Source organism: Eubalaena glacialis, chromosome 4 (assembly GCF_028564815.1).
Source record: "Eubalaena glacialis isolate mEubGla1 chromosome 4, mEubGla1.1.hap2.+ XY, whole genome shotgun sequence".
Classification (NCBI taxonomy): Eukaryota; Metazoa; Chordata; class Mammalia; order Artiodactyla; family Balaenidae; genus Eubalaena; species Eubalaena glacialis.
The window spans coordinates 47548434-47792226 of record NC_083719.1 but is presented as its reverse complement, the minus strand read 5'-3'; the positions used below and the strand labels follow the sequence as shown (position 1 = coordinate 47792226).

Here is a 243793-nt window from a genome sequence, read left to right as displayed (position 1 = left end):
AGACAGGTCCAGAAAGAGCCTAGTAAAGATTTCTGGGCCTTGAGGCTGTAGAAAGGGGATGTTGAATCCATGGGGAGAGGGAGGGAAGGTCAGTGGGCATCGCGAGGGCCATGTCTAAGGTCAGATGACAAAAGTCATGCTCCCTCACCCCACCTTCCCATACCTTCAGAAAACTGTGGAAAGAACTGAGGGTAAATTTTTATCTGTTATATAGGATCAAGCAAATAAGGATAAAGGTCAGGGTTAGAAATTAAGTTGGACTTATAAAAAACAGAAGCAGTTCTATTTCTTGGAGTCACGAGTTTTGGGGCTAAGAATCATACCTGACATATAGAGGTAAAATTACGTCTAGTCCTCACAGAGAGGTTGATCCATATCATTGAAATAAACTGCTCAGGGTCTCACATCTTGGATGTCTTTGAATCAGCCTTCCAACCTGACTACTGATTCACAGATCAATGCAGTTTCTGATTTTCATTAGTAGATAGCCCTGTGGTGTCATGTGAACTGATTGCTTACATTATGGTACTTTTCCATATATTTTCCTCACCTGTGTACTGTATAACTCTCCAGCTTCCTTCTTTGTACCATTTTGCAAAGTGAATCAAGATAAATGCTTTCTGCAATTCCCCTACCCATTTTAAGAGTAATCACAGTTGTCAAGAGAGAAGCTTTAAGACTTCCATTTTTAACAATATAAATCAATTTCATACCTACAGGCAAAGTAGCCTAGAACGGCAATTCCTCATTTAAAGTACATTTCGTTTGCCATTATTTACTTCTTTCACTGGAGAGCACTTTTGCATAAAACTGCAATATATTTTGTCCTAGTTGAATCAGAGTTACTTCAAAGGAGTAGTATCTAATTTTGTGTCCCTGGCTATAGGAGGGAAGGGAGCACCTGTTTCTGCTGGCTGGTGGTGATGGTGATGGTGGTGATGGTGGTGATGGTGGTGGTGCTGGTGGTGTGATGTGTGATTGTTTTTCGTATCTAGTGGCCTCCTTCGGCACTTCAGTGACTGTTCCAATTTCTTTCTTCTGGACTACTGTTGACTACTATGGACTAATTATGCAGATTCTTCTTGGTCTTCCCTCCTAGAGTCAAACACATGAATCCCCAAACTGAATATCACAATTACTTTTAGAATATCTTATCTGTGATTCACAATCACATTGTCATTTTTGTACAGGAGTCTTTCTTGTCATTTCTTAATAGGCTCTAACACTTAAGAAATGTGTGAGACCTGTACTACAATGAGTTTATCTTTGCCTAATTCATTGTTGTATGCGTGCATATTTTTCTTTTCTTTTTTCCAGCTTTACTGAGGTATTATTGACAAATAGGAATTGTATATATTTAAGGTATGCAACTTGATGTTTTAAATACATTGTGAAATGATCACCACAATCAATCTAATTAACAAATTCATCACTTCACATGTTACCATTTCCTTCCTTCCTTCCTTCCTTCCTTTCTTCCTTCTTTCCTTCTTGCTTTCTTGCTTTTTTTGTGGTAAGAACACATAAGATCTACTCTTTTAGCAAATATCAAGTATATAATACAGTATTGTTAACTACAGTTACCACACAGTACATTAGATATCCAGAACTTATTCATCTTGCATAACTGAAACTTTGTGCCCTTTGACCAATATCTCCCCATTTTCCCCTCCCACCCAGCCCCAGGCAACCACCATTCTACTCTCTGCTTCTATGAGTTTGACTACTTTAGATACCTCATATCGGCGAATCATGCAGTATTTGTCTTTCTGAGTCTGGCTTATTTCACTTAGTGTAATGTCTTCCAGGCTCATTCACGTTGTCACTAATTTTTTCAAATGTGTCCTTGTAGGGGATATGTTTTTATGGCTGTACATAGCCAGCTGGCAAACATATGTATGACACAATTTTTAATAATCGAAGATAATTTGGGATAATATGGAAAAAGACATGGGCTGTATTGATAAATAACTTTTTACTCTGATACATGAGGTAAGAAAATGGGGCAGAGTATTACCATGGCTTATAAATAGCCAGATGGTGGGATTCTTCTATATTGTAAGAGCTACATTTCAAATCTTTACCCCTAATTATTTGGTAATTGAATAACATATTGATCCTTCAGTTTCTCCTTTCCTTGTTTTACAAATGGAAAACGTTGTTAGAATAAGGCAGAAATATGTGGTTTATGGGTTTAGAGGCAGTGGAGGAAAGACGGGTCAGTGCATCTGTCTAATTAGGGAAGCCTTCAAGAAGAAGAGCACCAAGACAAGCCCATAATGATTTGGTTGTTAAGACATCACTTTTTTTTTTTTTTACAGCGTTTACAATGTGAAACTTTCAATGCTTAGTTGATTGTACCTTGCATGTACTGTGGAAAGTAAACAAGTTTATTCTAGTTTAAGTACAGAATTGGGAAGAAGAAACGACTTCATTATTTTCATTGTTTTTTTTTCCGTCTAGTGCTTCTTTTCAAATATATTATTTTTCCAAGTCTAATTTAAAAGATAGTATAAGCTAAAAGTAGAAAATGTGGAAAATACAAAAAGTACAATTGGAAAATGAAAAATCTACTTATATTCCCTCCATCCAAAGAAGTCCACTGTTAACATTTTGTTATAAATTTCAGGTAACTATCGACAAATAATGCTACTTAACAAAACAACCTCAAAAGCTCAGTGGTTTACAACAACAAATATTTATTTTTCCACTCATGGGTCTGTGGGTTGTTTGGGTTGATTTTGGCTGAGCTCAGGTTTGGCTCTAAGCAACAGGTCTGGGGTAAGTCCATGTCATGTGACTTATTTTGGGCCCCAGCTTAAGAAACAGTACTACAGTTTTCCAGTGAAATGGTATGAAGTGGGTATAAGCTGGGCTGGGAAAGAGTGGGTGGGGCTATAGATGAAACAGCATTGGCCATAAGTTGCTAATTACTGAAATTGTGGGTTTGCTATACTATTCTCTCCACTCATTCATATGTTTAAAATTTTACATAATAAAGAGTTAAATTTGTATCCAAATACTGCTTTTACTATTAGAAAATTCTTTTGATAACAATCTTTAATATTTGTATATATTATTATTATTATTTTATTTGTTAGCAAATACTGTGGATTCAGTGTCTAACCTGTGATCGTGTAATGGTCATGAGCTCATCTTAAGATCCTTCCAAAGGTCCATCCATTTTTATTGAAGCTCCTGACTTGTTATATTTGTTTGATTCACTGTGTGTTCAATAATAGATGCAGACAAAATTGGAAAATGTTTTAATAATGGGTATACCAGGATCACCACTCCCTCCTCTGCCACTGCCCCCCCACCCGCCCTAGCCAGAAATAATCACATCCAAAGTAAGTCTACAGTTTGTTTGTTCATAGACCATCTGTCATGCTATGTATTTACTGCAGATTCCCAGGGTTTATCAGCACTATAAACAGCCATTCCACCCTTCTGTTAAACCCCAAGAGGACTCCAAGGGCCTGAGGAGAAGGGCCATCTACCCCGACTCCAGCCAGCTCTGTCCACCACTGCATTTAAGAAAGTAAGTCCTCAATGAGGGGCTAGCTCATCAGTCTCGTCTAGACTGAGGTCTAGGAAGCTCACAGCCCTTAGGACAAAATCTTTTTCCCACATGGGGAATCTTACAGGACATCCTCTTTGTCATCAAACATTATTGCAAAATCCCTACAGACATAGGGAATTTCCACTGATGGGAGACTCAGCCATAAGATCAAGAGTGATCTACCTCCACAGCCCTACCAGGATTTTCACCCATAAGAATAATCTATCTGTGGAATGAGGACAGCATTCCTAGAAAGTGACTGCTAGCTGAATAGTCCAAGTTCTTTGATTTTTAAGTACCTGTAACACCACTAATTCTTCTACTAGACACAGGTGAATTAATAGTCTTAACCAGTAGTTGAAATTACTTTCTTTGTAGTGCTAGTAATTTAACTATTTGGTTTGGTTATCTACTATTAACTATTTGGTTTGGTTTGGTTATCATTTGTTGCACAACAAATGATCCCAAAGACATTGAAAGATAAACTACCACAGGTTCTGTGGATCAGGAATTTAGACAGGACATAGCATATACTGCTCATCTCTCTTCCATGACTGAGGCCTCTTGTTCTGAAGATTCTAAAGGCTGGGAATGCCTTGAAAGGCTGAGGGCTGAAATCATCTGGAGGCTTCTTTATTCACATGTGAGGCACCTGGGCTGAGATGACTCCAAGGCTGGGCTCAGCTGGGCCATCAACCAGTGCCAACACTTGGCCTCTCCCAAGCTTGGCTTTTCACAGCATGGCAGCTGGGTTTCTAGAGTGAGGACCCAGTAAAGAAACTTCTGTAGAGTGAGTGGTCCAAGAAAACTGGGGGAAATCTGCATAGCCTTTCAGGACCCAACTCCAGAAATCACATGGCATCATTTCTGTCATACTCTATCAGCTGAAACAGTCATAAGCCCACTGGATTCATTCGGGAGACAGAGCGGCCGCCTCTTGACAGGAGGTGTTTCCAAGCATTTTGGGGCCTGTTTTAAAACCACCACATAGCTTCAGATTCCAGTGGGAGCTGCTGCGCCTTCAGAGTTCCCCAGGTGAGCTACTTCGCTATCAGCATGATAACTGAATGAGTGCAGGGTAAACTACTCTCTGGCATTGCAGTCTGGACAAAGTGCTTTAATATTCTTGCTTTTCCAAAATTCTTTCCCAGCATTCTTATCTCTAAAACAAAATGTGTAGTTTGACCACCTCATTTGTGTTTTTAGAGCTTTTTAAGGGCTCGATTCTCTTCTGTATTTTCTGTGGAGCATTCCAAATATATCATTTGTTTTGGTATTAGGGAAGGAAATGTTTCCTCTGGCTGTCTAGCCTCCGTTTTTTGTAGTCAGTGGATAAACCAGTTGGGGTTATAGTCTGTGCAGGGCAGAACAGAGTGTTTTTGACACCCCTCCAGCTGTGGTAGCTGCAGGAGGCCCCTTCCACAGTGTCCTCACCGGGTGGAAGTAGCCAGTGAACTAGGCAGGCTCCTACCCTTGTCTCCCCAATACCAGATACCAACCCTTTTACATAATATTGGCTACTTCTGTTTCATCCCTGGCAACCTTCCCGTGGCTGTCCTTTGCTCACTCTTCTATTAATTAATCTCTGCATTTCTTTAAACAAAGGCTCTTTTTATGTTTACATAGCAACCCTATGTTTTCTCGTTTTAAAATGGAACATTTAAAAACAGTTTTGTTTTTACTTTTTTCTTTCATTTATATTTTTCTGTATCTCTAATTTCCACAATAAACATGTATACTTTAAAAATAAACGCACACTCATTAGGATGGCCACTATGTAAAAAAAAAAACCAGACAGGAACCAGTAAAGATTGGTAAACTGGAGAAATTGAAATCCTTTTGCAGTTGCAATGGAGGAAAGTTTGGTATAATAGTTCCTCAAAAAATTAAAAATAGAATTACCACGTAATCCAGCAATTCCACCTTTGGGTATATATACAAAAGAACTGAAAGCAGGGACTCAAAGAGGTATTTGTACACCCATGTTCATAGCATTCTTTACATTAGCCAAAAGGTGGGAGCCACGCAAGTGTCCATTGATGGATAAATGGGTACAGAGTTTCAGTTTCACAAGATGAAAAGTGTTCTGGAGATTGGTTCCACAAAAACGTGAATGTACTTAACACTACTTGAACTGTACAACTGAAAATGGTTAAGATGGTAACTTTTATGTTACTCCTTTCTCTTTGCATTTACTGTGTCAATCAGATTTGGTGTCAGTTCTGCTAGCATTGTAAAAGGAGTTGGAAAACTTAAAAAAGAATTTTTTTTTAGAGCACTTCCACATGCCTCACAGATTGTATGTAGCTTTAAGGAATCATTCAGATTATTCTCTGGACTCCCTTCCTCCCAGCTATCACTGCTAAAATTTTCCACCTCTCCAGGGCTGAGACAGACCAGGTTTTCAGTGGTGCCACATCTTAGGAGAGCAAAAGGGCAGATCCTTCGGAGTAAGGGAAGGGTGAAGGTCAGCCCTGTGCTCAGACGACTCTTCCTTCCCTTAACCTCTCACCCATCCCTTCCTCCTCCCTGCAAAAGATCCAAACAAAATTCCAGCTCTTATCCATCTCTTTCTCTTCCTCCAGAGACCTCCACCCTGCCTTTGAAGGCTTTTGGAGCATGTTTGTTTATTGGCTTTGTGTACCTATGTGTTCCTAAACTCTCACCATTATCAACTCCAATCTCACTTCTGTGCCCTCAGGGTCCTATGGAGTGAGCATCTGCCCAGCCTGCCAGCTACCCCATAGTCCCTTACCCTAGCTTATGCCAATAAAGACCTCAGCATTTTTTTGGTTTCTCAGATACTCCAATTTCCTCTCTTTACCTCAGAACCTGCTAGACTCACTACTCCCATACCCTCTGCCACCAGCACCAGTACCCCCAACACACACACACACACACACACACAAGCCTTTTTCCCTTGAACTGAGTAACTCCTATCCACTTTTCAGATCCTAGATCTCAGTTGCTATTTATTTATTTATTTTTTGGCTGTGCCACGCAGCATGCAGGATCTTAGTTCCCCGACCAGGGATCGAACCTGTGTTCTCTGCAGTGGAAGTGCAGAGTCTTAATGACTGGACCGCCAGGGAAGTCCCTCTAAGTTCCTATTTTAAGGGAACACTTCCCAACCCAGAATATGCCAGACTCCTTGATGTATGCCTAGAACTCAGTGTGCCTATTTTTAGAGACTTACAGTGTTTTTAGTTAAATATTTATATGGTCATTTGATTCATATTTGCCTTCTCCACTAGACTGTAAGCACGGGAAGGCCATGACTGTGTGTGTCTTGCTTCAAATTTTATCCCGGGTACTTAGCACAGTGTAAGCATTCAAAAAATATTTGTTGAATCAATATAGAACTGTAACGATAAGTTGTGAGCCTATCTATATTACACTGGGTCAGGTATTGAAGGGTAAAGGGTTTAATACATAACACCTTATTTTTCACCTGCCCGAGTTTGGAACAAACTTGGAGATAGATGTAGGAGTCAGGCAGATAAAGATAAAAAAAAAAAATTTTTTTTGTATCAAAGAGAAATGGCATAATAAATACCATTTCCAGTTAAAAGGAATGGGAACTTCTTGGAGAAATGGCTGCTTCCAGGTCTGGAGAAGGAAATATATTATATGAGCTTAAAATATCTTGTAGCAGAAATAAAGACACTATTTAAAAACTAATGGGGATATATGGAAACAACACAAGAGCTGGTTTCAAAAAGACAAATGACAGAAATGGATCATAATTTGATAAATAAACAAGGAATCCCTGAGTCCATAATGATACTCAAAAAAGCAGGCAGTGAGGGGAAGGCAGGAAAGCTCTTTTTTATAAAAGAACTCCAGTTAAAAATGTAGAAGGAATGATAGAATTAGAAAATCACTATTTGCAAACACCACTATTGCAAATCACTATTTGCAATCAGTAATAACTGATTATCCATGGATGCTAAAACCATAGGTATAAGTTTGTTGGGGAACAGGATATTCGTATGGGCTCACAGTATCACCCAGCAGGTTACTTATTAAGTATAAAGGGAAAAGATACCTTTAAAATGAAGAGAATTGGTGGGCACCACTTTAACCAAAGTGATTAAATCCAGCATCAGAGATACTGGAACAAACTGACATTGTGTTCTTCCTGATGTGATGCAATTGGAAGCATACGACATCACAAACCTGGTATTCGTGCTAAATATTTAACATGAGTTAATCATAAGGAAGCATCATTATGGTGTATTTTATGACACAGATAGTCTGGCCTTTTCAAACTTGTCAGTGTCTTCTGAAAAGGAGGGAGATTATTCTATAGATTATGGATAGTAAAGAAACAAGACCATTAAATGCAGTGTATGGTCTTTAAAACAGGTATAAAGGAAGTTTTGAGGTAAACTAGGGTAATATAAATATGGAATGTATAGTAGATAATAATGTATCAATGTTAAACTTCCTGAGGGTAAAAATTGTATCATGATTAAGTAGAAAAACGCCTTTGTTCTTAAGAGATACCTATTGAACTATATAGGTTCAGCCAAAAAAAAAAAAGGAAAAAAAAAAGAGAGAGAAAGATGACAAATGGAACACAATGTTAACAACTGATGAATGTACTGAATGTATGTGGCGAGTATATATGCTTTGAACTTTTTCCAAATAAAAGTTGGGGAGGTAAGGTTTTAGGAATAGATGGCTTTAAGTCTGTTGACTAAGTGGACTTCCTCATATCTGAACTAGCTAGATTTACCTTGTCATAGTCAGTCACTCCTGGACAGCCATAGTCTTCTCCCACCTCCTGTTCCCTCTGCCCCTTGCCATACAATTTATGGCTCAGAGTAGCAGAACAGAATCAGTAAACTTTAAAGGCAGGCAGATCCCACAGAAAATCCAGTAGAGCCTGAGCCATGGTTGCCCAGTTTCACCTCCTAAACTCACTGTTCAGAGAAGTTACCAGACCAGAAATATTCCTGTAGGGCAGTGGTTCTCAAGGTACATTGTACATCAGAATTGGGGATCCTACTTCCAGGCCATACCTCAGTATAATTAAATTACAATCCGTGGAGGTGGAACCCGGGCAGCAGGAGTTTTCGAAGCTCCCCAAGTGATTCCAGTGTGCAGACAAGTTTGAGAGCCATGGCTCTCAGGAACTTTCTCCTTGGAGAAATACGGTTAAGTAAGGAATAAGTCTTCACTCTCAATATCAGTCAGGGAAGGCCCCCAGGTTGTGATGGGATGCAAACTCAGAAGGAAAAATAGCTCCTAAGGGCTTTAGAAAATAAAGATAGAAAGCCCTTCCCCACAGCCATCCAGCTCCTACCCAGCCGTATTGTCTGTCCTTGCCACAGTATTGCAAAACCTTCTTCTTAGTTCTAGCAGCTGTTTTGTAGACCTCAAAGGATTTTCTACATAGGCTATCATGCTGCCTGCAAATAAAGACCGTTTTACTTGTTCTTTCCGATTTGGATTCTTTTTCTTGCCTCATTGTACTAGCTAGCCAGTACAATGTTGAATAGAAATGATGAGAGCAGATATCCTTGTCTCGTTGCTGATCTTAGGGAGAAAGTATTCAGTCTTTCATCAGATACGACGTTACCTGAGGATTTTCATAGATTCTTATTAGGTTGAGGAAGCTCCCTTGTATTCTCTAGTTTGTTGAGAGATTTTTTTTAAAAATCAGGAATTGGATATTGTCAAATGCTTTTTCTATTTTTTTCTCTTCCCTTATCTTAAAAAAACTTTTAAAATAGAAATTTCAAACATAACAAGAGTAGACAGAATAGGAATAAAGAACCCTCATGTACCCATCATCCAGCTTGTTAAAAATGGAAATTTTCGGGCTCCAACAAAGTTCTACAGAATTAGAAAATCTTGGGGGTGAGGCACAGTAATCTGCATTTTAGGAAGTCCTCCAGGTGATTCTGATGCATGTTACAGTTCTAAAACCACAGCCCTTAAAGGCTGAGTCTTTTAAAAGATAACTACAATACAATTTTAAACTATAATTCTTGATTATCTTCAAATATCTGTTCAGTATTCCATCTTCCAATTGTCTCCCAATTGCTTTTTAAAATTTTTAGTTTTTATAATTTTTACAGTAGGTTGAATTATGATCTAAATAATTCCACATGCTGTGAATGGTTGATTTGTCTCAAACCTCTATGGGCTCTCCCTCCACCCTCCACACCCCCCTTCCTTGTAATTGCAAATACCCGGTCACTTATAGACTTCCCCACATTCCAGACGTTGCCAATTGCAATTCCCCATATTTTTCCATCCTCTGCATTTCCTGTAAATCGGTAGTTGCATCATAAAAATGAGGTATGGTCAGGTTAATTTCAGTTTTGGGGGCAAGAATCCTTAGTAGATGAAGCTGTGATCCTTGTCTCTTTAAAAGCTCCTGGCTAAAACTTGATTCTAGCTATTTGCACTGCAGCTCTGTAGTTACTCTAGGTTCTGCCTCAAACCTCCTGTCTCATTGTACCTCCCTGTTCCCATCTCCTTGGGCTCTGTATTATTCCTGGCCTCGCTGGGAGGCCTGACTTGACTCTCCTCAAGGCCTTTATCTAACACTCCTTTAGGATGTTACTTCTGGAACTTCATCATCATGCAAAGAGGAACAGGTAAGAGGCACTTTCTCCTAGAATGCTGCCCAGGTCCTCAGGACACTCCTGGCAGGGCCTGCAGAACCCCGCCTCCAGCCCTCAGCTTGTCTGAGGGAGAGGATCAGATAATAATGGCATATCTGTGGTCACCCCTCTGGTGCCCCTATGCCCCGAGGGAGCTACTTTCAGGAGACCTGGAGTCAGGCCTGGCATCTGTGTTTTAAGTAAGAGTCTCCAGGGTTCTGGCATGTAGACAGGCTGGAGGTCACTTCATAGTGAGCTCTGAGGAGCTACTCTCCCTCCTAATCCCTCACTGGAGCTGGGATCAAAGCACTGCCCTGTCGTTAATTCCAGGAGCAAGCCAATCATTGACTTTTTTTTTTTAAATTAATTTATTTTTTGGCTGTGTTGGGTCTTCGTTGCTGCGTGCAGGCTTTCTCTAGTTGTGGTGAGCGGGGGCTACTCTTCATTGCGGTGCGCGGGCTTCTCATTGTGGTGGCTTCTCTTGTTGCAGAGCATGGGCTCTAGGCACGCAGGCTTCAGTAGTGTGGCACACGGGCTCAGTAGTTGTGGCTCGTGGGCTCTACAGCACAGGCTCAGTAGTTGTGGCGCACGGGCTTAGTTGCTCCGCGGCATGTGGGGTCTTCCGGACCAGGGCTCGAACCCGTGTCCCCTGCATTGGCAGGCGGATTCTCAACCACTGCTCCACCAGGGAAGTCCCCAATCATTGACTTTTCACACAGCTGGATAAGGAAATGTAGTCAAGCGGGTTTGAATGTCTAGAAAGTCTCTCTTTAATTAAAAAAAAATTTTTTTTATTTTGCCATATTACATACAGTAAGATGTATTTTTTCAATGCTTTTCTTTTTAAAAAAAATTTATTTATTCTATTTATTTATTTTTGGCAGCACTGGGTCTTCATTGCTGTGCACGGGCTTTCTCTAGTTGAGGAGAGCGGGGGCTACTCTTCATTGCAGTGAGCGGGCTTCTCATTGCGGTGGCTTCTCTTGTTGTGGAGCACGGGCTCTAGAGAGCAGGCTCAGTAGTTGTGGCACACAGGCTCAGTAGTTATGGCTCGCGGGCTCTAGAGCTCAGCTCAGTACTTGTGGCGCACAGGCTTAGTTGCTCTGTGGCATGTGGGATCTTCCCGGACCAGGGATCAAACCTGTGTCCTCTGCATTGGCAGGCGGATTCTTAACCACTGCGCCACCAGGGAAGCCCCTCTCTTTCATTTTAAATGAAAAGGGAAACCCCCCAAAAATCCACAGATGGTATATCCAGTCAAGCTTGAAACCAAATGCTGTGTTTTGTCCACTAAATAAAATCCTTTCGTCACTTCCCCCCTCCATGTTTTATAGTTGGCTTTTGGGTTACAACGTAGATGGACTAAATTCCTGGTAATTTGTGAGTTGGCTCTTGTTCCCTCTTTAGTCTGGGGTAAACTCTTTCTTGTTTCTTTTTTTCTTACATAGTAGAAGATCCATACCAGTTATCTTTAGGCAGGTAGAGACTGGAGGTCTGCTCAGGTCTTGGTCATGTTTTGTTTTTTGATTGGGGTGCTGGTTACAAGGATGTGTTCAGTTAGTGAAAATTTCTCAAACCCTATACAGATAATGAGTGCTTTTCTCCATATGTTATAACCCAATAAAAAGTTGAAAGAAAAGAAAAAGATCTGTGTCAGAAATAAACAAAGAAAAATATAAAGTAATCATCAGTAAGGACAAAATGCTTAAAATAACTTTGTTTTTTATATCCAAGCCAGTTTCAGTTACTTGCCTCTGAAAGAAAATAAGAGTGGCAGTGTCGTAGGCGAACACAATAACCACTGTTGCCTTTGTTAGCCCTTCAAGATAGCCCAACACATAACAGACACCCTGCCCCAGCTCACAGACCTTCCTTGTTCCCCAGCTGCTTTCACCTCCCAATCTCATTTTCATCCTGCTCTGGCTTGGTGCTGCCACCTGCTGTCCCACTTCTGACTCTCTGGGCTCTTGTGTTTGTTTGTGGTCCATGGGCCTTGGCGCCCAGGGTCCTCTGCTCCTGCTGCCAGGAGTAGGAGATTCCCTGTTAAGTATCTTACCTCTGCCCTGGGCACCTTACTACTTACAACCGTCTGGCTGTGAGACCGGGCAGCAGCGTTTTCTAAAAGTTCTGCACATTCTTCTCTTCCTCCACTTTTTTTTTTTTTTTTTGTAAATTGAATTCTTTGGGGGCTATCCTAAGTATATTTGCTATTTCAGGGACCATTTGTGATGCATCTTTTAAAAGTGCAGTAATTTTATCCTACCTTTAGATTTTTCTTAAAACTGAGCTTAGGGGCTATGGGTCAGACAACTGATGTACTGATACTAGAATTTATCATTTTACTATTGGTTCGCTACCCAAAAGTTCAATAACATGTAATGATTTGTAATTCTGCTGAGGTGAAAACTTGAAGCTTGAGCCTTTGACAGTGAAATAGAGGAGAAAGTCTTTGATGAATGCCCAGAGTTGAAGCCTCTAGGGAGGGAACCAAGAGAGTGGGGTAATCCCCTAACTAAGTTATCCCTGGCCCAGGACAGGCTGAGGAATCACAGAAGATGAAGTGCCCGGAGTGGGCAGACAAGCCTAGACTCAGAGGTGAAGCAGCAGGTTTTTTTTTTTTTTAAGAGCTAGAACAAACAGTTAATTCTCACTGCTATCTTATTCTATTTAACTTTACACACACTTCTTTGTATGGAAACAAGAACTACACATCTAAGAAATATTCTAAACCCCGCCACAAAGTGGATATTGTGAAAGTTTACCAAAAGGATAACGTTAATTTTAAGGTGACTTTAAAGATGTTTGGTGACAACAGGAGGATAGTTCAAAAATAATTTAATTTGTTGTACAACAAATGGCTGCTCTGTTAAAGTGTTTGGTCTTTATGAAGATAAATGAGACATATAATTTTTTAGACTGTCATGGGGCAAGGCAAATTTAAATTTACCTTATAAGAACCAACAGAAGTTTTCTATTGAAGCAGCAGGTTTGAGGGCCAGAGAAACTTGTCAGTCAGGGTAGTAAGCTAAAGGGCTGAAATGGGACAGTGAAGGCCTCTGTTCTTCTCTCTGTATTCTTCCTTCCTCAAAGTCCTCATTTATCTGTAGGTCTTCAACTTCCCCAACTCTACCCTGCCCTCTTCATCTAATATTTTCAACCATGGGTCACCTCTATTTGGATGTTTCACTGTCAGTCAAAGGCTGCATATCCAAATTCCAACTTCTTTTGGCTCTTAGCATTTATGAGGAATAGGTCCATTGACTTGGGTAATTCTGAAATACAACTATAGCATAATATTGTCCCCATAAGATACATAAACACAAACAGTAGAGAATATCAAAGTCACATTGGACATGAGATCCTAGGGGTTGGCTAGGCTCATGTACAAGCTGGATGACATTCTCTTGCATACCAGCCTCCAAGGTGGGAGTTTTAAAGTTTTGCCTCATCAAAATTAGAAATATGTACATGGATCTTTGGAGTTGCTGGTAAGGAGTCAAAACCATAAATCACCCGTGGAATCTAGGTACCTAGGATTTTAAACAAGCTACCTTGGTGATTGTTGTCTCTAGGATCTTCCTCCTCGAATCTTATGTTCCTTGGCCAGACAAACGTTTGTTTAAAAAAAATTTTTTTTTCTATCATATCACTTTCTTAGATGTAGAGAATTATACTTAGCCATAGCAACACAGAGGCATGGCTATGATATGCCAGAAACTGAACTTGTGTCCAAATATGAGAAACCATTCAGTTAGGTCCTTGCTAAAGATTTTCTTATGCTAACTTCAAACTATAATGGTGTGATTGTGAGGTGGCAGGAAGTCTGTGTGCATGTGTGTGTGTATGCACGTGTGTGTGTGTTTGCATGTGCATGATTATAACACAAGGCATGGGATATGGATTGTATTGGGTTGGCCAAAAAGTTCGTTCGGGTTTTTCTGTAACATGAAAAACCCGAACAAACTTTTTGGCCAACCTGATATCTTACCAGACTCAAAAGGGAGAAGCAAGAATGGATAATCCTTTAACAATAAGACCTACCAGAATAGTAGGTTCAGCAGCAAATTGTATACGTTAAATTGAAAATATAAAAGTTAGCTATTATATTGTAGAGTACATACCTATAAGAAATACACTTATAGATAAAATGAATCGATCTTTAGGAGATGAATAACTTTTTGTTTTTTTTGGTTGATCTGGGTCTTAGTTGCGGCAGGTGGGCTCCTTAGTTGTAGCATGAGGGCTCCCCAGTTGTGACATGTGAACTCTTAGTTGAGGCATGCATGTGGGAGCTAGTTCCCAGACCAGGGATTGAACCTGGGCCCCCTGCAGCGGGAGCATGGAGTCTTATCCACTGCACCACCACGGAAGTCCCGAGATAACTTTTTGAAGCTTAGTTTCACTTGCTCATTCATTTATTCATTCAACAAATATTTGTGGAATGTCACTATGTGCCAAGCACTGTACCAACCAAATTTATTTATTTTTCCTGCAAGTGGATTGCAACAGTATCCCTAACTGGTCTTCCTGCTTCCACTCCATACCTACACCCATTCCAGTCCATTATCCACACAATGGCAAGAGTGCTGCTTAAAAAACCCTATTTAAGATCTTGACACACTCAAAACTTTTTAATACATTTGCAACAAATTCAGAGTAAAATCCAAATCCTGTGGCTCATAATGTGGCCTCAGAAGCCCCTTTCCACTCTGTATTCAACCCCATCTCCTCCTCTCTCCCTTTCACGCACCCCATTCCAGTAACACTGGCCCCCTTCCCGTGTTCCCTGGACGTGATGACAAGTATGTGTCCACCTCAGGCTTTCACATGGGCTGTTGCTCCACTGGCTTGGAAGGTCCTCCCTTAGACAGCTACCCCTCTATTCCACTCAGATTGTCTACCCAATGTCACTTCATCAGAGAGAACTTTCCTGACCACCTGAGCCAAAATAGCATCCACTCCCTCCACCCTCCTCTCTTTCTTCTTCTACTTTTCTTCCCAGCACCCGATTACCACCTGATATATTATATATATTTTTACGTATTATAGTTAGCTAGTCATCCCTTTCCCCACTAGGATGTCAGGTTCTGGAAATGAGAACTTTGTTTTATTTACTTCAGTATTTCAGTGATTGGAACAGTGCCTGGCACAGAGTCGGTACTCATACATACTTGTTGAATAAATGAATGAATGAATACAAATTCTCTATTTCTTTGGGACATTTATTTTTTAAATACTGAAATAAAAATATTATTCAACAGTTTCAATGAAATAGTATGGTTTTATGTTTTCCATATATTTTTATCCTTTCTTCTTCACCCATACCCCAAAGAATATGATGTTCCTATTAGTGAATAGGGTTAATACAAGCTCTGGGGGAACATTTCCTAATAGAACAGTGACAGTACAGACCAATAGCCATGGAAATCAAGTCACAGATATTACAACTTCTAAGAACCTTGGCAAATAGACAGTCTTGATGGCTTAAATGCCAACAAACACAACTGAATGTAGTTGTAGTACAATCTGAAAGGCTCAAGTTGAATGTAGGAACTGAGTGACTTGGGTTTCAGCAGAGGAGTTCTTTCAAAATGACCCATCCAGCCGGCTGGGAGACCTTTTAGGCAGCAGCAGAACTGCATGTGGCAGTCAGGAATCCCCTGGGGAGTGAGGGCACCACTCCCAACTGTCCCTACTGGGCATGATTGAGAAACACAGCTTCCAACCCCACAATATACTTGAGGCCTATGCTGCTTTCTTGCACCATAGCTCGGAACTTCCTAATATCAGTGACAAGTCAGGTGGTGATGGTGAAACTGCCCATTCTCAATGTGCTAATACTCACTTTATAAAGATGTTCTGAGGCTGAGGCAAAGCTTCTACAGGATCTTGATGGCCTTACACTTATATATGCCAGGAAGAGTATGCAGAGCAATTTATTAAAATTGCTTCCACTGTGAATGTGGAAATAAATTTTAATTATTTAATTGACACATAACTGAGAGTTCAACTTTCTTGTGGGGTAGTAATCTGAGTAAATACGTATTTCATATGCAATCAATCCCAATGAATACAAACATAGTAACAAGCCAAACTATAATCAGAGGGTTGAAAAGAACTCAAGCGTTTTGTGAAACTCAAGTTTTTTACTCAGGTTTTTTTTAAAAAAATTAATTAATTAATTAATTAATTTATTTTTGGCTGTGTTGGGTCTTCGATTCTGTGCGAGGGCTTTCTCTAGTTGCGGCAAGTGGGGGCCACTCTTCATCGCGGTAAGCAGGCCTCTCATTATCGCGGCCTCTCTTGTTGCAGAGCACAGGCTCCAGACGCGCAGGCTCAGTAGTTGTGGCTCATGGGCCTAGTTGCTCCGCGGCATGTGGGATCTTCCCAGACCAGGGCTCAAACCCGTGTCCCCTGCATTAGCAGGCAGACTCTCAACCACTGCGCCACCAGGGAAGCCCTACTCAGGTTTTTATGAAACTCATTCCTAGGAATGACCATTTGGATAAACTTATGAAAGGTTTCTACCCTTCTCCCCCCCCGAAATTTGTCTTTGCATAAATATAAATGTGAAATTCTACTTTACGTTTGGAAATTATCCTTTTTGATTTGTGAAGGCATTAGTAAAAACCAACCAACCAAGCAATCAAACCAAAGCAAACCAAACTCCACAGGCTTTGGCAGCAGAAGGTATAGGTTCAGTTCCAAGTTCTGTCAATTACTGGCTGTGGGACACTTAACCTCTCTAGTTAAGCAAGTCACTTAGTCTCTGGAGTTTAGCTTCCTCAACAGTAGGATGGGATTATCCGTATTTGCATATCCATATGGTTCTGAGGATCAAATGAGATAATGTGACAAAGCTTTGCAAGCAGCTTTACAACTGTAAGGATTGTAATTTATTTCTTAGAAGTAGTGGGTAACTCTTTCCAAAAAGGAACTGAGTCAACTTACGATGTATTTATATAATACCACAGAATACATAGAAAATAAATGTAGAAAAATGAAATAATGCACCATTATATTCTTTATAGTTGTTAATCTATCAAACAAAAAAATAAACTAGCATTTTTTTGTGCTTATTCAACTGGGGTGCCTATGGATTTGGAAGGAAGATTGTGGTATGCTCAGGCATGGAAAGCCAGAGGATAAACTGTAGAATCTCCCTCCTGTTTCAATTTTACTTGAGTAAGTTAAAACATTTTTACATTAAAACAAAGTTATATATTAATTTTTTTTTATTGAGTGTTTACTATGTATCAGATACTGTTTTTGGAACTGGGGTACAGTGGGAAACAAGAGGTCCTTGATCTCATGGAGTTTATAGTCTAGACAGAGCAACGGTTCACAACTGGATCAGGGCCAATACTCTTTATTCTGCTGAAATGAAATTCACAGGTAACCAACCTACACATAATTAAAATTAACATTTTTTTATATAATGGTGAAATAAAAAGGAAGTAATTCATAATAAAGCAATATTCATTTCAAATTTAAATAAATACCTAAGCATGATTATATCAGAAAGATATAATGAGATAGGCGAGTACTTGCATCTACTTATAAAAATTAATTTGGGGGACTTCCCTGGTGGCACAGTGGTTAAGAATCCGCCTGCCAATGCAGGGGACACGGGTTCGAGCCCTGGTCCAGGAAGATCCCACATGGTGCGGAGCAACTAATCCCATGCGCTACAACTACTGAGCCTGTGCTCTAGAGCCCGCGTGCCGCAACTACTGAAGCCTGTGCGCCTGAAGCCCGTGCCTAGAGCCTGTGCTGCGCAACAAAAGCCACCGCAATGAGAAGCCTGAGCACCGCAACGAAGAGTAGCCCCCGCTCGCCACAACTAGAGAAAGCCCGCGCGCAGCAACGAAGACCCAACACAGCTAAAAATAAATAAATAAAATAAATAAATTTAAAAAATTAATTTGGATTAAAGAGAAGTAAAGATAAAGTCAACTGAATAGTCTTGTCATTCTTCCTTTATATTTGTCATTTTGAAATAAGGACTAAATAAGTATACAGCACCTTTATGCATAATTCCCATGAATTCAAGAGTTGCAGATACAGAATGACACAGATACATGTCTCAAATACCATTAGCTGCGTTGCCATTACTGATGCTCTTGTGACATGGCGAGCAACTTTTGGTACAATCCCAAATGGGACAGGGTATGATATTCCTGGAAACTTCAGTGCGTACTCTAGCCGGCCAAAACTACTTTTTATTTTACATGTAAAACAGAGTTAGGTTCTAGGCTCAGATAATAACAAACAGGTTATTCACTTACCTGAATGTCCAGTGGACAATAAAAAGGCATGTAGAGCATGGACTAATTGTAGGTTGTGTGGCCTGACTTAAGCACCAGAAGACATCTAGCTCCCCTGACCCCTGCCCACAAAATACCAGTACTGGCCTTCCTACCTTTTAGAAGATCAGAAAACAACCTCAATGCCCAAATGCCCCAAATGCTCCCAGAAGCTGGAACCCCTTCATTTGACAACCATTATTGTAGAAGTAGAAGAGAAGAAAATAAGTAATTCTAGTTACAGGTAAGTGCTCAGAAGGAAATAAAACAGTGCAAGAGTAGGGTGGGTGTGTCAGGCTTCTCTATACAGGAAGGTCAAGGAAGGCTTTTCTAAGGTTGGCAGTATTATGAACTGAGACCTGAATGGTGAAATGGAGACGGCCTTGCAAAGAGCTGAGGAAAGAACATTCCCAGCAGGGGAACCAAGCGGACTGTGAGGTTTGAATGGGAAGAGGACCACTGTGGCTGAAACATAGGTCAGAAAGGTAGAAAGCACTGGCATTTTAGGGCAGAGAGAAGGTGAGAAATTTCCCAGTTGATTTATGTGATGCTGAAAGACTGGTAGATGATCAGCTGTCTAATTTGAACTACATTTACAAAGACTGTCTTTGTGGCCTCTGATATGTAGATCATTGGGAGATATGCCTTTCCAGAAAAAGGAACTATCTTGTCTTTGGCTCATGACCAACTCTTGGGAGAATGTTCAGGAAGCAGGGCATGATGTCTTGTATCAGATCACAGTTCCACCACTGTGGCAGGTGCTGACAATTCCCAGATGGACAAGGCTCTGAAATTTCTCCTTCTGTCTCTTGTGCCCCATTGGTGTCCCTTGCCAAGGACAAGCAATATTTCTTCCACGGAGTTTAGAGGTCCAAAAAAAAGAAAAAGTTCTGATAAGGATTGGAAGTAAAAAAATATCTTTATTGCTTTTTTCTGATTACAAAAGTAATACATATGTATCATCTCCGGAATTTTTGGGGCTTTCTAAAATGCAGCTAAATACATATCTAGGGCAGCAAATGCAGGAAGAGTATTAACAAAGGGTGAGAATCTGATCCTTTCCTTATCTCTTACTTATGATATCTCATCCTGAATGGTCGCTGAGGTGACGAGATTTGAACTTTGAACTTGTAGGCATAGAGTGGTGACCTCATTTATCCCTTTGAACAATTGCAAATCAGACCATCAATTCCTAGGGGGAAAATTCTGAGCAGCAAAATGAACTCAGAGCCCTGTGGCATAGGACTGAAAATTTCAGTCAGATCCAAAAAACAAAGAACTCAAATTCCAGGGGAAGACTACTCTACCAAAAGAACAACACAGGAAGCTGAATGGGGCTCTTTTCCAGCTCTTTATTGTTCTTACACGCTGTCGACACTCCCTGTGGCCAAGGGCTCTTATCTAGTTTTTACAAGTCCCTCCACTTGAAGAGGCTGTCCCCTCGCTTCCTTTCACTACCCACTAATCCCAATCTTCGCCGCACCACCAGGTTCACGGTGCACTTGGAAGGGCGGACAGGGATTTGCCTCAGTCCAACCGGCTTTCGGTCACTGAGTTACACACGTTCATGGACCCTTCTGCGGAGACTGCTTGCGTGTGAGCGGTGTGGGCGAGGGTGGGCGGCGGACTCAACCCCTGGTGGTTGTGAGCCTACTGCCGCTCCGCAGCAGGAGGTCTCGGAGGAGACGCCCACCGCCCCCTCCGTGGGGCCCCGGCGGCCCCGCCCCGCAGTTCCCGTCACGTGCCGCCGCACCGCCCAATCAGCGCCTGCAGCGCGTGGGCTCGGGATTCAAACTGCGGCGCCTCGGACTCTCCGGGATCTGCGCTGGTGTGGCCGCGGCCGCCGCTGCGTGCGGGCCATGGAGCACCGCATCGTGGGGCCCGGGCCATACCGGGCCACCAAGCTGGTGAGTGTGCATGCGGGGATCCGGACGAAGCGAGGCCCCGGCCTGAGTGCCGACCGCGTATTCGTCAGTCCTCGCTTCTCCAGGGCAGGCCGGGCCCGGGTCTGGAGGCGGGACGTGTTTCGGGTCGGGCGGCGGTATTCTGGACGACGCTCAAAGAAAGGCTAACCGGGCCTGGGGCCCAGCCCGTCCAGGGTGGGCGCAGCTTCGATCCCGAGACGTTGGCTGGGTTCTCGCCAATCAACGGCGCCTCCCTGTTTAAAGCGCCCGGAAGACCAGGGTGACACCCCTCTCCCCTCTCCTGTCCTCCGGAATCCAACGCCCCAGTCCGTAACTTTAGGGCCACCCGCCGCCTGGAGCGTGTCTCCGTTCCCAGCGTCACTTGTGGTGACACTTGAGGTTCTTTCTAACGGTGCCCAGAACAGAGGTGGATCGCCCTGGCCCCGTTTCCGGCTCCTGACGTTTCTTTTTCTGTGAGCACCGACCTAAATGAGGAGGGTGGGCCCGGACTTATGGTTTGAAAGAGCCTTTGCAGACCCTGGTCCAGGGTGCTGCCTGTTTTCCTGGGAGAAGAGCTTTGGTAATCAGAATTCTGAGGCGTACTTGATTTCTTTGTGACCTGGAGCAAGTGATTTTAGCGATTTCATAATGGAGTAAGTGGCGATAATTTGGTAATGTCTAGAGCAAGTTTTAGACAACTTTCTATGAAAGCTTAAAGGTGATTTGGGAGGACAGGACTGCTCCCCTTGGTCTGTCAACACTTCTGGCCACAGCTAACTTGGGAATTAGGCTCATTGTTCTATGCACCCCGAGGGATATCCAGGAAAAGATGAGAACAGGATGGAAGGAGTTATTGTACTCATCTTTGCTAACAATGCACTATAGACACCCATAATGATTCATTCATTGAAAAAAAATTCAACACATATAAATTTAGGTTTTCCTTTGGACCTGCCTCTAAGAGGTATGGATGCTGGTAGCAGGGAACAAATAGGGTTTTAAAAAACCTCTTTTCATATCTGCTTCCACTTCACAGTTGCCTCTACCACTTGAAACCATCTGGGGTCAAGGCTATTGGTAGGTCCATCTTTAAGGATGAGATACAGGTTGTGCTTTATCAGGGACTTTCAAAAACTTTACTATTCTTTGTGGAGGGAAAATAACATTCCCCTACTGCCAATTTATTCACAGCACTAATAAAGGGGAAATAGAGAGAGACTCTGGATCTTGGGGTAACCAGTTCTCCGTCTTCCAGCTTTAGACTAAAAAAATAAATTACATGATAATTGGAACTGTTTTTTAATCTCATTCACAGAATTGTGTGAAGTACCACTTTTTATAGATGCAGAGTGCCTATGTGAAAGGCATTCTTGATTCTGAGTCACATTAAAATATTATCAAAGGAATTTACAAAGAAAAGTACCCTGTTCTTCAGAAGTCTTCAGTCCCCAAGAAGTGATATTCAAGTCAGATTTAGCCAAGACTGATCAAGTTAAGTAGGAAATTAAATTATGTGAATAATTAATGAAAATACGTAAATATCACCAGAATTTCCTAGGTAGTCAATTCAGTCCTCAACTTTATTCTAGAGAATCTTGATCTTAAACTAAGATTTTTGAAAACAGAGAAAACAATAGCCATTTTTTTTAAAGTGAGTAATACTGATTTATCAGTGATCTCCGTAGTCATTACAGGTACTTTCCCCTCATTGTAAAAATCTCTGTTTCCCTGAACATAATTCAGTTGTGCTTTACAGCTTTCATCAGTTAAATCATAAAGTTTGTGATTAGTCCTCTCTTTACTTACCTGCCCCAGCTCACCTTTCCTCCCTGGCTCCCAGCTTAGCATTTCTATCTTCTCCCAACATCATCCTCAACCTAATCTTCAGGAAAAGCTTGGGAAAAACCTATTGGTACACAAAGAGCAGGCGTTTACTTCCTCCTTTCATGGCTCACTATACTTTCTCAAACCATGTACAGCTCCATTTTCTAAGTCTTATCTGAAAATAGCATTTTATGGACTATGTAAATTTCTATGCCCAAAATAAAATGACAGACTCTGTAAGTCAATTCATGGTGAATATGGAAGCTAATTATCAACTTATTCATTCCACTGAAATAGCTTTCATTTCAACCCACATATTAAATAGTTCATTAGTTAAAAAGAAATAATGAGAGCGCTCCCCTGGTGTCACAGTGGTTGAGACTCCGCCTGCCAATGCAAGGGACACGGGTTTGAGCCCTGTCCGGGAAGATCCCACATGCTGCGGAGTAGCTAAGCCCGTGCACCACAACTAGTGAGCCTGAGCTCTAGAGCCCACGAGCCACAACTACTGAGCCCACGTGCCACAACTACTGAGCCCATGTGCCACAGCTACTGAAGCCCACGCACCTAGAGCCTGTGCTCTGCAACAAGAGAAACCACGGCAATGAGAAGCCCTCGCACCACAACGAAGAGTAGCCCACGCTCACCGCAACTAGAGAAAGCCCGCGCACAGCAATGAAGACCCAACACAGCCAAAAATAAATAAATAAATAAATTTAAAAAAAAAAGAAATAATGAGGAGAAAGAAAATTGCTTTTTCTGAAAACTGCTTAAATTTACTGATCCTTTCTTTGAACTTAATTCTGAGTTGTCTATATCTTATGATGCAACTAGTAAACTTTAAAAGACTTACAGCCATCATTGAATCTGAGAGTTTGAATGGACTCTAAAGATTATCTAGTCCAATTCCCTCGTTTTGTTGAGGCGTAAAGGGGTGAACTGACTTGATCAAGTTCACACTGCCAGTATGTGGCAAGTACATCTAGATCTAGCGTTTGCCTCTGAAGTCCCTGGCCAGGTGCTATATTATAGCACTACTATCATAATATTTTTGATACGAAGAAGTAAAGAAATGGAATAAATATTCAAGAGAAAAGAATAGGAAGCACATTTCAACACTCAGTATTTGTCATGTTGTTAAGCAAAAACAGTTGTATGATTTTTTTAATATAAATTTATTTATTTTTATTTTTGGCTGTGTTGGGTCTTTGTTGCTGCGTGCTGGCCTTCTCTAGTTGCGGCGAGAGGGGGCTACTCTTCCTGGCGGTGCGCGGGCTTCTCATTCTCTTGTTGCAGAGCATGGACTCTAGGCGTGCTGGCTTCAGTAGTTGTGGCACATGGGCTCGGCAGTTGTGGCTTGCAGGCTATAGAGCGCAGGCTCAGTAGTTGTGGAGCACGGGCTTAGTTGCTCCGCGGCATGTGGGATCTTCCTGGACCAGGGCTTGAACCCGTGTCCCCTGCATTGGCAGGTGGATTCTTAACCACTGCGCCACCAGGGAAGCCCCAGTTGTATGATTCTTTTTTTTTTAAAAATTAATTAATTAATTAATTTATGGCTGTGTTGGGGCTTTGTTTCTGTGCGAGGGCTTTCTCTAGTTGCGGCAAGTGGGGGCCACTCTTCATCGCGGTGCGCAGGCCTCTCACTATCGCGGCCTCTCTTGTTGCGGAGCACAGGCTCCAGACGCGCAGGCTCAGTAATTGTGGCTCACTGGCCTAGTTGCTCCGCGGCGTGTGGGATCTTCCCAGACCAGGGCTTGAACCCGTGTCCCCTGCATTGGCAGGCAGATTCTCAACCGCTGCGCCACCAGGGAAGCCCCTGTATGATTCTTTATGCCTTAAACTAGGGGTTTGAAATAAACAAAAAATGTTTTTTAATCACAAAACAAATCTGTTTTGTCCCCTTTGCTGTAAAGATTCTCTCGTAATATGTCATTGAAACAATCACATTCTCAAGCTCTATCTAGTTCTTTGTTGACATAGGATATTTTCTTTCTAAATGTTACTGAGGATAGTGAGTTATTTTAAAGATAACTTTTTCTTTCTTGGCAGAGTAGCCAAATAACCACTGAATTATATTTGGAAATACGTGGGAGCAGAGATCACGGTCCTTGCTAGGTTTTGAAAATCTAAAGTGTCTCATGGATTGAGTAAATATCCTATTGTTAAATGCTATTAAAAATCAAAATAAATAAATTCAAAATTCTTTTTATGAGTTTTTCTAAAAAAGAGATATGAGTCTTTGATAAGGATGTCTTCTTACAAAATTTCTAGTGTAAAATGAAAACTAGCTATCACCAGAATAGCTAAAAAACCAATCAGAATCCTAATAGATTTCTTTTCCCCCTGTGTGGGGATGCATTGAGTAGAAAGCTCATACAGAAGAGTAAAAGTGGAGGAACTAAAAGGTTTTTAAAAAGATGCCTATAGGTGACTTTGACCTACCAGAAGTTTAAATTTAGTATTAATAGACTGTAATCACACCAGTGTAGTATTGTTCAGGAATAGACAAATAGCTCAGTGGGATTTAAAAAAAAAAAAAGTTCAGAAACAGAATCAAGGACTTCCCTGGTGGCGCAGTGGTTAAGAATTTACCTGCCAGTGCAGGCGAGCCCGGGTTCGAGCCCTGGTCTGGGAAGATACCACATGCCGTGGAGCAACTAAGCCCGTGCGCCACAACTCCTGAGCCTGCGCTCTAGAGCTCGTGAGCCACAGCTACTGAGCCCGCGTGCCATAACTACTGAAGCCCGCGCACCTAGAGCCCGTGCTCCGCAACAAGAGAAGCCACCGCAATGAGAAGCCCACACACCGCAACGAAGAGTAGCCCCTGCTCACCACAACTAGAGAAAGCCCGTGTGCAACAACGAAGACCCAATGCAGCCAAAATAAATAAATAAATAAATAAAAATTAATTTAAAAAACAAACAAAAAAACCAAAATGAAAAGTTAAAAAATTAAAAAAAAATAAAGTAAAACATTAACAGTTTCAAAGTTCTTTCATAGCTGGCTATTAAAAAAGAAAGAAAGAAACAGAATCAAGAAAGGTAGTATGTAAAGTAGCTTACTATTTCAGTTTAGTGAGAGAAGGGTAGCATAATTGACTCTCCATTTGGGAGAAAATAAAGTTGGAGATCTCCTCCCTCTCACCATAAAAAATTTCAGTTGAAGATTCAAATATTAAAATCCCTGTAAAATATTAAAAGAAAAATTTGATAAATATTTTTAATATCTCAGGATAGGGAAACTTTCCTAATTGAGGGAGTAAACCCTGAAGCTATAAAGATAAGGAGATATATTTGTTTTCTTAAAACAATATAATCATCAGCGAAACCTTTATATAGCTAGAGACCAAAATAAACAAATTGATAAGTCAGGAGAAAACATTTCTAATATATTTGAAAAAGGATTAATATTCCTTATTTATATTCATTCAATACATATTTATTAAATACATGTACTGTATGTCAGGCACTGTCCTCAGTTGTGGGGATACTGAACTGAGCAAAATAGAGTAACTTTCCTGACTTCTATGCACTTAGATTCAAATTCTAGATTTAAACAGTTCTTAAAATTAAGTAAAAGATAGAGAAAGACAACCCAGAAGAAAAATGGCAAGTCTCAAATGAAGAAATAAAAATGACTGAAGATAAAGGCAGGAAAATACAAACAAAATATAAAGATACCATTTCTTGTATATAGATTGGCAGACACAGAATGATAATATCTAGGAATGGCCAGAGATAAGGCAGTAGGCTCATACAGCATTGGTGAGAGTGAATTGCTACAACTGGTTTAAATAAGCTGATACCCTTTAGAAATCTGTTCTATCAAAAATAAATAAATAAAAGGATTGATATGTTAGGTTATGTAAACAAGGATATACTTGTGAAACAACAAACTGGAAACAGCTGCATGCCCATTAGTTGGAAAATGGTTGAATAAATTATGGAACTCATTCATTCATAAAATGGGCTATATCTATAGGTACTGACACAAAGATATCCTGGTATGTTTAATGCAAAAGCAAGTTGTAGGATAATATGTACAATATGGTTGATCTCATTTCTTCAAAAAGGAAGCAAACAGCGACAGTGATAATAAACAGTACATACATGCAAAGGGAAGGATTCTTTATATGTGTGTGTATGATTAATAGATATGCGGGATTGGAGAGAGACAGGGCAGACTTTTGTATATATTTCTACATTTAATTTGTTACAGTGTGCATTATTCTGTAATTAAAGTGACAGTAGAGGAACTGCTAACCAGCTTGAGTCAAATAACAGGCATATTTACTTATATTTTGAAATATTGGGTCCCAGAGAGCCGTATCTTCATTCTTTTATTAAGTAATGCATAAAGTACTATGCATTAAGTTTATCAATCAACCTAAAATAAATAAAACTCTTTTTTATTAACTCTTCTTTCCTCCCCATCTCCCAACATATATTAATCAGAACTGAAATGCAAACTTGGTGTCAGCAGAGAATTGAAAAAAAGACCCAAACAACCAATGTTTAAAAATATGTGGAAATTGTTTAAAGCTATGTTGAAGTTCGTAGGTTCTTGTTATAATGAAATGACCACTCGAGAAGGAGAGCATAGAACAGGTTTCCAGATCTTATTATGAGACTAAATACCTGAGTGACATGTGCCAACTTGCCTGTCCTCTTTGGATCTTGATTTTGCCCCAAAGTTTCCTTCTAGCTCCAGAATAGATTGAACCTGTAATTTGTTTTAAGAGATTATCCTGGGAATTTTATACATTATCCTTACGCTTGAGGAATGCCTTATCTTTCACAGAGGGCTTTCGTAAGCATGATCTCATGAGACGTCACAGTAACCTGGTGAGGGAGGTGGGCAGAGAGTGAACTTAAATCAACGTTCATGGGCTCTTCCTGGGCTCTCTTTCTGCTGTTCATTATTTCATTCTAGCCAGTTTGCCCTGCTTCTCCTCTGTTTACATTCAAGTCCCTCTTTCATCCACTCACTTCGTTTCTTCTTCGGCTACCCTTCTTAATCTCTTCCACATTCAGTGTACCAGCACAATCAGCTAGTTCATATTTATCAACTTTCAGATTGGTAATTTAAAATTGTGGATTGCTTTCAAGGAGGATTTTAATATATGAGCATGTGTGTGTGTATGTATATGTGTGTTTTGTTTTTAGCCCTTTATTCTGCATAACATGTACAGAAAAGCACACAAATTATAGGCATACAACTCAGTGCATTTTTACAATGTGAGCGCCCCATTTAACCAATGCCCAGATCAAGAAATATGACATTACTAGCAGCCCAGATGTCCCTCTGCCCCTCCCAGTCTCTACCTCCATACAAATTAACCACTATTTTGATTTCTAATACCATGGATTAGTTTTTGTCTGCTTTTAAACTTTATGTAAATACAATCATATAGTACTTTTCATATCTGGCCTTCTTATATCACTTATATTTTATCTATGTTATTCATCTATGTTATTGCATGTAGCAATAGTTCATTCTCATTGCTGTGCAGCATTCCATTGCATGAATAAATCAATTTGTTTATCTGTTCTTATGTTGATGGATATTTGGGTTGTTTTTGTCTATTAAGATAGTGCTATTATGAACAGGGTGGCTTTTGGTGAACATATTTCTGTGGCATATATACTTAAGAATGGAATTGTGGGGTTATACAGTGTGCATATAATTTCCAGTTGTTCCACGTTCCCTTGGTAACACTTAGTATTGCCTGTCTTTTTCATTTTAGCCATTCTATAGGCATGTAGTGGTATTGCATTATAGATTTCTTTTGCATTTCACTGCTAATTAATGAGATTGAATGTCTGCATATGTTATGGTAAATTTGGAGATTCTTTTATGTGAAGTGCCTGTTTAAGTGTTTTTCCATTTTTCTATGGAGTGTCTGTCCTTTCTTGATTTGAATTTTTTGTTTTGTTTTAGAAATTCTGGTTATAGGTTATCTTACTCTACAGCTTGTATTGTTTTTGTGTGTGGTTTTTTTTTTTTTTTTTTTTTTTTTTTTTTTTTTTTGAGTGGAATCATAAACAAAGAACAGAAGATTTACTGCTGTGAAAACAAATCTGTAGTACAGTAGTATGAATCTTGGGTATTAAACATAATCAGTTGAATCAAGTTAGGAAGTTGAAAATCTAATAAGAAATTTGTGTGTGAGAGAAAGTCTATAAGCCAGTTGACCCAAGAGCAACTGAGATATCAAACTTGTTCAGTGAAACCAGACATTATTTTAAATCTCCATTTTTTGAAGGCAATTAAAAATTACAATTCTAACAGCCCACAAACCAAATAAAAAAAACTGTAGAAAGCAATTAAAACTACGTTCAAGGAGCCACTTTTTCAGCTCAATTTCAGCACCCCAAGGAAAAAAAAAGCATCCATGACTATCACAGATGAAAACAGAATGAATGTCATTGGAATCAGTTATTTTCCCCCACTGAGGTATAAAATCTATATAGAAATTTGATACTATACTATAACAAATTGTACTTCTCATAGTTCTGTTTTAATTTCCTTTAAACCCTGTTTAATATAGTTTCTTTAATTGTTGTAAAAATGTTTTCATGATTCTGAATCTGGTTCCAGTTCTTTTTCATTTATTTTTATATCAATATTTAATATACTGGCTACCAGTTCTAATCAGAAAAAAAATCTTGGACATCTCTTCATTATAACAGCACATTCAGCAGAAATTACTGATGTGCAATCAAACCATAAAAGGTGCAGCTCTCTGGAAAGCACATTTCGTAGATTGTTTCAGTCTGAATATTCTTTACAATGATTCTTGATGAAAGACTCTTTTAATCTTGTAAACATCAGTGTGCACAATCTCACTACTACATAGTTTCACGTCCTTGGGCAGGAAGGCCGGTTCACAGCTAGTGAAAGAGAGAGCAGTTTAAGTTTTAATGGCTGATAAACCTTACATCCTGCAGGAGGAAAGCACTTTTCCTTTTTTGCTACTTAAGAATGTGGCAGAAATGTATGCTGAGGTAGCCCAGTCAATCCTTATTTTCTTCTTTTTTTGTAAATTTGGTCTCAGAATATTTCTGGAAGGGTGACATTTCGAAGAAGCCACTGCTGGGACCGGCTTCCATTGCAGTCTCTAATGCTGGGCACCTGGCTGTCCTCTTCCGTGGCTTTATCCAGGCACTGATTACTGTTCACATGCTGCAGGGTTAATTTCACCGGGTCATACTCCCAAAGTTGGTTGCCTTTTAGGTGGTGGCATTTGAGCATTGTGACTGGGCCATTAAGTTTGGAGACATCCAAGCAAAGGTCATCTGTTCTAATTTCTTTGTTGGCAGTGTAAGAGAAAACCTGATTACCTCCCATACCGTGACAGTTAAAAATTCCAACTTTTTCATTCTCTTTTCTAGCCATGTTATCTAGACACTGATTTGTTTCCACATTTCGTATCTCTCCCAAAGAGAAATAGTGACGTGGAATCTGAGAATCGGGATAAATATTCTCCAGGTACCAAGAGAAAGGTCTGCATTGGAGTTTGTGTCTTAGACCAAGTCTTGATGATACATCTCCATAATCTACCTTTGTAACACCTGGAGAAATTATATAGAAGAAATTCTTGAATTCATCCATCCACACTTCTGCAAGTCGTCTGTTATTTTTATTGATAATCTGCCCTGTGCCTCCTGGAAATGTGTAGGGTGTAGCTTTCCGAAACACATGTCCAACATGTGAGCAAGTAACAATCTCCAAAGTTCCTCCACACTGCCAAATCCTAAAGGAAATTTCTAGGTTTTCTCCTCCCCAAATATCCATTCCAGCATCATATGTTCCAATTTCCTGAAAGTAATCTCTGTCTATTGAAAAAAGGCCTCCTGCCATTGTAGGTGTTCTCACAGGAAGAGTTCGATCACCTTTCCTTCTGTCCATTTCTCTTTGGGGAACAGGATACCAGCGAAAATTGAGCTTCCAGTTGAATCCACCATAGGTCATGTCAGAACCTGCCATGTACTCAAAAGTATCATCACTGATCACATCAATGATAGGACAGACCACTGTCTTCCTGTCATGTTTGATCCTGGCTAAGAGAGGCTCCAGCCACCCCACTGTACATTCACAGTGAGCATCTAAAAAGGTGATCACTTGGCCTTTAGACACTGCAGCTCCTTTTAACCTAGCTCTGATCAATCCAGAACGTTGCTCCATTCGAATTACGTGAACTGGTACTTTTAATTTTTTCACATAACTCTCTAGAGGTCTTTTCAAAAAGTCTCTTTCACTGGCATCATCTACTAGAACAATTTCTTCTAGCATGTGTCTTGGTGAGCGATTAATGACACTATGGACAGTTCGCAGAAGTGTGCTCCAAGCCTCATTATGGAAAACAATCACCACACTTGTTGTAGGAAGATTATCTGGATACACCTTTGTTTTACACCCTTCTAACCTAACATCTGGTAAAGATCTGTTGAGTGCAATCATCTCACTTGCCATTAAATTGAACTGATTGATTTTAAACATCTCTTTCATCTTTTCTTGATCCTCTTTAGGAATGACGACTGGTTTCCCCATTTCTCCAGGACCTTCATGAGGCTTTTGTACTGGCTCTAGAACATCTCCAGCAGGAAGTCCTCTCTCTTTTTTTTCATCACATTTGTTGCATTCACTGAAGTAAAGCAGCAGGAACATATCCAAGAGTACCCAAATCAAGGAGGTGGCTAGGACCACCTTGCAATATGCAAATTTTCTCATGGCACTTTAAGTCAAATGCAAAATTTTAAAATATATATATATATAAATATACAAAGATCATGAAAATTATTCCAATCCAGTTTCATCAGAAATCACGTTCATAACCTCGGTCCGCGCGCGCGGCGGCGGCGGCGGCGGCGGGCGCTCCTCGGGGCCGGCCCGGGCGGTCGCGGCGCGGTCCCGCGGGCCGCAGCGCGGGCGCTACTCTCGGGCCGCCGTCCGCCGCGCCGCCTCCTCGACCACTGCCTGTGTGTGGTTTTAAGAAAGTTAAAAAAAAAAGTTTAAATCTGGACCAACTTAATTTGGAGCATGGCTTATAGTAGTGTCAAATGAAGTAGAAAGATTGATATGCATAGGACAAAAAGATGTTTGAGTTTGGCCAGGAGAAAGACATGACTGGGAGTTAGAGTAGAATTAAGTTGCATGAAGTTAGGGGGTAGTTAAAAAAAAAAAAAAAGGAAAGTGAAAGACCAGTTAGGCGTTTGCTTGTTGAGTACCAACTGTGTGTTTGTTGTGCCCGGTGCTGCACATTCAGGGTGCCTGCTTGCACAGACCCTACCTGGGCCCTTGAAGCACCTGGTGTTGTATACTCAGGAATGATTACTGTGGCTGAGAAAGTTAGCCATCAGAGGGAGAAGAGAAATGGGACAACAGGTGCAGAGGTGATTGGGCAGTAGAGCACATGAAGAGAAACCTGGAAGAAGAGGCCTGGTTGGAAGAGAAGACAAGGAACCGGTGTTGGGCAAAATAAAAAGAATATGCTGAGGTCAGAACTAGCACTGAAAGAAAAAGGTGAAATCAGAAGAGCTGATTTCAGTAGGAAGGTAGGTGAAAAATAAGGTTCATAGTCTGTAAAGTGATAGACTTGAAAGAGGAGCATGAGAGGAGAGAGAATGGTTATGGGAGTAAGACTGAGTTTTCAGGACTTTTAGGAGGAATGGTGGGAAGACGAGGGTCCTAAGAAAATGTTGGAGTAATTATGCAGGAAGAACACCATATGTGAACATTTCATTTAATTTAGGGATGGCTGATGATGGCTTGGATGTCTAGATTTTTTTAAAAAATTAATTAATTTACTTATTTTTGGCTGTGTTGGGTCTTCGTTGCTGTGCGCGGGCTTTCTCTGGTTGCGGCGAGCGGGGGCTACTCTTTGTTGCGGTGCGCGGGCTTCTCATTGCGGTGGCTTCTCTTGTTGCAGAACACGGGCTCTAGGCACGCGGGCTTCAGTAGTTGCAGCATGCGGGCTCAGTAGTTGTGGCTTGTGGGCTCTAGAGCGCAGGCTCAGGAGTTGTGGCGCACAGGCTTAGTTGCTCCGCGGCATGTGGGATCTTCCCGGACCAGGTAGATTTTTTTTAAATAGGAAAATATTCTGCAGAATTTTTAAACATGCTTTGACACCAGGCACTGTATTTTATGCATCTCCCTTTTCCTCTCCCTATACAGTGCCTTTTGTGTAACAAACAGTAAATACTTGCTGAATGAGGTAAACTCATATTAAACATAGGGCTCTAAGAAGTGAATTATGCATATTGAGCTCAGTTTTACCATTATTTTTGTTCATATGTTTCTCATTAATGTAAAAATCCGTTAAGTTCACATCATTGGACAACTTGATGGCAACATCTCCAGTAAATATTTATTGCATGAATAAATGCATTTGTAAAAGTTACTTTCTCTTTAGTGTGTAAAGGTTGTAAATAAAAAAAAAGTTCAAGGCCCCATCTGTTATTAAGGCAGTCTTTATTTTTATTTTTAAAAAAAATTTATTTATTTTTGGCTGTGTTGGGTCTTCGTTGCTGCACATGGGCTTTCTCTAGTTGCGGCGAGGGGGGCTACTCTTCGTTGTGATGCGCGGGCTTCTCGTTGCGGTGGCTTTTCGTTGCGGAGCATGGGCTTTAGGCACGCGGGCTTCAGTAGTTGTGGCTCGTGGGCTCTAGAGCGCAGGCTCAGTAGTTGTGGTGCATGGGCCTAGTTGCTCTGCGGCATGTGGGATTTTCCCTGACCAGGGCTCGAGCCTGTGTCCCCTGCATTGGCAGGCGGATCCTTAACCATTGCGCTACCAGGGAAGTCCCCTTAAGGCAGTCTTTGAAATGGAAAAACTGCATTCATTGTCTTAAATATTTGGGATGTAACAACCTTGTAAAAAACTCAGTCGATCACTAAACGCATTCCTCTCTTTTTGCCCCTAGTGGAATGAAACAGTCGAGCTTTTTCGCACCAAGATGCCGTTACGGAAACATCGCTGTCGTTTCAAAAGTTATGAACGTTGCTTCACGGCGGCCGAAGCTGTGGATTGGCTACACGAGCTGTTGAGACGCAGCCAAAACTTTGGTCCCGAAGTGACCCGCAAACAGACGGTCCAGCTGCTGAAAAAATTCCTGAAGAATCACGTTATTGAAGACATCAAGGGAAAATGGGGCCAGGAAGACTTTGAAGACAACCGTCACTTGTACAGGTAATGGCAACAAGTCAGCCCCGAAGGGGAGGAGTTTGGGGAGGACCAGTGGATCTGCTCAGTCTATTGAAACTTCCTCATGTGAAAGAACTTACTTGTCCGTGGGCGTGATGCTTCTACTTGTGATTTGCTGGGTGGAGAACTGAATCTGCTGCTACAGTAAAATTGATTGCAGTTTTTCTTGGTGCTCTTTTCTTCATAGAGCACCCCTTAAGTAGTCTTTTGTTGCAGTGGCTTTTCAGTAAGGAAGCCTTTTTGTGCCTTTTGCACACTGGGAGGATGGCTATAGTAGCTTAGTACCTCTCCTGGGGAACCTGAAAGGGTGAAACAGTAGTTCTGGCTTGCACCTTTCTGAGCAGTGTGAAGGTGTGTGTTCAGGGAGTTAGTGGCAGAGGTGTCTGATCTTTAAGCAAAGCTCAGGTCTATAATGAAGAGTTGTACTAGAATTCCCCGATGTCTTAGATTAACCCTGCAGTGCGTGTCTGCTTTTCCCTAAACATTTTTGCTCATGTTTTAGTGCTGTTTTATGATTGCTCACTTACTACCACCCAATAATCTGAGGGCAAGGATGTCTCTCTGCTGACACTTCTGTCCTCACTGCATGCTAGACTGTTTTATTGCTGGAGGTGGAGGAGACCTGCCTAGGATTCAGGGAATGGGAGAATACTAAAGAGGAATGAAGTCACACGAGTCCAGAAAAGAGGAATTGTTGAGCTATCTACAGAGAGGGCTACCAAAGTGCTAAGAACCTGAGAGGTATTAAATGAAGAAACGAAGATGATAGGCCCTTAATATTTGCTGCCTTTTACTCCAACAGAAGAATAAGGAATGCTCTTACAGCACATTCAATGAGGCATTTTGGGGCCACTGGGACACCTGGGTTTGAGCAGAGAAAACGTGACTCTTTCCTACCTGAGTCATTTCTTTGGTCCTTTGGGGACTAGGAGCTGAGAAAGGCCGCAGAGCAAGGTGAGGGTGGTCACCAGACCAAGGCGAAGGCCAGACAACTTCGTATGTCTAGGATCTAACTTCGTCATGGAATTTCATCAGCAATCTCCCTCTTCTAGATGTCAAGATTGTCAGCTGGGCAATTAATTGTCTCTCCATTTGGCATTTATTTCTGGCTTGCTGATCCAACTTTTAATTAGAATCTTGGGTGATTTTAGCCTGTTCTGAGACCATAGTTCTTATTAGTATCAGGCAGTGGAAACTCTATCCTTGGTTCCACATGCCATACTTCATGGGGGATTCTGTTTTTTTTTTTAAATTGCCTATGTTTTTTTAATTGAAGTATAAGTTGATTTACAATATTATATTAGTTTCAGATGTACAGCATCTTACTAAGTTCTTACTTAGAACTTTCTTAGACCTTAGTTCTAAGGTCTAAGAAAGGAACTGATACCAACACCACCTGTGATGTGCCAGACTCATTGCATAGTCGTCATTGAACTCAGCACCTGTAGATGTTGGTGGTATTATCTTGATCTTAAAGATTAGGAAATTAATGAGGCCAAAGTTGCTGACTTGTCCAAAGTCACTCAGGTAGTAGTAAGAGTCAGGATTTAAACTGAGGTCTCTATCTCTGAAGCCTGTGTTCTTGTGGCGTGTCAGACTGCCTCCATTGCCACGGCATGAGGTTGACTAGCTTATTAAATAAACTAATGACCGAATGAGTAAACAGAATCATAAACAAGAAATGTTTAGTGTAGTCAGCACACGTTCATATATTCACAGAATTCCAGTAATGTATTAAGTACTATGTAATACATATTAAGTGATCAGCTGTCTTCTCAAATAAAGGAGGTAAGGTAAACATAATCAGCTTAAACACTTACATAAATATAGCAGGGGATAGGTGGTTTCCTGGGTCTGTGAATTACAGAAAGGCATAGTTAGAGAAAGCAACATGAAATATAAAGACTCTTAGAGTATTTTTTAAAGACAGAAATTACATACACACACACACACCCCACAGGAGAATTTTATAACAGAAATGATGAGTGAAGCTTTTATTTTGGAATGTGTCAAATCTTATTTTTAGTTTAAAAACATGTCATATTTGCTGTGTGACTGCATTTACATTTGTTAACTATGATTTTATTTTTCAAGAATCCAAGAGTTAAGTATAGAAAGTAGGGGGAAATAGTGAATTTTTGTGTGTAAGAAAGGAAAGTAAAATCCTAATATCTGAATGTCCCTAACAGAGGAGATTTTGCAGAGAAGGGCCCAGAGCTATTTACTGAACCACTCTTTGCTGTTAGTAACGTGGGTGACTAGAAAGAGAGCTGGACTGGCTGCCAGTGGAGACAATTTTAGATTTCACTAAAGGGTCCTCATAGTCGAGCCATATGCTATCATCTGTGTCCAACAAAGCTTGGTGGCCCCAGACTTTGGATGAAGAGAACCAGTGATACTACCTTGTATTTTTATAAGAAATTTCAGTTTATGAAGCAATTCTTTATGATCTCATTTGATCTTCGTGACAACCCCATACGGTAGACAGGGTGGATAGTTCATCCTCAGAGAACTAGACAGTTGTCTCTTTGAAACCTCTAAGCAAAGCATCAGTAAATTCCATGGTGATCATTGAATCGGCCCATTTATGTATGGGAACAGACAGTTACATAGGATTATTTAAACCTAATGAAGTGGGTTATATAGAAATAGAAGTGTGCATTATGATCATTGCTTGTTTTGGACTATTAAATGAGGAAAGTGTTTGGCCTATTTTAGATCTTTAGCAGGATGGGTCCTTGGTCTGGAGCCTCCACCAGGCCCTTGCCCTGTTCTTACTACTGATGCTAGCTCTGGTAGGCAGTTGTAACCAAGGTGTTCATGGCTTACAGATAGAAATTCACTGGCTCGGGTGTAGTGCTTGTGATCTAATGTGCAGGGAACCATTTTCTTTTTATTTTCCTACTTCTTCCTGTTCCTTTTTTTCTTTCCTTCTCTTTTTCTTTCTCTGTTTACACCACTTTATGTGTATGACTGTCATGTTCCCACTTCTTTCCCCTTTTCTTTTTCTTCTACTTCATTTCTCTCTCCTTTTCTTTCTGTCTTTTCCCTCATATTTGCTTTTTTTCTGGCTTATTTCCAAAATGTTTAATTTGAACCTAAAATTTGTTATGTAGATTTTGTCAGCTTTCTTGAACGTGACTTTCACTGTTCTTTATTTAAAAAGCAGGAGTCATGCTACCCAGTTTTAAGACTTACTCTATAAAATCACAGTAATGAAGACTGGTGTTGGTGAAGGGCTGGATGGACGCTTGGGTCAGTGGAACAGAACAGAGTCCAGAAACATACACAAACATGGCCAGTTGATTTTTGACGAAGATGTAAAGGTAACTTAAAGGAAAAAGATTAGTCTTTTCGGCAAATGATGTTGGAACAATTGGAAGGCAGCTATGCTTACCACTATACCATCAACGCTCACAATGTTGGGACAGTTGGACATCTATTCATCTACATGCAAAAAAATGAACCTCAACCTAAACCTAATTTTTTTAATACAGAAATTCATTCATAGAATTCAATGTAAAACTAAAAAAATTTTAGAAAAACAGGAGAAAATCTTTATGCCCTGGGGTTAGGCAAGGAGATTTTAGACATGACACCAAAAGCATGATTTATAAAAGAAAAAACATGATAAATTGGACTTCATCAAAATTAAAAACTTTTGCTGTGTGAAAGGCACTGTTAAGAGGGTGAGAGGACAAGCGAATGTTGGGGAGAAAATATTTGTAAACCGCATATATGACAGTGAACTGGTATCAAGAATATATAAAGAATTCACAAAACTCAACTGTAAGAAAACAAACAACTCAACAAATAATAGATTTGAAAAGACACTTCATCAAAGATATAAAGATGCTTCATCAAAGATATACAGACAGCAAGTAAGCACTTGAAAAGATGTTTAACATCATTAGCACTAGGGAAATGCAAATTAAAACCATGGTGAGATACCACTACATATCTAGTAGGATGGCTAAAATAAGAATACTAATAACGCCAAAATCAAGAGAGGATGCAGAGCAATTGGAAATCTCCTCCATTGATGGTGGGAAGCCTAGATTGATAGTCACTTTGGAAAACAGTTTGACAGTCTCTTTTAAAGTTAAACATGTACTTATATATGACTTCGTATTCCTGCTCCTGGGCATTTACCCTGGAGAAATGAAAACTTATGTTCACACAAAAACTTGTATGTGAATTTTTTTTTTAACATCTTTATTGGAGTATAATTGCTTTACAATGTTGTGTTAGTTTCTGCTGTATAACAAAGTGAATCAGCTATATGTATACATATAGACCCATATCCCCTCCCTCTTGCGTCCCCCTCCCATCCTCCCTATCCCACCCCTCTAGGTGGTCACAAAGCACTGAGCTGATCTCCCTGTGCTATGCGGCTGCTTCCCACTAGCTATCTATTTTACATTTGGTAGTGTATATATGTCAATGCTATCGTCTCACGTCGTCCTAGCTTACCCTTCCATATGTGAATATTTATAGCAGCTCTGTTAATTCAAATGTTCCTATGGGTGAATGGATAAACACCGAACATCTATATGGAATGCTTCTGTGCGTATCCAGTGCAGTGGGAGGTGTGACTAAGAGCAGGAGGGAGGTTTTTTGTGAATAATTGAACTGTTCTGTTTGCTGATTGTGATGGTGGTTTTACAAAGTGTATATGTGTGTTAAAATTGATAGAGCAGTACACACACACACAAAAGAAAGAAAGAATCAATTTTACTATATGCTAATAACATTTTTTTAATGCTGGAGATTTGAAAAGTCTCTATTTGTACCTCTAGTGAAAGAAATCCGAATTTACATTGGTTGAGGTATATGGCCCTTTAGTCATTTTCTGTGGCTCTGGGAAAAAGTCTTTATTATTACCCTATAGGTCTTTTGAAGGGGCCAATAGGAACTTCTTCAAGTTAATGGACTATTGGCTCCCTCTAGTGGACACCTTCTGTTTTTATAGTAAAGCTTAAAACTGTGATTGTGAGTTTTGTTTTTCTTTTGTTTTTATTCATTTCCTCAAGTCCTGAGTTTTTATCCTGTGATAGTTGGATAAATTTTGTACATTTCCTATGCATCAGTTTTTTTCATCTATAAAATGACAGGGCTGGACTAGATCTTTAAGGTCTTTTTCCATTCTAAACTTTTATGGTTCCAAATATTGAGTACTTATCATAGGTGTTTTCCAAGTCCTAGGCGATGAAGAAGATAAGAAAGAAATGTAACATTCTTTTCCTCCCTAATTTTGCAATCTCTTTTGAGAGAGAGTATGCATATATAAAAAAGATATGTAGCAGAACCAAGGCAGTATTGAATTAATTAACCAAAATGAACCTGTAACAAAAGCTTAGAGGTACTACACTGGCAGTCCTTGGGTTGACACAGCTGTTTTGTTTAACTGGCATTGTGTTTTTAATCATTGAAATTTTTTCCTCATTTTTGTTTTTCAATTTTGTGTATTTTGTGAAGGTAATACATTCATGTGTTTCAAAATTTACAAAGTACAAAAGAGTATATTATATACAATAAAAATTTCCCTTCTACCTTGCTCCCCCAGGTGGGGTTCAGGCCTTGAACTTGCATTGAAGCTTTCTTATTTTTATTATTTATTCTCAAGTTGTGTTTTTTTTTTATACCTTAAATGCTAGTTTGTCCTGGATGAGAAGAAGCTAAATAACTTTCAGATGCACAATAGAAATAGAGTGGGGGGTAGAGGGGGAAGAGCAGGATAGAAAATAGTTTATTCTTACTTTTTCCCATGTAAAGGCTTAAGCAAAAAAATATAGAAAAGTCACAATGTTAACAGTAGTTATTTCTGGATAGAGAGCTTAAAGACAGCATAAATTATTTTATCTCCTTAATTTTACACATTGAGTACATATTGCTTTTATTTTCAATTTTTAAAATCATTCCAGTAAAAGAGTAATCAATAAATTGTATTGTTTGGAAGTTTACAATGATAAGATGAGTTCTTTTAGGCACCTCTGCTCCATACCAGTATCCCACTTGCTTCTGGATACTGTGGACTAAGAATGCCGCCTGCCATTATCAGTAAACAAAGGATGTTGCAGCCATCAAGTGATCAGCAACTGCATCCACTCCCAACATTGCACCCCGAGGGGACTCAGGATGGGAGAGCACAGGATACTGGCCCCAGATAGCTAAGGTGCATGTCAAAGGGATGATTTCAGTGAGCCCAGGCTCTTGCATCTTCCCATACATATAAAAGCGCTAAGTTAATTAACTTGAGATTTGTGGTTTTCTTTAATTAATCTTTTGATGTTCCCACTATCTGGACTTTGTTACAAAACTCCTATATATCTTGGCTCTCCCCTTACCTCTTCTGAGAAGTTTCTCAGAGCTGAGAGGCTGCCTTCCAGGCTTGAAGTCCTGAGAAAGTTCGCCAAATAATACATGATTCTGAAGTTTTAGGTCGTCCTTTTTTTTCAGTCAACAGTAGTAAAAATTCATCTGGAAGAGAGAAGGCACAAAAGTAGCCAAAAAAATCTTGGGCAACGAGACCTTTTGCTTTATCAGAAACTAAAATGCCATAGGGCTAAACAGTGTGATAATAGACCTGGAATAAATAAATATGGAACTGACTAGAGTAGAGAAAAAACAAACTCTCCACCCAGTTCCCTTCCCCACAGGCACCTAATGTTATTAGCTTGTAACACAGCGTCTTAAAAAATTGTGAACCTGCAAGTCTTTAATTGGAGCAAATTCCCTCCTGTTGCCGCCCTTCCCACCACTTCACTACATCATACCAGACTGTATCATGGTAACGTTGTCTGTCTTGGTCAGTGCAGGAATTGTGTTTGTGACCCAGTCGGTGTGGACTGGAGTTTTGTGAGATCTCCTGGAGGAGGGAGGTGGACGTCCATCTGGGTCCTGAGAATGGGATAGGGTCTGGATGATCAGATGGGATGGGAAGGGGGAGCATATTTCAGGTGACAGGACCACGGCTCTCAGTCAGATATACCTAAGTCAGCTTCACTGGGTGAAGAGGGAGGAGACTAACCTGGCTGGAGAAGAAGTTTTAGGTCAGGAAGTCATAGGGCTAAATTTGGTGGTGTTTCTTAAATACCTGGCTATGGAGTTGACATTTATGTAAAAGGAAAAGGCAGCCAAGGTCCGTGTTTTGAGTAGGAATGAAGTCTGTGTTCTAGAATAGAGTTAATTGAACTTCCCTGGTGGTCCAGTGGTTAAGACTCTGTGCTTCCACTGCGGGGGGGGCATGGGTTCGATCTCTGGTCAGGGAACCAAGATCCCACATGCCACGCCATGTGGCCAAAAAAAAAAAAAAAAAGAAAAAGGAATAGAATAGAGTTAATTGAATAGTAGTAATAGAATAGATTTTTAAGGCAGTGAAACTGGTGAGGTTTTTAAGGTAACTGGCGGGGGTGATGTTGCCTGGATGAGAATGCCAGCCATGGGGCTGAAAAAGAAGGAAGGGCCCACATTTTATAGCCAAATTCCAGGCTAGACCCTAACTGCTCCATAGGCCTTCAGGTTTGCCTGAAGTCTGACATTTTTTATATGTATTATTCATGTATTATTCATTAGTCTGAAATAGCTATTTTCATTTAGAATCTTTGTTGATGTTTGGCATTTTCTTTTATTGAGGCCTGGAATGTAACTCAAGTCTTTTTCAAGACGACTGTCAATCCATAATACCTTGCAGTTCTTCAGACACATCTACAGTGTTTAGTGGGTGTTTAAATCTTCGGAATGGCTTTGTTCCTATTTAATGTCTCAAGGAGTTTGGAGCCTCTGGAGCTGGAGCTGGGTGAGTGTCTCAGAGTCTCTGTCCCCATACCTCCCACAAGGGTCAAGAATGAATGTCCAGGTCACAGTGTCATAGCTGTGGGATAATGATGGAAAAATATATAGTAGAGGGGACTTCCCTGGTGGCGCGGTGGTTAAGAATCCACCTGCCAGTGCAGGGGACACGGGTTTGATCTCTGGTCCGGGAAGATCCCACATGCCGTGGAGCAACTAAGCCTGTGCGCCACAACTACTGAGCCCACGCGCTGCAACTACTGAAGCCTGTGCGCTCTAGGGCCCATGTGCCGTAACTACTGAGCCTGTGTGCTGCAACTACTGAAGCCCGTGTGCCTAGAGCCCGTGCTCCGCAACAAGAGAAGCCATTGCAATGAGAAGCCCACGCACCGCCACGAAGAGCAGCCCCCGCTCGCCACGGCTAGAGAAAGCCCGTGCGCAGCAATGAAGACCCAACGCAGCCAAAAAAAAAAAGAAAAAAAAATATATAGTAGATGTTTGGCTTTTTTTTTGCTGCCACGCCTTCTAGACTCCTTTTCTAGTTTGTGGGATCCCTTGTTTGTGTGAGCCTTGGTGGGAAGCAGGCCCCCCCCGCCCCAGTGGAAGCCTAGGCAGATGAGACGCTCTCTCCCTGCCCCTGAGCAGTTATGGTGCAGGCACACGTCCTACCCTTGGCTGTTGGTATGTTCCTACCTAGGACTTTGGACAGATTAGAGTTTGTTGCGATAGCAGTGGTGACCTGCAGGAGCAAGGACAAGCAGCCCTGGTGCCAGCAGTGGCTTTCACACTAGCCTGTCGCTTGTGGTTCCTGCTGTGTGTGCTGTGGGGCTTCCTTTTGTCCCTTTTGTCCCAGCTTTTTTTTTTTTTTTTTTTTTTAACTTTCTGATCCTGGTTTTCCAGCTCTCCTATTGATTTTGTGACCTACTAGGATATCTTCAAACTCCTTTCTGGTTAAATTAGCCAGAATTGGTTTCTGCAACTGAGAACTCAGACTGATATAACAAGCAATGCCTATAGAGGTAGCAAAACTGGGGCAGCTTTTTGGGCCTAGGAAATAGTGCCACAATTTCTGTGTGTATTGGGACTGCCTGAGAGCTAAGCACCAGATCAGATTGGCCTGTAGCAATCAGAGAAAAGGAGATGGAGCTCAGGATCCCTGAGGCACAGGAATGGAGTCTACTAAGAATAATGGCTACACATGGCGGGGTGGGGGGGTGGGGGGGGTGGGGCGGTGCTGAAAATTCTGTATTGGGCTGTTTAGTCTAACTGATTCTAACTGAGGTTGCATTGTAACTGCCGTCTTTGGATGTAAAAGATGCCAGTATGGTGCGTTAAATTGAAGGTTGAAGTAGATTGCCCTCACTCAAAAAAGGCAACTCCTGGTAACTGATAAACTTTTGTTTTGTAACATCCTTTCTTAGGCTTTTTGGTGATTAACTTGTGAAAATTTCAAACTTGTGATTTATCTATCTTGGTCTTTCATTTGTGGTCATAGTTACACGTTCCCTATCAGGTTACTTTATCCTTCCCTTTATATTTGTTTGTTTCATCCACTTGGTCTTCACCAACTTGCTCTTGAAATTCTTTTTTTCTTTAATCCTTACCCAGTTTTCTTTCCTATGAATTTATGATACCTGATTATTATCATTAATAGAGAATGATGCATCATTAGTAGGGAATGGGGCAATGGAATTCAGAAAAATCAAAGGAGCTTGGTTTACTGAATGCTCCCATTTCAGATGGAGAGAAAGCTCTTTAGGCCAGAGAAGGTAGATTGAACAGGTGTAGTTCTCAAATACTATTGACCTTGAAACAAAATATAGTTGACCCTTGAACAATGCAGGGATTAGGAGCGCCAATCCCCTGCACAGTCAAAAATCCGAGTATAACATTTTTTTTGCTCTCTGTATCTGCACATTTGCAGATTCAACCAACCGCAGATTGTGTTGTGCTGTGCTTTGTATTTTTTCTTTTTTAGTGTGTATTATTTTTAAGTTTTGAATTTTATTTATTTTTTTATACAACAGGTTCTTATTAGTCATCCATTTTATACACATCAGTGTATACATGTCAATCCCAATCGCCCAATTCATCACACCACCACCACCACCACCACCCCACACCACTTTCCCCACTTGGTGTCCAAACGTTTGCTCTCTACATCTGTGTCTCAATTTCTGCCCTGCAAACCGGTTCATCTGTACCATTTTCCTAGGTTCCACATATATGCGTTAATATACGATATTTGTTTTTCTCTTTCTGACTTAGTTCACTCTGTATGACAGTCTCTAGATTCATCCACGTCTCTACAAATGACCCAATTTCGTTCCTTTTTATGGCTGAGTAATATTCCATTGTATATATGTACCACATCTTCTTTATCCATTCGTCTGTCGATGGGCATTTAGGTTGCTTCCAGGACCTGGCTATTGTAAATAGTGCTGCAATGAACATTGGGGTGCATGTGTCTTTTTGAATTATGGTTTTCTCTGGGTATATGCCCGGTAGTGGGATTGCTGGGTCATATGGTAATTCTATTTTTAGTTTCTTAAGGAACCTCCATACTGTTCTCCATAGTGACTGTATCACTTTATATTCCCACCAACAGTGCAAGAGGGTTCCCTTTTCTCCACACCCTCTCCAGCATTTGTTGTTTGTAGATTTTCTGATGATGCCTATTCTAACTGATGTGAAGTGATACCTCATTGTAGTTTTGATTTGCATTTCTCTAATAATTAGTGATGTTGAGCAGCTTTTCATGTGCTTCTTGGCCATCTGTATGTCTTCTTTGGAGAAATGTCTATTTAGGTCTTCTGCCCATTTTTGGTTTGGGTTGTTTGTTTTTTTAATCTTGAGCTGCATGAGCTGTTTATATATTTTGGAGATTAATCCTTTGTCCGTTGATTTGTTTGCAAATATTTTCTCCCATTCTGAGGGTTGTCTTTTTGTCTTGTTTGTAGTTTCCTTTGCTGTGCAAAAGCTTTGAAGTTTCATTAGGTCCCATTTGTTTATTTTTGTTTTTATTTCCATTACTCTAGGAGGTGGATCCAAAAAGATCTTGCTGTGATTTATGTCAAAGAGTGTTCTGCCTATGTTTTCCTCTAAGAGTTTTATAGTGTCCGGTCTTACATTTAGGTCTCGAATCGATTTTGAGTTTATTTTTGTGTATGGTGTTAGGGAGTGTTCTAATTTCATTCTTTTACATGTAGCTGTCCGGTTTTCCCAGCACCACTTATTGAAGAGGCTGTCTTTTCTCCATTGTATATCCTTGCATCCTTTGTCATAGATTAGTTGACCATAGGTGCGTGGGTTTATCTCTGGGCTTTCTATCCTGTTCCATTGATCTATATTTCTGTTTTTGTGCCAGTACCATATTGTCTTGATTACTGTAGCTTTGTAGTATAGTCTGAAGCCAGGGAGTCTGATTCCTCCAGCTGTGTTTTTTTCCCTCAAGACTGCTTTGGCTATCCGGGGTCTTTTGTGTCTCCATACAAATTTTAAGATTTTTTGTTCTAGTTCTGTAAAAAATGCCATTGGTAATTTGATAGGGATTGCATTGAATCTGTAGATTGCTTTGAGTAGTGTCGTCATTTTCACAGTGTTGATTCTTCCAATCCAAGAACGTGGTATATCTCTCCATCTGTTTGTATCATTTTTAATTTCTTTCATCAGTGTCTTATAGTTTTCTTCATACAGGTCTTTTGTCTCCCTAGGTAGGTTTATTCCTAGGTATTTTATTCTTTTTGTTGCAATGGTAAATGGGAGTGTTTCCTAAATTTCTCTTTCTGATTTTTCATCATTAGTGTATAGGAATGCAAGAGATTGCTGTGCATTAAATTTGTATCCTGCAACTTTACCAAATTCATTGATTAGCTCTAGTAGTTTTCTGGTGGCACCTTTAGGATTCTCGATGTATAGTATCACGTCATCTGCAAACAGTGACAGTTTTACTTCTTCTTTTCCAATTTGTATTCCTTTTATTTCTTTTTCCTCTCTGATTGCTGTGGCTAGGACTTCCAAAACTATGTTGAATAATAGTGGTGAGAGTGAACATCCTTGTCTTGTTCCTGATCTTAGAGGAAATGCTTTCAGTTTTTATCATTGAGAATGATGTTTGCTGTGGGTTTGCCGTATATGGCCTTTATTATGTTGAGGTAGATTCCCTGTATACCCACTGCCTGGAGAGTTTTTATCATAAATGGGTGCTGAATTTTGTCAAAAGCTTATTCTGCATCTATTGAGATGATCATATGGTTTGATTTCTTCAGTGATCTCTTGGTTATTTAGTAATGTATTGTTCAGCCTCCATGTGTTTGTGTTTTTTACGTTTTTTCCCCTGTAATTGATTTCTAATCTCATAGCGTTGTGGTCAGAAAAGATGCTTGATATGATTTTAATTTTCTTAAATTTACTGAGGCTTGATTTGTGACCCAAGATGTGATCTATCCTGGAGAATGTTCTGTGCACACTTGAGAAGAAAGTGTAATCTGCTATTTTTGGATGGAATGTCCTATAAATATCAATTAAATCTATCTGGTCTATTGTGTCATTTAAAGGTTGTGTTTCTTTATTAATTTTCTGTTTGGATAACCTGTGCATTGGTGTAAGTGAGGTGTTAAAGTCCCCCATTATTATTGTGTTACTGTCAATTTCCTCTTTTAGAGTTGTTAGCAGTTGCCTTATGTATTGAGGTGCTCCTATGTTGGGTGCATATATATTTATAATTGTTATATCTTCTTCTTGGATTGATCCCTTGATCATTATGTAGTGTCCGTCCTTGCCTCTTGTAACATTCTTTATTTTAAAGTCTATTTTATCTGATATGAGTATTGCTACTTCAGCTTTCTTTGATTTCCATTTGCATGGAATATCTTTTTCCATCCCCTCACTTTCAGTCTATATGTGTCTCTAGGTCTGAAGTGGGTCTCTTGTAGACAGCATATATATGGGTCTTGTTTTTTTATCCATTCAGCCAGCCTGTGTCTTTTGGCTGGAGCATTTATTCCATTCATGTTTAAGGTAATTATTGATATGTATGTTCCTATGACCATTTTCTTAATTGTTATAGGTTTGTTTTTGTAGGTCCGTTTCTTCTCTTGTGTCTCCCACTTTGAGAAGTTCCTTTAGCATTTGTTTTAGAGCTGGTTTGGTGGTGCTGAATTCTCTTAGCTTTTGCTTGTCTGTAAAGCTTTTGATTTCTCCATTGAATATGAATGAGATCCTTGCCGGGTAGAGTAATCTTGGTTGTAGGTTCTTCCCTTTCATCACTGTAATTATGTCTTACCACTCCCTTCTTGCTTGTAGAGTTTCTGCTGAGAAATCAGCTGTTAAACTTATGGGAGTTCCCTTGTATGTTATTTGTCGTTTTTCCCTTGCTGCTTTCAATAAGTTTTCTTTGTCTTTAATTTTTGCCAATTTGATTAATATGTGTCTTGGCGTGTTTCTCCTTGGGTTTATCCTGTATGGGACTCGCTGCGCTTCCTGGGCTTGGGTGGCTATTTTCTTTCCCATGTTAGGGAAGTTTTCGGCTATAATCTCTTCAAATATTTTCTCTGGTCCTTTCTCTCTCTCTTCTCCTTCTGGGACCCCTATAATGCGAATGTTGTTGCGTTTAATGTTGTCCCAGAGGTCTCTTAGGCTGTCTTCATCTCTTTTCATTCTTTTTTCTTTAGTCTGTTCTGCAGCAGTGAATTCCACCATTCTGTCTTCCAGGTCACTTATCCGTTCTTCTGCCTCAGTTATTCTGCTATTGATTCCTTCTAGTATAGTTTTCATTTCAGTTATTGTATTGTTCATCTCTGTTTGTTTGTTCTTTAATTCTTCTAAGTCTTTGTTACACATTTCTTGCATCTTCTCGATCTTTGCCTCCATTCTTTCTCTGAGGTCCTGGATCATCTTCACTATCATTATTCTGCATTCTTTTTCTGGAAGGTTGCCTATCTCCACTTCATTTAGTTGTTTTTCTGGGGTTTTATCTTGTTCCTTCATCTGGTACATAGCCCTCTGCCTTTTCATCTTGTCTATTTTTCTGTGAATGTGGTTTTTGTTCCACAGGCTGCAGGACTGTAGTTTTTCTTGCTTCTGCTGTCTGCCCTCTGGTGGATGAGGCTATCTAAGAGGCTTGTGCAAGTTTCCTGATGGTGGGGACTGGTGGTGGGTAGAGATGGCTGTTGTTCTGGTGGGCAGAGCTCAGTAAAACTTTAATCCTATTGTCTGCTTATGAGTGGGGCTGGGTTCCCTCCCTGTTGGTTGTTTGGCCTGAGGCAACCCAACACTGGAGCCTACCTGGGCTCTTTGGTGGGGCTAATGGAGAACTCTGGGAGGGCTCACGCCAAGGAGTACCTCCCAGAACTTCTGCTGCCAGTGTCCTTTGCCCTTGTCCTCATGGTGAGACACAGCCACCCCCTGCCTCTGCGGGAGACCCTCCAACACTAGCAGGTAGGTCTGGTTCAGTCTCCTGTGGGGTCACTGCTCCTTCCCCTGGGTCCCAATGCACACACTGCTTTGTGTGTGCCCTCCAAGAGTAAGTCTCTGTTCCCCCCAGTCCTGTCAAAGTTCTGCAGTCAAATCCCGCTAGCCTTCAAAGTCTGATTCTCTAGGAATTCCTCCTCCTGTTGCTGGACCCCCAGGTTGGGAAGCCTGACGTGGGGCTCAGTACCTTCACTCCAGTGGGTGGACTTCTGTGGTATAAGTGTTCTCCAGTTTGTGAGTCACCCACCCAGCAGTTATGGGATTTGATTTTATTGTGATTGTGCCCTTCCTCCTGTCTCATTGTGGCTTCTCCTTTGTCTTTGCATGTGGGGTATCTTTTTTGGTGAGTTCCAGTGTCTTGCTGTCGATGATTGTTCAACAGTTAGTTGTGATTCTGGTGCTCTCGCAAGAGGGAGTCCTAGTATAACTTTTGATTCCTCCTCCCAAATTTAAGTACTAAGAGCCTACTGTTGACTGGGAGCCTTACCGATAATAATTAACTGTCAGTTAACACATACTTTGTATGTTATATGTATCATATACTGTATTCTTACAATGAAATAAGTTAGAGAAAAGAAAATCATAAGGAAGAGAAAATACATTTATAGTACTATACTATATTTGTTATATTCATTCATTTTTTTTTTTTTAAGATTCCACATGCAAATGAAAATAAACAATATTTGTCTTTCTCTGTCTGACTTATTTTGCTAAGCATAATACCCTTCAGGTCCATCTATGCTGTTGCAGATGGCAAAATTTCATTTTTTTTATGGCTGGGTAATATTCCATTGTGTATATCTACCACATCTTCTTTATCCACTCATCTGTTGATGGACACTTAGGTTGCTTCCATATCTTGGCTGTTGTAAATAATGCTGCTATGAACATTGGGGTGCATATAATCTTGAATTGGTGTTCATTTTCTTTAGAGATATACCCAGGAGTGCAATTGCTGGGTCATATGGTCGTTCTATTTTTAGTTTTTTGAGGAAACTCCATACTGTTTTCCATAGTGGCTATACCAACTTACCTTCCCACCAACAGTGTACTAGGGTTCCCTTTTCTCCACATCCTCAGTAACACTTATATTTGTTGCCTTTTTGACAATAGCCATTTTGACAGGTTTGAGATGATATCTCATTGATTTTTAAAAAACATTTATTTATTTTAATTAATTTTTTTTTGGCTGTGTTGGGTCTTCGTTGCTGTGTGCCGGCTTCTCATTGCAATGGCTTCTCTTGTTGCGGTGCGGGCTTCTCATTGCAGTGGCTTCTCGTTGCGGAGCACGGGCTCTAGGTGCGCAGGCTTCAGTAGTTGTGGTGTGCGGGCTCAGTAGTTGTGGCTCGCGGGCTTAGTTGCTCCACGGCATGTGGAATCTTCCCAGACCAGGGCTTGAACCCGTGTCCCCTGCATTGGCAGGTGGATTCTTAACCACTGTGCCAACCAGGGAAGTCCTTCTCATTGTGGTTTGGATTTGCATTTCCCTAATGATTAGCGATGTTGAACATCTTTTCATGTGCTGGTTGGCCATAAAACTCCAAGAAGAAAACAGACAGTACACTCTGACATAAGTCTTAGCAGTATTTTTTTTGCATCTGTCTTCTCAGGCAAGGGAAAGAAAATAAAAAATAAACAAATGGGACCTAATTAAACTTAAGAGCTTTTGCCCAGCACAGGAAACCACTGACAAAATGAAGACATCCTACTGAATGGGAGAAAATATTTGGAAAGCATATGTATGATAAAGGGTTAATACCCAAAATATATAAACAGCTCATACAACTCAATATCAAAAAAACAAACAACCTGATTAAAAAGTGGGCAGAAGACCTGAATAGCCATTTTTCCAAAAAAGACATACAGATAGACAGTGTTTATTGATACTGTAAGTTTACATCATCTGTTTACAAGATGAATTGTCTGTCAGTATGTAACATCAATATTGTCTTATATGGTACAAAACACTGTAGATGTTATATGTATCACTAACACTAGACATCACAAATGAAAAGATAATGTGATAACTCTTAAACTCTCCCTTCAAATGTTTCATAAATTTAGGATTTAAAAGAATATCTTAAAAAAAAGATAAGGTGAAAAAGAAATTCATATTTATTTACAGGTATAATCAATCATCCATGCATTGATAACAAAGAAGCAACAATATGATTGCTCCATAGTAGACTACCCTATACACTAGTGTATGAATTCTTACAAAATTTTTATGGCACAGTATTACAGTCATATAATACTGTTACATGTAAGAAAAAAAAGCCACTTACCTGTGATGATAGGCTGATATATGGTTTCTCCAAACATAAGAGAGAGAGGCATACGGTATGGTAATATAATTCTTTGAAAGCAAGGTTATGAAATAGTAAGAAAAGTAACACAGTAGTAGTTTTATATTAAATATCACTCATCTTATGCCTATGTAAGGATAGGCTATTCACTTCGAGTCTTGCACGGGATGTTCTACACAATGAATACTTAGGTGATGATGATGATAATGATGATGATGACACAAAAATGTCTCATACAGTCCTTCTGTACAGTTATGAGATTTTCACATGAAGACACACACATACACAACAGATAAGCTTATTAACTGTATGGGATGATGATTATTTACTATTCATTAGGTATAAGTGGATCATCATAAAGGCTTCATCCTTGTATTCACAATGAGTAGGCTGAGGGGGAGGAGGGAGAGGAAGGGTTGGTCTTGCTGTCTCAGGGGTGACAAGAGGTGGAAGAGGAGGAGGAGGTGGAAGGGGAGGGAGGAGAGGCAGGCACACTTGGTGAACTTTACAGAATACATCATAATTTCTGGCTGTTTTGCTTTTTCATTTGTCTAAAAATGTTTCTATATGGTATCAATCCTTCTTCTACCATTTGCTTTAGTTTCAGTGCCTGTATCATAGAAGGGTCCATGCTGTAAAAGAAGTCAAAAGCAGTCTTGAATAATTGGAATCCTCTGCCAGATTGTCTAATGTCAATTTGTTTTCTGACACTGCTTCTTCTGTATCTTCTTCCTCATTGTCTGGCACTGGTTAGGAAGCGCCCATCTCCATCAAGTTGTCTTCTGTTATTTCTTCTGGTGTGGTGTCTATTAGCTTTTGAATTTCTCCTAGATCCATGTCTTGAACCCTTCAACCTCCACCTTTTTTGTCATATCCACAATATCTTTCATGATTTCCTTGATTAGCTCTTTAGTAATTCCTATGAAGTCATGTACAACATCTGGACATATTTGTCTACAGCAGGAATTTATTGTTTCAGTCTTGACAGCTTTCACAGCTTTTTCTGTAACAACGATGGCATATTCAATGGTGTAATCCTTCCAGACTTTCATGATGTTCTCTCGATTAGGGTTCTTTTGCATAATGTGACAGTCCTTTCCATAAGGTACTGTGTGTAATTAGCCTTAAAGGTCCTTATGATCTCCTGATGTAGAGGCTGAATTAGAGACGTTGTGTTTGGGGGCAAGTAGACCACTTTGACGCCTTCAGTGTTGAACTCATGGGGTTCCGGGTGGCCAGGGGCAGTGTCCAATATCAAAAGAACTTTAAAAGGCAGTCCCTTACTGGCAAGATATTTTCAGAGACAAGGTATCGATGGAACTGGTCCAGAAAAGGGGTTCTCGTTGTCCAGACCTTCTTCTTGTACAACCAGAAGACTGGCAGCTGGTGTTGAGCTTTCCCTTCAAGGCTCATGGGTTAGCAGCTTTTTATAGATAAGGGCAGTCCTGATCGTAAACCCGACTGCGTTTCCACACAACAATAGAGTTAGCCTGTCCCTTCCTGCCTTAAATCCTGGTGCTCACCTTTCTTCCTTACTAATAAATGTCCTTTGTGGCATTTTGCCCCCAGAATAGGGTACTTTCGTCTGTGTTAAAAACCTGTTAAGGCAGCTATCTGAGTTTCTCCTCATTGATTTTCTTAATGGTGTCGGGGAATTCATGTGCTGCATCTTGGTCAGCAGAAGCTGCTTGTCCTGCTATCTTGACATTTTTTAAGCCAAACCTTTTTCTGAAATTACTAAACCATCCCTTGCTGGTATTAAATTCTCCAGTTTTAGATCCTTCACCTTCCTTTTGCTTTAAGTTTTCATATAATGATTTTGCTTTTCCTCAAATCATATTAGAGTCTATATGCCTTTCTTATAGCAATCCTGTACCTACCTAAAAACTGCATTTTCAATGTGAGATAAAAAGGTATTTCTCAAGAAGTGCAAGGTTTTTGCACCTGCTGGATTATTAGCGGCAGCAACAGCTTCACGAATTTTTTTTTTTTTTTTACAATGTTCCTTACACTGAATTCATTTGTCTTGAACTGGTGGACAACCACAGCTTCCGACTTCAATCTATGGAACATTTCAAGGAATTCGACTTTTTCTTGTCATGTCATGACTTTTCTCTGCTTCTTGGGAGCACTTCCAGCATCACTAGTGGCACTTTGTATGGGTCCCGTGGTGTTATGCAAGGTTTACGGCCCTAAACATGATGAAAAATACATGAGGACAGTGAGAGATCACTTTTTACTTCAAAACGCAATTTACTGGAGATATGAACTGCTCCCGTGGAGATGATTAGCGTCACAGGGCATTTTAAGCAGGTATTGGCAACACTTGAGCTCACTGTAATGGCAACAGGAAGTGGCTACCAAATTACTAGAGTAGTACAGTGTGTACACAGTTAATTCTGTGCAGTTTTAATACTGCCTTTTTATGTTTGTTTACCTTTTTCTCAACTGCAAATGGTGCCACGTACAGTCTGTAAGAGTTTGTGTGTAAGTTTTGACCAATTTTAACTTTTTATAATAGATTTGTATATATTTTATGGTAGTAAATGATAAAATAGACTAGTCTCTACATATAGTTTATGCATTCAGGACATACCTAACTTTTTCTTAATTTTTTTTGATAGTTCTAGGCTACATCGTTTGTCTGCTAGTTTTTTTTCAAATTGTTGCAAATCTCCAAAAAAATTTCCACTATGTGTATTGAAAAAAATCCGTGTGTAAGTGGACCCACGCAGTCCAAACCCATGTTGTTCAAGGGTCAACTGTGATATAGATCATGTGGGCATCAATCAGTTCTTCTCAGTTAATCCTAAAACTGTAACTTTCTGAGAAGAGTGGGAACTTGCCTTGAGTTGCAGTTTATAAGACTAGACTTATAAAAGTTGTTGAAAGATGCCTGATACATAGCATGCACTTACACTGTTTGAATTGATTTGAAGTCATCACACAGAAAGGAGTACAAATTAATAGAAGATTCTGTTAGTTCAGGTCCTCTGAGAAGAGAAGGAGATGCCAGGAAGGGACTAGATGTACAGGCATTATAATGCCAGGGTTGGTGAGGTGCGGGGGGGGGGGCACCTGGAAAAGATAAAGGGAAGGCAAGAGGAGTTGAGGTGAGCCTTCAGACTGTGATGCAGATCTGACCTCTGTGGAAAGCAGAGAAGGAAAGAGGAATCGGGAAGGAAGAGCCTAAGCCCACAGGGTGCAATTCTGAGAAGGTCTCGGCCGGGCCAATGTGATGGGGAGGCCTTGGGCAAAGGTTGCCTGCTGGAGGAGTCCTGTGTCTTCTGATGGGATTGGCCTGGCTCCATACCCCCACTGTGCTCACTGATGTGCTGGAAGCATCCTGGGGGAAGCATGAAATGTGCAGCAGCTAGAGGCTGGGGGCTGTCCTGGAGGCTGCTGCTGTTGAAGGGAGATATGAGCCGTGCACCTCCATGGCTGGCACTGTCCATTTCTGGTGCTGCACAGATCTGCTTCTCCACATGTGTTTATAGGCCTTTCTTCCTGGGGCAAAATCTAGGAGATGGAAATTACTAGGAAGAATACGTTCTCTGCTGCTATAGCTGATCTCATGGATGCAACTGGTGCTGATTCTCTCCCTTCTCCACTCTTCATTGTAGATTCTCCCACCCTCAGCTGTCACGTTGGCAGACTTTGGGTGTATTACCTAGAAGTGTGAACCAGAAGTTCATTCTGAGAATCTGGACCCTTGATAGCCGTGCACTTCTCAGGTGTGATGTTGGTGCACATGCCCATTCACGGTACAGTGGGGCAAGGGAGTACAAGAGGTGCACGGGTATTCATTCCTTCCTGCCTCGTCCTGCTGGTCAGGATCAGTTACCCCTGCTATGACAGGGGTTCCTATTCTTGCCTGTTGCTCCCTGCTATGACTCCTGGCAAGAGTATTTACTTCTCTTTGGGGGACAGAACTTCTAACTGCAGAGCCCAGGGTTGTAGGGATGGGAAGCACAAAGTCCCCCAGTGGGTCACTGGGAGGGATGGTAAGAAGGGCTACTCCTACTTCCACCCCTTGGTCCCAGGACGTGTATTCATGTGTATATTGGACCCAGCACTGTATAAAGCCCTCTGACTTAATTCATACACTATTCCATTGTCCTGTATGTCTACCTTGTCTCCAGTACCGTCTCGATTACAGTAGGTTTATAATAAATCTTGAATTCAGATAATGACCCCTAACTTCTTTTTTTTTTCCAAAATTGTTTTGGCTATTCTAGTTCTTTTGTCTTTTCATATAAATTTTAGAATCAACTTGTTTATTTCTATAAAAATTTCTTTTGAGATTTGGAATGAAATTGTGTGGAATCCATAGATCAGCTTGGGGAGATTTGATAACAAAATTGAGCCTTCCAAATCATCATGGTGTATCTCTCAGTTAATTTAGGTTTTAAATCTCTCAGCAGTGTTTGTAGCTTTAAGTATAAAGATTCTGCACAAATTTTGGAGATTTAGATCTAAGTAGTTCATGTTTTTTGGTGCTATTGTAAATGGTGGTAGTTTTCCCTATAGATCTTGTGCATTTCTTTTATTTTTATGTCATAGGTATTTAATATATTTTATTTTGTTGTAAATGGAATTTATTTTCTAAATAGTTATTGCTGATCTAAAGTAGGAATGTCTTTCAGATCAGATCATATCTCTCCCCTTCTTGAAAATACTCATTTGATTCTTTACTCATAGAGGAATCTTTATTCATACAGAATACGGAATGATTCTGAGCTTGTAGTTCAAAGAGTTCTTCAGTTTATCAAGTAACTTTTTCTAGCTTCATCTATCATTGTCCTTCCCTCAGATACTTTTAGTTCCTGATGTACCTTTAAGCAGTATCGTGAGATGTAATCATTGGCAGTTTTTCAACATTTAAGTGATACAGTACTATATACCACTATTGGGCTCGAAAAATATGTTGAATGGGTTTACAGAGCATAGTGAAACCCAGAAAAATACTATAAATTTGCCTAACCCATAGGTTTCTGGGAAACAGTGGTCTCGGAGAGATCAGCTCCTATAATAATCACTACTGGATTGCTTTTTTTAATACAAAGGCTTTAGGCTACTAAGGCAAAGAGGCAGGGTGGTAAAAGCTGTAGATGCTGCAAATTTCTACAGATGCTAAAGGAAAAATTTTAGTATATATTGTGGAAAGGACTTTAAGTCATTCCGTCCTCTGTCATTTATGAGTGAAATTTATTAAGATTTATAAACTTTGTTTTCCTTGGGGTTTAGATGCCCTAGAATATTTTTATTGATTGATTAGGTAATGAATTCTGGTTTGTTTCAAGTACATTCATCAAAGGATAGTAGCTTTGGTATGGATTATTTTTTAATTGCTTTTTTCCAACCAGTATTTGGCAACAGAGGTGGCAGTAGGAGACCTGGGTTGTTTTGTTGAATGATTAGCTGTGGCCAATTCCTTTTCTGGCCTCACATTTTTCAGTGTGCAAATGTGGAGTTTGTGCTAGATCATTCTAAAGGGACTTTGTAATTTTGGAATCCATGATCATGTTGGGATTAAATTTATAGTTGGTGTTTATTTATTTATTTTTTGGCCATGCCTTGCAGCCTGCAGGATCCCAGCTCCCCAGTTCGGGGAGCGAACCCGGGCCCTTGGCAACGAAAGCAAGGAGTCCCAACCACTGGACCGCCGGGGAATTCCCTATAGTTTTTAAAGACAAATGTTGCCCACTAGAGAGAGCTCTGCCCTATTTGAATGTCCTCAATCTTGAGAAATACATTTTTCATGCAAGAGTGTATAAACTATATTTGAACAATTTATATAGGAATAACAAAGCAAACACTTAACTACCCACAATTTATTTCTTCTCTAGAGAGGTCATCAATATCCTGACCTCATTTGTTAATGTGTTAATAATTTCCTTGCTTTTCTTCATTGTTTTAACACTTAGATTTGTATCCTTAAACAATATAGTATTTTTTTAAAAATATTTTATTTATTTATTTATTTTTATATTTATTTTTGGCTGTGTTGGGTCTTCGTTTCTGTGCGAGGGCTTCCTCTAGTTGTGGCAAGCGGGGGCCACTCCTCATCGCGGTGCGCGGGCCTCTCACTATTGCGGCCTCTCCCGTTGCGGAGCACAGGCTCCAGACGCGCAGGCTCAGCAGCTGTGGCTCACGGGCCCAGTTGCTCACGGCATGTGGGATCTTCCCAGACCTGGGCTCGAACCCGTGTCCCCTGCATTAGCAGGCAGACGCTCAACCACTGCGCCACCAGGGAAGCCCCAATATAGTATTTCTGTTTGAAACATTTTTCTTTGTTTTGAACTTTATATTAAAGATATCAAAGAGTGTATGTTCTCTGACTTATTCTTTTGTTGCTCATGATTTTTGAGATTTCATCCATGTTGGTGTGTTTAATTATAGTCGTGCAATTTCCTCAGCTATATTATGTTGTATTATATTGATATAATCTCTGTAATCTGTCTCTTCTCCTGTCAGTAGAGATTTGGGTTGCTTTGAGTTTTTTGCTATTGCTGCCATCAACATTTATGAACATGTATCCTTTGCACATGTGTGTTTCTTTAGGTTACCCAGAGTTACCAAGGAATGGAATTAGTATACAGGATATGGGTATGTTCATATGTGCATGTTCAACTTTACTAGGTCATGCCAGCTGTTTTCCGTAGTGAATATGCAAATTTTTATTTCAGTAGTAGAAAATATTTGATATTGACTGACTCTACCTTTTGCCGATCTGTGAAATGATCTTTCATTGTGATGTTATTTTGAATTTCCTTGATTGCTAATGAGATTATCTTTTTTTTTAATTGAAGTATAGTTGACTTACAATATTGTGTTAGTATCAGGTGTACAACAAAATGACTTGGTTTCATATATTCTTTATTTTTTGATTCTTTTCCATTATAGGTTATTTCAAGATACTGAATGTAGTTCCCTGTCCTATACAGTAAATCCCTGTTGTTTATTTTGTACATGGTCGTGTGTATCTGTTAATCCCATACTCCTAATTTATCCTCCCCCACCCGGAGATTAAGTATCTTTCTATATGTTTATTCATCATTCCTGATTCCACACCTGGAAGTGCCTGCTTCATGTCTTTGTCTTCTCTATAGGATTTTTTTTTCTTATAAATCCTTAGCAGTTTTAAAAAATATTCTGGATATTAATCCTTTGTCAATTATATAGATTACAAAATCTCACTTTTTTTTCACCTTATGGTGTCTTGATGAACAGAAAAGTTTTTAATTGTGATGTAAGTGAATGTATCAGGCTTTTTTTTTTATACCGTGTGGTTTTTATGTCTTGCTTAAAAAAATTCCTTTATTGCCCAAGGTCAGAGAGATATTTTCTTATATTGTGCCCTGAATTTTATGGTTTTGCCCATGATTCTTATTCATAGTGTGATTTTGGGATTGTGCTGGTTTTCTACTGCTGAAAAACAATTTACCCCAAACTTTAATGGCTGAAAGCAACCATTTTATTTAGCTCATGGTTTTTGTGTCAAGGATTTAGAAAAAGCTCAGCTGGCAGTTTGCCCCTTACCCACAAGGCATTAGTTGGGCTAGAAAATTCACTTCCAAGACGGCTTCTTTCTCTGCTCACAATAGTGGTGTCTTTGTGCTTCCTGGCTCCTTTCTCTTTCTACATGAGCTTTTATCCTCTAGGGCATCTCCCATGGCTTGTGCTTCTTGCAGCGTGATGGGCTTAGGGTAGTTGCTATTCTTATAGCAACTATAATAGCAAGGGGTTATTGGCTTCTAAGAGGTATGTTCCAAGAAAGAGCATCCCAAGAGCAAGTATTTACAATAGGCAAGAAGAGGAAACTGCCAGGCAGCTAAGATCTATGCCTGGAGTTGGCAAAGTGTCACTTCTGCTTATTCTATTTATTCAAAAGAATCACGGAGCTCACTCACGTTCAAAGGAGTAGAGAAATAATCTCCTCCTGTGGATGGGGAGTGTTAAAGTCACCTTGTGGAAGAGGCATAAAGAATGGGAGATATTGTCGTGGCCATCCTTGAAAAATACAATCTGACCACAACAACATTCATTTGCAAACTATATTCACCCCCTTCCTCAAGACTCCCAAAATTCATCCTGTTATGGCATCACATACAGGAATCAGTAGCCCATACATTGCACTTCTAAAATGCAGTTGAGGGACTTCCCTGGTGGCGCAGTGGTTAAGAATCCTCCTGCCAATGCAGGGGACACGGGTTCGAGCCCTGGTCCGGGAAGATCCCACCTGCTGTGGAGCAACTAAGCCCGTGCGCCACAACTACTGAGCCTGCGCTCTAGAGCCCGCAAGCCACAACTACTGAGCCCACGCCCCACAGCTACTGAAGCCCGCGCACCTAGAGCCCGTGCTCCACAACAAAGAGAAGCCACTGCAATGAGAAGCCTGTGCACTGCAACGAAGAGTAACCCCCACTCGCTGCAACTAGAGAAAGCCCGCACGCAGCAACGAAGACCCAACGCAGCCAAAAATGAATAAATAAATAAATTTAATAAATTAGGAGGAAGCCATTTGATGCCTAAAAAAAAAAAAAAAAGTAAATTAAAAAAAAATGCAGTTGAACATATGTCTGCCATTCCTTGATTAGGTCACAGTTCTGCTTCCTGGGAGTGATTCTGTGTGGTTCCTGCCTACACCCTTGTACTCTTAGCTCTAATTTCTGAGTCATTCTGGCCCATGACTGCAGTGGAAAGCTTTCTCAGATGCTTCCTGCTTATAGAAGCTTGAGATTCTTGACTGTTCTTTTAATTTTCAATTGTTTCTTTTTTAGTCCAAGTGGCTGGTGATTCTGTTAGTATTATTATCTTTAAAATGCTGTGGCTTTTCTATGAATTTCATTGTGCTTTAGTCCATTACACAAAAGTCACACTCATAAATCTCTTAGAGATAGACTCTCCCCTGCCTTGGGCTGTTATAAGTCTGCTGTGGTACAGCATTCTTAAGATTCTTAAAGTATTACTTTGTAAGGTACTACCGTAAATTTTCCTGAAGTTATAGCAAAAGTTTTATAGCCACACACTTGTGACTACTCTAAGACAGTAGTTTACTAGAAACATCTTGAATTTGATATTTGTTATAAGACCATTTTTACTTTGAGAACCTTTTGCTGGGAGAGATTAGGGATGAGAAATAGCTTTGTTTTCAAATCATTCAAGTCACGACTCCTTTATATTGCCTCTAAATTCTGCTTAAAAACTAAAAAGTTCCTTCTTCAGTTTCTCTCTCTCTGTCTAAGTCTTGTTATCAAGGCTAAAAGAAACAAGTCGGCACTTTGAACATTCATCCTGGAAAACTCCTTAGATCCACCTTTTGTATTTTCCTTGTTACCGAAGGTGCCAGTTTTAGCTGAACTTTATGCCACTATGTAACATGGGTCTTTCTCCGTCTTCCAATAACAACTTCCTCGCTGTTCTTCCAGCCTCCACTAACAAGTCTCTCTGAGCTCCTTCAGACCTCCACTCACTGCCTGGCCCTGATGCCACACACTTCTGTTCTGGTTATCTATTGTTGTGTAACAAAGCTATGCCCAAACCTAGTGGCTTAAAACAATCATTGTAATTTTTACGTAATTTTGTGGGTTGGGAATTTGGAAGGACTTAGCTGGACATCAGCTGAGGCTGCGGAATCCACCTCCATGATAACTTCTTCATCCACAAGTCTGGAACTTTGGTGCTCCTTGACCTCAATTTCTTTCCACGCAGGGTCTCATCTTCTAGGGCCTCTTCCTGTTGCTTAGGCATCTCACAGCATGCTGGGCTCAGGGTAGTCGCACTTCTTACATGATGACTGGTTTCCAAGAGGGAGCTTTGCAAGAATGAATGATACAAGAGCAAGAGTTCCAAGAGGCAGGAAGAAAGTTGCAGGCTAGTTAAAGGCTAGTGCCCAGAACTGCCACACTGTCACTTCTGCCATCTTCTATTTATTAAATCAGTTAGAGAGGGCTCACCCTAACTCAGATACACTCTATCTCTTGTTGGGGTAGTGGCAAGATCACATTGCAGAAGCACGTGTAGGTGGGAGGTAATGTTGCAAAACATCTTTGGAAGTGCAGTCTGCCACAGGGACGCAATATCACTGTTCCCAAATGGATAACCAATTGGATCAGACTACTTTATTGAACAGTCTGTACTTTTTCATTGATCTGTAATGTCTGTTCTGTCATAAATCACATTTCTAAACATGTGTGTATTTGTTTTAGATTGCCTGTTATTACTCATGGTTTACAACTGGGGGCCGTTCTGCAGGGGACAATATTTGGAGACATTTTTGGTTGTCACGCTTGGGAGAACATGCTGCCAGCATCTAGTGTATCTGCACAGTGTGCAGAACTGCCTCCCACGACAAAGAATTATACAGCCCAAATGTCAATAATTCTGAGTTGAGGAATCATGGTCCATGCCACGAGTATCATCCTACCGTATTATCTTAGTTAGGTTAATAGCTGGTACAGTAAGTCACCTCACTTTGCTTTTCTTCTTTAAGAATGTCTTGATTATATTTGGTCCCTTGCATTTCCGTATAAATTTTAGAATCAGTTTATCATGTGTCATGGAAAACTTTATATTTTGACTGGAATTTCGTTGTAACTATATATCTTCATGATGAAAATTGACATTTTATGATATTGAATCTTCTTATTCACTAACATGATATCTCTATCAATTTAGTTCTTTGATGCCTTTTAATAAAACTTTATAATTTTCTTATTAAAGGGCTTGCAAATCTTTTGTGCAAGATTTGCTCTCTTGGCCAGGTAGCTGCTGGGCTTTTAATAAGTTGTGTTCCTCTTTTGGGCCTTAATTCCCCTAAGTGAAAAATGTGACATTTGGAATAGAGATGACATGATTAAAATGTTAGAAATTGAACACTGTCAATGCACAAAATACAGGTGGTCCTCTAGAGGGAGCTCTTCTGCATTTCATCTCAGGTCAGGTTGCCAGTCGGCTGTGAAGATACCGCATCAGTACTGACAGCTGCAGATGTTACAGCACAGACCTCATCTCATCGGGGCAGAGGAAGAAAGTGACTCCCTAGTATCTCATCAATCACAGTTCTCCACATAAGATATTCTGCTTTGGTCTTTGGAAGATATTACTTGTTTCTGGGTATGGGAATACAAGAAACATGTTTTGAACCTAGGAGGAAATTTATGGATCATCCAATTTAATCCCTTCATTTAACAAGTAAAAAAGCTATGATTTAGAGACGCTTTCACTTTCCAAAGGACAAACAGTGTGTGAGAGAGCCAAGGTTAGAACTCAGGCCCATACTTTTCACACTATAGTTGAAGGAATGGGGAAAAGAAGTAAGCAGTGGGTATTAGTGATGGGGTGGGTGTAGGGATTATGTTTAATTTTTAAAGGATTGAGAGGTGGGTGGTCTGTGAATTCCTGAAATTATATGCAATATTGTATATGTGAATGTGAGAGTGTATGTGTGTATGCGAGTGAGTGTGTATGTGTGTGCATGTGTGTGCATACACATGCTATACTTTGGCTGGAAATAGGACTTTTGCTGTGATTGTTGGCTTCTAAGAAATAGGATTGGACTTTGGTAAGCCAGCCTTTACTTACAAAGTAGGATAACTTTCACTGGAATCATTTGGAAATACCTGCGTTGGTAACTTGAGTACCAGAAATTTAAGCTGTCTTTCAGTTTATTTATCCTTAATTTGATTTAATGATTTCAAGACCTCTTTTTTTTCTTACTGACTCAAAACTGACTTTTCAAGTAAAGTGCAGTTATTGGATGTTCTTTTCAGAGAAGATGAAGCTCAACTTCTCTCTGTTAGTCATCCTTTTTGAAGTCTATTGTGACTGTTTTTGAAATGTTTCTCCATGGTTCTCTTATTATTTATGATTCTCCTGATTCACCTCAATACAAACTTTCCTTGTAAACAGTAGACATTTTAAAATTCTTTATTTCTGCAGTTGCCTTATGAATAAGATCTTTATAGTTTATTTGGATTATTTTTTTGTGGATATCATGGACAAGATTTTAAGCCTTTATTTCGGCTTAAATAAAGAAAAAATGAAGATAAAAAGTCATTACCTACTAACTTCTATGTCTACTTTTTAATTTATTTTTGGCTGCATTGGGTCTTATTTGCAGCACTCAGGATCTTTGTTGTGGCATGTGAGATCTTTCATTGCGGCGCGTGGGCTCTCAGTTGTGGTGTGCAGGCATGTCTCTAGTTGTGGTGCACGGGCTCAGTAGTTGCAGGGTGCGGGCTGTCTAGTTGTGGCGTGAGGGTTCTGTAGTTGCAGCATGCAGGCTCTCTAGTTGTGGCTTGTGTGCCTCAGTAGTTGTGGTGTGTGGGCTTAGTTGCCCCAGAGCATGTGGGATCTTAGTTCCCCGACCAGGGATTGATCTCGCATCCCCTGCATTGGAAGGCGGATTCTTAACCACTGGACCACCAGGGAAGTCCCTATGTCAACTTTAAGAACTAGAGTTCTTGCATTGCTTTTTCAGTGCAATGCAATATATCCTTCTCTAGCAAGCTAACGGAAAAAGATGCTCTGAGAAAAATATGTATTTAATTACCTCTGTTGTTCTTTAGACTTCTATGTATTCATCCAAGGAATGATGATGTTGATTCCCAGGGGGAATAAAAACAGAAAGGAGTATAAAAGGGCAGAAAAAGGATATTGGGAAGCTTTACATCTCCTCCAAGATGGATTTTTAGACTGAAGCTTCAGTCTCATTGTGAGGTGTTGGATATTCAAGGAAAGGAGGATTCATCTTTATTAGAAATAGTTATGAAAATGAATTTTAGGCCAAATGATTTTTGTGCTAATGTTAGTTTCCTCAACAAGTATTACTGAAGATTTATCTGTCAATAATTTCTATTTGCATACTTACCACCTAAAAGTTTCAGCAGGAGTTATGAAGCAGTAAGGATTTTGAGCTGGGTGAAAGAAATGGCTTACCCTTGCATCCCATTAAGAGCATGTTTAATCATGAAAATCAAGTGACAGACCAAGGTTTATTTATTTATTTATTTAAAACTACATCACATGTTTGATTCCTGTTTTTCTTCATAAATGTTATTTAATGGGCATAATGAATGGATGTTTTTATTTAAAAAATTAAAAAAAATTTTTTTACTTCTTTAACGTCTTTATTGGAGTATAATTGCTTTAAAATTGTGTGTTAGTTTCTGCTGTATAACAAAGTGAATCAGCTATACATATACATATATCCCCATATTTCCTCCCTCTTTCATCTCCCTCCCACCCTCCCTATACCACCCCTCTAGGTGGACACAAAGCACCGAGCTGATCTCCCTGTGCTATGTGGCTACTTCCCACTAGCTATATTTTACATTTGGTAGTGTATATATGTCATGTCACTCTCTCACTTCGTCCCAGCTTACCCTTCCCCCTCCCCGTGTCCTCAAGTCCATGCTCTACATCTGCGTCTTTATTCCTGTCCTGCCCTTAGGTTCTTCAGAACCCCTTTTTTTTTTTTTAAATTCCATATATATGTGTTAGCATATGGTATTTGTTTTTCTCTTTCTGACTTACTTCACTCTGCATGACAGTCTCTAGGTCCATCCACCTCACTACAAATAACTCAATTTCGTTTCTTTTTATGGCTGAGTAACATTCCATTGTATATATGTGCCACATCTTCTTTAGCCATTCATCTGTCGATGGACACTTAGGTTGCTTCCATGTCATGGCTATTGTAAATAGAGCTGCAGTGAACATTGTGGTACATGACTCTTTTTGAATTATGGTTTTCTCAGGGTATATGCCCATTAGTGGGACTGCTGGGTTGTATGCTAGTTCTATTTTTAGTTTTCTGAGAAACCTCCATACTGTTCTCCATACTGGCTGCATCAATTTACATTCCCACCAACAGTGCAAGAGGGTTCCCCTTTCTCCACACCCTCTCCAGCATTTATTGTTTGTAGATTTTTTCATGATGGCCATTTTGACCGGTGTGAGGTGATACCTCATTGTAGTTTTGATTTGCATTTCTCTAATGATTAGTGATGTTGAGCATCCTTTCATGTGTTTGTTGGCAATCTGTATATCTTCTTTGGAGAAATGTCTATTTAGGTCTTCTGCCCATTTTTGGATTGGGTTGTTAGTTTTTTTGATATTGAGCTGCATGAGCTGCTTGTAAATTTTGGAGATTAATCCTTTGTCAGTTGCTTTGTTTGCAAATATTTTCTCCCATTCTGAGGGTTGTCTTTTGGTCTTGTTTATGGTTTCCTTTGCTGTGCAAAAGCTTTTAAGTTTCATTAGGTCCCATTTGTTTATTTTTATTTTTATTTCCATTTCTCTAGGAGCTGGGTCAAAAAGGATCTTCCTGTGATTTATGTCATAGAGTGTTCTGCCTATGTTTTCCTCTAAGAGTTTGATAGTGTCTGGCCTTACATTTAGGTCTTTAATCCATTTTGAGTTTATTTTTGTGTATGGTGTTAAGAAGTGTTCTAATTTCATTCTTTTGCATGTAGCTGTCCAGTTTTCCCAGCACCACTTATTGAAGAGGCTGTCTTTTCTCCACTGTATATTCGTGCCTCCTTTATCAAAGATAAGGTGACCATATGTGTGTGGGTTTATCTCTGGGCTTTCTATCCTGTTCCATTGATCTATATTTCTGTTTTTGTGCCAGTACCATACTGTCTTGATTACTGTAGCTTTGTAGTATAGCCTGAAGTCCGGGAGCATGATTCCTCCAACTCTGTTTTTCTTTCTCAAGATTGCTTTGGCTATTCGGGGTCTTTTGTGTTTCCATACAAATTGTGAAATTTTTTGTTCTAGTTCTGTGAAAAATGCCATTGGTAATTCGATAGGGATTGCATTGAATCTGTAGATTGCTTTGGATAGTATAGTCATTTTCACAATGTTGATTCTTCCAATCCAAGAACATGGTACATCTCTCCATCTGTTTGTATCCTCTTTTAATTTCTTTCATCAGTGTCTTATAGTTTTGTGCAGACAGATCTTTTGTCTCCTTAGGTAGGTTTATTCCTAGATATTTTATTCGTTTTGTTGCAATGGTAAATGGGAGTGTTTCCTAAATTTCTCTTTCAAAAATTTTATCATTAGTGTATAGGAATGCAAGAGACTTCGGTGCATTAATTTTGTATCCTGCTACTTTACCAAATTCATTGATTAGCTCTAGTAGTTTTCTGGTAGCATCTTTAGGATTCTCTATGTATAGTATCATGTCATCTGCAAACAGTGGCAGCTTTACTTCTTCTTTTCCAATTTGGATTCCTTTTCTTTCTTTTTCTTCTCTGATTGCTGTGGCTAAAACTTCCAAAACTATGTTGAATAATAGTGGTGAGAGTGGGCAACCTTGTCTTGTTCCTGATCTTAGTGGAAATGGTTTCAGTTTTTCACCATTGAGGACGATGTTGGCTGTGGGTTTGTCATATATGGCCTTTATTATATTGAAGTAACTTCCCTCTATGCCTACTTTCTGGAGAGTTTTTATCATAACTGGGTGTTGGCTTTGTCGAAAGCTTTTTCTGCATCTATTGAGATGATCATGTGGTTTTTCTCCTTCAATTTGTTAGTGTGGTTTATCACATTGATTGATTTGCGAATATTGAAGAATCCTTGCATTCCTGGGATAAACCCCACTTGATCATGGTGTATGATCCTTTTAATGTGCTGTTTGATTCTGTTGGCTAGTATTTTGTTGAGGATTTTTGCATCTATGTTCATCAGTGATATTGGCCTGTAGTTTTCTTTTTTTGTGACATCTTTGTCTGGTTCTGGTATCAGGGTGATGGTGGCCTCGCAGAATGAGTTTGGGAGTGTTCCTCCCTCTGCCATATCTTGGAAGACTTTGAGAAGGATAGGTGTTAGCTCTTCTCTAAATGTTTGATATTATTCTCCAGTGAAGCCGTCTGGTCCTGGGCTGTTGTTTGTTGGAAGATTTTTAATCACAGTTTCAATTTTAGTGCTTGTGATTGGTCTGTATATATTTTATATTTCTTCCTGGTTCAGTCTCGGAAGTTTGTGCTTTTCTAAGAATTTGTCCATTTCTTCCAGGTTTTGCATTTTATTGGTATATAGTATTTTTTTGGCTTGTAGTAATCTCTCATGGTCCTTTGTATTTCTGCAGTGTCAGTTGTTACTTCTCCTTTTTTATTTCTAATTCTATTGATTTGAGTCTTCTCCCTTTTTTTCTTGATGAGTCTGGCTAATGGTTTATCAATGTTTTTTATGTGCTCAAAGAACCAGCTTTTAGTGCTATTGATCTTTGCTATCGTTTCCTTCATCTCTTTTTCATTTATTTCTGATCTGATCTTTATGCTTTCTTTCCTTCTGCTAACTTTGGAGTTCTTTTGTTCTTCTTTCTCTAATTGCTTTAGGTGTAAGGTTAGGTTGTTTATTTGAGATGTTTCTTGTTTCTTGAGGTAAGATTGTACTGCTGTTAACTTCCCTCTTAGAACTGCTTTTGCTGCATCCCATAGGTTTTGGGTCGTCGCGTTTTTATTGTCATTTGTTTCTAGGTATTTTTTGATTTCCTCTTTGATTTCTTCAGTGATCTCTTGGTTACTAAGTAGTGTATGGTTTAGCCTCCATGTGTTTGTATTTTTTTACAGAATTTTTCCTGTAATTGATATCTAGTCTCATAGCGTTGTGGTCAGAAAAGTTAACTTGATACGATTTCAATTTTCTTAAATTTACCAAGGCTTTTTTGTGACTCAAGATATGATCTATCCTGGAGAATGTTCCATAAGCACTTGAGAAGAAAGTGTAATCTGCTGTTTTTGGATGGAATGTCCAATAAATATCGGTTAAGTCCATCTGTTTAATGTATCATTTAAAGCTTGTGTTTCCTTATTTATTTTCATTTTGGATGATCTGTCCATTGGTGAAAGTGGGGTGTTAAAGTCCCCTCTTCCTATTGTGTTATTGTCGATTTCCCCTTTTATGGCTGTTAGCATTTGCCTTATGTATTGAGGTGCTCCTATGTTGGGTGCATAAATATTTACAATTTTTATATCTTTTTTGTTGGATTGATCCCTTGATCATTATGTAGTGTCCTTCTTTGTCTCTTGTACTAGTCTTTATTTTAAAGTCTGTTTTGTCTGATATGAGAATTGCTACTCCAGCTTTCTTTTGATTTCCATTTGCATGGAATATCTTTTTCCATCCCCTCACTTTCAGTCTGTGTGTGTCCCTAGGTCTGAAGTGGGTCTCTTGTAGACAGCATATTTACGGGTCTTTTTTTTGTATCCATTCAGCCAGACTGTGTCTTTTGGTTGGAGCATTTAATCCATTTACAATTAAGGTAATTATCAATATGTATGTTCCTATTACCATTTTCTTAATTGTTTTGGGTTTGTTATTTTAGGTCTTTTCCTTCTCTTGTGTTTCCTGCCTAGAGAAGTTCCTTTAGCATTTGTTGTAAAGCTGGTTTGGTGTTGCTGAATTCTCTTAGCTTCTGATTGTCTGTAAAGGTTTTAATTTCTCCATTGAATCTGAATGAGATCCTTGCTGGGTAGAGTAATCTTGGTTGTAGGTTTTTCCCTTTCATCACTTTAATTATGTCCTGCTACTCCCTTCTGGCTTGCAGAGTTTCTGCTGAAAGATCAGTTGTTAGCCTTATGGGGATTCCCTTGTATGTTATTTGTTGCTTTTCCCTTGCTGCTTTTAATATTTTTTTTGTATTTAATTTTTGATAGTTTGATTAATATGTGTCTTGGCTTGTTTCTCCTTGGATTTATCCTGTATGGGACTGTCTGCGCTTCCTGGACTTGATTGACTATTTCCTTTCCCATGTTAAGGAAGTTTTCAACTATAATCTCTTCAAGTATTTTCTCAGTCACTTTTTTTTCCTCTTCTTCTTCTGGGACCCCTATAGTTCGAATGTTGGTGCGTTTAATGTTGTCCCAGAGGTCTCTGAGATTGTCCTCAATTCTTTTCATTCTTTTTTCTTTATTCTGCTCTGCGGTAATTATTTCCACTATTTTATCTTCCAGGTCACTTATCCGTTCTTCTGCCTCAGTTATTCTGCTATTGATTCTTTCTAGAGAATTTTAAATTTCATTTATTGTGTTGTTCATCATTGTTTGTTTGCTCTTTAGTTCTTCTAGTTCCTTGTTAAACGTTTCTTGTATTTTCTCCATTCTATTTCCAGGATTTTGGATCATCTTTACTATCATTACTCTGAATTCTTTTTCAGGTAGACTGCCTATGTCCTCTTCATTTGTTTGGTCTGGTGGGTTTTTACCTTGCTCCTTAATCTGGAGCATCTGTGTATTTCTCTGTCTTCTCATTTTGCTTAACTTACTGTGTTTGGGGTCTCCTTTTTGCAGGCTGCAGGTTTGTAGTTCCCATTGTTTTTGGTGTCTGCTCCCATTGGGTAAGGTTGGTTCAGTGGGTTGTGTAGGCTTCCTGGTGGAGGAGACTGGTGCCTGTGTTTTGGTGGACGAGGCTGGATCTTGTCTTTCTGATGGGCAGGACCACGTCCAGTGGCGTGTTTTGGGGTGTCTGTGAATTTATTATGATTTTAGGCAGCCTCTCTGCTAATGGGTGTGGTTGTGCTCCTGTCTTGCTAGTTGTTTGGCATAGGGTGTCCAGCACTGTAGCTTGGTTGTTGTTGAGTGGAGCTGGGTCTTAGCGTTGTGATGGAGATCTCTGGGAGAGCTTTCGCCGTTTGATACTACGTGGGGCCGGGAGGTCTCTGGTGGACCAATGTCCTGAGCTCGGCTCTCCCACCTCAGAGGCTCAGGCCTGACACCCGGCCAGAGCACCAAGACCCTGTCAGCCACACGGCTCCAGGAGTCATCGTTATGACAGCCCTTCACTCCCCCACAGCAGACTCAGCAGCCGTACAGACAGTGTACTTCAAATTGCCAATCTGGCAGGCTGCCTGCAGAATCATTCCTCCTCCTCCTCGTTCCCCTTGGGGGGAGCTGGCGGAGCCAACCTGGCCAATAAGACGAGGAAAAGGTGTGGGGTCTGCGTGCCCTGCAAGAGGCTCAGCAGCTGTGGCCGAATGAATGCTTTTAAAAAATCATACATTGTTGGGTACTATTAGCCGTATGTAATGATTTAAGTATGAATTCATTACCTGAAGTTTGGAGTTATATAAACTCTCAAGGATAAAAGAAGTGGGGACTATTGTTAAAATATCTGTGTTTCCCACTGACTGCAATAATATTTTCTTCTTGATTTTTAGATTTCCTCCTTCCTCGCCCCTGAGACCATATCCAAAGAGGCCCCCATATCAAAAGGATGTTATTAAATTTCCAGAATGGAATGATCCCCCACCAGGCACTTCACAAGAGAATATCCCAGTGAGGCCAGTTGTGATGGTAAGTGCCATTATAGAAGCTGGAGGACTAGCAGAGGGAAAGATAAGAAATAGTCTGTGAACCATCAGGCTTAGTCCAGTTTTTCTGTCGGTCCCTTGGAAACAGTGGTCTGAAAGCACTTTAAAACAATATCTTATCCGTTAATAGCTGAGAGACTAGTAACACAGGAAGATTGGCTTTTGCAATTTTTCACTCTTGCCTATTGACACTATGACTGAATATATGGTAGCTGTTTTCATATGTTTAGACTGAGCAGTTTTCTCTTAAAACTCCCTTATAATTTCTTTTCCTTTCTATTCTATAATTTTTCTCTTCTCCCTCTTTCTCTTCTCTTCCTGAACTTTGTTATAATTATTACCAGTTGAAAGTGTGAAGTTTGGGGCATGGAAGATTGTGGAGTGAGTCCTGACACAGTATGAGCAAAGGTAGGTTCTGCTAGTTTTGGGAAACCTGAGCATATTGTAGAATAAACTACCTTTTTTGGGGTGTACTTTTTCCTTGAAATATCCTCAGTAGAAAACTATTAAGATTGCCATAATGCTAAAAAATGAAATGCAGACAAAAATTTTATACGGCAGTTTTTAAGAATTGTACTAACACCAATGTTTTAAGTTAATCTAGTCTTATAGGACTGGATGTCCAGTTCATACGTTTGCAAAGATATGTTGTAAACATTTTTAGGCGATGTGATTGAAAGAAAAAAAATTTTTTTAAAAGAGGTTATATTGTATCTCAGTTTGGAGAGAATAATTAAGCAGCTTAAGCTTTATCAAAAATAATTCAAGAAAAAGAGTGGCACCAGTGACAGAAATGGGGACTCCATATGAACTTGCAGATTTGTCAGGGACAGTGATGAATGTAGTTTTAAATATGTTTGATGAGAAAGGTAGGTTGTATTAAATGGAAGTATCTAACAGGCAGGTGGAGATAAAAGCTCTGGAACTTAGATGAGAGGTCGTATTTGAAAGTCATTAACATTCATTCAACAAAGATTTGTTGATTGTCTACTGTGTGCCATGCATCCTGCCAGGTTCTGCAGATGCAGTTGTATGTAATACGGTTTTTCCTCCAAAAGGGCTCATAGTCTAGTGAAGTATTCAATACGATGATAGATTATTAGAAAACAAAGTGGAACTACTCTGAAAGAGTGAGCACAAAGGGTATTTGAGGACTATTTAATTCATTACTAATGAGGAGAACTTAATTAAGGTCTAGCTGATAGTTCCTGTACTTAAGAAAGTTAAAATATCAGCTCCATGAAATCAGGTTCATTTTTTTTAACATTTGTGTTTAAACACCTAATATGACCCCATCAGTAGAGTGGTTATTCAACAGACATTTTTTCATTATAATGTCATCTAGTATTGTTTATACAAAAGAGGTAAAATCCCATATTAAACTAATGTGTATTTATGTCATCGATATAATAACTTCCCTTTTTTGTTCTTTTTGGTTCTGTGAACCTTTAGGAAGACCAGCTGCTCATTAACACACTTTCATGCACCAATGAAGAAGACAGTGTCGTCTCTCTTCTCTCTTCTGTTTTCAGTTTCTAATTTTTCATCAGCCCTGAAGTGGTGGTATACCAGTGTCTCAGATTCATCAAGCATTTCCCCCACAGCTTGTCATGTCGCTGGTCGTCTGTATGTATATTTCTGATAATGTTGCTCTTGCCTTTTCTTGTACTTCCCCCTAAATCAAGTGGTGGAGGTTTGAGCTCCTCACTTGCTACAGTTCCTCTAAAGCTTGGGCTGTCCGGAGGAAGAGGACTGTCCAGAGGAAGAATGGCAGAGCAGGATCTGTTTCCCCAGTTGGGCCTTATGCAGGTTTTAGGTTGATGAGATTAGTAGTCAATAGAGAAACAGTCCATCTTTCTTAAAGGACCTGAGCTCATCTTCATTTCTTCTATCTTACTTTCCCTCTTTGTATCTCTGCCTCCACTTTGCTTGTTCGTTTTTGTTTTTGTTCTGTCTTATCCTCTCTCTTGCCTAGCCATTTTATAAAATAAAATGAAGTGAGGCGAATAAAATGATTTGTTGTGTTTGCTGAGGGGCAGTGTAATGTGGAGAGTACAAATGTGAGCTCTGGAGACAGACTGCTGGATTTGAATCTTGGCTCCTTCATTTACTAACTGTGTGATCTTGTTTCTCTGTTTTATTCACTGTGTCTGTGTCTCAGTTTTCTTTTTGGTGAAAGTGGGATGAAAACACCCCCCTGGGGTAAGGTCATTATGAGAATCAAGTGACTTCCTATCTATAAAGTGTTTAGAAGGTGGCTGACACACAGGTTTTCGGAAACTGTTAACTGCTATTGCTGTTATTAACAGAATTGTTCATAGGTAGAGACAAAAGAAAAAAAATTACTCATAATATCATCCAGAGAGAATTAATATTAACATTTTTGTTGTGTTTTATTTTTTCCACGCGTATTTTTAACAACAAAATGAGATCATGCTGTGCTGTTTTGGTAGCCTATATTCTTCACTTAGAACAGTGTATTGTGTCCATTTTTTCATGTTATTCAACATCATTTTTAATATCTGCATCATGTCTATAAAGGATTATGGTTTATTTATCCAGTTCTTTACTGTTAGATACGTACCATGTTTTCAGCTTTTTCAGTATGTGTGTAAACAATGCAATGAACAGTATCTTTACAGATAAATAGTTGAGTATTTCTTTAAGATAACTTTTAGAAGTGAATTTGCTAGGCAAATGCAACAACTGATATTCCTGCCTTTAAAAGAGAACACCTAATTTGGATACTTTAAAAAAAAAAAAAAGTCACAAATCCATGTGACCTTCAAGTTTCTTTTGTAGTTCAGTAATTCTCCAAAAACGAAACCAAAAATCACATCAAAAAACAACTTTCCAGTTCATTTTTTCCAATTAATAAGATTTTTCTATAATGACACTTCTGCAAAAAACTATTATAAAAACCCTTTGTAGGTGATTTCTCATATGTTTTGCCTTTAAAAGTTCATAGTTCCTCTCTGTGATTACCAAAAGGAAGTTTTAAGATTTCTGTCTAGTAGCCTAAATGTGAGAAGGGAGGTGCTAAGAATGTTGAAGCGCTAAAGCTGTGTGACTTTGAGCAAATTACTTAACCTCTCTGGGCTTTAGTTTTTCTTCCTGGCCATCTCCAGCTGTCCTTGTGGAGCTCTTTTTTTTCCTGCCTTCTTCAGATGCCTAAGATCTGGGGCCTGCTATCTAACATTGTACTTATTTGATCTTTCCTGATAAAAAACAGAGAATTCTTGAAAGTAATAGACTTTAGTGTTATTTTTAACAATCACTTAATTTGGACAGTGTGTGAATTTGCATAGATATTCCCCGATATTAATTAATTTGAATTAATGAAATTTTATTTTACTGCTACTTCACTGATTAGTTGGAACTCCCACAGGGAGAAATAGCTAATGTCATGCTTATTGCCATAGCTCTTTTGCAATTCTTGAATATTCATTTATGATATGACCTGATCTTTGAGTCATACTTTATTACTCTGCAGTCCATGCAAAGAAAGTTAATATTTCAAATTATTATTTTAAAACAAGTTAAAAATAACCAAATCAAAGAAATTTCTCATAAAATCATACCTCTGTCTATTGAAATACTTATTCTCTCTCTTCCTGTCTTACTCTCCTCCCCCACCCCAATTAGAATTCTGAGATGTGGTACAAGCGTCACAGCATTGCTATTGGAGAGGTGCCGGCTTGCCGTCTCGTCCACCGCAGACAGCTGACAGAGGCCAATGTAGAAGAGATATGGAAGACTATGACATTATCATAGTACGTGCATTTGGTATTAATGAGAACTTTAAGTCTTTTTCTTTTTTTTTTCTGTTTTGCTTCTCTACTGCTCTCTGCATATTTAATTTTCTGAAACTTTGTATAAAACTCTCAAATTTGATTGCATTATTTGCAGCTATGCTGCTTAGCAAACATAATTTAACTGAATTCTGGGAATTTTCTATTGTCATTTATATACTAGTTAGGAATAGAACTTTAAAAGTTCTTTTTTTTTTTTTTTTTTTGCCACTGGTCCAAAATCACCTAATGTTTAATTATTTTGTTTTTTTTTTTAAATATATGTTTTTAAAAATTTATTTATTTATTTATTTTTGGCTGTGTTGGGTCTTCGTTTCTGTGAGAGGGCTTTCTCCAGTTGCGGCGAGCGGGGGCCACTCTTCATCGCGGTGCGCGGGCCTCTCACTATCGCGGCCTCTCTTGTTGCGGAGCACAGGCTCCAGACGCGCAGGCTCAGTAGCTGTGGCTCACGGGCTTAGTTGCTCCGCGGCATGTGGGATCTTCCCAGACCAGGGCTCAAACCCGTGTCCCCTGCATTGGCAGGCAGACTGTCAACAACTGCGCCACCAGGGAAGCCCTGTTTAATTATTTTTATTTTTGTTTTTTTAAATTTAACTATAGTTGATTTACAATATTGTGTTAGTTTCAGGTGTACAGCTTCAGATTCTTTTCCATTATAGGTTATTACAAGATATTGAATATAGTTCCATGTACTATACAGTAAATCCTTGATGTTTATCTATTTTATATATAGTGGTGTATATCTGTTAATCCCATACTCCTAATTTACCCCTCCCCCTCCCCTTTACCCTTTGGTAACCATAAATTTGTTTCTATGTCTGTGAGTCTATTTCTGTTCTGTAAATAAGTTGATCTGTATTATTTTTTTAGATTCCACATATAAGTGATATCATATAATATTTGTCTTTTTCTGTCTCACTCACTTCACTTAGTATGATAATCTGTAGGTCCATCCATGTTGCTGCAGATGGCAATATTTCATTCTTTCTTATGGCTGAGTAATATTCCATTGTGTATATGTACCATATCTTTATCCATTCATCTGTCGATGGACACTTAGGTTGCTTGCATGTCTGGGCTATTGTAAATAGGGCTGCAGTGAACCTTGGGGTGCATATATCTTTTTGAATTAGAGTTTTCATCTTTTCCAGATATATGCCCAGTAGTAGGATTGCTGGATCATATGGTAGCTCTATTTTCAGTTTTTTAAGGAACTTCCAGACTGTTTTCCATAGTGGCTGCACCAATTTATATTCCCACTAACAGTGTAGGAGGGTTCCCTTTTCTCCACATCCTCTCCAGCATTTATTATTTGCAGACTTTTTGATGATAGCCATTCTTACCAGTGTGAGGTGGTAACTCGTAGTTTTGATTTGTATTTCTCTAATAATTAGTGATGTAAAAGTCTTTAAACTTTCTAGTTACACTGAAATCTTAAGCTTAATGAAACATGTGATGGAAAATTTGGTCTCCTAGATATTTGATGTACAATAGGTAATTAAAGTTAACAATGTCATAGCAAGTTTTTTTTTTTTTTTTTTAATTCTTATAAAGATGTACTCACAGCAGTTTCTCATCATTGGATAAGCTAGTTTTTGTTATTATTATATTTTACTTAGAAAGTCATTTTCTTGACATTCAGTGTATTGTGTTTTTAAATTAGTGAAGTACTATGTTAATAACAAAATGATCTCTTTTAAGTTTGTTTTATATATGCAATGTCTAGCCTTTTTGCCCCACAAAGATTGGATGAAATGTACGAAAACAGCACATTCTAAAGATTGATCTTTTACAGTGCCAGTTCTTGGGCAGATAATGATTTTTAAAAAGTAACTAATTAATTTAATCATTATTTATCTTTTTTAGTTTACAGAAAATGCTTGGCCTGGATTCCTTAGAAGAAGTTTTAGACGTTAAACTTGTCAACTCCAAGTTCATCATCCATAATGTATATAGTGTGAGCAAGCAGGGAGTTGTTATCCTTGATGACAAGTCAAGTAAGTGCATAAAAGCCATTTTGTTCCCGGTTGACCCAGTACATTGGCTGTACAGGTCCATCAGCTTCTATTTGACCCTTCCCTAAACCTTACATATGTTTACCCCCTCATTACGTATAGCCTTAGCTCACTTCCAGAGACCTTTAAACTAATTGTTTGGAGTCAGGAAATGTCATAGAAAGATGAATACCCAGGAGTGAAAGCCTCAGCAAGATCCATCCAGATGCTAGTTCAGTGTTAGCCACACAGGGCATTAAGTGGTTCTTTATCATCCCCAGAAAATCCCTGAGAAGTGAGTAAGTTTAATGCCTAACAGAAAGCTTGAGTCAGTTTTTACGTGGGTCCTGGGGTCTGACTGATTTTTTTAGAGCTCTCACTGACCTTTTCATTATGGTGTCTCTGTGTCAGATTTTCTGGGATAGTCTTGGTTTATGTCATTTTTTTTTCCTTTTTAATAAAGGTAGCTTTCCAGATGTTGAAGGTGCTTTAATTTTTTTATACTTTTTCCTCCAAGCCAGTTTACAAATTGGGAAAAAAGACATTAGCAGCCGCCTAGCCTGGTTTTTGATTAGGAAAAATAAGGTTCTGGTAACTGTAGTGAGCCAGAATCCCCAAACTGATTTAAAAATTTTCTTCCCCTGGATAAGGGATAGACCAGAATTGGATGGACTCTTCTTTTACTTCAAACACTTGATCCTAGGAATTAGCTGGAGCTAGAATGATGTTTGGATGTGGGAAGATGGTATAGTACTTTTGGGCTTTTGTAAATTATTATTAAATGTAGGGCTGGAGGCTCCTGGGCAGCAAACAAACCTGGCCTAGAAGGAGCCTGAGCAGTGAGAGAGGAAGAGGTTTTTCTAGGCCATGTTTCCTGACATGAGCAGAATGTGTCTTTGAACCCTGAAACACTTCCCCTTTAAAGCCCCTCTATCAGGAATGAATAACATTAGGAAACAGAAATAAACAGATTTGTGACTTCATGAGTTGTCAGGTTAATATCAACATATAAAATTAAATTACATAGAATGAGGGGGGTATTGTTGCCTTTGAAGTACATCTAAAATCTTTCCACATTCTCTGAGTACAGCAAACATGAATACTTTCAGCTACCAGTTGGATGATCAGTCGTCTTTTTTTTTTTTAATTTATTTAATTAATTAATTTTTTATTTTTGGCTGTGTTGGGTCTTCATTGCTGTGCGCCGGCTTTCTCTAGTTGCGGTGAGCGAGGGCTACTCTTCGTTGCGGTGTGCAGGCTTCTCATTGCGGTGGCTTCTCTTGTTGCAGAGCATGGGCTCTAGGTGCGCGGGCTTCAGTAGTTGTGGCATGTGGACTCAGTAGTTGTGGCTCGCGGGCTCTAGAGCGCAGGCTCAGTAGTTGTGACACACGGGCTTAGTTGCTCTGCGGCATGTGGGATCCTCCCGGACCAGGGCTGGAACCTGTGTCCCCTGCATTGGCAGGTGGATTCTTAACCACTGCACCACCAGGGAAGCCCCGATCAGTTGTCTTTTATTTTATTAAGTACATTCTTCAGAAAGAAGAGAGCACTTTACAAGCCTCAGGTTCATTAGCTCTAATACAAGTCAACCAACCAGTGTCTGTGCAGTTTCACAGACAGTGGAGAAGGTGAGAAGTGGAAGCATGAGTGCTGGCCCTGCTCATCAGATGTCTGTGGCAGGGCCAGGGGAAGAGACCCTGTACCAAATGGCTCAGTTGGGTTTTTTTGTAGCAATGCTAGTGATTATTATTTTAAGGCTGTCCTAATACTAATAACCTATATTGATATGTCAGTGGAACTTTCTTGCCTTAAAACATTTTGAAAATTGAAACATGTAAAATGATACTTATATTGGACATCGGACATATAGAGTTTAACTTTTTTTTTTTTTTTTTAAGGTATCTGGTGAACTGGTTTCATAAATGCATTTGATGACTCATACTTCTGCTTTTTATGTTTTTTTCTTCTCTTTCTAAAATTCTTAGGATAATTGATTTGTTAGTGTGTTTCTTTGGAACAAACTATCAAATTTCTTCTTTTCCCTAAAACTTATACAAGTGCATCTTGTCTTTAGAGAAATTTATAGTTATGGTTTATATAATCATGTGCTGTAACATCGCTGCTAAGGAAAAATTATCTTTTAAATGTTCTGATACATAAGCAGGTGGTTTGTGATTAGCAGGTATGTTTCATATTACTTGGGCAAGTATCATTCTTATGATACCAAGTGTGTATATAATCCGTTGAGTTATATGCAATTGAATAAAACGTGTTTTTATTTTCCTTTTTCTGCAGAAGAACTTCCTCACTGGGTACTGTCAGCTATGAAGTGTTTGGCAAATTGTAAGTACTAAGTACCTGCCATTTTTATGAAATTAACAGAAATTAGTGCCCTAAATTAGAAAATTTGTTTGCTCAATGCCCTGAACATTGATTTGAGACCTTTGAGACTGGCAGTTAATTGTTTGGGGATTACTGTGCTTTTAATGATAAATTTGTGACTTAGTGAAAGGGCTGAGTTACAGAGCATTTTTAAAGGGGTTTTGTGCTTCCATTTTCTTGTGGATATAATCACACTACAGATAAGGTCCATACTGCTTCTTCTGAATGCTTCATCACAGGAAAGAATAATTAGTAATATTGAATGCAATATTGTAATAGATAAATGCCTGTTAACAGTTTATAGGTTTTTATTCCTAAAACCTAAATTTTTATTCCTAAAACATGTATTCCTAAGTATGCCTTATATTTACCTCATCAGTTTACTCAGCAGATCCTGTTTCCCATTGGTTTTTTATAGGGCGTTGGTTTAAGTTGGAGAGAAATGTTTTAGAAAACTAATCTAATTGGTATGCAGCATGGTTTGGAAGGAGAAGAACATGCATGCAGAGAAACAGAAAAGGCCGTTTCAGCAATTTGGCTGTAAAATGAGGGGGCCTGGACCAGGGCGGTCCCTCTGAAGTTTTTCATAGGCATATGAAATCTCCTTTACTGGATATCATAGGCACTGTGAAGAAATGAGTTATTGTGGTATCTCATTAACACTACTATTTTTCTGGGATTTTCAGAAGGCTTAACCCAAAGAAGGGATTCTAATGGTTAATGGCTTAACCCAAACAAGTGATTTTAATGAGAAGAATTCTAGTTATTTTAGCTGACTAATAATGGTGATATTTGTTCTGTAGGGTCTTTTGAGTCTCAAAGATCACCTCAGAGAGGTGGTTTCTTTCTTCCCTTTTGGGTAAGACTAGCATGTACAGAGATACGTGTATAAATTCTTGAATTAGTAGGCTCTGAATTATTAATTTCACTGAAGTTAGTTTTGTTTGATTATAGAATGAAACTAAAATAACTGTTCAGCTCACTGTGGGTGATCTCAGTGGTAATATGTAGAAAATGATTATATACTATCATCCTAAATATAAATAGCAATGTTAGTTTATGAGAAGCCCAAAGTTCTCTGTGTTTAACTATTAAGATTTTCATAGGTTTTTGGTTCATGTTTTGGAACCCCTCTGAGATGTAGAGTCCTTTGGTTTTTAGTTTGGGGGAGTGCTTTTTATTCTTGCTCAGTCATTTGAAGTAAATTAATCTAAATTATATCTTTGGCCGGAATGACAAAATAGAAGGTATAAATGGGTTAAATGACCCATTTATGAATTTTTGGAAAACCAAGGATTTTGGAAGTTGATCAACTGGAAATGAACAGAGGAAGCCAGTCTAACAAGTCTAGGCTATAATACGTTGTAAAGTGTATATTAAGGTGTGGTTATGATGTTGAATTCTCAGTGGTGATCAAAATGTAATGAAGAGTATAATTTTCCCTCAAGCAAGATTTATACATAATGCCACAAAACTTCTGCAGAAAGATTAGAATAACTGGAATTATCAGTGGAGAGGAAAGATGTGAGGATCGACTTAGTAATGTTCTCCACATTAATGTTACGTTAGGTGGAAATTCTTGGGAACAGGGACGCCTCTCACACGTATCAAGTGCAGTGCTTTACAGATGGTTGGCACATCCATAAACGTGCTTGTTTACATGTCAAAGAAAAAAAGGTGGCCAAAGGGCGAGGTCAGCCTTTTGAATAGTTGTATAAAATTATTAATTTTTCCAAATTCTCATTGGCCTCCCCAAATTTACTTTGAGTCTTCTCAAAGTCCTGGTCTGTTCCTTATCCTTCTTATCCTTAACGAGTCTAGGTTCCCATTACAGTCCTCTAATAGGGAACAGAAAGGATAGGCTGATTATATGAGATTTTGAAGGCCCTGTGCCTCTTTTTCTGTAGGTTTACTGCTCATCTCTTCCCTTTGGGCCCATCTGCATTTATTGCAGACCATCGGCCTGGGTGCTTTCGTTGTTGGCCAGCCTCATGGTGGGCCACAGAATGAGGGACTGATGCTAAATAAATACAAAACCAGGTTAACTGTTTTTCTTCCTTGTGCATGTAGATTGCAAGAATCCAATAAAAAGTGGATGTAAACAGTTCTTTTCCAAAGTCTTTCAGGAATAACATTTATAAAAACTAGATTAAAAAATATTCTGAAATTCAACATGATAGAGAAACAAAAGATCTTAGAACTATGGCCTCCTCTCATAGGGCTTGCCATGCACTGGCATTTTTAGGGAAACCTTTTTTTGGTTTGTTTTTGCATATTTTTATCAAGAATGATGAAGTGTTCACAAGGGGGTACAACTGCTTAGAATGAACTGCATATTATCCTGGGAGGGAGTAATTCAAGGCAATATGTATTGCTTGCTGAGACATATCCCACTATTTCAAGTGACTAAGCTTGGGATATTATAGAGGAGGAAGCAAGTAAAAATGGCTATGTTTGCTGCTAGGTTAACAAGGTACCACACATATAGATATTTAATAATTTTCATCATTTTAGTCAATTTTAGAACACTAAAAGGTAAGAGAATTTTAAAGGAGACCAACAAAAAGCTGTTTCCACAATGTCCCAATGGCCTTGAAATGTGAAGGCCCACAATACTTAACTGTTCTTTTTTGCTTGATACTTTCTCTTTAGTTACAGTGATTCTGTAGGAAGAATTTCCTTTCAATTTTTACTGGCTTCTCCGGCTGTCCTGAGAGTAGAGATCTGTTCCGGTACAGTTGTTAGTCTTGTGTTCTGCTGGCCCAGAACTGGCCAGTCCATTTGCGTCCCTTTCTTCCACACTGTGATGGAAATAGACAAGGCTGGCCAAGCAGCTCCTCGTGAACCACTTACCATTTCCCTCAGGCATGGGCAGATCCAGTTCTTCTCTCCACTTGGCGATGTAAATCTTGCCATCTGTGTACGGATTGTTGGGGGCGTTTGCTGCCAGCTCTGTAGAGAGCTAAGAGTTTCTTGTTCCTCTTTGGTCCCTGATACGAGGGGATCTCTGCCTCACTTGTTCCAGCCTTCTTGGTTCCTAGGTTGTTCCAGGTTTCTTAGAGTTACTTTGCAATATGACTCTGCTTGATAAACTGTCTTTTTTATTTTTAAACTTGTTTTTAGCAGAAACATCAGTTTGTTTCTGCTTTGGTGTTATTTTCTATTATAATTTTGTTTAATAAAAATTCATTCAATGCCACTAATCACTCAAAAGCATTGTTGGGGAAATAAAACCTAGACTCTTAGATCAAAGAATTCAATAGGAATTTAGAGGTCATTTTATCCAGTCTCCCATAGTCTTTGTTTGAGCAGCTTAAAAATTTTTTTTTTTAAATTTTTTATAAACTATCTTTTGATGGTTGGTGATCAAATGGAGATTTTTGTAATCAGAATGAATTTAAGACACAATGTAAAATCTCCTTTTCAGAATATCTTTAGGAAAAAGAGTATACATTCTTTTTTTTTTTTCTTAACATCTTTATTGGAGTATAATTGCTTTACAATGGTGTATTAGTTTCTGCTTTATAACAAAGTGAATCAGTTATACATATACATATGTTCCCATATCTCTTCCCTCTTGCATCTCCCTCCCTCCCACCCTCCCTATCCCACCCGTCTAGGTGGTCACAAAGCACAGAGCTGATCTCCCTGTGCTATGCGGTTGCTTCCCACTAGCTATCTATTTTACGTTTGGTAGTGTATATATGTCCATGCCACTCTCTCACTTTGTCACATCTTACCCTTCCCCCTCCCCATATCCTCAAGTCCATTCTCTAGTAGGTCTGTGTCTTTATTCCCGTCTTGCCACTAGGTTCTTCATGACCTTTTTTTTTTTCCCTTAGATTCCATATATATGTGTTAGCATACTGTATTTGTTTTTCTCTTTCTGACTTACTTCACTCTGTATGACAGACTCTAACTCCATCCACCACACTACAAATAACTCCATTTCGTTTCTTTTTATGGCTGAGTAATATTCCATTGTATATATGTGCCACATCTTCTTTATCCATTCATCCGATGATGGACATTTAGGTTGCCTCCATGTCCTGGCTATTGTAAATAGAGCTGCGATGAACATTTTGGTACATGACTCTTTTTGAATTATGGTTTTCTCAGGGTATATGCCCAGTAGTGCAAATGCTGGGTCGTATGGTAGTTCTATTTTTAGTTTTTTAAGGAACCTCCATACTGTTCTCCATAGTGGCTGTATCAATTTACATTCCCACCAACAGTGCAAGAGTGTTCCCTTTTCTCCACACCCTCTCCAGCATTTATTGTTTCTAGATTTTTTGATGATGGCCACTCTGACCGGTGTGAGATGATATCTCATTGTAGTTTCGATTTGCATTTCTCTAATGATTAATGATGTTGAGCATTCTTTCATGTGTTTGTTGGCAATCTGTATATCTTCTTTGGAGAAATGTCTATTTAGGTCTTCTGCCCATTTTTGGATTGGGTTTTTTGTTTTTTTGTTATTGAACTGCATGAGCTGCTTGTAAATCTTGGAGATTAATCCTTTGTCAGTTGCTTCATTTGCAAATATTTTCTCCCATTCTGAGGGTTGTCTTTTGGTCTTGTTTATGGTTTCCTTTGCTGTGCAAAAGCTTTTAAGTTTCATTAGGTCCCATTTGTTTATTTGTGTTTTTATTTCCATTTCTCTAGGAGCTGGGTCAAAAAGGATCTTGCTGTGATTTATGTCATAGAGTGTTCTGCCTATGTTTTCCTCTAAGAGTTTGATAGTGTCTGGCCTTACATTTAGGTCTTTAATCCATTTTGAGTTTATTTTTGGGTATGGTGTTAGGGAGTGTTCTAATTTCATTCTTTTAAATGTAGCTGTCCAGTTTTCCCAGCACCACTTATTGAAGAGGCTATCTTTTCTCCACTGTATATGCTTGCCTCCTTTATCAAAGATAAGGTGACCATATGTGCGTGGGTTTATCTCTGGGCTTTCTATCCTGTTCCATTGATCTATATTTCTGTTTTTGTGTCAGTACCATACTGTCTTGATTACTGTAGCTTTGTAGTATAGTCTGAAGTCAGGGAGCCTGATTCCTCCAGCTCCATTTTTCGTTCTCAAGATTGCTTTGGCTATTCGGGGTCTTTTGTGTTTCCATACAAATTGTGAAATTTTTTGTTCTAGTTCTGTGAAAAATGCCACTGGTTGTTTGATAGGGATTGCATTGAATCTGTAGATTGCTTTGGGTAGTAGAGTCATTTTCACAATGTTGATTCTTCCAATCTAAGAACATGGTATATCTCTCCATCTATTTGTATCATCTTTAATTTCTTTCATCAGTGTCTTATAATTTTCTGCATACAGGTCTTTTGTCTCCTTAGGTAGGTTTACTCTGGGATAAATCCCACTTGATCATGGTGTATGATCCTTTTAATGTGCTGTTGGATTCTCTTTGCTAGTATTTTGTTGAGGATTTTTGCATCTATGTTCATCAGTGATATTGGCCTGTAGTTTTCTTTCTTTGTGACATCTTTGTCTGGTTTTGGTATCAGGGTGATGGTGGCCTCATAGAATGAGTTGGGGAGTGTTCCTCCCTCTGCAATATTTCAGTCTGTATGTGTCCCTAGGTCTGAAATGGGTCTCTTGTAGACAGCATATATACGGGTCTTGTTTTTGTATCCATTCAGCCAGTCTGTGTCTTTTGGTGGGAGCATTTAATTCATTTACATTTAAGGTAATTATTGATATGTATGTTCATATTCCCATTTTCTTAAATGTTTTGGGTTTGTTATTGTAGGTGTTTTCATTCTCTTGTGTTTCTTTCCTAGAGAAGTTCCTTTAGCGTTTGTTGTAAAGCTGGTTTGGTGGTGCTGAACTCTCTCAGCTTTTGCTTGTCTGTAAAGGTTTTAATTTCGCCATCAAATCTGAATGAGATCCTTGCTGGGTAGAGTAATCTTGGTTGTAGGTTTTTCTCCTTCATCACTTTAAATATGTTCTGCCACTCCCTTCTGGCTTGCAGAGTTTCTGCTGAAAGATCAGCTGTTAACCTTATGGGGATTCCCTTGTGTGTTATTTGTTGTTTTTCCCTTGCTGCTTTTAATATGTTTTCTTTATATTCAATTTTTGATAGTTTGATTAATATGTGTCTTGGCGTGTTTCTCCTTGGATTTATCCTAGGAGTCTCCTTGGACTCTCTGTGCTTCCTGGACTTGATTAACTATTTCCTTTCCCATATTAGGGAAGTTTTCAACTATAATCTCTTCAAATATTTTCTCAGTCCCTTTCTTTTTCTCTTCTTCTTCTGGGACCCCTATAATTCGAATGTTGGTGCGTTTAATGTTGTCCCAGAGGTCTCTGAGACTGTCCTCAGTTCTTTTCGTTCTTTTTTCTTTATTCTGCTCTGCAGTAGTTATTTCCACTATTTTATCTTCCAGGTCACTTATCCGTTCTTCTGCCTCAGTTATTCTGCTATTGATCCCTTCTAGAGTATTTTTAATTTCATTTATTGTGTTTTTCATCGTTGCTTGGTTCCTCTTTAGTTCTTCTACGTCCTTGTTAAATGTTTCTTGCATTTTGTCTATTCTATTTCCAAGATTTTGGATCATCTTTACTGTCATTACTCTGAATTCTTTTTCAGGTAGACTGCCTATTTCCTCTTCATTTGTTAGGTCTGGTGTGTTTTTACCTTGCTCCTTCATCTGCTGTGTGTTTTTCTGTCTTCTCATTTTGCTTATCTTACTGTGTTTGGGGTCTCCTTTTTGCAGGCTGCAGGTTCGTAGTTCCCGTTGTTTTTGGTATCTGTCCCTAGTGGCTAAGGTTGGTTCAGTGGGTTGTGTAGACTACCTGGTGGAGGGGACTAGTGCCTGTGTTCTGGTGGATGAGTCTGGATCTTGTCTTTCTGGTGCGCAGGTCCACGTCTGGTGGTGTGTTTTGGGGTGTCTGTGGCCTTATTATGATTTTAGGCAGCCTCTCTGCTAATGGATGGGGCTGTGTTCCTGTCTTGCTAGTTGTTTGGCATAGGGTGTCCAGCACTATAGCTTGCTGGTCGTTGAGTGAAGCTGGGTCTTGGTGTTGAGATGGAGATCTCTGAGAGATTTTCGTCTTTTGGTATTACGTGGAGCTGGTAGGTCTCTTGTGGACCAGTGTCCTGAAGTTGGCTCTCCCACCTCAGAGGCACAGCCCTGATGCCTGGCTGGAGCACCAAGAGCCTTTCATCCACACGGCTCTTTCACCAGGACTGAGCACCGTCAGACCAGAGGGAGAAAGATGCCAAGACTTAGACGTATATATTGTCTTCTGCACCAAGCTGAGCTCTTTTGCAGTCAGGGATCAGGAGGGAGCCTCCTAGGCCCAGCACTGACAGCCCACCTTTAAGATGATGGCACAGACCGTACTGTGTTGTGATAATTGCTCTACATGTCTCTTCTTTCCCACCAGGTTCACAGCACCTGCTAGTGTTGGAGGGTCTCCTGCAGAGGCAGGGGTGGGGGGCTGTGGCTCACCGTGGGGACAAGGACACGGGCAGCAGAAGTTCTGGGAAGTACTCCTTGGCGTGAGCCCTCCCAGAGTCTGTCCATACATTCTTATTAGTCTAAAATAGTTTAGAGGCAGAAATTATTTCACTCAACTCTGATTCTTGAATTTTATAATATAGCAATGATGAAATAATAAAAAGCTTTAAAAATTGCTTTATAGCTTATCTATTACATATATGAGGTAATTACTATGTTGGTTAACTGTGTCAAGACTAGGAAAATATCTGGACTTCCCTGGTGGTCCAGTGGTTAGGACTGCGTGCTTCCACTGCAGGGAGCGTGGGTTCCATCCCTGGTCGGGGAACTACGATCCCGTATTCCGTGTGGCGAAAAAAGACTAGGAGAAATATTGACTGTTTCAAAGAGAATTATCACTGTTTACATTTAATAAAAATGTCTTTCAGAACGTCATAAAAGAAAGAGTCGGTTTCTTTGAAAATGGAAGTAAGCCAGTGATTTTCCTCATTGTTTTATAATAGATTTCAATTTAGACATAAAGTATATTTATATAAGCAGAATGTATAATATCAGTTTTCTCCTTGAAAACTTTTCTGATCTTAAGTATCTGTACACACCACACCTATGCACAGAGACTAATACTTAGAGATGATTGCCCCATTAATGTTTCTCTTTCTTTCTCTTTCCCTTTTTTAACAGGGCCTAATTGTTCGGATTTGAAGCAGCCTATGTATTTAGGATTTGAAAAAGATGTCTTTAAAACTATAGCTGATTACTATGGTCACTTGAAAGAGCCTTTGCTTACGTTTCACCTTTTTGACGCCTTTGTCAGTGTATTAGGTAAGTTGGAATATAATGAGCGTATATCTTCACTACTGATATGGAATCATTTCATTTTTCACTGTCTTGAGACTTCCATAGCTTTTTTGAAATAAAAACAGATGGGATGCTTGCCTAGTTGGAGTCCTGCTCTATAAAGGAGGAAAAGAAAATAGTTAAGCTCTGTTATGAAACCTAAACAAGGACCAATAGTTTTTATTTCTTAGGGAGGAGTAATATGTTCTATGTCATTTCTGTACAAAAAAGTATGACTTTATTGGTAGAGAAGAATGTAAATTTGACATTTACTCTTCATGAGTAAATCTGCTACTCTGGATATGACTTCATGAATAGTCAAGTGTGAGAGAGATATTTTCATATAGAAATCTAATTTCTTTTTATAGAAGTAACAGGTTTTTGTAGGACTATTTGTTATCTGTGACATGTAAAATATAGTAACTACTGTTCTCTAAAACTTGTTGCTACTTCTCACATAGATTTATATTTCAGAATTTACACTGTCAAAGAAACATGGTAAAAAGGAAAAAGAAATCAATATTATTGGTATGGGTTTTTCTGATATTGTTCCTTTCTTCTTGGAAATCAGATTTTTCTGTTGATGTTGTGATTGTTCAATAAATATTATTGTTTTCTTGTCCAAAAGTTTGCTTTAGTGACCAAATCACTGTGTGGGTATCATACTCTGTTATGTAAATTTGTAGGAATTAGCATCCTCTTGGTTTTTTTTTTTTTTTTTAATTAATTAAATTAATTAATTAATTTATTTTTGGCTGTGTTGGGTCTTTGTCTCTGTGCGAGGGCTTTCTCTAGTTGCGGCAAGTGGGGGCCACTCTTCATCGCGGTGCGCGGGCCTCTCACTATCGCGGCCTCTCTTATTGCGGAGCACAGGCTCCAGACGCGCAGGCTCAGTAGTTGTGGCTCACGGGCCTAGCTGCTCCGCGGCATGTGGGATCTTCCCAGACCAGGGCTCGAACCCGTGTCCCCTGCATTGGCAGGCAGATTCTCAACCACTCCGCCACCAGGGAAGCCCCCTCTTGGTTTTGAGTGTTGTGGGCTTAGCAGTCTTCGCCTTCCCATTCCTCCTTCCCCGTCTCTTCCCTTTCTACTATCTTATTTTCTTGTCGGAAAGTAGGGATGCAGCCATAGTATCCTAACAAAATAAAGTATCAGCAATATGTGAATAATGTACCTGATCTCTTAGCACAATACTTCAATTTTAAGATTTCATAGGATTTCTGATAATAAGAAGCAAAATGGAACAATTATAAATCATGTACATAAGAGTGAGTTTGTTCTCAGAGAGACCAATATTGAGAACAGATGAAGGGATTAGACCTAGTACTGTGTTTTGAGACCACTGGGTCTTCTTGGTATTTTGTTTTCCACCAAGGAGAATTGGGGGCTTATGTTCTTGTGAATATCATGCCTAATGATGACTACTTGCTGTTATTTAAGATGCATAAAGACTAATTGAGTAGATTCTCATTATAGCCACTTAATGCCATTATGTGACTGGTAAAAGACAAATTCTAAAGACAGGATTAAAAACCACTTAGATTTTCTTCTCATTTTCCATTTTCATAATGTTTTATGGTAGAATTTAGAAACAGAAGAACTTGGAACTTAAAAAAAAACGAATTCCAATTTTTAAAAAATTTTAATTTTTTATTGGAGTATAGTTGATTAACCATGTTGTGTTAGTTTCAGGTGAACAGCAAAGTGATTCAGTTATACGTGTATCTATTCTTTTTCCCATTTAGGTTATTACAGAGTACTGAGCAGAGTTCCCTGTGCCGTACAGTAGATCCTTGTTGGTTATCTGTTTTAAATATAGCAGTGTGTACATGTCAATCCCAAACTCCCTATCTATCCCTCCCTCCCAACCTTCCCCTCTGGTAACCATAAGTTCATTCTCTAAGTCTGTGAGTCTGTTTCTGTTTTGTAATAAGTTCATTTGTATCAATTTTTTTAGATTCCACATATAAGCGATATCATATGTTATTTGTCTTTCTCTGTCTGACTTACTTCACTTAGTATGATAATCTCCAGGTCCATCCATGTTGCTGCAAATGACATTATTTCATTTATTTTGATGGCTGAGTACTATTCTTTTGTACATATGTACCACTTCTTTATCCATTCATCTGTTGGTGGACATTTAGGTTGCTTCCATGTCTTGGCTGTTGTAAACAGCGCTGCAGGAACATTGGGGTGCATGTATCCCTTTGATCTATGTTTTGTTCTGGATATATGCCCAGGAGTGGAATTGTTGAATCGTGAGGTAGGTCTGTTTTTACTTTCTTAAGGAATCTCCATACTGTTGTCCACAGTGGCTGTATCAATTTACATTCCCACCAACAGTGTAGGAGGGTTCCCTTTTCTCCACACCCTCTCCAGCATTTATTGTTTGTAGATTTTTTGATGATGGCCATTCTGACTGGTGTGAGGTGATATCTCATTGTAGTTTTGATTTGCATTTCTCTAATAATTAGTGATGTTGATTATCTGTTCGTATGCCTCTTGGCCACCTGTATCTTCTTTGGAGAAATGTCTATTTAGGTCTTCTGCCCATTTTTTGATTGTGTTTTTTTTTTTTTTTTATATTGAGCCACATGAGCTGTTTGTAAATTTTGGAGATTAATTGCTTGTTGGTCGTATCATTTGCAAATATTTTCTGTCATTCTGTGGGTTGTCTTTTCATCTTGTTTATGGTTTCCTTTGCTGTGCAAAAGCTTTTAAGTTTAATTAGGTCCCATTTGTTTTTGTTTTTATTTCCATTACTCTAGGAGATGGATCAAAAAAGATCTTTCTGTGATTTATGTCAAAGAGTGTTCTGCCTATGTTTTCCTCTAAGAGTTTAATAGTATCTGGCCTTACATTTAGGTCTTTAATTCATTTTAAGTTTATTTTTGTGTTTGGTGTTAAAGAATGTTCTAATTTCATTTTTTTACATGTAGCTGTCCAGTTTTCCCAGTACCACTTATTGAAGAGACTGTCTTTTCTCCAGTGTATAGTCTTGCCTCCTTTGTCATAGATTAATTAACCATAGGTACGTGGGTTTATTTCTTGGCTTTCTATCCTGTTTCATTGATCTATATTTCTGTTTTTCTGACAATACCATACTGTCTTGATTACTGTAGCTTTGTAGTATAGTTTGAAGTCAGGGAGCCTGATTCCTCCAGCTCCGTTTTCCATTCTCAGGATTGCTTTGGCTATTGGTGGTCTTTTGTGTTTCCATACAAATTGTGAAAGTTTTTGTTCTAGTTCTGTGAAAAGTGCCACTTGTAATTAGATAGGGATTGCACTGAATCTGTAGATTACCTTGGGTAGTATAGTCATTTTGACAATATTGGTTCTTCCAATCCAAGAACATGGTATATCTTTCCATCTGTTTGTGTCATCTTTGATTTCTTTCATCAGTGTCTTACAGTTTCCAGAGTACAGGTCTTTTGTCTCCTTAGGTAGGTTTATTCCTAGGTATTTTCATCTTTTTGATGCTATGGTAAATGGGATTGTTTCTTTAATTTCTCTTTCTGATCATTCGTAGTTGGTGTATAGAAATGCAGCAGATTTCTGTGCATTAATTTTGTATCCTGCAACTTTACCCGATTCATTGATTAGCTCTAGTAGTTTTCTGGTGGCATTTTTAGGATTCTCTATGTATAGTATCATGTCATCTGCAAACAGTGACAGTTTTACTTCTTCTTTTCCAATTTGTATTCCTTTTATTTCTTTTTCTTCTCTGATTGCCGTGGCTAGGACTTCCAAAACTATCTTGAATAATGGTGAGAGTGGACATCCTTGTCTCGTTCCTGATCTTAGAGGAAATGCTTTCAGTTTTTCACCGTTGAGAATGATGTTTGCTGTGGGTTTGTCATATATGGCCTTTATTATGTTGAGGTAGGTTCCCTCTATGCCCACTTTCTGGAGAGTTTGTTTTTTTTTTTAATCATAAATGGGTGTTGAATTTTGTCAAAAGCTTCTTCTGCATCTATTGAGATGATCATATGGTTTTTCTTCTTCAATTTGTTGATGTGGTGTATAACACTGATTGATTTGCAGATATTGAAAAATCTTTACATCCCTGGGATAAATCCGACTTGATCATAGTGTGTGATCATTGTAATGCAGTGTTGGATTTGGTTTGCTAGTATTTTGCTGAGGATTTTTGCATCTATGTTAATCAATGATATTGGCCTGTGATTTTCTTTTTGTGTGGTATCTTTGTCTGGTTTTGGTATCAGGGTGAGGGTGGCCTCATAGAATGATTTTGGGGGTGTTCCTTCCTCAGCAATGTTTTGGAATAGTTCAGAAGGGTAGGTGTTAACTCTTCTCTAAATGTTCGATGGAATTTGCCTGTGAAGCCAACTGGTCCTGGACTTTTGTTTGTTGGGAGTTTTTTTTTTTTTTTAACATCTTTATTGGAGTATAACTGCTTTACAATGGTGTGTTAGTTTCTGCTATATAACAAAGTGAATCAGCTATACATATACATACATCCCCATATCTCCTCCCTCTTGCGTCTCTCTCCCACCCTCCCTATCCCACCCTTCTAGGTGGACACAAAGCACCGAGCTGACCTCTCTGTGCTATGTGGCTGCTTCCCACTAGCTATCTGTTTTACATTTGGTAGTGTATATTATGTCCATGCCACTCTGTCTCTTTGTCCCAGCTTACCCTTCCCCCTCCCTGTGTCCTCAAGTCCATTCTCTATGTCTGCGTCTTTATTCCTGTCCTGCTGTTGAGAGTTTTTTTTTTATCACAGATTCAGTTTCAGTACTTGGGATAGGTCTGTTCATATTTTCTGTTTCTTCCTGGCTCACTCTTGGGAGATTGTACCTTTCTAAGAATTTGTCCATTTCTTCTTGGTTTTCCTTTTTATTGGCATATAGTTGCTTGTAGTAGTCTCTTATGATCCTTTGTATTTCTGTGGTGTCCATTGTAACTTCTCCTTTTTCATTTCTCATTTTATTGATTTGAGCCCTCTCCCTCTTAATCTGTCTGGCTAAAGGTTTGTTAATTTTGTTTATCTTTACAAAGAACCAGCTTTTGGTTTCATTGATCTTTTCTATTTTCTTCATTTGTATTTCATTTATTTCTGCTCTGATCTTTATGATTTCTTTCCTTCTACTAACTGTGGGTTTTGTTTGTTCTTTCTCTAGTTGCTTTAGGTGCATGGATAGGTTGTTTATTTGTGATTTTTCTTGTTTCCTGATGTAAGATTGTATTGCTATGAACTTCCCCCTTAGAACTGCTTTTGCTGTATCCCATAGGTTTTGGATTTTCGTGTTTTCATTTTTATATGTCTCTAGGTATTTTTTGATTTCCCCTTTTGATTTCTTCAGTGATGCATTGGTTGTTTAGTAGCATATTGTTTAGCCTCCATGTGTTTGTGTTTTTCACCGTTTTTTTTTTTTTTTTGTGGTTGATTTCTAATCTCGTAGTGTTGTGGTTGGAAAAGTTGCTTGATATGATTTCATTTTTCTTAAATTTACTGAGGCTTGCTTTGTGGCCCAGCATGTGATCAATCCTGGAGAATGTTCCATGTGCACTTGAGAAGAATGTGTATTCTGCTGCTTTTGGATGGAATGCTTTATAAATATCAATTAAGTCCATCTGGTCTAATATGTCATTTAAGGCCTGTGTTTCCTTATTGATTTTCTATCTGGATGATCTGATAGAAATGGATGGACCATCTGGATGGTCCATTGATGAAAGTTTGGTGTTAAAGTCCCCCACTATTATTGTGTTACTGTTGATTTCTCCTTTTACCACGGTTAGTATTTGCCTTATGTATTGAGGTGCTCCTATGTTGGGTGCATATATATTTACAATTGTTATACCTTCTTCTTGGATTGATCCCTTGATCATTATGTAGTGTCCTTCTTTGTCTGTTATAACAGGCTGATATGAGCATTGCTACTCCAGCTTTCTTTTGATTTCCATTTGCATGGAATACCTTTTTCCATCCCCTCACTTTCAGTGTGTATGTCTCTAGATCTGAAGTGGTTCTCCTGTAGACATGATATATACGAGTCTTGCTTTTATATCCATTCAGCCAGTCTGTGTCTTTTGGTTGGAGCATTTAATCCATTTACATTTAAGGTAATTATTTATATGCATGTTCTTACTGTCATTTTGTTAATTGTTTTGGATTTGTTTTTGTAGGTGTTTTTTCTTCCCTTCCTCTTTTATTCTCTTGTGATTTGATAACTAACTTTAGTGTTGTGTTTGGATTCCTTTTTCTTTCTCATGTGTATCTATTGTAGATTTTCAGTTTGTCGTTATCATGAGGTTTTGATATAGCAGTCTATATATAAACAAGATTGTTTTAAGTTGCGGGTCTTTTAACTTCAAGTGCATTTCCAATATCCTGCATTTGTGTTCTCTTCTTCTCGCAGTTGCTGGTTTTGATATCATATTTGTGTGCAGATGATTTCCAACCTTTACTGTATGTTTGCCTTTACCAGTGAGCTTTTCCGTTTGTTATTTTCTTGTTTCTAGTTGTGGCCTTTTCTTTTCCACTTAGAGAAGTTCCTTTAGCATTTGTTGCAAAGCTGGTCTAGTGCTGCTGAATTCTCTTAGCTTTTGCTTGTCTGTAAAGCTTTTGATTTCTCTGTGGAATCTGAATGAGAGCCTTTCTGGGTAGAGTCAGTTGGAAGCTTAGTGGAAGCTGACTGAAGAAATTCTCATTTGAGCACTGGCTTCTAGGAAATCAAATGGAAGGTGTTTAAAAATGTATGAGTTCCAGTTTGCATCAGTTACATTTGTGATGTCACTGGTCTGTTCTACCCCCAATTGTTCATTTTGATCTCATCTAAGAATTAAAGCTGGTTGTTTCCAAATTGATGTTAGAGTCAGCCATCAGCTAAAATATTTTCAGCAGAGGCTTTGAGGTGGAAAAGGATGGATAGAATGGAGAATTTATTATTCTTAGGTGTCAGCAAGAATAGACTAATGTGTATAGATGGTGACATATATTAACCTTCCCTGATCAGTCCTTCTCAAGTGAATATATTTCAGACACCCTGCATTGAAAACCATAGTTTTTAGAACTTTACATAGTGAAAGAAGAAAGTCTTCTAGGTTATGGAGGACCATAATTTGTTTATATGAATAACAAAGATTATCTAATATAGCAATCCTGTTAGAATCTGTGGGAAAGTGTATCATATCTAGGTCTGTGCAAACTAGATACATAGGTTGAATCCCAGGAGGAATTAGTCATTCCTTAAACCTTTTGACTTACTTTGATTGGAATAGGATCCCCTTAGATAAAATGCTTTAAAGTAGGTAATCAGTCTACTTTGTTGTAGAAGCTAATTCTGCAGCAATTTCAATGGAAATCGTTTTTAGTTTAGTTAATGAATTTCTTTTGAGGGTTATTCCTTTGCTTCTTGCATGAAATAATTCTGGCTTTATGCCATAACTGTGACCCTGAGAACAGTCATTGATAGGTGAAGCAGGATATCGAAGTGTTCTTAAAGAAAAAAATGAAAAAAAAAAGACATTTTTGGACGTTTAAGACTTACCCTTTACTTATACTATACTTCATCTCAGCAGTCTGACCTAACAACATAACTGTGACTAGTAATAAATCTTCATTTCCAAAATGGCAGTTCCTTATATTAAGATCAGAGTTCAGCTGACTCTTGAATAGGGTGAGTGAGATAGTATAGCAGCCTTTACACACACTTCATATGCACCCTAGAATCTACTGAGCTGTGTAGCTTGCAATAAGTTGGCATACTGAGGAAAAGAGAAGGCAGAAAGGAAGCACAAAGGGGCATGGGAGCAGGGAATAGTGTTTTGGAAAATTGGCTGGCTTGTGTGTTATATGATGTTAATATCTGAGATCCTAGACTGGTGATCTATGGGCCAAATCTGGCTCATGAATACATCTGGTTTAACTTGTGTGTTTTAAAAAGAAAATTTGATTAATTGCCAAACTTTAAGAAATTGGAAATTCACATAAGAGTTTATATTTTTGGTTTCTGCTCCTATAGGCAGGTGAGTTTGTGGCTCCTGGTTTATGTGCTAATAGGCTGGAAGGCTGACACAATAGGTCTTTGCTGTTTGCTTTCTCCTAGATATAAAGTTTAGAAAATGCCATTGAAATTCACTAGACTGGTTATACATTGGATCATGTAACTCAAAGGCTGAGATCTCCTCCTATGTTTTTTAACCTAGAAATATCCATAAGATTAGGTTTTCCATTCTTTGGTTCTTTTGTACAGTGATTTCTAGGAGATCCTCTGGAGCTGTGTGCCATCTTGCTTTGTAACCTCTTTGCCCTCATGTGCTTCAGGTTATCTCAGGGTCCTTATCCCATGGTAATCTTTACAGGAAAACAATTCCTTTTTTCAGAGAGTGCCTACTTGGTGCACTTGACCAGACAGAGAGCTCTTGCCCACGTTAGTCTGAAGTTCTTGCTGGTGGCGCTCTCTGCTCTCAGGGCCCAGGGCTTATGGCCCAAGCTTTTGAAGTTGCAGATGGGCCAAGGTAAAGATACTGAATCACCTCCAAATGTAATGACTACTGTTATGTCAAGATTATTGGAATAAAGTGAGTTAGGTAGTTCTTAAAGATGGAAATTTAGGCAAATGCCTAGGTATTCACTGGCTGTAACTAAAAACATAAATTATTTATAAGTAGACTAGTAATCACTAGGATAATTGACAAAACTTGGGGAAAAAATTAAGACCTTTCTCATACTATTCAGCAGGATTAATTCCAGCCGTATTAGAGAGTTAAATTTTAAAAATACAAATCTAAAATAGTTGATACTTATCTGATGTTGGGGTGGGTGAAGGACTTTCTAAGCGTAAAAGCGAAAGTACTCATAAAAATGCTATAGCAGTTTGGGACTCTTCGTGTAGGAAAGGGCATCACTTGTGTGTGCGTGAATCTGTATCTACCTTTAAGCAGTTCATGAAGTCAACTTGTTTGCTTTTCCTCAAAAGCCTCCAGAGAAGTAGTCCCACTTACTGTGTCTCTCTGTAGGCAGGGAGTTCTTGCTAATTGACATGTAGTTTGAATTCTTTCCCCTTAGTATAAACCGTTTCCTTTTTATACCTTTTCTCAGTGAAAATGAAACTGTGGCATATTTTTATATTTCTTTGGTTGTTTGAAAACTACAATGAATACTTCTCGAGTCTCTTATCCTCTGTCTGAACAGACGTAGTCCATTGACTTTCTGGGAACTCCAAGCCTTCTCAAAAGTCTTCAAATTTCACTTCTGTTTTGAAGCTCCCATAAGGAATAGCTTATTGTTAACATTGTATATGTTAGTGGAATGATCAGGTCTACTTTGCAAAAATGAAAATTTGTGTTTCCAATGATTTGAAAATAGAAATCTAATGCCACCTTTGGAGAACGGGAAGGAGGGTGCCAAAAGTAGGTGTCACATAAAGCACTGAAGAATTCTGAACCTGTCACATGGTCATTATGGCCAAAGTGTCACCTAACTTCTGAAACAGAACATTACAAATTCCCATTGATTTTGATTTTATTACTTTCATAAGGAACAGTTGGGTTTCTTTGAGATTTAATTATTTATTCACTTATCCTTCCTTAATTCAGCTAAATAATGAAATGTTTCCCTGATTGAAAAAAGTCTCATGGATGAATTGCTTAAGTAATTTCATGGATAGTTTATTATCTTTTCACTATTATGTTCTTTTTTCACCAGTGGAAACATCACCAAGCTCAGGTAACTTGGTGGTTTGTTGACCTAGTTTTACCCATTCTGATAAATCACTCTGCCTTTCTGGGCCTGTTTTCGCATTGATAAATGGCAGTAATGCTTGTCATACTCATAGATATAAAAACATGAAACTTAAAGTGATGGGTAACACTTCCTACTAAGTATCTATTTTGTTTTGTTTCATTTTGAAAACTACAAAAAATCGGAACAATGTGTAAGTTGAGCTAGGATGATCATATGTTGCTATCTAGCCATTTCTTCTCTCAAAAGATAGGAAGATTTTTTTATGTAAAACTATTTGTGATGGATCTTTACAATCTATAATTAGGATAAGCACTATTATATCATTCTGAAATGCAAGAAACAAGTTACTTCTGAGGCTATAGAAGGCCCTTGTCATTTTCTTAAGAGAAGGAGGATTCAGTATTTTTGTAATGATGTTGAGATTGTAGAAATGGTGAAAGATGAAAAAGTTACTCTTTTAGCTTTTGTTTAGCAAAATGAAATGAATCCAAAGAATAAAAGTTAAAACACTGAAACTCTTTTGTTATAAAATAAGGATAGGATGCTAATGTCCTTCAGAAGTTCTTAAAACAGAACCTTAAACAAAATCAAGAAGCTCTTTAAAATCAGTGAGGAATCTGCAAGTACTTGTTGAACATGTCTTGAGTTCAACTGTAGACTGTCATGGATATTTGAAAGCTAAATTCTCTTGCAGTCTTTTTTTTTTTTTTTTTTTTTTTTTACTGAATCCTGTAGTGTGCTTTTGTCAGTAAGCTTTTAATGAAGGGGAAGAAAAAGATTAGGTAATGGTTAGCAATGAGAAAGAGTTAGGAAATAGAAACGGAGAGCTCAAATTAAACTGTTTTTTGAGAATTTAAGTATTCCTACGTGTAATTTAACTGAGGAAAGCAATATATAGCACTCCAAGATTCAAAGGCAGAAAGAACTAAAAACGAGTCCTGCTCTGCCATTTGAACAGATTGAAAAATAACAACATCCTTGGAACAGGGTGCCAAGAGGGACTTAGGTATTACAGATATATCAAATCTTCTCTTTGATCACATCATACCACTTCATGGATCACCCATATGGTGAGAATTTTCAATTCTTATCTTCATCTCAGATCTATCTCCTAAACTCAAGACTAGAATATCTGTTTGACTTCTGCCTGTGTATTCCTGGATGTTTGTTATACGAGAGCCTTGGTTCAAACTTAGTAGTCCCTAAGCCATTATTTCAGAAACTACATGTTGGATGTGAATTCTATGTAGTAGAACAGCATTAAAAAACAAACAAACCCATAGAATAGTGTACAAAATATCAGAGTGCATTGTACATAATAAGAGTAGATATTTTTATAAACTTTTTCGTTTTAAATGCCTATGTATATATATTATTGTGATATAAAATATGTTTCTTAATTTTAGTTGTAAAAAATTTTTGAAAAAAAAGAGTACTCTAAATTTCATCTCTACCTTCCTACATAGTAAGATGATTGTGAGGATTTAATGAATGTGAAGGTTTTTCAGAAAGTATACTATTATTCAAATATTGCTAGTAACAATAGGTAATTGTGAAAGATGCTTACATTACATGATTTATCCTTTATGAATAATTAAAAATCACATGATTTGTCCTTTACGTTTAGATAAAAATACCTTTTACCTATGGCTCATATTCTATAGAGTTATATTCAGTTTTTCATCTCTAATTGTTGTGGAATTAACATTTTTTTTTCATTGTTTACTTTTTTTTTCACACACACACACTGTATTTTATTTTTACAAGAGATAAATAAACTGACACCAAGCATTGTAAATGGATGACCACAACAAAAGCAACAATGATTGCAATTACCAAACACAAAACACACTCATACTATGTCATAATATTGACATTCAGTCCAGTAATCCTCCACTGTAACAGCTCCTTTACTTTGCAGTGAAAATTGATTTGTATATTCTTTGCCTCTGAGTCCTTGTGGGATTTTTTTTTTTTTTTATTCAAACAGAAAGTCACAAAAATTATAATCATCCTCATCAGTTCACTCAGTCCCATGTAATTAATTTTTTTTTTTCATCTTGATCTTTTATTAGCACTTTAATGAGTTCATCAGTTTTTCATTAGAGTTCTGAAAATGCTTATTCATTCAGTTCAGCAGTACAGTTACCAGAAACCTGTACTTGTCAGAGTCTTTTCTATGAATTCCTTGAAGATGAACCCCTTTTATAGGAACGTATTTGCAAAAGCATCAGAGTACACCCAGAACTGTCTGTAAATGACAAAAGACTTAAAAATGACCACAGTTAAAGATTTGATGAAAGTTCATAATAGTGCAATTGACAAGGAAATTTAGTTATTTCTGAGATATACACTTTAAAGTAATAACTAGAATTATGACTTATAACATTATACCAGAACATATAAGATTTTTAGAAATTTCACATAATGTCTGAAACATTTATATTAACATATTTCCATGCAAATAACCCAATGAAAGTTTAGTATTAGTTGTTTTGTTTGTTTGTTTTTTTATACTGCAGGTTCTTATTAGTCATCAATTTTATACACATCAGTGTATACATGTCAATCCCAATCGCCCAATTCAGCACACCACCATCCCCACCCCACCGCAGTTTTTCCCCCTTGGTGTCCATATGTCTGTTCTCTACATCTGTGTCTCAACTTCTGCCCTGCAAACCGGCTCATCTGTAGGAATTAACATTTTAAAGTGATTAGAAAGTTTCTTCAGGGATAAACTACATTCTGTTTTTACTTTGTGGGAGGGAAACTGGCAGTAGTTTTCATTTTGAAACATGGCTTTCATTTTGAATTCTCAAGAAAATGGTTTTGTGTGCCCTTGTTGGTGTAAAGGAGCTAGTTTCAAATTTGAGAAATTCTCTGTTCCTTTTACTCTCTAATCCTTGCCTCAAGTTGAAGAACGCAGAATGACATTTTATTTGACTATCTGCTTATTGAATATTTGTGCGTACTCTTTGAACCAACATTTCTACTTCTATGAATTTATCCTTAGGAAATAATTGGCTTCTTGGTAATTCAGCATGGTATTTAGGGTGTGCATGGCCTAGACTGTGTGGACTCAAATCCCCTTCTACCACTGACCAGCTATGTGATTTGGGCAAATGATATAATCTCTTTAAGCCTCACTTTTCTTTAGCTGTAAATGGAAATTATAATAGTATCTATCTCATAGGGATTGTTGTAAAGATTCAATGAGATACTGTTAGTGTTTAGAACACTATTAGATACATAATGAAATGCTTAATAAATGTTAGCTATTTTCATAATCATTATAAATTAGGTTTATCATTATAAATATTAGCTGCTATCCTTAGTTTTAATTTTTAAAGAAGGAAAAATAGCTCCAAAACCACTATCAAACTTTTAAAATTCTTTTCTGCTGTAGTGGAAGATCTTCTATTCAGGTTCTAAAATATTTTGTGAAATTCACGTGCTTTTACAAGTAATAGAACAATTTGCTCCCGTCAAGATTAATAGCATGCACATCTCTACTTTCTGCAAACATAGCTTGTATTTTACTTTTAATCTGTTTTTCTGGTTTTATTTGGTATGTACAATGATGTGATAAACTGGAGCACAGCTAAGTATCCTTATGACCCAATTTCCCCTGCTGTCTGTAGCATCTGTGTTCCTAATACCAAGGAAGTTACAGGATTGTGACTTTTTACACTACTGCCTCTTTAAACATTCAAAAATATTAAAAAGGAATAATTTATATTCACCTGCCAATTTTCCAAACTTTCTACCAATTAATATTTTTGTGATTTCAAATTGTAGCCTTGGTGTGGTTGAAAAATTCTATTAGTTTATGTCTTTTTTATACCCTAGGTTCAATCTGTTTTAAAATAAACACGTATTTACTTAATAGCCACTAGAGCTTTTTTTGGATTCCTGGAGATTTTGCCAAAAGATTACTTAAGACATAATACAAAGATGATAGGTGGCTGATGGATGAACGTTTTAAATATAATCCAAGATTAAAATGGTTTTTATCTAGGACACATATAGTATCCAAGAAAAGTTTGCCTATGAGTGTGTTAATATGTATATAGAGTATGGTAGTATGGTATTAAGTAGAGAGTGTAATCTTTTAATTGATAATTAATAATTGCTGACCATTCACTTTTTAAAATTTAATTTTATTTATTTATTATTAATTTTTTTGGCTATGTTGGGTCTTTGTTGCTGTGCAAGGGCTTTCTCTAGTTGTGGCGAGCATTGAGGTGTGCAGGCTTCTCATTGCGGTGGCTTCTCTTGTTGCGGAGCTTGGGCTCTAGGTGTGTGGGCTTCAGTAGTTGTGGCGCATGGGCTTAGTGGCCCATGGGTTTAGTTGCTCCGTGGCATGTAGGGTCTTCCCGGACCAGGGATCGAACCCGTGTCCCCTGCGTTGGCAGGTGGATTCTTAACCACTGCGCCACCAGGGAAGCCCCTGACCATTCACTTTTAATACCAAATTAAAACCAAGTAGGACTTATTGAGAGGAGGTTCCTAATTATGTGTTGTTAATTATGTATGTAAGGATTTCATAGGTTTGAACCTCAGCTAAGGGAAAACTCTCAAAGTCTTAACTACTTTGGGCTTTGGTTTCCTTGTATATAAAATGGGGCAGTACTTCCTACTTCATAGAATAGTCAAAATGATTAAATGTGAACAGATAAAATTGCTTAATATATAGTAACTTGGGCCTAGAAGGCATTCAGTAATGTTGTTCAGACTTCCAAGATGGGGAAGCAGGATTTTCAAAATCTCATTTGATTCATAAGCAAACAAAATGGTGGTATGAATGATCTCCCAAGTATTTTCAGTCACTCAAGACATTAATTTAGTACCTATAGTGTTCTAGGCACCAGAGCAGAAAATAAAAATTATATGCTTGCCAGAATCAAGGGTTGAAGTGTATAAAATATTCCTGTATTAATTATGTATTTAATTTTAATAAACATACAGGTATTCTTTTGTACATTGTGAATAAAAAGAGTATTGTTCCAAATTTTGGACTCACTTTAATATATAGTATTATTTTTATAAACTTCACAATACCCTGTGAGATTGGTGCTAGTATTATTTCCATTTCCAGACGAGGAAAATCTCAGTAGACCTGAAAAGAAGTTGAGTAGTGTTTCCAAAGTCATTTGGTTCTATACCATCTTACCATGCTCCTAGTATTTCTACTTTCCTAATGCTGAGTATATGAATGACATGCCTTTTTTTTTTTTTTTTTATAATTTCTCTTTGATAACTGGAGAAATTTTACAAATTCGAGGTATTATAGGAAATTATTTATATAAGAGTTTCTATGATTTTTAAATCTCATTTCTACAAACATAGCAAACAGTGCTGATATCATTATGGAATGAGAATGAAGAATAGTTTTTTCTTGTCAGTAGCAATATAATATAGGGGTTAAGAATGCAGACTCTGCAACTGGTTCAAACTCCAGCTTCTACGGTTACAAGCTGTGTGATTTGGCCTTAGTCCAATATGACTGGTGTCCTAATAAGAAGAGGAGATTAATCTTGGACACAGACCGAGGGATGACCACGTGAGGTCAGAGCAAGCAGGCAGCCATTTGTAAGCCATAGAGAGAGGCCTCAGGAGAAACCAACCCTGCTGATACCTTGATCTCAGACTTCTAGCCTCCAAAACTGTGAGAGAAAAAATTTTTGTTGTTTAAGCCACCCAATCTGTGATATTTTGTTATGGAAGCACTAGCAAACTAATATAAGGCAATTATACAGAGAAAAAGCTCCACAACTCTGCACGGGGATCCCCTTGAATCTGTTGCTGAATATACTCTAAGCTGTACATCTCTAGGGTGATACTCCTCAAAACTGGGCAAATCATAACCACAATGAGATACCACTTAACACCCACTAGGATGACTATATAAAAAAGATGGTTAACAAGTATTAGTGAGAATGTGGAGAAATTGGAACCCTCATGCATTACTGGTGGCAATGTAAAACGGCATGGCCATTTTGTAAAACAGTTTTGCTGTTCCTTAAAAAGTTTATCATAGAGTTACCGTGTGATTCATCAATTTCACCCTTAGGCATATACCCAAGTCAATTGAAAGTATGTGTCACCACAACTTGTACATGAATGTTCAGAGCAGCATTACTCAGAATATTCAAAAAGTCCATCAAATAATGAATGAAAAAAATGCAGTGTATTTATACAATGGCATGTTATTCAGCAATCAAAAGGAAAGTACTGTTAACATGCTACAACATGGATGAATCTTGAAAACATTATTTTAAATGAAAGAAGCCAGATACAAAAGATCACATATTTTATGATTCCATTTATATGAAATGTTCAGAACAGGCAGATCTACAGAGACAGAGATTAGTGGTTTCCAGGGAATTGAGGGGAGGAGAAAATGGGGAGTGATTGCTAATAGGTATGGATATTTCTTTTTGGAGTGACAAAAACATTCTGGAATTAGATAGTGGTGATAGGCATAACTTAGTGAATATACCAAAACCCACTGAATTGTATACTTGTAAAAAAAAAAAAGATTATCTCATAAAAAACGAACAGAGAGAAAAGAACCAAATTGGACTTCAGGAGTTAGAAAGACTGTGGATAGAGGGAATTAAACTGAGCACAGCCCCCGAGACGTATAGTGTAATATTAGGCAGTCTAATATGCATGTATTTGGAATCCCTGGAGGGGGTCCTTTAAAATGGCTCATGTATCCTTTCGCCACATCCCCAGCGTCCTTGAAGCACTGTCTTTACTTTTGCCACTAGAGGCTCATCTTTTACTTTCTGTCACCACCCTGGAATCAGCCATTTCTTTAAGGATTCTTGGTTCCTTTCTGTAGAGAACAGTATTTAGAAGACGAGATCTAGTGCTCGATGTGCTCATTGTTATAGGTGGTATTGTTCATAGAAAGAAAACAACGTTTTCAAATAGCACGTTAAGGAGTAACCCTGCAATTTAATTTCCAAATTTTCACCAAAAGTACTGTTTGGAAGGAGGGTGGTATTTAAATTGGCAGAATGGGGAGTAATAAAACAGACATCATGTGCCCACCACCCTGATCCAACACATACATTTCGCCATGTTGCAAAGATATCCATGTGTTTCTCTGTATCTAGAAGCAGAATTGCTAAGTTGTTTGGTATTCAGGTCTTTACTGGTTCTAGCAAATTGCTTTCCAGAGTCGTTCTAGCAATTTATACACCGGTTAGTGATATATTCCTATTTGCCTGTTTCCTTACCAATACTTGGTTTCATCAGGCTTTTTAATTTTTCTAGTCTGATGGGTATGAAAATGAAGCTTATTGATGTTTATTGGTCATGTGGGTTTCTTCTTGGGTAAAATACTTTTTCTATATCCTTTACCCATTTTTTTTCTTTTGGTTTTTCTTTTTTGTCTTTATAAAAATACATTCTGGATACTAATCCTTAAGTCTAGCAAATATCATTTCATAGTCTGTGGCTTGTCTTTTGATTGTAATCACAAGGTAAAAAACTTCTGTGCTTTACTTTGGTCAAATTACTTTGTGTGTCTCAAGAAATCTTTTTGTATCTTTAAATCACAAAGAGATTCTGTACTAAGATTTTTGAGTTTTACTTTGGTCATGCTTAGGTCTCTTAAATCATTTTCTTAAATTGTTTATTTTTTTTATTTCTAAAATTTTCTTTATTTTTTTTGGCTGTGTCGGGTCTTCATTGTGGGGTGTGGGCTTCATGGGCTTCTCTCTAGTTGCGGCGCGGGGGCTCCAGGGCGTGTGGGCTCTGTAGTTTGTGGCACGCAGGCTCTCTAGTTGAGGCACGCGAGCTCAGTAGTTGTGGCGTGCAGGCTTAGTTGCCCCACAGCATGTGGGATCTTAGTTCCCTGACCAGGGATAGAACCCGTGACCCCTGCATTGGAAGGCAGATTCTTTACCACTGGACCACCTGGGGAGTCTCCTTAAATCATTTATTTTTAAATTAACTTTATTGAGGTATAATTAACAAAATTAAAATGCACCCATTTTAAGTACAGTTTTGGTCCATTTATACTAGTGTAATTACCATTGCAATTAAAATATAGGCCATTTCCATTCCCCTTAAAGGTTCCCTTGTGCTCTCTTTTAGTCCTCACCCCAACACTGGCACCAGACAACCAGGAATAGAAGCTTTCTATCCATATAGATTAGGTTTTCTTTTTAAGAGTTTCATACAAGTGGAATACATACAGTGTGTACTTCTTATCTGGCTTCTTTTGCTCTGTAATGTTTTTGAGATTTTTGTTCATGCTGTCACATATACCAGTAGTTTGTTACATTTTGTTGCTGAGTATTCTGTTATATGGATATGCCACAATTTATTTATCCATTCATCTGTTGGGATGCGAAGTTTTTTCGTCTTGAGCGATTATGAATATACCTGTTTTGAATATTCGTGTACAAGACTTTGTGTGAATATGTCTTTCTTCTTTTGGGTAAGTATCTAGAAATGGAATTGCTGGATCATGTGGTAAATGTATGTTCACTTTTATATGAAAGTGACCATCTATTTTCCAAAATAATTGTGTATTTTTACATTCCCATCAGTGATGCATGAGAATTCCAGTAGCTTTTCTTTCTTGTCAACACGTCACATTGTTAGTCTTCTAAATTTTAGGCAGTCTATTGGGCACATAGTGGTATATATTTTTGGTTTTAATTTGCATTTTTCTCATGACTACTAACATTGGGCATCTATTTATTTGCTCAGTGGCCATTCATATATCTTCTTTTCTAAAGTGTCTATTGAAATCTTCATTTCTGTCATTTTTTTAATTGGTTTGTTTGTTCTCTTATTACTGAGTTATTGGTATGTTCGAAAACAGAAATAGACACACAGATATGGAAAACAAACTTATGGTTTCTAAAGGGAATGGGGGGGGAGATAAATTAGGAGTTTGGGATTAACATATACACACTACTATATATAAAATAGATAAGCAACAAAAACCTTCTGTATAGCACAGGGAACTATATTCAGTATCTTATAATAACCTATAATAGAAAAGAATCTGAAAAAGAATTTTATATATATATATATATGCATGTATAAATAATTCTATATGATATAGTAAATATATATGTAACTGAATCACTTTGCTGTACACCTGAAACTAACACAACATTGTAAATTAATTATTCTTCAATAAAAATGGTTATTAAAAAAAGAGTTATTGGTATGTTCTTCATGTAAATCCTTTGTTAGATATATTTATTGCAAATATTTTCTCCTGGAGTGTGGTTCTTTTCCCCCCTTTTCTTAACAATGTCTTTCGAAAAGCAGAAGTTTTCAGTTTTGAAGTCTATTTTATCATTTTCTTTTATGGTTCATGCTTTTTGTATCTCAAGAAAATTTTGCCTACCTTTAAATATTGTACTATTTCATTTATAATGTTACTACCTTACAACAATATTCTTTCAGTTTTTTCCACTGCCCTTTGTGCTATTGTTATCATACATTTTAGTGCTACATATATATATATATTTTTTAAAACATCTTTACTGAAGTATAATTGCTTTACAATGGTGTGTTACTTTCTGCTTTATAACAAAATGAATCAGTTATACATATACATATGTTCCCATATCTCTTCCCTCTTGCATCTCCCTCCCTCCCACCCTCCCTATCCCACCCCTCTAGGTGATCACAAAGCACCGAGCTGATCTCCCTGTGCTATGCGGCTGCTTCCCGCTAGCTATCTATTTTACATTTGGTAGTGTATATATGTCCATGACACTCTCTCACCCTGTCACATCTCACCCCTCCCCCTCCCCATATCCTCAAGTCCATTCTCTAGTAGGTCTGTGTCTTTATTCCCGTCTTGCCACTAGGTTCTTCATGACCTTTTTTTTTTTTTCCTTAGATTCCATATATATGTGTTAGCATACTGTATTTGTTTTTCTCTTTCTGACTTACTTCACTCTGTATGACAGACTCTAACTCCATCCACCTCATTACAAATACCTCCATTTCATTTCTTTTTATGGCTGAGTAATATTCCATTGTATATATGTGCCACATCTTCTTTATCCATTCATCCGATGATGGACACCTAGGTTGCTTCCATGTCCTGGCTATTGTAAACAGAGCAGCAATGAATATTTTGGTACATGACTCTTTCTGAATTACAGTTTTCTCAGGGTATATGCCCAGTAGTGGGATTGCTGGGTCGTATGGTAGTTCTATTTTTAGTTTTTTAAGGAACCTCCATACTGTTCTCCATAGTGGCTGTATCAATTTACATTCCCACCAACAGTGCAAGAGTGTTCCCTTTTCTCCACACCCTCTCCAGCATTTATTGTTTCTAGATTTTTTGATGATGGCCATTCTGACCGGTGTGAGATGATACCTCATTGTAGTTTTGATTTGCATTTCTCTAATGATTAATGATGTTGAGCATTCTTTCATGTGTCTGTTGGCAATCTGTATATCTTCTTTGGAGAAATGTCTGTTTAGATCTTCCTGTCCATTTTTGGATTGGGTTGTCTGTTTTTTTGTTACTGAGCTGCATGAGCTGCTTGTATATTTTGGAGATTAATCCTTTGTCAGTTGCTTCATTTGCAAATATTTTCTCCCATTCTAAGGGTTGTCTTTTGGTCTTGTTTATGGTTTCCTTTGCTGTGCAAAAGCTTTTAAGTTTCATTAGGTCCCATTTGTTTATTTGTGTTTTTATTTCCATTTCTCTAGGAGCTGGGTCAAAAAGGATCTTGCTGTGATTTATGTCATAGAGTGTTCTGCCTATGTTTTCCTCTAAGAGTTTTATAGTGTCTGGCCTTACACTTAGGTCTTTAATCCATTTTGAGTTTATTTTTGTGTATGGTGTCAAGGAGTGTTCTAATTTCATACTTTTACATGTACCTGTCCAATTTTCCCAGCACCACTTATTGAAGAGGCTGTCTTTTCTCCACTGTATATGCTTGCCTCCTTTATCAAAGATAAGGTGACCATATGTGTGTGGGTTTATCTCTGGGCTTTCTATCCTGTTCCATTGATCTATATTTCTGTTTTGGTGCCAGTACCAAACTGTCTTGATTACTGTAGCTTTGTAATATAGTCTGAAGTCAGGGAGCCTGATTCCTCCAGCTCCATTTTTCGTTCTCAAGATTGCTTTGGCTATTCGGGGTCTTTTGTGTTTCCATACAAATTGTGAAATTTTTTGTTCTAGTTCTGTGAAAAATGCCAGTGGTAGTTTGATAGGGATTGCATTGAATCTGTAGATTGCTTTGGGTAGCAGAATCATTTTCACAATGTTGATTCTTCCAATCCAAGAACATGGTATATCTCTCCATCTATTTGTATCATCTTTAATTTCTTTCATCAGTGTCCTATAATTTTCTGCATACAGGTCTTTTGTCTCCTTAGGTAGGTTTATTCCTAGATATTTTATTCTTTTTGTTGCAATGGTAAACGGGAGTGTTTTCTTAATTTCACTTTCAGATTTTTCATCATTAGTATATAGGAATGCAAGAGATTTCTGTGCATTAATTTTGTATCCTGCTACTTTACCAAATTCATTGATTAGCTCTAGTAGTTTTCTGGTAGCATCTTTAGGATTCTCCATGTATAGTATCATGTCATCTGCAAACAGTGACAGTTTTACCTCTTCTTTTCCAATTTGGATTCCTTTTATTTCTTTTTCTTCTCTGATTGCTGTGGCTAACACTTTCAAAACTATGTTGAATAATAGTGGTGAGAGTGGGCAACTTTGTCTTGTTCCTGATCTTAGTGGAAATGGTTTCAGTTTTTCACCATTGAGGACAATGTTGGCTGTGGGTTTGTCATATATGACCTTTGTTATGTTGAGGAAAGTTCCCTCTATGCCTACTTTCTGCAGGGCTTTTATCATAAATGGGTGTTGAATTTTGTCGAAAGCTTTCTCTGCATCTATTGAGATGATCATATGGTTTTTCTCCTTCAATTTGTTAATATGATGTATCACGTTGATTGATTTGCGTATATTGAAGAATCCTTGCATTCCTGGAATAAACCCCACTTGATCATGGTGTATAATCCTTTTAATGTGCTGTTGGATTCTGTTTGCTAGTATTTTGTTGAGGATTTTTGCATCTATGTTCATCATTGATATTGGCCTGTAGTTTTCTTTCTTTGTGACATCTTTGTCTGGTTTTGGTATCAGGGTGATGGTGGCCTCGTAGAATGAGTTGGGGAGTGTTCCTCCCTCTGCAATATTTTGGAAGAGTTTGAGAAGGATAGGTGTTAGCTCTTCTCTAAATGTTTGATAGAATTCGCCTGTGAAGCCATCTGGTTGTGGGCTTTTGTTTGTTGGAAGATTTTTAATCACAGTTTCAATTTCAGTGCTTGTGATTGGTCTGTTCATATTTTCTATTTCTTCCTGGTTCAGTCTCGGCAGGTTGTGCATTTCTAAGAATCTGTCCATTTCTTCCAGGTTGTCCATTTTATTGGCATAGAGTTGCTTGTAGTAATCTCTCATGATCGTTTGTATTTCTGCAGTGTCAGTGGTTACTTCTCCTTTTTCATTTCTAATTCTATTGATTTGAGTCTTCTCCCTTTTTTCCTTGATGAGTCTGGCTAATGGTTTATCAATTTTGTTTATCTTCTCAAAGAACCAGCTTTTAGTTTCATTGATTTTTGCTATTGTTTCCTTCATTTCTTTTTCATTTATTTCTGATCTGATCTTTATGATTTCTTTCCTTCTGCTAGCTTTGGGGTTTTTTTGTTCTTCTTTCTCTAATTGCTTTAGGTGTAAGGTTAGGTTGTTTATTCGAGATGTTTCCTGTTTCTTGATGTAGGCTTGTATTGCTATAAACTTCCCTCTTAGAACTGCTTTTGCTGCATCCCATAGGTTTTGGGTCATCCTGTCTCCATTGTCATTTGTTTCTAGGTATTTTTTGATTTCCCCTTTGATTTCTTCAGTGATCACTTCGTTATTAAGTAGTGTATTGTGTAGCCTCCATGTGTTTGTATTTTTTACAGATCTTTTCCTGTAATTGATATCTAGTCTCATAGCGTTGTGGTCGGAAAAGATACTTGATACGATTTCAATTTTTTAAAATTTACCAAGGCTTGATTTGTGACCCAAGATATGATCTATCCTGGAGAATGTTCCATGAGCACTTGAGAAAAATGTGTATTCTGTTGTTTTTGGATGGAATGTCCTATAAATATCAATTAAGTCCATCTTGTTTAATGTATCATTTAAAGCTTGTGTTTCCTTATTTATTTTCATTTTGGATGATCTGTCCATTGGTGAAAGTGGGGTGTTAAAGTCCCCTACTATGATTGTGTTACTGTCGATTTCCCCTTTTATGGCTGTTAGTATTTGCCTTATGTATTGAGGTGCTCCTATGTTGGGTGCATAAATATTTACAATTGTTATATCTTCCTCTTGGATTGATCCCTTGATCATTATATAGTGTCCTTCTTTGTCTCTTGTAATAGTCTTTATGTTAAAGTCTATTTTGTCTGATATGAGAATTGCTACTCCAGCTTTCTTTTGATTTCCATTTGCATGGAATATCTTTTTCCATCCCCTCACTTTCAGTCTGTGTGTGTCCCTAGGTCTGAAGTGGGTCTCTTGTAGACAGCATATATATGGGTCTTGTTTTTGTATCCATTCAGCCAGTCTGTGTCTTTTGGTGGGAGCATTTAATCCATTTACATTTAAGGTAATTATCGATACGTATGTTCCTATTCCCATTTTCTTAAATGTTTTGGGTTTGTTACTGTAGGTGTTTTCCTTCTCTTGTGTTTCTTGCCTAGAGAAGTTCCTTTAGCATTTGTTGTAAAGCTGGTTTGGTGGTGCTGAACCCGCTCAGCTTTTGCTTGTCTGTAAAGGTTTTAATTTCTCCATCAAATCTGAATGAGATCCTTGCTGGGTAGAGTAATCTTGGTTGTAGGTTTTTCTCCTTCATCACTTTAAGTATATCCTGCCACTCCCTTCTGGCTTGCAGAGTTTCTGCTGAAAGATCAGCTGTTAACCTTATGGGGATGCCCTTGTGTGTTATTTGTTGTTTTTCCCTTGCTGCTTTTAATATGTTTTCTTTATATTTAATTTTTGATAGTTTGATTAATATGTGTCTTGGTGTGTTTCTCCTTGGATTTATCCTGTATGGGACTCTCTGTGCTTCCAGGACTTGATTAACTATTTCCTTTCCCATATTAGGGTGTTTTCAACTATAATCTCTTCAAATATTTTCTCAGTCCCTTTCTTTTTCTCTTCTTCTTCTGGGACCCCTATAATTCGAATGTTGGTGCGTTTAATGTTGTCCCAGAGGTCTCTGAGACTGTCCTCAGTTCTTTTCGTTCTTTTTTCTTTATTCTGCTCTGCAGTAGTTATTTCCACCATTTTATCTTCCAGGTCACTTATCCGTTCTTCTGCCTCAGTTATTCTGCTATTGATTCCATCTAGAGTATTTTTAATTTCATTTATTGTGCTTTTCATCATTGCTTGGTTCCTCTTTAGTTCTTCTACGTCCTTGTTAAATGTTTCTTGCATTTTGTCTATTCTATTTCCAAGATTTTGGATCATCCTTACTATCATTATTCTGAATTATTTTTCAGGTAGACTACCTATTTCCTCTTCATTTGTTAGGTCTGGTGTGTTTTTACCTTGCTCCTTCATCTGCTGTGTGTTTTTCTGTCTTCTCATTTTGCTTATCTTACTGTGTTTGGGGTCTCCTTTTCACAGGCTGCAGGTTCGTAGTTCCCGTTGTTTTTGGTATCTGTCCCCAGTGGCTAAGGTTGGTTCAGTGGGTTGTGTAGGTTTCCTGGTGGAGGGAACTAGTGCCTGTGTTCTGGTGGATGAGGCTGGATCTTGTCTTTCTGGTGGGCACGTCCACGTCTGGTGGTGTGTTTTGGGGTGTCTGTGGCCTTATTATGATTTTAGGCAGCCTCTCTGTTAATGGATGGGGCTGTGTTCCTGTTTTGCTAGTTGTTTGGCATAGGGTGTCCAGCACTGTAGCTTGCTGGTCATTGAGTGAAGCTGGGTCTTGATGTTGAGATGGAGATCTCTGAGAGATTTTCGCCGTTTGGTATTACGTGGAGCTGGGAGGTCTCTTGTGGACCAGTGTCCTGAAGTTGGCTCTCCCACCTCAGAGGCACAGCCCTGATGCCTGGCTGGAGCACCAAGAGCCTTTCATCCACACGGCTCAGAATAAAAGGGAGAAAAAATAGAAAGAAAGAGGATAAAATAAAATAAAATAAAGCTATTATAATAAAAAATAAGAAAAAAAATTAAGAATAAATTTATTTAGAAAAAAAATTTTTTTAATTTTTAAAATAGATTTATTAATTTTTTATAATAAAAAATAAGAAAAAAATTATTAAGAAAAAATTTATTAAGAAAAAAATTATTTTAAATTTTTTAAAATAAAAAATATGAAAAAACTTAGTAAAAAAATTTTTTTTTAATTTTTAAAAATAGAAAATAAGGAAAAAATTATTAAGAAAACATTTATTAGGGAAAAAAGAAAAAAAATTTTTTAAGTAAAAAAAAAAAAAAAAGGACAGGCCTAACCCTAGGACTAACGGTGAGAGCAAAGCTATACAGACAAAATCTCACCCAGAAGCATACACATATACACTCACAAAAAAAGGAAAAGGGGAAAAATTAATATATCCTGCTCTCAAAGTCCACCTCCTAAATTTGGGATGATTCGTTGTCTATTCAGGTATTCAACAGATGCAGGCACATCAAGTTGTTTGTGGAGCTTTAATCCGCTGCTTCTGAGGCTGCTGGGAGAGATTTCCCTTTCTCTTCTTTGTTCGTACAGCTCCCGGGGCTCAGCTTTGGATTTGGACCCACCTCTGCATGTAGGTCGCCTGAAGGCGTCTGTTCCCTGCCCAGACAGAACGGGGTTAAAGGAGCAGCTGATTCGGGGGCTCTGGCTCAGTCAGGCCGGGGGGAGGGAGCGGTACGGAGGAGGCGGGGCGAGCCTGCGGCGGCAGAAGCCAGCATGATGTTGCAGCAGCTGAGGCGCGCCGGGCGCTCTCCTGGGGAAGTTGTCCCTGGATCCCGGGACCCTGGCCGTGGCGGGCTGCACAGGCTCCCGGGAGGGGCGGTGTGGAGACTGACCTGTGCTCGCACACAGGCTGTTTGGTGGCGGCAGCAGCAGCCTTAGCGTCTCATGCCCGCCTCTGGGGTCCGCGCTGATAGCCGCGGCTCGCGCCCGTCTCTGGAGTTCGTTTAAGCGGCGCTCTGAATCCCCTCTCCTTGCGCACCGCGAAACAAAGAGGCAAGAAAAAGTCTCTTGCCTCTTCAGCAGCTGCAGACTTTTTCTCGGGCTCCCTCCCGGCTAGCTGTGGTGCGCCAGCCCCTTCAGGCTGTGTTCACACAGCCAACCCCCGTCCTCTCCCTGCGATCCGACCGAAGCCCGAGCCTCAGCTCCCAGCCCCCGCCCACCCCGGCGGGGGAGCAGACAAGCCTCTCGGGCTGGTGAGTGCTGCTCGGCGCCGATCCTCTGTGCGGGAATCTCTCCGCTTTGCCCTCCGCACCCCTGTGGCTGCGCTCTCCTCCGTGGCTCTGAAGCTTCCCCCCTCTGCCACCCGCAGTCTCTGCCCACGAAGGGGCTTCCTAGTGTGTGGAAGCCTTTCCTCCTTCACAGCTCCCTCCCACTGGTGCAGGTCCCGTCCCTATTCTTTTGTCTATGTTTTTTCTTTTTTTCTTTTGCCCTACCCAAGTACGTGGGGAGTTTCTTGCCTTTTGGGAGCTCTGACGTCTTCTGCCAGCGTTCAGTGGGTGTTCTGTAGGAGCAGTTCCACGTGTAGATGTATTTCTACTGTATCTGTGGGAAGGAAGGTGATCTCCGCGTCTTACTCTTCCGCCATCTTGCCCTGACTCCCTCTGCTACATATATTTTTAATAACGTGTTATAACCCTACTATATATTGTTGTTATTTTTTCTTTAAACAGATGATTTTCTTTCTTTATTTTGTTTCTGTTTGCTTTCTTTTTTCTTTTTTAATATTTTTTCTTCCAGTTTTATTAAGATACTATTGACATACAACACCTTATAAGTTTAACATAAATAGCATAATGATTTGACTTGCATACATCCTGAAATGATTACCAGAATAAGTTTAGTGAACATCCATCATGTCATTATAGATGCAGAATTAAAGAAATAGACAAAAAAATTTTTTTTTCCTTGTGAGGAGAACTCTTAGGATATACTCTGTTAACAATTTTCGTATATAACATACAGTAGTGTTGATTATATTTATTTTGTTGTACATCACATTCCTAGTACTTATTTACCTTATAACTGGATGTTTGTACCTTTGATTGCCTTCATCCAATCCCCCCAACCCCTGCCTCTGGTAACCAGAAATCTGATCTCTTTTGCTATGAGTTTGTCTATTTGTTTGTTTTCGATGTATAATTGACCTGCAACAGTACGTTAATTCCTGTTATACAGCATAGTGATTTGATATTTCTGTACATTTTAAAGTGATCACCAAGATGAGTCTTTTTACAATATGTCACCATACAAGATATTACGTAGTTACTGACTATATTCCCCTAATGTACTAAATGTATGTATATGTAATTTCATACCTGTGACGCATTTATTTTGCAACTGGAAGTTTGTACCTCTTAGTCTCTCTCACTTTTTCTTTCCTCTCCCCACACATCTCCCCTCTGGCAATCACCTGTTCGTTCTACGTATCTATAGCTCTGTTTTTGTTTTATTATGTTTGTTCATTTCTTTGGTTTTTTAGATTGCACATATAAATGAAATCATACAGTATTTGTCTTTCTTTGACTTATTTTACTTAGCATAATACCCTCTAGGTCCATCTATGTTGTTGCAGTGGCAAGATTTCATTCTTTTTAATGGCTGAGTAATATTCCATTGTGTGTGTGTGATATATACATACATACACACACACACACACACACACACACACACACCTTCTTTATCCATTCATCTATTGATGGTCACTTTGGTTGCTTCCATATCTTGGCTATTGTAAATAATGCTGGAATGAAATAGGGGTGCATGTATCTTTTATAATTAGTGTTTTTGTTTTCTTCAGATATATACCCAAGAGTGGAATTGCTAGATCATATGGTAGTTATATTTTTTAATTTTTGAAAAATCTCTATAATGTTTTCCATAATGGCTGCACCAATTTGCATTCCCATTAACAGTGCACAAGAGTTCCCTTTTCTCCACATCTTCGCCAACCCTTACTTGTTGTCTTTTTGATAACAGCCATTCTGACAGGTGTGAGGTGGTATCTCACTGTGGTTTTGATTTGCATTTCCCTGATGATGAGTGATGTTGAACATCTTTCCATGTGCCTGTAGGCCATTTGTATGTTTTCTTTGGAAAAATGTCTGTTCAGATCCTCTGTCCCCTTTTTAATCAGGTTGTTTGGTTTTCTGATGTTGAATTGTATGAGTTCTGTTTTTTTTGTGGGGGGGTATTAACCCCTTATGGGATACATTGTTTGTAAATATCTTCTCCCATTCAGTAATTGGCCTTTTCCTTTTGTTCATAGTTTCCTTCACCATGCAAAAAGCTTTTTAGTTTGATGTTGTCCCATTTGTTTACTTTTGCTTTTGTTTTTTTGGATACATATCCAAAAAATATTATAAGACCAGTGTCAAAGAGCACGCTGCCTGTTTTCTTCTAGAAGTTTTATGGTTTCAGGTCTTACATTTAAGTCTTTAATCCATTTTGAATTTATTTTTGTGCATGGTGTGAGAGAGTACTCCAGTTTGATTCTTTTACGTGTAGTTTTCCACTTTTCCCAGCACCAATTATTGAAGTGGCTGTCTTATCCCTATTGTATATTCTTGCCTCCTTTATTGGAGATTAATTGCCCATATTAGTGTGGTTCACTTCTGGGCTGTCTATTCTGTTCCATTGATCTGTGTGTCTGTTTTTGTACCAGTACCATACTGTTTTGATGACTGAAGCTTTGTAGTATAGTTTTAAATCAGGGAGTATGCTACCTTCAGCATTGTTTTTCCTTCTCAAGATTGTTTTGGCTATTCAGGGTCTTTTGTGTTTCCATAAAAATTATTTAGAATTATTTATTCTTGTTCTGTAGAAAATGCCAGTGGTATTTTGCTAGGGATTACATTGAATTTGTAGATTGCCTTGGGTAGTATGGCCATTTTAACAATGAGCACGAATGCATGAGCACTGCACATCTGTCCAGTTGTTTTTGTCATCTTTGAATTCTTTCATTAATGTCTCATTGTTTTCAGAGTACAAGTTTTTTATCTCCTTCATTAGATTTATTCCTAGGTATTTTATTCTTTCTGATGCAATTGTAAATGGGATTTTCTTAATTTCTTTTTCTGATAGTTCATTATTAGTGTATAGTAATGCAACAGATTTTTGTATATTGATTTTGTATCCTGCAGCTTTACTGAATTTGTTTATTAGTTCTAACAGTTTTCTGGTACTGGACTTTTGTTTGTTTGGGGTTTTTTGATTACTGATTCAATTTCATTATTGGTAATTGGTCTGTTCAAGTTTTCTATTTCTTTTGGATTTAGTCTTGGGAGACTGTACATTTCTAGGAAGTTATCCATTTCTTTTAGGTTGTCCAATTTACTGGCATATAATTTTTGTTTGCGGTAATCTCGTATGATCCTTTGTATTTCTGTGGTATCTGTTTAACTTCTCCTCTTTCATTTCTGATTTTATTGATTTGGGCCCTCTCTCTTTTTTCTTGATGAATCTAATGATTTATCAATTTTGTTTATCTTTTCAAAGAACCAGCCTTTAGTGTAATTGGTGTTTTTTATTTTTTGGTTTGTCTTTTGTTTTTAGTCTTTTTTTCATTTGTTTCTTCTCTGATATTTATTTCTTTCCTTCTACTAACTTTGGATTTTGTTTGTTCTTCTTTTTCTAGTTCCTTTAGGTGTAAGTTTAGGTTGTTTGAGATTTTCTTGTTTCCTGAAGTAAGCTTGTGTCACTTCCCTCCCAGAACTGCTTTTGCTTCATCCCATCAATTTTGGATCATTGTATTTCCGCTCATTTGCCTCCGGGTATTTTTTGATTTCTTCATCTTTTTGTTTTGTGTATCCTTTGACTACTTATTGTGGATATAGGTGAATTTTACTACTTTTCCCTTTTAAACTTCCTATTAGCTTTATAACTGGTTGATCCACTACCTTTACTGTATGTTTGCCTTTACCAGTGAGATTTTTCCTTTCATAATTTTTACATTTCTAGTTGTGGCCTTTTCTTTTTTGCTTTGAGAAGTCCCTTAACATTTTTTGTAAGGCCAGTTTGGTGGTGCTGAAGTCTTTCTAGCTTTTGCATATCTGTAAAACTTTTTATCTCTCCTTCAAATCTGAATGATAACCTTGTTGGGTAGAGTATTCTTGGTTGTAGGTATTTTTCCTTTCATCTCTTTGGGTATATTGTTCCACTCCCTTCTGGCCCACAAAGTTTCTGCTGAAAAGTCAGCTTGTGGTTTTATGGGACTTCCCTCCTACCTAACTAGTTGATTTTCTCTTGCTGCTTTTAGGATTCTCTCTTTACATTTAATTTTTGCCATTTTAATTATAATGTGTCTTGTTGTGGACCTTTTGGGGTTAATCTTGTTTGGGACTCTCTCTACTTCCTGGGCCTGGATGTCTTTTTCCTTTGCCAGGTTAGGGATATTTTCAGCTGTGATTTCTTCAAATAAGTTCTCTGCCCCCTTCTCTCTCTGTTCTCCTTCAGGAACCCCTATAATTCAAATGTTAGCATACTTAATGCTGTTCCAGAGATCTCTTAAACTATCCTCATTTTAAAAAATTCTTTTTCTGTTTCTTTTTGTTCAGCTGGGTGAATTTCCACTACTCTGTCTTCCAGATTGCTGATTTGTTCCTCTGGGTCTACTATATCTAGTCTACTATTGATTCCTTCTAGTGTATTTCAATTATTGTATTCTTCCACTTCGTTTGGTTCTTTATGTTTTCTAACTCTTTGTTGAAATTCTCACTGTGTTCGTCCATTCCTCTCCTGAGTTCAGTGAGTATCTTTATTGTCATTACCCAGAACTCTTTATTGGGTAGATTGCTTATCTCCACTTTAAGTTTTTTCCCTGAGGTTTTGTGTTGTTCCTTCTTTTGGAATATATTGCTTCTTATCCTCATTTTGCGTAATTTTCTGTTTTTATGTCTACGTATTTAGTAGGTTGGTTACATTTCCTGATCTTGGAGAAGTAGCTTTATATAGGAGATGTATTGTGGGACCCAGCGGCACATCACCCCCTTCTGGTCACCAGAGCTATATGCCCTGCGGGTGCTCCCTATGTAGGCTGTGTTTGCCCTTTTGTTGTGGTGAGGCCACCTACTGTGGGTGCACTGGGAGGTGGGGCTGCTCCCCTTCACCCCCAGCCCAATTGACTGCAAGGCCCTGAGTCGTGTGGTGGATGTAGCCTTGCTGGAGGGCGGGGTAGGCTTCACACATGGCTGGCTCTGTGATCTGGTGGTCCATGGCTGCTGTGGACCCGCTGGTGGGTGGGGCAGGCCCCCTGGCGCTAATAGATTAGAGGGAGGATTCCAAAATGGTGCTTGCCAGCACTGGTTCATCACGGTACAATGAGCTCCCCAAAATGGCTGCTGCCAGTGTCTCCACCCCCAGGGAGAATCCCAGTCTCCTCCTCCCTCTCTGGGAGACTCTCCAAGATGAGCAAGTCGGTTTGACCCAGGCTCCTTTCAAACTACTGCTTCTGTGCTGGGACTCGGAGTACATGAGATTTTGCACATGCCCTTTAAGAGCGGAGTCTCTGTTTCCTCCAGCCCTCCAGCCCTCCTGAATGTAAGCCCCACTTGGTTTCAAAGCCAAGTGTCCTGGGTGCTTGTCCTTCTGGTGCAGGAACCCCAAGCTGGGGAGCCCCATGTAGGATCTGACCCCTCACTTTCTGGGGAGGACCTCTGCAGTTGTGATGTTCCTACCATTTGTGGGTTGCCCACTCATTTATGTGGGTCCTTTAATATTGAATCTCTGCTCCTCCTACCTGTTTCATTGTGACTCTTTCTTTATATCTTTAGTTGTGGAAAATCTTTTCTGCTAGTCTTCAGGTCATTTTCATAGCTCTGTAAGCAGTTGCAACTTTGGTGTGCCCATGGGAGAAGGTGAGTTCAGGGTCTTTCTACTCTACCATTTTGTCCTTCCCCCCACCCTTGAATGTTTACTTTTATGCTTTGTACCATATACTAGGAAATAGGGCTTGCCAAAAGAAATTTATTATGATTTCAATTATCTTGAAGTCTTATTTATAAAACTGTGTGTGTGTATATATATATATGAAACATATAAAGTTAAGGTGAAATTTGACTCTCCACAGGTGTTTATAATTTGGTAGAAGAAGGGATTTGTGGCCTAATGTGATAGAAGCCTTTGTCGCAAAAGTAAAAGACTTCGTGGAGAAATAGATCTAGAATTTAATTGGTCTTGACCAGATCCAACTGCTACCAGTTCCAACCTCATACAGACTGTAATCATGCCTTGAATCTTCCTTCCTCCCTCCCTGTTACCCCCTTATAGTCTATTCTCTATACAGCTGCCAGAGTAAAAATAATTCAAATTAAATGGCTCTCCTGCCCAGAATCCTTCAATGGCTTCTTGGGTCACTTACAGTGAAAACCAGAGTCCTTAATGATGGTCTACAAGGTTCTACATGATCTGGCTCTTGGCTTCCTCTCTAACCTCATTTCTGACTTGAATATTCCTTGCATACTCCTTTCTCTTCACACTGCCCTCATTGCTGTTCCTCAAACATTCCAGACATACTCCCTTGTCGCAATCTTTGTAATTGCTATTTCCTTTACCTTGAAAATTTGTCTCTGTGATATTTGCCAGGCTTACTCTCATTTTCTTCAGATTTCTGCTCAAATGTCCTCCTTAGCGAGTAACTTTCCCCAAAACTCTAGGAGTATTTTCTCATCATTCCCCAGCTCGTTTCCTTTTTTTTCTTCAAACCCAAAGTCCTTAGTCTGGCATTCAAGGCCTTCTAAGATCTCACCTCTGCTAACCTTTTTTGCTTCATTTCTATTGGACACTCACAGCCTATGCTATAGTCTTATTGAGTGACTTACAGGTTCCCTAATATGCCTGTTGCACATGTCTCTTGCAGCACCTCTCACATTTTGCTACTTACTTTTTTATGGGCCTCTCCTTCTCACAGTGCATAAGCTCTTTAAAGGAAGGTACCTGGCATATTTTTATATTTCTGAGACCTAGCATTGTTTCTGGCATATCGTACGTGGCCAGTAAATATTCACTGAATATAAAAGATGGTTTTGTCTCCAAGCAGAGACTAGTTGGAACTTGAAAAAGTTAGATATGAACCAATAAATCGGTGAAAGCAGTTTCATCTCTTCAGAAGGCTTGGAGGTGTGTGTGTCCAGAGACAAATACGGTTGAAGAGAGCACTATATTAGAATACCCTAATTTTTAGCAAAATCATATTGGGTGAGGAGGGATGACATGTAACATGATTGAATCATCACACTTAGCTAGAAAAAGTAGCTTAAGTGGGAGGAAGGTATTATTTAGAAAGAAGCAGAGCCATGAGGCACCAGAACTACTCTAACAGCATTAGTCCTATTATTTAGTCTATGAGAGTCATGCAGGATGGTGACCATGCTCCTCATGAGGAAATAGTACAAAAGGGGAAACTTCAGGGCAGTGATGGCACATTCATGTTCTTGCTCATGCTGTCTTGGACCTCTTACAGAGTGTTGAGAGTTAAGTTAGGCTTAACCTGACTGTTCTTGGTTCAGAGGGAAAGAATGCTATGAAAATTTAGTTTTATATGTCCAGGGTGTGGGAGGGGGAAATGGCTGTATTTGTTTTATATATTTGCCAATGCTAGTTGGTGGTTCGTGTTTTCTATGCTGATTTGTGACAGTGGATCTGTGTCAGTTAGCCCAGTATAATTGCACATGCAAACATGCTTTATATAATTTTAGTAATACATGTTTTGTAAAAATGTGAACATAATAGAGTCAGATAGGCTATAGGTTTTTAAAGGATTAAAACTTTTTTTTTTTTTTCTAAATCAGGTTTGTTACAGAAAGAGGAAATGGCCATTGAAGCATTTCAAATTTGCTGCCTCCTCTTGCCTCCTGAAAATAGAAGAAAGTTACAGCTGTTGATGAGGATGATGGCAAGGATCTGCTTAAATAAGGAGATGCCACCACTGTGTGATGGCTTTGGCACCCGAACACTGGTAGGTTGATTTCTAACATCTACGAGGACTGGAGTTTTGGGGTTAAAATTCACTTGAGTGAAGTTTACTAGCTTGGCAACCAGAGGAAGGTACAAGGCAGGCTCGCTTAAAGAGCCATGGCTTGGAATCCACCCAGACTGGTATTGTGCTTTTGGTCTTAGTGACTTAAAGAACATAATGAAAAGTAAAGAGTGAGTAGGGGTAGACTCTGAGTGTAGAGATAGCTGCTGCATCCTGCCTGCTGTCAACACAAAGAGTAGGAAGCGTGGACAGAAAGGATTACTGGCCTGTCAAGAAACAGCATTCTCTCTTCCAGGACAAAAAGGGTCGCAAAGCCTTTGTTACTATAACCAGTAGGAGAAGATGCAGCATATATCATGGATTAAAGAGGGAAGAAGTAAAATATGGAGTTAGACCAGGCAACTTGGAAGGAAAGAATGTGTATCTTTCAGGGTATGATCTAAGGGTCCATGAGTGAGGATATTTCTTAATATATTCTCAGTTTTGCTTAAAAACATAGGCTAATTTTGAATTCTACTTTGTCATGTCAGCATGTGTTTTAAAATAGGGTCTAGGTTTAGAATTATTTACTAGCAAAATTTATTAATTTTCCTCAAAAAATATCTTAGAGCAAAATTGATGTTTCATTGGGATGTACATCCTTTCCATATGTTGGTGAACCATTGTGTATGCCTGAGGGTCCACTGTTCGACTTTTAGAGGTGTGGCATAAGATCAGAGGACAAATCAGCACCCAGTAGAGTGATTCTTGACCTTTTTTGGGGGGTGGGTGGATGGGTAGGTGGGCTAATGGACCTTTTTGAAAAGCTGAAGAAAACTTTGCACCTATTCCCCAGAAGAATGCATGTGTAAGATTTTCTATACAATTTCAAGGCACTCACAGATCCCCTGGGGTCCCTAGTCTCCAAATAAAGAGTCTCTGTGTGTGTCTCTCCCTCTGTACATATATGTGAGTGAAGATAAAGTATCATCTGCAGTATGTTGATGAAATGAAGTCTTATTAAACAAAATTACATGATGTCATGCTTATAGGTTTTTTAAACTTGTAGTTGATGTACAATATTATATAAGTTGCAGGCGTATAATATAGTGATTTACAATTTTTAAACATTATGTTCCATTTATAGTTGGTATAAAATATTGGCTATATTTCTTGTGCTGTATAATATATCCTTGTAGCTTATTTTATACATAATAGTTTGTAATTCTTTTTTTTTAAATTGGAGTATAGTTGATTTACAATGTTGTGTTAGTTTCTGCTGTACGGAAAAGTGAGTCAGTTATGCATGTACATATATCTACTCTTTTTTAGGTTCTGTTTCCATATAGGTCATTACAGAGTGTTGAATAGATACAGTAGGTGCTATACAGTAGGTTCTTATTAGCTATCTATTTTATATATAGTAGTGTGTATATGTCAATCCCAATCTCCCAATTTATCCCTCTGCCCCTTTCCCTTTTGGTAACTATAAGTTTGTTTTCTACATCTGTGACTCAATTTCTGTTTTGTAAATAGGTTCATTTGTACCATTTTTTTAGATTCCACATATTGCACCTCCCCTCTTCACTCTCCCCACTGGTAACCACTTGTTTGTTCACTATATCTGTGAGTCTGTTTCTTTTTTGTTATATTCACTAGTTTCTTGTATTTTTTTAGTTTCCATATATAAGTGATATCATATAGTATTTGTCTTTCTGTGCCTGACTTGTTTCATTTACATGCTTATAGATTTTGAAATAAGATTGTCAACAATAAAATTAGTAGGAAAAGGAAAAAAAAGTCCATCCAAAGGATTGCATTAAGAATGGATTAGTTAAAATGAATTCTATGGAAACAACTGCTATAATATTTTTTGTATTTCATCACCTAATGCACTTCTGATGGTTTTGTTCAAAGGTGATTGTCAAATGTACATACAAAATCCTGAAGAAAATAACAATTAACTAGGAAAAACTAATCGTTGAGGCACATAGATTGTGCTAGCAAAAATTTTTTTTTTTTTAAAAAACAACGAAATAAGACAATAATGAAATTAGGATATTATTAGACTAAATGGCTATAAAGTACTTTTAACTTAAAAGTGCTACATGATCCAAGTTGTGATGGTGATAATAATTTTCAGAATTTGTTTAAATATATATATTTAAAACCATCTATAAAAGGGGGTGCCTTTAAAAACTGCTCAGACAAGCATCTCTGCTAAGTCTCTGTGAGATGTGACGCACATTCTGTTCATGCTGGTTGATGAGAAGATCAGCCCATCTGAGATGACTAGGTGTGGCCAGGTGCCAGGTGAGATGTGCACCCTGTGCTGTGGGCCATTTCTCACTGACTGGTCACATTTGCTTTTTGCAAATTAGATGGCATTTAGTTCAGAGTAGGGAAAAAACCTCATCTGTGTTTATTTAAAAATTCACCCTCCCTACCCCCAATTTTTTTTTTTTTTAGATGGTTCAGACATTTTCCCATTGCATCTTGTGTTCCAAAGATGAAGTGGACTTGGATGATTTATTAGCTGCTAGGTTGGTGACGTTTCTGATGGACAATTACCAAGAGATTCTGAAAGTCCCTTTGGCCTTGCAGACCTCCATAGAGGAGCGTGTGGCCCATCTACGAAGAGTCCAGGTAAAGGAAGGGATATTATAATTATATAATTATATATATTATTTAATATAATTAAATATATTATTATAATTATATAAATATAATTTTATAATTATAAAATTGCCAGTAGAAAGTTATGTAAGTTTGCTAGGCTTCTTGGCATTTTTTGTTTTGAAGATTGAGTGAGTTAATTTGTACAAAGTGCTTATAACCAGGCGTGGCACATAGTAGGCACTGCACGTGTTTGTTATTATCTTTGAAAATTTGTGGAATGCCCACTAGGTTTTGTTGTGTTGATCAATGCTGCATACTTTTGGTTGCAAATTCCTAGAATGGGTTTGTTCAGAATCTACATATACTTCCTGATGGAAGTGATTTATGTGCAATAAAGTCTTGATTCATAATAGCCCTGCCACCTAGGTACTAGTTTTTGAATGAGAAGGCCAAGGCAGAGAGAGCATAAGTAATTTGTCCAAGGTCACAGAGCTAGGATTCAAATTGATAAAATCGTTTTCCAGAATCAGTGCTCTTAACTACTATGCCATACTGCCTCACTGTAAAACATGGTGTGGTAGAAGAACCCTGCTTCAGAGCCATAAGGACCTGGGCCAGACTCCTGGCTCCCCACTTTCCTGGTTATGTGGCTTTGGGCAAGTCCCTTAAGCCCTCTGGATTTTAGTTTCTGCAAGTGTTAAAATGGTCAATGCCTACTCGATGAAGTTGTTGTAAAGAGTAGATACTACATTGTAAAACCCCTGGCAAAAATGTCTGTCATATGGCAGATACTTTTTGAAAGGTATTTATTGTTTTTGTCATTGCAGTCATTATATTAAAATGATGCAAAAGAAATGTAATGTATTACTATCACGTGGGCCCCCCAGAGGGGTTTGTTGTCAGCCTGCAGGAACAGAAATGTTGGTTAAAGGCAGGCAGGTCTGCTTGTCTCCTTCTGAATGACTGGCCCTCTTTCCCCTTAAGCATTTTTTGAGGCTCCACAATTAAGGACCAGTGAGCTGCTACCTCCCAAAGTATCATAAAAGTAAATAACCATCTGTTTTCAGTGTGCAGTTTAAAAATTAAAATAAAAAATTTTCCTATTTTTTGGTAATTATCACCTAATACATTGAAGGAATTTGGAAAATAGAGAAAACACACACTAAAAAATATCAGAGTAACTCTAAATGTTCAGTGTTAAGAGTCTTTTCTATTTCCCCCTCTCCCTCCCTTCCTTCCTTCTTTCCCTCCCTCCTTCCTTTGTTCCTCTTTTATAACTTACTTTCTCTTAACAATACAACAAGAAGAAGTTTCCACATCATTAAATATTCTTGATTGACCCAGAATGGCCAGGAGCACAGACTAAATGGTGTTTGAATTTCTGATGTGCCCTTTATTAGCCATGTGACCTTGGCATGTTGTATAACGACTCTCTGCTTTAGCATCTGCCCCAACATCTCTTTTTTTCATCTGTAAAATGGGATAACAATAGTTAATAGCTACCTCCTAAGGCTATTTTGGGGATTGAATGGCTTAAGACATGTAAAGTGCTTAGAATAATGTTTATCACATAGTAAGCCCTCATTTGGTACTGCTGCTGTTATTATTATCAACATTATTGTTATATATTCCACAATATCATTATGATTGGTAACATAATATTCCATAATATGAATATACCATAATTTATTTAAATGATTTTCTTTGGTTGATATTTATATTGTTTCCATTTTTTTTTCTATTTTACAAGCATTATAACTAAATATTTTTATAGTTAGATTTTTTTTTGGTCCATCTGTGATTACTTTCTAAGAATAAATTCCTAGGAGTGGCATTTCATGGTCAAAGACAATGAATGTGTGTTAAACATTGATTGCATATTGTCAAATTTCCATTTAGAGTGATTGTTCCAAGTTACATTCCCATTGTTGGTATAAGAAAGTGTTCATTTCTTTACACCCTTGACTACTTTGGGTATTATTATTAACATACATACCTTTGCCATTTAAATGGGTGAAAAGTGTAATATTACTGTTCTTTTAATCTCCCACCTCCCCTTGATATTTTATGAGCCAAACTTAAAAAAAAAACATAAAAATGAAAAGAAATACTTTTACGGAATTTCTGTAAGGAAAAGTGATAGCAGTGACTCCGTTGCTCTGCATCCTTGCTGGGCTTGTGTATTCACATGGCACAGGCGTGTATTGCAGGAACGTAACCCTGTGAGCCCTTCACTGTCAGCTGAAGATCAGAAGGCTGAGTGATGATTAACTTAACCGCAGAGTAGCATGACCTGTGATGGCCCTTAATAAAATCAGTAACCACCCAATTGTCCAGTTAAAATTTCTCTCTTAGAAGTACACACTCATTAGAATTGCCAAACAATTGTTTGTTTTAGTGCTCAAAGCCTATAGATCTCTCTTCTCTCACACAGGGTACTCAGCCCCTCCGTCATAACACATTTAGGGTGGTACCTTTCTGAAAACGAAGTGTTACTTGGACTGTTCTGGTGAATTGTTTTGGGGCAGTTTCAGGGCTGACCCTGGGATAGGTAAACAGTGAGGTCAGCATTGTTTTTGACACCAACCTTCTGTTGACCTTGTCTGTAACCCTCTTCTTCCTCTTGTACCCTTTAATCATAGATATCTTGTGTTTTTCTCATGTCCTAGGCTTCGGCTGGCACATTTTACCTGGGCCTCACCCTTTATTCTGGCCCTTTTCTACTTTTTCCAGAATTCTTGGTTCAAATAAAAATTAAGTGTTCTGTGTGTCCTCCTTTCCTTATGGTTCTGGTCTGTTTCTCTTGGGTTGTGTCTAAATGACCTGGTAAACTGATGCTGAGACATGGAATGTTCTTCATGGAATAACCCTTCTTGGCAACACATTTATTTATTTAAAAAAATTTTTTTATTTTTGAATTTTATTTAATTTATTTTTTTATACAGCAGGTTCTTATTAGTCATCAGTTTTATACACATCAGTGTATACATGTCAATCCCAATCACCCAATTCATCACATCACCATTCCCACCCCGCCACGGCTTTCCCCCCTTGGTGTCCATACGTTTATTCTCTACATCTGTGTCTCAACTTCTGCCCTGCAAACCGGTTCATCTATACCATTTTTCTAGGTTCCACATACATGCGTTAATATACGATATTTGTTTTTCTCTTTCTGACTTACTTCACTCTGTATGACAGTCTCTAGATCCATCCACGTCTCAACAAATGACCCAATTTCGTTCCTTTTTATGGCTGAGTAATATTCCTTTGTATATATGTACCACAACTTCTTTATCCATTTGTCTGTCGATGGGCATTTAGGTTGCTTCCAGGACCTGGCTATTGTAAATAGTGCTGCAATGAACATTGGGGTGCATGTGTCTTTTTGAATTATGGTTCTCTCTGGGTATATGCCCAGTAGTGGGATTGCTGGATCATATGGTAATTCTATTTTTAGTTTTTTAAGGAACCTCCATACTGTTCTCCATAGTGGCTGTATCAATTTACATTTCCACCAACAGTGCAAGAGGGTTCCCTTTTCTCCACACCCTCTCCAGCATTTGTTGTTTGTAGATTTTCTGATGATGCCCATTCTAACTGGTGTGAGGTGATACCTCATTGTAGTTTTGATTTGCATTTCTCTAATAATTAGTGATGTTGAGCAGCTTTTCATGTGCTTCTTGGCCATCTGTATGTCTTCTTTGGAGAAATGTCTATTTAGGTCTTCTGCCCATTTTTGGATGTTTTTTTAATATTGAGCTGAATGAGCTGTTTATATATTTTGGAGATTAATCCTTTGTCCGTTGAATCGTTTGCAAATATTTTCTCCCATTCTGAGGGTTGTGTTTTCGTCTTGTTTATGGTTTCCTTTGCTGTGCAAAAGCTTTGAAGTTTCATTAGGTCCCATTTGTTTAGTTTTGTTTTTATTTCCATTACTCTAGGAGGTGGATCAAAAAAAGATCTTGCTGTGATTTATGTCAAAGAGTGTTCTTCCTATGTTTTCCTCTAAGAGTTTTATGGTGTCCTGTCTTACATTTAGTTCTCTAATCCATTTTGAGTTTATTTTTGTGTATGGTGTTAGGAAGTGTTCTAATTTCATTCTTTTACATGTAGCTGTCCAGTTTTCCCAGCACCACTTACTGAAAAGACTGTCTTTTCTCCATTGTATATCCTTGCCCCCTTTGTCATAGATTAGTTGACCATAGGTGCGTGGGTTTATCTCTGGGCTTTCTATCTTGTTCCATTGATCTATGTTTCTGTTTTTGTGCCAGTACCATATTGTCTTGATTACTATAGCTTTGTAGTATAGTCTGAAGTCAGGGAGTCTGATTCCTCCTGCTCCATTTTTTCCCCTCAAGTCTGCTTTGGCTATTCGGGGTCTTTTGTGTCTCCATACAAATTTTAAGATTTTTTGTTCTAGTTCCGTAAAAAATGCCATTGGTAATTTGATAGGGATTGCATTGAATCTGTAGATTGCTTTGGGTAGTATAGTCATTTTCACAATATTGATTCTTCCAATCCAAGAACATGGTATATCTCTCCATCTGTTGGTATCATCTTTAATTTCTTTCATCAGTGTCTTATAGTTTTCGGCATACAGGTCTTTTGTCTTCCTAGGTAGATATATACCTAGGTATTTTATTCTTTTTGTTGCAGTGGTAAATGGGAGTGTTTCCTTAATTTCTCTTTCAGATTTTTCATCATTAGTGTATAGGAATGCAAGAGATTTCTGTGCATTAATTTTGTATCCTGCAACTTTACCAAATTCATTGATGAGCTCTAGTAGTTTTCTGTTGACATTTTTAGGATTCTCTATGTATAGTATCATGTCATCTGCAAACAGTGACAGTTTTACTTCTTCTTTTCCAATTTGGATTCCTTTTATTTCTTTTTCTTCTCTGATTGCCATGGCTACAACTTCCAAAACTATGTTGAATAATAGTGGTGAGAGTGAACATCCTTGTCTTGTTCCTGATCTTAGAGGAAATGCTTTCAGTTTTTCACCATTGAGAATGATGTTTGCTGCGGGTTTGTCGTATATGGTCTTTATTATGTTGAGGTAGGTTCCCTCTGTGCCCACTTTCTGGAGAGCTTTTATCGTAAATGGGTGTTGAATTTTCTCAAAAGCTTTTTCTGTATCTATTGAGATGATCATATGGTTTTTATTCTTCAATTTGTTAATATGGTGTATCACACTGATTGATTTGCGTATATTGAAGAATCCTTGCATCCCTGGGATAAATCCCACTTGATCATGGTCTATGATCCTTTTAATGTGTTGTTGGATTTTGTTTGCTAGTATTTTGTTGAGGATTTTTGCATCTATATTCATCAGTGATATTGGTCTGTAATTTTCTTTTTTTTTTTTTTTTTAAATTTATTATTTATTTTTGGCTGTGTTGGGTCTTCGTTTCTGTGCGAGGGCTTTCTCTAGTTGCGGCAAGTGCGGGCCTCTCACCATCGCGGCCTCTCTTGTTGCGGAGCACAGGCTCCAGACACGCAGGCTCAGTAGTTGTGGCTCACGGGCCCAGTTGCTCCGCGGCATGTGGGATCTTCCCAGACCCGGGCTCGAACCCGTGTCCCGTGCATTGGCAGGCAGACTCTCAACCACTGCGCCACCAGGGAAGCCCTAATTTTCTTTTTTTGTAGTATCTTTGTCTGGTTTTGGTATCAGGGTGATGGTGGCCTCATAGAATGAGTTTGGGAGTGTTCCTTCCTCTGCAGTTTTTTGGAAGAGTTTGAGAAGGGTGGCTGTTAGCTCTTTTCTAAATGTTTGATAGAATTCACCTGTGAAGCCATCTGGTCCTGGACTTTTGTTTGTTGGAAGATTTTTAATCACAGTTTCAATTTCATTACTTGTGATTGGTCTGTTCATATTTTCTGTTTCTTCCTGGTTCAGTCTTGGAAGGTTATACCTTTCTAAGAATTTGTCCATTTCTTGCAGGTTTTCCATTTTATTGGCATAGAGTTGCTTGTAGTAGTCTCTTAGTATGCTTTGTATTTCTGTGGTGTCTGTTGTAACTTCTCCTTTTTCATTTCATTCTATTCAATTTTATTGATTTGAGTCCTCTCCCTCTTTTTGTTGATGAGTCTGGCTAATTGTTTATCAATTTTGTTTATCTTCTCAAAGAACCAGCTTTTAGTTTTTTTGATCTTTGCTATTGTTTTCTTTGTTTCTATTTCATTTATTTCTGCACTGATCTTTATGATTTCTTTCCTTCTGCTAACTTTGGGTTTTGTTTGTTCTTCTTTCTCTAGTTCCTTTAGGTGTAAGGTTAGATTGTTTATTTAAGTTTTTTCTTGTTTCTTGAGGTAGGCTTGTATAGCTATAAACTTCCCTCTTAGAACTGCTTTTGCTGCATCCCGTAGGTTTTGGATTGTCGTGTTTCTATTGTCATTTGTCTCTAGGTATTTTTTGATTTCCTCTTTGATTTCTTCAGTGATCTCTTGGTTATTTAGTAACGTACTGTTTAGCCTCCTTGTGTTTGTGTTTTTTACATTTTTTTCCCTGTAATTCATTTCTAATCTCATAGTGTTGTGGTAGAAAAGATGCTTGATATGATTTCAATTTTCTGAAATTTACTGAGGCTTGATTTGTGACCCAAGATGTGATCTATCCTGGAATGTCCTGTAAATATCAATTAAACCTATATGGTCTATTGTGTCATTTAAAGCTTCTGTTTCCTTATTTATTTTCATTTTGGATGATCTGTCCATTGGTGTAAGTGAGGTGTTAAAGTCCCCCACTATTATTGTGTTACTGTCAATTTCCTCTTTTAGAGCTGTTAGTGGTTGCCTTATGTATTGAGGTGCTCCTATGTTGGGTGCATATATATTTATAATTGTTATATCTTCTTCTTGGATTGATCCCTTGATCATTATGTAGTGTTCTTCCTTGTCTCTTGTAACATTCTTTATTTTAAAGTCTATTTTATCTGATATGAGTATTGCCACTCCAGCTTTCTTTTGATTTCCATTTGCATGGAATATCTTTTTCCATCCCCTCACTTTCAGTCTGTATGTTTCCCTAGGTCTGAAGTGGGTCTCTTGTAGACAGCATATATATGGGTCTTGATTTTGTATTCATTCAGCAAGACTCTGTCTTTTGGTTGGAGCATTTAATCCATTCACGTTTAAGGTAATTATCAATATGTATGTTCCTATGACCATTTTGTTAATTGTTTTGGGTTGTTTTTGTAGGTCCTTGTCTTCTCTTGTGTTTCCCACTTAGAGAAGTTCCTTTAGCATTTGTTGTAGAGCTGGTTTGGTGGTGCTGAATTCTCTTAGCTTTTGCTTGTCTGTAAAGCTTTTGATTTCTCCATCAAATCTGAATGAGATCCTTGCCGGGTAGAGTAATCTTGGTTTTGGTTCTTCCCTTTCATCACTTTAAGTATATCATGCCACTCCCTTCTGGCTTGTAGAGTTTCTGCTGAGAAATCAGCTGTGAACCTTATGGGAGTTCCTTTGTATGTTATTTGTTGTTTTTCCCTTGCTGCTTTCAATAATTTTTCTTTGTCTTTAGTTTTTGCCAATTTGATTAGTATGTGTCTCAGTGTATTTCTCCTTGGGTTTATCCTGTATGGGACTCACTGTGCTTCCTGTACTTGGGTGGCTATTTCCTTTCCCATGTTAGGGAAGTTTTCGACTATAATCTCTTCAAATATTTTCTCTGGTCCTTTCTCTCTCTCTTCTCCTTCTGGGACCCCTATAATGCGAATGTTGTTGCGTTTAATGTTGTCCCAGAGGTCTCTTAGGCTGTCTTCATTTCTTTTCATTCTTTTTTCTTTATTCTGTTCCGCAGCAGTGAATTCCCCCATTCTGTCTTCCAGGTCACTTATCCGTTCTTCTGCCTCAGTTATTCTGCTATTGATTCCTTCTAGTGTAGTTTTCATTTCAGTTATTTTATTGTTCATCTCTGTTTGTTTGTTCTTTAATTCTTCTAGGTCTTTGTTAAACATTTCTTGCATCTTCTCGATCTTGCCTCCATTATTTTTCCGAGGTCCTGGATCATTTTCACTATCATTTTTCTGAATTCTTTTTCTGGAAGGTTGCCTATCTCCACTTCATTTAGTTGTTTTCCTGGGGTTTTATCTTGTTCCTTCACCTGGTACATAGCCCTCTGCCTTTTCATCTTGTCTGTCTTTCTGTGAATGTGGTTTTTGTTCCACAGGCTGCAGGACTGTAGTTCTTCTTGCTTCTGCTATCTGCCCTCTGGTGGATGAGGCTATCTAGGAGGCTTGTGCAAGTTTCCTGATGGGAGGGACTGGTGGTGGGTAGAGCTGACTGTTGCTCTGGTGGCATAGCTCAGTAAAACTTTAATCCACTTGACTGGTGATGGGTGGGACTGGGTTCCCTCCCTGTTGGTTGTTTTGCCTGAGGCAACCCAACACTGGAGCCTACCTGGGCTCTTTGGTGGGGCTAATGACAGACTCTGGGAGGGCGCACGCCAAGGAGTACATCCCAGAACTTTTGCTGCCAGTGTCCTTGTCCCCACGTTGAGCCACAGCCACCCCCCGCCTCTGCAGGAGACCCTCCAACACTAGCAGGTAGGTCTGGTTCAGTCTCCCCTGTGGTCACTGCTCCTTCCCCTGGGTCCCGATGCGCACACTACTTTGTGTGTGCCCTCCAAGAGTGGAGTCTCTGTTTCTCCCAGTCCTGTCGAAGTCCTGCAATCAAATCCCACTAGGCTTCAAAGTCTGATTCTCTAGGAATTCCTCCTCCCGTTGCCGGACCCCCAGGTTGGGAAGCCTGACCTGGGGCTCAGGACCTTCACTCCAGTGGGTGGACTTCTGTGGTATAAGTGTTCTCCAGTCTGTGAGTCACCCACCCAGTAGTTATGGGATTTGATTTTACTGTGATTGTGCCCCTCCTACCATCTCATTTTGGCTTCTCCTTTGTCTTTGGATGTGGGTTATCTTTTTTGGTGAGTTCCAGTGTCTTCCTGTCGATGAGGGTCCAGCAAGTAATTGTGATTCTGGTGTTCTCACAAGAGGGAGTGAGAGCACGTCCTTCTACTCCGCCATCTTGGTTCCTCTTCTGTATTCTCTTAACACATTTATTTTTAACTGTGGCTTCTGGGAAAAGAAAAATCTTATACCAAAGACATGAATGTAATGGTAGGAATTTTATCCACTGCAGAAGAACAGTAGGTGCTATATTTTTGAGAAGATGAACCTCTTGGACTCTGAAACAGTTTTTTTAACTTTTTATTTTATATTGGAATATAGCGATTAACAATGTTGTGACAGTTTCAGGTGCACAGCAAAGCAACTCAGCCATACATATGCGTGTATCCATTCTCTCCCAAACTCCCCTCCCATCCAGGCTGCACATAACATTGAGCAGAGTTCCCTGTGCTATACATTCGGTCCTTGTTGGTTATCCATTTTAAATATGGCAGTGTGTACATGTCAATCCCAAACTCCCTAACTATCCCTTCCCCCCACACTTGCCCCTTGGTAACGATAAGTTCATTCTCTAAGTCTGTGAGTCTGTTTCTGTTTTGTAAAAAAGTTCATTTGTATCATTTCTTTTTAGATTGCACATGTAAGCCATATCATATGATATTTCTTTCTCTGTCTGACTTACTTCACTCAGTATGACAATCTCTAGGTCCATCCATGTTGCTGCAAATGGCATTATTTCATTCTTTTTAACGGCTGAGTAATATTTTGTTGTATATATGTACCATATCTTCTTTATCCATTCCTCTGTCGATGGACATTTAGGTTGCTTCCATGTCTTGCCTATAGTAAACAGTACTGCAATGAACCTTGGCTTGCATGTATCCTGTCGGACCATGTTTGTCTCTGGATATATGCCCAGGAGTGGGATTGCACGGTCATGCGGTAGCTCTATTTTTAGTTTTTTGAGGAACCTTCATGCTGTGAAGGTGGCTGTACTAATTTACATTCCCACCAAGAGTGTAGGAGGGTTCCCTTCTTTCCACACCCTCTCCAGCATTTATCGTTTGTGGATTTTTTTTTTAAATTTATTTATTTATTTATGGTCTTCGTTTCTGTGCGAGGGCTTTCTCTAGTTGTGGCAAGCGGGGGCCACTCCTCATCGCGGTGCGCGGGCCCCTCACTACCGTGGCCTCCCCTGTTGCGAAGCACAAGCTCCAGACACGCAGGCTCAGCAATTGTGGCTCACGGGCCCAGTTGCTCCGCGGCACGCGGGATCCTCCCAGACCAGGGCCTGAACCCGTGTCCCCCGCACCGGCAGGCAGACTCTCAACCACTGCGCCACCAGGGAAGCCCTGTGGATTTTTTTAATGATGACCATTCTGACTGGTGTGAGGTGATATCTCATTGTAGTTTTGATTTGGATGAAATTAAGTATTTTTAATGGATGCTTTTATTTATAGATCTTGGTACCTTTTTCCCTCTTATTTCACCCTCTGCCTTTTGCCCTGTAGTGTCTGCACATTTGTTTTCACTAGTTTCATGCTATGAACATGTTTGGAGATGGGTGCAGTACTTCCCTCTACACAGCAGCTGAGCTAAACTTGTACCTTTGTCAGTGCCCAAGGGAGGGAGGAACAGACTCTCCAGATGTGGGAAGAACCTACATAGTTCATCGTGTGTGTTTGGAATCATCCTAGTCAATATGTTCAGTTTGTGTGTAAATTTCAGATCTTATTAGAAGAGAGCACAAGGTTTTTTGTTTGTGAAAATGGCTTTGGGGTTTAAAAAGGCAAAAACTCATATGCGAAACTGTGGCTTTACGTGAATTTTTTTTTGAAGTTATGGAAACACTTTTTTTCTTTTCAATATAGTTTTTCCCAGTCAAATTGAATGTCATATCATTCCTACTAGGAGATCTATGATGTGAATTAATTTTTGAAATTTATTTGAAAATGCACTTTCACTAATAATCCCTTTGCCCCAGATAAAATATCCAGGAGCTGATATGGATATCACTTTGTCTGCTCCATCATTTTGCCGTCAAATTAGCCCAGAGGAATTTGAATACCAAAGAGCATACGGCTCTCAAGAACCTCTGGCAGCGTTGTTGGAGGAAGTCATCACAGATGCCAAACTCTCCAGTAAAGAAAAGAAGAAAAAATTGAAGCAGGTAAAAAGGATATTCTTCATAAGTCATTTTTTCTCCCTACCGTTCTTATGTTGTTTTTTTTTTCCTTTTTATTCTCTATTTTAATAGGTTTCATACGAATCTCATCTTCTGAGACAGAGCAGTTTTGAAAGTAAATTATTTATTTCATATATTAATTTACACAATTATGGTCAGTTTTGCAGGTCTTTATTCTCCAATGTAGATCTTTTTTTCCATTATTGATCTCTTCATTTATGAAGCTATTCTCTAATATTTGTCCTTGGTTTTGATATGTGGTATGATGTGAGTTAGTGGAGCAATTACTTTAAATTCAGAGAAGCTGTCAAATGAGGACAGTTTCTCTGGATTTTTTTGAAAGGCAAATCAGACTGAATTCACAGGTGTAAAATGTCCAGAATTTAAGAGTCTTTGGTTTTACATAGCCACTATCAAATTGGTTTCTTGCTGCAGGCATCACTGAAAGTTTTTAGTTCTCATTAAACAACACAGCTTAGGGTTTCAGAGAAGAGTTTTCAACTCAGCCTAGGTTTAACTTGATCTTTTTTAAAACTTGAAGTGTAATTGATTTACAATGTTGTGTTAGTTTCAGGTATACATACCTTGATCTTTTTTTTTGTTTGTTTGCTTTTGTTTTTGTTTTTGTCTCATAAGTCTCTTTTATTCAACACACTCACCAGTTTCTTTCTTTTTTTTAAATTGTTTTTAACATCTTTTTTTTTTTTTAACATCTTTATTGGAGTGTAATTGCTTTACAATGGTGTGTTGGTTTCTGCTGTATAACAAAGTGAATCAGCTATATATATACGTATATCCCCATATCCCCTCCCTCTTGTGTCTCCCTCCCACCCTCCCTATCCCACCCCTGTAGGTGGTCACATAGCACCGAGCTGATCTCCCTGTGCTATGCGGCTGCTTCCCACTAGCTATCAGTTTTACATTTGGTAGTGTATATATGTCCGTGCTACTCTATCACTTCGTCCCAGCGTACCCTTCCCCCTCCTTGTGTCCTCAAGTCCATTCTGTACATCTGCACCTTTATTCCTGTCCCGCCTCTAGGTTCTTCAGAACCATTTTTTTTTTCTTTTAGCTTCCATGTATATGTATTGGCATACGTATTTGTTTTTCTCTTTCTGAGTTACCACTCTGTATGACAGACTCTGGGTCCACCTACCTCACTACAAATAACTCAATTTCGTTTCTTTTTATGGCTGAGTGATATTCCATTGTATATATGTGCCACATCTTCTTTATCCATTCATCTGTCAATGGACACTTAGGTTGGTTCCATGTCCTGGCAATTGTAAATAGAGCTGCAGTGAACATTGTGGTACATGACTCTTTTTGAACTATGGTTTTCTCAGGGTATATGCCCAGTAGTGGGATTGCTGGGTCATATGGTAGTTCTATTTTTAGTTTTTTAAGGAACCTCTATACTGTTGTCCATAGTGGCTGTATCAATTTACATTCCTACCAACAATGCAAGAGGGTTGCATTTTCTCCACACCCTCTCCAGCATTTATTGTTTGTAGATTTTTTGATGATAGCCATTCTGGCTGGTGTGAGGTGATACCTCATTGTAGTTTTGATTTGCATTTCTCTAATGATTAGTGACGTTGAGCATCCTTTCATGTGTTTGTTGGCAATCTGTATATCTTAGAAGAAAGTGTATTCTGTTGTTTTTGGATGGAATGTCCTATAAATATCAATTAAGTCCATCTTGTTTAATGTATCATTTAAAGCTTGTGTTTCCTTATTTATTTTCATTTTGGATGATCTGTCCAGCGGTGAAAGTGGGGTGTTAAAAGTCCCCTACTATGATTGGGTTACTGTCGATTTCCCCTTTTATGGCTGTTAGCATTTGCCTTATGCGTTGAGGTGCTCCTATGTTGGTTGCATAAATATTTACAATTGTTCTATCTTCTTCTTGGATTGATCCCTTGATCATTATGTAGTGTCTTTCTTTGTCTCTTGTAATAGTCTTTATTTTAAAATCTGTTTTATCTGATATGAGAATTACTACTCCAGCTTTCTTTTGATTTCCAATTGCTTGGAATATCGTTTTCCATCCTCTCACTTTCAGTCTGTATGTGTCCCTAGGTCTGAAGTGGATCTCTTGTAGACAGCCTATATATGGGTCTTGTTTTTGTATCCATTCAGCCAGTCTATGTCTTTTGGTTGGAGCATTTAATCCATTTACATTTAAGGTGGTTATCTATATGTATGGTCCTATTACCATTTTGTTAATTGTTTTGGGTTTGTTATTGTAGGTCTTTTCCTTCTCTTGTGTCTCCTGCCTAGATTGGTTCCTTTAGCATTTGTTGTAAAGCTGGCTTGGTGGTGCTGAATTCTCATAGTTTTGCCCGTCTGTAAAGGTTTTAATTTGTCCGTCAAATCTGAATGAGATCCTTGCTGGGTAGAGTAATCTTGGTTGTAGGTTTTTCCCTTTCATCACTTTAAATATGTCCTGCCACTCCCTTCTGGCTTGCAGAGTTTCTGCTGAAAGATCAGCTGTTAACCTTATGGGGATTCCCTTGTATTTTATTTGTTGCTTTTCCCTTGCTGCTTTTAATATTTTTTCTTTGTATTTAATTTTTGATAGTTCGATTAATATGTGTCTTGGCGTGTATCGTCTTGGATTTATCCTGTATGGGATTCTCTGTGCTTCCTGGACTTGACTGACTATTTCCTTTCCCATGTTAGGGAAGTTTTCAACTATAATCTCTTCAAGTATTTTCTCAGTCCCTTTCTTTTTCTCTTCTTCTTCTGGGACCCCTATAATTCAAATGTTGGTGTGTTTAATGTTGTCCCAGAGGTCACTGAGACTGTCCTCAATTCTTTTCATTCTTTTTTCTTTATTCTGCTCTGCAGTAGTTATTTCCACTATTTTATCTTCCAGGTCACTTATCTGTTCTTCTGCCTCAGTTATTCTGCTATTGATTCCCTCTAGAGAATTTTTAATTTCATATATTGTGTTGTTCATCATTGTTTGTGTGCTCTTTAGTTCTTCTATGTCCTTGTTAAATGTTTCTTGTATTTTCTCCATTCTATTTTCAAGACTTTGGATCATCTTTACTATCATTACTCTGAATTCTTTTTCAGGTAGACTGCCTATTTCCTCTTCATTTGTTTGGTCTGGTGGGTTTTAACCTTGCTCCTTCATCTGGAGCATCTGTGTATTTCTCTGTCTTCTCATTCTGTTTAACTTACTGTTTGGGGTCTCCTTTTTGCAGGCTGCAGGTTCTTAGTTCCCGTTGTTTTTGGTGTCTGCTCCCATTGGGTAAGGTTGGTTCAGTGGGTTGTGTAGGCTTCCTGGTGGAGGGGACTGGTGCCTGTGTTCTGGTGGATGAGGCTGGATCTTGTCTTTCTGGTGGGCAGGACTGCGTCCAGTTGTGTGTTTTGTGGTGTCTGTGAATTTATTATGATTTTAGGCAGCCTCTCTGCTAATGAGTGGGGTTGTGTTCCTGTCTTGCTATTTGTTTGGAATAGGGTGTCCAGCACTGTAGCTTGCTGGTCATTGAGTGGAGCTGGGTCTTAACATTGAGGTGGAGATCTCTGGGAGAGCTTTCGCCATTTGATATTATGTGGGGCTGGGAGGTCTCTGGTGGACCAATGTCCTGAACTCGGCTCTTCCATCTCAGAGGCTCAGGCTGACACCCGACCAGAGCACCAAGACCCTGTCAGCCACACGGCTCCAAACTCCGGAACTCCATGCTCCATAGGCCCTCCTTTGGAGGTGCTGCCTTTCCCCTTCTGCACAGGTCCTACCTTGATCATTTTTAAAGTATTGATTCAAGAGCAAGTGAATCGTGTTTATTTTTAAAGACTGAATCCTGTATAGCTTGATTTCTGATCACACCACATAAGATTATACACAAAGCACAAGGGTTCTAGATTCCCATCATGTTTTTCTCAGAGTAATTTTGGAGAAGAGTTCAGTGGTGATCAAAGGAAAAACATATTGCTTCTCTGTAAGCTTTTTGTAAAGTAATGTATACCAGCATGTTTTCTCTTCCATTTGGGTAGAAGCACGTGGGGCTAAGCTGGAGAAGCAGGGAGATGGGGGAATGTTGTTGGGCCCAGATTTTCTTTGACTGTGTAGAACATAAGTCAGAATTACTTGTGAATATTTTAGAAGGGAGGTGTGTTTATAGTTGGCAGGGGAGAAATTTTAAGAAGTATGACTAAAGCGAGTTTATTGGAAGATTAGATCAAATTAAAGATGAATCTGATCTATTGAAAGTGCAATCCAATGATTTAACAAAAAGAAATGGATTTGTGTTGACGTAAACTTGTGATCTGTTTTCTTCTTATTTTCTTTTCTGATGGAAAGCAGTAAACATTAAAAGAAAACAAAAATAGGGAAGTATTGCATCAGAAACTTATTTTAAAATTACAGTTCCCAATTTTATTGACTTTTATTTGTTTTTTTGACACTTCTTGGATCTTTTTTTTTTTTTTTTTTTTTTTTTTAGTTTCAGAAATCCTATCCTGAAGTCTACCAAGAACGATTTCCTACACCAGAAAGTGAAGCACTTCTGTTTCCTGAAAAACCTAAAGCAAAACCACAGCTGCTGATGTGGGCACTAAAAAACCCCTTCCAACCATTTCAAAGAACTAGAAGTTTTCGGATGTAATACTTGGATAGCTGTTAAAGACCTCTGTTGTTGCTGTTGTTTTTGAGTAAATAGGTGGTTAGAGGACTATGGTGGTGGAAGAAACAAGCACATAAACCACAGACTACTGAATTATAAAGATTTCCTGATTTCAAAAAATGTTGAGCCATTATCAGTATTTTTATAAAACTCAATGCTGTTTTTAAAGTGTACAAACCAATTAAAAATAATGAGACAAATATATAGTGGTAAAGTTAACATGTTTTTAATTTGTTACAAAATTTAAGAGTATTTTCATTTTTTAATTTGTTGTTTCCTATGGTGTTTATAAAATATTTGTGTGTACATCCTAGTTACTGATGTCTTTGTGATAACCAAGACTGAAAAATAATGTATATGTTTGAATAAGAACAACACTGGGTACTGTTACTGTGATGCTATTGACCTAATAGCCAGTTGTGATTTCTGCTGTGTAAATTGTTTTTCACTGTTGCACAAAGATTCTTATTGTTCTTTATTACAATGGCTGTGTCTTTTATTGCAGATCTGTTGGGTGCTATGACAGATTTTATGAAAGCTAGTTCTTTTATGATGTATATATTAGTTAGTGTTTACTTGTAAGTGAAGTAGATTTTCATCTGCCTGCAGTGGTATAATTTCAGTCTTGGCTAAAGATGGAAAATTGAACTGGATAAATTCTTTTGGGCTCACTAGCCCTGTGATTCTAAGTCAAATCTTTGTTGTTTCATGAAAAACACAAATGGGTTAAGTAAAATGAGACTACTTGCTTTATAAGTATCAATATATTTTCCCCAGCTTACTCATCCTTTTGAAAGTAAATGGAATGTAAATAAATACTGTTCTTTTTAATACTGTACATGGTGTTTCTTTTTTGGCATTTATTTAGGTCAGGGAGTTCCCTGGTGGTCCATTGGTAAAGAATCAGCCTTACAATGCAGGGGACGTGGGTTCAATCCCTGGTCAGGGAACTAAGATCCCACATGCCGCGGGGAAACTAAGCCCGCGTGCCACAACTACAGAGACCACACGCTCTGGAACCTGTGCGCCACAACTAGAGAGAAGCCCGCGCACCACAACGAAGAGACCGCATGCTGCAATGAAAGATCCCACATGCCTCAACGAAGATCCCGCATGTGGCAACTAAGACCCAATGCGGCCAAAAGTAAATAACATAAGTAGATAAAATTAAAACAAAAAAAGAATATATATATTTAGGTCAGTCAGAGAGCAACTTCAGATGCTAAATGTCATCGCCTTAGCTAATGTTCTCACATCAATCATTTATTTCTATGATAAAATAAGAAGTGAGTTTTGGGTTTTTGTACTAGACTTTAGGAGGTGCTTTGTCCATTTCTTTTGCTTTGCTTTGCCCTCTTACAAATAGTGGTACACTTAAATTATGGAGCTGCTGGAATGCTGCTTTTGAGAGTGATTACCCAAAAAGCTAAGAGGAGCACTCACTAATTGGCTTGTTCTGCTCTTTGGACTGAATTTTCCTTGCACTTGAGACCCCCCTCTGTTCTTTCGTAGCAGAATGCCTCCTGCAGTGGACTTCCTCTTCAAAGATGGAAAGAAGTATTCCTACTGGTATGAGTACCCCTTATCATGCAAGTGTGGAAGGTAATGGGAGATTTTTAGTGTTTCAGGATTTTATTCTTAGACCTTGGAATTCTGTTTAGAGCAAATAATAAATCTACTTTCTGCTCTATTTGTTCCCTGAGGTAGAGTTTACTTTCCAGAGCCTCCTCTTCTGTTGCTTATCTTTGGGAATATATGTTACTGTTTTCTTTTTTTTCCCTTAAGTTTACTTTTTTTATTGTTAAATATCACATACTTATGGAGAGATCATAAAACATAACCACCACCTGCATGTGAAATTGAGGAGTGGGTAAAACCAGTTTTTCAAAGTGGGTGTGCCAATTAACAGCCCATCAGCAGTGTATAAGAGTTCCTGTTACTTACCATCCTCACCAAAACTTGCTGTTGTCAGTTTGAATTGTCAGTGTGGTGGATGTATAATGGCATCTCATTATGGTCTTACTTTGTGTTATTAATATGGCTGAAGACTTTTCCCACATTTTTTTGGACTTTTTTCACTTTTGTTCAAATTTTAATATCAGCTTGTCAGGCTACACACACACACACACCCCCACACACACAGTTGAGATTTTGATTTTGATTTTATTGAACTTATAACTCTATGTGGAGAGAATTGCAATCTTTACGATATTGAGTCTTCTAGTCCATGAACATGCTTTATCCCTCCATTTGTTTAGAATAAATGAGAAAAAAATTTAAATTTCTCTGTAAACATTTGTAAGTCTTTTATTAGATTTGTTTCCAGATATTTGATACTTAAAAAAAAAGTTAATATCAAATTTTTCTTTTTTTTACGGCCATGCTGAACGGCCTGTGGAACTTCCCCGACCAGGGATTGAATCTGTGCCCCTTGCAGTGGAAGCGCGGAGTCTTAACCACTGGACCACCAGGGAAGTCCCCAAATTTTCAAATATATGAAAAGGTAAAGATAATAGTACCCATCCCTAGCTTCAACAGTTATTATTTAACTGTTTGCTCCTATGGTAAATGGGGTTATTATTTTTTTTTTCTATATTTCTTTTTATTTTTATTTTTATTTATTTATTTAAGTTTTGGCTGCATTGGGTCTTTGTTGTGGTGCTTGGGCTTCTCATCGTGGTGGCTTCTCTTGTTGCGGAGCGTGGGCTCTAGGCTTCAGTAGTTGTGGCATGCGGGCTCAGTAGTTGTGGCACACGGGCTTAGTTGCTCCACGGCATGTGGGATCTTCCCGGACCAGGGCTCGAACCCGTGTCCCCTGCACTGGCAGGCGGATTCTTAACCACTGTGCAACCAGGGAAGTCCAATGGGGTTTTTCTTTTTTTTTTTTTTTAAACATCTTTATTGGAGTATAATTGCTTTACAATGGTGTGTTAGTTTCTGCTTTATAACAAAGTGAATCAGTTATACATATACATATGTTCCCATATCTCTTCCCTCTTGCGTCTCCCTCCCTCCCACCCTCCCTATCCCACCCCTCTAGGTGGTCACAAAGCACTGAGCTGATCTCCCTGTGCTATGCGGCTGCTTCCCAGTAGCTATCTATTTTACATTTGGTAGTGTATATATGTCCATGCCACTCTGTCACCCTGTCACATCTTACCCTTCCCCCTCCCCATATCCTCAAGTCCATTCTCTAGTAGGTCTGTGTCTTTATTCCCATCTTGCCACTAGGTTCTTCATGACCTTTTTTTTTTTTTTCCTTAGATTCCATATATATGTGTTAGCATACTGTATTTGTTTTTCTCTTTCTGACTTACTTCACTCTGTATGACAGACTCTAACTCCATCCACCTCACTACAAATACCTCCATTTCATTTCTTTTTATGGCTGAGTAATATTCCATTGTATATATGTGCCACATCTTCTTTATCCATTCATCCGATGATGGACACTTAGGTTGCTTCCATGTCCTGGCTATTGTAAATAGAGCTGCGATGAACATTTTGGTAAATGACTCTTTTTGAATTATGGTTTTCTCAGGGTATATGCCCAGTAGTGGGATTGCTGGGTCGTATGGTAGTTCTATTTTTAGTTTTTTAAGGCACCTCCATACTGTTCTCCATAGTGGCTGTATCAATTTACATTCCCACCAACAGTGCAAGAGTGTTCCCTTTTCTCCACACCCTCTCCAGCATTTATTGTTTCTAGATTTTTTGATGATGGCCATTCTGACCAGTGTGAGATGATATCTCATTGTAGTTTTGATTTGCATTTCTCTGATGATTAATGATGTTGAGCATTCTTTCATGTGTCTGTTGGCAATCTGTATATCTTCTTTGGAGAAATGTCTATTTAGGTCTTCTGCCCATTTTTGGATTGGGTTGTTTTTTTCTTGTTATTGAGCTCATGAGCTGCTTGTAAATCTTGGAGATTAATCCTTTGTCAGTTGCTTCATTTGCAAATATTTTCTCCCATTCTGAGGGTTGTCTTTTGGTCTTGTTTATGGTTTCCTTTGCTATGCAAAAGCTTTTAAGTTTCATTAGGTCCCATTTGTTTATTTGTGTTTTTATTTCCATTTCTCTAGGAGCTGGGTCAAAAAGGATCTTGCTGTGATTTATGTCATAGAGTGTTCTGCCTATGTTTTCCTCTAAAAGTTTTATAGTGTCTGGCCTTACACTTAGGTCTTTAATCCATTTTGAGTTTATTTTTGTGTATGGTGTCAGGGAGTGTTCTAATTTCATACTTTTACATGTACCTGTCCAGTTTTCCCAGCACCACTTATTGAAGAGGCTGTCTTTTCTCCACTGTATATGCTTGCCTCCTTTTTCAAAGATAAGGTGACCATATGTGTGTGGGTTTATCTCTGGGCTTTCTATCCTGTTCCATTGATCTATATTTGTTTTTCTGCCAGTACCATACTGTCTTGATTACTGTAGCTTTGTAATATAGTCTGAAGTCAGGGAGCCTGATTCCTCCAGCTCCATTTTTCTTTCTCAAGATTGCTTTGGCTATTCGGGGTCTTTTGTGTTTCCATACAAATGGTGAAATTTTTTGTTCTAGTTCTGTGAAAAATGCCAGTGGTAGTTTGATAGGGATTGCATTGAATCTGTAGATTGCTTTGGGTAGTAGAGTCATTTTCACAATGTTGATTCTTCCAATCCAAGAACATGGTATATCTCTCCATCAATTTGTATCATTTTTGATTTCTTTCATCAGTGTCTTATAGTTTTCTGCATACAGGTCTTTTGTCTCCTTAGGTAGGTTTATTCCTAGATATTTTATTCTTTTTTGTTGTTGTTGTTGTTGCAACAATGGGGTTATTTTTAAATTTCCATTTTCTGTTTGTTGCTTATATATAGTATAAACTGATTTTTTTTTTCATTTTTTATTATTTTATTTTATTTTATTTTTGGCTGTGTTGGGTCTTCGTTTCTGTGCGAGGGCTTTCTCTAGTTGCGGCGAGTGGGGGCCACTCTTCATTGCGGTGCGTGGTCCTCTCACTATCGTGGCCTCTTGTTGCGGAGCACAGGCTCCAGACGCGAAGGTCAGTAGCTGTGGCTCACGGGCCCCGTTGCTCCGCGGCATGTGGTATCTTCCCAGACCAGGGCTCGAACCCGTATCCCCTGCATTGGCAGGCAGATCCTCAACCACTGTGCCACCAGGGAAGCCCCTATAAACTGATTTTTGTGCACAGATTTTTGTACCCAACAAGCCTGCTAGACTTTCCTATTCACTCTAAATATCTAGTGTGATTCTTCTGGATTTTCTGCATTCACCACATAATAAGCAAACAATGACACTTTTTGTTTTTCATTTCTGTGGTTGACAGCATCTAAAATGTCCCCAATGATCCCTGCCTTTTGGTGTTTATGCCCTTGTGTAATCTCCTCTCCTTGAGTGTGTGACCTTGGATCTCATGACACACTTTTAACAAGTAGAATATGGCAAAAGGGATGGGATATCACTTTTGAGATTAGATCACAAAGACTCTGGCTTCCATCTTGCTGGCCCTCTCTCTTGTTCTCTCCTGGGCTTCCTCTGAGGGAAGCCAGCCTCCCTCTTGTGAACTGCCCTATGGAGAGGCCCCTCAGGCAAGGAACTGACATCTCTGCTGAATAGCCAGTGAGGACAGAAGGGCTGCCAGCAGCTGTATGAGTGATCTTGGAAGTGGATCTTCTGACGCCTGCCAACAGCCACGTGAGTGATGATGTTTCGGTTTTGATTTTTTTTGGCTTTACCACGCAGCATGCGGGATTCTTAGTTCCCTGACCAGGGATCCAACCTGCGCCCCCTGGAGTGGAAGCGTGGAGTCTTAACCACTGGACCACCACGGAAGTCCCCATGTGAGTGATGCTGGAAGTGGATTCTCCCTTAGTTGAGCCTTGAGATGAAGGCGGCCTTAGCTGACACCTTGATTGCAGCCTGTGAGAGATTCAGCTAAACTGTTTCTGGATTCTGGACCCACAGAAAATATGAGATAATATTTGTTGCTTTAAACCATTTAATCTAGGGTGATTTGTTATGAAGCAATAGATACAATACAGTTTATACTTCTTTCTTCCCTACATCCCTGCATCCTTCCCTCTTTCGCTTTTTTTTAAACCACTGTGAAAAGTCACTCCTTATCTTTAGTGATGCATTTGTTTGCAATCTTTGTGCATTCTCATATTTTAGTTTTGTACCTTATAAACAGTATACAGTTGGAATATTTTTTTTTTAAGAAGCCAACTTGATAATCTTTATTTTTAATTGTAACATTTAGACAAATTGTATTTAATATAATTACTTTATATTTTGGGATAAATCTTTATTGAATTTTCTAACACTTTGTCTCCACTTTCTTGCCTTTGTTTGGAGTTAAAAAATAATTTCATGTTTTCTTCTACTAATTTGAAACTTAAACACTCTGTTTCTAATCTTATTGGATCCCTAGAAATTACATCTTGCGTACTAATTTATCAAAGTTTAAAGTTAGTCATTACCTTTTAACCCTCCTCAGACTCTTCAGGGACTTGAAAGCACTAAGAACACCCTCCCAAATTAGATATTATTGTTGTAATATATTTTAATTTTGTTGTTTTTAAGCCTCATAACGTGTTATTACGTACAGTCCTTGTTTAATAGGCTTATCTACATACTTTACCACTTTTTTTCCTTCTGAAAGTACATTCTTTAGAATTTATCTTTAGTAAGGGTTTGTTGGTTTTTGTTAGTCTGAAAACATTTTATTTTGCTATTATTCTTTTTTAAAACAGCTTTATTGTGATAGAATTCACACACCATACAATTAACCCCTTTAAAGTGTGGTTAGCACCATAATTAAATGGTTTTGGGTATGTGACATTTAAAATTTTTTAAAGTTGTGGTAAAATATATATAACATAAAATTGGCCATTTAAACCATTTTTAAGTGTACGTTCAGTATAAGGAATGCCCTCGTTCTTTAAAGATATTTCTGCTGCATGTAGAATTCTAGGTTGATAGTTATTTTATTTCAGTACATTGTAGATATCATTCCTTTGTTAGCTGGTTTCTGTTGTTACGGTGAGAAGTCAACTGCCACTCTAATTGTCATTCCTCTGCAGATAATGTATCTTTTTTTGGCAGGCTGCTTTTTCAGATTTTCTCATTGTCTTTGGTGGTCTGCAGTTTATGATGCTGTATCTAATTTACATGATGTGCTTTTTAAACAGTTATTCTACTTGGGATTTGTGGGGCCTCTTAAGAGGATTGAAGTCTTTTGTCACTTTAAATACTGCCTTTGTCACAATCTCAACTCTGCTTTTGAATCTCTAATTAAACTATTTTAGATCTTTTCTATCCTCTGTTTTAACCTCTAGCTTCCATAGTTTTGTCTTTCTGTGCTGCATTATGGATAATTTCTTCAGTCTTTCTTCTTTTTCAGCACTTTTCCCTTTAGGTGTGTCTAGTTTCCTATTAAATGCTTATATCTGCTATTATGGAATTTATATCCATTTACAGCTCAGGAAACAGAGACTCAGTTGAGACTGGGTAACTTCCCCAAGACTACCCATCTTGTAAGTAGTAACATAATAGGCAGTCACAACCAGCTCTTTCTTTTTTTTTTTTTTTTAATTAATAGACTTTAACTTTTTTTTTTTAAAGTATTTGTTTATTTATTTATTTATGGCTGTGTTGGGTCTTCGTCTCTGTGCGAGGGCTTTCTCCAGTTGTGGCAAGCAGGGACCACTCTTCATCGCGGTGTGCGGGCCTCCCACCACCGCGGCCTCTCTTGTTGCGGAGCACAGGCTCCAGACGCGCAGGCTCAGTAATTGTGGCCCACGGGCCCAGCCGCTCCACGGCACGTGGGATCCTCCCAGACCAGGGCTCGAACCCGTGTCCCCTGCATTGGCAGGCAGACTCTCAACCACCGTGCCACCAGGGAAGCCCACAACCAGCTCTTTCTGACTGCACAGCCCAGGCTCCTCGCTACGATGTCTTATTGTCTCCCAATGAGCACTGTTTTATATTTTTATGTGCACTTTTTAGATCTTACTTATAAGCTCACATGTTATTTTTCAGCCTATACTTTCTAAAAATTTAATATCTCAAATTTCTTTTTGACTTGCAGTGTTTTCATTGTCTTTACCTAGCTTTTTTTTAAAAAATTAATTAATTAATTAATTAATTAATTTTTGGCTGTGTTGGGTCTTCATTTCTGTGTGAGGGCTTTCTCTAGTTGCGGCGAGCGGGGGTCACTCTTCATCGCGGTGCGTGGGCCTCTCACTGTCGCGGCCTCTCTTGTTGCGGAGCACAAGCTCCAGACGCGCAGGCTCAGTAGTTGTGACTCACGGGCCTAGTTGCTCCACGGCATGTGGTATCTTCCCAGACCAGGGCTTGAACCCGTGTCCCCTGCATCGGCAGGCAGACTCTCAACCACTGCGCCACCAGGGAAGCCCCTTGACCTAGCATTTTGCCGAATTCACTTCCAGTTTCTTCTGGTCACTGTCTACAGATATCTGCTGAAGATTTTTTCATTGCATTTCCCACAAATTCCCACAAAAAATTTGCAGCAGTGATGAAAACAAAGTATTTCTTTGAAGCTCTGTGGATGCAGTCATGTATTTGCTTTACTTGTAGGTATGATTTTTAAGGTATTTTTAATTTTTATGTGTAATTGCTTTTATTTTTAGGTATGATGAGTAGAAAATATCCTATAGATTATCATTGCTCTGAGAGACTATGATAAGGAATTTATCAAGTGAGTGTTCCATATAGAAAATCTGAGAGCAATACAGCAATTTTTTAAGGTTGAATATACCACATGTATGAGCATGGTGATGAAATTCAGTCATTCATCACTCTGATTTCTCACACATCTTTGTGTCCCTGCATCTGCCTTCGGGGAAGTCATATCTGGGGTCTAGCAAATGTAATAGACATATGGGTCATGACTTAACATTTGTGTTGTCCAGGAGCTTGATTCTGATTCCCACCTCTAGAAGAGAGTTTCTGTACCTTTTTATAGGAAATATAACTTAAAAAGAGCCAGTATTTGTGAACAGTTTATGTACAAGAAGAGGAAACTAAATATTCCCATGTTTGGAATGTCACAAAAATCTTTTATCATGGTTAAAAGAGGAATCAGTTAAAATGGCTCTTTACTAAATGGGCATGGCTGTATCAACTTATATCTGTATTTTTACCCTCAAGAGCAAAAACCTGCAAACGTTAAAATCCTGGAGTAAAGTAAGAGTGTTATTACCTGCTAAAGTCAGTATTAAGAGGCAATTCAGCTGTGTGTCTAGCCATCATCATAGTATTTGCCTAAATTTGAAGTATTCACTTCAGAATGAGACATAGGATATACTAATTTTATGGCATTTGGAATCATTCTTGCATTTCCTTTCTTCTTAACACTGTATACCTGCAAAAAAGTATAATACCTTGACATCATTGCATATCGGGTCTTCCACACGAACAAATTACTGTAAAATATAAACTATGATTATCAAGCCTTAGAGAAATTATTTGTTCCTGGGTATTCAAGTAATTTGAAATTTGGGATCTGGTACCACATTCATAAACAGAGAATTTGCTTATTTGTATCAACTTGGGAATGCATTTATTATTGAATTTCGTAGAAAAAATACACTGCCTGGAATAAGTGGAGGATATATTCACTAATTTAACGATGTAATGAGTAACTTCTGATGGACTTTTTTGTGTTTCAGTGTCTACTTAACCTTAATTCTCAAAACTTTCAATTTGAGGAAATAAAATGGGAAGAATAATGGGATAAAAGGGTACTAGCCTAATAAAAAATGTCACTTTCAGTTGTTTAGTACATGTTTGCGTTGCTACATAAGTTCCATCATTTCTAGTGAATTTAAGATTTAGTTAAAAATCTATTTACAGTTTTTGTAAATTCCATCTTGGAGAACTGTTATGTGAATCGTTTGCTTCAAGGATCTAGAATATATTATATTTTCCATAAACTGTGCCTATTTCAAAATAAAAAATAATATATGTATTTGGCTAGGTCTACTCACTTTATAATACCTCTTTTGGGGCTCCTGGCCAGAACTGAGAACGCTCATAGCATTCGGAGCCTCTTGTAGAGAATGTAACGGAAGTTATTCTTCGCTCTCCCAGCCCCCGCAAGTTTTACATATTACTGCCAGCATCTCTCTGATGGTAATAACATGGTGGTCTTCTTGAGTAGTCTAGTAAAACAAAGACTTACTTAATAAAAAAAAAAAAAAAAGGACTAAAGATTATTTTCATAAGAAATAAGTAAACTGTAATTGATTTTTTAAATTGAAGTAGTTTTATTTTGATCAGTTGTAAGGCTAATCCAACATGGGAATAAAGAGGCCTTTTGCTTACTGTTTCCACTAAGAACTTGTGACCTTTTGAAGGATCTTGGCAACGGTGATAACTTACCATGATAGCAGAGCAGTTAATTGCTAAAAATAGTTAGGCTGGGATAAAATGCAATCTCTGACTTTCTGAGAGCCCGTGAGTCCAGTTTATCTCTAGTTAACTGATATCTTTATTTATGTATGTATGTTTTAGAATCAGGTGTATTTGACTCCATTATTAAGAAAAAAAACAACTAAGTCAAACCATGGAAAGCTGTTTTGAAGATTAGAATCATGTGACTGAAAACTACTTCACATGAGATCTGAAAACAGACGATAATATGAGGCACAGAGGAAAATATAAAATGAAATCAGCCTTCTTGCTTACCGATTCTGCATAATTTATTAAACTTGGGTTTTTGTGCATATGCAAGTTTGGCCTTAAAGACTCCAATCCTTTAAAAGCTTTTTGTTACTTAGAAAAGATTTTAAGACTTTTCTAAAGAATGTACAGGGTGGTCAAGTCTGATTGGGTAATATTGCTTCAGTGTTTGAACTCTTAATAATTATCTGAAGCAATAATTAACATTTACTGACAAATTAACATTTAATTAACATTTACTAATAAAAAACATACACTGACATCATTTGTAAATTTCTTAAAACTTTCTACTATTAAAATACCAAGTATAATTAGACACAATAACTGCTTAAAGACGATTTTGATTTCAAAAAGTTTTGATTTCAAAAAGTTCTCACTCTTAACCTTTTCACAGAGAATTGAATTCAATAATCTATTAAGGCCCTAGAAGTGTCTGGTTTAGGCTGTTTCACTTTTCCGAAGTCATGATCCATGTAACAAGGACAGATATTCCCAGTAGGGGTCAGTCTTGTGTTGGTAATTATTGTACCAAAAGGAAAAACTAAGGATTTTATTTAAAAGTCAAGTATATTTTGTATAATTAGTAAGCCATTAATTGTGGGAAGAAGAAACTTAAAAATCAGTCATCTCTGCTGCAACAAAAGTATCTGTGGGTAATATTTTGGCTCCTCTATTACCATATTTACCCCCAAAGCTTCAGAAGGCTTCTGTTCAGAAGGCTTGCTAAATACTCTCCAAAAGTGAGCTATAAATGGTAAAAATGAGAAGTTATCTAAATGCAGCAGCAGATAATTTGGGATAAATGTCAGATTATTAGACTTTAAAGTGAAAAAAAAACTGCCTGCAAAATTGAGGTTGAGGAGAAAACCCACAGAGGTAGGATAATTTTGTGCATGTCAGTCGCTTGCCTTAGCTGCCTTCTGCAGTGTGGGGATAACTGTGCCTGTCCTCTTTCCTTAAAATAAATCTTGTTTTACTCTCATTACTGAGATTAAGCTAATCTTTTGATCTCTAAACCAAGCTCTTTATAATAAATTCAGAGATGGAGATCTGGGATAAAACGTGTGTTTTCAATAATGCCTTTGGAGTTGTTGATGTCAACATACTATAAGCAGCCAAACAAGCATAGCCCAGAAAACATCTTAGAGGTTACTGAGTTAATCAGTGTGTTGGCAACAGCAGTGATGGCACAGGATAGCTTGGGGAGGCTTTCATTTCCCTCACCTGAAACAAATGTGATTAAGCAAGATGCTCAGTCCCTTCTTTCCAACTAAATTATTACCCAAGGGTCCTTCCTGCTAGAATTTGTAGCACCAGTATTGGTTAGAAATGAGCATATTTGGATTTTATTTATTTGTTTTAAAAATTTTTATTTATTTATTTATTTTTGGCTGCATTGGGTCTTTGTTGCTGCGCGCGGGCTTTCTCTAGTTGCGGCGAGCGGGGGCTACTCTTTGTTGTGGCGCACGGGCTTCTCATTGAGGTGGCTTCTCTTGTTGCGGAGCACGGGCTCTAGGCTCGCGGGCTTCAGTAGTTGCAGCACGCAGGCTCAGTAGTTGTGGCTCACGGGCTCTAGAGTGCAGGCTCAGTAGTTGTGGCGCACGGGCTTAGTTGCTCCGCGGCATGTGGGATCTTCCCGGACCAGGACTTGAACCCCTGTCCCCTGCATTGGCAGGTGGATTCTTAACCACTGCGCCACCAGGGAAGCCCAATATTTGGATTTTAAATTCTAGCACTACAAGTAAACAGTTGGGCAAGTGGCCTTGAGCAAGTCACAACCTTTCTGGGCTTGGGTTTGCTCCTCAGTGAAGAGAAGGGATTACATTTCGGAGGTCACAGACTCCAGCGTCTTCCAGGGACAGGAAGATATCAGTTGCTGAGAGTGGAGGAGCCAGTGGAGTGTACAGGTCCTACAACTAAGTATTGGATAACCAAAAAAAAAAAGAAAAATGTTGAATGACCCATGTTAGTGAAACTGATCCTATGGGTAGAGATGACGGTCTTTGGATTAGGAGATTTTGTAATAGGGAAGAAACTTTGTATTCTATTACAAGTTAATCACTAACGGGATGTTGCCTATAAGCTTAAATTATACATACTGGCCCATCTCTGGGAGCATTGCCTCCCAGGTAATAAAGCATTAAGCTAAAATACCTTTGTTTAGCTCACAGGAAACACCAGGCCCACCTGTGAATGAATGCGGGGAGAAAGAAATTAACACATCCCCTTCGGAGGCTGGCCTGAACCAGGAAATGTTTGACTTGACTCCCTCCCCTTTTAGTATAAAAGAAGCCTGAATTCTAACTCAGGCAAGATGGTTCTTTGGGATATGAGTCCACTATCTTCTCGGTCTGCTGGCTTTCCAAGTAAAGTCACTATTCCTTGCCCCCAACAACTTGTCCCTTGGTTTATTGCCCTGTAATGTGGTGAGCAGTATGAGCTTGGACTCAGTAACAATTTGTAAGGTCGCTTCCATTTCTAGTATTTTGTGATTTTTTTTTTAAACCATTTTCCACACTTGGCCCCTTATTGCCTTGTGCTTATTTTCCTATCTACATCTTTTCTCTTTTTCTTCTGAGTGGAACAGCTTCTTGTAGCAGCAAGCTCAGTTCTGTATCAAATAGGATAAAGCTGATCAGGGTGGATTTAAAGTCAATGCTAAGTCAACATTTTCTGAGAAATGTTATCCTCATCCTTAGGCTTAGCATAATGTGCCTAACCTAACTTGAACTGCCGTCTGCCTATGTTTATATTATTACGCCAGTTGGTTTAATCCATGATAGCTAATGAAAGTTTTCCTTCATTAGTGTCAATATTTGTGTGTTATATGTCTGTACCTATTTCATCAAAGTTGTTGGTAAAATACTCAAGAAATTTTGGTAGGCATTGTGCCCACTAAATTGCTGGAGCCAACCTTCAGTCTCCTTACATATGTTCATTGTCACTAGCAGGTGGCTCTTCACCTACATTGTCTTATTGGTTAGACCAAAACAAATAATACTTTTCATTCCATGAGCACTTTGTACAGTGATTTCACTTGTATTTTCTGACTAAATCCTTTCAAATCCCAGTGAGCAGACAGATGCAGATGAGGAAACTGAGGTTCAGAGTGGTACCCAGTTACAAATGCAAAACCTTAACTCTGGTCTTCTTTGATGATCTGGTACTTTTCCACTTTACCACACTGTCACTGTGAAATCCTATCACTGTCAGGCAAGGTATGTGGGCTGAATCCAAGCAAATCTATAAAAGAGGGGGCTTATTTTTGGTTCCTCATATCCTCCATCTGTGCCTCTTCTTTCTTATTGGGGTCCTTTTCTTTTCATCCCCCACCTCCTCGGCTGTGCTCATATGCTCATTGAGTATAGGTTTTGAATGAAACACCTTTTAGGAGTTGGTGAAAGAGCCTAGTGCCTGCATGGTACTGCCCTCTCACTTCAGGGTCACCACTATGATGCTGACCTTTGCCCTCAGCATAACTTATCCAGGCTGCACTACATTTCTTTATGAAGACTGGTTAGCTATCCAAATAGTTAGAGCTCTTTGACTTAGTCATTTTTTTTAGAGCCTTAATATGCCAGGCCTTAGGCTGGGCAACAATGGAGGAAGAAAGACGGCTCCAACTCTGAAGGGACCTTAGCCCAGTGAGGAAGATGAACTTGCCTACATGTAACTCTAGATGATGACCTCAGTGCCACAGAGCCCGGTAGAGTGCAAGGGGCACAGAGGAGAGAAAGGCAATTTTTCCAGGGCAGTTGGAGGGATATGGAAAGTGTCACACGGCAGCTGATGTTTAAGCTGAGTCCTGAAGAATGTGCCCACCAGTAAGGAAGGCAGGGCAGAAGGCATTTCCTCAGCGGAACCAGCGTGAAACAAGGCTCTAGTGGCAGCTAGAAGTAATTCCACATTGTCCAGATAATATTAGTATTTTAACAGAGCGTCTTAAATGGCCTTATCTAAAGGCATGAGTAATAAGGAGATTTCATGAATGTGGCAGAGTGGGCAGGGGAATTATTTTAAGTGAGAAGTTTTATGACATCTCTCAAATAACATCTCCAAGGTGGCTTCCTCTTCTTATTCCAGCCCAGTAGATCCGGATTCCAGTGCTTTTTGGAATTAATTTTTGAATCCTTTTTAGGTTGCTGCTACGCCATGGCTTCTCTTTCTCAGTTCACAGGGCATGCCAGTGTTCATTTGTGCCAATGCATTTCCAAAGGTTGCAAAAAATCGTTGGTGTTGATGAACCTTCCTTGTGCTTTATTTACAAGAGTGATCCTTTTTATTTGCCCATTTCTATTTTTCCATCAACAGCCTGATATTCCATGCCTCTGGGTCTATACTGCTCCATTTCATAACATTTAATGAATGTTAGAACTGGCTCTGCAAATGCATTGCCTTAATCTTGTTGCCTGCAGTGAGATGCTTTTAATATTTTCTCCACATGTGAACTCAGTGTTTTCCTTTAGCTTTTCTTTAATTTCCATGTGGTTAATCCCCTTCTACTTCAGGGAGCCTGGATATTTATAGGTTTCTCCCTTTCACTCTATCTTCAATAATTTGCTTTTTACATTCAGTGAACACATCCATCACAATAAATTGCCCTTTCCCTATTTGTATTGACTTGCATTTATATAAACCAGACTCCCTTTTCACATCATTATTAATGTTCATGGTACTTTTCAGTAGCTTGGGAAGCTGGGTATTAGAGCTGGCCAGAGCTTCAAGTTGTCCTATTGGATTAAATGACTCATAACATGATGCCTGTTTTCATATTTTATCATTAAGTCAAAACCAAGGTTATGTGTTTTTTTTTCTTAATTGACTCAATATAAAATGAGAGTATTAAATAAGCATCTCTAAATTATTCCTCATTTCATTAAAATGTTCTTGACTTGATTAGCCCTGTATGAACCAAAAAATGCAGAATATTCCCATTATCAATGTGGAGTGTTTTCAAAATCAAAAACCCAATTTTATAAACTTTTATAATCCCTAGTAGATATAAATGGGGGGGTGAGTTATAAGCAGCTAACATTGGTCATGCTTAGATGCTATGGCTTTCTGATTGCTCAATTTATCTTGACAGAGTCTAGAATGATGTAGTTTTAAAATTCTCATATTCTTTTTATGCTTCATTTATATTCTTTTAATTAAAGGTAATTTTTTTCTATCATTAATGCATGTCATGGGTTTGCAGATGGTAGGAAAGGATAATTGGCAGGACTTAGATTGCTGTTCTTTAGGCAAAACCAAAGATCATCAAACTTTCCATAGCTTGTGCACATTTCCCAGGAAATATCTTTCAGAGTAGCTCTGTGTTTCTGAGAACCTCTCGAACCAGTCATTCTGCTGTAAGACAGTCCTATGCATTTTGATTGTTCAGCATCCTCTTCAGGTATCAGTAGAATTTCCATGATTCAGTTTCTCTGAAACTAGGATACATCTTTTTTAAAATAAATTTATTTATTTATTTATTTATTTATTTATTTATTTATTTATTTATTTATTTATTTATTTATTTATTTATGGCTTTGTTGGGTTTTCGTTGCTGCTCACGGGCTCTCTCTTGTTGCAGTGAGCGGGGATACTCTTTGCTGCAGTGTGCAGGCTTCTCATTGCGGTGGCTTCTCTTGTTGCGGAGCATGGGCTCTAGATGCTCAGGTTTCAGTAGTTGTGGCACACGGGCTCAGTAGTTGTGCCGCATGGGCCTAGTTGCTCCACAGCATGTGGGATCTTCCCGGATCAGGGCTCAAACCCATGTCCCCTGCATTGGCAGGTGGATTCTTAACCACTATGCCACCAGGGAAGTCCCAGGATACATCTTTCTATTGATTATGTGTCACAGTTTAATTGGTAGCATTAAAAAATAATTTTAGTGGCACAAAAATTAATGGTATTCTAGATTTTATAAATTGTGGCATTTTATTTTTTTCTCTCTCTCTCCCTTAAACCACTTTGTTGAGTTATGATTGACATAAAAAAAGCTGTATGATTTTAATGTATGCAACTTTACGGGTTAGGAGATAAGTGTACATTCATGAAACGAGCACCACATCTATGCCATAAACATCTATCACCTCCAAAAGTTTCCTCCTGCCCTCTTTATTTAATATTATTTTTGTGTGTGTGATAAGAACACTTAACATAAGATCTACGCTCTTAGCAAATATTTAAGTATAGAATTAAGTTACCATTGGCACTGTGCTACACAATAGCTCTCTAGGACTTGTCCATCTTGCATAACTGAAACTTTGTACCCTTTGACTAATACCTCTCTGTTTTCTCCTCCCCTAAGCTCCTGGTAACCACCATTCTACTCCCTGCTTCTTTGAGTTTGACTATTGTAGATTTCCCATATAAGTGGTTATCTTGTATTTGTCCTTCTGTGTCTGGCTTATTTCATATCATGTCCTCCAGGTTTATCCAGGTTGTCACAAATGGCAAGATTTCCTTCTTTTCTTAAGGCTAAATACTATTCCATTTTATGTATATACCACAGTTTCTTCATCCATTTGTCCATCGATGGACACTTATGTTGCTTCCATATCTTGGCTATTGTGAATAATGCTTCAATGAACATGGGAGTGCAGATATCTCTTCAAGATCCTGATTTCAGTTCGTTTGGATATATTTTTATTTTCCAAGGCTAGATATTCATGGTCTCAGTGACTTTATGTATTGAGTAAGCATTCCTGAATGTTCTCTGAGCTTGCTTCTTTTCCATTCTAATCTTTCTTCACAAGTTTATCTTCCAACTTGTTCATTTATTCATTCATTCTCTTCAGTTAACGAAAGTTAAGAATTTAACAGAAGGTAAAGTTTTTTGAAATATGCTATGTACTTTCTTCTCTTGAACTTCTATGTATATGACCTTATTCCTGGTCAGGCCAAGACACCTTTCTGTAGCTGTGGGTGGGGAAATGAGAAATTCTAGAACTAAGAGTGGGACTAGGACTTTTATAATAAGAATGCAAAGAAAAAGGTCAGCGTTCAGCTTTTAATTACAATAGGATGTTTTTCAATAGTGCTGGCAGCATGAAAATCTTGATTTCGTCAAGAGAAAAAGAATTTTCTAAATTTCTTTAAAGCTCTGCAACATATTAAAAGAAAAATTTGGTAGGGCTAGATCATAGACTGTCTTTCAGAGTCCAGCAGGTTTGGTTCCTCTAGGAAGACGGTTTTGGATTAGAACAAGTAGAGGCTTTACCCTTTTGGTCCCATGAGGTAGTGGTTCCTGTTTTTTCCTGAAGGTCCTTGATTTGCCCCTTCTTAGGACTGTGAGTCAAATGGAGAGAGTATAGAAACGTCAGGAAAGGCATGGAGGAGTCTGAGAATGTTTGATCTAGTGCTCTGCTCCCTGTCAAAGCATGAGGGAGATCAATGACTCTAGTTGTTGGTCAGTGTAAGCCTGTCACTCTGGGCCATGACCAGTGCAGTGTGAGAGCAACATCATGGAGTTACCTTGGAGGAAGCTGGATAGGTGAGACTGAGGCTGTGCTCCTGGCTCCCCAGGGCCTGTGCTTGGTGTACAGAGGATCATGCCTAAAGTTTTCCACAGCCTCAGAGGTGCTGTAAGGGCCAGTGGACCAGAATGGGCCAGCTCAGAATGAAGAGACTGTAGTGTGAGGAGCCTTTAAGAGCAGAGACCAGGATTACACTTTCCGGCATAGAAACTGCCTACTTACAGGCAGAATTGAGTAGTTGCACAGTGATCAAATGGCCCACAAGCCCTAACATATTTACAGTCTGTTCCTTCACAGAAAACTTTTGCCAATTCCTACTGTAGGAAATTCTGAATTTTAAGAATGGATTATTTAATTTGATGATTTAATGGAAAATAAAATTATGAATTGTCCTAATTTGACTGCTGTATAACAAATTACCATAGACTCAGGTGGCTTAAAGAGCAAACATTTATTTCTCATAGTTCTGGAGGCTAGAAAGTCCAAGATCAAGGTGCTGGCAGATCTGGTGTCTGGTGAGAGCCCACTTCCAGGCTTGCAGACGGCCAGCTTCTCGTTGTGTCCTTACATGGCAAAAAGAAAGCTAGCTAGTTGCCTCTTCTTATAAGGGCACTAATGCCATTCATGAGGTTGGAGCCTTCCCAAGTTAATTACCTTCCAAAGGCCCATCTCTTAAGACAATCAGATTGAAATTAGGGTTTCAGCATATGAATTTTGTTGGGGGACACAAACATTCAGGCCATAACATGAATAATGAAGAAATCATATATACTGTGAATTAAACTGAGTGACCTCAATTTGGAAAAGAGGAGAAGCAAAGAGAATCAAATCCAGAGCTAACAGTGGCAAGTAAAGCCCCACGTTTTACCGTTTATTAAGTTCCAGACTGAATCAATATTATTTTAATGAAAAAGTGGAAGGACTATGTGATGAAAAAGCATATATCATCTTGACAGGTTAAAAGGACTCATTTTATTAAATGTATATATATGTACGGTTTAGATGAAAATGACCGTGATAGGCATTTGTTATATATTTCATGACTCCTCACTTTGACTTTCAAATCAAATATCAGTCTTGATTTTGTCAGTTACGAAGGCATCTGATATATTTAAATTTTGTTACTTGACAACTCCTGACTTTCTTAGTGCCCAGTAGGATAGACCCTTGTTAGGAAGATTGGACCAGCTACCTTAAATAAATCACTTTGCATACCTTCCCTCCCACCTCGTGCCATTTCCACGTAGGGTGGATGAATTTGCCACCCCAAAGCTGCATACAATGTATTGGGCAAAATAACCACAATATGGACTTGTATGTAACTTGAGAATGAGTTCCTCTTCTGTCCCTTCTTCCTTCGGCTAATGCCGCTTAAAACAAATCACAGGTGTGTTGGGTGAACAACTGTGAATATACTAAAAACCATTGACTTTTACCCTTCAATGGGTGAACTGTATGGTATGTGAAACATATCTCAATAAAACCAGTACAAAAAAATCGCAGGAGAAAAAAAACTTAGCTCCCAGTTCATGGCATAGAACTAAAAAAAATATATATATGTTCAGCACCTCCTACTATGTGCTAGAAACTCTCAGATGGATAGATAAGAGTATCAAAAGTTCACAGCAACTTAAAACAAGATAATTCAAACATTTGCTTCTGTTGAAGATCATAAAAATGCTATTCTAACAAGTGTTTTTATTTATGTAAGTATACCATCAGGACAAAGCTAATTTGTTATTATTATAGTGTAGAGAATATAATAAATACTAGGCAGAACAGAACAGAGTTGTATTTTCTAGGTTTAAAATAATTAAATTATGGGTCTGGAAGCCTAATTCTGTCTTATCAATTATGAAGTATTTCTAGGGTCTCCGTGAGGTCCTGTTATATCTGGGCTCCTATAAGCAGCACACTAAGTAGGCAGTAATGAGATTGATTTTAAATTACAATACAGGAATAAACATTCAAATTAGTTCCATCCTTTTAAAGAGTGAGATTAAGAAATGTTAAAATGCACTCATTTTAACAATGATTCCATTGTTCAAAATATTTTTGGCACCGTTTTCTTTGTCTTTTTCAGGCAGGAAATGCCAAAGCTTTATAATCATATCTCATTTGTGTGTGTATGAGTGTGTTTGTCCATATATAGTATGAGTTAGTGTCATCACTTGTTTCCAAATGCCTTTCAGTCGTTTCAAAAGTCTAATCTACCCTTAAAGGGGAAAAAAAAATTGCCACTATTGAGAATATTCCAAAGTATGGGCTGAATGGGGCTCACAGAACTGGTTGGAAGATTGAGACTGAAGAATTAGGCTCGGGAATTCGGCAGGTACCTTGGCAGCGAGGTCACAGCAAAGGTCACACCACAAAGCAATGTGGTTTCACATCTCCCTACTAGCAAGTGCACCATTAGACTTTCACCTCCACTGGTGCCAACTGTCCATGGAGCCTTGTATCACTTCCTTTAGATGTAATAGTCCCAGTAGGAGTGTTGGTGCAAGCTGAGCTTATGTGGGGGGCTGAGGGGTGGTGGGGGGGGGATGTGTGAACCCTTTGTCTTGCTCTTTGAATCTGTTGCCACCTAAATTCACACAAAGGAAGATTTCCCCAAAAACGTTCATTACAAATTTGTTTAAACATTACTGATATTATAGATGCATCTTTGGATTCTTTTATTAGTTAAAATGAGCACGTATTACAGTCGTAATTTTAAAAGTAGAATACAAAATAATTATAAAAAAGAGAGAGATGTTTTTCAAGTCTAGGCAGAGATAGCACCTGTGCCATGATTTGGGGGAGACATGAGAGAGGGCTGCTACACTCCCAGCTCACCGTCTGAAGGGAAGATAGAGTCTTGACCTGTAGAAAATTCTACTTAGTGGCGCAATCACCTGGACACAGTGTGAGAAATCAGGTAAAAAGGAGAGAGAAGTAGTGTTCCTTTATCAACCTTCTCCCTTTCAATTATCAGTGGAATTTCACTCAGAACTTCAGTTTAATCTCTCGTCTGACTTGGAAGGAAGAAAATACATTAAAAAAAATAAAAATAAAACAAAACAGAACAATAACAAGACAACATAGCTGAAAAGGCAAGGGTTCTGCTCTACTTTGTTACGAGACTGATGTTCCTAAACTCCCGAGGAGACTCTCCTGGCTGTTGTGACCACTTTTTTTAGTTGAAAAAGTGTGAGCTTAGAGAAACTCAGGGGAAACATTTTTCTTTATTTTCTTCTCAAAACGGAGGCAGAAATAAGGCAGGGGAAGGTATAGATGAGTAAATATAGCCATTGTCACCTTAAGATAATTGGTGATAAAGTGCTGGTGCATCTTATTTTCATTCTATCCAGTCATTTTTTAATTGGCTGTCCTTGAAATAGTGGGTTTTTTTCAGCTGGCTTCTTCACTTCTGTTTTCCTGTTAATGTCCTTTTTTAGGGGTGGGGCAACTCTACTCTGGTGAATGATCAAATGTTCAGGCAAGTATTTCTTGGTGTTATAAGCTCATTAAATTTCTTGTCATTTCTTGCAGTATGCTGGGACGTGCTGTTTACAGCCCCTTTTTGCAGTGTAGAACCTGTCTTCTGTTGCAAACTGCAGAAGCTCCTTCTTTGATAATTCATCTCCTGCTTTATCAGAGCCATTAAGAACGCTGCGTAAACTGCCAACACTTGTGGATGTGCAGAGCCCTATGAGCTTCCTAAAGTTACTGCAGGTGACATTTTGAGATGTTTCTGGAAACCTTTCTCAACTTAGATCAGTGGTTCTCAGACGTCAGCGTGCATTAGAATCACCTGGTGGGCTTGTTAAAACCAATTGCGGGTTCCGCTAGGAGAGGTGGATTCAGCAGGTCTGGGATGCAGCCTGAGAGTTTGCATATCTAACAATTTCAGGTGATGCTGCTGCTGGTCCTGAGACCACACTCCAAGATCCACGGAGATTTATGCCTCAAATGGGTATGTAAACACCCTCGGTAAAATGGAGGAACCAGTGCAGTGAATTTTTGAATTAATATTTGTGGAATATCACAGAGTGCAGAGTATTACACGAGCAGTTTGGGGAATGTTTCAGGTAAGTGTATACAATTCCCGTGGCCTAGGATCTTAACAGTAACTCTAAGACAGTGTTTCTGTTTTCCAAGTAACTTTATTAATCTCATAGAGAATGTTATTTAACAAAATTCTTCTCCTTTCATTATAAAATAGTAATCTAATAGTTTCTTGTTCAATGTGAAATGAAATATTATTTCACATAAGCAGCAATTTAGCATTTTTTTCAGGTTTTCTTCCCTAGAAAATAATAACTTGAGAGTTACTTTAACATAGAAAAGATGTGGACTTCAAAAAAATTTGCAAATATGTTGCAATGACAAGAATGATTTCACGGTTGAATGCATTTGTAAAAGCTGACTTCACTTACATTTCTGGTTCCATTTTCTAGAAGCAGTCAGAGTTGCTTTTATTAAGATCATGTGCTTCAAGGGCCTCAGGACCAGATGGTGGTTATGGGTTGGTCTGTAGACCACAGCCTGAGAGCTTCGCTTAGGGAGCCAAAGAGCTTTGGGCTGGTATCTAGCTCTTACTTAGGCAAATTATGTATCCCCTCGTGAAGAGGCAATCCTAGGCTTTGCTGACCTCTCTATTGTGTATTTGTTTTCTATTTCTTTACCTTGTGTTCCTGTCTTTATTTCTTTCACTCTGTTTCTTTGACTTTAATTTGCTGTTCTTTCAACTTTGTGAGATTAAATTGCTTAGATCATTGATTATCAGATTTTTGTCTTTTCTACTCTATGCATAAAAGGCTATAAATTTTCCTTCAAGCACAGCTTTAGTAGCTCCAGTGAGCTATGGCTGTGATTTAAACAATCATGCCTATGTAATGAAGCCTCCATAAAAACCCAAAATGAGATGGTTTGGAGAGCTTCCAGGTTGGTGAGCATGTGGAGGTTTGGGGAGCGTGGCATACTAAGAGAGGGCATGGAAGCCTCTGCCCCTCCCCCATAGCTTGTCCTACGTGTCTCTTTCATCTGGCTGTTCCTGAGCTATATTCTTTTATAATAAGCCGGTCATCTAGTAAGGAAAATGCTTCCTTGAGTTCTGCAAACCACTCTAGCAAATTAATTGAACTAAAGGAGGGGGTTGTTTGACGCTTTAATCTGTAGTCAGAAGCACAGGTGACAACCTGGGCTTGCGATTGGTGTCTGAAGTGGTGAGGGGCAATCTTGTAGGACCAAGCCCTTGACCTGTGGAATCTGATGGTATCTCCAGGTAGATAGTGTCATAATTGAATTGAATTATAGGATAACCAAATGGTGTAGAATTACTTGATGGTGTGGGGAAAAAAACACAGACACATGGAATTGGGTGCAGAACCCTTACAAATGTTCATAACAGCATTATTCACAGTAGCCAAAAGGTGGAAACAATTCAAATGTCTGATGAATGGATAAACAAATGTAGTATATCCATACAAGGGAATATTATTCAGCCATAAAAGGAATGAAGTGATATATGATACAACGTGGATGAACCTTGAAACCATTATGCTAAGTGAAAGAAGCCAAACACAAAAGGTCACTTAGTATATGATTCCATTTATATAAAATATCCAGAATAGGTAAATCCATAGAAGTAGAAAACAGATTAGTGGTTTCCAGGGGAGTATGGAGAATGACTTTTTAATGAAGTCACTTTCTTTTAGGGTGATGAAAATGTTTTGGAACTAGATAGAGGTGATGTTTACATAACTCTGTGACTGTACTGAAAGGGACTGAACTGTGCATGTTAAAATGGTTAATTCTAGGATATATGAATTTTGCCTCAACTTAAAAAAGTAAAGCAAACAAACCAAAATAAACAAGATGGTACTGGAAAATCTGCATAGAGGTGCCTTTGACTACAAATAGAGTCTCTCTTATTTACTACCAAGAACACAGAAACAAAAACAAAACTCTGGGAGAGGTAAATAGTATGTTTGAGAAGGATTTACCTGAAACTTCTGAAGCTTTAGTCAGAGGGTCCCTCGTGTGCATGGTCCCATTTTAAGTTCCTGTTTGGGGCATTGCACTGCCTTTGGAACTAAGGTACTTCATCTGTAAAACCTAAGAGAGTTGTGAGGATTGAGCTGATATAACAAAGTCCTAGATTTTGTAAAAATTACAAAAATAATATATTCTAACTTCAATTGGTTGAGACTACTCTTTCTACTCTGACTTTTAGGTCATATTTCCCTTCGGGTTATGGTGGTAAAGGGGCCACAGGCACTTTTGGAATCAAGCTGATGGGAGGTTGAATTGGACATACATTTAGTTTGGGTTATGTGTGAGACATATATGTTACATGTATAAAACTTAGTGTGGTAGGCTGCATAGTGGCCCCCAGAGATATCTAGGTCCTAATCCCTGGAACTTGTGAAAGTTAACTTACATGACAAAGGAGACTGCAGATATGATTAAGTTAAGAGTCTTGAGATGGGGAAATTATCTGGGGAGGCCCTAAAAGCAATCAAAAGTGTTCCTATGAGAAGGGGGCAGAGGAAGATTTGACACAGAAAGAAGGCAAAGTGACCACTGAAGCAAGATGCTACCCTGCTGGCTTTGAAGATGGAGGAAAGGTCCACCAAGCCAAGGAATGCTGGAAAAGGCAAGGAAACAGATTCTCCCCTATAGCCTCTGGAGGGAGTGTGGCATGGTGACACCTTGATCTTGGCCCAGTGAAATTGATTTCACATTTCTCACCTCTGGAACCGTAAGAGAATATATATATATGTTGTTTTAAGCCACCATGTGTGTAGCACACACACACAATTTGTTACAGCAGCCATAGGAAACTAATACAGAGAGAGAGCTAAGTTACTGCTAGCTACACGGGTGTTGGAATGGCTTCCAGTAGTGTTCCTGCTGCCCACTGTGTCAATCCACTCAGCACAGTAACAGGAAAGGACAGAGCCAGAGATTTATCATGACACGATTGTGTCACATGGCGTCTAACACCAGAAGCATGTATGCCCAGTAGCAAGGTTTGAAGTGTAGAGATCCGAAAGTTATCCTGGGAAAACTCTTCCAATTACCAGGTTTGTAAAATTGTTTTCATTGATTTTTAGTCAAAAAGGAAATTCTCTCCTGCCAGTAATATATTCAGTAATGCCGCATATCAATCACAAATGCACCATGCATTTTTTTTCTTTTTTGATGGGAAATGTGTAAAATAGAATTTATCGGAATTTCCACCTAAGACCCAAACCTGCTGCCATACTACAAACTGTATGTGTGTGAAGTGACATGTTTTTTGCTTCCCAAGGTATTGGATTATTTTAGCATTTCAGATGCACCTTGTCCTGCTAAAATCCCATGGTTCCAGATGAAATGGCACACCCCAAATGACAGCTGCATTAAAACAACCAGAAGAGGGAAGTATTCAAGTGACCAAACTCCTAGCATTCACTAATAAGTCAATGTGTACAGTATAAATTATGAGTAAGCAGTATGAGTAAATGTGGAGCTCAGTACAAGGTAGCAGCACTTTAAAAAAGCATTTGAATTGCTCTTGGGGAGGGGTTGGCTAACTATGGCCTGGGGAACAAATCCAGCTCGCTGCCTTATTTATCAATAAGTTTTGCTTGGAACACATTCATGCCCATTTATTGACATACTGTCCATGGCTATTTGAGTGCTATAAAAGCAGAGTTGGGTAGTTGAGACAGACTGTAAGGCCCCCAATGCCAAAAGTTTACTATCTGACCCTTTACTAAAGAGTTTCCCAAGTCTTGCTCTCATGTATGACTTGATTTCAGATGAATCATATTGTATGTTACATGATGTATTACATATTTAATTATATAAGTTATTAAAGAATTACTCACTATATCAAAATGTAGATATGAAAGACATATACTTAGGGAAACCAAAAACAAAAATTGAAAAAAAGGCTAGCAGAAGCTTCTTTTATTTGTGTCACAAAATATCAAAAACTCTTTTATTTGTGTCACAATATAAATGAAAATCTCTAATGCTCAAAATCATGAAGATAAGGAAAAGGGTCAAGATAAACAAGAATTATAGTTAATAAAAATGGAGACAGAAGATGTAAACATGTTTATGAGGACCAGGACCTTCTCAAGCAGGAAGTGAAAAAGCAGCAGGAAGATGAAAATGACAGTAAAGAAAAACTCAGTTTGTTCAGTCAGCAGAAGGTGTGAAGATCAGCCATTGGCTGCAATATAACCAGGTCATTGATTTTGATATATACTCTCATCATTCATTATGACTTGTTATGATGAGCGCTACTTCATTCAACAATGTTTAATGACTTTTTTCAGAATCACAATCCCACAATATTTATGAAACACCAAACAGAACATAAATGGACAAAAGACATGATGCTTCTTAATTAGATATTTTGGAAAAAAAAAATCATTGACATAAGACAGGGCAACCAAAGAATATTCAGCTAAAACTATAGGAGTACAAGTATTCTAGAAATGTGTCAGGCAGCTAATTAATAAAAATATCATATATTTTTTCTGGATTTTGTAACACGTGATCTTTATCACTTTTTAAAAGTTTGTACTTTGTTGTAATTTCTTTTTTCATTTTAAGTAAGTATTTGTATGTAATATTTTATTTATTTATTTTTAATATATATTTATTTTTGGCTGTGTTGGGTCTTCGTTGCTGTGTGCGGGCTTTCTCTAGTTGCAGAAAGCCCGCACACGCAGCAACGTGTGCAGGCTTTTGTTGCGGTGTGCGGGCTTCTCATTGTGGTGGCTTGTCTTTGTTGAGGAGCACGGGCACTAGGCGTGCCGGCTTCAGTAGTTGTGGCACGTGGGCTCAGTAGTTGTGGCACGTGGGCTCCGCAGTTGTGGCTCGCGGGCTCTAGAGTGCAGGCTCAGTAGTTGTGGTGCACAGGCTTAGTTGCTCCGCGGCATGTGGGATCTTCCCAGACCAGGGCTCGAACCCACGTCCCCTACATTGGCAGGTGGATTCTTAACCACTGCGCCACCAGGGAAGTCCCGTATTTAATATTTTATATCTGTACCTAATAGCATCTAATACTCTGTCCGTGTATCAAATATTCTATATATACTTTTATGTTCACTTTATATTTATAAAAATACATATTTATATTTTATAATTTTATTCATTTTATATTCATTTATATTTTATGTTACTCAGATAAAAGCTAAGTGTCTAGTTTCGCTTTTATTTTGTGGCTAGAAGATTTTCATTCACTGAACATCTGACCAATGTACATACCTAGTAAAATAAATGAGGTGAAATTTGAAGGAGTAAACTTGAATTTTAAAAATTCTTGAGCAACATCTAGCTTACAGTTCAGTCAAGTAAACAGGTATTTCTTAAGCAATTTTCAAAGCCTTGATAAGATATCGTCAACATGATTTAAAAGTGAGATTAGCTATTGTAAGGAGCAATTAGATCTAGCTCATACATTTGGAGTTATGATGGAAAGCTCCTATGGGTACTGTTTTATTGCACACAAAAAGAAATATGAGAAAGAAAAAGGAATTGTGTTCTCCTGTATTTTTCCTGAGGTGCATTGCTTTGCAAGATCCTGAGGGAGCAAAAGGAGAGATGAGTTACATGAAAAAAAAAAACTATATAGAGGATTTAATTATTTCAAAATTACCCATTTTTTTCAACCAGGAATAACTACAGAAGCCTTTATTAAAAAAAAAAAAAAAGGAATGGCTACTTTTCCCAGGGAAAATGGCAATAAATATAGCACTTAACTATAATAAATAATTTTGTAACCTCCTTCAAAGGTCTTCATTCTGAAGAGTCAGGTTAATTTTTGATTCCCATCTAGCCTCTAATTTGCTGTTTGACTGATTCCCTAAAGTATAGTAGCATTGGTGACCTCGAGGAGCTGTGCTCCCAGGCATATTTGATGGTCATTTAGGCCATCACATTTCAGCGTTCAACATCAAAAATTTACCTCCACTTGCCAAATTTGCTTAGATTTCACCCACATTTGCCTTTGCCTCCTATCCTTGATATAAGAATATTTACAACTACATAGCAATCTCAGACACCCAGAATGTCAAAGACGCAAAGACCCTCAGAGACCATCTCTTTCAGCACCCTCATTTTACAGATGAGAAGGGGGGCCCAGGGTGGTGGAGGTGCTTTCTGACACCCTGGCCTCTATTTGCAGAGGTGGAACCAGAAGGATACCCTGTGGCATTTCCCATCACACTTTCCTGTTTATTACCTTTTATGAGCTGGGCTGTAACATGGATTTAGAATCATTACACATGAAATCACACTCAAAAAACATACCCTTCAGACCCTCTGATGAAACAGTTAGCCTAGGGGGGTGGTGGTGGTGGGATGAATTGCGAGATTGGGATTGACATATATATACAGTAATATGTATAAAATAGATAACTAATAACTGTCCTATTAAAAAAAAATAAAATTCAAAAAAAAGGAAAGCCTATTATAAAACAGCTGAGAAAATGTCATCCACTATTCTCTCAAATGTTTCTCAAAATAATTTTTATTAAAAGCAAATAAAATGAAACAAATATCTAGATATACCTTTTTTTTTTCCTTGCTCAAAGGAGTTAATTTTTTTTTATAACATCTTTATTGGAGTATAATTGCTTTACAATGGTGTGTTAGTTTCTGCTTTATAGCAAAGTGAATCAGCTATACATATACATATATCCCCATATCTCCTCCCTCTTGCGTCTCCCTTCCACCCTCCCTATCCCACCCCTCTAGGTGGTCACAAAGCACTTAGCTGATCTCTGTGTGCTATGCAGCTTCTTCCCAATAGCTATCTATTTTACATTTGGTAGTATATGTAAGTCCATGCCACTCTCTCACTTCATCCCAGCTTACCCTTGCCCCTCCTCATGTCCTCAAGTCCATTCTCTATGTCTGCATCTTTATTCCTGTCCTGCCTCTAGGTTCTTCAGAACCAGTTTTTTTTTTTTTAGATTCCATATACATGTGTTAGCATACAGTATTTGTTTTTCTCTTTCTGACTTACTTCACTCTGTATGACAGACTCTAGGTCCATCCACCTCACTACAAATAACTCAATTTTGTTTCTTTTTATGGCTGAGTAATATTCCATTGTATATATATGTCACATCTTCTTTATCCATTCATCCGTTGATGGACACTTAAGTTGCTTCCATGTCCTGGCTATTGTAAATAGAACTACAGTGAACACTGTGGTACATGACTCTTTTTGAATTATGGTTTTCTCAGGGTATATGCCCAGTAGTAGGATTGCTGGGTCGTATGGTAGATCTATTTTTAGTTTTTTAAGGAACCTCCATACTGTTCTCCATAGTGGCTGTATCAATTTACATTCCCACCAACAGTGCAAGAGGGTCCCCTTTTCTCCACCCCTTCTCCAGCATTTATTGTTTGTAGACTTGATGATGGCCATTCTGACTGGTGTGAGATGATACCTCATTGTAGTTTTGATTTGCATTTCTCTAATGATTAATGATATTGAGCATTCTTTCATGTGTTTGTTGGCAATCTGTATATTTTCTTTGGAGAAGTGTCTATTTCGGTCTTCTGCCCATTTTTGGATTGGGTTGTTCTTTTTTTTGATATTGAGCTGCATGAGCTGCTTGTAAATTTTGGAGATTAATCCTTTGTCAGTTGCTTCATTTGCAAATATTTTCTCCCATTCTGAGGGTTATATTTTCGTCTTGTTTATGGTTTCCTTTGCTGTGCAAAAGCTTTTAAGTTTCATTAGGTCCCATTTGTTTATTTGTGTTTTTATTTCCATTTCTCTAGGAGGTGGGTCAAAAAGAATCTTGCTGTGATTTATGTCATAGAGTGTTCTGCCTATGTTTTCCTCTAAGAGTTTTATAGTGACATTTAGGTTTTTAATCCATTTTGAGTTTATTTTTGTGTATGGTGTTAGGGAGTGTTCTAATTTCATTCTTTTACATGTAGCTGTCCAGTTTTCCCAGCATCTGTTATTGACGAGGCTGTCTTTTCTCCACTGTATATTGTTGCCTCCCTTATCAAAAATAAGGTGACCATATGTACGTGGGTTTATCTCTGGGCTTTCTATCCTGTTCCATTGATCTATATTTCTGTTTTTGTGCCAGTACCATACTGTCTTGATTACTGTAGCTTTGTAGTATAGTCTGAATTCAGGGAGCCTGATTCCTCCAGCTCCATTTTTCTTTCTCAAGATTGCTTTGGCTATTCGGGGTCTTTTGTGTTTCCATACAAATTGTGAATTTTTTTGTTCTAGTTCTGTGAAAAATGCCATTGGTAGTTTGAAAGGAATTGCATTGAATCTGTAGGTTGCTTTGGGTAGTATAGTCATTTTCATAACGTTGATTCTTCCAATCCGAGAACATGGTATATCTCTCCATCTGTTGGTATCATCTTTAATTTCTTTCATCAGTGTCTTATAGTTTTCTGCATACAGGTCCTTTGTCTCCTTAGGTAGGTTTATTCCTAGGTATTTTATAGGTAGATTTATTCCTACGTATTTTATTCTTTTTGTTGTAATGGTAAATGGGACTGTTTCCTTAATTTCTCTTTCAGATTTTTCATCATTAGTGTATAGGAATGCAAGAGATTTCTGTGCATTAATTTTGTATCCTGCTACTTTACCAAATTCATTGATTAGCTGTAGCAGTTTTCTGGTAGCATCTTTAGGATTCTCTCTGTGTAGTGTCATGTCATCAGCAAACAGTGACAGCTTTACTTCTTCTTTTCTGATTTGGATTCCTTTTATTTCTTTTTCTTCTCTGATTGCTGTGGCTAAAACTTCCAAAACTATGTTGAATAATAGTGGTGAGAGTGGGCAACCTTGTCTTGTTCCTGATCTTAGTGGAAATGGTTTCAGTTTTTCACCATTGAGGATGATGTTGGCTGTGGGTTTGTCATATATGGCCTTTATTATGTTGAGGAAAGTTCCCTCTATGCCTACTTTCTGCAGGATTTTTGTCATAAATGGGTGTTGAATTTTGTCGAAAGCTTTTTCTGCATCTATTGAGATGATCATATGGTTTTCATTGTTCAATTTGTTAATATGATGTATCACATTGATTGCTTTGTGTATATTGAAGAATCCTTGCATTCCTGGAATAAACCCCACTTGATCATGGTGTATGATCCTTTTAATGTGCTGTTGAATTCTGTTTGCTAGTATTTTGTTGAGCATTTTTGCATCTATGTTCATCAGTGATATTGGCCTGTAGTTTTCTTTCTTTGTGACATCTTTGTCTGGTTTTGCTATCAGGGTGATGGTGACCTCATAGAATGAGTTTGGGAGTGTTCCTTCCTCTGCAGTTTTTTGGAAGAGTTTGAGAGGATAGGTGTTAGCTCTTCTCTAAATGTTTGATAGAATTTGTGAAGCCATGTGGTCCTGGGCTTTTGTTTGCTGGAAGAGTTTTAAACACAGTCTCAGTTTCAGTGCTTGTGATTCGTCTGTTTATATTTTCTATTTCTTCCTGGTTCAGTCTCGGAAGGTTGTGCTTTTCTAAGAATTTGTCCATTTCTTCCAGGTTGTCCATTTTATTGGCATATAGTTGCTTGTAGTAATCTCTCATGATCCTTTGTATTTCTGCAGTGTCAGTTGTTACTTCTCCTTTTTCATTTCTAATTCTATTGATCTGAGTCTTCTCCCTTTTTTCTTGATGAGTCTGGCTAATGGTTTATCAATTTTGTTTATCTTCTCAAAGAACCAGCTTTTAGTTCTATTGATCTTTGCTATCATTTCCTTCATTTCTTTTTCATTTATTTCTGATCTCATCTTATGATTTCTTTCCTTCTGCTAACTTTGGGGTTTTTTTTTGTTCTTCTTTCTCTAATTGCTTTAGGTGTCAGGTTAGGTTGTTTATTTGAGATATTTCTTGTTTCTTGAGGTATGATTGTATTGCTATCAACTTCCGTCTTAGAACTGCTTTTGCTGCATCCCATAGGTTTTGGGTCATCATGTTTTTATTGTCATTTGTTTCTAGATATTTTTTGATTTCCTCTTTGATTTCTACAGTGATCTCTTGGTTATTAAGTAGTGTATTGTTTAGCCTCCATGTGTTTGTATTTTTTACAGGATTTTTCCTGTAATTGATATCTAGTCTCATAGCGTTGTGGTCAGAAAAGATACTTGATACAATTTCAATTTTCTTAAATTTACCAAAGCTTGATTTGTGACCCAAGACATGATCTGTCCTGGAGAAAGTTCCGTGAGCACTTGAGAAGAAAGTGTGTTCTCTTGTTTTTGGATGGAATGTCCTATAAATATCAATTAAGGTCTCTGAGATTTTCCTCAGTTCTTTTCATTCTTTTTTCTTTATTCTGCTCTGTGGCAGTTATTTCCACTATTTTATCTTCCAGCCCACTTATCCGTTCTTCTGCTTCAGTTATTCTGCTATTGATTCCATCTAGAGAATTTTTAATTTCATTTATTGTGTTGTTCATCATTGTTTGTTTGCTCTTTAGTTCTTCTAGGTCCTTGTTGAACGTTTCTTGTATTTTTTCCATTCTATTTCCCATATTTTGGATCATCTTTACTATCATTACTCTGAATTCTTTTTCAGGTAGGCTGCCTGTTTCCTCTTCATTTGTTTGGTCTGGTGGGTTTTTACCTTGCTCCTTAATCTGGAGCATCTGTGTATTTCTCTGTCTTCTCATTTTGCTTAACTTACTGTGTTTGGGGTCTCCTTTTCGCAGGCTGCAGGTTCGTAGTTCCCGTTGTTTTTGGTGTCTGCCCCCAGTGGGTTGTGTAGGCTTCCTGGTGGAGGGGACTGGTGCCTGTGTTCTGGTGGATGAGGCTGGATCTTGTCTTTCTGGTGGGCAGGTCTGCGTCCAGTGGTGTGTTTTGGGGTGTCTGTGACCTTATTATGATTTTACGCAGCCTCTCTGCTTATGGGTGGGTTTGTGTTCCTGTCTTGCTAGTTGTTTGGCATAGGGTGTCCAGCACTGTAGCTTGCTGGTCGTTGAGTGGAGCTGGGTCTTAGTGTTGAGATGGAGATCTCTGGGAGAGCTTTCGCCGTTTGATATTACGTGGAGCTGGGAAGTCTCTGGTGGATGAATGTCCTGAACTCGGCTCTCCCACCTCAGAGGCACAGGCCTGACACCCGCCCAGAACACCAAGACCCTGTCAGCCACATGGCTCAGAAGAAAAGGGAGAAAGAAAGAAAGAAAGAAAGAAAGAAAGAAAGAAAAAAAGAAAGTGATTAAAATAAAAAATAAAAAATAGTTGTTAAAAATAAACAAATTAAAAAGTAATAAAAAAAAGAAAAAAAGAAAAAAAAATAAAAGAAGAGAGCAACCAAACCAGAAAACAAATCCACCAATGATAACAAGCACTAAAAACTATATTAAAACAAAAAAACCAAAAAAAAGTACAGACAGAACCCTAGGACAAATGGTAAAAGCAAAGCTATACAGACAAAATCACACACAGAAGCATACACATACACACTCACAAAAAGAGAAAAAGGAAACAAATATATATATTGTTGCTCCCAAAGTCCACCACCTCAATCTGGGAGGATTCGTTGTCTATTCAGGTATTCCACAGATGCAGGGTACATCAAGTTGATTGTGGAGATTTAATCCACTGCTCCTGAGGCTGCTGGGAGAGATTTCCCTTTGTCTTCTTTGTTTGCACAGCTCCTGTTGTTCAGCTTTGGATTTGGACCCGCCTCTGCGTGTAGGTTGCCTGAGGGCGTCTGTTCTTCGCTCAGACAGGACTGGGTTAAAGGAGCAGCTGATTCGGGGCTCTGGCTCACTCAGGCCGGGGGAGGGAGGGGTACGGATGCGGGGCGAGCCTGCGGCGGCAGAGGCCAGCATGACGTTGCACCAGCCTGAGGTACGCTGTGTGTTCTCCCGGGGAAGTTGTCCCTGGATCACGGGACCCTGGCAGTGGCAGGCTGCACAGGCTCCCTGGAGGTGAGGTGTGGAGAGTGACCTGTGCTTGCACACAGGCTTCTTGGTGGCGGCAGCAGCAGCCTTAGCGTCTCATGCCCGTCTCTGGGGTCCGCGCTGATAGCTGCGGCTCGCACCCGTCTCTGGAGCTCGTTTAGGTGGTGCTCTGAATCCCCTCTCCTCGCGTGCCCCGAAACAATGGTCTCTTGTCTCTTCGGCGGCTCCAGACTTTTTCCCGGACTCCCTCCCAGCTAGCTGGGGCGAACTAGCCCCCTTCAGGCTGTGTTCACGCAGCCAACCCCAGTCCTCTCCCTGCGATCCGGCCTCCGAAGCCCGAGCCTCAGCCCCCAGCCCCCACCCGTCCCAGCGGGTGAGCAGACAAGCCTCTCGGGCTGGTGAGTGCTGGTTGGCACCCATCCTCTGTGTGGGAATCTCTCCGCTTTGCCCTCCGCACCCCTGTTGCTGCGCTCTCCTCCGTGGCTCCGAAGCTTCCCCCTCCGCCACCCGCAGTCTCCGCCCGCGAAGGGGCTTCCTAGTGTGTGGAAACCTTTCCTCCTTCACAGCTCCCTCCCACTGGTGCAGGTCCTGTCCCTATTCTTTTGTCTCTTTTTTTTCTTTTTTCTTTTGCCCTACCGAGGTATGTGGGGACTTTCTTGCCTTTTGGGAGGTCTGAGGTCTTCTGCCAGCATTCAGTAGGTGTTCTGTAGGAGTTGTTCCACATGTAGATGTATTTCTGATGTATTTGTGGGGAGGAAGGTGATCTCCACGTCTTACTGTCCGCCATCTTGAAGGTCTCCCCAGATATACCTTTTAAAATAAGGATTTTGTGATTTATTTGGTTTAATTCTTGGTTTTATTTTAGCCACACTTTGATACATTTCATGAAGTATAGTGGCAGAATGAAAGCCAGTTTTAAAAGGCAAATTTTCAAAACAGCTTTCTTAAATAATTCACATACATTTAAATTTAAAGTGTACAGTTCACCTTTTTAAAAGCATATTCACAGAATTGAACAAACAGCACCACAATCTAATTTTAGAACATTTTCATCACCCCCAAAAGAAATCCCATATCCATTAGCAATCCTCTCCATTCCTGCCCATCCCCTCCCCACGGCCTGAGGCAACTGCTAATGAAATTTCTCTCTGTATAGATTTGTCTGTTCTAGACATTTCACACAAATGGAATCATACAATATGTGGTATTTTATGACTGGCTCTGGTTTCTTTCACTTAGCATAACACTTTCAAGTTTCATTCATGTTATGACATGTAAATACGTCATTCCCGTCTATGGCTAAATAATATTCTATTGTGTGCATATACCACTTTTTATTTATACATTCGTCAGTTGATGAGTATCTGGACGGTTTCCACTCTTTGGCTATTATGAATAATGCTGCTATGAACATTTGTGAACGAGTTTTTGGGTGGCATACGTTTTCTTTTCTCTTGGGTATATACCTAAAAGTGGAATTGCTGGATCACATGGTAACTGTATGTTTAATATTTTGAGAAACTGCCAGACTGTTTTCCAAAGTGACTGTGCTATTTTACAATCTCACCAGCAGTGTATGGAGGTTCCAATTTCCCCCCATCTTATAAAAGGCAAATCTTACAATTTTAACTGGTAAACATTCAAGTATTTATTGAGCATCTCCTAGGTGAAAGGTCCTGTTTGAGGTGCTGTACTTTTAAAAATTCTATCAATTCATTTGTGGAAAAACTTAGAACTTTTCTTAAGGGAATTCCTTCCTGAAGGAGACTATGTCAGTCAGTGACCAGTGAGGAGACAGAAATTACACCAGTAATTTGAACAGGGAAAATTTCATATAAATAATTATTAACTAGTAAAATATAATTAACTACAAAAGGGGTAAATTAAATGCTAAAGAACACAGGAACAGTAAATGTAGGAAGCAGCTCTGACATCTAGGGCTGAGAAAGAGTACTACTCAAGGAAGGAATAAACTTGGGAGAGCATCACCTTCCACTCGAGGCTGAGATCCAGACCTTGTTGGAGTGGGAGAGGCTGTGTTCCACTGGATGGCGAAGTTTCTTGAGGTGCCATGAGCCAGGGCTGGGAAGCAGTGAACTGGAAAAGTGTCTACTAGGACCTGGCAAAACCTGCAGGAAGGTGGGTACCCCTGGATCTTCCACATACTGCTGGCAAGCAAGCTGCCTACTGGGCTGATAGGGAAACTCAATAAGAAGCCTTCACTCGAGGGTGATGCCACTGGGTCTCCCACATACCACTGATGGCATGCCACAGGAACAAGAAGGACCAAGAAGAATGAAGAAGGACCATGCCTTCCTCTGCTATACCTTGCAGTATCCCTCCTGCACTCTACCAACAAAACGTAACATGGCACCAGCTGGCAAAGGAGAAGTGTTTACAAAGTCCAGATTAGGGCAAAGCAGGGTGGATTTGGAGTTGAGAGGCAATAAACCAGTAACTGGCAGTCACCTCCTTTGACTACTTACTTCCGCATGCACTGTTTTAAACATATTTGAACTTTTGTACAACACAAAGCCAACTCTTTTCTTCATAGAAGTGCAGAGGTTCTCACCCTTTCCCCCAATGAGGAGACACACAGTTTCAGCAGTCATTTATGTAGCCCACTGGCAATGTTACTTACTCTTCAAATTTAATCCCAGTCCCACTGAGTATTCTCTTATCTAAAGGCTAAGTTGCAGAATTTACATTCAACGACTTCTATGTAAAATAATGAAGGGAAGAAAGAGAGAAAAAAAGAAAATGGTTAATATATACAAATGTACTCATACATGTAACATACAAAGAGAAAATATGTAAAACTACTGCAGTTCTCATTTCTGTGATTGAGAAAGAGGCCATAGTTGATAGCTATGACTTCCTCCTTCTTTTACTGTCTATTCTATGTACCATTGCCCTTAGATGGTCAGGGCTCTCTGCCTGATGGGGTGATCCAAAGCTTCATTTCCAAGGGTCTGAGTTCTCAATAATCCGGCCTTTTAAAAGTTTTGATTCCTATGGTTTTTTATTAAGCACTACTGTTGGTGCCCCCAGAAGATCCCCTGCCTTCCACAGTCCTCCTTGCCCCCCTTGTGGAGCAATACCCCAAATTCCCCTTGGTAACCAGGATCAACCACTCCAGCCAATAGAGTTGCCCCTTTCTCTGTCTGTTGGTTCAGTAGCATAAAGAGTGCAAAATGGCTTGTGGCATTCTCATCCTATGACTTGATGGAACCATTTTACATCCCTTGGTGGAAGTCTTGCCTCCTGAGAACTTAGAACCCCAAGTCAGCCAGCAGTGGTCAAAGTTGCTGGGAAGGGAAGCAAAATTTTTGCAAATAGCTTGTTATTTATATAGTGAGAATAGCCACTTTTATTTCTGCACTTGTACTGTATTGTAGATACATGTATTCTGGGTATGAGGGAGATAGCACTGTATAAAATCTCTGATTCAAGGCATACACTTTATTCTATAAAAGAGAACCCCATCCTCTCAGAGTCTTGTCTCTCAGTTGGTGGTGTAACTGAGTCTTCAGTAAGCCATTCAACGTTTCAGTCAGCCCAGTTGCTTCTGGGGTATGGGATATGTAATAAAATCTGTTAATTAGTTGGGCATAAGTGCATTTGCTGTGAATCAGTCCCTTGATCAGAAACACTGCTGTGTGGAATATCATACACAGCAAATGCTCTTCTCTGGGCTTCAAGGAGAATTCGAAGTACACAGGTCAGATTTACGTAGGTCAGTACATAGGCGGTTCTGACAGAAGCATTATGGGCAGAAAGACTAATCCATATCCAGAGTATATGTCTAGTATGGTGGAGACAAATCTCCATCCCCTCCACAACGCAAGAGGCCCAACATAATCAAACTGCTACTGGGTGGCTGTCTGGGTCCCCCTGGTAAAGGGCGCCATGTCAGGGGCTCAGTGTTGGTCTCTGCTGTTGGCTGATTAGGAAATCGGCAGCAGTAGTAGCCAGGTCAGCCTTAGTAAGGAGAAATCGATGTTGTTGAGCCTATGCAGAGTCTCTATCCCTGACACTGTGATCACTTTGAGTAGCACTGGGGTAGCTGGGGAAAGGGTCTGACTGACATCAGATAGCATGACTTTAAAGAGCCTCTTCTGTAGTGGATGCCTTTTGATAATAAGCATTCACATGCAACACAAATATCTTCATACTGTGCTCATTCTGAGAAGTCTAGTCACATACCTTTTCTCATTCTTCGTTGAAACTCGAGAGGTATTTGGTCACCAGACCTAGAGTTTTTTTCCTATTACTGTTCTCAGATCCACATTAGATCCCTGGTACCTTTTATGGTAAATGGTCCATCTGGTCTTTGGTGGTAAGTTGCTGCCTCATGGCTTCTGTTCCTCTGGAGTCCCATCGTCGCATGAAATCAGGGGTCCTCATTTCAACGGAAGCTTCCTTCGTTGTCCTGCTTGGCCAACAAAGTGAGCAACTACAGGGCTTTTTTATTTCCCTTTATTTTATTTTTTAATTTAATTAATTTTAAGTGTCTTAAAAATTGAAGTATGGTTGTTATACCATGTTGTGTTAATTTCAGGTGTACAGCAAAGTGATTCAGTTATACATATAAATATCTCTTCTTCTTCAGATCCGTTTCCATTATAGGTTATTACAAGATATTGAATATAGTCCCCTGTGCTACACAGTAGGACCTTGTTTTTTTATCTATTTTATAGATAGTAGTGTATATCTTTTAATCCCAAACTCCTAATTTATCCCTCCCCCACCTTTCCCTTCTGGTAACTATAAGTTTGTTTTCTATGTCTGTGAGTCTCTTTCTGTATTGTAAATAAGTTCATTTGTATCATTTTTTTAAGATTCCACATATAAGTGATATCATATGATATGTCTTTGTTTGACTTAGTTCACTTAGTATGATAATCTCTAGGTCCATCCATGTTGTTGCAAATGGCATGATTTCATTCTTTTTTTATGGCTGAGTAATATTCCATTGTATATATACACCACATCTTCTTTATCCATTCATCTGTAGATGAACATTTTTTAGGTTGCTTCCATGTCTTGGCTATTGTAAAATAGTGCTGCTGTGAACACTGAGGTACATCTATCTTTTCAAATTAGAGTTTTTGTCTTTTCCAGATATACCCAGGAGTGGGATTGCTGGATCATATGGTAACTCTCTTTTTAGAGTTACCAACATTCCTACCTCCCTGAGCTTTTGTATTCCCCTGCATCTCAGCCTCACTGAATGTAGACCACTCTTGAGACCACATTTCGGGAAACCAGCCACATAAATTGTTAGAGCCACTTCTAGTTGCACGAGCTAACACGTTAAATCCAGAAGCACTAGTAAATATATCCATATCAATGCATTTGGCTCTATCTAATTAGAGCCAAATTAATTATCTTCCTTGTTCTCACACCCTTAGAATCGATTTCCACATGTATTCTCCAGGTTTATGCCAATATATTTAGCAAAATCTTGCAAGTCTTTTGGAGAGTGAGCTATTTCCTTCTGTGTTATAGTGTGTGCCCGACTCCCGTGGGCATGCTGAGTATCAGCCCTAGTTATGGGTCGAGTGACTACAAGAGGTAGTTGTAATTGTGGTGGGTCTTGAAGAGAATGATCATCTCTTTTCAAGTCATCTTCTCCAGGTGATGTTATAATAGGCTTTTCAATCGAAGAAAGGCTAGTGTCCTCAAACAAAAGAGAGCAAGCCAGTTCCACTGGTAAGGAAGACTCAGGGCAACTTGGGGTTTCAGGACTGTCAGTTTCATTTCAATACAACCAGATGTCCTTATCCCACATTTTAGGGCTCCATTTTTCCAAATGAGTGCCCTCACTTTTACATGAGAAACTTAGTGAGACGGTGAATTCAAATGATGTTAAAAATTCAACAACCCACATGACTAAATTTTTTGTTTGATTTTTAGCAATATCAGCCCATTGGCTACAATAAATAAGAGACAGCAAATGTCTCCGGGTTTTATGATGCTGTATAGTGAAATAATACTTATTTTGGCCATTTTGATGTCTTATGGTATCGTGGTTAGATTGCTTTCTGAGAGCCACAGGATTCGTTAAAAAATAAAACTACATTCAGTTCTGTCATCAGTAACCTGCTCTATTTTGATTTTTATGACTTAATGTTATTAAATGCACTTTGCAGATAGACTTTTCCTCCTGACTTCCAAGTAGGGACACTGTGATTGTGTAAACATTTGTAGATTTTAAGCATCCTCACAATGCACTGGTTTCATAATGCAATAAAAATAGATAAGCTCAATGAAATAAAGACCACAAATGTCTGTCTGCTTAGTTGAAAAGCATACTATGAAGATTAAACATTTCCCTCATAGTGGGTATAAATCTCAGTCCACAAATATTGGTGTTTTCCCTATACTCCATCATAATTTTTTTCATCAACCCCTATTCTGCTAGCATAGAGGGAACAATCTCAGCAAGGCCTGGGTCTGCCTTTTCTCTCATTTTGCACTTTGAGTCCAGGCTCTAGGGAACGTTGCTCACGTTGAAGATGCCTCTTCCGCTCCTGTGCAGCTGTTTGTGAGTGACTGTTCTCCCAGGTGGTCCTGGGTCTTTGGGCCTCCTAGGTTGCTGCCGCCTCATTCCTGGTACCTGTCTGCGGGGCAGGTTTACTTCAGGTGGTTCGTCGCACTGTGTTCATGTCGTACATTGGGGGATTGTGTCATTACAGTTTCCTGCTTCTCTGAAGTGCCGGGGGATCCAGAATCCCTGCATGATTCTGGATGCAGCCACTCTTTTAATGGAGACTTACCACTCAGGGCCCTTCTTTTTTAGGATATCCCACCTCCAATCTCTGTTCCCCTCTGATCTGGGGAAACCTCTTTTTCTACTGGGGTGGTGGAGGGTGAGGAAAGAAATTATTTTCCTTTTTTGTTTATCTCAGACACTTGGATGGCCTTGGTTCTCATTTTCTTAGCTTTAAGGGCTTAGTTCTTACACTCCCCCCTGCCCCCTCCCAGAAATCACTTCCAGGAAATCTCATAGGCCTTGTCTGCTTTCTGCCTCAATTTATCCCTAATGAACAAAGAGCTAACATTCTGCTTGTAAGGGGGGAATATAGTAAAAAATGAACAAAATGTAATATCTCACAACTCTTTTCTCACCTTTTAATAACTATTGATAAATTCTAAAAGTAGCTGCCTAGTTGAAAGTTCAGTAAGTAATTATAGCAATTATAAATTTTTATTTATTATGTAAGATAATGCATATATTATAAATGTCATTATCTGTGGTATAAATATACATTGTAACCACCTCCTTTTAAGCATTTTCTCTCAAACTTTCAACATTTGAATTGGATTCAGAATACAGAACAAACACATCTCTTAAAAGTGTCAGACATGCTAGATTTCTTTCTCGGCTCCACGGAAAAAGTAAACACAACATAAAACACCCACTAAATTTTAGAGGTTAAGAATGTGCTTTATGTAATTTATGCTAAAAAAATTCCTGAGTTATATAAACTTGTAGATTAAAAACGAGTTATAGTCATTTGGAGATTGCAGCAGAACAATTGGCAGATTAAAGGATTTATACGCAAAGGTGAAGTCTTCTTGAAACAACCAGAGTCTTCTTGCAAGTCGAACTCCCAGAGCAATTTATTTCAAAAATCTTGAAATGTCATGCAGGAAGATGTTCAGGATATGCAAAATTATTCAATCTGCTTTGATTATGTTGAGTCGGAGGACAGGTCAAGAGTGCAACAAAAGCTAAAACAGGAGGAAATGAAGTGAGCTTATTGTGAACATGGCCTTTTCCCGTTTAAAAAAAGAGGATAGTTTATGTTATTTTGAGGATTGTGAAGTGGGAGAAGCAGATCAGCCTTTCATGTTTCCGAAATAGAATTTTCCTGGCCAGCCCCACATATCCCTCATTACTTGTCCCCAGTTCTTTAAAAAGAAAAGAAATACCCTTCCTGCATTTCTTCTGGAATAATTTCATAGTTGTATTTGCCAAATATTTAAACACAATTGTGATAAGCAGTGCAAATACCTTGCTCTCTGGTGGCATGAAATGATTGAGAAAATAACTGTTTTTTTTCTAATGCTTGTTTGTTCTCCATCCTTACTCTCCATCCCTACTAGTTGAGGGTAGCTGGAGGGAGGGTTCTGTGTGGACGTCTGAGATCCCCTTTCTCCAGGGGAGAGGTAAGAGTCTTTTGCTGCATTGACTTGTGCTCCTGGAGCTGTTGCACTGGACACATGGTGAGGGAGCACTGGGAAGCTGAAGGGGGGAGGTTGAACCACAGAGGATGCTGGAATGCTGAGACCCCTGGTGGTCATGAGAGACACTGGCTTTCAGAGTCAGGGCAAAGACTTCAGTGGTGGGGTGGATCTTGCAAATAACAGAGTCGTCTATCATGAAATGAGCCAGTTGGGTGGGACAATATACTTCAAGATTCTGCAATCAAGATAGACAAAGGACCAGACCAGAGACTCTTCCCTAAATGGATTGCAAAAGCCCCAGTGTTCTTATGTTGGTGGGTGGGGTATATGGTGGTCTAAAAATGACTGAGATTGGATTTCCTGTCAATCCTAGTGTGAGAAGGCTCGTCCAGTTAGAATTAGATTTGGAAAAGTAAAGAAGCATGACATTTCATGGACCTGGGGGTTGTGGAACAAACCTATACCCATTACATTTGTTTCAAAAGCATAAGCAGTAGATCCTGCCTTCTCGCTTTATCTACTCTCCACATATAGCCAAGGTAAGACCATTTCAGGTTTCCTCTTGGACCAGAAGATTAATTCTATAAAGAGCTGAGGAATGTCAACAATTTAAAACAAGAAACGTTTACTGACTATTTTGTTAGTCTGGTAGGTGCTACCTACTAGGTACCAAGAATATGAGGAAAAATATGTGATATCGGCCCTTGAGGAAGCAGACTTAAACATTAAATCTATAAAGTGTTAATGACATCAATAAAAGGTCTGTATAATGGATGTGGCCAGGGCTGGGGCCGGGAGGCCCATCTCAGAAAGCAGTGCAAAATAATGAGTCTTCAGTCATGTTTCATGGAGAGGAAGGGACATATTTAGGCCCAAGGAATTGGAAGGGAATGGATAGAAATCTTATTTCTGCTCACCTGCAATGTCAGTTTCCCGATTATAAAACCTGTTCATATAAAATGCAGTTTACCACCTAGAGGGGTGGGATAGGGAGGGTGGGAGGGAGACGCAAGAGGGAAGAGATATGGGGTCATATGTATATGTATAACTGATTCACTTTGTTATAAAGCAGAAACTAACACACCATTGTAAAGCAATTATACTCTAATAAAGATGTTAAAAAATATATATAAAATGCAGTTTAGTACACGAGGAATCAGCAAGATTGTTTATTATGAAGATCTGGAGACTTAGGTACAGATGGGGTTGATATTCTGAAGCTCACAGAATTTGCTAACATAGTACTTAGGGAAAAAATAGAAGATCATAACTTGAAGAAAAAATATAAATTATCCTAGGAAGAAAGGGAAATCAGAAATCTTGAGGACTCCCTTGGAGAAAATCAGATCTGTAGTTCTAAGCCAGAATCAAATGATATTGGTTGAGAGTGTTAATGTGCTCTGTGCTAGAGAAATAAGTGAATGTCAGTCTTTCCAAGGAAGATGGTAGGCAATAATCTCTAATTATCTTCAACTAGAAAAAATAAATTCAACAATCCACACTATTCAGCAACCCACACTCTTCTTCAAGCCACTATCTCAAACCTTTTTCTCCCTCCTTTAGGTTTAAATGATAAACTTCTAAAAATGGCAAAGATATTTCTCTGAAAGTTTTGTTAATGAATGGATTCCTCCTGATAGACGTTCAGGCAGGAGCACAGATAATGAGAGAAACTTAATGGACCAGATGTAAAACAGAGACTACAGTGTTTAAGAATTATGTAGAAATAGTGTCTTGGCGTCATTCTAACACCAAGAGACCAAGAGCAGTACAGCAGGGGGCTCCGTGCAATGCATTCCTCAGCAGAACATAGAACCCTGTAAAGCCTAGGGATGAACGCAGAGAAGAACCCTGCCCGCTGTTGGGAGAGCCTGGTCTGGTCCTCGGGCTGCACTCACCACTGTGAGTCCTTGGGCAAATCATTTACCTTTCTGGGCCTTCACTCCCTCATCTAGAACTGAGGATAGTGGATTAGGCCCTTCTTCAGGTCCTAAGATTTTTAAGACTCAAGAGCAGTCATATATTAATATGGTACCATGTAGCCTTTGTCCTACATGGAGTTGCAGGTATGATTTATGCATATTTGTCTCCAGTCCAGAGGTTTGCGTATTCACTAAGGAAGAATCAGTTAAGGGCCAAACAGGGGAATTGGAAGGATTCAGAGCTATAGGATCTATTCTTCGTTACAAGGCAACTCTTCACCAGAAGATAGAGAAGCTTATCTAAAAACTGCCAACTGGTGTTTGCGTGGGTGTAGGGTGCTGGAGAGAGGGGGATGGCCCAGGAGATCAGGTGAGGGGGTTGCTATGATATCTGAACCAATCAAAGAGCCTAGAGGCATGACTGATGACTCCTTCTTTCATGTGGCCATGATTTTCTCTAGTTCTTCAAAAGCCATGAATTGGATCATTGTTTTTTCCTGTGAAAAAAAGAAAATTAAGTGAAAATGCTTCACAGAATATAACGGCAACACACATGTCAGGATTAATTACTATTTTTAGAAAACAGATGGAAAGAGACCTTGCCCGTATAAAGGACTGAAGATCCACATATTCTGGGAGAAAAGAGGCTGTTATTCTGTCATAGCTGCATACACAGTTTTGCTATAAAGTTAACAGAAAATTCAAGCCTTTCAAAAATAGAATGCATGGGCATGGCTGTGAGGTCACACATGAGCAAAATCTGAGTTTCTGTTCCAGCTAAGTTGCCCCTACTGAGGTCAGAGGAGAACCAAGAGGGAATGGTAGTCTGAAAGCCAAATGATTGAAAGGTGAAGATTTTCAAGAAGGGAGTGATCAGCCGTGTCACATGCTGCTGACACGACTGGGGAGTGACCACTGGATTGAGCAACATGGGGGACATTGTGACCTTGATGCAAACTTTTTCTCTGGTTACGGTGGATTCTAAAGAGAACAGGCTGAGGAGTAGAAACACCGAGTGAAGACAACTCTTTGAAGATTTGTTGACCATTTGCTGTTGTACCAAGTGAGTTGTGAAGGAGAGTTCTATAACCAGAGAAAAGCCTTCTTTGAGCTCAGGGTGTAATTGCTTTTGAAGCCATGGAGAGTCAAGGTCACTTGTGATATAATCATTCAGGAAAGTGGTTTCTTAGAAAATTTATACTTTCTTCAAAGGCAGTCAGTTTCTCTCATTTGAGTGTCTCTCCTTTTTAATAGAATGTATTCTGGACTACAAAGCAAAGCAACCTAGTGAACATTCCTTCCCCTATGAACTTGAGCTTTGCACATATTGAGTATACTTACAAGTGCTGGTTGGTTTGATTTGGTGCTGAGCAGGATCCCACAAAGAGAACAATTCAGACTTATAACCTCTCCTCCCTTGACTTTCTGCCATTAATTTTTTGAGAGTTTCATGGAGTGTCTGGTAACAGCTCTGGCCCCCCCTTGCCATGCGGTGACCCTCGTCTTGGAACAAATTGGCTCACCGGGTAGGGGTGGTGGGCAGGAGGGATGAAATCATTGTTTTGCTTCGGTGTCCGTTTTTCTCAAGAGAACTTTCACCGCCAGGGAGTCTATATTTTTAGAATTAGCGTGTTCTGTTTCAGTGTTGTGAACATTTATTTTAAACCTACTATATTTAGTGAAGATTTAATTATCCAAGTATGGAAACTAGTTGCAAGCTGTCACCTTTCATTCCTTGCTCATCAAAACAGCCCCCTGCAGCTGAGAATGGCAATTTCAGCTACGCCTGTTGAGGGCAGCAGACAAGAAAAATTCCATTGCTGGAGTTCAGTGTGAGCAGCAGGGAAAGCCACTCTGGTTCCTCCCGCTCCTGTTGTAGCCCCTCCACTCTCACTGGGACCCACTTTCTGCAACACCCCCTCTGTGGGCAGGGGCTGGTGGTACTGGGTGTCAGCTCCAGTGTGGGGGAAGTATATTCCCTTCCTACACAGAGACAGTGATTGGACTTTCCAAAGTAACACTCAGGTAACAGGATCTGTTTGTGCCATTTACAAGTATGTGAGATTTTAGGGAACTGTGCTCTGAATGATGAGATTCTTGGATTTTTCAGGGATACCATTTATTCCTTGGTTTTACTCACTCGCTTCTTCTGGCAGGGTCTGCTCCAAAGCCATGCCTGGGATTGAAGTTGGGCCAGTCAGAGGGCTGGATTGAGGAGTTGCAGGCTGAGGCAGGCATGGATGAGTTAGATTCAGGGAGGATGCTGGTGGGAGAATGGGAAGGTACCAACTGGCACAAAAAATGCTCTGAGACACAAATATAATATTTTGCACACATTCATTTACTCATTCAGCAAAATATTTATTGACTGATTGGTGGAGAGCCATGGAGCCTGGCACTACTGGGGAAGGGTAGAGATGAATAGAAAAAATTATGCAAACAAATGTATAATTACAGAGTGAGAGCTCAGAAGAAAAGGAACATTTTATGAGTGTGTAACAAAGGAAACTGTGGTGATTGGGTCAGCGGAGGGAAGTGATGCTTGAGCTGAGAGCTAGAGTGGTGCTTCCCAAGTTTCTGTGCATATGAATCTCCTGGGGATCTTTTTAAAGTGCAGAGTCCTGTTTTAGGTGTGGGGTCTGAGGTAGGGCCTGAGATGCTGCATCTCTAACAAGCTCCCACGTGCTGCTGATGCTGCTGGCCCATGGACCACATTTTGCATACCAAGGATTCTAAAGGGTGAGGATAAGGCAAAGCAGTGGGTCCTGGGGAGAAATAAGTTTCACAGGGAGGGCCCAGCATATACATAGTCTGCACATTGGTCTTCTAATCCCCTTCGGAGGCACTGAGGCACCGGTAAAGAAGCTGTTCCACTCTCTTCCATGACCAGTTCTCAGGATGTGTGTTCACCTGCCAGGACATTTTTCCCCTTAAAGGCTGCTCTTTATGTTTACTTTAAACTTCATTTTATCTTTTGTAAATAGTGGGGCTTCTATTTAAAAGAGCAGGCTGTCTTCAATAAGTGGTGCTGGGAAAACTGGACAGCTACATGTAAAAGAATGAAATTAGAACACTCCCTAACACCATACACAAAAGTAAACTCAAAATGGATTAAAGACCTAAATTAAGACCAGACACTATCAGACTCTTAGAGGAAAACATAGGCAGAACATTCTATGACATAAATCACAGCAAGATCCTTTTAGACCCACCTCCTAGAGAAGTGGAAATAAAGGCAAAAATAAGCAAGTGGGACCTAATGAAACTTAAAAGCTTTTGCACAGCAAAGGAAACCATAAACAAGACGAAAAGACAATCCTCAGAATGGGAGAAAATATTTGCAAATGAAGCAACTGACAAAGGATTAATCTCCAGAATTTACAAGCAGCTCATGCAGCTCAATATCAAAAAAACAAACAATCCCGTTAAAAAATGGGCAGAAGACCTAAATAGACATTTCTCCAAAGAAGATATACAGATTGCCAGCAAAGACATGGAAGGATGCTCAACATCATTAATCATTAGAGAAATGCAAATCAAAACTACAATGAAGTATCACCTCACACCAGTCAGAATGGCCATCATCAAAATATCTACTAACAATAAATGCTGGAGAAGGTGTGGAGAAAAGGGAACCCTCTTGCACTGTTGGTGGGAATGTAAATTGATACAGCCACTATGGAGAACAGTATGGAGGTTCCTTAAAAAACTAAAAATAGAACTGCCATATGACCCAGCAATCCCAATACTGGGCATATATCCTGAGAAAACCATAATTCCAAAAGAATCATGTACCACAATGTTCATTGCAGCTGTATTTACAATAGCCATGACATGGAAGCAACCTAAGTGTCCATTGACAGATGAATGTATAAAGATGTGGCACATATACACAATGGAATATTACTCAGCCATAAAAAGAAACGAAATTGAGTTATTTGTAGTGAGGTAGATGGACCTAGAGTCTGTCATACAGAGTGAAGTAAGTCAGAAAGAGAAAAACAAATACCATATGCTAACACATATATATGGAATCTAAAAAAAAAAAAAGGTTCTGAAGAACCTAGGAGCAGGACAGGAATAAAGATGCAGACGTAGAGAATGGACTTGAGGATACGGGGAGGGGGAAGGGTAAGCTGGGACGAAGTGAGAGAGTGGCATGGACTTATGTATACTACCAAATGTAAAACAGATAGCTATTGGGAAGAAGCTGCATAGCACACAGAGATCAGCTAAGTGCTTTGTGACCACCTAGAGGGGTGGGATAGGGAGGGTGGAAGGGAGACGCAAGAGGGAGGAGATATGGGGATATATGTATATGTATAGCTGATTCACTTTGTCATAAAGCAGAAACTAACACACCATTGTAAAGCAATTATACTCCAATAAAGATGTTAAAAAAAAAAGGCATTTTCCAAGTGAGTTGAAAATCATACTGTAATTCAAATATTCAATAAATATGTATTGAGTTCATACTAAAAAAAATAAAATAAAAAATAAAAGCGCAGGCTAAAGATATTTCTTCCACCCTTCTCCTCAGAATTTTCCAGAAAAAAAAGGAGGATAGAAATATGAATTTACCTTTGATAAAATTTGAAGACTAACCCCCCAAAAATAATATATGGGGAGTGCTGCCAATGCAGTAAAGGTCAAACGTGGACACAGAAAGACTCCCAGAGCAGGTGTTTGAGGATATAGATCTTAGACAAAGCAGGCAGGAAATTATTTTCTTAAGTAGTGGCACTCTGAGGGGCAAAACCAATTATCCCTTCTTTGAAATCACAGGAATAGCTTTTACATATGAGGTGGGTGGGTGGCTGGATCCCTAGACCCTATTTCATCCCATAGAGAAATGAAGAAAGCAGAGCTAAATTAAAAATAAAAAACATGTAGAAATGCCACCTTTGGTCTGTCTCCTGATGAGGCAGGGTAGAGGAGAGGTTGAATTGTGTTCTTCTCTGAAGCTGCCAATATCTGTTGGCTGGAGAGAGGTAAAAGCTAAAAGAAGTCACATATACAGCTTTGTCATAATGAGTTTCTTCCCGAACCATCGAGAATTCCTGCTAGCCTGGAGCTGCTTATCCTTTCCCCAAAAGGTACCACCTTTAAAGTCCGGGAAGGATGCACTTAATATAAAGATGAGCAATAAAAAGGCAACCAGCACAGTCTCCATATGAGATAGTATAAGACAAAAGGAGGGAGGGGACAGGGGATCTATATGGCAGAAAAAAAATCCTCACAGTAACAAGTGACCACCAAGATGCTGGAAATTATGACTAAATAAATGGCTAATAGAACTTAATGAAACAATGAACAGGCTCAAAGCAGAGCAATTGAGAGCTCAGGGAAAATCATAGAGGCACCACAGAAGGAGATAAAACAAGAACTTCTAGAGCTTAGGAGGGAAGCAGAAGAGAAAAATAAAGCCATCATGGAAATTCAGGCATATTGGAATAAACACAAAGGAGAATAAACACTGCTGACACCAGTGAAGATGAGGTGGACAGGATTAAGAAAAGCAAGAAAAATAAATAAGAAACGAAGAAAGTTAGAATGGATTAGAGAGAATATGGAAGACAAAAGAATTGCAGCATATGCCTTATTTGTATCCTTTAAGAATTAGCCTGGGGATATTATTCAGTACAATGCATTGGAAAATAAAATAAGACTTAAATCTACAAATGGAAAGGGCACAGTGTGACCCAGGAAAAACTAATACAGAATGATCAACATTGACAAATATCCAGGTAAATTTATGAACCCTCAAAGACAAAGAAAAATTCTTCTATCATCCAGGCAAAAATCAAACTATTACAAGGGGGGAAAATCAAGCTGGTGTTATAGCAAAACAGACTACATAGGTATATCAAAAGCAAGAGAAGGGAATCATAACCTAAAATGTGAGTAGCAAGTTTTGACCAAACATATGACCGTAACCATAAAATGTCTAACTCAGCTATTAAAAGAGACTCTCAAATTGATAAAGAGTGAAGTCCAATTATGTGTAATAATAAAATAATGATGATAAGATATAATAATAAGATGTACCTAAAACAGTGAAGTCCAGAAAGGCTGAAGATAAAGAGTTGGGCAAAGACATTGCTATAGGCTGAATTGTGTGCCACCCAAATTCATATGTTGAATCCCTAACCCCTGCCATGTGATTGTATACTGGAGACCATTAGGAGGTGATTAAGATTAAATAAGGTCGTAAGGGTGGGGCCCTGATCTGATAGAACTGGTGTGCTTATTTATAAGAAGAGGAAGAGACACCAGAGCTTTCTCTTTGCCATGTGAAGACACAGCGAGAAGGCAGCAGTGTGCAGGCCAGGAAGCGAACTCCCACCAGAACCTGACCACGCTGGCACCTTGATCTTGGAATTTCCAGATTGCAGAACTGTGAGCCACCCAGTTATGGTATTTTGTTAGAGAAGCCCAAGCTAACAAAAAGGGAGAGGGAGAGGGAGAAGGAATAGGAGAGGGCAAAAGCAGCAATCATAGCTGTATGGCTGTATTCAAAACAGAGAGCATTGCATTAGATGAAAATGGCACTTGATGATAATAAAGGATGTAACTCATGATGAAATTTAATGTGATGAATAAATTGTCATGGAAAATATACTGCCAAAGTTACAGGCAACAGGAATAGACAGAAATGCTTTAATAATAGGAAACTAATTCTTATCTCTTAACTACTGGCAGTAAAATAGAAAAAACAAGTAAGGATATGGACTGCCTAACTGACAATCATTATGATAGCTCTTAGATATACATCAAGCTATATACTCTGAAAATATATACTTTCAAGTATCAATGGAGCTGTCACAAAAATTAACTTTGTAATAAACCACAAAGAAAATGGCAATAAATTTTCCCAAATAGAAATAGACAATATTCTCTGATGACAAAATTGTGAAAATTGTCATCAGAAATTACTAATAAAAATAGAAAGCTTCCTTACCTCCTGGAAATTAAAGAACACAAATATTTCTTGAAACTGAAATTGCAGAATATTTAGAAAACAACAAAAAATGACATATTGGAGGCTATGAGATCTTGCTGAAGCAGTGCTTAGAGGATAATTTGTAGCATTAAATACTTATAATTAAGAATCAAATTAAGTGACTTAAGCATACAATACAGAATTTATAAAATAAAATAAGTTAAAGAAAAAAGCTATAGAGTAAAACATTAACAAAGATTAAAGCAGAAATTAATGAATTTGAAGAATTTTTAAAATGGCAAAACTAAGTTTATGAATTGTGTTTGCTATACTCATTTTTTTGAAATGATCTTTTCATTGTGGTAAAGTATATATAACACAAATTTGCCATTTTAAAATGTAAAATTCAGTGGCATTAATTATATTTACCATGTTATATAATCATCATCACTATTTCAAAACTTTTTCATCACCCTAAACAAAAACTCTGTGCCCATTAGGCAATAACTCCCCATTCTCCTCTCTCTCCAGCCCCTGGTAACCTCAAATTTACTTTTTGTTTGTATCAATTTGCAGATTCTAGATATTTCATGTAAGTGGAATCATACAATATTTTTCCCTTTTTGTCTGGCTTATTTCACTGAGTGTAATGTTTTCAAATTTCAGCCATATTGTATCATGTGTCTGAACTTCTTTCCTTTCTGTGTCTGAATAATACTCCTTGTATTGCATATATCACCTTTTGTTTATTTATTCATCTGTTGGTGGGCACTTGGATTGCTTCCACCTTCTGGCTATTGTGAAAAATGGTGCAACATTTGTTTTTGAAAGGGAGAAAGCAGAAATAGATTAAAAAAAAAAAGAGTAGAGAAATAATCACAGATAAATTAACAGAGATTATAGGAGACTTATTTGCTTAACCATATACAAATAAATTTAAAAACCTGGATATAATATGTAATTTCTAGAAGCCTGTATAAAATATAGAAATTTCTAGAAAATGCAGTTCTAAGACTGGCCCCAGAAGAGTTTGAATATCTAAAGAGATCAATTATACTCCGAAATTTAGGAAAGTTTTCAAAAGGCTGCCCCTCTCCCCAGCTACCAGCTGTCGACGTTTTCACAGGTGAACTCTTTTTAACCTTAGTCAATCACCCCATTGCTTTTTAAAACTCTTCTAGAAAAAGAAGAAAAGCCTCTGGTTTCTTTCATGAAGTAAAGATTCTGTTGGTGCCAAAGTCCGCCATGGAACATCAACAATAAAACGAAAGAAAACCACAGACCAGTGCCTCTTGTGACTATCAATGCAAAAGTCTTCAATAGAATATTAGCAAACAGAATCCAGGGTGTCAGTAAAAGAAAACATGACCAAGTGAGGTTCATTTTAGGAAGGAAGGGATAGTTTAGTATTAGGAAACCCATTAACACGATTCACCATACTAATATATTAAAACATGGGTGCTCACACCCTTGGTTGCTGAAAATGTTTGTTGTAATAGTAAAACTCATGATTGATTATGGAAAAACTCCTCATGAAACAGAACTAAATTCCTATTGCCTTAATATAACAGATTTATCTTACCTCAAAAGTCAGCTCATGCCTAATGGGTAAACAATAGAAGCACAATGTTCATCACATTAGTGAACATTAATCTTGAGGTACTAGCCAACTTCATTTAGATAAGAGAAAGAAAGAAATATGAGATGTATAAATGGGAAAAGAGGAGGTAAAATAATCATATTTGCAAATAATATGACTGTGCTGAGAAAACAAGGAAATTAACTGAAAGATATCAACAATAAGAGAATTGAGTAGTGTGGCTTGATACCAAAATCAGTGGTCTTTATATATATAAACAACAACAATTGGCACCAAGATACATGGAAGAAAGGACCACATGTCCAGAGAAGCTGATTCTAAAGTTTACATGGAAGAATAAACAGCAAGGATAGCCAGGAAAAATCCTGAATCAGAAAAGTAACGAGAAGCATGAATGCTCTGATGAGCACATAATATAAAGCTAAAATGATTAAAGCACTCTGGTACTGGGTCACAGATAACCACATCCATGGAACAGAAGAGAAAGTTCATTTCTTTCTGTAGATCACAATAAAAAAAGTTTGAAAACTACTCTTCTACATATGTGATATATACATTTTCCATAAAAATGCATGTACGTCTGTACTTGTATACGCACAGAACAGCTTTGGACGTATATTTAAGAAACTGCAACAGTAGTTAAATGGCTGGGAGATAGAGTTGGGGAGGATATTTCACCATTTTCTTTTATAACTTTTGAATTTTGTAACATCTACACTATTACCTCTTCACAAAATAAGTCATCTTTTCCCCAAGTCCAACATAGGATATGGATAAGGTAAAAAAATACTATGGATGAGTATGGAATGATTTGCTCAGATCACTCCCTTAAGGGCTTTTTTTTTTTTTTTTTAATTTATTTTATTTATTTATTTTTGGCTGCATTGGGTCTTCTTTGCTGCGCGCAGGCTTTCTCTAGTCGTGGAAAGCGGGGGCTACTCTTTGTTGCAGCTGCGTGGGCTTCTCGTTGCAGTGGCTTTGCTTGTTGTGGAGCACGGGGTCTAGGCGTGTGGACTTCAGTAGTTGTGACTCGTGGGCTCTAGAGCACAGGCTCAGTAGTTGAGGCGCACGGGCTTAGTTGTTCCGTGGCATGTGGGATCTTCCAGGACCAGGGCTCGAACCCCTGTCCCCTACATTGGCAGGCAGATTCTTAACCACCGCCCCACCAGGGAAGCCCCCCATAAGGGCTTTGAATACTTACTTGCCTGGGTCTGAAAGCTTCCCAGACGTAAATTCCCCAAGAGAGACTTCAGAGAGTCATACCAGAGTGAACACATTGACGTAAGATTTTCATCATTTTCCAAGTTTTTCCCGCTCTGGGCTTTCCTCCCTTCAGCCTCCAGTGGGAGGCCAGGAGGTGGCTTGGATGTAGGGGCTTAATGATTATCCCATCAGCTCCGCTCAGCTAATGCTGATAAACGCAAACAGCTGCCGGATAACACGCAATGCACGTGATAGCCGTGTGCTTGCAAAGCAGGTTTCAGCAAAGCCCCCCAGGTTCCTCTTTGTGGTAGAGTCCTGCCCCCCTCCCTTCCTATACAAGAAACTCCGGAGCGTGCCACATGCCTGCCTGTTTCCCACATCTTCAAGAGAAAAGGGCCGTCCTCTTTTCTTCTGAGAAAACACCAAAATTTACTGGTCAGCACGAAGAATGCGCCAAGTGTACTTAACTTAGGTTTCAGATGGCAGCTCAAACATGGGTGTGTTTGTGTTGCCCTTTACGAGTATTCCCATCAGCAAAGCCTTCGGTAAGTAGCACGGGAAGTGGCTAAGTAGAAAAAATTCCAGTCTGGAAGCTCCTTTTTCATCCTGTCCCTTTTGGGAAAAGGCTCTGAAAACTCAGGGTGGTGGCCAACTCTTGAAGGCCAGGGTCATCATCAAACATTTGCTGAGGCTCTAACAAGAACACAGGTCTGTTAACTAGGTCAGTATGCACACAGTTGTACTGGGAAGGGAAGAAGGGTTCTGATAGGAAGCCTGTTTCTGGAAAATGCCCGGCCGCCAGTTACTTGAGTTGAAAATCTAGGCTGAGGAAAACTCAGAATGTCTTCACGTTGTTGGAGCGAGAGGACATCTCTAAGAAATGAGGACTAAAGCTTGGCTTTTGACTTGCGGAACACTCAAAAGAGTCCAAGCTCCTGCGTGCTCAGTGTGTAACTCTCTGTCTTAAGAAAAAATAGAAAAGAAAACAGAATTTGTTTTTCTAGCTACCGAGCCTTTAAGTTTGTTATAATCAACTGAGAAAAAAATCTTATTTCAACCTCATTCCTAAAATGGGTTAAGCACTGATTATAAATAAAAAAACTTCCTCAAACGAAAAACATTACAACTGTATTTTACCTTTAAATATATTTTGTTGATATTTCATTATCATTCCATTATTGGTAGCAAAAGGTGCCGAGATAAGGATCTGACATGGTTAATTTATTGTGCGCTGTATACAGCAGAAAGGATGTTTTCCCTAAAAAATCATTTTGCTGAAGTCTCTTTCTTGCTCAGATCTAACTAGCTGCCCACATCATTTGATTTCCCACAGCAAGTTATTCTAAGCTCTCGCTGTAATCTCTGTTTCCTCTCCTCCTCTGAATCTTCCTCTCCATCAGCAGGATTCTCATGTCTTTCCTTCGCCAATTAACTGTGTGGCTAAGAGCCAGTCGCTAGAGTCTTAATGGTCCTTTGTCCTGGCCCTATATGGAGTGTATCAGAGTCAGGGTGAAGGTGTCCTATGACATTTGAAAATAAAGCAGCAAAGAAGCTTGACATTGAGAGTAACCTGCATTGGGCTCTGGTTTTCCCATTACTTAGGAAGGAAAGCTCCTGGTGAGCAAGCAGATTCAGAGCTCACATTGTTGCCACATGATCCAAGGAAGAAATGTGTATCTTTCAAGATCAAAATAAAAATTTTTTTCAAGTTTACCATTGCAACCATCTTTTTTCCCTCACGATACTGCATTTATTTCAAATTTTCAAATAACACTAGAGGAAGGCATACAGTTTTTGTGGTTATCCAAAAGCTAGTTTGTTTGTTTGGTTTTTTTTTGTTTTTTGAGTTTTTTGACTTAAGGATTTTTAAGTCACTTTCCGGCTCTGAAAATCATATGACTGTGAACATGTGCCCTTCCTCAGCTCAAGAAGACATTTAGAGCAAACTCACTTATCCGCTTTATCCAGGCCATGCTTCCTTCCCTCTGCAGCCGTCTGAAATATTCTTCTCTGACATTCTGACAAACCCTGAACCTCCTAGCTTCCCTGCCTGAGGTGAATTATTCCATCTGGACTGGACCACCGCATGCAGCTTGGGAGCCTCCTTATCTTTAAGGTATGGGGCAAAATATAGATGAGAGAACCCACTGTGGAAGAAGTAGTAATAATAGTGGTAAGAACAAAACTAATCATTTTATGACAGTAATAGCAGCTAGCATTTGTTGGACTCCTTTCATGTGCTAAGCATTCTATGTTCATTATCTTACTAATGCTTCACAACAACCTACAAGGTGGGTGTTATTATTAACCCAGTTTTCAGAAGGAGAAACTGAAGCTTCGAGAAGGCTGTAGAACTTGCTTAAGATGGTGACTGGTAGAGCCAGGCTGCAAACCGAGGTTGTTTGACCTCCATGACCCATGCTTTTACACAGTTCATAAATATTTACCGGTGTGTATTCATATTGTTTCCATCTGTGTCTGTGCCATTTTTCTCATGAGACTCCTGGAAGGCAGGTTGTGTATCCCTTCATTCTTTTTTTTTTTTTAAATATAGTAATGAGATCCTGAGGTCTGGGATTAAACCAACTTAATTTTTTTTTTTAATTTTTATTTATTTATTTATTTATGGCTGTGTTGGGTCTTCGTTTCTGTGTGAGGGCTTTCTCCAGTTGTGGCAAGCGGGGGCCATTCTTCATCGCGGTGCGCGGGCCTCTCACTATCGCAGCCTCTCTTGTTGCGGATAACAGGCTCCAGACGCACAGGCTCAGTAATTGTGGCTCACGGGCCTAGTTGCTCCGCGGCACGTGGGATCTTCCCAGACCAGGGCTCGAACCCGTGTCCCCTGCATTGGCAGGCAGATTCTCAACCACTCCGCCACCAGGGAAGCCCCCTTCGTTCTTTTAAACCTCGTCAGAATGCTGTAACAATAAGTGAGCAAATAACTTCTCACTGGTATTACTTCTTAGGGGAAGAGAATTCTCAAGCAAACTATTACTGAGTTGGTTACCTGAATCAGAATGAATTTTCTCCAATAGCATGGTACATTCCACAGACCTTCAGGTAGCATTGAAGGATTTGAAGGTTTTGTTTAAGTTGTTCCTCGTTGCCATTTCTTGACCCTACTTCTGAGTGCTTGAGTTGTCTAGCAGGGCTTCTGAATATGAAAGATACTGACTGCTCACTTAGAAGTAAGGTTAATGGCTACTAAAGATTTTAGAATCACATCCAACATGATAAGATCAGTATTCTAGAACTGAGTTATTTTGGTACATTAATTTAACCTTGTTTTACTGGCCTTTGGCCTGCTGCCTAATGCCAATTGAGGCAACAAATTAATTCCCCATAAATAGTGGCTTGTCATGTCTTGTTGCTTAATTCTGGGTTTTATGAAGAACCAAGAATTTATTGATTAAGCAAATTACTGCGCTGCGTCCCCTAAAGCTGCTGGGACAGTGTTTTCCTCTAGCATCTCTAAAACTTTTCATGCAACTAAGTGATCAACAAATGTGTCTTTTTAAAATTTTATTTCTTTTTACTGGGGTATAGTTGTTTTACAATGTCGTGTTAGTTTCTACTACACAGTGAAGTGGAGTTCCCTGTGCTATACAGCAGGTTCTTATTAGTTATCTATTTTATACATATTAGTGTATATATGTCAATCCCAATCTCCCAGTTCATGCCACAGCTCCCCCCCCATTTCCCCCCTTGGTGTTCATACGTTTGTTCTCTATGTTGACTTTAAAAAAATGCACAATGTGAGAGTTGCGAGTTAAGTGTTTGTTTTTTTTTTTGAGTTAAGTTTTATTTGGGGCAAAATGAGGACTGCAGCCCGGGAGACAGCGTCCCAATAGCTCTGAGAAACTGCTCCAAAGAGGCAGGGGGGAAGGTCAGTATATATGTGATTTTGGTGAAGGGAGAATACACGCAATCAAGCAAATATTTTTTACAGAAGGTTTCTGCTAGTCTTGCACAGGTTACTCCTAGTCACGAGGAGCAGATGTCACCATGAAGGATTTTAGTGCTTTTCTAGATATGAGGAGATACAAGAATTGGGCTCATAAAATCGGCTCCTGAAAATATCTAACTATCTGAAGACCTGTTCTGCCAGTTTTCCCCAGAGCACAGAGTGCCTCATTTCTGCTCTCCACCTGAACTTTCAGGGGGTGTTGAAAGTCAGCAGCTGCACCTGCACATGATTTAATCCTTGTAGAGGTAGATGGCAAGTGCCCATGGAAAATGCCAATTTGTAGTTGACATCTACATCTTCAACAAACGTATCTTGATGATGAGACAGATGATGATTCTGTAGTGTTAATTTAGGATGTCTTAAAAATTACACTCTTCAGAGTAGCTCAGTTATTAAGTAATTTTCGGTTGTGTTATGTCAGAGGGAAATAAACAGGAAGATTTTAACAGTGTAAATTTCTCTGAGATATTAAGAATAAAAGAATGCCACCGGCTGCCCGCTCCTTTCTTTAAATCGATGTGCAACAGGGCACTTTGTTTCTTACTAGCTATTGGGGTCAAGAAGAAGCTCTGACTCCTATTAATTCTTCACCTCTCATCTTATTCAGAAAAATTTTGACAATTTCTGGTTTTAGTTCTCTCTTTCAATCATCTACCATTTTTAAAAGATGGCTTTCTGCGTGTCATCTTAGAAGAAAGTGCCCAAGGGGAGGAAAGGACAAGATAAATGTAGGAGTTACCTGGGATTACTTCCTTTCCCTTGCCCCGTGTACTACTTCACCTCTTGTTCCTTTTCTACTGTCCTGACTTTCTATTACAGGTCTGTTGGATGGCAAGTAAATCTACAAGCTCTGGGATCACACTCTCTAGGTTTGAATTCATTGTGTGACATTGTAACACCTACTTTAGAAGGTTGACATGAGAATTCATGTAAAGCATCTTGGACAGTGTAAACTCCTAGTGAGTGGTCCCTAGATATTAGTTATGATCATTCTTTCCCTTTGAGGTTCTGGTTTCTTGGCCTACTATCTCTGCCCCTTCCACTCTATTCTACATAAGGTAGTCAGATTCATCTTCAAGCAGTGCTGTTTTGATATTATTATTAGCTGGTGGAGAAAAAAGAAAAGTTTCAGTGGTTTCTGATGGCTATGAAATAAAATTCAGATTTCTCATTATGGTATTCAAGGTCTTCTATAATCTCACCTCAATCTGTGGCTTTCACTGACACTCCATTCTTCTATTGCTTAGGATGCTTCAAGGTATAGTCATTGACAAGGACTCTGGTGATTCTGATAAAGGTAGTCTAGAGCAGTGGTCCCCAACCTTTTTGGCACCAGGGGCCAGTTTCGTGGAAGACAAGTTTTCTATGGACTGGTGGCGGGGGCGAGGGGGGGGTCGTTCAGGTGGTAACGCGAGCGATGGGGAGCAGCAGATGTAGCTTTGCTCACTCGCTGCTCACCTCCTGCTGTGTGGCTCGGTTCCTAACAGGCTGTGGACTGGTACCGGTCCGCGGCCCGGGGGTTGGGTCCCCCTGGTCTAGGGGACATTTTGAAAAATATTACTTTAGTGTTTCTAGCAAGCTATGTCTACTGTATGCAATACATGTTTTTATGTGTAAGTCTTGTTTCTCTAGATTTCAGTTGCCTCAAGGGCATGAACTTGGTCTTTGTATCTGTGCAGAAAAGAGTTAACATAGCAGACTTGAGACTGCTACTCTTAGAAAGGCCTGTTTGCAAGGTTGGCTCTTTGTTGGCATCTAGGAATTTTGTTCTCAAAGTGCTCAGTCAATTAACTGATCAGTGTGGTTCATTGTGCCTAGAGTTTTGTGCAAAAAATACAGTTTAAGTTTGAACACCTGCTTCCTTTCTGGGGCTCTGGAACTTTTTATGTGCTAGGCAAAGAGTGCCTACATAACCAGCCCCCTGTAGTAACCTCGGGCACCTAGCCTCTAAGGAGTTTCCCTAGGCTGAACCATTGCATTGTGTTGCAACTTTTTCATTGCTGTGGTATGTGTTCTCTGTGTGACCTCTCATGGGAGAGAGAGAGCATAAGGAAGTCTACACCTGGAATCCTTCAGATTCTCCACATATTTCTTCCCCATATCATCTGGCTGTGTATCCTTACTATAAGGTAAGAAATCTTAGGTGTAAGTACAACTATAGGCTGAATTCTGTGTGTTCTTCTAGTGAATGTTCAAATATAGGGGTGGTCTTGGGTATCCCTGACACAGTATCCCTTTCAAAACAATTTTTATAGCAAGTGCTCAATAAATCTTTTGTGATTGTTACAAGTTTCCCAAACATTGTAGAGGCTTAAGAAATTTAAACAATTTCTTTTTTTGGTACTATTTTCTATTTATTTTGGCTTTTAAAAATTGTATCATTATATGATCAGGCCAACATTTTTAGTGTATGATAGTTATGAGGTATCCTTCTTTCACTGCTTATAAAGAATGGTTCTGGTTTTGCTTATTCATTTTCTTTCCTTCTCTAGATTTCAAGCAAGGTTCGATATTGCCAGACCAGTTCTTTTGGGCTTTTGTGATGCAGAATCAAGGGAAAAGGTAGAGGGAGAGAAGGAGTGAGGTTTGAGGACTGGTTCTGGGAGGGCAGTTTTGGTGGGAGGATCTGAAGGCGAAAGGTAAATGAAAGAGTTTGTGTGATATGAGGTAATCATATGAAAAAAAAAGGAAGTTTTATGGATTGTTGCTGTGGACTGAGTCCCTTTCCCAGTATTTGAGAAATGCAAAAAGAGAATTTGTTGTTTTGAAATGACTTCTTGGTTGCTGAGTTGTTTTTCATTGATTAATGACTCATCCTAAGACCAAATCACATTCATAGTTCCGGTCTTAAGTTTTGCATTGATTTTACTTGAGGATGGGAACCATATCGTTTGTAGTTCTAAATTTAGCATGTGTAAATCCTTAAAAAGTTTTTGATGATATTGGCTGATTGCTTCATACACAAGCATTTATTGAATGCCTTTGACATGCCAGGCACCAGGTGGGGGGGATACAGAGGAGCGGAAAGAACACATTGCCCACATCAGAGAGGGGGGATGCAAGGCATTCCCATGTAGTAAATACTAGCGGTAGAACGTGGGAGCCCAGAGGAAAGCATCTCTTATGCCCACCAGGACATTTTTTCTGACTAGGCTCCACGATGCACAAGGAAAAGAAAACCTGGTCCTTACCTCTAAGTACCAACTAGAAGAGTTTGGAGAAAAGGTACATGGCATGTGTGTTTGGGGGTGTAAGTCTCTAAGAGAAGGGCACCTGGCTGTCTTTCTGAAACCTCTGTAAGGTGCCTTTGTCGTAGAATTTTCTAAGGTCTAAGGTTTATACCTGAGCCTTTCAGCCCAGAAACTTGATTTGTTGGGTTCACTGAGAGGGTATCTGCTTCTTAGGTGAGGACTCATATTAATCAGCTCATGAGACTGATGTGTCAATGAGAATGACATACTAATTTGCAATGAAGAAGACAAGAGTCCCAGAAACCAAAATACTCATCAGCTTGACCACCACATTCTATTCCAAGAGACAGACCTGATAGCAAACCAGTCAGTAACCAGGCTGGATGAGCACAGAATCAGAGCTAGAGGAATCCATTAAATGACTTGTATATTTTGTGCTTGGGTTAAAGTGGGAATTCACCTCTATCTTAGAACAGCCTTGGCCAAGAGAGGTAAACTCAACATCTGCTGGTCAAGACTCCTTTTCACCTGAAGAGAGCTTGGGCTAGCACCGTCTGCATTTGCCTCTATGGCCTCATTTTCCTACAGTTACATGAATGATAACCAGTCTTTGTGTTGAGTCACTTTTTAAAAAGTTGTGAGTTAGAATCATAAATTCGTAGACCGCCTACGAGTTTGCATTTTTTACTTATCAACACTTACCTCACAGAATAAGTGACTTTCCCAAGGTCACATACCTAGTTAGTGGTAGAATTGGCATAATTTTGTAATTCATATGATTTTTCATTTATCTTATTATTTTATTTGTATTATGTGTCAATCTTTCTGATAGAAAATATGTGTTTATTGAGTGCAGGCTTTTGTGTCTTTATTTTTGTACCCCGAGTGCCTAGCATATTGCCTAGGGATGAAAAAAGATTTGTTGGATAAAAGATTAGATGATAATAATAAGAAAGAAAGAACTTAGGCTTCTTCTTGTGTCCTCATGAGGTTTCTCCCACTACATCACATACAAAAAAATCAAAGAGCGTACTCATTATTTATTCAGCACGTGTTATGCTTGAGGCAATCTGCTAGGTGCTGTATTGAATGAAGACGACAAAGACAAATACTGTCCTAAAGATAGAGACCGTAAGATTAAAACTACTAATGACTGGAATGCAAGATAGAATTAAAGTGCCCTAAAGGAGACACAAATGCATGACTAAAGCAAGTCAGAGAACCGAACTATCATACATTGTGGGAGAATGAGAGGAAGCTTCATGGAGGAGGTGACTTGACCTGAATCCTGGAGGAGCATCTGAATTTCAGAAACAAAAATGAGCAGATAGATTGGGAGGGCAAAGGGAACAATAGGAAACAGGAAGGGGACTCGTTTTTGAAGACCTGTAAGAAGTCTCTCTTAGGTGTGGTGCATGAGGTGAAGTGTATGGATGTGGAGGGGAGTGGAGCAAATCAGGATAGGAAGTTGGCTAAGTTCCTAAGTAGCTTTGCCTGTTCAGGCTCAGGGGCCTGCACTTGCCTCACTAACCTTCATGGTTTTCAAATATGGGAGTGACAACAGAGGTTGTTTGGCAGCAGCAGGCAGGCTGCTTTTGAGGGGCAGGAGGATGAGGCAGTAAGATAAGTTGGGAGGTGACTGCAATAGCTCAGGAATCACATAAGGAGCAAGTAAACCATGGGGTGGCCGCAGAGATGAAAAGGAAGGGGCAGTGTGTCGGCCTACGTGAATGACACAACACGGGAAGTGCAACAGCAGGAAGAGCCAAAGGTGGAGATGCCATTAACAGCATGTGTTTCATACTTGTCACAACTTATTAACATTTTCTACACAAACACTCATCTCCTCGTTAGTCTGCGAGCTCCTAGAGGACAGGGTCCATGTAATCTGCATCTACCAACATGAACACAGCAGATGCTTAGTAAATGTTTGTTGGGTAAGTGACTGGGACTTAGGAGATTTGGGTTAGTAATGACAGCTGGGGTGTTGGTGGAAATAACATTCTTTGGGGACACTCTGGAATTTGGGGATGTTTATTTTTCGGATGCAATTTCTAGAAACAGATGGTAGAAAGAAGTGAAGAATTACAAGCCGATATATAAGTGAGGGCAAGATAAAAAAAGAGTAAAGAGATGGTATACTGAGTATAGAGAAAATATAGTAACTGCTTCTTTCAAGATATCAGGTGAGATTGGAGGGAAAATGCAGCACAGCATCCATCAGGGGAGACTGGACAGATGGGAAGGACTGGGGTGGACTTGTGGGTTGTGTCAGCCAGTGAAAGCTGCAGGGAAGGGGACGTGGCCTTGATGGGAGGTGGTAGAGCCATACTGATACCATACCGATACCATGAAACATAATGAGGAAGTTGGGAGGGGAGCCATTTTAGTAACTGCCCCCTTGAGAAGTAGCTACGGAAAACTGACTGTAGAAGAAGCAGCTCAGAGAATAGTGTCTGAGCATCAAAGTGGGACACTTCATTATTTTTAGTGGCAGTTTGGTTCTGATGGGAACACCCTTGATCATCTTTACTGTCAATCCCGCTCTGCTTCCCTCCTTCATTTAGGAAGAAAGCTGATGGAGCATTCCTTTTTACCCTGGAGTAGGATATTTTCTGTACATAATTGGTATGTGACCTCCTTTTAGAAAGGAGGTTTACATCTCATGGTAGTTCTCATCCACAGCAAGTGCAGTGATTTGCATTTGAGGAGTTAGGAAAATCAGTTCTGTTCACTTCCTGTTTTCTATTTCAGGCCTCTGAGCAGAACTTCCCATTTGAATGGGGCCCAGCAGAAAACACAAAGCTGGAATTTTCTCCCGAAGGTGATCTACCAAAGGGATAAAGTAAGTTCATGGCCTGAGGTGTTTGCCTCACCCCACTCTTGACGTTTGTCCTTCAGCTGCTCTTGTCTTTCTACTATAGGGAATGAAATGAGGAAAGCTTCTGGTCTTTTCCTGCAGGTCAGTCCCAAAGCTGTAGTGCACTCAGGGGGTAAAAAACATGCTGCTCAGACTGAGCTCTTGACCAGATTTGGCGATTACAGTAGCTTCGCCCTTCAACAGTGCCTAAGAATATTATATTTTGGATTATCTTGTTCAGGTTTCCTGTCTGAACACTTTGTTTTACCTGCTAGTGCAAAAGGGTGAGGGAAGCTGAATTTTTCAGTTTTTCCTCCCTTCCCCTCTCCTCTTTTCCTCTTTCTCTGTTTATAATTCAAAATTATGTTCACTTTTATTATCTTATTTCTTCCTTCAGAGCACTCTGTGAGGTGGCTATTATAATCCCCATTTTACAGAAGGTAAGACTGAGGCTTCAGTGAACTGTAGTCACTTGGCCAAAGTCTCTCAGTTAATAACAATTCTGGGCCTGAATCCTCAGTCTTTTGTCTTCAGGTATCTCGTGATTTCTTCTCCCCAAAACCACATTGCTTTTCTGGTGGTGGCTGTGGTCTGCAGGATGCTGACAGAAAGGAGAGGAAATGGTGGCTGGCCTGAACAGATCTCATCTACTATAAAATCATGGACCCTGATTAATAAAACAGAAAATATTAACTAAAGATATGGCCATGCAATTCTTCAAGCATATAGGACTTTGGGCCTCCTTCTGTGTTACAGACTTTAGGATGACGTGACCAAGGGCGTCGTTCACCACATGCGAGGAGAGTAAATAAAAGAGTCAGGTGCGGGCCTAGTGGTGGTCCACACCTTGTACTCAGATGATGAGGGTTTTTCTGTTGGTTGTTGGGCTGAGGGTGGTATAATAAGACACTTTGACTTTCCTTGTTCCCCAAATCTTGGCAAAGCAGATGGAGGCTGGGGAACCAGTTGTGAGTTGGGGTCGATGGTGAGTGTCTGGACTTGAACAATGCATCAAGTCCCGGATGTCGGAAAAAGGGATAGGAAATGGCTGCTGCCTGGAAGCTGGCGAGGTTGCTGTGCTCCTTAGGAAGGGATGAGAATTAGGACAGGACAGCGAGCGAGGCCTGAGGAAGCCTTGGCCACCTGCTCTGCCAGGGCTCCAGGAAGAGGCTCCTTTGATTTCAGAGTCCTCAGGGCTAGTCATGTGACCAGGTCGTCCCGATAGATGGTAAACTCCGAGGGACTTTCTGCACCAGGGCTGGCAGATGCCTTCCTGACCCCGACTGTGAGCAGCAGCCAAGCCAGGCAGTGCCCCCTCTGCCCAAATCCAGCCCCTCCCTCCCCTGCCCCGAAGCAGAAGTGGCTGGGAGGGCTGTGGTCTGGGCCGTGGCCGGGGCCCACGGCCCACAGTGCTGTGAGAGCCTGACCATTCTCTTTCTGGACTGACAGATGGCAGGGAGTGAAGGAGGGAAGTCACACGTCGTGGCAAGCAGGGACTGGCAAACGTGGGCCCATGAGAGAGGAGGGTTTGGAGATTTGGGAAGGAATCTCAGAAGTCTCAGTCCTTAAAAACACACTTGGGCTGGAATGTGGTCCAGGTGTGGGGCTAATATTCCGTGTAACTGGCTGATGGAAATGGGATGGGATGAGGGGGCCTAGGGGTAGAGGATAAAGGAGGTGATAAAGAGCCCAGTTTTGCAATTGGCCAGAGGCTGTCTGGTCGCAGGCCACAGGCCTCCAGAGAGGGCTCCTCTCCGCGCATTGCACAAAAACAGCTGTGCCATGTGCTCTTAGAAAGCCTGTGATGGAGTTTCTGTCAGCTGAATTATATTTTGAAGGCACGAGGGACTATCCTCACTTAAAAGAACCTCATGAGAAGGACTTTCAAAAAGCAAAGAATCGTCTTAAGGAATAGACACTCAACACTTGGTTTGAGCCCCTGGATTTTTATGCCTTTGCTCAAAGTAGGAGTCAGCGTTTTGCCCTTTCACAGGGAGGGGAAAATTGTTCTCTTACATCCATGGAATGCAAAGTTCCTAATGGAGTATAGTAATTAATTATTTCCCAGCTACCTTTACTTCTGCTATGCTGAAAGCTGGGGGAAACCATTTCATTAAACAGAATTTAAGCAACATGAAAAAGTTACTTTCTTTGTGCTTTTTCCAGGAAAGTCCTTCTCCAACAGCCCTTTTCCAGACAGTTACCAAAGGACAATCCTTGCCAACAGAGACATTCGGTGTCTAAGTCTGACTTTTGGAAAATGAGTGTGTATTTTTATTTATTTATTTATTTTTCCTAAACAGGACACTGTGAGTTCAGTCATGTACACTATGAAAATAATTGGTGTGTGTTAGTACGCCTTGTTCCAGATTTCATGCTTGTTGAAAGGTGATTGGATTCAAACCAGCAGATTTAAAGGTCAGCTGGTTGTTCTTAAACAGTGCAGAACTTTAACTCTTTTGTTGTCATGGATTTTAACCAAATGGCCATTTTAGGAAGGAGGAGAGACTGCATACTGTGTTCTGACATTTTGTCCTTAAATTTTTTAGTTCTCAGGGCTTTCTTGAGGATGAAAAGGGTCTGAGAAATGACTTCTCAACTGGCATTTGGAAATGGGTGGGAGGAGAGACTTAGTTCTTTTTAAACTACTAAATTTAGATCAGGGCTGTACTGGGAGAGTGGACATCACATAAGCAATATCTAAATGTCAGGCTGAAAGGTCTCTCTCTCTCTTTTTCAATAAGTACTTCAAATTTGCAGGTAAGAGCCAGTGATAGACTCTGTCTCTTATCTTTCCACCTTTTGAGTGATTTCTCTTTTTTTTTTAAGTTCCTTGAAAAGTTTGGTGGAGAAACCACAATCTAATCATCAATATTTAACCCAGCTGTTTGACGATGTTAGCTCCATTTCTGAAGTGGGTATTTCACTGGGCTTTGGGATTTTGATGACCTTTTTCCTTAGTGATTTTGGTTGCATGCGTTAAATGGTTTATTTTGTTGATCTTCAAAATACCTTCTGCCTACCAGTCTTTTTTCTGGGTTTCCCAAAATTACGTAGGGGACTGACCTGTCTCTAATCAGTAGGATGAATTGTAGTCAGCTGATTCTAAGGCTTCTTGTTTTTTTGGATTAGTGTCCTGGTGAATCCCTAGAAACTGTTCAACATTTCATTATGAGGACCCCAGTTTGGAACCTATAAAAGCAGTATCTTTCTTAAAGGAAAAAAAAAAAACCTCTCTGAGATTGACATTGGACACTTCCACATATGCCACACAAAAGTTGACAGGCAAAGGCAGCTAGAGTCCAAGCGTCTATCTACCTAGACTGCGTATGAACTCGTAGAACTAACAAAAGGCAAACTAAAGTTACCCTGAAAAATCACAGAGTCCCACTTTGTCAAGCAGATACTCAATATTCTCTTTTTTCTTGGTTACTTCAAAGTTCACTCTTAGTTCTTTTCTTTCTATGTTCTCCACAACTTTATAGCTGTGAGACCATGTGCTAGTTGCTTAAAAACTCTGTGCCCCATTCACCTCACCTGCAAAATGGGGAAAACATTACCTACCTCAGTGTTACTGTGAAAATTTAATGAGTTAATTCATGTAAGATGCTTGGAACAATGCCTGGCATAAAACAATGCTCAACAAATACTCTCATTATCATCATCATTTTTTGCTGTAATTCTTATCTCTTTCACCAATTGCTGTGCTATGTGGAGATGTTTCCTCTGGTTGATGATTCTTTTGGTTGAGGTAGTACAAGCCTAGGAGTTCAGGTTAAAGCTGCTCTCCGTTTCATGTCTTAACACCCCAATCTTTTTTGCTTAAACCCCAGCTGAGTTTGGCTGGGAGACATCCTATGGGAGATGATGGTCCTAAACCAGAGAGCTGGGGGAACAAATTGCTAGGGTGGATCTTGAGGGAAAAGATGGAGAGCCAGACATGGTGACAGTTCAGCCACTGAGGGAGAGTCTGGGAGGCCAAAGCAGGTAAAAAGCAAAAGTACAGCTTGGGGGTGCTTTCAGAAAGGGACCAGGATATTGTAAAGCAGCTATACCCCAATAAAAAAAAATAAAAATAAAATAAAATTAAATGGTTAATTCTAGGAAAGAACAAGGGAATAGGGAAGGAGATAATGTTTGCTTTTTTAGTTTGTGCATGTTTGTAATATCGGAATTCTTTAAAAGAGGACATGTATTTGTTGTATAATTAAAACACTAATCACTAAGAAAAGTGTAAAAAAAAAAAAGAAAGAAAGAAAAGAAAAGAAAGGGACCAGGAAATGGGAGCCAAGAGGAGGCCCAGAGAAATGCCTTCTCAGACAGCTGTCCTTTATCTTCACTCACTGCCTCTGCAGCAGCTTGTGCCCCTTCCAATAAGTTCCCTGAGCCACTGATATCCTCCAGGGGCTAACGCTCAGTGTTCTTGAGCATCCTCTTTCAAAGGCTCCGGCTGGGCTCTGGCTACCTGCATTTCACTGTTGTTCTCATATTCTTCCCTAATTAACTCATGCATAACCTCCAGTTTTCACCATTAACTCTCATTCAATTCTATTCTATCACATAGGTAGCAATCCCAAATCTAAGGTTTACGTCTGAGCTAAAGCGAAAATGACACAGCCGCAAAATACCTGCCACAGTAAGTACCAGGCGTTATAACATGTAGTGACACTTAGAATTCTGTTGGAAAATAGTTCCCAGAGCATGGTTTTTCAAATATTTTTGACTGCAATCAACAAGAATAAACAGATTTTACATCACATGCTCTATATACACATACATATATTTGTGTGTGTGGATATGTGTGTGTGTATAACTTAAGCAGAAGTAAAAATCATGAAATGATGCTTAATCTTACCATGCAAGATCCACTTTGATGATTTCTATCTGATTGAAAATAAGGCAGTTTGTAACCCACTAAACACATAGCCTGCAATTTGGGAAAATTGATCTGGAGTACCATCCAACAGTTGCCTTTTGAGCTCTGATATGTTATCCACATATCATACATGAAAGAGGATTGTGGCCATCTGTTACATTTTCAGGGATTTTCTTCTTATCTTAAACAAACAAAAAGGGAAATGCAGGTCAAGAACTGTCATGTTATCTGCAAAACATAATTTCTCCTTTCCCTTATACTCTTTCCTAATAACTATTCTCCCTTAATTCCCCCGAAATTTAGGAAACATTTATGAGAGAAATTAAAGAAGATCTAAATAAATGGAGGACTATCCTGTGCTCATGGATGGAAAGATTTTACATAGATATCTATATGTCATAATGATGTCAGTTCTTCCATAAAGAGGTCAATAATATCACAATCAAAATGCCAGCAGTCTTTATTTTCTTCATGGAGGTTCACATTCTTATTTAAAATTTTATATGGAAATAAAGTTAGCTAAGTTAGCTAAGAATAGTCAATAGAGCTCTAAAGAAAAAGAACAAAGAGTAAGACTTACTCTCAGATATTAATACTTATAAAGCACAGTAATTAAGACAGTGCAGTACTGATACAAAGATAGAAAAATTACTCTCAATAGCAGTTTTGTACATCTTTTGTTAGATGTATTTCTATGTATTTGGTATTTTTGATGCTGTTGCAAGTTATATTATTTTGTAAATTTCAATCTCTGTTGCTCATATCAGAAAAACAATTGATTTTTCTATCCAGAACTTGTTAACCTTCTTGATTAATTCAAATACTTTATAGATTCTTTTGAATAACACAATCATGTGGTCTAAAAGTATTGATATTTTTACTTACTCTTTTCTAATTCTATGCCTTTTTTTGGTCTTATTACCCTGGCTAGGCTTTCCAGTACAGTGTCAAATAGAAGTGGGGATAGCGAATATCTTTTTCTTTTTACTGATCTCAGAGGAAAAGTTTTCAACATTTCAGTGTTAAAAGTGATGTTTGGTGTGGTGTTTTAAAATTTGTTTTTGTAAATATTCTTTATTAGATTAATAGATGTTAAATTTTATCAAATGCTTTTTCTCAGTCTATTAAGATGATAGAGATTTCTCTTTCATTCTATTAGTCTGGTTAACGACACTGAATTGATATTTTAAAATGTTAAACCAACCTTGTGTTCTTGGAATAAGCTGAAGTCAGCTATGGTGTGCCACATTATTACTGGATTCAGTTTATTAATATTTTATTTAAGATTTTTACATTTATTATATGAGAGACTCTGACCTGAACTTTCTTTTCTTTTAATAACTTTGTCAGCTTTTGGTATTAAGGTTATGCTGGCCTCATAATATGAGTTGAGGAGTAGATATTGGTTATTTGTCTCTTTTCTTATCTTATTTCCTTTTTAATCCATCTTATCAGGGGGTTATCAAATTTCTTTTTACCATCTTACCAGTCTTCTCAAGTAACAATCTGTTGGCTTGGTTGATATTCTCTGTTGTATTAAAATTTTTCCCATTAATTTTATTCTTTTATCATTTCCTTCCTTTTCTTTTGGTTTAATTTGCTATTCTTGTATATCTTCTTGACATAGAACCTAAGATAATTGATTTTTTTAAGCTTTTTTTCCCCTCACCTAATATCTACATATAAATATTCCTCAAAGATCAAGTTTAACTATTTAATGAATTTTCCTTTGTAGGATTTTCATTTTTATTTAATTCAAAATATTTTTGAATGTCCACTGAAGTTTTCTTTGACCTATGTGTTCTTTATAAGTATATTACTTAATTTCCAAATATATGGGGATTTTCTAATTATCTTTTTGTTATTGATTTCTGCTTTAGTCACTTAAAAAAGAATACAGCAGTTTCTTGGTATCCGTGGGGGGATTGGTTCCAGGACCCCCAGCAGATAACAAAATCCGTGGATGCTCAAGTCCCTTAGGTAAAGTGGCATAGTACACAGAAGGCCCTCCATACCTGCCATTTGCAGAGCCAGCTGTGTATATCCTGCTGTTATAAGGGTTGTGTTCTATATAAGTTAATTAAAGTTTTTGCATCATGCTTTTCATATTTTCTCTGTAATTGCTAATTATTTTTCTGTTTATTACATCTGTTACAAGAAGGGTATGTGGAAATGTCTCATCATGATTTGTGGATTTACCATTTTTTCTTTTAATTCTGCCAATTTTTACGTTAAATATCTTGAGGCTATTAATCACATGTAGAACTGTTACATCTTCTTTGCAAATTGAACTCAATCATTATGAAAAATTCCTTTCTCTCAGCTAAGTCTTATTGTCTTAAAATCTATCTTGTCTGATATGAATATGGCTACCTCAGCTTTGTTTTGGGATAGTTTTTGCATAGTGACTTTTCCTCATTTTCCACCTTCAATCTTTCCAATATTCTTAAATCTAAGGAATCTCTTATAAACACATACAGTTTTTGTTTAATCCAGTCTAGCAATTTTGTCTTTTAATTGATATATTTAATCTGTTTATGTTTCATGTAATTATTGATACAGTTGGGTTTAAATCTATCACCTTAATACTTGCCCCCCATTTGTGCCATCTTTCTGTCCCCCTTTTACTTTCTTTTTGTTTGAAGTTTTAAAAAATTAGTATTTTTATCCACCTTTCCTTATCTATTGGCTTGGTAGTTATACATCCCTTTCTATACTTTTGGTGGTTAACAAAAATTATCACGTGCATCACTTACTTATTGAAGCCTAAGATAAATGAATACTTTTGCCATTTCCTGGACAATTCACAGAAATTAAGATACTCTAATTTCAGTCCCCTGCTCCTAACTTACAGTGTGCTCTTGTTTAAGTGTTCTAATTTCATATCTATATTTAAACTTCTCAGGACATTATTATGGAATAAATTATTATTGAATACATTAGGTATGCATTTAGATTTACCCACATATAACCCCTTTTCTGGGCTCTTCATTTTTTTCTCAGTCCTTCATTTGTGAACACTTCCTTTCTCCCTGAAGAGTACCTGTAATGTTTCACTGAGGACATGCCTGCTGCTGAGGAATCTGTTGGTTTTTGTTTTTCAGAGTGTATCTTTACTTAGCCTTTGTTTCTGAAAGATATTTTTACTGGGTATAGAATTTTAGGCCGACAGTTATTTTTTTCCAGCATTTTGAAGATATCCCATTATTTTCTGCTTTCACTGTCATCCAGTGTCTTCCAGATCTTATCTGGATAGGTAGAAATAATATTAGGCATGCAAACTTTTAACCCAAAGGCTAAATAAAAATGCATCTATGAATTCATAGCTCTATTTTTTATGGAATTTTGCAAAAGTGCATATGCATATGTCTTGCTCAAATCACTTTCACAGTCTCAGAGTAGCTCATTTTGTAAGAAACACCCATAATACTATTCCATATCCTTTTCTTTTAAAAAATTATTTATTTATTTATTTATTTATTTTTAACATCTTTATTGGAGTATAATTGCTTTACAATGTTGTGTTAGTTTCTGCTGTATAACAAAGTGAATCAGCTCTACATATACATATATCCCCATATCCCCTCCATCTTGCGTCTCCCTCCCACAATCCCTATCCCACCCCTCTAGGTGGTCACAAAGCACGGAGCTGATCTCCCTGTGCTATGCGGCTGCTTCCCACTAGCTATCTATTTTACATTTGGTAGTGTATATATGTCAATGCCACTCTCTCACTTCATCCCAGCTTACGCTTCCCCCTCCCTTTCATACCCTTTTCATTTATGATGTCAGTCCACATGGGTCTGCCTTGAATTAGCATTCCTGATCATTTAAAATTTTATTTTACATGGCTGTTGGTTAGCTGTGTCTCACTGAATATTTTCATTTTTGGATATCACTTGTTGGAAAAATAGCTAAATGTGATGCCTCCTTACTAAGCATATTGTGTCTATGATTGTGTATTTACTTATGACATTTCTTCACCTAGAAAAGTATTTTGGCTACAATATTAACTTCTTTTGGCATTAATATTATGCTTGAACTATGAACTAAACTCTTACTTTCAAAATATTTTTTCCTATACTAAAATCCACTACAATATAATGTAGCACTTAAGAATATGAGTTTTACAGTAGCAAAGATCAATAAAACTAAAAGCTGGTTCTTTGAGAAGATAAACAAAATTGATAAACCATTAGCTGGACTCATCAAGAAAAAGAGGGAGAGGACTCAAATCAATAAAATTAGAAATGAAAAAGGAGAAGTTACAACAGACACCACAGAAATACAAAGCATCCTAAGAGACTACTACAAGCAACTCTATGCCAATAAAATGGAAAACCTGCAAGAAATGGACAAATTCTCAGAAAGGTATAACCTTCCAAGACTGAACCAGGAAGAAAGAGAAAATATGAACAGACCAATCCCAAGTAATGAAATTGAAACTGTGATTAAAAATCTTCCAACAAACAAAAGTCCAGGACCAGATGGCTTCACAGGTGAATTCTATCAAACATTTAGAGAAGAGCTAACACCTATCCTTCTCAAACTCTTCCAAAAAATTGCAGAGGAAGGAACACTCCCAAACTCATTCTCTGAGGCCACCATCACCCTGATACCAAAACCAGACAAAGATACTACAGAAAAAGAAAATTACAGACCAATATCACTGATGAATATAGATGCAAAAATCCTCAACAAAATACTAGCAAACAGAATCCAACAGCACATTAAAAGGATCATACACCATGATCAAGTGGGATTTATCCCAGGGATGCAAGGATTCTTTAGTATACGCAAATCAATCATTGTGATACACCATATTAACAAATTGAAGAATAAAAACCATATGATCATCTCAATAGATGCAGAAAAAGCTTTTGACAAAATTCAACACCGATTTATGACAAAAACTCTCCAGAAATTGGGCATAGAGGGAACCTATCTCAACATAATAAAGGCCATATACGACAAACCCACAGCAAACATCATTCTCAATGGTGAAAAACTGAAAGCATTTCCTCTAAGATCAGGAACAAGACAAGGATGTCCACTCTCACCACTATTATTCAACACAGTTTTGGAAGTCCTAGTCATGGCAATCAGAGAAGAAAAAGAAATAAAAGGAATACAAATTGGAAAAGAAGAAGTAAAACCGTCACTGTTTGCAGACATGATACTATACCTAGAGAATCCTAAAGATGCCACCAGAAAACTACTAGAGCTAATCAATGAATTTGGTAAAGTTGCAGGATACAAAATTAATGCACAGAAATCTCTTGCATTCCTATACACTAATGATGAAAAATCTGAAAGAGAAATTAAGGAAACACTCCCATTTACCACTGCAACAAAAAGAATAAAATACCTAGGAATAAACCTACCTAGGGAGACAAAAGACCTGTATGCAGAAAACTATAAGACACTGATGAAATAAATTAAAGATGATACCGACAGATGGAGAGATATACCATGTTCTTGGATTGGAAGAATCAATATTGTGAAAATGACTATATTACCCAAAGCAATCTACAGATTCAATGCAATCCCTGTCAAATTACCAATGGCATTTTTTATGGAACTAGAACAAAAAATCTTAAAATTTGTACGGAGACACAAAAGACCCCGAATAGCCAAAGCAGTCTTGAGGGAAAAAAACGGAGCTGGAGGAATCAGGCTCCCTGACTTCAGACTATACTACAAAGCTACAGTAATCAAGACAATATGGTACTAGCACAAAAACAGAAACATAGATCAATGGAACAAGATAGAAAGCCCAGAGATAAACCCACGCACCTATGGTCAACTATTCTATGACAAAGGAGGCAAGGATATACAATGGACAAAAGACAGTCTCTTCAATAAGTGGTGCTGGGAAAACTGGACAGCTACATGTAAAAGAATGAAATTAGAACACTCCCTAACACCATACACAAAAATAAACTCAAAATGGATTAGAAACCTAAATGTAAGACCAGACACTGTAAAACTCTTAGAGGAAAACATGAGAAGAACACTCTTTGACATAAATCACAGCAAGATCTTTTTTGATCCACCTCCTAGAGTAATGGAAATAAAAACAAAAATAAACAGATGGAACCTAATGAAACTTCAAAGCTTTTGCACAACAAAGGAAACCATAAACAAGACAAAAAGACAACCCTGAGAATGGGAGAATATATTTGCAAACGAATCAATGGACAAAGGATTAATCTCCAAAATATATAAACAGCTCATGCAGCTCAATATTTTAAAAAATCCAGAAATGGGCAGAAAACCTAAATAGACATTTCTCCAAAGAAGATATACAGATTGCCAACAAACACATGAAAGGATGCTCAACATCACTAATTATTAGAGAAATGCAAATCAAAACTACAGTGAGGTGTCACCTCACACCACTTAGAATGGGAATCATCAGAAAATCTACGAACCACAAATGCTGGAGAGGGTGTGGAGAAAAGGGAACCCTCTTGCACTGTTGGTGGGAATGTAAATTGATATGACCACTATGGAGAACAGTATGGAGGTTCCTTAAAAAACTAAAAATAGAATTACTATATGATCCAGCAATCCCACTACTGGGCATATACCCAGAGAAAACCATAATTCAAAAAGACACATGCACCCGAATGTTCATTGCAGCACTATTTACAATAGCCAGGTCCTGGGAACAACCTAAATGCCCATCGACAGACGAATGGATAAAGAAGAAGTGGTACATATATACAATGGAATATTACTCAGCCATTAAAAGGAACGAAATTGAGTCATTTGTAGAGACGTACATGGACCTAGAGACTGTCATACAGAGTGAAGTAAGTCAGGAAGAGAAAAACAAATATATACTAACATATAAAACATACTAAAAACTAATATATGTGGAATCTAGAAAAATGGTACAGATGAACCAGTTTTCAAGGCAGAAATAGAGGCACAGATGTAGAGAACAAACGTATGGACACCAAGGGGGGAAAGTGGTGGGGGTTGAGGGTGGTGGTGGGATGAATTGGGCAATTGGGATAGACATGTATACACTGATGTGTATAAAATGGATAACTAATAAGAACCTGCTGTATAAAAAAAATAAAATAAAATTCAAAAAAAGAAGTGAAGTGAGAAATGAGTTAGTATCATGATTTATGTGGCATTCATTATTGTTATTATTATTAATTCTTTACCTTATATAGTATAATATTGCTGCTATCTTTGTTCATAGAACAGTATATGGTATTGGCAGATGATATCTGGTAGGAGAGTGGTGCCTTATGAAATAAATAACTTAAAATAATTTACCACTTTCTTTTTTGGAGTTTATGAAGATATATACTTGGTGAACATGTAAGTCAATGGCATTTCATAAATTCTGTATTCTTATAACACGTGTGATGGTTAATTTTGTGCATCAATTTTACTGGACTGCAGGGTGCCCAGATATTTGGCTAAACATTATTTCTGGGTGTGTTTGTGAGGGTGTTTCCAGATAAGATGAGCATTGGAATTGGTAGACTGAGTAAAGCAGACTGCTTTCCACAGTGAGGGTGGCCACTACCCGGTCTGTTGAGGCCTGAGTAGAACAAAAAGGTGGAGGAAGAGAGAATTGACTCTGCTTGACTGCTTGAGCTGAAACATCAGTCTTCTGTCCTTTGCTGGGACTTACACCACTGGCTCTCCAGTTCTCAGAACTATACCACTGGCTTCCTGGGCCTCTGGCTTACAGACAGCAGATTGTGGGACTTTTCAGCCTTCATAATTGCATGGACCAATTCCTTATAATATCTCCTATTATAACCAGGATCTGCTGTTGATCCTGTTTCTGTGGAGAACCTTGACTAATACCATAAGCATTTATTGAGTCTCCAACAAGGTGAGGCTCTGCCTTCTTGTTTCAGCTCTCATACTGTAAACAACCTTTTCTTGATATATTTAATGCTCCATTTTTTTTTGCATTTCTGTGCTTTTTGATGATGATTTTACTGTGTAAAATGACCCCCAAATGTAGTGCTGAATTGCTGTCTAGTGTTCTGAAGCACAAGGAGGCTGTAATATGCCTTGCAGAAGAAATATGTGTGTTAGATGAGCTTTATTCAGGCCTGAGTTATAGTGCTATTGGCTGTGTTTTCAGTGCTAATGAACCAACAATATATATATTAAATAAGATGTCTTTAAACAGAAACACATAAAATAAGATCATGTATTGATTGGTTGATGAAAATGTTATGACCAGAGGGTCACAAGAACCTAACCTATTTTCCCCCTAGGAATAATTGTTCAGTATTCACTAATTCAGGGTTTCCAGTGACTTTACAGAACATAACTACTATGAATAACAAGAATCAACTGTATAAAACATTTGTTTAAGCTGAAAAGATGGCCAGTGAATATGCATGTTTAAACATTTTGTAGAATTACAGTCAACCCAAAAAAATGTAACTACTGTTATTTAATTTTGGAAGACACTATTTCTCTTTTGTTTAGATTGGTTTATTTTCACAGACATTTACTGGGGAATGTATTAAATAAGTCAGGCACAGTTGAGTTAGACCCCGTTTGTGCTGCAAGGTGACTCCCAATCTACCATGGAAGGCAATGGGAATTGTGCAATCAACAGTATTGACATTTATTTGTATTCATGGAGCAGACATCACATAGAGTCAGACGTTGGGTTTCTTGATGTTCTGAACATGCCTAGATACAGAAAATAACCATGGACTGTCCACAGAGCAGATATCTCTGCAACATGCCAGTGAAGGGTGACCTTATCTTAGAGCTCCATGGATTTACAGAGGCTTGGTATGTGATAAGAACCTAAGCATGTTTAGATGAAGAGCTAGAGCCAGAAACCAAGTCCCACAGCTCAAGTTGAGTCCTTTCCCACTAAACCATGTTTGTTCTATGTGCTTAAGTGAATTATTGGGTTTAGGCTTACAAGTGAACTCATGTTCCAGAAATTCTCCTTAGGTCTGATGTTTAGAAGTGAGTCTGAAGCTGTTCAAAGATGAGCTCCTAGAGGCCTATTTTACTGTATTTGAGCATTTTAAAAAAATTTATTTATTTTTGGCTGTGTCGGGTCTTAGTTGTGGCATGCGGGATCTTTTGTTGCGGCGTGCAGGCTCTCTAGTTGCGACGCACAGGCTTAGTTGCCCCGCGGCACGTGGGATCTTAGTTCCCCGACCAGGGATCGAACCCGCTTCCCCTGCACTGGAAGGCAGATTCTTTTTTTTTTTTTTTTTTTTAAATAAATTTATTTATTTATTTTTGGCTGTGTTGGGTCTTCTTTTCTGTGCGCGGGCTTTCTCTAGTTGCGGTGAGCGGGGGCCACTCTTCATCACGGTGCACGGGCTTCTCACTACCGCAGCCTCTCTTGTTGCGGAGCACAGGCTCCAGACGCGCAGGCTCAGTAGTTGTGGCTCACGGGCCCAGTTGCTCTGTGGCATGTGGGATCTTCCCAGACCAGGGCTCGAACCCGTGTCCCCTGCATTGGCAGGCAGACTCTCAACCACTGCGCCACCAGGGAAGCCCGAGCATTTTTATAGAAAGAGTTTCATAGATTTCAGCTGATTCTCAAAGGAGTTCATGATACTGAAAAAGTATACGAACTTCTATGCATATTCAGAAGTTTACTTTGTACCATAGATGGTAAACTGAATAAGGGTTAATAGTGCCTTTGGCATTGTATTTTGCACTATCAATTTAGTAGAGGATTTTTATGTTAAGAAGATGCTAATTGTTGACTAGGGTGTGGCGAAATAAACCTACCTGTGGCAGTGTAAATTAGTACAAAATTTCTAAAAAGACATATGGCACCTTTTGAACCAGGTACCAAATTTAACCTTCTATTTAACAATTCTATTCTAGGAAGTAATTAGAAACTCAGGAAAAAATGCTATCTATGACGCATCATTCTTCAGAATATACAAACTAAGAAGCAAAATAAATGTTTAAAAGTTGTTGATTATATTATGATGACTTAATATAATGAAAACTGTCTATGGCAAGATACTATGTGAAAAAAATCACAGCATATATGGTGTGATCATGATTTGTATATACATGACCAGAAGAACATATATTAACAGAGGTTATCTCTTGGTAATAGGTGTTTCTTTTCCTTTTTTTTTTGTATTTTTCAAGTTCTCTAAATGACTATATATTTTTATAATCAGAAAAAATGTTAATGTTTTGTCACACTTGAACTTTGATTTACCTAAGGGAAATCCTGTCTGTTTCTCTTAGTGTCTACATTTCAAAATGTCTCATCACTGGTTTTGGCTGAAAGTTCAAATGGAAACTCAGTTATTTCACGTTTGTTCAATTTACAGCCCCTTTTCTTCCCATGGTGACATTTCAGCTTAAACCTTTGTACTCAGCCCCCTTTCCAATTCTTGCCTCTCTCCTCTTCTTTTTTTTTGTTCTTTCACTGATCTTTAAAATAAAATTTAAATTCTGGCTGCTTTTCTTTGGCAGCCTTAGCCTTTTTCTCCTCTTCTCTATTTGTACTATTTGTACTATTCAGTTTCAGATATTCACCTGACCCTTGTTTTTTACCCCGTTTTTTTCCTTTTGGAAGTTAGAAGCATTCATGGAATAGTCTCTTCTAAACCTCAGAGCCTTGGTAGTACTTTTGTGTTAATTTTTGTATTTTTATCACTTTTGGGGTTTCACAAGTATTTTCCCACTATATCAGAAGCAGGTGTCCACAGGTGTGCATGTATTCTCACATGTGTGCATGTGTGTGCTTGTGTGTGTACATATGTACGAGAACATGTGCATGTATGTAAAGTTCAGGTCAGACCTGTGTCCAGACTGTATGCATAGGATGGGAATTTCCTAATCCACTCTGATACCAGCAGGCTCACGTCCATACTTGGACGTGAAGATTTGGTGAAGATGATGCAAACTGGGTTGGCTCTGTGGGTTGTCCAGCTGCTGCCAGGCTGCTTTGGAGCCAGGCAGGGTGACTTTCAACCTCTCGAAAAGCCTTTCAACTAGCAAAGAGATACATTTATTAGAAAAGATGATAGAACTCGATTTAGAAAAATGTGAATACAGGGTTGAATTAAAATGACACCTCAAGGAAGGAGCCCAGGACCAAACCAGGAGACTCTCTGAGTCAAAAATCAAGGCTAGAATTTATAGGATGAAGACTTTTATGTGTAAATTGGAATTCAAAGTAGATATTTGTAATTGAAGTCCTGTGCTTATTTTATTTCCATAAATCTAATGTCTGGCTTTGAAGTTGGCTCCATTGTAGGTCCAACAGCAGTGGGCCTTGGAAATTTGCCTGATAAATCAAACTTGTGATGAAAAGAATCAGGAAAATGCGACACTGGCTGGCAGTGTGCAAACCCCATGGTGGTATTATAGAGCACTCAGTGTCCCCTAGCAGAGAAAAATGTACCTTAACATGCTTCCTGGGATTGACAGCTCTTCATCCTTCAATCTAAAGACAGAGTTGGGTAGAGAAAGGATAGGGAGACAAATGCTTTACTTTAATGTTATTTTCTTAAAACCTAAAGCCAGCTGGGTGAAAATTGGACTGTATGAAATTTACTTGGTTGGAAACAAGCATGCAAATTACACGAGATTCCTAAATGTGCCAAAGCATCAGGGAGACAGCCCTGTTATGCATGGAGGGTGAGGAACAATGCTAATGCCATAGGTGGCCCTTGCCACTACTGGCCTTTGGCAATCATGTGAAAAAGTTGATCTTTATTCCTGCTGCCTCAATCTCACCTTTCTATGCCATCTTACTGTACTTCCTTCCTCTTTCTCCTTCTAGTTATAAACATCCCCTTCACAAGAAATGTTAGCTTTCAGGGATGACCAGTCAAGCACATCTTTGTGCACATGCAAGATTTATATTAATTCCATTTAGACATTTGAATTTGACATTGCAAATGTTGTGGAACAAAATGTATGTTTCCTATGAGCAGACAGATGAGCATTTTATGCTGTTGTTTGGGGAGGGCAGGTTTAGGAGAGCTCTCCTCTTGGCAGTCTGTGTTTCATATCCTGTCTGGTAGTAAGAAAACAGTTAAATAGGAACTCTTGTGGTACTGGGAGTCTGGCTTCTCGTTTAAAAGTGCTCCCCCTTTTTTGCTTACCATGATGAATGTTAATTTTAAGTAAAAGTCACTACATCAACTCTAATGTCAAATAAATTTGAAAAAGAAGATGCAGCCCTTTGGAAAATACGGTGGAAACAATTTCGTTCCAGGTTTGGAGCTTATTGAAGCCGATCAACCGTCTAACAGATTCAGACTGTATTTAGAGCATTTTGCTTTGGCGTCCGCATTTAAGTGTGGAAGAGGCTGTTTTGTAACCTCATCTTTTTTTGCAGAGAGAATGAAACAGCCTGAGGGACAATACAGAGCCTTGGTGAGGGCTGAGATAAAGTCTCAAGGCTGCTGGGCTGTGCCACATACCGCAAACAGCAGATACCACAGAACTGCTTTTAAAAAAAAATCCTGCCCTTCATATGTCATGCTAAAAATACAGACCTAAAAAGACCTGAAAAACTTGAAAGAACTAGAGAAGCAGGCTGTAGTTATATCAAAGCAACATGCAAGGTCATGGAAGTAAAACAACAAACAAACAAGAGTGCACTGTATAAAGTAAGACATATTAGAGCTTTCTCAAGTTCCAAAGTAGCTTTTGTAATGTATTAAGAACAGAAATATGAAAGGAATCATAAAACTGGATAGTCCCTAGAAGACTGAAAAAGGCTATAGAAAATAATTCAATAACATTGGTGGTGGGTCAGATAGAATGCCCTTATTCCCCTAGACTTCTCATTTCTTTCTTCTCCCTCTTGAAATTCACCTTAGGAAAACCTTACATGGGTTTCTACCTGGTCAACTCAAACTTGGTCCTCTGCTTGAACTCTAGTTATCTGCACGTGTTATAGATGTCCCCTTAAGTTGCTCATTGTGTGGCTTGTCTCTTTGACTAGGCTCAAAGCTCTAAGGTCAAGAAACATGTCTTTTGTATCTTTGGAATTTCCTCTATAGCTTGGGTACAATAATTGTGTCTGCAGATGGTGTACAACAAGTGTCCCCTAACTCACTGGATACTTCCAAATTAAAAAAAGGTAACATAAAGCTATTCAACTTTGCTTCTATTATTAATATTTATGTGCCATATTCTGAAATATATGTGGAAGACCAGATAAGAAAAAGGCTAGAGGAACAAGTTGTTGATACAATAGTGAGAATGCAAAAGACCTTTAAAAATGTCTTGACATAAATAATAAAGATGGTAAGAGTAATAATGATATAACAACTTTACATTTCTATAGCACTTGATTCTTCTGAAAGCACTTTTAGGTAATAAAGAAGAGTGGGATAAAGGTGGGAATAGAAATACATGTGAGGAATAACAAAGAAATGCGGAGATAAAAAAGCAAAAGAACAAAAGAAAGGCAAAGAAAATATAGTCAAGAATAAAATGGAAGGAGAATTTACTAACAAACTGGAACAGTTGTTGGCTAAGTTACACACTGGACAGAGTGTCAAATATTTACAACATTGGTGTTCTTTGAGCAGGTAGAATATGCTGTCTATAGATCACGCCATGTTTTCACTTGTTTTCTACCACGTAGTAGGAGAGGGAGTGTCCTGGATTCTCTAACTCTCTTCATTCTTGTTCACTAGGGTTTATATTGATAATAGTCTGGCCATCTGTACTCAACATTCTAGCTACATCATTAAAAAGACATGGACGTGTGAACGATACTCAACTTTAGTAGCCTATTTCAGCGATTTCACAAAAGCTTAGGTAGGCTTGCTGTGGAGGGCACCATCGATTTTTGATCCTGTTGTAAGGTTCTGAAAACTTCCCAAACTTAGGAGGCAGGTCTCACATTACTGTCAATAATGCTGAATGTAGTAACTTATTATAAAGAAGTTCTAAGAAGAAGAGGACATCCCAACCATATTCTAGAACTGACCAGTTCTAGAACTGAAAAAGTGCAGACCAAAAAGTTCTGCCTGTCACACGTGTCAGAGGCCACAAAGGTCCTAAAATGACCTTTATTACTGCTTTGGCGTGATGAGCTACATATTTGAAAAGATAATTCAGTAAGGTGAACTCCTTGCACCTCCTTGCATTCTGAAGTTGGCAAGCTTCTGTACTTTGGGGTCTGTTTTGTTCACAAATTATATTTGTGAAGGGCAGGTGACCCAAACCAAAGGGCAGGTGACCCAAACCCAAACCAAAGTGTCAAGATTAGTAAATTTTTGAAAGAAAGTTAGAAAAAGATATGCGTGATTATCAAAGATAAAACTCATCAAATCCTTAGAAAATTTTCTCATATCCAAATGAGAGAAGAGATTAAATCTTTCTTCCTTTGAGAACGCTGACATGGAGACAGACTTTTAATTTAATTGCCTTCTATGCTGCTGAAAGCACGGATCAACTATTTTCAAGATTTAGAGATCAACACCCATGTTTTGGCAATAATTCTACTTTTCACACTTCAGGTTTTGAAACAGAGTAGAGAACTCTTTGGCGAGTTGAAGACCTGCTAGGGTTCTGGTCCTCGCTCTGGCCTAATTATTTAATCTCTTTTGGTCTCAATTCCCTCAACTGTAAGAGGGAATAATTATATCAGTCCTGCTTTATAATAATAATAATTTCCATTTCTAAATGCCTGCCATGTGTCAGGTACTCTGCTGTGCCTTTGCCATATGTTATCTTTAAATCTCTCATCAACTCTGCAAGGAAGGAATAATTATCACTCATGTTTTACAGTTGAGAAAGATGAGGCTCAGATCACTTCAGGAACCTGCCTAAGGTCACACAGCTAAGAAGTGGCAAAGCCAGGATAGAAACCTTCATATGTATGAACAAAAGCCCCTTCTCAGTCCTCCATGAGATTTTGAAGTTCATTTATAATGACATTTGTGGACATGTTTTGAGAATAGAAAAGTTCTTTGTAGATGCATGTTCTTACTACCATTATTATCCTGATGAATATAAATTAATGTGTATTTATTGAGTTCCTTGCAGGAGCTTAGTACTGAATCAGATACCATTTTGGATACTCTGTGGAATTAGATATATTCCCCAGTGTAGTATTATGCAAGGTGTATTATAACTAAATGTTAAATAGTTCCAAGTGATATCGCTTCCACCTTGGAATCAGGTATTAGTTTCTTTTGGACCTTTTTTGGAGAAAAAAGAAAAGAAGCAAATATGCTAATCTGAATTGAATGAATGTTTCAGGAAACAAAAACCAGTTGCATTAGTCCAACCTTCAGAGTCAGCAAATAAAGCCCCCAGGAACCCTGGGAGTTGATAGGAAAACCTCAAAGGAGATGATGAGAGAAATATACCATAGGGATTAGCAAATTTCTGCTGAAAAATTCATGTGTTCACAAATGTTCTGAACCAACATAGCTTCCCCTGTCTGGTTCTTTGTTTATTTTTTGAGTCTTTAATGACCAAGAGGGCTGTTGAAACTTACTTGAAGAGTGTATCCTTGATTTGGGGGTATCAGACTTCCTGTGTGAAAGATGGCTGGGAATCCACTCAACTCTCCTAAAATAAGCACTAAGTTTTGGAAAGAATTTTCTCTTGTGGGAAACATCCTATTCCCAAAGAAGGCCATCAGCATGAGATAGCTTTTTTTCCAGGGAGGAAACTGAGGGGAGCCGGTTGGTCCAGCAGCCAAGAATCAACCTTCAGGACAGGTTAACATTCGGGGCAGACTCCTGTGTCCTTTCCTCTTGATCTTTTGGAAGAACTGCTGAAAGTCAAAATGAAAGTTCACAAAAGTCTGCAGAAGAATCACCTGAGTCCAGAAATGAGCTGTTTCTTATTGTTTCCTCTGTTTCTTTGTTTCAAGAACAGATAAAAAGACCCACCTTGGGAAGTCGTTGTGAGGATTAAATAACATAACTCAAGGTGCATCTCCTGGCGCAAAACAATCATCGCTATTGAATCCTAGGCCATTTCCTGAAATATGCTCATCCAGTTGTTCTTTATGGCTCAAGGGGAACTATTGATTCTGTTAGGCCACAGAATGTCTAAAGAGTTAAGAAAAATGCTTTCAAACTGAGAAAAGCTGGAGGAGGCTGTATTTCTAGGCCTCACCAAGGATCTGTGTTGGGTGGAATACAGGCCGTGATTTGGGTTTGGTAAGAGCTTCATGATGGGACCATATAGAGAAGGAGCTATGCCACTGGACAGCTGGCTGAGTGCTTGCCTTTGATCACCTTGGCGGAATGAATGCGGGGCCGCGCACTGACCCTTGCGTTTTTCTGCATGTGAGATGGGAGAGGGTAGTCCTTGTCCAGTTCTCCTGTCAGACATTTTGATCATATTTGGGTCTCTGCTGGGCTGAGGCAGAAGCCCGTCTGGGAGGATAGGTCCACTATATGGCCAGGCTCGATTCTGTTTGACGCAGAGTCTGGATTTGGCTGAATCCGAACAGACGAAATTGAACAAACTAAGGTAATCATACAAGAGATTTTGTTTAAAAAAAAAAAAAAAGCTGGATACTACAAGAGCCGTCATCAGCCCCGTTTTGCTGTTTGGATTTGGTCATATTCTTGAGTAGAGGAACAAGAGGGCAGCCTAACATCATCCGTGTAGTCTCCAGCCACAGCCAGTCAGAACTCTGCCCAGACCTAGCAGCTATGAGGCCGGCCAGGCATCTGGTCCAGGCCCTCTGGGCATAAGTTCCTGGGCCTGGGGTAAGAGAGCTTTTGTCACATATGCCTTTCAACATGATCCTGGCACTTTGGGAGGCAGAATCAGTTTTTCAGCTCTGGGGACTCAACTTAGCTGTGCTTTACTTGTGGCCGGTGTCCCCTAGTAGGATGAGCTCTGCTCAGGGGGGCAAGGGACTGCCATTTGCCAGTTGATTGCAGCAAGTCACTTTATGTCTGGGGGCCTCGGTTTCCTTGGAGTGAGGCCATCTCTAACCTGGATCTCAGCACAAACAATCTGTCAATCTGTGGTCTGCCTCTGCCTGGGGCACAGAAATGTGTGTGTATTTTTCTTCCCTCCCTCCCAGCCCCTGGTTCTGGGGATGTTCCTTTCAACTGTTCTTGACCCCTCTTCCATTATCCAAATTTCTCTGTGCAAAAGAACATTAAGTTTGAATGGATCATTGTTTCTTATAAGATAAACAGCTGCTGATAAAGTCAGGGGTTGACCTATTTCTGAAGCAGACAACCGAGGAGAAGTTTATGGCTTTCTCTTCTTCAGAATTAACCAGTTTTTCTTCTTGGAACATGTTTTATGGGACTTGACTAATGACCCTGGCAATATGTGGCTGAAGTTTTCTTGGCTATAGATCAAAGTCTCCGATACACCGGCACAGACAATGAGAAAGCAACAATAGGCAGGAGAAAGCCTTTGCAATGAATTTTGGAGTCAGACTCTAATAGAATGAATGTTTGGAGTCAGACTCTAGTAAACCAGAAATAGGATAGGGATAATTAATTCCTGGAAGAATTGCAAATGACCAGTACATAGGAACAAATGTCTAACTTTCTCTAATAATGAAAGACGCGCAAATAAAAATAAAAATGCTATCATTTCCCTTTGTCATTTTGGCAGAAATGTAAATGGTTGGTTAAACCTGGTGTGCCCGTGATGTGAGGAGATGTACACACTCATGCAGCTACCCGATGCAACCTTTTGGAGGGTAGTTGGGTGATCTGCACTGAAATGTAAAATGTATCATCTCTTTGCCCAACAATTCTCAGTTTAGGACCTACCCTAAGGGGATAACTACTTGAATGTAAAAATAAGTTTGCAAAAGCATATTCATAGGGAAAACTAGAAATAATTTTGATGTTCATCAGTTGGGATCTGGCTTAGTCAATTATGGTAAACACCTTCCGGGAAGTTCTGTGCAGTCAATAAAAATGATGATAAAGAGCTTTACATACGGTGTAGACAATTATTTAATGACACAAAGCAGATTCTAAAACAAAATGATCACATTTGTATACAATTATATGAATAGAAATATGGGAGGTTTTTCGCTTAAATCTTAACTGGTAGGATTTGAGGCTACTTTTACTTTCTTTCTTGTTTAACTTCCAGTTCTGCCACTTACCATCTCCGTGTCCTTAGGGAAGCTTATTTAACCTTTCTTGGTAAAAATGGGAATAATAATACGTATCAACCTTTTAGAGGTTACTGAGGGAATCAGGCAGTGAAACACATGTCAAGAACCTGGGATGGTATAAGAAAATACTTTGATTTTTTTTTTCGCATGGTTTCTATTTTACTTTAATTGTATGAGTACAAACAGCTGTGTTCCTATGCCCATGATTCAGAGAGAAAGCTAAGAGGGCTTTGAATAGCTTCCATTGATTTAAAGGCAGGAAGAGCCCTACTTCCAAATATGTGGAACAGTTTTTTCCTAAGGCTGCCGTCTGTCAGAAAAAGGCCATATTGAGTCTTTTTTTCTGAAGGCAGGAGAGGAGAGTGAGTGACTGATGCTGTTGGGTAACCTAAAATAATATTTCATTCTTGTTATCCTGATGCAATTTAAGACCAAGGATTTTGGATGGTTCTACAATTTCCCTCTTGGTTTGGAAGAACAAAGCTTTTGTTATTTATGTTCTTAAACAACAGAGCTTTGTCCTATACTCAGGAGCATGCAAACTAAATAGAAGATTTCCTGAAGGGCCATCCTATTTACTGTGAGGAGTGATTCCAAGTGGTAAGTAGACACAGTTAGCTCCAACCATCTGTGGAGGACCCACATCATTGCAGAGGAAATTAGCCAAGACTCACAGAAGCACAGCAGCCAGTCAGGTTGGGGATTTACTTCTCCTATATTGTGCTAAAGTTGGTGGACTCAATCATTTAAAAATGCCCTGTTTACTTGGGCCCTGCTTTGTCTTACAAAACAAATAAGCTTGTATTGCTTTCTTTGGGGCAGAAAAATGAAAATGTCAATATTTTGAGTGTTTTTACTTTGGGAACTTCTGGTTCGTAGACGACTGTTTCAAACATTGCCATGTTGTCTTTTCAGAGCTGTTGATACTGTGGAATGGTGAGGGCGGGTAATTGAGGCTCAAGAGTTTTCGTCAAAGGCTAATAGATCACTAGAAGCACACAAATTAGGCTATCTCTGTCCTGTATCCCTCTTCTCATTTCTCTTTCCTTGCACTAAACTAGCTCCTGGCTTGCTATCACGCTGCCACGCCCATGTGCAATTTTCACTTAACCAAGGTTAGGTCTGAGTAGAGTATATGAAGTTGGGATCAATTCCAACTCTTAATAATTACAGCTAGTAAGTATTGAGCACTTCGTAACATGCCAGGTTTTATGTTAAGTGGTTTGCATGCACTGTCTCAATGCTTCTCAAGAGTAATCCGTGATGACTGGTTTAACAAGCCTAGGGGCGGGGGTGTGTGTACCAATAAAAAAATGTAGATTTCTCGGCTCCATTCCAGACCTGTGAGATGAGCATCCTGTGGTGGGATCAAAGATCTACCATGTTAACAAGCACCTTCAGCAATCCCGATGCGCAAGTTCAAGTGCCTCTGCATTATTTTTCAAAGCACATGGGATTCAAGTGCCATCTGCTTTCCTTCCACTGCTCTGATTTCTGTGCTTAAATTCTCATGGCAAAAAAAAAAGTAAAAAAAATCCTGTGGACTGGGAGACATTGTGAGACTTACGCCTCTTAGTAGCTGGTGATCACGAATGTGTCCCCATAGCCAAAGTGCTTTTGAGACGCCAAGTATTTATCTCTATTGTGGGAGGACTAAAAATTGAGAAATCTCTTCTTGACTGATGGTAGCCTGTGCTCTGTAAATAGAGAGGGAAGCCTCAGGGACCACAGAGACTTGACTGTATGAGTGGTTGTACAGGTTGTGCAATGCCCAACTGGCCTTGCCCGAAGGAGTGAAAACCCAGCATTCTCCTTGGCTCTGGGCTGTGTGTCGCGGTGGCCCACTCCTGAGAGGAGAAGGTAACTGATATGCTGGTGTGGGTCCCAGGGCCCAGAAAGCCCCACCTGCCTTCTGCACGCCTTTGTTGTCATGCTCCAAGGGGCCTGAAGTGTTCAGTGTTGTAAATTCCTTGGTTCTCAAGTTTATTTCTAGAAAGCCTCTATTAAAATGAAGTGCCACGTGGAAGATGACAGGGACATTTAATCATAGTGGCACAGACTGGTTTAATCTGGTTGCTCTGGGGATGGCACCCAAGAGGATTCATTTGGTGGGAGGGGAGGACAGGCTCCTTTGTGGACCACTTTGGTGGAGGAAGCTGGGGAGATTAGGAAAAAATATATATATAAGGAAAAAATATATATTTTTGAGGCGCAAGGCAGAGGTGAAGTGGGAGAGGGCCTAAAGTCACATTGGACCTGTGTCACAATTCTGTTGGTTACCTTCCAACACACTGTTTTCTTAATTCTTCAGCCCCTCCCATCCTCCTCGTCTTTGGTGAATGTCCAGTGCCCAGTGACTGTGCCCTCAGTAACAGGCCTGGACCGCAGCAATACTGCAGGTGGCAAGGACTCAGTGGCATAAGTGGGCCCCGGAGAGAAACTTCATGTCCAACTCTGGAGCTGATGCAGGCTAGGGGAGTGGGGGAGATAATCACCCACCTCTGAATCTGAGACCTCCCCCTTCCTTTTGCATTCCTCTGCCAGGAGCAGGATAATTAGAATAAAGAGACTTAGTTTAGCTCATTCAACTCCCTGCTGGACTCCATACAAACCTTTCACATATGCAATCATTTCTAGCAACCTGGGTAGGCTTCCTTGCGTTTCTTTATCAACTTGTTGAGAAAGACCAGAGATGATTCTCTAACTCTAGTGAAGAGTTTGTCTATGAGACTATCAAGCCTTAACATTTGATTTCATTTTGGATCTTGTTGAAAGTACCCTAGATTTCATTTTGAAATCTTTTTTTTTTTTTTTTGCTAAATTGAAAATGTTCCCCAATTTTCCCACTGATTATTTGTCCTGCTAATTCATGTGGTAAATGGTGCTGATTCATTAATTTATCCAGCAGGGAATAAGCACCTTCCATGGAGAGGAGGTGGGTAGGAAGGGGTTTGCTGGGAAGGAGGGGCTTTTCCTTGGTCTTAGTTGTAGCTGCTGGGGAGTGGCATGCAGATGGAGAGGGACATCCTCAGAAGCATAGCGGTGAGAGAGCATGGGCTCCCTGAGGCCCTGTAAGTCATGAGATGTGACTGGTGGGGGTTTGTGTGGGCGTGGAAGGAGATAAGGGGCAAGACCCCTTGTGAGTGAATGAATGAATGCAGGAATGACTGAGTGTAGAAGTCTATTGTCCTTCCCTAGGGTGGCTGCTTCCTCACCAAGCAGGCTCTGTTTTTTCTCTGCACCTTCTCAGTGAGTAAGTTGAAGTTTCAGTTAATAATCTCCTAAACTGAGAAATCCCCTATCACAGGAGGAAAGGAGATAATTAGCTTCAGTGTTCTCTCATATCTAAGCTGAGAAGTCAGCATGAATTCTAGACATGGTTCATGTCTTTGGATAATCAGCACTGCTGTTCATGATAGGTAACTCTCTCTCTCTCTCTTTTTTTTTTTTCTCCCTTTAAATCTTTTTTTGGTTAGGGTACCATGACTGAAATGAATGGCTTCCATTATTTTTTTGCCTTCATGCAGGAATCTTTAAACTAGCCTGAACTTCATACCAACTATCATATGAATCATGTCTACTACAATTACCCCTTTCTGTGTCATTTCCTAGGTTAGTGTCCTTGTGTGACACAGTAAATACAGGGCAGGGTTGAAAATGTCAAGTGATAACCAGGCAGAAAGCTGACAGTTAACAGACCCACCTCCTTGAGCTTTTATCTCAGAGGCCTTAAGACAAAAATCTTGCTTGTATAAATATTACCTGAAATGAAATATGTATTGTTAATAGATATATTTCACCATATCTGGCTGTTTAGTAATTCACCTCCATTTTGGATATTGTGTACCTTTATTGCAATGAGCTTAATAATCATTATAAAACAAATGATAGTTTTCTCTTAATGAATGTTCACCATGTAATAGGCTCAGTTCTAAGCAGGTGTTGCCCATTTAATCTTCACACCAGCCCCAGGAGGTAGTTACTGTGGGTGGCACCATTTTTCATATGGGGAAACTGAGGCACGGAGCTCTTAAGTAACTTGCCCCAAGTCCACAGTTAAGAGTCAGCTGGGACTTGAACCCAGGCAGTCTGGCTCAGAATTTATGCTCTCAACCTCCATGCTATAATGCTTACACATTGCTTGAAACAAGAGGCGGTTTTAGCATCAAATATGAAGAATGCAACCCTTCAAATTTTTCTCTTCCAAATGTAAGTAATTGCCTGTTTTGTATCCGTATTGTTGTATGGCTTTTGACAAACACTGACAAACAGCAAGGCCAAAGAAATATTGATCCTTTCACTCACGTCTCGTTACCTAGAAGAAGAGTTTTGACTATATATGAGTGCAAAAGGTTGTTGATTTAGGTTAATTTTATGTATAATATGGTTTAGAATCTTGTCACGTGCATTTTTAGTACATTTCCAAACATTCATGTTCTTGGGGAGACAATTGAAAAACAGCCACAAAAATTCCCCCCGTGTGCCAAGAACAAGTTTGATTGTGAGGTCTATGTGCCCAGATGATGTGTTTTGTTATCTGAACCAAGAACATAAGCTTACTCCCGGCAATGACCACCATATATAAATGCCTTTTTATATAAGTGAAAAAAAAATTTTTTTTTCCTTTGTTAAACTGAGCAGGCCTTCTTGCTGATGTTTTTCTAAGTAACTGCTTCTCTTTCGGTTTACACTATAGACAGTGGCTCCAAGAGCTGGCATTTGAACTGTCAGCAGTCCTCCCCCACACCGCCCAGCAACCTGGTCCAAGGTCTAGGGTTTCTTTAGGCGGAGTCCAGTGCTGTGAAAACAATGGGACTATTTATCCACGTCACCTGGAGTGCAGTTAACATCCCGCCAATCTCAGCTGGTCTGACACACTGACATGGTGGGTCTGGACGTTTCTTATGAGTTTTCTCATGAGCAGCCCCTTTGGCCACATAAACTGCAGGGCCAGACAGATTAGCTTATGGGCCTAGAAATCCTTCTTGGCCCAGATATAGGGACACTTTTCAGTCAACCAGAGCGGCTCTGATAGTTGAGATTTGCTGACAGTTCTTAGTTCAGAAAAAGGTTTGCATTCCTGAGCTACTTTTCTTTTATTGGGATCATCTTAATTCTTATCTGTGAGGTGGAGATCCAGGAAATGAGCAAGAATGGAATTCAGCTGTTTGGGTGACCCTTGTATACCACGAGCCTCTCAGTGCTGGATGCAACAGCCGACAGATATTAATTGATGGTGATGATGGAGGTAGTCTTTCTGCCCAGAACCTGCTAACACAAGCCCTGACTGATTGGCAGTGATACCTAGCTGACTTTAACACACTGCACTAACAACTTTAGGCAAAAGAAGATTAGAGTATCGGTGCGTATTTTTAAATTTCCTCCTTCATTGCACTGTTTTTTAATAAGGTACTGAAATCAAATGTAAACGGTATAATCAGCTTAAGTTGGATTGTACTGAGACATCACTTCCCTCATTCCAATGTGGGGTTTTCCCTGCTATGTGACAGCTCCAGGCACTAAATATCTACCCCCCACCACCACCACCAAATTGCCAAGTAGCAGTAACATGTCTCAGGCTATCGCGACTGTTATGATTATGGGAAGGGAAGCCCATGCTGGTCTTTTAGAAAGCTCTCATCATGAATGTGTTTTCGGGCGAGCATTACTTACTAACAGATGAACAGCTTGAAGTTGAGTCAAACAAAACCTTTAGTGTTTGTAAGGGTCAGGGCACCAGGGGTCAGTCTGAAACTGAGTTTTATATTGACACAGACAATCTCCAGAAGCCGAGAAAGCTTCTAACTCAAGGACTTGCTGGATGGTTGTTGGCTATTGTCTTGAGTGGTGAGATGGTTATCTTCAAAGCTGTCAAAGATGAAGTTTTCCTATAGAAAACTTCTGGACAATTATCACGTGAAGTGACTTAAATGCCTTAGTTTAGAGTATCCTTGGACTTGTCTGTTGACAAATGGAGATTTGAACATGGGTGTTTGAAGGGATTTTAATGTAATATTTTTCAGGGAATGAGAAACAGGGAGTGTTGTGTGTTGAGGTTTCAATGACTACGTTACCTTAAGAGCTTGCTTTCCCTTTCAGACTAGATCATCCGTGTTACCATTGAGTAAAAGGAATCACAATTTTAACAACACGGCTTCCCTCAGAAGTTTCAGTTCTCACATAGTCACCATAGGCAGCAGCACTGGCAAATAAACAATTAATTTTATATTAATTGTCAAGTAAACAATTTAATTAAATAAAAAATATTTAAAAAGAGTTAAATATTCCTCCCTGGCTAGTCACAAGTTGGACAATTCAAAGAACAAATCTTGGGGGAATTGAGAATGGATTACTTTTTCTGTTCCCTGTGTACTGCTCTGTTTTTCTTCTTGGGGTCAAATCTCAAGTTGAATTCAGTCAACTATCTACAGCAAACAAAAAGGGCATAAATGTCTTTTCTGTTACTGTTCCTTATATTTCATCACTAAACAAAGCAAGTTTCCCTTCCTGGCTTCTTCCTTTGGGAGCATATAAAACTGACATGAGTTTAATACTGTGGAGGTTCTATTGTCACTTTGAAAGTATAGTGATTGATTTCATTATTTAAAAGTTTATTACGGTGATTTTTTTGTTGCTAATGTCACACTTGCTACAAAATTTGTTGAAGAAACACACCATTTGCTGAGGATATGGAAGGATTTGTCATTAGGTAAAGTATGTTGAGTATCTGAGGGTGTGGTGTTGGGCTACCTGTATGTCAGTTCCATTACTTTCTTTTTTGATTTTCTCTTTCCGTCATCTCTTTTGACTTAAAATGTTTCCCACAGATCCAGTAATAACTACACATTTGGCAGTATGGTATAACAAGCTGTTGGCATAACTAACACTTCAAAATGTAATGGGAAATAAGGAAACTAGTGCCAAGAAAACAGAAACCTGGGCCACGGGGGCTCTGCCAACTTGCGCTGATGTCATTCTCTGCCCCAACGATCCCACCAAGGTGCATTCTAGTACCTTCTCATATGGCCTACGTGCCAAGGGTCAGAACAATACCGCGTCTTCCTGCGTACTGTCTGAGCACCATTATTCCTTTTAAAACACTAAAAGCACTTAATTGTACCCATGAAACCCCTTTCCTCTCCCCCCTGCCTGAGCTGCCTTTATTCTTGTTTCTGTGGGTGGGTGAAAAGGCTGCCCGTCTGAAAAGGCAGCTCTAAAACGGTTCTGGCAAATGATCTCTCTTCCTCCGCAAATGGTCATTTTGGTTTTAAGTTTATTTCAGGTACATTAAGCCGCCCTCGACTCATACTTAATAGCAAATGATCCTACAATAGATGAGAGTAGAAAAAGGTAACATAAAATCAAAGCATACCTAGTTGCCCAAGCGACTTAATGTATATCATTTTGACTCAGCATTACTCCTACTAAAAATAAAAAGAAAGATGAAAATTACCTTCGCGTTTTTGCTGCTATAGTTGCCCTCCGGGTTCCAGTGGTGGGTGGGATCTTTAAGGCCGGCACTGTTAGGAGTGCCAAACCATAAAAGATCTTGCTGCAGGGTGAGCTCGCATTTCCCAGGTTCTCTGTCCTGCTTCCCTCAGACAGTGAACTGGTGATTTTTCTCTGGCCCTGCAAAGAAAGTGATTCCAGATCAGCTGAGTGTTATGTGGAATATCTCATCTTTGTTGTTCTAGTGCAGCCCTTTCAGCCTTCCAGAGCCAGTTAGACTTGTTATGAGGAGCTAAGTGATTGGCTGGATCTGAGGCTCAGTTTCATAAATTATAGCCCAGCGTACGAGAAGCCCGAGTCCTATAGTTGCTGTGGTCCAGAGGCCTGCCAGTTCCTGCTTTAACGCATATGTAGTCGTAATTGAGTTCTAACACGGCCTTGGATGTTTCTGTCCTAAATAGCTGACATTGCATCTTCAAGACTGTGTGAGTAATCCTGACTTCTTTTTTTTAAACTCCGTAAATTAATTACGTGCCCCGAGAGGGAGTGATTGCAATTAGAAAATACTGAAGTAGCAGATGATTCATTTTCAAGGTGCTGTTTTCTATGTATCAAGTTCAATGCAGTTAATCTTAAAGCTTCTAAGACCTGGCAGGGTCATTCCAGCTTTTTGCCATGAATCACAGGCAAGCTGCCTTTTGAAGGAGGCTCTTCAATGCCTTTGCTAGCCCTGTTTGTTTTATGGGGTCAGGAAAAGTGATAAAGGTCCAACAGGTTAAACAGATTGCTGGTGTCAAAGCAACGGCTGAGAGCCCTCGAGTCGGGCAAGTTTCAAGATTTCCCACCCCTGCCATCCACAGCTGGGAAGGAGCAGCTCATGACAGGCAGTCCTTTTGGGACACAGGTACACAGCGGTTAGAGCACAGAAAGAGGAGAAATGTGAAATGACAACAGAGCTTTTCTTTGCAGTCATCTGAAGCTGTACTGAGACATAGTCTATGGATAACTAGAACATTTTTACATGTATAAAAATGCTCCTCAGTGGTCCTGTTTATGTGGTAGGGAGCTGAATGAGAAATCCCTAGGTTGTTTTTTTCAAAAGCCTTTTAAGAAGCACATTAAACACACACAGACAACAGTGGTAACAGAAGAAAGCATGTGGATTGGGATGTGTGGTGGGAACGGATCAAATCCCAAGGAAGCCGTTGTTAGGTTTATGTAATTGCTGGGGGTGTCTTCTGATGCTAACCAGGTTGAAGATAAAGCCGGAGCAGACTGAAACGAGCAACTAGAAAATATCAGCATTATTTTACCGTCCATAGCATACACTGCAGGATAGAGTTAACACGAGTGTAGACTGGTGAGTGTAAGCAGTTCACTTTTTACTTTGAAAACATGATTGATTTTATCCTAACCTATCATAAAAAAATCGGGCTTTTGTCTGTGAAGTTAATGTGTAAAAATAAATAATTTTTCTTCCTCCCAAATCATTTTTATACCTTTTCTCAATACAGCACAAAGTTAGGCAATTTCTTATAATTTGGGGCTGTTTTCCAGTTTGTTTTTGTCTAATTTTTCCTCTTTAGACTTAGAGATACAAAGGTATATATTTGTGCTATGTATAAGCCTCAAGTATAAATCATTTGAACAGTTTTTTAAATCACAGGTTTCTGTGGCAAATATAAACTTCTAATAGCTAGAGTAGTTACTTGCCAATTCCTATAAAAATATTATTTTTATACCCAAGAGTGGTTTATTTTTGGTTGCACCTATTTAAATGACATGATTTAGTCAGTAGGAAAGCAATAGTAGTTGTGTTTTTTGCAAAATTTTATGTTTTGGTCACACTGAAGTGCAAAGTTTTGTTGTTAAAATATTTTTGCCCTCTAAAATATGACCCCTTTTAGGTCACAGCAATGGATGAGGTTTATAAAAGAAGAGAAAAATAATTAACATAGAATCCTTTTCTGTATCAGCCAAGTGTATGTGAAATAGTTTTAAAAAGTGTAATTCTAATATATTCTTTCAGAAATACATTTACTTTGTGAAGAAACAGTATAAGCTTCTTTATCGTGATAGTATAGTGAGTTCATTCATTGGGTTTCTGTGGCTGTAGACGCTAATAATAATAGTTGACATTCACTGTTCTACATTCCTAACTGACTGTAACAGTGGAAGAAAGTAGTGCATCTGTTGAGAGACTATAATCTCGCCCCTCCAGGTGGTTCGGGACCCATCTACAGTGAGAAATGGTAAGGGTGGAAACTGCTTTCTCTGAACTGGTTTCTGACATCTAAGCCGGCTCCTTTTCTTGCCATAGGGTCAGTGTAGCTTTCTTGGTATAGCAATCACATTCCCTTCCAGCTTTTTGTGCCTTCATTATTTATGGCATTAACTTGCTTGAGCTCTTATTGAGATGAATCAAATGAAAAATGACTTATGCTTAATTATCAAATGTTAATCAGCTGCTCATGCAATTTAGAAGGTGTTCAGAACGTGGCTCATGGAAATTCTGGTGGGAGTATTGACATCTTGCATTGGTGCTTCCTCCAGGACCTTCATCTTTCAGTTCTCCCTGAGATGCCGGGGTCACATCTCTTTTTCATGAAAGGGCAGGATATTAAGAAAAGAAAGAGTAGAGGTGTGCCAGGTGTCCAGTGGACAGGTATCCATGAGCAAGGCATTGTGAAAAAAGGAAACATTTTCCAAATAGCAGTAGTTGATCTGTTTTCCCTCCCCTCCTCTTTATTTTCTGTAGCCATTTTTGTCTGACTGTGGAAGTTCTTTTGCAGATAAGGTTCTGTAAAACTATGCATATCTGCCATAGACAGATGGATTTGACAAAAGATATATCCAAAAAGGAATGTATTACATCATGAACTTGCAAAGCATTCATGAATACAAATTGGCTTTTGGCAACTATTAACACTACCTACTAAAGCAATGACATCAATCCAAATTGAAAGAAAATATTATTTATTGATTGAATTACATTTTCCAGTGTTTCATTTGGTAAATTTTGCTTTTGGAAAGACTTACTCTTCTCTAAGACATTTTTTCCACTGTTATATATAGGACTAATCTTATTGCTTACTCTTGCCAAAGAATTTAATTGTTCTTAGTTGGCGTTTTCAAAGGACTCGCTGTCCCACCTGGAGCATGTTTTAAAGAAGGTGGAGCAAAACAAATGAAACAATCCCCCCCATCGCTACCACAAAGAGTTAAACGCTTTAGAATTGTATGATTCCCTCTGTTTGTGGAGCTCGACACTACCCATTGGAAGAGGAGGAGCTTTCATTTAATTTAAAAAAAATCACTTTTTCCACTTTAATTATATAGTGTATGCAGGTGATACAATTTTTCATTATATTAGTCACTAGCCAGAATTGTATCCTTCCAGTTTCCAATTTCAAGAAGTAGAAAGACTTAGTGAATTAATCTTGGAGTCAGTGAGCTCATGCTCAGGTCATTAAATTTTTCTAAGCCTCAGTCTCTATGTCTATAAAATGAAAATAATGATATATGTCCTGGTATTTTACTGTATTGGTGAATATCAGCAGCATGATGAGAAAGTGCTGATTAAAGAACGTTTTAATTCTTTGTGCATTGTGATCTACTGTACAACTATACATTATTATCATTGCAGAAGATCATAGCATTAGTTAGCTTCCTTTACTTCTAAAAGCGTGTTCCTGGTATTGGATAAGTACTTTTTAAAGCAAAGAACGTCTTCACTGTTTGATCTTGAAAAATTACAAAGGTTTTCAGAGCCTCAGTCCTCATCTGTCTGTTGCTTGAGTATTAAAAATACCAGTATGGTTACCGTGACAATAAAAAGTGAAATTGTATGTGAAAATATATTTAGTAAACTTCTAAGTGCCATGTAAATCTTACTTATGAAAACTGTTATCAGAATATTAATAAAAGGTATAATTGTCAATTTTTAAAATGGAAAATATCACATTTCTTTTAAAAAAAATCATATGATTCCATTTATATAAAGTATACAGAATAGGCAAATTCACAGAGACAGAAAATAGATTAATTGTTGCCAGGAACTGGGGGGAGAATGCATGGGGAGTGACTGCTAATAGACATACATTTCTTACTGATTAGTTTGATTAGCTTTCTAAGCTATGTCTTCTTCCCTCAAACAGGGTGGATTTTCTTGTTGGTTAAGCTGGTGCCATGACTTTCCTTTCACTTAGATATAGCACAAAGCCAATAGTCAGATAGGCATTCCCTCACAGTCTATATTTAGAACTGTTAATGACAAAGTTTTAGAGGGCGTAGTTTCCTCAGAGGAAAAAATGAGTTAGAAAATTTAGACTGACAGATGTTCTTGGACTTTTTATTCCTGTTTTGACTCTCTTTATTAAATTTAACTAACGAAATAAACATGTAGGTTAAGGTGATGCTTATTCCTAGGTCTTTTCATCCCAGGAATAAAATGAATGGTCAAAATGAATGGTCAAAATGACTTTCTGAATGATTTAGAAAGTTCAGTCAGCAGTTTTGAATCCCAAATTTTTAACACTCATGTCATAGAGTGTTCTATGTTCCCTTCTAGGAGTTTTATGGTTTCAGGGCTTACATTTAGGTCTTTAAACCATTTTGAGCTTATCTTTGTATATGGTGTGAGGGAATGTTCTAATCTCATTGTTTTACATGTATCTGTCCAGTTTTCCCAGCACCACTTGTTGAAGAGACTGTTTTCTCCATTGTATGTTTTTGCCTCCTTTGTCATAGATTAATTGACCAAGGGTACATGGGTTTATTTCTGGGCTCTCTATTCTGTTCCATTGATCTATGTGTCTGTTTTTGTGCCAATACCATACTGTTTTGATTACTGTAGGTTTATAGTATAGTCTGAAGCCAGGGAGCATGATACCTCCAGCTCTGTTCTTTCTCAAGGTTGTTTTTGGCTATTTGAGATCTTTTATGTTTCCATACAAATTTTACAGTTATTGTTCTAGTTCTGTGAAAAATGCCCTTGGTATTTTGATAGGGATTGCATTGAATCTGTAGATTGCCTTGGGTAGTATGATCATTTTTAACAATACTCATTCTTCCAATCCATGAACATGATGTATCTTTCCATCTGTTTGTGTTGTCTTCAGTTTATTTCATCAGTGTCTTATAGTACAGGTCTTTTGCCTCCATAGGTAGGTTTATTCCTAGGTATTTTATTCTTTTTGATGCTATGGTAAATTGGATTGTTTCCTTAATTTCTATTTCTGGTAGTTTGTTGTTAGTGTATAGAAATGCAACAGATTCTATATGTTAATTTTGTAATCTGCAACTTTACTGAATTCATTGATGAGCTTTAGTAGTTTTTTGATGGTGTCTTTAGGATTTTCTATATATAGTATCGTGTCATAATGACACGGTTTACTTCTTCCTTTCCAATTTAGATTCCTTTTATTTCTCTTTCTTGTCTGATTTCTGTGGCTAGGACTTCCACTACTGTGTTGAATAAAAATGGCAAGAGTGGGCATCCTTTTCTTGTTCCTGATCTTAGAGGGAATGCTTTCAGCTTTTCACTTTTGAATGTGATGCTAGCTGTGGGCTTGTCATATATGACCTTTATTATGTTCAGGTATGTTCCCTCTGTAAAGACTTTCTGGAGAGCTTTTATTATAAATAGATGTTAAATTTTATCAAAACCTTTTCCTGTATCTACTGAGATGATTATAGTACAGTTTGAAAACTGCCATCTGGAACCATTGTCCTGACTTTCTTGTGCCTTTAATGATTGGATAAGACCACTCTTCAGTAATTTAAAATTATAATTAATGAATGTTTTTAACTCCTTTGTTCCCCCCAGGTTTACTGAGATATAGTTGACATATAACATTGTGTAAGTTTAAGGCATACAATGAGTTGATATGACACATTTAGATACAGTAGTCCTCCCTTGTCCAAGGTGTGACTTTCTGCAGTTTCAGTTACCTGAGGTCAACCGAGGTCCAAAAGTATTAAATGGAAAATTCCAGAAATAAACTAGTCATAAGTTTTAAATTACACGCCGCTCTGAGTAGCCTGATGAAATCTCATGCCATTCTGCTTCTCCTCCCTCCCAGGACGTGAATCATCACTTTGCCTACCTGCTAGTCACTTAGTAGCCATCTGATTATCAGATCAGCTGTAAAGGTATCATAGTGCTTGTGTCCAAGTAACCTTCATTTTACTTAACAATGGCTCCAAAGTGCAAGAGTAGTGATGCTGGCAATTCAGATGAACTTTATTATAGGTAAGTAAGTGTAGGGAAAATTAGTATGTATAGAGTTTGTACTATCCATGGTTTTAGGCATCCACTGGGGGTCTTGGAACATAACTCTCAAGGATAAGAGGGGACTACTGTATTACAAAATGATTGCCACCATTGTATTAGCTAACATCTGCATCATGTCACCTAGGTGCCATTTTTCTTTTCTTGGTGAGAATGTTTAAGATTTACCCTCTTAGCAACTTTCAAGTATATAATACAGTATTATTAGCTATAATTTCTGTGCTGTACATTAGATCCCTGTAACTTTTTCATATTATAACTGGAAGTTTGTACTCTTAGACTAACATTTCCCCCTTTCCTCCACCTCCCCAGACCCTGGCAAACACCATTCTACTCTCTATTTCTATAAATTCAGCTTTTTTAGATTTCACATACAAGTGAGATCACACAATATTTGTCTTTCACTTATTTCACTTAGCACAATGCCCTCAAGGTTCATCCATATTATTGCAAATGGCAGAATTTCCTTCTTTTTTATGGCTGAATAATATTCTACTCTGTGTTTGTGTGTATATGTGTGTGTGTGTGTGTGTGTGTGTGTGTGTGTATCTATCATTGTTGAAAAACCATTCATCCATGGATGGACATTTAGGTTGTTTCCATATCTTGGTCATTGTGAATAATGCTGCTATGAACATGGGGTGCAGATATCTCTTAGAGATAGTGATTTCATTTCCTTCAGATATATACCCAGAAGTGGGACTTATGGATCATATGGTGGTTCTATTTTTAATTTTTTAAGGAGCCTCTGTACTATTTTCCATAGTGGTTTTACCAATTTACCAAAATGGATATTCCTGATGGGCAAATTTCTCCCATTCAAGTGGTTTTCTTGTGGCACTTTTCTCATCACCTAATTATTACCAGTTTCCAGGTCCTTGTGATTTGGCAGAGGGGAAAACATATAGAGGATTGCTCACATTCTTTAGGCCAGAGTTTGGTCACCTAATGGCCTCACCTAATGTAAAGGAGGCTGGGACATGAGTCCTATTTGTCTCCAGGAAAAATAGAAAGTTGGTTTATTGGTCAACTCACTAATTTATGCCAAATCTGTTGTTCTTTTCTATTCTTTCCTTTTCTTTTTATATTTTCCTTCTTCTCCTCCCCTCCCCTCCCTTTCCCTTCCCTCTCCTATGGTCTCCTACCCTCTCCTCTTCTCTCCTTTCTTTTCTGTTATTTAATAGGGCTACATAGGATCTAAGCCTTGAGTCTGACCACTATGTATAAGTTAGATATTAAAAATTATAATCTTCACCATCTAGAAAAAATTAAGAATACGATTTAACTTTTCAATTCTTAATCCCATATGTTAACAATTTTCCAAGGCTATTTACATATGATTGAAAATGATGATTATAGGGATTACCATTGATTTAATATTTATGTCCAATAGTGAAGAAAGTGGTAATGGAATGTTTTTCTCCTCCCACCTAGCCCATCCTCTTCTGTGTCAGGTGTTTGAATCTCTTGCTTTGTAGTTTTAGAAAAAGGTAGGAATAAAATGAAAAACAGGCAACAACTATAAAATGACTGATCAAAACTTCTCTGCTCTTTCCTGTTCCTTGAGTATTGTGTAAATTTTGCAATGAATGCTAGCTTTTTATTGGGGAAGAGTGCTATAAAGAGAGTGTACAGCTTTTGGAGAAATGTTTCTTGCCTGGAGTTGAACAAATGGTGGAATTAATATAAACTTGGTTTGTAGCCTCTCTATTTTCTAGAGGCTACAAAGATTTCTTTCCACTCTGAACGTTTGGAGATTAGCAAAAATATTTATATCACAAACAAAAAAGAACACAGATGCCTACTCAGTAACCAAAAATATTTTTCAGATCATTGCTATTTAAAAAAAAATCTCCCACAAACTTTTAATTTTCTTTTAATGAACATCATAAACCAATTTTAGTCCTTTACTCTGGATATATTAGTGTCAAATATTTTTGTTAGTTGATAAGTCAGTAGTAACCTCAGTTATTTTACCAAATTACTTTCTTCCAATATAAGCCAAATTTACAATTAAGTTATTTAAGAAATAAAGGTAACAAATAAATATCTGTTTTAATCTTCATGTCCTGACCTAAGAAATAGAAGGACTTACTCATTTCACATCCTCGTATTTATCTGATAGAACTAGGAATGCCTAAAAAGAATTTTCCCATAACTCCATTTACTTGTTTATTTTCCTGGCACTTTCCAAAAACAATATTAAAGGCAACACTGAAAAAGCATAAAATATCTTCATCTAACATCCAAACAATCTTTTTATTTTGGTGGAACTGAAGAAAAATAATAGACACTTAGAATCTTTACCCCGCGGCATTGAAAAACAGTGACAATTCTAAATCGTTAGACTGTGAAGATTATATTGTATTTAGTAGAGATTTTACATATATCTTATCATGTTCCTGGTCTTTGAAATAAGGCAGCCCACATATAGTTATAAGGTAATTCCTTGGCATAGTGTAGTAATTGGAAAACTGGTGTCTGGAGCCAGACTGCCTGGGTTCAGGTCCCACACTTAGTGGCTGTTTTACCCTGGGCAAGTTATTCAGTCTCCTTGTACCTCCATTCCTTATCTGAAAAATGGGATAATAATAGTACCTACTTGGTTGGATTGTTGTGTATATTAAATAAATTAATATATGTAAAACACTTGGAAGGATGCATGACTCATAGTAAGTGCTTTATAAATGTTTGTCTTCCTATTATTATTATCTGGGGAATTATTTAATAAAATATATATTCTAGATACCTAAAGTTTCTTCAGTTAGTTCCAAAACTTCTGGTGGCCAGTTTTCATGGGTCTTTCTAAATGGATCTTATGTGTCTCCATGTTTCTTCTGTCTTAAAGAGATTAAATGGAATCTCTCCTTTGTTGATTCAGAGTCATCATTCTAAGTAAGTGATATTGAGTCATGTGATATTGAAATCATTAAGATGATGTTAAAGTGCTTAGGGAGAGTGTTTTGCCTCTAAACTAGCTGATACAGACTGCTCTGCTGTTTCAGTCCTCTGGCTGTGTTCTGAAGGATTTTGGCCTTCGCTATACTGGCCTACACTAGCACCCTTGTTTTGAAATACCTGCTTCAATTTTGCTATAGGTTGTAAGCAAGAATATAGCCCAGTTTTTAAAAATTGTGTACAAAATGAGAGAATAAGACTTCACTCAGGAGTGAAGTCAGTCCTCCCTTGAGAGTAAATAAGGGATGTCAGTCCTCCCTTGAGAGTAAATAAGAACATGAGTGCATTTTTCCCTTCTAGGTGAGGGATATGTTTCACAACAGGGATTGGCAAACTACTGTTTGTGGGCCAAGCCTGTTTTTATAAATAAAGCTTTATTGGAATATATCTACACTCATTTGTTTGTACATTGTCTGCTGCTGCTTTCACACCAGGGCAGAGTTGAGTAGTTGCTGCAGAGGCCACATGGCCTGCAAAGCCTAAAGAATTTACCGTCTGACCTTTTACGGAAAACGTTTACCAAACCCTGTACTCAATCTTTTAATCTGGGCAGAGTCTGAAATAAATGAGATGTTACTTTGTTTAGTAGTCTCACTTAATTGGCAAATTCAGTTATCTGGAGCACTGTCTCTCCTAGATATATTTTTGATAAACAAGAATTTATTGGGAGAGATTGGTTCAAGAGGGCGGAGTAGAATGACGTGTGCTTACTCCCTCTTGCGAGAGCACCGGAATCATAACTAACTGCTGAACAATCATCGACAGGCAGACACTGGAACTCACCAAAAAAGATACCCCACATCCAAAGACAAAGGAGGAGCCACAATGAGATGGTAGGAGGGGCGTAATCACAATAAAATCAAATCCCATAAGTGCCGGGTGGGTGACTCACAAACTGGAGAACACTTATACCACAGAAGTCCACCCCCTGGAGTGAAGGTTCTGAGCCCCATGTCAGGCTTCCCAACCTGGGGGTCCGGCAACGGGAGGAGGAATTCCTAGAGAATCAGACTTTGAAGCCTAGCGGGATTTGATTGCAGGACTTGGACAGGACTGGGGGAAACAGAGAATCCACTCTTGGAGGGCACAAACAAAGTAGGGTGTACATCGGAACCCAGGGGAAGGAGCAGTGACACCATAGGAGACTGAACCACACCTACCTGCTAGTGTTGGAGGGTCTCCGGCAGAGGCGGGGGTGGCTGTGGCTCACTGTGGGGACAAGGACACTGGCAGCAGAAGTTCTGGGAAGTACTCCTTGCCGTGAGCCCTCCCAGAGTCTGCCATTAGCCCCACCAAAGAGCTGGGTAGGCTCCAGTGTTGGGTCGCCTCAGGCGAAACAACCAACAGGGAGGGAACCCAGCCCCACCCATCAGCAGACAAGCAGATTAAAGTTTTACTAAGCTCTGCCCACCAGAGCAACACCCAGCTCTACCCACCACCAGTCCCTCCCATCAGAAAACTTGCACAAGCCTCTTAGATAGACTAATGCACCAGAGGGCAGAGAGCAGAAGCAAGAAGAACTACAATCCTGCAGCCTGTGGAATGAAAATCACATTCACAGAAAGATAGACAAGATGAGAAGGCAGAGGGCTATGTACCAGATGAAGGAACAAGATAAAACCCCAGGAAAACAACGAATTAAGTGGAGATAGGCAACCTTCCAGAAAAAGAATTCAGAATAATGATAGTGAAGATGATCCAGGACCTCGGAAAAAGAATGGAGGCAAAGATCAAGAAAATGCAAGAAATGTTTCACAAAGACCTAGAAGAATTAGAGAACAAACAAACGGAGTTGAACAATACAATAACTGAAATGAAAACTACACTAGAAGGAATCAATAGCAGAAGAACTGAGGCAGAAGAACAGATAAGTGACCAGGAAGACAGAATGGTGGAATTCACTGCCATGGAACAGAATAAAGAAAAAGGAATGAAAAGAAATGCAGACAGTCTAAGAGACCTCTGGGACAACATTAAATGCAACAACCTTCGCATTATAGGGGTCCCAGAAGGAGAAGAGAGAGAGAAAGGACCTGAGAAAATATTTGAAGAGATTATACTCAAAAACTTCCCTAACATAGGAAAGGAAATAGCCACCCAAGTCCAGGAAGCATAGAGAGTCCCAGGCAGGA

The 243793-nt window shown here is 38.8% G+C and overlaps 2 protein-coding genes across 2 annotated transcripts; one reads left to right on the top strand and one right to left on the bottom strand.

The window, feature by feature from the left end:
- The first annotated feature begins 20312 nt into the window (after positions 1–20312).
- On the top strand, positions 20313–138048 carry DEPDC1B (DEP domain containing 1B). The gene is made up of 11 exons (XM_061187820.1): positions 20313–20395; positions 33139–33404; positions 69159–69294; positions 72957–73084; positions 74990–75120; positions 77413–77460; positions 85651–85791; positions 119550–119716; positions 122186–122362; positions 133229–133414; positions 137887–138048. Exons 1-11 carry the CDS (start codon positions 20348–20350, stop codon positions 138046–138048), a joined length of 1590 nt encoding a protein of 529 aa, XP_061043803.1. The 5' UTR covers positions 20313–20347.
- LOC133089709 (polypeptide N-acetylgalactosaminyltransferase 1) lies at positions 28947–31069 on the bottom strand. The gene has a single exon (XM_061187819.1). It carries the CDS (start codon positions 30947–30949, stop codon positions 29270–29272), a length of 1680 nt encoding a protein of 559 aa, XP_061043802.1. The 5' UTR covers positions 30950–31069; the 3' UTR covers positions 28947–29269.
- Positions 138049–243793: the final 105745 nt, after the last annotated feature.

Coding starts and splice junctions, on each gene's coding strand:
- DEPDC1B (XM_061187820.1), top strand. CDS start 20,348: ATGGAGCACCGCATCGTGGGGCCCGGGCCATACCGGGCCACCAAGCTG. Junction 33,405..69,158: donor GACAACCGTCACTTGTACAG/GTAATGGCAACA, acceptor CTTGATTTTTAG/ATTTCCTCCTTCCTCGCCCC. Junction 77,461..85,650: donor TATGAAGTGTTTGGCAAATT/GTAAGTACTAAG, acceptor CTTTTTTAACAG/GGCCTAATTGTTCGGATTTG.
- LOC133089709 (XM_061187819.1), bottom strand. CDS start 30,949: ATGAGAAAATTTGCATATTGCAAGGTGGTCCTAGCCACCTCCTTGATT.